The sequence below is a fragment of the Cottoperca gobio genome, chromosome 17 (assembly GCF_900634415.1).
Source record: "Cottoperca gobio chromosome 17, fCotGob3.1, whole genome shotgun sequence".
Classification (NCBI taxonomy): Eukaryota; Metazoa; Chordata; class Actinopteri; order Perciformes; family Bovichtidae; genus Cottoperca; species Cottoperca gobio.
Window position 1 is genome coordinate 20,899,697 of NC_041371.1, and position 242,853 is coordinate 21,142,549.

General features: G+C 41.0%; 15 protein-coding genes and 4 non-coding genes across 19 annotated transcripts; 9 read left to right on the forward strand and 10 right to left on the reverse strand.

Moving 5' to 3' along the window:
• The first annotated feature begins 2,807 nt into the window (after positions 1-2,807).
• Positions 2,808-11,762, forward strand: LOC115022406 (deoxyribodipyrimidine photo-lyase-like). Its single transcript, XM_029453387.1, has 10 exons — positions 2,808-3,318; positions 3,521-3,858; positions 3,946-4,094; positions 5,191-5,373; positions 5,628-5,786; positions 8,117-8,315; positions 9,981-10,133; positions 10,847-10,968; positions 11,067-11,226; positions 11,318-11,762. Exons 1-10 carry the CDS (start codon positions 3,296-3,298, stop codon positions 11,464-11,466), a joined length of 1,635 nt encoding a protein of 544 aa, XP_029309247.1. The 5' UTR covers positions 2,808-3,295; the 3' UTR covers positions 11,467-11,762.
• A 4,538-nt stretch (positions 11,763-16,300) lies between these two features.
• LOC115022405 (deoxyribodipyrimidine photo-lyase-like) lies at positions 16,301-25,366 on the forward strand. The gene is made up of 10 exons (XM_029453386.1): positions 16,301-16,498; positions 16,701-17,038; positions 17,126-17,274; positions 20,038-20,220; positions 20,475-20,633; positions 22,277-22,475; positions 23,552-23,704; positions 24,418-24,539; positions 24,638-24,797; positions 24,889-25,366. Exons 1-10 carry the CDS (start codon positions 16,476-16,478, stop codon positions 25,035-25,037), a joined length of 1,635 nt encoding a protein of 544 aa, XP_029309246.1. The 5' UTR covers positions 16,301-16,475; the 3' UTR covers positions 25,038-25,366.
• Positions 25,367-29,296: 3,930 nt separating this feature from the next.
• Positions 29,297-36,788, reverse strand: LOC115023013 (neuromedin-U receptor 1-like). Its single transcript, XM_029454152.1, has 4 exons — positions 36,653-36,788; positions 35,029-35,753; positions 33,673-33,897; positions 29,297-32,879 (listed from the first exon to the last, which is right to left on the reverse strand). Exons 2-4 carry the CDS (start codon positions 35,714-35,716, stop codon positions 32,569-32,571), a joined length of 1,224 nt encoding a protein of 407 aa, XP_029310012.1. The 5' UTR covers positions 35,717-35,753; positions 36,653-36,788; the 3' UTR covers positions 29,297-32,568.
• Positions 36,789-51,578: 14,790 nt separating this feature from the next.
• Positions 51,579-85,225, forward strand: ephb3a (eph receptor B3a). Its single transcript, XM_029453205.1, is given in 16 exon segments — positions 51,579-52,071; positions 60,220-60,284; positions 62,747-63,419; positions 65,427-65,560; positions 65,562-65,583; positions 68,465-68,800; positions 70,054-70,178; positions 71,049-71,205; positions 72,147-72,255; positions 72,551-72,603; positions 73,214-73,336; positions 74,052-74,299; positions 77,769-77,984; positions 78,917-79,066; positions 81,218-81,411; positions 83,584-85,225. Coding segments are annotated over 16 exon segments (2,781 nt in total). The 5' UTR covers positions 51,579-52,007; the 3' UTR covers positions 83,696-85,225.
• A 21,899-nt stretch (positions 85,226-107,124) lies between these two features.
• Positions 107,125-118,783, reverse strand: LOC115022797 (major facilitator superfamily domain-containing protein 8-like). The gene is made up of 11 exons (XM_029453892.1): positions 118,674-118,783; positions 118,329-118,514; positions 117,514-117,576; positions 117,301-117,420; positions 117,024-117,103; positions 115,280-115,562; positions 112,820-112,893; positions 111,548-111,761; positions 110,498-110,620; positions 110,225-110,355; positions 107,125-108,497 (listed from the first exon to the last, which is right to left on the reverse strand). The coding sequence occupies exons 1-11, from the start codon at positions 118,747-118,749 to the stop codon at positions 108,417-108,419; spliced, it is 1,431 nt and encodes a 476-aa protein (XP_029309752.1). The 5' UTR covers positions 118,750-118,783; the 3' UTR covers positions 107,125-108,416.
• Positions 118,784-121,626: 2,843 nt separating this feature from the next.
• kcnmb3 (potassium calcium-activated channel subfamily M regulatory beta subunit 3) lies at positions 121,627-124,867 on the forward strand. Its single transcript, XM_029453401.1, has 5 exons — positions 121,627-121,712; positions 122,118-122,179; positions 122,825-123,014; positions 123,764-123,965; positions 124,481-124,867. Exons 1-5 carry the CDS (start codon positions 121,627-121,629, stop codon positions 124,865-124,867), a joined length of 927 nt encoding a protein of 308 aa, XP_029309261.1.
• A 1,227-nt stretch (positions 124,868-126,094) lies between these two features.
• Positions 126,095-144,651, reverse strand: LOC115022421 (phosphatidylinositol 4,5-bisphosphate 3-kinase catalytic subunit alpha isoform-like). Its single transcript, XM_029453398.1, is given in 21 exon segments — positions 126,095-129,873; positions 129,875-129,920; positions 130,692-130,843; positions 130,944-131,061; positions 132,299-132,469; positions 132,656-132,734; positions 133,161-133,282; positions 134,074-134,180; positions 136,442-136,613; positions 137,314-137,417; positions 137,588-137,752; positions 138,558-138,639; positions 138,760-138,884; positions 140,001-140,135; positions 140,666-140,818; positions 141,259-141,364; positions 141,462-141,547; positions 141,770-142,015; positions 142,719-142,969; positions 143,067-143,276; positions 144,300-144,651. Coding segments are annotated over 21 exon segments (3,207 nt in total). The 3' UTR covers positions 126,095-129,648.
• A 5,964-nt stretch (positions 144,652-150,615) lies between these two features.
• Positions 150,616-152,258, reverse strand: LOC115022920 (calcium-activated potassium channel subunit beta-2-like). The gene is made up of 4 exons (XM_029454033.1): positions 152,200-152,258; positions 151,879-152,049; positions 151,183-151,378; positions 150,616-150,900 (listed from the first exon to the last, which is right to left on the reverse strand). The coding sequence occupies exons 1-4, from the start codon at positions 152,256-152,258 to the stop codon at positions 150,616-150,618; spliced, it is 711 nt and encodes a 236-aa protein (XP_029309893.1).
• Positions 152,259-160,630: 8,372 nt separating this feature from the next.
• LOC115023014 (F-box-like/WD repeat-containing protein TBL1XR1) lies at positions 160,631-181,487 on the forward strand. The gene is given in 17 exon segments (XM_029454153.1): positions 160,631-160,864; positions 163,292-163,358; positions 166,874-166,977; positions 167,152-167,297; positions 167,472-167,688; positions 170,795-170,927; positions 173,670-173,796; positions 173,798-173,812; positions 174,186-174,249; positions 174,341-174,438; positions 176,354-176,414; positions 176,738-176,859; positions 177,638-177,712; positions 177,824-177,951; positions 179,092-179,257; positions 179,373-179,474; positions 180,998-181,487. Coding segments are annotated over 15 exon segments (1,539 nt in total). The 5' UTR covers positions 160,631-160,864; positions 163,292-163,358; positions 166,874-166,919; the 3' UTR covers positions 181,025-181,487.
• Positions 181,488-194,207: 12,720 nt separating this feature from the next.
• On the forward strand, positions 194,208-198,746 carry LOC115022040 (lactosylceramide 1,3-N-acetyl-beta-D-glucosaminyltransferase A-like). The gene is made up of 2 exons (XM_029452837.1): positions 194,208-194,443; positions 196,015-198,746. The coding sequence occupies exon 2, from the start codon at positions 196,326-196,328 to the stop codon at positions 197,481-197,483; it is 1,158 nt and encodes a 385-aa protein (XP_029308697.1). The 5' UTR covers positions 194,208-194,443; positions 196,015-196,325; the 3' UTR covers positions 197,484-198,746.
• Positions 198,747-202,894: 4,148 nt separating this feature from the next.
• On the reverse strand, positions 202,895-207,547 carry eif4a2 (eukaryotic translation initiation factor 4A2). Its single transcript, XM_029454070.1, is given in 12 exon segments — positions 202,895-203,625; positions 203,707-203,786; positions 204,053-204,142; positions 204,248-204,310; positions 204,312-204,386; positions 204,718-204,861; positions 205,184-205,293; positions 205,382-205,550; positions 205,962-206,101; positions 206,375-206,507; positions 206,605-206,662; positions 207,445-207,547. Coding segments are annotated over 12 exon segments (1,236 nt in total). The 5' UTR covers positions 207,474-207,547; the 3' UTR covers positions 202,895-203,480.
• On the reverse strand, positions 204,482-204,666 carry LOC115023194 (small nucleolar RNA SNORA81). Its single transcript, XR_003834006.1, has one exon. It is a non-coding gene; the product is annotated as a small nucleolar RNA SNORA81 (small nucleolar RNA).
• On the reverse strand, positions 204,961-205,141 carry LOC115023195 (small nucleolar RNA SNORA81). The gene has a single exon (XR_003834007.1). It is a non-coding gene; the product is annotated as a small nucleolar RNA SNORA81 (small nucleolar RNA).
• Positions 205,653-205,726, reverse strand: LOC115023196 (small nucleolar RNA SNORD2). The gene has a single exon (XR_003834008.1). It is a non-coding gene; the product is annotated as a small nucleolar RNA SNORD2 (small nucleolar RNA).
• On the reverse strand, positions 206,257-206,331 carry LOC115023197 (small nucleolar RNA SNORD2). Its single transcript, XR_003834009.1, has one exon. It is a non-coding gene; the product is annotated as a small nucleolar RNA SNORD2 (small nucleolar RNA).
• A 1,244-nt stretch (positions 207,548-208,791) lies between the features above and the next one.
• setd9 (SET domain containing 9) lies at positions 208,792-211,398 on the reverse strand. The gene has a single exon (XM_029453043.1). The coding sequence runs from the start codon at positions 211,324-211,326 to the stop codon at positions 210,484-210,486; it is 843 nt and encodes a 280-aa protein (XP_029308903.1). The 5' UTR covers positions 211,327-211,398; the 3' UTR covers positions 208,792-210,483.
• Positions 211,399-211,562: 164 nt separating this feature from the next.
• Positions 211,563-215,295, forward strand: dcun1d1 (DCN1, defective in cullin neddylation 1, domain containing 1 (S. cerevisiae)). The gene is made up of 7 exons (XM_029453044.1): positions 211,563-211,698; positions 212,311-212,524; positions 212,730-212,898; positions 213,678-213,808; positions 214,152-214,234; positions 214,310-214,406; positions 214,645-215,295. The coding sequence occupies exons 1-7, from the start codon at positions 211,696-211,698 to the stop codon at positions 214,719-214,721; spliced, it is 774 nt and encodes a 257-aa protein (XP_029308904.1). The 5' UTR covers positions 211,563-211,695; the 3' UTR covers positions 214,722-215,295.
• Positions 215,296-215,497: 202 nt separating this feature from the next.
• Positions 215,498-239,881, forward strand: LOC115022153 (coiled-coil domain-containing protein 39-like). Its single transcript, XM_029453046.1, has 20 exons — positions 215,498-216,217; positions 218,024-218,143; positions 218,272-218,418; positions 218,503-218,661; positions 218,777-218,869; positions 219,525-219,653; positions 219,800-219,991; positions 220,105-220,208; positions 221,575-221,707; positions 222,442-222,636; positions 223,210-223,374; positions 223,471-223,608; positions 234,487-234,695; positions 235,743-235,866; positions 235,972-236,131; positions 236,284-236,390; positions 237,643-237,783; positions 237,934-238,113; positions 238,216-238,304; positions 239,568-239,881. Exons 1-20 carry the CDS (start codon positions 216,116-216,118, stop codon positions 239,731-239,733), a joined length of 2,853 nt encoding a protein of 950 aa, XP_029308906.1. The 5' UTR covers positions 215,498-216,115; the 3' UTR covers positions 239,734-239,881.
• On the forward strand, positions 226,859-230,978 carry LOC115022151 (coiled-coil domain-containing protein 39-like). The gene is made up of 6 exons (XM_029453045.1): positions 226,859-226,995; positions 227,134-227,240; positions 228,493-228,633; positions 228,784-228,963; positions 229,066-229,154; positions 230,419-230,978. The coding sequence occupies exons 3-6, from the start codon at positions 228,496-228,498 to the stop codon at positions 230,582-230,584; spliced, it is 573 nt and encodes a 190-aa protein (XP_029308905.1). The 5' UTR covers positions 226,859-226,995; positions 227,134-227,240; positions 228,493-228,495; the 3' UTR covers positions 230,585-230,978.
• Positions 239,882-242,853: the final 2,972 nt, after the last annotated feature.

Genomic DNA, 242,853 nt, shown 5'->3' on the forward strand with positions numbered 1-242,853 from the left:
GAGGCGTGCCCCGAGGAGGAGCACCTAAATTAAGAAACAGAAGAGTCCCTCCCCCACCTGGTCGACGACGGGGTCAAGGAGTTATCACAGGACTCGCAGCCAGGCGGCCTGCGGCCCTGCTGAAACGAGTCGGCACACTGTACAGAGCAGCAATCAACCAGGTAATGGAGGACATACTGGAGTGCAGTCTTGGTGTGTCTGGGCACTGACGGTAGCCTCTCATAGTCAGGGTTGCCGGATCAGATTGGACAGTTTCCAGCCCAATCACAACCTAAAACCCTCCCAATTCAATAAAATCCATCCAAAAACTTTGCCAGAAACCCGCATAAAAAGCTCTTCATAAACAGCTAGCAACACTGGCATTTATGCACAGACCTCATTGAACAGAACAGTAACCCAAACGAATGAATGATAGAATATTGATGGGAGGTGTCTGAATTAGAGGATGTTGGAGCAATGTTGAAGTACCACATCAATTTATGTCTTTCAGTATGAATATTCAGTAGGAAGGTTTAAAGCAGTGGTCACCAACCTCTTTGATACTGAGAGCTACTTCAAGGGTACTGAATAATACGAAGGGCTACTTGTTTGATACAAACTTCCTGAATAACATAGTTGCACAGTTCACCTTTAATGCTAATATTATCATTAATAATCATAATAACTATTCATACATGTAAAGAGACTGTCTGATCACAAGCTAATGTTAATTATTCCTCACAATAATTATTAACAATAATTTACCATGGTAGGAAACACAGATATATTTAAACATGCAACATTATTTATGTATGTTCTCAATCTATTTCAACATTTGAAAGTCAGTTATCACATCTGATATTTTTGTAAATATCTTTGACAGTTTTGTATGAATGAGAACATTTGTAGCATTTTGTTCAAAATCACACCAGTTATATTTTAGTACAAAGTATCACTTCTGTAACATTTTTATAGGAAATCATTAACTGTCACATCTTCAGATCATATCCTGTTTGTACAAACACTAACTTTGTAACATCGCAGAGTGGCGATCACATCGGAACCTTTCTTCTCGTCTTAGTGTTTTCAATAACATCATTGCACCTTTCAAGACCTCTCCGTCCGAAAAGGCTTTCTTGTACTTTATTAAATAATGTGCAGCTCTAAATGAAGCTTCCGTTGCTTTCTGTGACGTGTTCACCGGCCTCGTGAGAAGAGATGCTGCTGCCCAAAGCTTTAACTCTCGGCTTGTTCTGCCCGCAGTGCTGCAGCTGGTAGTTAGTTAGTTAGTTAGCATGGTAGCTTTGTGACACGTACCGAAGTGTCTCCACAATGTGCCGCTTTGCCGTCGCCTCGCAAATGAGACATACACACTTTTCTTTCATTGTTGTAAAAAAATATTCTTCCTCCCATTCATTGTGAAAATCGTTCGTTTTCTTTCGCTTTTCTGCCATGTTTAGTGTAAAAACGCACCTCGCGCCCCATCGTAGCTGCTCCCGCTAGCTTGTCTCAGCGAAAAGGTAAATGGAGATTTAGCTTGCGCGTTGAACTCTGACCCCAGACAAGGTCAGAGTTTTTATACATAAAACATTTTGGTTTTTTTAATTCTATATTCAATATTGTCATCTTAAAATAAAGAATAATTCAAATGTTATTGATCAAATAAAACAGTAAAACAATTAAATACAAATTTTAGACGGAGCTCCATCTATTTCTATAACATGCCCTGCGGGCGACTCACGTAGTCCCTGCGGGCACCGCGTTGGCTGCCCCTGGTTTAAATGCTCTGGCCACTTAAACGCTGCCTCTTGAATACAAAGTGTAATGGGGAATTTCTTCTTTTTTTAAAGTAGTGGTGTTAATGCTTAGTCCTAGTTAGGTTGACAAACCGCCCTTTGTCCTGCTGAAATTAAAAGGTATAAAACATCACTTCTTTTGTTTAAAGAAACAAATAAAGCTAAACAAACTGGAGCACAGACAACCTAAAAGAAATTAGAAATGATTAATGAATGATGAGGACAATGAAACCTTGTCTTTATGGTGCTGATATTGCACTGGTGCTTGAACAACTTCAGCAAAGACCTTGAGCCTGCACTAACTGATAAAGAAGGACTCATCAAAGACAGAGCTCACATACTTTAAAAAAACAAAAACTTCTACATCATTATTATTTGTTTCCTTGGTAACCAAAGCCAGTCTTGCTTGCCTAGTCTACGACCAAGCACACTTACAGACGGTACTCCTTCTGCTTTAATGACCTTCATAACACCCTATCGCCTGGCAACAGACATCATCATCTGGTATCCAGGAACAGCAAACTGTCTGCTCCAGACCTTCGAATCTTTTCCATTTTGTTTCCCATAATCCCAATTGTTATCTATTCATTACAGTACATATTCGAGGCCAGTATGGCTTTATAAGAATGTCAGCAGATGTGATTGGAACTTTGAACTCCCATAGCCCACCACTGCATCCTTAATTGTGTTTTTATTTTTTCTATTAAACTTCAGTAAGTTATTGTTTAAAATGTGTTTTACATATTTAATATTCAGTTATGTCAAACCATTTGGGGATTTATTTATGTTTTATAAAGTTATCTTTAAATTAGAATTATTTTCAAAGTGCATACAAAATGTTTGATGTTTTACACACTAAAATTCTATATATATGCAAAAGATTATTGGGTACCGTTGCTCACTGATGGTGAAAAAGCAAGAGAGAACGGTTCTTAAATTCACACACTAAAAGATGCTTAACGAAATGGCAGCAGCAGTTCACTCTGTATTTGACTAGTTGGAAGATACTGACAACCTCCCAACCGTTAGTAGCTAACATTAGCTAGTACTTTATAGTAACGTTTGTGTTTCTAGCGAGGACCTTACCTAGTGACATGTCGACTTTGTCTGGAACTGTTTGAGTTCTCCCCCCAGCCGCTGTTTGATCACCGTTGTTCATACTTTAAAACCACGAGAGACAATCCCGAGTGCAAAGAGATATAAAATAGCAGTCGGCAGCCTTATTCGTCACAGTTAGAGGCTACGCTACAAAAATAAACGAACCTCCTTCGAGCGTTAACGGCGGTGCGCGTGCCCTGTAGAGACATTCCGTCTGCATTGTGGGAAATGTAGTTAAATCCAAAAGACGGTGTGTTACCAAACCTAAACATCAGCGTGCTCATAACTGGTCTTATAAAGGAAATACGAAGCCTGCTAACGTGTTTCTCATAACTGGACTTCTAAAAGGACGTCGGCTGCTGTTTATGTCGCTCAACTATCTTTAAAACACTTCTGCCAGAACTACACGTTGTATTCATTGTATGTTGCACTGCATTTGGAGGAGGTAAGTTGAATGAGCAGCTTCTCTAGCGTCGTCGTGTTGTTGGCTTTTTTTTCTTCTATCATTTAATATGTGGCTAGTATTTCCTAATTCATTCTATCTTCCAACATAATATTGTTTTCGTACTGTTTGGTTTCTGTAATGTTTTGCTAGTGTACACTTTGTTATCTTGAGTTTTTCACCATGTTCACTGGTTTATCTCCAGCTCTTTCTTGAGGCAGTTATTGGGGGTTGTTGCCCACACTTATCAGAGACCCTCTTCAGTATTATTCCCCCTGACCAAGTCATTCACTGGTCAAACTATCATGTCGGACAAAAAGCGCAAGTCAACATCTTCTGCTAAAGAGCCCAGCGCTAAGCAGCAGAAGGTGGCTCCCATGAAGGAGAGGGGCTGGCTGCAGGACAGTTTGAAGCAGCTCAGGACAGAGAAGAAGGAGATGAAATTGAACAAAAAGCGCCTCCGCTTTATATCTGACACTGAGAAGATAAAGCAGGGCTCAGAGGGGGTCCTGTACTGGATGTCAAGAGACCACAGAGTACAAGGTAAACACTTAAACCCACTACCAGTAATGCAACAAGGGACTTGTATTTCTCCATGTGTCTATTGTCAACATGTTTTGTGTGTTTCAGATAATTGGGCGTTAGTCCGTGCCCAGCGGCTTGCCTTGAAGGAGAAACTTCCTCTACACATCTGTGTCTGTCTGGTTGTCCCAGAATCAGAGCTGTCCACTCTGAGACATTTCAGCTTTATGCTGAAAGGTCTGGAAGAAGTAGCAAAGGTATTCACTTCATGACTCTTTGAATGCACTGAGTACAGCCAAGTAGGTTTTCACATACAAGGCATTTGCTTTGGTGTATTGGTGCATACATTATACATAAAAGCAAGTATTTCAAAATCAAGAATGATAAATATAGACTAGAAGAAAAATACAATAAGAATATTAAGAAATACTTATTTTTTTCCAGTAGTACATTAGTCGGTTTGTCACAACGACAACAATCATACATTATAATGCATTTATTGTAATACTACATCAACCAGATAAAGCAATAGCACAAAACACTTTCAGGCTCTAAAAAATGCATTACTTCCTCTAAGTTAATACTATTGTAAAGTGAAAACTTTAACAATCAATTATTTGATTGACAGCAAATAATCAATTACCATTTTGATTCATTAATTGTTAAGGTGGCTCATTAAGTAAAAATGCCAAACTGTTTCTGGTACACGCTTCTTCAATGTGAGGATCTGTTGTTATATATTCTTCGTTGATTACTCATACCATTTTGCCAACTAATCTATTAGTTGATTTAATTGACAGAGATGTGCTTCTTCACAAAGAATAATGTGAAAGCATCACTTTAAATCTTTTGTTTGTGCTAATAGGTTTCTTAGAAATAAGTTCTTCAGCGTGAAAAAAGCTTTAAAAAAAAATCAACTAAACACATCTTAGACGACTAAGAACAAAACAACCAATTATTCGACTAAAAGCGTGCCGCCCTGTGCTGTTTTATGTTTCTCAAACTATTGGTCAGTCACAACAGGCAGATTTGAGACATACACTTTGGGTTATTGAGACTATTGCATACGGTTTTAAAGACCAAAGTGTTAAGTTAAGATCATAGAATCAACAATAATAAAAATAATCATTATTTGCAGCCATAAAGTGATTAATTAAATATATATATTTAAATCAATTAATATAAAGGGCACAGAGCTGGCTTCTTCACATGTTTCCCTATTAAGTATAGCTATAGTTAAATGTGTAGTAGGCTATTAGAAGGCACAGAAGTCACATTTATTCTACACAACATTCAATTTCTTTGCACCTTCACGCTCATATTAACCGTTGTTGTTCTGCTTCCACCAAACAGGAATGCAAAGTCTTAGACATCCAGTTCCACTTGCTGCATGGTTCAGCGGGGGACGTTCTCCCTGGCTTTGTGTCGGACCGTGGCCTGGGCGCAGTGTTGACAGACTTCTCCCCCCTCAGAGAGCCGCTGCAGTGGTTAGAGGATGTTAAAAAGGCTCTTCCAAAGGACATTCCCCTCATACAGGTAAAGACTCTCACTCAGAGAGGGACATAGTGTTGATAGGGTGCTCTCACTCTGGTTATCTGAGTTCTCCTTCTTTCACTGATTATGCCTTTGCTTTATTTGTTGTTGTCGTCACATTTGTTCACAAAGAAATCGATATGAGAAACACTGTACTTACACTCTCATTTTATGTGTATTACCTTTTATTTGTGCCCATGTGTGCTGTGAGTATATCTTTATCATCTGTTATAAAGACCTCTTTTTCCTTTTTATAGGTTGATGCCCACAATATTGTTCCCTGCTGGGTAGCATCACCTAAACTTGAGTACGCTGCCAGGACGATCAGAGGAAAGATCACAAAGCTTTTGCCAGAGTTCCTCACAGACTTTCCTCTGGTAGAGAAACACCCCTACACAGCTACAAAACCCGCCAAAGTAAGTGTTGCAGTAACGAAGGAACAGTTAGATAGTTGGGAATAAAAGTTAATTTGCTCTTGTAAAGAGAAAAAAGGAACTCATGCATTATGGAGCTTTTTTTCCAATCTTTAATAAAGAGCGTGTTTTTCAGTTTTAGAGCATGACTGCTAGATTTCATGTTCAGATTCACACTCAAATAGTCCCTGCTTGTGCTTACAGTTAGGTCCATAAATATTTGGACATTGAAACAATTTTCAGAATTTTGGCTCTGTACACCACCACAATGGAATTGAAATTAAACAATCAATATGTACTTTAAGTGCAGACCTTCAGCTTTAATGTGAGGGTATTTACAGCCAAATCAGATGAATGGTGGAGGAATTACAACACATTCTATATGTGGTATCCCCTTTTTAAGGGACCAAAAGTAATTGGACAAAGTAACATAATCATAAATCAAATTGTCACTTTTAATATTTGGTTGCAGTCAATGACAGCCTGAAGTCTGGAACCCATAGACATCACCAGACGCTGGGTTTGGTCCCTGGTCATGCTCTGCCAGGCCTTTACTGCAGCGGTCTTCACTTCCTGCTTGTTCTTTGGGCAGTTTCCCTTCCGTTTTGTCTTCAGCAAGTGAAATGCTCAATTAAATTCAGGTCAGGTGACTGACTTGGCCATGGCAGAACATTCCACTTCTTTTCCTTAAATCTCTGGTTGCTTTCGCAGTATGCTTTGGGCCGTCCAATGAGTTCTGAAGCATTTGGCTGAATATGAGCAGATAATATTTCCCGAAACACTTCAGAGTTCATCCTGCTGCTTTTGTCAGCAGTCACATCATCAATAAATACAAGGGAACCAGTTCCATTGGCAGCCATACATGCCCACGCCATAACACTACCACCACCATGCTTCACTGATGAGGTGGTATGCTTTGGATCGTGAGCAGTTCCTTCCCTTCTCCATACTCTTCTCTTCCCATCACTCTACAAGTTGATCTTTGTCATCCGTCAGGAAGTTGTTCCAGAACTCTACAGGCTCTTTTAGATGTGTTTTTAGCAAACTCTAATCTGTTCTTCCTGTTGTTGAGGCTCACCAAGGTTGACATTGTGTAGTGAACCCTCTGTATTTACTCTGGTGAAGACTTCTCTTGATTATTCACTTTGACACAGATACACCTACCTCCTGGAGAGTGTTCTTGATCTGGCCAACTGTTGTGAAGGGCTTTTTCTTCACCAGGAGAAGAATTATTTTCTTCATCCACCACCGTTGTCTTCCGTGGTCTTCAAGATCTTTTGGTGTTGCTGAGCTCACCAGTGCGTTCTTTCTTTTTAAGAATGTACCAAACAGTTGATTTGACCACACTTAATGTTTTTGCTATTTCTCTGATCGGTTTGTTTTGATGTTTCAGCCTAATGATGGCTTGCTTCACTGATCGTGACAGCTCTTTAGACTTCATATTGAGAGTTGACCTCAACACATCCCGAATGCAAATACCACACTTTAAATGACTGCTAGACCTTTTATCTGCTCCTTGTAAATGAACTAATGAGGAAATGACACACACCGGGCCATGGAACAGCTGAGCAGCCAATTGTCTAATTACTTTTGGTCCCTTAAAAAGGGGATACCACGTATAAAATATGTTGTAATTCCGCCACCATTCACCTGATTTGTATGTAAATACCCTCAAAGCTGAAAGTCTGCACTTAGAGCACATATTGATTGTTTAATTTCAAGTCCATTGTGGTGGTGTACAGAGCCAAAATGATGAAAATGTTGTCAATGTCTAAATATTTATGGACCTAACTGTATATTTGCTCTACTTCTGTTCAAACTGCGTGCTTGTACTCAGATATATTTTTGCCAGCCATCAGATATATTGTCGCTTGCACATAGATATATTGTTGCTTGCTCTCAGATATATTATTGCTTGCACAGATTTCCTGCACTTCAGCTTCAGGCTTTCTAACATTCAATCTTCTTCTATGCGGGCATTAAACGTCTGCTCTCAGATTTTTTGTGCAATAACCCTGTCAAAATTGACCAACCAATAAAATGCCAGGTGTAGTGTTGACCATTAAAATTATCCTTGCTTTGCTGTGGGCGCGTTTGCTTTACTTTTTAGATCTTTTTAGATCTTCCCTGACGAGAAGTTACTCTTGAATGAAAATAATCATTATTTGCAACTATAAAGTGAGGAATAAAAGATATGTATTTTGTGTGAGGAGAATAGCTGAAGCTGAAACGCAGGAAATGTGTGCAAATGACAATATATCTGAGTGCAAGCATGCAGTTTGAGCAGAAGCTGAGTTTCTTCTTTTCTCTTTTCTCCCACCTTCACCTTACAGCCAGTGGACTGGGAAGAAACCCTGGCCTCCCTGCAGGTTGACCAAGCAGTAGGAGAGCCGGAGTGGGCTAAGCCCGGCACAAAGGGAGGGGTGGCCATGTTGGAGTCCTTCATTGATGAACGCCTCAAAGTGTTTGACACCCAACGCAACGACCCAAACGTTGCCGGCCTCAGTCAGCTGTCGCCCTGGATCCGCTTTGGTCAGTCTCACCATGTCTTTTACAATTGTGGGTGTTAATTTAATTCATGTCTTGTGGCAAAAAGATGGTTTTGTAAAAATTGGCAGTAACTATGTATTGGCTTTAATTTACTCTTTTAGCACCTCTTACTCAATATTATTAAATAAATATATATATATATATATATATAATATATACTTAAATATTATGAAAAGGGAAATGCAATGTTTTTCTTTACCTTTCGCTTGATCCTCTCTGTTAGTTATTCTTATTTTAACAGTCTGAGCCTGTCTGTGGCAAAAACAAACACTTTTAGTAGACGTACATTGAAGGTGCAGAATTGCCCCGAGCGATTACATTGCAGCTTGTGTAGCGTCCGCAGCGTTCTCGCTCAATACTGGACCAATTACAAAAAGTGTTGTCCCCATTAGTCACTTCAACACAAAAACATCGAGAAAATACCAAAACTCACATCTGTGTCTTTTCTGGATGAAAAAAAAAAAAAGCTCCTCAGCCACAGCAATCAAGCTTTAGGCCCGTTCTTACCGTTACTGCTGTTATATTCTTCTGGTGTTATCGATGGTTTAAAATCAAGTCTCTAAATGGTTGACGGGTGTCCCACAAGGATCAATATTCAGACCTCTGTTATTCAATTAGAGTTTGCTCGAATGGATGTACTTTGCTTAAAAGATTACAAATGGATTCTTAAACCAGAACAGAGATCATCTCTCCTTTTCATCTTGCTATTTAAGTTGCTGATATACACTATATGGACAAAAGTATTGGGCCACCTACACATTACACCTACAGGAGCTTTTATTACATCCCATTCCAAATTAATAGGCATTTATGATGAATGACAATGCAGTTGGTCCCTCTTTGCAGCTATAACAGCTTCCACTTTTCTGGGAAGGCTTTCCACAACATTTTTGAGCGTGTCTGGGGGAAGGTTTGCCCGTTCATCCAGAAGAGCATTAGTGAGGTCAGACACTGATGTTGGACGAGAGGGCCTGGTTTGCAATCTCTGTTCTAGTTCATCCCAAAGGTTCAATGGGGTTGAGGTCAGATCTCTGTGCGGGCCAGTCAAGTTCTTCCACACCAAACTCATCACAGCATGCCTTTATGGACCTTGCTTTGTGCACTGGGGCACAGTCATGCTGGAACAAAGAAGGTTCTTCCCCAAACTGTTTCCACAAAGTTGGAAGCATAGAATTGTCCAAAATAACTTAAGAGGGTAAGATGAAGCATTAAGATGTTGGTGCTGATATTAATGCCAGAGTTGGTTTGGAACGCTGCAGTTATTGAGTCAGCAGAGCTTTGGTGACTTTTACGCACTATGTGCTTCAGCACTCGGCTTCATGTGGTCTGCGACTTTGTGGCTGAGTTGCTGTGGTTCTTAAATGTTTCCACTTTGCAATAATACTACTTACAGTTGATCGTGGAATATCTAGGAGAGAAGAACTTTCACAAACTGACTTGTTGCAACGGTGCATCCTATTACAGCACCACGTTCAAATTCAGTGAGCTCTTTAGAACGAGCCATTCTTTCACACATGTTTGTAAAGGCAGACTGCATGGCTAGGTGCTTGATGTTATACACCTATGGCAATGGGACTGAATGAATCAGCTGAATCCAATGATTATCTTTTATAATCCTCTTCAATTATCTCTTCTTCCTCTCATCAGGCCACCTGTCAGCCCAGCGTGTGGCGCTGCAGGTTCAGTGCAGTGGGAAGTCTGCAGGTCATTCTGTCGCCTCCTTCATCGAGGAGCTGGTGGTGCGCAGGGAGCTGACGGACAACTTCTGCTTCTACAACAAGAAGTACGACCGCGTGGAGGGTCAGTTTAGATCTCATTAAATCGCATCCTTTTCACTCTATTGTGAAGTGTCTCATTAGTGACATCATTCAGATCTGCTCACAAGCTGGATTAATGGAAGGGTTCGGATGTCTTGAAGTCTGGTCATAGTCTTTGTTTTACCGACAATAGATAATTACGGCCGCAATTTGCAGACGGGAGTCACTGCACCAAAGCAATGCATTGCTGTAGACGAGGGCAGCAGCAAAACACATTTTAGCCACCTAAAAAAAGGCCCACCTACATTTTTTAAATCGGTTTCAAGTGTATGCTATATTTAGAATATTTTCACACCTTTAACTTGAGAGACAGCAATACAGTCTGTTTCTGACAGGGAACTGAAGCCCTTATATTCGTCTATGCTCTCGCCAAAGCTCTATCAAAAAACTGTCATTTTATCTTGCATACCACAGGGGGTTGCTGATCTCCTGCTGCCTCGATCGGTTAGTTAGTTAGTTGTATTGTGTGACTTTGGTGAATATGAACTAACTATATTCCCACAATAATACTGACAAAATAACCAATCAAAAACTAAGTTTTTCTGCCGCCCCAGTCCACAGCAGTACATTGCTTTGCTCCCGTGCAGTAACTCCAGTCTGCTTCTCCAAACTGTGGGCGTGCCGACCGTCATCTATGTCTACATTGACAGCTTGTAAAGCTTTTAAATGTCGTTGTATTTTATGTGTGTTACTCAGGTGCGTATGAGTGGGCTCAGAAGTCTTTGAAAGATCATGCCAAAGACAAGAGAGAGTATCTCTACACCCGCGAGCAGCTGGAGAAAGCAAAGACACATGACAAACTCTGGAATGGCGCTCAGGTACTTTCTTATTCCAGTAATCATTATGTAACAATTGCTCGGCAGTCCGTGTTAAACTCTGTATCTTACTGCTTTGTATTTCATATTACATCCGTTAGTACCAGATGGTCACTGAGGGGAAGATGCATGGTTTCTTGAGGATGTACTGGGCCAAAAAGATCCTGGAGTGGACTTCTTCACCAGAGGAAGCGCTCTCCATCGCTCTATACCTAAACGATCGCTATAGTCTGGATGGCCAGGACCCCAATGGCTTTGTCGGTGAGGATAAAGATTCAACAGTGTGACACTGATTTACTGAATTAACTTTTCTCTTATATTCATGCTTCCCCACTGTGTGTGTCCCCTGTAGGTTGTATGTGGTCCATTTGTGGCATGCATGACCGGGCCTGGGCAGAGAGAGCCGTTTTTGGAAAGATCCGCTACATGAACTACAAAGGCTGCCAGCGGAAGTTTGACGTAGCGCGGTTTGAGAGAAGACACTGTCCCAAAAAACTTTGAAGCCTGAAATGTTTTGAAGCATGGGAATAAAATGGCTGGCAGCCTAAATCTCCTACACCTTTACCTCCGGGGGAGCGTTTGTACAGCCTTTCTTATAATGGATGTTTTGTTCCTCCCTGCCTGATTTGTCCAAAGCATTCAGTATATTATCACTTGAGCTGTTGCTTTATTAAATATTCAGACATGTTGTTTATGCTTATCAAGGTAGTTTACTGTAAAGTGTGCTGTTGCTTCATTTAACATGAGATTATGATCTCTGGTGGCTACTCTGTAATCATAAAGAGCTATTTGATTTGTTTTATGTAACTGTTTTACACTTGCTTTATATATATATATAGATATATATATATATAGATATAGATAGATGATTATAGATATATAGATAGATATATAGATATATATATATATATATATCTATATATCTATATAGATATATATACAGTATATCTCAAAAGTGAGTACACCCTTTAGATTTTTGCAAATATTCTGTTATATCCTTTCAGGGGATAACATTATCCTACTGAAACTTTGATATAACTTAAAGTAGTCAGTGTGCTGCTTGAATAACAGTATAGATTTATTGTCCTTTGAAAATGACTCAGTACACAGCTGTTAATGTCTAAACAGCTGGCAACAAAAGTGAGTACACCCCATAGTGAACATGTCTAAATTGTGCCCAAAGTGTCAATATTTTGTGTGACCACCATTGTTATCTAGCACTGCTTTAACCCTCCTGGGCATGGAATTCACCAGAGCTGCACAGGTTGCTTCTGGAATCTTCTTCCACTCCTCCACGACGACATCACGGAGCGCACGGATGTTGGACACCTTGCACTCCTCCACCTTCCTCTTGAGGATGCCCCACATGTGCTCAATTGGGTTTAGGTCTGGAGACATACTTGGCCAGTCCATCACCTTAACCTTCAGCTTCTTCAGCAAGGCCGTTGTCATCTTGGAGGTGTGTTTAGGGTCATTATCATGTTGGAAAACTGCCCTACGGCCCAGTTTCCGAAGAGAGGGGATCATGCTCTGCTGCAGGATGTCACAGTATATATTGGAATTCATGTGTCCCTCAATGAAATGCAGCTCCCCAGTGCCGGCAGCACTCATGCAGCCCCAGACCATGATGCTGCCACCACCATGCTTGACTGTAGGCAAAACACATTTGTCTTGGTACTCCTCACCAGGGTGCCGCCACACACGCCGGACACCATCTGACCCAAACAGGTTTATTTTGGTCTCATCAGACCACAGGACATGGTTCCAGTAACTCATGTTCTTGGATTCATTGTCTTCAGCAAACTGTTTGCGGGCTTTCTTATGCATCGGTTTCAGAAGGGGCTTCTGTCTGGGGCGACGGCCATACAAACCGATTTGATGCAGTGTGCGGCGTATGGTCTGGGCACTGACAGGCTGACATCCCACTTCTGCAACCTCTGCAGCAATGCTGGAAGCACTCGCACGTCTATTTTTGGAAACCAACCTCTGGATATGACGCTGAGCACGTGGACTCAACTTCTTTGGTCGACCCTGGCGAGGCCTGTTCCGAGTGGAACCTGTCCTGGAAAACCGCTGTATGATCTTAGCCACTGTGCTGCAACTCATTTTCATGGTGTTGGCAATCTTCTTATAGCCAAGGCCATCTTTGTGAAGCGCAATAATCCTTTTTTTCAGCCGCTCAGAGAGTTCCTTGCCATGAGGTGCCATGTTGTCCAGCATTCAGAGAGAATTGTGCCCAAAACACCAAATTTAACAGCCCTGCTTATCATTTACACCTGAATCCTTGTAACACTAACGAGTCACATGACACCAGGGCGGGAAAACAACATCATTGGGCACAATTAGGACATGTTCACTATGGGGTGTACTCACTTTTGTTGCCAGCTGTTTAGACATTAACAGCTGTGTACTGAGTAATTTTCAAAGGACAATAAATCTATAGCTGTTATTCAAGCAGCACACTGACTACTTTAAGTTATATCAAAGTTTTCAGTAGGATAATGTTATCCCCTGAAAGGATATAACAGAATATTTGCAAAAATCTAAAGGGTGTACTCACTTTTGAGATATACTGTGTGTGTGTGTGTGTGTGTGTATATATATATATATATATATATATATATATATATATATATATATATATATATATATATATATATATATATATATATATATATATATATATATCTATATATATATATATATATATATATATATATATATATATATATATATATATATATATATATATATATATATATCTATATATATATATATATATCTATATCTATATATATAGATATATCTATATATATAGATATATATATATATATATATAGAGAGAGATATATATAGATATATATCTATATATATAGATATCTATATATATATATAGAGAGATATATATATATATAGAGAGAGATATATATATATAGAGAGAGATATATATATATAGAGAGAGATATATATATATAGAGAGATATATATATATATATATATAGATATATATATAGATATATAGATATAGATATATATAACATCTATTATATATATATATATAGAATATATATAGATATATATATTAGATTATATAGATAATAGATATATATATTTCTATATATATATCTAGATATAATCATATGATATATATAGATTATATATATATCTATATATATATAGATATATCTATATATCTATATATATCATATATATATATATAGCTATATATAGATCTATATATCTATATATATATAGATATATATATAGATATATATATATATATATATAGATAATATATATATGATATTATATATATATATAGATATATATATATTATAATAGATATATATAGATATATAGATATATAGATATATAGATATATATATATATATAGATATATATATATATAGATATAGATATATCTCTATATATAGATATAGATATAGATATATCTCTATCTAATCTATATATATATATATCCAGGAATCCAGGTTGAAAAACAGAAAGTTCATATCCACCCAAATCATCTGTTTTATCGCCTACTAGCTATTGTACAGAGAGAGGAAGACATGGCTCCATACTTTGGCTATGAACTTACAACAATGCCAACTTCACTATTCAAGGACAATTTAATGTGTAAAACTATAAAGGCCCAACTAGCAAAATCCCTAGGAAATGGTGTGCAACCGTGTGCGGAAAATGTGCAAGCTATGCATGTTCTTGATGGCAGGGCCCTTATGAGTGAGTGAAATGGCAGAAGAAGGTGACATACAAAGACATAACGATACAATATGCCACTATGTGCGTGCAAGGTATATTTGGCTTATGTGTGGTAAAAATCATCTTTATACCATTTTTTTCCGGGTCAAAATGTCCAAAGACCAGACTATGAGGCCGCATGTTTTGGACATTGGGTGAAGAAAGGGGCGGAGCTGTCAACTGATCACCATCTGGTGGTGAGTTGTGCCAACTCCAGGGGTATCACACTTCTCAGCCTCCCTGGTAAAGTCTACTCCAAGGTGCTGGAAAGGGGGGTTCAGTCTATAGTCGAACATCGGATTGAAGAGGAACAATGCGGATTCAGTCCCGGCCGTGGAACAACGGACCATCTTTTCACTCTCGCAAGGATCCTGGAGGGGGCCTGGGAGTACTCCCATCTGGTCTACATGTGTTTTGTGGATCTGAAGAAGGCGTATGACCGGGTCTCCTGGGTGATACTGTGGGAGTATGGGGTGGGGGGTCACTTTTTAGGGCCATCCAATCCCTGTACGCCCAAAGAGTTGTGTTCGGGCATCTAGTAAGGATGCCACCTGAAACTATTAAGTCATAAACTAAAGTATTGGACATAATACACATTTTGATTTTGGTGTCCTTGCTCGTATACTTGGCAAGAAAGTATGTGAGCTCTGTTTCTGATGAGTCCTTCTTTGTCAGTTAGTGCAGGCTCAAGGTCTTTGCTGAAGTTGTTCAAGCAGCAGTGCAATATCAGCACCATAAAGGCAAGGTTTCATTGTACTCTCATTCATTCATTTCTTCTTTCTTTTAGGTTGTCTGTGCTCCAGTTTGTTTAACTTTATTTTTTTCTTTAAACAAAATAAATGATGTTTTATACCTTTTAATTTCAGCAGGACAAATGGCTGTTTGTCAACTAGGACTAAACATTAACACCACTAATAAAAATAATTAAAAAAAAGATCCCCATTACACTTCAGCAACTCAGTGGCCAGAGCATTTAAACCTTCCTACTGAATATTCATACAGAAAGACAGACAAATAAGCAAGATGCAGACAGATTCACACAATACTGGACTAAACCATTATAGTTCATTACTACTTAGATTGGAGGAATAAAAGTATAGACAATTAAATTTTTACAGTTAATTTAGCTGACACCTTTGTCCAAAGCGACTTGCTAAATGAACTGTAATGTATCTGTCTGTACAAAAATACTTTTTTTCCTAAAACAATGAAGGCCAGTAATACTTTTTAATAAATGAGAACATTTGCTCACTGCAGGCCATAAACAAATATAAACTTAACTAGCAAACAACAAAAGCAATCTTTATTGTATTGTATTGTAAACTGATAAATGGTACTGCATTCAAGAGAAGGTTTGTGGGGCGGGCAGCATAGCTGGAAACTCGAAAGGCTCGTTACATTTACATGTAACTCAAAGTAACTGACACTGTGAAAAGAGTTGGTCGGCACATCACTACTGTTTGTTCTTTTTGAGGCTACGGTACAACATACACAACCGTCCTTCGAGCGTAAACGGCGGTGCGCATGCCCTGTAGAGACATTCCATCTGCATTGTGGGAAATGTAGTTAAATCCAAAAAAACTGTTACACAACCTAAACATCAGCGTGCTCATAACTCGTCTTATAAAAGAAATACGAAGCCTGCTAACGTGTTTCTCATAACTGGACTTCTAAAAGGACGTCGGCTGCTGTTTATGTCGCTCAACTATCTTTAAAACACTTCTGCCAGAACTACACGTTGTATTCATTGTATGTTGCACTGCATTTGGAGGAGGTAAGTTGAATGAGCAGCTTCTCTAGCGTCGTCGTGTTGTTGGCTTTTTTTTCTTCTATCATTTAATATGTGGCTAGTATTTCCTAATTCATTCTATCTTCCAACATAATATTGTTTTCGTACTGTTTGGTTTCTGTAATGTTTTGCTAGTGTACACTTTGTTATCTTGAGTTTTTCACCATGTTCACTGGTTTATCTCCAGCTCTTTCTTGAGGCAGTTATTGGGGGTTGTTGCCCACACTTATCAGAGACCCTCTTCAGTATTATTCCCCCTGACCAAGTCATTCACTGGTCAAACTATCATGTCGGACAAAAAGCGCAAGTCAACATCTGCTGCTAAAGAGCCCAGCGCTAAGCAGCAGAAGGTGGCTCCCATGAAGGAGAGGGGCTGGCTGCAGGACAGTTTGAAGCAGCTCAGGACAGAGAAGAAGGAGATGAAATTGAACAAAAAGCGCCTCCGCTTTATATCTGACACTGAGAAGATAAAGCAGGGCTCAGAGGGGGTCCTGTACTGGATGTCAAGAGACCACAGAGTACAAGGTAAACACTTAAACCCACTACCAGTAATGCAACAAGGGACTTGTATTTCTCCATGTGTCTATTGTCAACATGTTTTGTGTGTTTCAGATAATTGGGCGTTAGTCCGTGCCCAGCGGCTTGCCTTGAAGGAGAAACTTCCTCTACACATCTGTGTCTGTCTGGTTGTCCCAGAATCAGAGCTGTCCACTCTGAGACATTTCAGCTTTATGCTGAAAGGTCTGGAAGAAGTAGCAAAGGTATTCACTTCATGACTCTTTGAATGCACTGAGTACAGCCAAGTAGGTTTTCACATACAAGGCATTTGCTTTGGTGTATTGGTGCATACATTATACATAAAAGCAAGTATTTCAAAATCAAGAATGATAAATATAGACTAGAAGAAAAATACAATAAGAATATTAAGAAATACTTATTTTTTTCCAGTAGTACATTAGTCGGTTTGTCACAACGACAACAATCATACATTATAATGCATTTATTGTAATACTACATCAACCAGATAAATCAATAGCACAAAACACTTTCAGGCTCTAAAAAATGCATTACTTCCTCTAAGTTAATACTATTGTAAAGTGAAAACTTTAACAATCAATTATTTGATTGACAGCAAATAATCAATTACCATTTTGATTCATTAATTGTTAAGGTGGCTCATTAAGTAAAAATGCCAAACTGTTTCTGGTACACGCTTCTTCAATGTGAGGATTTGTTGTTATATATTCTTCGTTGATTACTCATACCATTTTGCCAACTAATCTATTAGTTGATTTAATTGACAGAGATGTGCTTCTTCACAAAGAATGCGAAAGCACTTTAAATCTTGTGTTTACCGAAGATGTGCTAATAGGTTTCTTAGAAATAAGTTCTTCAGTGTGAAAAAAGCTTTAAAAAAAACAACTAAACACATAAACTTAAACGACTAAGAACAAAACAACCAATTATGCGACTAAGAGCGTGCCGCCCTGTGCTGTTTTATGTTTCTCAAACTATTGGGCAGCCAAAACAAGCAGATTTGAGACAGTCAAGCTAGAAAGTCTGTACACCTTCTCCATGTTTTATTACATTACAGACTTATTCTACAATAGATTAAGTGAAAACAGGTTTTTAGAAAATATGCAATTTATTTTTTAGACAACAATAGGTTATTTAGGGGTTACATATCTGTACACACCCATAGCCTAATATTTAGTTGATGCACCTTTGGCAGCGATTACAGCTTCAAGGCGTCTTGGGAAAGAAGCTACGAACTTGACACACTTGTTTCTGGAGATTTCTGCCCATTCCTCTTGGCATATCCTTGCAAGCCCCGTCAGGTTGGATGGAAGCGTTGGTACACCGCCATTTTCAGCTCTTTCCACAGATGTTCAATTGGATTCAGGTCTGGTCCACTCAAGGACATTCACAGACTTTCTCCGAAGCCACTCCTTTGTTCTCTTGGCTGTGTGCTTTGGGTCATTGTCATGTTGGAAGGTAAACCGTCGCCCCTAGTCTGAGGTCCAGAGCGCTCTGGAGCCGGTTTTCTTCAAGGATCTCGGTGTACTTAGCTGCATTCATCTTTCCCTCTATCAGGACTAGTCGCCCCGTTCCCGCTGCTGAAAACATCCCCACATCATGGTGCTGCCACCACCATGCTTCACTGTAGATATTGTAGTAGCCCGGTGATGAGCGTTGCCTGGTTTCCTCCTGACGTAACACTTGGCATTAGGGCCAACCAAAAAGTTCTATTTTGGTTTCATCAGAGCAGAGAATTTTGTTTCTCAGTCCTCTAGGTGCCTTTTGGCAAACTCCAAGCAGGCTGTACATGTGCTTTTTACTAAGGAGTGACTTCCGTCTGGCCACTCTGCCATAAAGGCCTGATTGGTGGAGTGCTGCCTGGATGGTTGATCTTCTGAAAGGTTCTCCCATCTCCTCAAGGATACGCTGGAGCTCTGTCAGAGTGACCCTCAGGTTCCTGCTCACCTCCCTGGCCAATGCCCGTCTTCTCCAATTCATCAGTTTGTCCGGGCGGCCAGATCTAGAAAGATTATTGGTGGTTCCAAACTTCTTCCATTTACAAATGATGGTGGCCACTGTGCTCTTTGGGATCTGTAAAGCTACGGAAATGTTTCCATACCCATCTCCAGATCTATGCCTTGACACAATCCTGTTTCTGAGGTCTGCAGATACTTATTTTGATCCCATTGCTTGGATTTTGCTCTAACGTGCACTGTTAGACTGTGGGACCTTATATAGGAAGGTGTTGGCCATCCCCAATCGTGTCCAATCAATTTAATTTACCACAGGTGGACTCCAATTAAGTTGTAGAAACATCTCAAGCAGTATCAGTGAAAACAAAATGCACCTCAGCTCACTTGTGGGTGTCATATCAAAGGGTGTGCACACTTGTTATTAAGCACAAATGTCTAAAAACCTGTTTTCACGTTGTCATTATGAGCTATTTTGTGTAGAATTTTGAGACAGAAAATGAACTCAATCTATAGTAGAATAAGTTGGTAACGTAATAAAACATGGAGAAGGTGAAAGGGGTGTGCAGACTTTCCGGCTTGACTGTACACTTTGGGTGATTGAAACTAATGTATACGGTTTTAAAGACCAAAGTGTTAATTTAAGATCCTAGAATCAACAATAATAGAAATAATCATTATTTTCAGCCATAAAGTGATTAATTAAATATATTTATATAATAATAATACATTAGATTTGTATAGCGCTTCTCTAGAAACTCTAAGACGCTTTATATATATATGTGTGTGTGTGTGTGTGTATATATATATATATATATATATATATATATATATATATATATATATTATTTAAATCAATTAATATAAAGGGCACAGAGCTGGCTTCTTCACATGTTTCCCTATTAAGTATAGCTATAGTTAAATGTGTAGTAGGCTATTAGAAGGCACAGAAGTCACATTTATTCTACACAACATTCAATTTCTTTGCACCTTCACGCTCATATTAACCGTTGTTGTTCTGCTTCCACCAAACAGGAATGCAAAGTCTTAGACATCCAGTTCCACTTGCTGCATGGTTCAGCGGGGGACGTTCTCCCTGGCTTTGTGTCGGACCGTGGCCTGGGCGCAGTGTTGACAGACTTCTCCCCCCTCAGAGAGCCGCTGCAGTGGTTAGAGGATGTTAAAAAGGCTCTTCCAAAGGACATTCCCCTCATACAGGTAAAGACTCTCACTCAGAGAGGGACATAGTGTTGATAGGGTGCTCTCACTCTGGTTATCTGAGTTCTCCTTCTTTCACTGATTATGCCTTTGCTTTATTTGTTGTTGTCGTCACATTTGTTCACAAAGAAATCGATATGAGAAACACTGTACTTACACTCTCATTTTATGTGTATTACCTTTTATTTGTGCCCATGTGTGCTGTGAGTATATCTTTATCATCTGTTATAAAGACCTCTTTTTCCTTTTTATAGGTTGATGCCCACAATATTGTTCCCTGCTGGGTAGCATCACCTAAACTTGAGTACGCTGCCAGGACGATCAGAGGAAAGATCACAAAGCTTTTGCCAGAGTTCCTCACAGACTTTCCTCTGGTAGAGAAACACCCCTACACAGCTACAAAACCCGCCAAAGTAAGTGTTGCAGTAACGAAGGAACAGTTAGATAGTTGGGAATAAAAGTTAATTTGCTCTTGTAAAGAGAAAAAAGGAACTCATGCATTATGGAGCTTTTTTTCCAATCTTTAATAAAGAGCGTGTTTTTCAGTTTTAGAGCATGACTGCTAGATTTCATGTTCAGATTTTGTAATGCTTTCCCTCAAATCTTTGCCCTCACACTCAAATAGTCCCTGCTTGTGCTTACATTTGCTCGGCTTCTGCTCAAATGGCATGCTTGCACTCAGATATGTTGTTGCTTGCACTCAGATATGTTGTTGCTTGCACTCAGATATGTTGTTGCTTGCACTCAGATATGTTGTTGCTTGCACTCAGATATGTTGTTCCTTGCACAGATTTCCTGCACTTCAGCTTCAGGCTTTCTCACATTTAGGCTGCTTCTGTGCGGGCGTGAAACGTCTGCGCTCAGATTTCTCCTCTGCTCTCAGATTTTTTGTGCAATAACCCTGTCAAAATTGACCAACCAATTAAATGGCAGGTGTAGCGTTGACCATTAAAATGATCCCTGCTTCGCTATAGAGCGTCCCTGATGGGCAGTTACTCCTATACTTATAATAAAAATAATCATCAGAATCAGAAATCCTTTATTAGTCCTACAATGTGGACATTTACGTTGTTACAGCAAAAGAACATATTAAGTAAAGTGCCGAGCATACGATAATTAAATAAAAACTAATTTAAGTACAAAGCGGTTGAGTAGTCTATAAAGATGAATATTGCACATGAGAGTGATAATTGCACAACAGTGGTGGAATAGTCTGTTCTTGGTGTGGTGATCTACCAGGGGCCGTGGTGATGGTACAGTCTGACCGCTGCAGGAAGAAAGAACCTCCGGTATCTCTCACTGAAGGAGCTGCAAAGTGTGGACAAAGTGTCCTGAAGGGGGTGGGACATGTTGTCCAATAGAGAGGACTGCTTGGCCGTCATTCTCCTGTCTCCCACCACCTCCCCAGTGTCCAGAAGACTCCCCAGGACAGAGCTGGCCTTCTTCACCAGTCTGTATTTGCAGCTATAAAGTGAGGAATAAAAAATATATATTTTGTGTGAGGAGAATGGCTGAAGCTGAAACACAAGAAATTTGAGCAAGCAACAATATATCTGAGTGCAAGCATGCAGTTTGAGCAGAAGCTGAGCGAATCTAAGCGCAAGCATAACACTCTTGAATAAAGATAAGGAAAAAAGCTCCATAATACATTCATGTTTTTATGTCACATTCAAGGACTTTTGGATCCGTTAAGACGAAACAAGACGACATAAAGCTGTTGGTGAACTTATTGTTGAGTCTGCAATAAAGCACTTCCTGTCAACCTTCAGCAGCTCCTCTCCTCTGCACATTATTTATTGACGAGAATATAAACGGTAGACTACCTAAAAGTAAAACATTCTTCACAGCACTAGATATTAAAGCTGCAGGGCTGTGATTGATATGTCATACACTAGTTTGAGCCTCCCGATAACTTAATCAAGGTGAAAGACTCACAACTTCACTTCTTTTGAAGTTGGTTTCTACAAAATCACAATGTATATTTAAGATATTCACTGTCAGCTGTGACCTCTGCTGAGTTTCTTCTTTTCTCTTTTCTCCCACCTTCACCTTACAGCCAGTGGACTGGGAAGAAACCCTGGCCTCCCTGCAGGTTGACCAAGCAGTAGGAGAGCCGGAGTGGGCTAAGCCCGGCACAAAGGGAGGGGTGGCCATGTTGGAGTCCTTCATTGATGAACGCCTCAAAGTGTTTGACACCCAACGCAACGACCCAAACGCTGCCGCCCTCAGTCAGCTGTCGCCCTGGATCCGCTTTGGTCAGTATCACCATGACTTTTACAATTGTGGGTGTTAATTTAATTCATGTCTTGTGGCAAAAAGATGGTTTTGTAAAAATTGGCAGTAACTATGTATTAGCTTTAATTTACTCTTTTAGCACCTCTTACTCACATTTCCTTCCACACCTGTGCCTTAAACAACTATTAGCCTATATCTAAGCCTCTCTGTCTGTCTGAAATCATAGAATCAGTGGTTAACAGATAACTTTGATATTTTTCAACCTGGACCTGTTTTCCCGTGTCTAGTGACTAATGGGGACAACACTTTCTGAAATTGAGAAAACGCTGCAGCCGGTCTGACAGGCTCAGATTGATATACTAAGTATCTGACAACATTATGAAAAAGGAAATAAAACGTTTTTCTTTACCTTTCGCTTGATCCTCTCTGTTAGTTATTCTTATTTTAACAGTCTGAGCCTGTCTGTGGCAAAAACAAACACTTTTAGTAGACGTACATTGAAGGTGCAGAATTGCCCCTAGCGATTACGTTGCAGCTTGTTTAGTGTCACTCATTACTGGACCAATTACGAAAAGTGTTGTCCCCATTAGTCACTTCAACACAAAAACATCGAGAAAATACCAAAGTTACCCTTTAACTCACATCTCTGTCTTTCTGGAGGAGGAAAAAAGCTCCTCAGCCACAGCAATCAAGCTTTAGGCCCGTTCTTACCGTTACTGCTGTTATATTCTTCTGGTGTTGTCGATGGTTTAAAATCAAGTCTCTAAATGGTTGACGGGTGTCCCACAAGGATCAATATTCAGACCTCTGTTATTCAATTAGAGTTTGCTCGAATGGATGTACTTTGCTTAAAAGATTACAAATGGATTCTTAAACCAGAACAGAGATCATCTCTCCTTTTCATCTTGCTATTTAAGTTGCTGATATATTTAACATCCTAAGTTGAGTTCAAAGTGAACAACTATGACTCCAGATCACAGAATAGGTTAACTTTAAAGTCCGTCATACCAACTCTTTTTTCCATTGCTTCCTCATTCTTCCTCTTTATCCGCCTCTTTTATAATCCTCTTCAATTATCTCTTCTTCCTCTCATCAGGCCACCTGTCAGCCCAGCGTGTGGCGCTGCAGGTTCAGTGCAGTGGGAAGTCTGCAGGTCATTCTGTCGCCTCCTTCATCGAGGAGCTGGTGGTGCGCAGGGAGCTGACGGACAACTTCTGCTTCTACAACAAGAAGTACGACCGCGTGGAGGGTCAGTTTAGATCTCATTAAATCGCATCCTTTTCACTCTATTGTGAAGTGTCTCATTAGTGACATCATTCAGATCTGCTCACAAGCTGGATTAATGGAAGGGTTCGGATGTCTTGAAGTCTGGTCATAGTCTTTGTTTTACCGACAATAGATAATTACGGCCGCAATTTGCAGACGGGAGTCACTGCACCAAAGCAATGCATTGCTGTAGACGAGGGCAGCAGCAAAACACATTTTAGCCACCTAAAAAAAGGCCCACCTACATTTTTTAAATCGGTTTCAAGTGTATGCTATATTTAGAATATTTTCACACCTTTAACTTGAGAGACAGCAATACAGTCTGTTTCTGACAGGGAACTGAAGCCCTTATATTCGTCTATGCTCTCGCCAAAGCTCTATCAAAAAACTGTCATTTTATCTTGCATACCACAGGGGGTTGCTGATCTCCTGCTGCCTCGATCGGTTAGTTAGTTAGTTGTATTGTGTGACTTTGGTGAATATGAACTAACTATATTCCCACAATAATACTGACAAAATAACCAATCAAAAACTAAGTTTTTCTGCCGCCCCAGTCCACAGCAGTACATTGCTTTGCTCCCGTGCAGTAACTCCAGTCTGCTTCTCCAAACTGTGGGCGTGCCGACCGTCATCTATGTCTACATTGACAGCTTGTAAAGCTTTTAAATGTCGTTGTATTTTATGTGTGTTACTCAGGTGCGTATGAGTGGGCTCAGAAGTCTTTGAAAGATCATGCCAAAGACAAGAGAGAGTATCTCTACACCCGCGAGCAGCTGGAGAAAGCAAAGACACATGACAAACTCTGGAATGGCGCTCAGGTACTTTCTTATTCCAGTAATCATTATGTAACAATTGCTCGGCAGTCCGTGTTAAACTCTGTATCTTACTGCTTTGTATTTCATATTACATCCGTTAGTACCAGATGGTCACTGAGGGGAAGATGCATGGTTTCTTGAGGATGTACTGGGCCAAAAAGATCCTGGAGTGGACTTCTTCACCAGAGGAAGCGCTCTCCATCGCTCTATACCTAAACGATCGCTATAGTCTGGATGGCCAGGACCCCAATGGCTTTGTCGGTGAGGATAAAGATTCAACAGTGTGACACTGATTTACTGAATTAACTTTTCTCTTATATTCATGCTTCCCCACTGTGTGTGTCCCCTGTAGGTTGTATGTGGTCCATTTGTGGCATCCATGACCAAGGCTGGGCAGAGAGAGCCGTTTTTGGAAAGATCCGCTACATGAACTACAAAGGCTGCCAGCGGAAGTTTGACGTAGCGCGGTTTGAGAGAAGACACTGTCCCAAAAAACTTTGAAGCCTGAAATGTTTTGAAGCATGGGAATAAAATGGCTGGCAGCCTAAATCTCCTACACCTTTACCTCCGGGGAGCGTTTGTACAGCCTTTCTTATAATGGATGTTTTGTTCCTCCCTGCCTGATTTGTCCAAAGCATTCAGTATATTATCACTTGAGCTGTTGCTTTATTAAATATTCAGACATGTTGTTTATGCTTATCAAGGTAGTTTACTGTAAAGTGTGCTGTTGCTTCATTTAACATGAGATTATGATCTCTGGTGGCTACTCTGTAATCATAAAGAGCTATTTGATTTGTTTTATACAATTTTAAATGTTATTTTACACAAAAGATGCTTTGTTTGTCGTTAATGTTTCAACACTATAAACTGTTCTTTTAGAGGAACTCTGGAGATTTGACTCCTTTCTAAAAAGCCAAAAGCATTTTCTGTTCACTTATATCCCAGTATTCTTTTTTTATTTACTGTTTTCCAGCTGTAATTTGTTTGTGTGATCTGAAATAATGCAGATTTTAATAATAATAAATGATAATAACATCAAAAGCACACTATTTTTACCAAGTACTGATGTAATTAAGCACAGAAACAAAAAACACTTCTGCCCGAACTCATTAACTGAACCTTCAGTCGTGGATAAAAACACCCTTCAGGTAACAACGCACTTAATACCATTTCACAAATAACAATAGAACCTCCCTTACGCTATAGGCCCTTTTGTACTGTTCATTTCAAGGGAAAGAGATGCACTCAAGGCTGTTCACTGTCTTGTGCCAATTAGCTGAAACCAGTTGGTATGTCTGCAGGGAATAAGTATAACTAGGATATTATAATGTCATTTCCTGGTTTAAGGTCCGCGGCACTTAAAAAGTTCTAAGTTTCTATCATACTGGCTGTTTGCCTTCAACTGCTGTTGAAGATGAAGTAAATCCATTCTAACAATAAGATTGTGTTGCGTAAAACCCATTATGCAGTATGTAGAATAATAAACAATCAGTATGTCAATTATATTTGAATAAATCTCTCTTTTACTGTTCTTCAGTTGTAATTTATCTGTATGATCTGAAATACAGCATATGTTAATAATAATAATTAATATTAATAGACTTCATTTATTATTCTTTATGCAAAGTCACACACCCACCCACAATCATCTTGAACTGATTGCATTAACATTAAATATTCAATTAAGCATAGCAACACTTTTCCATTCAAATAAGATTGCGTTGCATAAAACCCCATAACCAATATGTAGAATAACAAACAATCAGTATATCAATTATATTCTAATTAATCTCATAAAAGAGAACGCAACTGTTCTTATCATAAATCCATTCAGCAGTGATATGTGTTGTAGTGTAATGTTATTGTTGACATATACAGTATGCATCTTATTCCAAGTGCTTTCCTTACCAGTCCAACAATAAATTCATGCTTATAGAGAACAGTCCATACTTTGATGTTTTATCCGGCTCTGAAACAACGAGCCCCCGGGAATATCAATATTTCCCTTTAACACAGAACTTTGCATCATTGCCGGTAATCTTCAAGCTCTTGTTGGGGGACTACTGTTCTCTGCTGCTTTATTAAATAGATCATAGCAGACAGAAAACTACTTGAAGTCAAAGCTTAGTAAGAACACACTCACAACTTTTTAAACTGAGGGTTATGCTGCTGGCATGATTATTGCAACCGATATTTGGTTTCAGCCGAATCTTAAGGTTTCACAAAGTTATGATAGTAAATTAATATTACACCTAATATTAGCTCAGCTTTGTATCATGCTCACATCATCACGTCAGTTGCACTTTTGCTATATCAGGGGGATGTCAAACGAGATGAATTGCTTTGCTAAAGACTACGGTGCCTATTTTTGTTTTAAAATGTATTTTCCTTCCTGCCTTTTTTTAATTCATGCTAGCAGCTCTGTGAGGCTGCACTTTCAGCTAAATGCTAACATCAGCATGCTAACATGCTCACAATCACAATTCTATCATAATGATGTTTAGCAGGTGTAATGTCTGAAAAGTGAAGCCAATCCGGAAGTGCCTAAACTTGCATTCTCTCTAATAGCCAGCAGGGGGGGCAGGTCCATTGGTTGCAAGGTTGGAAGTCTAATTGCATAGAAGTCTGAGAAAATGACCCGACTTCTTACTGGATTTATTACTTCAGTAAACATTTTCCTAACATCAAAACATCAAAGTATGGACTGTTCTTGATACAATGGCTAGTTTCAACTCTTGATCAATACAGCATGTTGTTCATTTTATAAATTATGATCCCATTTAGAGTAACATAGACGATAAAGCAGCTTGTGCTTTTGGGCAAGGCTACCTTGTGATTGACAGGTTTCTACCACGGTGTTGTCCAATCTGGGTGTTGTCCGTGTTTTGGCACAAAACTTTGACCCTTTCACAGTGTTTTCAGTTCATAAAATGATGTTTTTACATTTTGGCCACTAGAAAATGTTTTGTTCAGCATTTGGTTTTACTTCCAATGGCCGTCGCCATCTAATGCCATAGCCTACTCGAGGGTTCCAAACTAGTCCACAAACCAATGTGTGATTTTATGGTGACTACGTCCACTTTTATGAGCTTGCAATGGTCACCAAATTAGTTTAGCATGTTAGCATGCTAAAGTTTGCTTATTAGCAAGAAGCTAGGCTGATGGGTGTCATTAGTTTTGCAGGAATTAAGACATAAACGAATGTATTGGACATAATAAAAAGTTTGACCTGACAATGGCTCTAAAGGAAAAGTAAAAGAATCATCAAAGTATACCAAATTTCATAGAAATCCATCTAATAGTTGTGGTGATATTTCACTAAGAACCATAGGTTAAAACTATAGGAAAAGTCTGGGGATCAACAAAGGATTCAACCTCTGGGGACCATGACCATCTGTTGAAAATAGCAATTTATCTAAGAGCTTATGAAATATAGATGTCTCTCGACCTTAAAGCGGTCGTCCTTAGAGCCATGCCACTAGCGTGGATGAAAACACTTAGCACTGGGATATTGGATTATGTGAGCCGTGACTTTCTCCTGCTCTCCTTGGGAGTTTCTCCCTCTTGACTTTGCAGGTCTGTGAGTAATTTCAGCACAAGAGCGTCAGACTTAAACACAAAAGGAAAATGCAATCACAGTAGAACTCCTGTGTCCTGGGGTTTACCTGTCCTTCGTGAAATAGCTTGCGTATATAAATTGAGTAGAGAGCTAATCTCACCCACTAAGACTGGTATAACAAGGATACAATGAAAACAGTAAAGCGGTGCCAGAGTTTAATCAATGTGCTGTTGATATCCCTTTCCCTTTTATCTACCGATATTTACAGTCTCCAAATTACTTTTTGCTCACACTGACATTCGCTGTAGTCTTGTAGGTACATTGTTCTGCAAATATTTGAACTTATTGTACCATGTTCGCAGCTGAAAAATACCGTAGCTCAACCTTGACTCATTCTAATACTGGTCTGAAAAAGCAATTTACAGGAAGGAGGGAGAGAAAATGGCGTTATGCACACTATCATTCACTGGCCAGAGTTATTTATAGAAAATTCGCTTCTCACAGTTAAGGCCACGGTTGCCCTCGAATCTGTGGTCATGCATTAGAAGCCTATTCAGGCTTTGTTTGCAGAACAATTCATAATTCATAATGCATCCATTCATTCTGAGGTGAAAGCGTGCACTATGGACCAGGCCGATGAATGGTACACCCTGAGTTGAGTTTTCTAATTAACCTTACTTGCATGTCTTTTAAACTGTAAGACGACACACACACACACACACACACGCACACACACACACACACACACACACACACACACACACACACACACACACACACACACACACACACACACACACACACACACACTTTCTACATTGAATATAGATTAATAATAAAACTTTATGTTCAATGGATTATCACTGTCAGACGTCATGCGTTCGGTCGTGTGTGTGTTTGCATGCGTTTGTGTGCGTCTTATCTGTCCGTGGCTAATCTCACACACTACTGGATGCATTAGCATAACAATTTTTGTGCTCATTTATGGCTGTATGCTCAAGGACCTCTTGTGGTTGCAGTGATTCACAATTTTTGAAAAAACTATTTTATACCTGCAAACAATGTTTCATGCAATCCATCAAATCGTTGCAATACTATGCATGCAATCAAATTCATACCTTAAACTTCAAAGTTGTATTTGCTTCATCCCACTGCTGAATGTTGGGCTTGGGGTGTTCATATCATGAACAGTCTCACAGCATCTTTTTTTTAAAAACTTTTTAATTATTGACTTATCTTCTCGATACATGTACTTTAGTTAAAGATACAAACTCATTTTGTCGTACAATTTAAATAAAACACGACAAAGTACAAGCCATAACGTAAGCATTATTTATAAATCCAAAATCAGTATTTTTTTGTGAGGGAAAAAACAAGGCAAATAAAAGGGAAACACAAAAGTATCATTATGATTGTTATTAATAATAAATAATAATAATGGTTAGTAAATAAGTAAGTAAAACATTGACTGAAATTCATTGAAATAATAATCAAAGTAAAGGGCAGTAAATAATACTATGATAAAAATGGACAAGGAACTGAGAACATCAACATGGAAATACACGGACCACTACAATTTTATTTTATATAGTTGTAGTCTGCTGTCTTTTTCCTCGACTGCTATTCTTGCTAGAAAGGTCTTTCGATCTCCAATCAGAATATTAATGTCAGTCCCCATCCTCACCCTCATCTCATTATGAAAAACCTCTCATTGTCCTCTCTGCAATTAATCATTTCTCCTCCTCCATATCCTTCTAGTCTCTGATACATAACCTTCTGTCCTTGTGCTTGTTAAAATTATCATTTTGACATTAGAATATTGTAAGAGTGCTGTAACCCTTCCATTCCCTATCATCTGCTGCTTTAACAGAGGTGGTCTAATAAGTTTACCGTTGTGTTATGTTTTTGACATGTCAGGGTGATGCATATAAATTATAATTTTCCATGTAGGTTTAGTTTGAACAGATAAAAATGTGAAGTCAAAAAACGTTCTTGCATGCATCTTCAACACGTCTGTAAATGGAAGTCAAAATGAACCCCATGATAATCCTCATTTTTGTAGATTTGTGCTTTCATTTCACAGTGCCCACGCTCTGCTCATAGAATATTCATATTGTCAAAAAATAATAACGGCGCTCTTCAATGAATACCTTTTACTTATAAACAAGTCTATTTGCGGAGCTGGTGGGTAAACAGTGTATTCTGTTATGGAAGTTGCGGGTATATTTCTGTTTATTAGCGTTGGTGTGGCACACTCATTACACGTCATTACAACAGTATCCATCAGCTCATCTCTGTCCTCCTATTGACCCAGTGACATCATCTTTCCCCTCAACCCTCAGAATTATCATTATCATTGATTCTGAGTTAAACCTGTATTAAGAAAGGCACATATTACCAGCAGCACCGATGTTCAAAAGAAGGTTATTTTATCATATATCCTATTTCAAGAGTACAAACTGAGAAACCTCCTGTGCATTAATAAAATAGATAAATATCTACATGTCCTACATACAGGTGTTGTTTTTGATACAATTTTCAAAACTGTAAAGCAATTAATTCAACATACGAAGCAACAATAACACTTACATGTTTCACTATCAGGAAAGCAATAGATGCAGGTGATCCTTTAAACCTGGCTGTAACCATTTCTAAAGCTTTAAACAACATGTAGTATTAGTAATATTATACATTGTATAAGTAAGTACATTATCAAGTAAATATGTGTGGAAATGCTTGTAAGGCACATGATTACTCAGCTTCACCACGGGTTATAAATACAATTACATGATGTTCATTCCGCTGCTTCACTTCACTTTTCACCCCTACAAATGTTTTTTTAAACAGGAGCCATTCTTTGCTGTAGAAGCGTGATAATGAGCCAGCCTGAAAATGTTATTGTTCATATTATACACAATAAATGCATTCATCATCCACCTGTGAGTTATACACATTCAGGCACAGGGACAATATGCAAACATCACACAGAAAGGATTTTAATCCTGGACCTTCTTGCTGTGAGGCATCAGTGCTAACCACTGCACCACCATACTCAAATAGAACTGTTTACATTCGAGACAGTCGATGGGTTATATTTCCCATGCATAACAATGCTGTTGTATCATTTATATGATAATTTCATTGTTCACCGGAACATTGACGTCAAGAGAGGTCGGTGTTTCTCCATCTCATCATTTTTTCACTTTCAGTTTAATTGGATTCTAAATTCTGCTAGACTGAGAATATAGTTGACTAAGTTAACGTGTATTTGCTTTTCATAGGTTTTTCTGCTGAAACTGTTCTTTGTTTAATGCTAGTCTTGATAGCTGTTGAGTGAGTTTCAATTTCCAGCCATCAGTCAGGGCCATCTGGGTGACTGATAGCAGTGTGTGGCTAACACAGCTGAAGTTAGATAAATACACTCTGTAGAGATACCAGTTTCAGTGCATCTGAATCTAGGAGGATCTTCTGCTCGTGAGAATATTATTTACTAAGTTTACTAAGTGTATTTGCTTGTAATAGCCACCCAAGTTATCAAGTCTGAAATTTAAGGAAACAGCATTTGTTTGGAGTGGCAGCTCCAGCGGCAGCTTCAGTGGTCGATGACTCAGAAAACCAAAGACAAAGCAGTCCCTCTCATACCCAACACCTCGTCACAGAGGGCCTGCGGAACTGCCGGTCAGCTACTCGCAAGACGGAGTTCATCTCTACAGACTGAAGAACTACTGAAGTGTGTGCTTATTCTTTCTGAAGTGCATCTCTTGAGGCTTGTCACGTAGCCTTTGGTCATATGGTTCATCTGTTCATCTTTGTGTGACATTCCATTTGAAGACCTTTCTCATATGAAGGTCTATCTATCGTGGCATACTTATATGTACAGATGGGTGACAAATTAAATGAAAAATCAACAAAGTGTCTTATAAGGTGCTTTTATAAAGCGGTGCTATTAAGAGGCTAAAATGATCACCCCTGCTCCCAGTGCAACAGACAGTTGCGTCGGCAACCCATCCAACCCGTCTTGAAACACAGACTTGGCTTAAGAAGATTCATTTTCAAAATAGCAGGATATGTGGAAATTAATTTGAGCCTATTTTAGTACAATTTAAATTGTGCTTTGAGGGTATTATTTTCACAGGACACGGAGAGATTTAAAGTTCTACAGCTTTTCTCGTCAAAACGGATAATTACCTGATAACAGAAACCCTGCCTCCAGATCAGCTTCAACGATCTTGGCATACATGGAGATTCTTTAAGTCTCTGAGCTCTACCAGAAGATATTCCCTCAGTTGGTATGTTAGTGATGGTGGTTGCTAGTTGGAATGAGATCTAGCAAGTGTGCTGTGTAGGTCAAAGGATACGATCCATACCTTTTTCAGCCTCATCAAACCATTCAATCCCCCCTCGTTCCCTGTAGGCCTAGATTAATTTTTCACCCATCCATATATAATGTTCTTGGACTTCCTTTGTCCCAGACTAAGTACATTTCATACTGTTGGACATTTTCTCGCTCAAGATGCTGCGTTGGGTTGTCTGTAAACTGGAGCGTGTTTGCCAGCTGCTAGAATAACAAGTATGGTGACTGAACATTTCTCTGAACCTGGTGGACATGAGGTTGTAGATGATGGGGTTGATGGCAGAGCTCAGGTAGAAGCATACTCCAGAGACGATATGGACGAGCTCGAAGACCTGGAGGTGCAGATCGGACGAGAAGTCAATGTAGCTCCACATCAAGCGGTCCACATGGAAGGGAGCCCAGCAAAGGCCAAACACAACCACCAGCACACCTGGAAAGGCCAGATGGACAGTTTAGGTGAATGATGACAGGCAAACGGAAGCACACACACACACACACACACACACATATTGTATACCACGTGATATTCCTGGGCCATAGACTGTATAAAAGAAGAAGACCTAGCCACCATTACCTCATGCATTAGTTAGGCATTTTGACTGCCGCCATCTTAGTTTTTTGGAGCTGGAAGTGACCGTATTTGAAGGAAAGGGTTGGAGCTGGAGAGGAGCGAGGCCATTAGCATAGCAAATGCTAGGTTACCAACTTACCCTAGCGATAGCTAGCTAGCTTTGTTAGCTAGCTAGCTTTGTTAGCTAGGTGCATCCGTAATTCATGTTAACTTTGATATTATTTGGGATGCTAATTTTGGCTAACAAAAAAAATGCTTAAAACAAAAAAAAACATGTCAATCACCACAGTCATCGTGTATTGAAGAAGACTTGAAACTAATGATTGAGACCATAAACTCATTATGAAAATGTTTACTGAGGTAATAAATCAAGTGAGAAGTCGGGTCATTTTCTCATAGACTGGAGCCGCCCCTGAATGCAGGTTTAAGGCACAAGTGACTTGGGACATGTCTACAATCATGATGTCAATCAAATCACTAGCCTGTGACAGACAGCAAGTTGACACAGAAGGCCATGTAAATAAAAATAGTAAAATGGAAATAGCCTTAAAAGAATAATAAATACATGTGGGAACAATGGGTGTAAACACTCATACACACAGAGACAGTCAATTGAGCAACTTCGAAATAACATGACTGAAATTTCACCCACACAGCATTTTGGTGACTTGCAGGTTGCGTTTGCTCAGTTTCTGCTTGTGGGAACTGGAGAGACTTTCCGATCCAAAGCTTGTCACCAAAGTCGTCATCCTCTCCCTGTGCAGCCACAAACCAATGATCAGGTAGAGAATGCTAATTATCAGCATGGGAAGCAGGAAGAAGGCCAACGTGGAAATCAGGATGATCAGGTTGTACATCCAGGTGGGCTTAGTTATATCTGAGGATGGAGATGTAACAAATAGAGTTGTCAGTCAGATGAAGAACCCAGGAGTGCCATAGGTATAATAGCTTCATACACCACTGCGAAACCTCTTAGCCCTTTTAAGCTAACGCTAGCCGAATGGCTCTAGGGCAGGGGTGTCAAACTCATTTTAGTTCAGGGGCCACATACAGCACAGTTTGATCTCAAGTGGGCCGGACCAGTAAAATCACAGCATAATAAACTATTAATAACGACAATTCACAACTTTTCCCTTCAATTTAGTGCAAAAAAGTACAAGTACATTCGGAAAATGTTCAAATTTCAAAACATTACGAACAACCTGAAATTTCTTAAGAAAAGTCATCCCACGGGCCGGATTGGACCCTCTGACGGGCCGCATGTTTTACACCCCTGCTCTAGGGATTGCAATGTTGGCTGGTCCACCAGACTGAAATACCTGAACAACTATTAGATGGATTGTTGTAACATTTTGCAAAGACTTTCGTCCACTCCAAAGGTGAATCATACTGATTTACGGTAATCAACTGACTTTTCTTTAGCTGGCTGACATTTTAGTTTTTAACTGCTGGATGAATGGAACAGATATTCATGGTGCCTCGAGGATAAATCCTTATGACCAGTAGGTTTTAAGTTTCACTTAACCAGTGAAATATCTCAACATGTTTTTGATGTATTAGTATAAAATGTGTTTAAAACATGCATGATTCCCAAACAATGTACCTTAATGTGATGTCTGGACATCGATTGGATGAAGTGATATGACATTTTGTACAGATATCTATGTCCTTCTCAGGATGGATAGTAAGGACTTAAGGGATCCTCTGACTTTTTATATACATAGCACAATCATCAGTTCAAAACTTTATTTGTCCAATACTTGTGTTTATGAACCAATAGCCTCAGCTGTAGGCCTACTTTGTGCAATTAGCAATTGTTAGCATGCTAACGCAAAACTGAGATGGTAAACATAGTAAATATTATACCTGCTTAACATCAACATGTTAGCATTGTCACTGTGAGCATTTTAACATGCTGATGTAGCCCTTAGCCTCACAACGCTGCTAACATTGCTCTGTAAAAATAGCTACATTTAAATCTAAATTAAAAATATATAGGCCTACGTACGGCAGATAGCAGATCGCGGAAACTGTCGTCCAAACCATGGAGGCAGCACTATAATCCCATGCAGGCTAGTGTTCGGCACAGCACACAGCATGGACAGCACCCACAGCATGAAGATGACCCTCTTGACGTGAGCATGTGTGGTCACGTGTTTGACCTTGAGGGGGTGAACCACCGCCACGTAGCGCTCCACGCTGAGCGCTGTGACATTAAGGATGGAGGCAAAGCAGACGGTCTCAAATAGGAAGGTTTTGAAGTAGCAACCCCCCTCCCCGAGCAGGAAGGGGTAGTTTTGCCACATATCGTAGAGCTCTAATGGCATGCCCAGCAGCAGCACCAGCAGGTCAGACGCCGCCAGGCTCAGCAGGTAGTAGTTGGTGGGTGTCTGCATCACCCTGTTGCGCAAAATGACAGTGCAGGTCAGAGAATTGCCAAGTACGCCCACCAGGAAGATTGTGAGGTAAGCGACACAGACGGGAAGGAACACAGGGGACCTCGAGGGCCCCAGGTTCCTGGACAGGTACTCCTCCTCGCTCAAGCACATGTTATACAGATCCTGTGCAGTAGCGTTAGCCAACACCCAAGAGATGTTCATCCCACACACCACAGCAGCCTCAGGGCAACCCACATCACTGAAGACTGTGGCACCAGATGTGAAAGAAGCAGCGAGGGAGCAGTTCAGCTCCGGCATGTTGCCGATTTGGAGGAAGGTGAATTGGCTTCTAAACCTAATGGAATGAAGAGAATTTTAAAATGTCACTCAACTAATTTTATACATGATGTTCAGCTTACTCATCACAAACAGTACTACGCAGGCTGTGAAACATGTCTCCTGTGTTTATGGATGGAGCTTTTAATAGTTAAAAAAAGGGTTATTTTAGCTTGAGACTTTACAGAAAACCTGAGCTACAAACATGTGATGTAGAGTTCTAAAGATGTGGGCATTTCGCAGGCAAAGCAGGTGTTCTTTCAAAACTTGCAGTTTTGGACCTTGACCCATACTAGTGACTGAAAGTTAGAATATCTTTTTTAAATCTGTGTCTTGTGAGTCCATCATCTTTATTTAAGTGCTACACTAAATTAGGCTAATTGAATACTCTTTTAAACTACGAAGATATAGCATACAGATATATAAAAGCTAATAAAAATGAGACACAGTACAAGGGAAATATGATTTTTTTTCGCACTAATGTATTGCAAAATTGTTGCCAGCATATTTATAGCTTCCAGTTGTGACAACCTATCCTGGCTCTAATTATCAAGTTTTCATAATTTAGCTCTTGTCTATAGCTGCTAGTAGATCAACTATTATCATAAGTGGAAGCAACAGAGGAAAATCTATCCGTATAAATTATTATCACCATGGCAGCAACAACTTGTCATGTTCTCACAGACATGTAATTGTGCTGGAAAAAAATAAGCTTTCTATAATTGTATTGAATATCTTGTGAATGCTCTCTTCTCCCACAACACATGTTCTCAAAGATTAACAATGCTGCCACTCATAATGTTGTCTTAATGTTCAGCAGAATACACTCCAGATAGGCTTTTGTTTGGATCCCACACACAATATTCAGCAGAGTTTGTAAGATAAGTTCATATCATGAACCAAAAAATAAAAACTCACCTGCAGTTTGTGGGCTCCTTGAGGATGTGAGATGAAAACGATTTGAAGAAATATGAGAAGATGTGTAATCACCATATTTCTCTGCATCCTGGACGTAGTTTTTCTGGCACTGGCATTTCATTAATCTTTAATGCTTTTGTGCTTCAGTGCGTCACAGTTGCTTCCACTTCCCGTATTTAAGCGCTGGTGCTCACCCGCCCCCCCTCTCTCTGTCTCTCTTTCTCTCTTTCTCTCTGTCTGTCTGTCTGCCTGTCTCTCTCTCTCTCTCTCTCTCTCTCTCTCTCTCTCTCTCTCTCTCTCTCTCTCTCTCTCTCTGTCTCTTTCTCTCTGTCTTTCTCTCTCTTCTCTTCTCTTCTTCAACTTTAACACTTTTTCTCTTTCACTCTTTCAGACAAACACGTACACATATACACACACACACACACACACACACACACACACACACACACACACACACACACACACACACACACACACACACTTTCATTATCTTTTTATGTGAACCTGCATAGACTCTATACCTTGTCTCTATTCTATTACTTTTCCCATTGACAGAGCGCGTATTGCAGCGTATATGTAACAATGAAGGTTCAGATTGCTTTCAAGCCGGAACCTGTGACCTGAGAAAAAATTAAATATGCCCAGTAAAGTCAAAGACCTGAAATAACTGTGTTTTGTTGTTATTATTATATTTTAAAGCATAATTAGATCCAGCACAATTTAACATTTGCACAGTCTCATTACATTTTATTTCATCACATTTGCAGTTACTCGTTGCCAGAGAATGAAAATCTAGTTAACGATATTCTAATGTGTGAGCACTTTGAAGTGAGTCATGTTATTCAGTACCTTGTCTTCCTGCACTAATTATAGAGCATGTGAGTCACCAGGTGTGATATTGTGTTTAAACATTTGGAAGTAGGCTAATATTTCAATCAGATAATTATTTTCCGCACTGCATACCAAAAGCCCAATTGTTAAGAAAGACCCTCTTATATTCATGCATGTGCACAGAGGAGAGCTGAGGAAATATTTGAAATGCTGGGAATTGCTCAACTAATAGATAAGCCCTATGTGAAACATCCTACGCAGTGCATTTACAGACGAGCAATAGAATAATAACAGAATAAATCAGAACAGAATTTCTGTCAGATGGCAGAAAATTCACAGTTTTGGTCTGCTGCACACGCCTGTATTATTGCGTCTTGTACCCCCACCTCCCCATTTCTCTGCGCCCTCAGTGGTGTCTAACTCAATCACAGCTGTAAAGTCCCAATGCAGGGCTCCAGTGCTTCCCTCATTGGTCTCTCCATCTAGTCCAGCATTAATTGGGCTTGTCAGACTGAATAGGACAAAAAGGGACCCCCCTCAACATCCTCCATCCAGAAGCCGCCATAGATAACTCGATAAATACATTAATATGCCATTAAATGTACCAAAGAAAACAAAAACAAAAACAGAATCAATTATTTATTATATATTTATATTATAAATATATATATTTATAATATAAATATATAATAAATAATTGATTCTGTTTTAATTTGTTACTTTATTTATTTACTTAACTATTTTATTTATTTATTTCATGAATTTGGCAGCAAGATAATCGTCACAAATGAACACCATGTTTATGATTTCTGAGGCTTACATTTAATCAGCAGAAGTAAAAAGCTATAAACTCCACCACTAAGCTAAAGGAGGACTAGTGTTTGGCGTGATGTCGTAGTCTCCAGCCACTTGTTAGCAACCGCCTTTTTTCAGTAGTTGGGTATTTACTGACGTATTTTATGCCGAGGAACAGTTCATTAAAATCTCTTGTGTTAACCACTTCCTTTGGGTGGTATCTAACCATGAAGAATTGCAGATAGTTTTGTAGATGATTTTATTTGTCTTTCAGTTTGTCTTTCCAGCAACTGTGTCCCTGTTACTCCTGAACTACCTCTATTGGAGAAGGAGTCATTGGTCAATGCCACAAAAACCAAATTCCATTTGCTTCCATTTGAATGGAGTTGAGACCAAATTCTCAGCGTCAGATAAATAAAATCCAGACTAAATCAATCTTCTTTGGTTGAACTGCTCATTGACATGAGTAGGCATTGCTTGGCCTTTAGGTTTAATCTGTGAAGCAAAAATGAACATCAGACTTGATGGGTGCATCCTTGCAGTGCCTGTAGTGGCCTCTTTTTTCAACTTATTTTGGCAAGTGTCCACATTATCTCTGCGAACATCAGGAGGGGGAGCAATGTGGGCCATCTTTTTCACTCCGGGGCTTTCTACTCTTGCTCCATGGATGGTCTGCCTCTTTTCAGCGTATTAATTGGGATGCGAGAGGTTGCCAGCTGTGCATAGAAGTGCCACCTGCTCAGAAATTCTTTTTCACAGATCTCCAGGGTTTTACAGTCCCGCTTTAATTGAAGCCAAGAATTGACCACTCCAAGGATAGTGCCAAAAAAAGTACAAATACCTGTGTGTGGTCCTTATGTGACTTGTACTTGGCTGTAAAGGAATCAAGCAAATCCTACCCATGAATCGGTTGCACTTCTTCACAAAGGATGGTGTGCCTACTCCAATGTAAGACTTGGTGGTTTGTCCCACCGAGCAATCTTGTCGAATGGATGTGAACCATTAAAAGTTGAGAGAAGAGAAACTTTCCAGTTATCATGCCACCTTACAGCAAACTTTACAGAAGTTCCGACTTAACTCTTATATAGTGATATATATTGATCTAAAACCCTGTCTAACAATTAATGTTCCCGTTCACATATTGCAACGGCAACCCGCAGAGAATATCAGCTACAGTAGCATGGAACATAATGATATGGGGCATTAAATATGATGAATTTACTGTTTATCAGACCACAAATAAGAATTAGCAAGGTAATGTCTTACTCCGTTCTCCAACAGGAGAAGTATTCTCAGCGACCGGGAGCTCTGACCTTCAATTACCGGCTGTACTCGAATTCGGCCAGCCTAAACCCTAGCACCGGGGGTCACAGCGATGTTCTAACCAGTGTAACGGCAACATACATTTTCCTAGAGGGAAGAGGGCCAATTCAGGATCGGCTTTGAATCCTTTCAAATCCAAAATTCACTCCATGTGTGAATAACTGTTAACTGAAGGTCTGTCTCCCGGAGCTGCCGCACGCACAAAGTAGTCCCCCAGCGGCGGGGAGGAAGAATGGAAAACATGAGTCGTTGTCTCGTTTCCTGCCAAATTGGATTTAATCCAATAAAAAAGTAAACGTACACAGACTGTAACCTCTTCACATTCTGTTGATATTTTGTTTTTGTTTTTTTAAACTGGCCCTATCAGTGTTTTGGTTTATTTTTTATTTTTATTGTTTAATGAAATCTTAAGTAAAGAGGTAAAAATGAAACACCAAAGTATGGTTTCCATTTTGTACTTTTGTCATTTGCAAGTGCCTTCAAGTGTTAATTGTAAAAATATAATGAATAAATGTTATTGCCCCTTTTAAACGGTGAACTCTGTCCAAGATGAACAAAGTGAGCAGTGTGGCTCGTGTGCAATGCACAGCTCCTGCAGGCTCCCCTGTTCGTCTGGTGCATATTCATGAGTCCACCTCTCTTCTCCAAGCACCACAATTAATCTATAATATGTCCATAGTTTATTAGTGCCACTGAATTATTTCATTATAGGAGTAACTAATTGTGTGCTATTCCCCAAATGAGATAATTGTATCCTTGTTGTATTAAACCCCTAAAAAAACAATTGCTTTAAAACTGTGGCCTTCATATGAACTCACAGGCTGCATTCTCCTCACAAAATAACAAGAAGCATCATTTAGTTACTGACATCTTTTAATGCAGGGTCTGTATTTATGCTTGGCAGCAGGTTACTTAGACGCTGGAATGTTTACAGCCTGGAATGCATCTACTTTCAAACACATCTGACATTTAAGAGCACTCTCAGTGTTTCCAATTGCATCTTTAACATACATTTACATGTGTCTGTGTGCTGAGTATTTAATGAGTCAATCTATTAAAAGGTCCAGTGGAGATATCCCCCCCCCCCTTCCCATGAGTGAGTCTGCCCAGTAGGCGCAGCACGCCTCGCTCGCAGTGTCCATTGGGGACAGAGACACAGCTGGAGTGTGTCCTGCGTCACACTGCGACCCGCAGCAGTGTCTCTGCTGGATGTACCTGGAGAAAGCTTCTTCCATACTCAGATAATAAAACAGCTTTCTGATCGTCACTGCTTCTTCAGGGATGCTTTTACAGATTTGATTTGAGATGGTATGGATGTGAAAATGAACATTGAAAACAGTTCTTATAGGTCATAAAATGACTTTGCTATGGTCAAAGTTATTTATTTCAGCTGCTTAGTTAGTTGATTAAGAGATTAGTTGATCAACAGAAAATTACTGGGCCACAATTTTCGATAATCATTTGAATCATTTAAGTCGAGCAGAACTGACAGCTGCTCCAACGTGAGCTTTTCTCTGATGCCACTGACGTCAAAGACCTCAGGGCCTGCTGGCTTTATATTCCTCCAGGAGATCACAAATGTATTTTGTCCACAGATTATTTGGTGATTCATGAACTAGCGGCAGAACTTCTTCTATTTCATACGTAACTGTAAGCAAGTGTACAGATTGGTCCAATTAAAACTCTGGCGGCAGCGTTCTGCATGAGCTGAAGTTGTTTGACGAACTTTATAGATTAAATTACTTATTTAAAATATAATGAATTGCTAATAAAAATAATCACTAGTTGAAGCTCTCTGTCTGCAGTGCCCAGTGACAGTGTCTGGTTGGATATCGAGGATTTGTGGCATGAAAAAGGCTGCATCAGTAATTCTCAAGTGTTGTTACGTCAGTTAATATGTACATTAGAAGAAGATGAGAAGAACACTGAAGGCCAGGAGTACAGATAATGGAGATAAGTATGGTAGTTAATTATATGTTCCTTCCTTTCCTTCAGAGGTTTCTGAAGAGAAGTGCATCAGAACACAAGAAAATATGTGTGCCATTTAATAATTTGACTGTTACTAAGCATTGAAGGTTTTGTCTCACCACCACAAGCAATTGTAGTTTATTTTTGACTGTGGATGAGATCTTTATACATTGAAGGACCACGTAGGCTGCTTCTGTTTACAGAGAAGGTTCAATGACCCATTTATTTGTGTAAACCTTTCTAAACTTAATGACAAACACTATTTACAGTAACCAAGCTGAGAACAGCACCGCCATCTTGGTTTCTGTTAAACAACTACAACATTTCAACTCAAAGCGAGAACATGTGGTCTGTATCCGGGCAGAGCTTCACAAACCTTTTCAGTAATATACTCCCTTTGAACCTGACCAGCACAAAACTATTCTATTTTTAGTAGGAAATACAAGCCTACAAAAAGAGAAGTCAGCTGTATTGCTGTGATGTTTTAACTACAAATACATTTTCTGGATTTTCGTATGTCATTCGACAAAACTGGCTTCCCGGAACACGTGAACGTGAACGAGAACACGTGAACAACACGTGAACGTGAATACATTTACGTCGTGTTCACGTTCACGTTCACGTGTTCACGTGTTCACGTGTTCACGTGTTCATGTGTTCACGTTGTAACAGTTGTAACGATTGCACGATTGGTTTATGATTGGTTTATGATTGGTTTATGAAACTTACATTTACATATTTTAGTTAACACATGATCATTATTTCAGGAACTATGCATAACTGTTATTTTTTAATTAACATGTTAACACAATGTCACAATCCCCCCCCTGCAGTATTCCAAAGTGTCCCTAGGCGTACTCGCACTGCCTGAGCAACACTGCATTAGGGCAGCAGTTATACATTTTGAGTCATGCTGATAGAGTTCTTGTCTGACACTGTGCAACACTGCTGGAGTTCTTTATTCTCATGACTTATGTCTAGTTCATTTAGCAGAAAGATTTCAATGAAGCAAAGATACAGACATTCCTGTATGACAGTGAACAGGAAGGTTTCAGGATGAGCTAACGTGCAGGGTATAAGTAGCTGCAGCGCGGCATACTGGTGCAGGGTCTGTCCTCCGCTACAGCTCAAAACGCTGTAATCCATAATTATGTTTATCCTCTCTTTTGCAGAGGTTGTTAGACTTCCTGTCACTGCTGCTGACTTTAAGGAAAGGGCAGCTGTGACACTCTGTCGTACTACTGCATCTCCAAACTTGGGTATAGGCTTTTTTTAGATTCAGCTACAGTTTACAGAAGAGTGCGTAGCATGGGTGCCAGTGACATTGGCTCACTTACTTCAAACACTGTAGTCATTAAAGGACATTCTTCCAAGTAATAATAAATAATCTCCATGTGGGAAATAACAAGAAATGAAGAAGGATGGATGTATATAAATGGAGAGGCACCAAATCAAGTGGAAAATCAATGTGGAAGAAGTCAGCCTTGTCATGTTCAAAGTGTGAGCATGACGGCCTTTAAGAAGATGTGGCAGGTCATCACATGACTCAGCGTGCCTGCCAGAAATTATTCATTAGACAAACATTTCATTCTGTGGAATTCTTACATAAATGTGTTTATAGCATTGGCCTCTATATTGTTTTATACTTGCTCTGCCACACAACAAAGGCACACATTAGCCTTTTCTTCCAACAGGGCAGGCCTGGGTTCACTGCACGTATTGCAGCCATCACAATAATGTGACAGTTCTGTTTACAAGCCCACTTCTCATGGGGCACGGCACTGGAGGCTCTATCTTGAGCTTGTGGCCTACTTTGTACTAAAGGCAACAAAATCACACATTTTAACTCCGTCCATCATCTGGTTTTTCATTATTAAGCTGAGCTGAGTTCCCAGTGTCCTGGCTGTAGCTTCACATTTACCATTTAAAACTTCTCATCCAACTCTCTGCGAGAAAGCAAACAAAGGTTTTCACTAAAAATGTCAAAGTAATCTTTTACTTCTTAAATTTCTTTGTTTTGTATTTACTTATGTGTATTTTTTTGTTTGTATTTATTAATATATTCCTGTATTTTGAAGCCTACAGTGACAGACAACATACTTAATTTACTTTTAATTAGTTTTATGCTTAAAAACAGTCAAATTTAGTCAAAAGATTATTGGATTCATCCTTGAAAACCCCAATGCGTGTAATATTTGTAAACCCTAGGTCCCTCTTTATATCATGAGAAAAGCTGTTTGGAACTATGAAGGATGTTTGTATTTACAATAATGCTCATATGGCTCATTATGATACATTTAAATACATTGTAATATATATACTGTGACCTCTGCCAACTAAACTTCACGAAGAAAAAACAAACTTGTTTTACAACTAATTTTGACTTTTTTATTTTTAATGAGATTTTCCTAAACCTGTTTCATCATCTTATTCCAGGAACATTTTCTGCAGTTGCTCCTGTATTTGTTCTATCTTATTATGCGCATTGCATTGTGGGACAACAGTTTACATTAACAGCACACGGAAACACATATTTGTTATTTCATTTTCCCCATCAGAATGGCCTTCACTCTCAAAACCTGCTTCGAATAAGAAAGCAGTGTCGAGTTATTGCACTTCACCTTTGTGACACTAGGAGGCGCTCATGTTCCTTGTGTGAATGACTCTCCACTGAAAGCATGAAGAATCTACCTAGTGAAGCATCCAGCAGGTTGCATCATGATGTAATAATCCCTGCGTCCTCATGCCAGATAAAATCCCCAACCCAATTTTCAGTTTGTTTAACAGCCAGGCTTCTCCCTCTCCTCGCTCTGTGTCACCAGCCGCCATAGGATGAGGAGGAGAGGAGGACTTGGAGGGGGCAGACAGTCACAAGTGCTCATCATCATCACAGCTACCTTTAAATGTGGCCATGGAGTCATTTCTGCTTCATGTAAGTTATAGCAGCCTGCAATCCTCCCAGGGGTTTGGTCAGGCTAATCTGCTCAAACAGGAAATAAACCTTTTCTCAAGGCGTCTGACTCACACACTCACACACACACACACACACACACACACACACACACACACACACACACACACACACACATACACACACACACACACTCACACACACACACTCTCACACACACACACACACACACACACACACACACACACACACACATACACACACACACACACACACACACACACACACACACACACACACACACACACACACACACACACACACACACACACACACACACACACACACACTCACAGCTCACACGGCATCACCCTGACCTCATTATGAAAAGGTTTCACAGAGCCTTCAACCAACAGATTGACTCCTCTGCTTTTCCTCCGAGCTGAGGCCTGCGAGGTCGTGATCTGTAGGTCTCCAGGTAGTAATGTCTGTGTGATGCACAACTCCTACTGTTGCTGGAGGAAGTTAGAAGTCTTCATATTCAGGGGTAACCAAACTAAAACAAGTTTATAGAAAGCAGAACAGATGATTCTTTCTGGTTTGTGTTAACGAAAAGCAATAACAGAACAGAAAGTGTTGGAAAAACAAACAAACAACATTTCTTTTTTAGAGTCTCATACACATCAGCCACATAAGAAACACACAGTAGCTTACAACTGTTATTACATAACAGTACACAGAACAACCAGTGATGCACAGTATACTTACTCCAGGATTTACATACGATTTAGTTACATAACACGTCATGAGTTTTTAAAAACGATTCATTGGAAAGGATTAAACTATAACCAGCAGTCAATAAATGGGTTTGGGTGTCCACCAAACTCCTGAGGAAAATATTTGACTAAACCTTTTAGCCTCTATTAGCTCCTAGTTTTGGTTTTCCTCTCAGCTGCTGAACGTATTTAGCAGTTAAAGAGCCAGACCAAAATCAAATCCTTATGAATGATGTTGCTCCGTAAATGCTGGATGTTAAAATATGCAACTGTGCCCCAAGTGGCCAAGAAACCAATTGCAGGTTAGGGTACGTTTTGACGCTAACACTTTTATTTTGGTCAACTTTTAAACCACAATACTTTTACAAGTATCGTGTTTTATTATGTATGTCATATTGCTACGTTTACTTAATTAAAGGCTATGAAAATTTCTATCACTGAGGATAACCACCATGAACTGTAATGTAATGTAATGTAATGTAATGTATCTTTGTTGACTAAAAATGTGGCAACTATTATGAAAACCTAAACTGCATTTTTTGGTTTTGGTGGTTGTACTGGTTGTTTGTACCCTCATGAGCTCAGCCTGCGTGATCATTTCCGTGCTCGAGTAGGACATGTGGAGGATGCCGCTGCCTGACTCAAATCTTTTTTTTTTGCAGGTTGTGCAGGGTGAGTATATATTTTGTTAGAGTGTAGACCTTTAGCTGGAACGACCGCCAAACCTGGCTGGAACACAGGCGGAGCGCCAGACAGTTTTATTTTTTCACCCCAAATGTGAAATGTAAAAAGCAAAACAGTCTGACACCAATGACTCCACCTGTGTGGGGAGGTGGAGAAGCTGTGTGACAGTGCTGCCCCGGTCACTTGTCGAGGAATATCAGAGGTCAAAAGCCTTCAGGTTTTCTAGATACTGAAAATCAGCATGTGTTAATAATGGATGTAGAAAAAGATCTGGATGTCATGTTGCTCAACATCAGTGTATACACAGGAACGCAATCCGTGAATAAACAAAGTGATCTCACACACCTTTAATGACTTTCTGACCTGTTGTGGATGCAAAGAGTGAAAGCGAGGAAGGGTCCAGCTGTTCATTAAACCCCAGCGTTGAGCTCATATTTAAAACCACAACTATGTGTACAAGACAGAAGCGGCGGCGGAAGCAACATCTCTCCTCTCCGTCCTCTGCTATCTAATGTGTCTCAGTCCTGTTTGATCGTGTCCCTGCTCCATCTCAGCTGATGAAAAACAATTGTCTGTATTCATTTTCTGCCTCCACTATTCCCTCTTCCTATCCTCTGCCTCCTGTGGGGGCTCAGTTGGCTGCTCTGTAGGCTGATGAGGGACGTGAAAACTGAAAATTAGCAAACACGCCAAAGCCAGTAATTGTTAAATTGCAGCAAATGGACCCCATGTGACCCAGGCAAGTAAACTCAGCAATCAACAAAGCCTACCAAGACCCAGTTATCTAAATTCCAATAGTATGCTCAGTAATAGAAAAACACTGTAGAAATGCCATTTCAGATAGACCCCGATGTAATCCCCAAGCCCACTGGGGTCCATTTAATCAATGCCACAGACATGAGCATAGAGGAGGAACAGTCTGCAAATGGAAGTGGAGTTCTGAGTCAGCTCACAGGAGATTAAAAAGTAGAGGTGGATGAATAATGGAGGAGGAGAATGGTGGGAAAATTGCCGAATGTGGCGAATCATCAATAACGCCTCCTGTGAATAATTCTGAAAGAAAAAGACTTCTGCTGAAACTGTCTGTGCCCCCTGAAATGGAATTGTTCTTAATTAGTTTTTGCTGTGTATTGCCTCACTCTGCGGAGGAACACTCATTATTCCACAAGCAAGCTTCCACTCATCTCACCTTAGATTACCTGAAATGTCCAGCTGAAATCCCACATTATGCAAGCTTCTACACAATAAGTGACAGCTTTCCACTGATTAGCTGTGAAGTTTGGGAGTCAGAGGAAGTGCAGCCGGGGTTTGCTGGAGCTCTACACCCCCTGCCCGGGAGCTGTGGCTGACACTGACAGATTCATGAGAAGAGTCGACTCCGGAGCAGTTTTTTAGTGAGACAAACACGACGCGCTCACCAAACCAACACCCATTCATATTCAATCAATCAGCGGTGCACAGAACGCCACGTTGACAGCAGTTTGTGTGAAAAGCCCAGCAGTGCCCGCGCCCTGAAGCAGCAGCTAACAGCCAGCTCCCTGTCTGAACATAATCATGTATCATTACTTCTCCAATCAATGAAGCTAAGCGCCACTCCTTCACTGTTTCATGTCGTGTTTCAGCAGGGCTCGTGAGCTCTTTATTTTGGCCTTGTTAGCAAACAAGGAGCTCAGACAGGCAGACAATGACAGATATTCAAATATATGCAGAATTATGTGGAAATGTTTTGGGCAAAGTCTTCTCCTGACTGTTTTTCCCTCATTATCTGACAGTGTTGTCTTCATTAAGTTCGTCTCCCAGTGCTTGTTGACGGATACATTTTTGGTTTTCTCACACCAGCAGCCCTAAAGAAAAAGATGATCTATCTTTTGTTGTTGTGAATAGAGTGAATGTTGTTGCACTTTGTCTCTCTGTCCTATCCCTTAATCAAGGTTGTGTTCAAGTCCCCATAAGGAGCATGTACAGAGTGTGGACTGGTAGCTGGAGAGGTGCCAGTTTGCCTTGAGTTGATTAGCAAATAGAGTATCTTATCTTAGTGGTCATGTCTACCCTGGATTTGCGAAACTCTCCCGAGATGGTTGAGGTTAGACAATGACCTTGAAGGATTAAGGTTAGAGGAATGGAGGGTTGCCATCCAGACACTTATCTCATCTTATCACTGCCATTTTCCATCCAACCACATGATGCCCTCGGTCTTTCCTTCTTTCCCCATCACCTGACTGCCACATACACCTATTCCCACTTCCCTAATCAGCTTTGTTTCACACACTCCTGGCCAGTTTGTTGATGTTGATCTTGTCCTCTGCTTTGGCTTTCAACACTTCTGTTACCAGAAGCTGAACTTGAAGCCCGACCATCAGCCTGATTCACAGACTTTGATTGTCTTCCTAACCCTCCTGGATTTGTTTGCCTGGATGGACTGCCTTGCTGTTTTCGACCCTCGCCTTCTCATGATTGTGTCAACTCTTCTTCTATTTGTATCTGTCTGCATATTATTCTGCATTTGGGTCCTATCCCTTGTTGCCCTGCTTACTCCAGCAGCTGTTTCAGTTCTATGGCCAGATATTTTTAAAAGCTTTCACATAGTAGTGCTAATATTTTCACTGTGACATTGCTTTGAATTTATAAATTAAATGTTGAATTTATAGGAATAGTGTGATATTTTGAGAAATATGCTTATTCGTTTTGTTGCTGAGAAAATTAATAGCACCGGCATGTTTGTATGGTAAATATAAAGGAAGAATAAGGAAGAATATGTATTAAGTATGAATTATTGTTTTTAGTTTTATGTTTAAAGCAAAAGCCTAAAAATATCAGTAAGGAACTGGTTGGATTCATATAAAACGGCCGCATATGTCTGACATAAATCCACACACGCACACACAACGTTCAGCATATGCGTGTTTATTATACACACGCAGTGCGGTGAACTGGACAGACTCCATAATTCACAAGTAGTTTGTGGGAGACAGTTCGGCTTTGTGGAGATGTTCTGTCATCCCCTCCTGTCAGCTTAACACTGCTGTCCCACAGAGCTAGTCTTCATTCCCTCCACCTCATCCTTGGCTCTTCATGTCTCTTCTCCACGCGCTGTAAAATATGTATTTTCCCCCCTGAGCCCGAGAACGGATTTCTCATCTGCAGCAGGATGGGAAGGCTCTTCAGAGCAGCAATTCTTTATTCCACATGTCGCGGCAACAACTAAAGCGCATTCAACCCCGGTCCAGTCAGAGTTTGAGATTTAACTGCCATTTCATCACGTCTGAGGAGGTGAAAGGTTGCAGTATGGATGAACTCGGAGGCATGACTGCATGGGGCGCTTTTAAGTCAAAGTGATGCAATCCAACCCTTTTTTCTCCACATAAGGAAAGCAAATATAATTGACTTGGTATTAGTGGAAGTGGAAAGATAACAGGCATTTATATAGGATTTTTTTTCATCCATTAAAAATGATTCTCTGTTTGTGTGTTTTAAGACACTGAGGGAATTCAAGGACTGTTGCAAAGCTGAATTAACAAGCAGATTTGTAAATTTTGTCCAAAACACTCTCTTGGTCTCTTAGGACCCTCTTAAAAACACAGACAAACAAGCAAGCTATGAGGGACTTTTCACAAATAAGACCACACAGCAGCAGCAGAACTGTCACATATAATTTACATGACCTGTTCTTAATGGCCAATGCTGCCACGAAGGACACTGCCTTTTTTCTGTGAGTCTTAGTTTGAATATAGCTGGTTAAAGAGAGCTGTCCATCACTGGTTTCAGTAGTGAGGCTGACCCAAGCCTGCTGGGAACTGAACTGTAGGTAATTAGTTCACAAAGCCTGGAGGACAAAAGGAACTTTGGGGGTGGAGGTGACGGGGGAGCTGCTTGGAAGTGGGGGGGGGGGGGGGGGCGAAGATTTGGGAGAGGGGGATAAAGCAGGGGATCTTGAGTTTGGAGCACAGAGGGACTTTTGGGGGGAAATTTGTATGTGTGTGTTCCTGTGTCGGGGTGCAGCAGCGGGGGGGTCGAAGCAGTGGGAGTGGGGGCTCACAGAGGAATGAATTAGCAGTGTGAAGGGGAGCCTTGTCCCTGAGCTGAGCGCTACTACCAGCCAGCACACACGCACTCTCTCCACTGGAACCCGCCAACGGACAAAAGCCGGATGTGGTGGAAAGGGACCTAAATTGAAAGACTGCAAAAGGTCTTGACATGAAGTATGACATGAACTCATGAGTGCAGTGCAGGCAGTCTGTCAAGACACTGGTTTGCAGTGAAAATATCACTTTGATAAGTCGTAACTGTATCTTCTTTCAGTAAGCCTACTACATGTTCCTCCCAGCAGTATTCCCATGTGGGGCTTTAATGTAGGTCTACATGTAGACAGTAGTGGGGTCTCTCTCAGCACTACTGTGGAATTGATCAAATTATGTTAAATTATTTGTAAAATACCCATTAGCATGAGTCGGTTGATTAGACCGAATAAAATCCGTGGATTAGCTTTTGTTAAAACACCCACTGTAACTCGACTCACAGATGGTTATTATGCAGTAGGCTAGGCTATCAGCCTCAAAGGCCACTCAACCCGCGGGAGGCGCTGTCTATCCATTGTTACCAAAGCTCCTATTGACGTCCCCGTCAATGCGACCACAGTCCCTTTAATGCCACAACTCATCGCTACTTAGCGGCGGTGAGCGGAGCGTCCAGGCTGGTGCTACCTGCTGCCAGGCCGGACACACACTGCGGGCTGGTGGCCTCTTCAGTCCGCTGTCCAACCAACCGACCATCAGACCATCCGCCTCCTCCTCCACCTCCTCCCCCCGCCTCCTCATCCTCCGCGCCCCCCGCCAGCACCGTCAAGCAATAGAGAGTCATTCAGAAGAAACCCGGAAGTCTATTACCTTTGACTTCAAAATAAAAGCGTAAAATGTCATTTTAGGTGAAAATCATATTAAAGAATAGATTAGCAATGGGTAACGTTACTGGAGTAAGTTACGTAAAGAGCCCATCACTCCAGTGATGTCAGAGCAGGGTAGTTTGCTATGATATCACTGTATGAGATGAGGTCATCTTCTGTGACTCACCTTTGAATTACACTGACATTCATTTGATTTTAGGTGTAGGCCTAAAATAATAAAAATATAAATAAATAAATAATGTTTCTCAAATGATGAATACTATATGATATTGTGACTGTAGAATTGTGTTATGAAAAGCTGCCTTATGAATGGTCAATACATAATATATATTTAGTAGCTTAAGCTACACCAAACATGGAAATGCAAAATCAGAAAACTATTACAAGTTAGGCCTACTACAATATTGTACCTATTGCATGTAGCCTACTGAATTAATAATAATACAAATAATTAATAAATAAGCAAACAACAACGTTGTTAATGATAAGATGAACAACAATGAATGAAGTAAAACTCTTCTTTGCGTTTCTGGATAAATCTGGCACATTTACTTCACATTGCTGCTTAGTATAGCTCGTGTTCTCTTGAATGAATACATTAGTAATACTATGTACTATTATTTTGAAAGTCTTTACCAGAAGCTCGGTGTTTAATGTGTCTGCCTTGACTCTGCCTGAGCCTCCAGCCCCCTCTGTGTCTCTCTGTCCCACTGTTGCCATTCCGACGCACATCTCTTGCAGAGGAGCAACAGCTACGCGGAGTTGCCCAAAGTGGACTACACAGATTCCTCTGCGGACAGAGACGACTTCACCCCCGGGTTTCCATCCTCTGCTCGGGGAGGGCAGCAGACGGGAGATGTTCGGTGTGGGTAAAGTCAGATAAAAAGAATGAGACAGAAAGGGCGCAGTGTTGCGCTCCTGTAGCATCGCCTTCACAACTCCGGAGGAATAACGGGACCTGGTTGAATGTGAAATAAAGATCGCTCGGTTATTTTTTAATATTTTTTTCCCCCTGTAGAATGGGGCGGTGAGACCCCTCATCACAACTGAAGACATGAGAATTGTGAGAAGAACAAAAAGCTCGGCTGCGGTGCTCTGTGTTTGAGTCTCCATCCATCCGAAGGGTCCAGTCTGCACACCTTTATTCATGTTGCAAAAGCCTGTTTTATGACAATGGATTACTTGCTGTGGGTGTGCAGCCTCGTTGTGCCCGTGGTGCTGGCTGTAGAAGGTATGTGCTTTGATATTTTTATGACTACTTTTGTCTCCTGTGAATGAACAATGGACTGTTTGGATGCGTTAGAATTTGGCAGGAAACACCTTATTGTCACCGAGGGAAAAAAAGACCATTACCCAAGAAAAAATAAGTAGTGTGTATTTTATCTGACAATTTGAATCATATTGGGGTCAGATTATCCCTCCAGTTTAAATACCAGATCAGTCTTGCGTGCTGAAATGAGATCTGTAAGCAAGCCCCCATTCACGTTTTAGTTCATTACAGCTGTTAATATAATGCGGACCCGCACTGTTAAATAGGCAATTCCGCTGAGTATCAATTTGCTGTGTGATTGTAATCCGTGTACACATGTATCATAATTCCCTGTGTGGTGTGTTTGATGTGTGTGTGATGACACCCCACTGTTCCCATTGCGGCTGAAGGACTGCCCTGTTGCTATTGTCCCTGTTGTTGTCACACCCACAAGCTGAGTGAGGTTGTCCACCTACCCAACCTTTCCTCCCCACAGCACCAGAGAGGTTGGATATAGAGTACAGAGGGGCGTCCCTCTCCTGCCGCTGTAAAACCGAAATACACTCCTCATATGATGCATGTCAGAGGTTTAAACCTGCTGTTGGGTTCACCCACCAATCAGTGCTGTGTGTGTGTGTGGACGCTTAAACACGCAGACCGGAGCGGATCAATCCCGGCCCCTGAAGCTCCACAGTCAGACACACACACATGCGAAACACATTAGATGACAAGTGTGAAAGGTCAATGGCTTAACAAGTATGCTGCATCCCGGAAGCTCCCTCCATCACCAAGGGGAGTGTTGCTCCAGGGAGAAGCCCACCCTCGCCACCCACCGCTGCCTGCTCCCCACCCCAGCAACTGTAGCTACATTTCTCTGCCTCCTTCTTTCCCTCCCAGTCCAATCTGCCTCCCCTGGACCGTGGCCAGCTTGATCCCTCATCAATTCTGGTGTCAGCAAGTAAATCAATGCAGCGGCAGCAGCCCTCTACGTCCCAGTGGGCTCTCACGGCGTGATGATCAGCCCCGTTTCCCCAACCGGACCACTAACTGTTACTCAAAGCTCAGGGGTTAACTAATGTTTGTCCTCTGAGGGTAAACATGAAGGGCAGATCATTAGATTGGGTTTTAAACAAGGGGGGAAACTAAGGGAGGCCTCCATTAGTTTCAGTTGCGTGTCGTTTATTTAGCTGCTTACTCAGTGGATTCTAACACATTGCTTGAATCTGGAATTAGTTTTTTTCAGATTCGCAAGTGTTTGCGCATGGATGATGCAAGCTGGACTGCAACTTGAAGTCTGTGCTTGCTTATTTACAAAAGCCACAGTGAGGATTAATCTCCCATTCTCACCAACACGCTGCAGTAAAAGCCTCAGCAACTCTCTTGTTGTTTCTCTCGCTTACAGTAATAGTTTACTCTTATTTTAAAAAGCTCATAAACTAGATGGATGACCAGTCAGAAAGCATTTTATAAAGCAATAGTAAGGAAAGCATTAAGCATCAGGGGATTTTCACATCAATAGAGCTTCAATCGTCTTTTCCTGCTCTCTATACATTAGAATATCAACAAGAGTAATTATTTGTTGACCTGTAAAACGCAGACGCAAGCAGCCCTGAAGAGAGATTGAATTAGGTCAGCTTGACTTGTTCAGAAAGCGCTCGTCAAGCGTCAAACTGAGTACCACACTGGACTGAGAGAAACGTGCACTCGTATACAAATGAACCTCGGCTTAGAATGAGCCAAGAAGTCCATTTTTTGGAGCTTGGACACCCAATCTTTCTTCACCTATTTATATCCACACATTTGATCATCCTCAGATCACTGATGAAGATGATGTTAATATTTCATATGTTTGCTTGTTGGCAGCGAGCGTCAGTGTAGTACAAGGCGAGGCCTCCCTTTCATGATGCACCCGCTCTCACAAAGTGAATAAAACATTAGCATGTGTGAGCTCCCAAAGCACACTGGGATGCAAAGATGTGTGGCATTTTGTCTCCGGCGGGCGTTAAAAACAACAACAAAAAAACAGTAAATGCCACGGGTGGTGATGCTCTAAAGTTCCCATTGCAGCATTGTTTTCTTACCCCAGGGGCAGAATGACTCCACCCGCTGCTGTAGTTTTATGGGAGATAAGGGAGATTTCTGGATTTGAGTTATAGCAGCAGGGCGATCTCAAAGGCATTGTAAACTTAACAGAGAGGGGGAGAGCTGTGGAACAAATGGGATCTCTTTCAATCTTAACCGCTTTCTAGGATTTAGTGAGTTGACGATAACACACTTTGGTTGGCGAATTCTAACCTTATTCCCACTAAAGAATGTTAGCGTTAGAGCAACACATGAGCCTGTACTCAAATGTTAAAGGAAAACTTCACCCGCAAAATGACCGTTTGTATATTAAGAACTCCGTGTTACCTTGAATTCTTGAAGAAAACGTATTTCTTCTTGCATGTCTCCTCTGTGAACAAAGAATCCAAAAACGGAGAAAAGTCTTGATGAATGGAAGTAAATGAGGCCGCGTTCAACAACAGCACATCCACATCCGTTTACAAACTCTCACACACCTCTGCAGTTTAACCACAGTCTCATGTTGTGTGCTCACTACTTCACAAACAGGCATTTTCTAAAACCTTACTATTAAAACACTTGGGACTCACACAGACAAGGAGGGCGCGGCCCCCATTACTTCAATACGTGAAGACATTTCTCCATTTTTGATTCTGCGTTCACAGTGGAGGCATGCGAGAAAAACTAAGTTTTCTTCAAGAATTCAAGGCAACACAAGGGGAGTAATTGATGTACAAATGGTCATTTTGTGGGTGATGTATCCTATTAAGCTTGAGGACATACAGCGTCGTCCCTTCCAGCCGGCTAATAATAGTTTTTATAAAAGTAATATAATTCTTTGAAATCTTTTGGAGAGAAATTCTGTCCTCTCTTGCTCCACAGCGAGGTCAAAGCTCATGTCTGGAGAGAAGAGCACCTCTCGAGCTGCAAGGGATTCAGTATCTCTCTCAGGAACGCTTCAGCAGGGGGAAAATGTTGCTTTCACAGGGGCTTGATCCTGGCTTTTTACAGATGTAGGATGGTCAACCTGCTGCCCCTCGTGTGAGGTGAAGCCTGTTTAAAGGAGCATCAGCTCAGGCCTGTGGTTAGTTGAGGCTGAGTGATTCTGTCTCTGTTGCCTCCGGGTGACCAGGAGAGAAGAGGGAAGGGGCGACACAGCGGATCAGACACCCAAGGGATGGGCTCTATCAGCCGCATGTAGTCCGGGAGCATTCAGTCAGCTGTGTGCCACGAGTGCAGCCAAGCAAAGACAACAGACACTGATTTCACTGATTAGTTCCTCGTCTCTCGCTCAAGTCGTGCTACAAACAACCTTGTTCACAAACGTGTATTTGGGCTCGACAACTAAAGTTGTAAACTGCTGTCGCTCATGTGCTCACGCACACAAGTATGGAAGGCCGAGAAGGCTTCATTAAATGACTCACTAAATACACACTTTGTGCATGAATATTACTTATTAAATATCATGCCGAGGTAAACGTGATCTCCATTAAGAACAAAAGATGGAGGCAGCCACTTATTCCTTTTTGAATGTAATTATAATTACATTATGCAGCTGAAAACTTTTCATATCTTAAAACTCTGCTATCTGCACAAAAAAAGTATTCCGGTTACAAATCACATGCTTAATTAATGCTCACCATAAAGAAATGACTAAGTGACTATGAGTTCATTAGCACATTCTTAATGGATCATCTTTTAATGATCGTTAATTCAAATGTACTTCATTCTTTAATTTATATGCCACCAAATGAGCTGGAATCCAGTTACATAGAAAAGGCGCTTCTCAGGGCCACACAGAACCTGTTGTGTGAAATATCAAGATGTTTATGTCAAACTGGCATGTCACATGTCATATGCAAACATCCACATGTTGCTGCGTTTATTAAGAATTAAAAGTCCCTCATTGTAAAGAGTGAGATTTCTATGACTTTTATTTTTATTTTCAAGCAGGTGTAAGTGATATATTAATACTGTAAAAGTATTAAAATACTTGATCCACGGAGAAATACACACCAGTATTTAGAAACTGTGGTATCAAACGAGCCGTTAAGACTTCAGTAAGGTTGTGATGTCACAACTATAGATACATACATTGACCAATCAGAGCAGACTGGGCTTTTTGGGGAAGGGGTCTTAAAGAGACAGACGCGAAAACGGAGCGTTTAAGACGGAGGGGGAATACAGGTATATTCAGACAGACAGTGTTCCGTATTAAATCTGCAAACAGACGGACCAGGAATCTTTGGGTTAGAAAGTCAGGTTATTTATTAAGATCAAAAGTGAAGCAAAACATAAAACTACTCATGAGATCGACGTCACTGTTCCACAGACCACGAAGTAGTCACAGTTTAACAGAAAGGCCCCGTCTGAGCTCTAACATTTAGCATATATCTCTAGCATAAGAGGAATGTTTCTTCTTCTTATTGGTCGGTGTAGGCCATTGTCCAATGGCCTTTGTTGGTGCGGCAGGCGCGTCCACGCCTCTTGGCACAGTTTCATCTTTGGTGTCCGTCTTTGGTGTCTATTTACATTTTTGGTTGAACAGTCAAGGTTTTTATGCATATGAGCTAAACAGTAGATTTCTGCTCATGCCCTGGGTTACTACAGTTCAACACAACACCTGCTATGAAAGCAGAATGGGCATCTTTTCTCACGCATACCTTATCTGGTCACATTCTAAACAAAGCTAGCTTCACTTAGTGGGCCAGAGTTTGAAACTCTCTGTGTGTGAGTACTCTTTTCAACATAGCAATACATACAGTTCATTTAATATAGGTATAAAGGTGCGACAACACACATAGCAATGCATATTCATTAATAAAGGTATATAAGTACAACAACATATAATGTACAGTACATTGTACTGTGATTTCCCGGCAGTGGGGTCGTTAAGTACGACACAGATAGGGAAACTAGGCATGAATTCCAATGTTATTTTATACTATTTTAATTCTGCTATTTTATCTGCTATTTTATCTGCTTTTTTAATTCAGCTATCTTTATACTATTTTAATTCTGCTATTTTATACTATTTTAATTCTGCTATTTTTATAATGGTACTTCAGACTCATTTACATCTACACTGTGATTATTGTCCTGTAGATGCTCTTATTCTGTCCTTGTACTAATTGTTATGTTTCTGCTGTGAAGCACTTTGGGCTGCAATTCTTGTATGAAAGGTGCTATACAAATAAAGCTTATTATTATTATTATTATTATTATTATTATTATTATTATTATTATTATTATATTATTATTATTATTACATTAATAAAGGTATAAAAGTGCAGTGTAAATCTAAGAGCAAGCAAGTAATACTGAGTTTGGTGATAGTCATGATTTCCACAAGACAGTATGAGACAGACAAAGTGTTTTTGAACATAAAAGCATGTAAACGTGTTCTAGTAGAAACACAAAACATAAGTATGAACCTGAAAAGGAGCATAATGTGTTCCCTAACTAGTCACATAACTCACTGTGACTTCATCATTCATGATACTTCCTGCATTAATTCATGTTTTAAATCATGAATCATTGAATTAGTTAAGCATTCCTAAAGGAAAAGTTCAAGGTTTTATTTTTTTTAAATATGCTTATTCGCTTTTATTGTCGAGCTTTAGATAATAAGATTAACAACTTGTGGTCTAAATATGAGCAAGCCAGTGGCTGCTCAGGTGTAAAAAGCTTGCCTGGCTCTGTCAACGACCCATTTCAGAATAATATATGTTATATCATAATTATTGATGCATTAATGTGTTCATCATTTTAATGTTGCAGCTGGTAAAGGAGCTTTTAACTATACATACTGGTGGGGAGCTTGTGAATTTCCCCAAGGGATCAATAAAGCTTATTTTAAACTATAATAATACATGATCAATTATTTGTTGAGTATATTTTCTATTATTAATCTCAATCAGAATCGCTCAGGTAAATGTAGTGGCGTAAAAATATTTGCCTCTGAAATTTAGAGGAGTAGAATATAAAGCAGCAGGAAATGGAAACTAAAAATTATACTTGAGTAAATGTACTTAGTTACTGTCCACCACTGACCTTATTATTAAGTATTACTGGTTTTTGTTCAGCGTCAGGCCAAGGTGGACCCTGAACTGTCAAACATAACAACGCGCTGAGAACATTTCATACATCGTCCATTTACTGTACACACACACTGCTACGCTCATTTGCATTGAAAATAATAGCCATAATAACCCTACTGCTTGCTTTTGATCTGTTTAACACCACCGATGCAATCTATCCTGTTGGATACACGGATCGCTATTCATTATCTCGTCCTCTGAAAAGAAGAAAAGCCATTGTGGGTTCTCTAATGAACGGGCTGTGAACACTGCACATGTCTCCAGCTCAGCATCCTAGAGATGGACCAGTGATCTATCCACTCAATCAAACTTCTATTATTGACATGCACACAAGCCAAGGACAACCCTGTACTGTTACTGTTCCTAAAGTAAAACCTCTCCCACCATTATGGTGCCGGAACAAAGCCAGAGCGCTGCTGTCGTTCCTCACAGGTCATGCTATTTGTTTACCCTCTCACACCCTCCTTCAGCACAGCCAACAACAACTTGTGAGCAAATGGTGCACAGCAGGCGCCGTGTCACTGAGTCTCCACGCAGAAAGCGTAATTGTCCCAGTAATTAGGTGCTAACAACAACAGAACAATGGGAGTTGCCGCGGCCACAGCTGTATGTTAAGAGCCTAGAGAGGTGTCAAGTCTTCTGAGGTGTAATGAACTCACCGGACCAGCGGTGACGGCTGACTGACAGCCTCGACAACAATGCTCATTGATCCTGCTGTTTATTCTCTGCCTCTCCTCTTATTGTCGGCCCTGATTTCACCTCCTCGCAAAGTCGTAAACAGCTAGGTGAAGAGAACAACTGCTCAGATTAGAACCCGAGCCCCTTTCCCAGTGGACAAAGGGGCTCCAGGGCGCACTAACACCCACTAACACCCACTAACACCTGGCTATTGTCTTTAGTGGGAAAGGTGACAATTCATTCAAATGACTCTGCAGTAGTGACGGTGTGTCTTGGCTCCAGCTCCATCGGCAGTGATAAAAACATGACACCCGGGCGCTAATCTTGGACCCTTTTCCGGCGGGATGCTATGTGACGCGTCAACGTTAATATATAATAAATAAAATCATTTTATTTACATACAAAATATACAATTTAACATGCTCTCCTCAAAGCCACCAGACTTCATGTTGAGACACAATCAGCTTACCTCGTGACACACACTTCATTCAAAGTCTACAGAAACCAAATGAAGCTCTCTAAGAGTCTCAAAGAGAGAATGAATAAGTCTAAAATATGAATAGGTCTAAAATAAAGTAACCATTGTAACATTTTCACTGTTCACTAAAACATCTCCCTGTGCTTATGTGACCTCTCTCAATCTAGTTAATGGAATATTTCCCATTCCAAGGCATCTTGGAATGCTTTGTTCTTAATTCTCCAAATGAATATTGAAAGGAGTGTATCTGCGGGTGCCAAACACAGAGAGAGAGAGAGAGAGAGAGAGAGAGAGAGAGAGAGAGAGAGAGAGAGAGAGACAGAGAGAGAGAGAGACAGACAGAGAGAGAGAGAGAGAGAGCAGAGAGAGAGAGAGAGAGAGACAGAGAGAGAGAGAGAGAGAGATAGAGAGAGATAGAGAGAGAGAGAGACACAGAGAGAGAGAGAGAGAGAGAGAGAGAAAGAGAGAGACAGAGAGAGAGAGAGACAGAGAGAGAGAAAAGAGAGAGACAGAGAGAGAGACAGAGAGAGAGAGAGACAGAGAGAGAGAGAAAGAGAGAGACAGAGAGAGAGACAGAGAGAGAGACAGAGAGAGAGAGAGAGAGAGAGAAAGCCTTAATTAGCCATCACAGATATGCCATGATTGTCAATGCTGTCAAAAACTGAGTGCATGTGGGTGGAGGTTGTGAAAGAGATAGAGAGGAAGTTTTACCTGCATCTTTTGTCAAGCAGAGGGAACTTGTGTGTGCCCCCCCCTCCCCCACACACCATTTAATTTAAGTTTGTCAACCTTCCTCCTACTCTTAATTTGCAGAAACCCTTATGGACAGTCGGTGGGCAACCACAGAGCTGGCATGGACCACGTTCCCAGAGAGTGGGGTGAGTTATTGTGTGTGTGCATGTTTGTTTTTGTTTTTTTAATTTAACAACATTTGTTCCATTGGCTTGTTAATAGAGCCCAGTCTGCCTTGAACAGCACACCTCCTACTGTTTTATATCTTTGTTTTTGCAGTGTATATTTGCTTTCCTGGATACTAAAAAAGCAAATGAGAAACACATTGTGTGGAAGAAATCAAAAGATTGTTCGTGTTGTGTAATGTAAAAAGCTTGACGAAGGACTGTTGTAGGCACTTTAAGCAAAAGAAATGAGCAGACGCGCGGTTACACAGCAAATCCCCTCAGTGTGCGAGGACTATTAGGTAGGCTTTACCTTACATGTCTCCCCAGGATAGAGTGCCTGGTAATTGAAAGCATGTGTTTGTCTTTTATAATATGGGTCCAAGAGCGCATTACAGACAAAATTAAGGTTTTCAGTTGATACCCCCTGTAGGAATGGTGAGAAAATAACACAACATGAATTTGACCCCAGGGCTAACAGCCTGACAGACCTCCCCCACTACCGGCCAGTGTAATTTGTCTTCGCTACGTGAGCGCAAAGTCAGTCAATGGAAATGGTGGGTTTCCATGGAAACGATCTTCGGCAGCCCTTCCTCCTTATTTCCCTACAAGGGCCGGCTCTGAATGTCCCAGCATCCATGAAGTCATATGTCACGACTGGCGAGGCAGCCCCTCTCCTCACGCCTGAAAAGCCCATACGTTCAGGGGCCGGCAATTATCATATATGTCAGGTAGTGGCATCAACGTGTTGCCGGTGATTTACGACGTCTAATGCTGACTCTTGGGCTCATCGTTTGGGAATAAATTGCACAGGAGCTCGAAGACGTGAGATGAGTTATGCATTATTTTCTTTCAGTTGAAATAATCAATTTCTGGGAAGCTCATTTGTTATGGAAACGAAGCATTCTGTCCAAAAAATCAAAAAAAGATTGACTTCTCACAAGGTTATTTTCCAATAGACTAAATATATTGACCAGCCATTTATCACAGCCTGTAACGTTAGGTACCAAATACAAAGAGCCGTTCTAACAACAAGCTATACTCACACGTTTTTATATATTGACACACAGACAGAAGTTATGTTCGTTAATAAAATATATATTTTTCCCCCACTGTCTAGAAAATTGGGGCATTAACAACATTTTGGGGGCACTTTGAAAAAAAGAAGTTATTAGTGCACGAAGTTTAATGATTTAACATTAAAATGCATACAGTAATCACCACCATGTGCCAACATGAGTAAATAACAAGCGTACTATGGCTGTGCCAACGAGAAGTGTGCAGTCATCTGTATGTGTGAGAGGAAGCAGGAGACCTTAGCCTTCGTACATCTATAATGCATTAGTTACAGACTTCTGGAAATAACCGGGCTTCATATTTGAGCTTGTTTTACCCTAAAATCTTGGGGGCAACTTTTGTTCCTCAATTGGGTTTCTTTAGGGTCATTCTAAAATTCCTTGAGGCATTTTTGCCCTTTACCCCCCCTCGCATCCCCCCCTCCCCTACTTTCTGATGCTGCATTGTTCCTAAATGATGCAAATATCTGCTGTCAGGCTTCATGTGGAGGCATGGGAAACTATATATATAATAAATTCTGCGTAACATGAAGTGCTCAGGAGTGCAATCACACTGACAGTATTGCATTTAGATGGCCATTTTAATAAATAACTCACTGTTTGCATTATAGATATACGGGGAAAGTTTCCATTTAAAGTGTACAGATTTATGCTCTCATCTCTCTTCGAGCACAGATAACACATTTATATGATATAGAAACCAAATCTCGTCTTGAGGCAATTTGGATTTCACTGCAGCAGTTATTGCTATGAGCTGCTTCCTATAGGTGTGCACTCTGATATCGGTATAATCAACATTTGTGATGAGCTGCGAAACACCCCTCTTCTTCCAAACCTGCAACACATGAGCAGCATCAGGACAAACAGGCCAAATGCGTGAAATGTGTTTTAATGGGAAAATGTTTTCTATTATTAGTCCGTAATGATTGGAATTTTCTGAGTGATTCATGTAATTAGAAGCGTTTTAGCTGCAAATTATTCCTCACAGGCCACATGTACACACACCGCACTGTGGGAGTGTGTGTTGCATTTTTATATTGTGTTTGTAGCAGACGTCACTTTGCTGTTTTGGATGCCCTCTATGCTTGAACGCTTTGCATTAGGATGCGCTGCGTTTAACAGTACTCGATTTTAATTAACAACATATTGGATTAGCGAGTTTCTGCTCGTCGCTCAGTTGTTGCTGAATGAGAAATAGATCTGTTAATAAAAAGCATTAGATAATCAATTCAATGTAGCTTCATTTTATTCTTAAACATACACTTCTCTTTGCCTTCATCAGTTGTCCACAGAGCTTACAGTCTGTAGTTTCAGATTCCCTGCTGTCACCTCTTCCTTTGTCACAGTGTCTCTCTGTTGTTTCCACAGTGGGAGGAGGTAAGCGGCTACGACGACTCCATGAGCCCAATCAGAACCTACCAGGTGTGTAATGTCCGACAGCCCAACCAGAACAACTGGCTGAGGACGGACTTCATCCCTCGCAAGGGCGTGCTGCGTGTCTACGTGGAGCTCAAGTTCTCTGTCCGTGACTGCGCTAGTATCCCCAACATCCCCGGCTCCTGTAAAGAGACCTTTAATCTGTTTTACTACGAGTCAGAGGGGGACGCAGCGACAGACAGCAGCCCTCTGTGGAGGGAGAACCCCTATGTGAAGGTGGATACTATAGCTCCGGATGAGAGTTTCTCTCTGCTGGAGGCGGGCAGGATCAACACCAAAGTGCGCAGCTTTGGCCCCCTCTCCAAGGCCGGCTTCTACCTGGCATTCCAGGACCTGGGCGCCTGCATGTCGCTCATCTCAGTCAGGGTTTTCTTCAAGAAGTGCTCCACCACTATCGCCAATTTCGCCGTCTTCCCTGAGACCGCCACGGGGGCAGAAGCCACATCCTTAGTGATCGCTCCAGGGGCCTGCGTGACCAACGCCATGGAGGTGTCCGTCCCCCTGAAGCTGTACTGCAACGGGGACGGCGAGTGGATGGTTCCTGTTGGCTCGTGCACCTGCGTCGCTGGCTTTGAACCTTCCGGGGACGGCACTCAGTGCCAGGGTATGTGTGTTTAACAGACATTTGGACTTTTATTTAACCAAACCTCCTTTATATGCTCAGTGCAAGTCACCTCAGTCTGTGCCCTCTTCGCTGCATTTATTGTGTGGCTCCTGGAAGGGGGTGAAGGAGGGTGGAGGAGAGTATGAATTAATGAGGTGTTGCAGAGAGGAGCAGAATACAAATATTGCGAGAGCAGCACGGGAGGGAGAGAAAGATAGGCACAGAATAGAGAGCCAATGGATTTGTTCGAGGAAAATGCAGATAATAGAAGGGAATGGCGTCCAGAGAACAGAGATATTAACAGAGAAAGAGAGATAGTGTGAGTTAAAAGGTGTGAATTGCCAAAGATGGGATGGTAACAGCAGCCAAAATAAGAAGAATGAAAAGGGGGGGGGGGCTGCAGGAAGTCAAAGACAGACAAGCAAATCCTCCTCTCACCTGGGCGTGAGAAATAGTGTCTACACGCGCTTGGAGAGCTCATTCGTTGCCATTTGGCGGCTCAAGGTTAAAAGCCTGCCGCCAATGCCTGATAAAAAGCTCTCCAGGGCTTCAGCCGGCGGTTGCGATGAGGAAGTGTAATTTCCTCCCGTTAGTTAATCTACAGGCGGCCACACTCATTAACACCATTCAGACCAACGTGAGCCAACACTGCCACGCTAACATTAATCACTCAGACGTTTCATTTCTTACCTCGGCCTGGCCGCGCGCTCGCAGCCAAACACCGCATGAGAAGGAGACGAAGAGAGACAATAGAAGGGGGAGAGGGAAACATTAGTGTATCGAAAACAGGAGAATCACTGTGCCCTCCAAAGAGGTTAATGGATTGAAGCAAGACAGCCGGGTGATTCAGCACCCTCTCCAAAAGAAGCGAGGAATACAAACAAATAAAAGAAAATGATGATGCACTGTGTAATAGAAGAAAAATAAATCAGATCAGAGAGCCCAAAGGTCTCGGAGAATTATGAGACAGAGTAAAAAACAGCACATTTTCATCTTATCTTTAGCTTTTTATTGCACGGTTTTAGAGCCACAATGCGGGACCATTAGCTGTGCTGATTTTCCTAAAAGTGCCATTGTTGGGAATTAGGGTGGAAGTTGAGTTCAAACTGAAAGACCACTTAGCCTAACTAGTTAATCACACTCTCTCTCTCGCTGGCTGCGTTTTTATGAGGCCCTCACGCTGACAGGACAGATGTTCGCCAGAGACCCTACTTTTACACCACCAGTTAGGAATGTGGCAACAGTAAAATGTGTGTCTCTGGAGGCTGATATATCCAGACCTTTTGCTGCTAATCCCCTTTATCTGAATCTTTCTTTAGTGTAAGCTTATGCTGGTTTATCCTTAAGACTCGATATCAGCCAACCTTCAGCGTGACACTTTGGAATTCAAATGAACCGCTCGGACACATCGTCTCAGATTATCGCACTTTGTATATTTTTCTGATAACCCTCCCCTAATGTACGTGTGCTCTGTTGTCCCTTCATTTGAATAGATTGATTGGCTTATTATGGAGCTGTTCTGCATGCATGTGGAGGCCTTGTTTGTATTCAGCAGTGCGGTTTGGAGAGCTGAGGACACTACCGACACTGATTGATGGGTTTAGGGTGTATCCCTTTTTCTCAGAAGCATTCTCCATCCCTGTTTGTCTGACAACAGCAATCTCCTGTCAGCAGCAGCCTATCTTCATCTTCATCCTCCTCTTCAACATGAAAGTTAGCTGTCAACCCGTCTCTTTTTTGGGGAGATCATTGTCACCTGGTATAGAGAGGGAAAAGGAAAGAGCGCATGCAAATGTATTGATAAGACCTTATACTTAACTGTTCGCCATCTCTCATGTACATATTAACATTTTCCGCATAAATATTCAGCTACGCAGGTACTTCACAGGAGCAGTTTTTGTTCTCTGACAGATGTGACATCCGCTTGTCTATTAAATGACAAGCAGAGAGTGTTTTTGTTTTGTTTTGTTCTTATTGTCCTTTTTGTTTTCTCTCCCGCCCATCCAGCTTGCATCCCTGGGACCTTCAAATCCAAATTTGGAGAGGGATCCTGCGCTCCCTGCCCGTCCAACAGTCGCACCAGTGCACGAGGAGCTAGTATTTGTCCCTGCCAGAGTGGTTTCTACCGCGCTGACAGCGACCCCCCCCGACTCCGCCTGCACCAGTAAGTCATCCTGCACTGCATGCACAGGCTAAAATCCTCAAATATTCTCATACAGAGAAAAGTCAAAGGAGCAGGGGTCGTTCGGTGGATTATCAGGTTGCATTTGTCATTGTGTTTGGAGTCCAACTGAAATCAAAATTTAAATTTGCTTAGAAATCAGCATCCATGCTTGTTTGACTTGTCAAGTCAAATCAGGTTTATTTGTGGCCTACACAGTCATACACAGTACAACGTGTCGTTTGTGCTTAGGGTCAGAAAGATATAGAAAAGTAAAAACAGTATAGACAATATAGTTATCTAACTTATTTGGTTGAAATTATTATTAAAGAAGAAATTCAAAGGTGTAATATGTAACATTTACACATTAATGTTTAAAACTGACTAGACCAATGTTATATATTTTATTAAGTTGTTTACTTACATTATCCCAAATGCTGCCAAAAGCTGTCATAATTATCTTTTTATCCACTTTTAAGCCACATTATTACACTTTTTTTTATAAAATCTTGCTAGTTTTTAACTTTATATTTTGAACGGATGAAGAATTTTCCTCATCGGATGTCTGGATCTTAAGTTATCAGAGAAACAAGCTGAGAAATAAGCTGAGCAAACGTTTGCCAGAGAAACACTGATTTTTGACATGAAACTGCTTCATTCAGTGTTTCTACCAGTTTTAATCAGCGGGTCCGTTTGTTTTGGAGAGGAGGAGACTTCTGGGGATAATTCTGCTCCTGAACAATGAAAGAATCCTAACCGGGAGAAGCTGCCTGTAATGACAAACTCCCATGATACTATTCTACTTCAGAAAGCCTCCGACAAACTCCGTCTTTTGTTATTGTTTTGATTGATTGAACCCTCGTGGCAGAAAATTACATATTGTGCGTTTAAAGCGACTACAGGTCAATCAATATTTTTATAATAACAAAATCAAATGACAATGTGAAAGGAATTGCTTGTAGTGAAAAAGCTTTAGAAACTTAACACTACCTGCTCAGCCCCAAACAGAAGACAGATACAGTTAGCCACTAGCTGCTGCACATAGTGGAGTGGTTAGTAGCTAAAGAGACAGATATTTCCCTCTGGAGATGGTGCATGTTCCAAATGGAAGTTGTCCGTTTGGTGGTAACTAGCTGCTCTGGCGCTGACCGCAGTGTCCATGCTTGATCTGCATGGACTGGCCTCTGAGAGAAGTCCCAGCAGTGGTACTGATGGAGAGCGACATGTGCTGCCTTGACTGTGTAAATTCACCCCCCAGGGGCCTTTGCCGCATTAAATGACACAGAGGGCCCGCAACTGTCTTCCCCAGATTCTCGTCACAGGAACACTGTGGACTCTGACATTGACCAGTGCGCACAGACAGGCGGTCAGAGACTCAAGCACCACCTCGGACTAAACACGCAAACACACAGCTCTGACAGCTCTGTCCCGACGGGCTGTCAGAGCTTGTGCCAAGCAGCCTGTGCTTTGTGTTGGAAGCGGTGTGTTGCGCAAGAGAGGCTCAGCCAGTCAATGGCCGGCAGCTTGGACTCAGCGTGTGTTTTAGACGGGTGTCCCATTAGAGGAGCCTCCACTCTGAACTGTGTGTGCCTAATTAGAAAAGACAGGGCGAGTGAAACGCTGCTCAGGGTGAGCCGGCTGAGGAGCTGAACTCGGAGGACAGGCAGTCTTGGCCGACAAGAGCTTCCCTGTCTCTTCCCCCTCTCTGCTTTGAGACAGGTTAGACTTGTGCGCCACTAGAAGCTCAGAGAGCCCTCCTCTTCTTCGAATGTGAAGAGAAGAAAAACATGTTCGCTGAACCAATCTTTGTTTGCCTCTGCGGTTATCACACCTTATCCAGGTTTCAACACTCTTCACTCAAAACACAACACTTGTGGCCCTGAGTTATACTGATAAAAGAACATGAATGTCTATCAAGAGGGGTTATGCATAGGATGCGTAGAGCTGTATACTGGGGTGGGGAAAAATGCATTCATTTAAGAATCAAGATAAAAAAATATATTAAATGTTAAATGTTTCAAAAATCAATTTTTAAAAATCGTTTCTGCAAAAGAACCTAGATATTATTACTGACGGACAGTAACCCTACAATGCTTGATACATCACTTGGTGATGCATCAAGCATTATTGTAATTGTGTTTCTAAATTCTCATAACATATTTGATTGATATATATAGTTGATATAACTTTATCAAATATAAAAACTCAACAATCTTATTCCCACTTCACTCTTTGCTTTAATGCCAATATTTGCCACACTGCCTTTATTATCGCACTGTGGACTGGAGTTCATCCTCTATGTACTGAATCTATGAATGATTTTCAATCAAATCCTGAGATACATGAGATTGACACCCCTACTGTATAGGATTGTGCTTTTATAAAGCAACATTACTTATTGATGTGCAGTGTTCTACTTGTACATGATAAGTTGTATGTGTCCTCCTGTTCTAAATATGTTGATTTATTCATTTGCACCAGGAAATATTTCCCCCTGTTGTTATGTTTCTACATGTTTCCCTGCCCTTTGCTCCATCCTAAGGATTTGCTGGGGCATTTGTGTGAAAGGATTTTTATAAAAAAGAAGAATAGGATTACACTCGTTTCCTATTTCTTTACTTGTAATACTTCCTATTGTTGCCTTCTTACAGAGATATCAAAAATGTATTTCACCATTGAAGGTGTAAGCACTGCAAAGGGAACACGACTAAAGCCTCGTGAGTTTTTCTTTTCTGCCTGCCCACCCTCTTAAACACCTACGTGTGTGTGTGTGTGTGTGTGTGTGTGTGTGTGTGTGGTGTGTGTGTGTGTGTGTGTGTGTGTGGTGTGTGTGTGTGTGTGTGTGTGTGCGTGTGTGTGTGTGCGTGTGTTTGTGTTTGTGCAGCGATCCCCAAAGCACCTCGGAACGTTATATCCAGCGTGAACGAGACCTCGCTGTCCTTGGAGTGGGAGGAACCCGAGGACACGGGCGGGAGGAGCGACCTCGTCTATAACGTGGTGTGCAAGAAGTGCCTGCGGGACCGGAGCCCCTGCACGCGCTGCGACGACAACGTGGACATCGCTCCTCGCAGGCTGGGGCTGAGGCAGAGGAAGGTGGTGGTGAGGAATCTGCAGGCTCACACCCGCTACAGCTTCGAGGTGCAGGCTGTCAACGGGGTTTCTGGGAAAAACCCCATCTCACCCAGCTACTCCACAGTGAACATCACCACCAACCAAGCGGGTTAGTAGAAGACGATCTGTCAATGCCACTGGATATGTCCACAGACCAAGTTAATAAATAGAGCTGCTCCGATCAATACCACTTAACATCACGATGAAACAGGCTGGTTAGTAGATCCTGTGTTCAGTCAATGTCAATGAGTGTCTTAATGAGCATCCAGAGCAGTATCAACACCAACAATAAACACTGTTGGACATGCTCAGTGAGAGCAGACAGATGGAAAACTCTCCGGTGGAGATCTGCTTTGCTGAGGGAGTTACAGGGGAGGCAGAGAAAGTGTTAAAGTATACTTCATATCTCCACTCAACCAGACGTCTAACGTCACATCACTGACAATGTCACCTTTCAACATCTCCGCCTAACATTTGCAGCGTCATCATCAACCAAACTGCTCAGCACCTTCACAGACTGTAATTACTCTCCCAGTTAACCTGCACTTAATCCACCCTACTGCAGTTTATGGAGCCAGGACAATGACTGTCAATTCAGTCAATTTCAGGCCTCACAAATCAATAAACTGCCGAAACAGTGAAGGTGACACGTGTACCATTTTTCTTAAACCGTTCAGGTTGAAGTATTTCGAATAATAATTATCTTACTGGGATGGTTTGTGACTTTGAAAGAGAAAATCTTGGCAATTTAAAAGTGACGATCCCCCAACTGACAAGTGAGGTATCTGTGCAGTACCATGAAGGTATAATACGTGACATTTGTAGTCCACACCTATGTTATATATGTTGTTGAGTTGTGTACTTACATTATCCAAAATGTTTCCAACAGAAATACGTCATTTTAATCAAGTTAACAATCCGTTTCATTTGGTCGTGTGTAAAGGCCACGTATGTCCTTTGTGCATGTGGTTGTCTGTCAGTTCTTACTACAGTTTTTAACTGTATGAAGGAAACATTAGAAGCAACTCGGCCTGAGCCTCTCCGTTTTCACTGATTTTTAGCGTGAAACTGCTTTATTCAGAGTTTTGACTGGTTTCAATCACTGAGTCCGTTTGTTTTGGAGAGGAGGAGACCTCTGCGGATAATTTGACTCCCAGTAAAGAACAAACTCCTGAACAATGACCGGGAGAAGCTGACTGTCATGAGGACAAACTCCCATGATCCCACGCTACTTCACGACACCACCAAACTCTTGTTCTTTTTTTGGTCATTGTTTTGATTGAGAGAATTCTAGTGGCAGCAAAATACATCTAGTGCTTAAAATGTAATGTAAACTGTGTCGTCTCTGATGTCCATCTGCAGCACCTTCAGCAGTGCCCACCGTCCATCTGATGCGCTCCACCTCAGACACTCTCAGCCTGTCGTGGCTTCCCCCTGAGAAACCCAACGGGGTCATCCTCGACTACGAGATTAAATACCAAGAAAGGGTAAGCTCTGACTTTTTAGCCACTGCCTTAATGTAGGTCACAGTGCTCAACGTATTGACTCTGCCTTTCCAGCCTTGTATGGAGAGAAGCATTTTTATGGATGCTAAAAAATGTAATATTGAAATGTGATGTGTGTGGGGGATTGGTAAAGTCTAAAAATGTCTATTGTTGGAGAGTATGGGCTGGTTCAACTCTGATGCAAGTGCTGCAACATTGTTATTCTCTCTAGTAAAGTGCTGCAGATATAATATGGCCATTTTATAACTTTTGATTGTAAACTTGTTCAGACTGCATTAAAATAATGCAAGGGCCTGTTGGTTCCTGTGAGGTTAGTTTAATAAGTGGTCCATTTGTTTGAAGGCTGTAAAATGCATTTACATCTAAATGGGATTAGCCTGTTCAGTGCTTTGCTGGATGACTTCACATTGAATTGCGGGAAAAGTTAAGTCAGGTTTTACTTTGTTGCTAGACAACCATGCATTTTGAAATTGAGGTTAAAATAATCCATACTCGTACGAATAAACAGCAACAAGTGACAACTGCAGGATAATGTGAAAAGAAATGAAGTGTAACAGTAGCGCAAGAAGAGAAGTTGTAAAATCGTACTTTTTCAGATACAGCGCAATAAAGTGAACTAGCATTAGCAAATATTAGCCACCAGGAGCTATGATCTCTGTCTATTGTAATGAACAAAGTTGCTTTCATTGCTTATCATTTCAATTTGTAAGATGAACATTATGTTATCTCTTCTTTTCAAAAGTTAAATAGTAAGTGTTTATAATGCTAACTAAACACCAACATATTGTTCTTCACAAATGAGCCATCTGAAACAACTGACTGCTGCTTTAATGGTCCTTTGTTTGACTTCAGGGCCAAGCGATGTCCCACACTGTGACATCCCAGCACAGCTCAGCCAAGGTGGAGGGGCTGAGGGCCGCCTCGCCCTACGTAGTGCAGGTCAGAGCTCGCACTGTTGCCGGATACGGACGCTACAGCAACCCCATGGACTTCAGCACAAGCCTTCACAGTACGGACAACCTCTCTCCTTCGCGAAGAGCCGTCCACACTAAGAATGCTAACTATGATGATAACTATAATACCTTTTTTTCCCACATTGTTTTCCACATAGCACTGTGTATGTACGGAGTCAACCGTAAGTTAATTCGTGCCTGTGGGAACCTCTGTGATCTCCGATGCATTTACGAAACTCATCCTTTCATTTTTTGGCGACAGATTTCGGAAAATGCTAACTTCCTGTGGAATTAGCAAATTAGCCAACAGGCTATAATATTAATTTCAGTTGCTTGACTATGTTGATTGATTAATAAAATTAACAACTTCCTATTTAGCTAACATTGGTGTCAAACTGGGTCATACGTCTTTTAAGTGAATATTTCCCAAAACACAGGACGGCTAAAAACCCCACAAAATCAACTTTTCTTTTCTTCTCTGTGGTAGCGTTTTTATCAAACCGTAAAGAGATTACTTTTCATGGGTTGAGCAGTAGGGGGCGTAATCCATATACTATATGGAATTTGGACGCAAAACAAAACTTTGTGGATATGAGGCGTAAATATTACGATGTGAGCATCCACACTGATAAACGATCAGCCAAGCCCGCGCTACGTGCTCCGTGTCAAACCCCCAAAATGGGTATTGATAACCTGTTACTGCTGTGTTCCCAACTATATGTTTCACCACTGTCGTTGACGTTATAGTTGTGGTTTGGACTCGGCATTCCACTTCAGTGGATAGTTATTTGTTCTGTTATAGTTATCCTTCTTGGTGTGGAGGGCCCTTAACAGTCTGTTCTTGATGATCTGCTGCTACAGTTTTCTAAAGGGTTCAAGCTTAGTAGTTTTTATGGCCTCCTTAATTGGTAGCCATTACAGTTGCAGTACAGGCCACCCTTTAATCTTTTAAGTCTGCTGTTATTTACTTTGTGTCTGTGTGTGTTACTTGCTCCAGGTGACCCTCAGAAGTCGGTTCAGGACCAGCTGCCTCTCATCATCGGCTCGGCCTCCGCGGGTCTGGTGGTCATTGTTGCCTTGGTGGTTATCGCTGTGGTCTGCCTTAAGTAAGTGTTTGATTTTCTATTACTGACGGCCTGCACTACATGTTTCATTTTGTTAGAGTCTGAACAAAGAGACTCATTAAATTTTAACATGCTTTCAAAGGGTGTGTGCTCACTCTTTAGCCTCAAAAGGCAGCTCTGCAAGAGAAAGAAACCGAGTGTTCCTGCGAGGTTTTTCCCTGCAGTCTGTGGTTTCATCTGATAGTCAAGTTAGATATTAGATTCATTCGCTGTTCCTGGAGAGGGTCAAGGCTGATTATGTAAATGAGACTTTTGTTTATGTGGTGCTTGTTTACAGGAAGCAGCGCAGCGGCTCGGAGCTGGAGTACACTGAGAAACTGCAGCAATACAGTGAGTTTATGTGTTCAGCTTGGGAACTATCTCCTCCGTGCTCCTTTGGTCGTGCCAGTACAGTTAACCAACTGATTCAATCAATTATCCAATCATCTGATTGAGTCAGAAGCATTTCCCTATTTGCTCAGAGGAAGTCCGGACCATGTTGTCCTCCTGATGTTTGTCACGATAGTCCTTTGTATATGTGGACTTTATAAGATACAGTATGTTGTCTAGACATGAGAGTGACATCAGTCCTGTAATCTAACTCAGCAGGAAAGCAAATAAGCAAACAAAAAAGGGCTGCAGCAATTAATTGACTACTGGTTTAGTAAAAGTACTTTTGCCGACTACTTTGATAATAGTTCTTTATATCATACTCAAGTGAATATCGTTGGGTTATGGACTGACAAAGCAAGACATTTGAAGACATCACCTATACGTCCTGATACCATAAAATATTCTAATTTGTGTCAAATCTGATTGTTTTATATATTTATTTTAGACATTTGCCATATCTATCTATGATATAATAACTTTTCTTATTAACATTGTGACATTGATTTCAGCTATATAATCCAGGCAGGTATGACTGCATGCTGACTTTCCTGTGATTTTTCCCTCTCAGTTTCTCCGGGGGTGAAAGTGTACATCGACCCTTTCACCTACGAAGACCCCAACGACGCTATCCATGAGTTTGCCAAAGAGATAGACATCTCCTGCGTGAAAATAGAAGAAGTCATCGGTGCAGGTACAACCACGCCGTTGTTTTTGTCCAAGAGGACGGAGAAAGGTTTCAGGTTTATAAATCATTTATTTGAACAGGAGTGTGCCATCAAGCCCTGAGGTCTGTTCTGTAAGAGAGTCCTCTCTGGCAGAGAAGGGTTAGGATTCACACAGAGTGCATAAGAGCTGCTGGTGGGAAGCATTGAAGTAAAAGTCTTTCTGCAGCTCTTCCCCCTCTAGTCCGTGATTCTTTTCTTTCTCTCCAGCAGCATGTTGTGTCCTAACTTCACCTCAAATGACAGTCTGCTCCAGCTCGTTCAACCTTCCTCCCTTTTTACTTTCTTTCTTTCTCTTTCTCTCTCCCTCGTAAACACTCAAAGACACCAAATGCAAAACCCCCAAGTTCCTCGCCCGTCCTCTGTCTCCCTCCACCGCTCCCAGGTTGCACACTCAATCGATATGGGTCACTCCCTCTCTCCCCAACATCTTTGACCCCGGTCCTCCCGGTTTCTCCTCTTCTCTTTTCTAATCCTCTCCCACAGTTGAAGCCGACCCTCAACTTTTTCAAAATCAGCTCCTTCACTCCCGAATCCGACCAGTAACGTTCCCTCCCCCTGCACTTTCCCCAACTTCCTCTTTCCGTCCACCCCTCCTCTTCTTTCCTACGCTCACTCAACCCCTCTCACCCCATCACCCTCCCCCCTTCCTTCCCTCCCCCCCACCTTGTTCTCTCAACCCAGGTGAATTCGGCGAGGTGTGCCGTGGACGTCTCAAACAGGCCGGTCGAAGGGAAATGGTTGTGGCGATTAAGACGCTGAAAGCGGGCTACACTGAGCGCCAGAGGCGGGACTTCCTCGGCGAGGCCTCAATCATGGGCCAGTTCGACCACCCCAACGTGATCCGGCTGGAGGGCGTGCTGACGCGAAGCTGCCCCGTCCTCATCATCACAGAATTCATGGAGAACGGAGCGCTCGACTCCTTCCTCAGGGTAAGCATGGCAGGAGGTGCGCGTCGCCCCAACACCTCCGACAGAGGAGATTACTTTGTGTTTGCATCAAAGCTGAGAAGAACACACACACACAGAAAGTCACTCACGACACCTCTGGGTTATCGGAATGTTTTACTCTCTGTTAAACACCCTGAGGCGCTTACTTGCTGACTGATAGAGATTAAATGTGCAATATAACGCCTGGAGACAGGCATAGTGTCTCTGCTTGACGTGACTGACTGATGCTGACAGGCTTTCTATGCACAAACTCCTGGTGGAAAACTGTCACACAGCAGACCTTTGGATGCGTTTGCTTCAGTGTATTGGAGTCTTTGTACAATACAGAATACATTACTGATCAGAGTTTTCAGACCACCGCCACACAGTGTCACACAGTACATTTAAAGCTGCGTGGGGCTATTACATGTCATTTACGTTCAATAAAATGTGTTTTCCTGCATGGCTGCACTGTGAGAAAGTCCACTTACTGTAACAGTTAGGCTGGATACTTAATGCTGCCGGTGAATCGATGCAACACTGCTGCTCTTAAAAAGCAGTTTATCTTAAAGTGATATACTGCTACTTGTTTGCATAGATGATGAATCGATGATATTGATGAGCCTTGACATTGTTTCCTGTCTGGGCACAAAAAGGCCCAAAACCTAAACAACCAGGGCTTGGTATATTGTTTGATATTTTTGATACTAGTTAGAGCCGTGACATCTCTGTTTCATATATATATATATATATATATATATATATATATATATATATATATATATATGAAAGTGAATATCTTTGGGTTTAGACAGAAAAAATAAGACACTTAAAGAGATCACCTTGCATTTAGAGAAACTGCGATGGAGAATTTAACTATTTTCTTATATTTTAGAGACCAAACAATTATTATTATTATTATTAATAATAATAATAATAATAATAATAATACATTAGATTTGTATAGCGCTTTTCTAGAAACTCAAAGATTTTTTGATTTAACTAGAAAATAACCGTTAGTTGCAGCCCTGATATTATTACCTATACAAGAGTTTTATTATAAAAGATTGTTAAAACTGCCGTACAAGAACTTTAATAAAATAATTAACAAAATAATTATTTGAATATATGATTAAAGCAGAAAAGTTGATGAATCGATTACTGACAGTCGTCAATACTTCTTTACGGACACATTCCAGCTAATACAAAAAAATGGTTCAATACCTGTTTCTATCAACATAAATCTCAGTGACAACTATCTAGAATTTAGAAACGTCACAGACCAAGGATTCATCGATTGATTGCACAACCACACAAGCTTTGTGTCTGATGGTTAAACAAAACAATTTTAAAAAAGTAGCTTTGTGGTAAAATCTTGAAGTGAATTTTCCACTTTTTTTCCGACAATAAAGGGGCAATGATTAATCGATTCATCTGAATAATAGTGATTATTATTATTTGATAATAATATTATATTATTTGATAATTATATTTTTCTTATATATCTTGTAGTGGGTGCATAATTTAAGGAATATAAACATGTGTTTTAGCAAAAATCCTTTTGTTCATGTAACTTATAACTAATATTAACTATAAAAACATAGCGACCAGGTTCCAGATCGTAAGTCAAGAGGAAGCTACGAAATGTAGGACACATCGCTGACAAATCGTAAATATAGCTAGGCACAACGAAAGCTCGTTCCAAAACGATAGTGAATCTGGATTTCTTTTAGCTTAGTTTGTTGGAGAAGGGACAGTGCAAATTAATAAATACACATGATATAAAATAGCAAAATTAGCCCTCTGTAGTCCTGGTCTTCCACCTGCTGGCGAGCAACGCAACCCTAGTTGAGCCGGGGAGGAGGGGCCATCTTCAAATGTTGTGTTTACAAACCACAACATACCTTTGCTGCTACCAATTGCCTCAATGTGTCAATGTGCTGTTTAGAATTGTTGCTCAGACTGAGAAAGAAAGCAATTTGAAATAGCTGCAACCTTTCATTTAATGTTCAGTTAATCTGCCAATTGTTTTCTCCAGTAATCAATCATTTTGTTTATGAGATGTCAGAAAATACTTCTGAGAGTCCAGCCTGAGCCTCTTTCCTCCTTCTCACCCACTCCTCTCAGTCAGCTGTCCCACAAATAACACAAAAGACTCCACGGCCTGTGCTGTCCTCACCCCCGCTCCCGGCAGTTTCACACCGCCTGTGACTCAGAGGAACTCTTGAGTTCGGCTATGACAAGGACCCTATAGAGTTAACTCACACACACACATGCACACACTGTCCATGTGTGTGTGAAGCACTCGATACTGCTGCTCCCCAGAGACATGGACACACTTCCACAGACACGACATATGCACATGTAGATGCATTACAGATATACAGAAATCACACACACACCACACACACACACACACACACACACGCGCGTACACAGCGCCGTGGCTTTGAAGGCCTGCTATGAATTATGGCTGTTAACACATCCATCCATTGCGGCTTGTTTTGCTGTCAGCCTTTATTGGACTGTGCCTACTACAAAGCAGAATGTCCGTGCTTTCGTCCTGTCACGTCTTGCGTTCTGTGCTTCTCTTCGTGGAGTCAGAGAAGGGATTGATTATGTCGAAAATTGATCTTTTATTAAATATTCAGGTCATGAAAGAAAACCTCACATCGTAGTTTCAGCTCCATCCATCTTTTATTAATATCAGATAATTGTGTATTGACATTCGATTGGATTGGTTTCAATTCACACGTCAGGCTTTCATGAGCCTTCGCAGGCTGGAGTGCTGATTTATTACGATCTGGAGTTTATCCCACTGTGTCACGCTTCACACACGTGGAGAATTGTAAATTAAACCCTGAAAGCCCTAATCTCAGATTTGTTTCATGCTTCTCAAATGTTAACATAAAAGGGCAAAATCCTGCAAATCAGGGACTTTCAAATGAGGAAAATAAGCTTTGAACGACATGCCATTTTAATTCATTTGACGGGATGATTTCGCTTTAATGTAGTATAAAAACGCAAACAAAGCTTTGTGTTAACAGCCGTGCCCTGCCTGTACCGGCAACTAGTTTGCCAGTCAGTTGCAGAATGGAAGAAATAAAACCTGCAGTTGTCTGGTTTTGATTCCAGCTTTGCAGCTCCCCGTTTAGTTTTTGTGTGGAGTCAATATAAAGCCCTTGATGGGTTTAGTAGGACAGTAAAGGGTGTAATTAATCAGCTAATTGGACAGTGTGCGTGAAAAGGTCAGCTGTCAGGGACTGTCAGGAGCAGCCGTGAAGCATTATGACGGATGTCATGTTTATGTGGCCTCAGTGACTGATTGGCTCTCTGGTGCTTTCTCCTCCTCCTTATCTCCCCTACTCCTCCCTATCGTCCACATTCAACACATCCTTGTTCTCATTTTTCATTTCTTTCCTCCTTGTTCATTAACCGCCTCTTTGCTCTATCTCCCGCTGTGTTTTTGTAGCTGAACGACGGGCGCTTCACGATGACTCAGCTGGTCGGGATGCTGCGTGGCATCGCTGCAGGGATGAAGTACCTGTCAGACATGAACTACGTTCACCGAGACCTCGCCGCACGAAATATTCTGGTCAACAGCAACTTGGTCTGCAAGGTGTCCGATTTTGGCCTGTCACGCTTTCTGGACGACACTTCCGCTGACCCCACTTACACAAGCTCCCTGGTCAGTATCATGTGTGCTTCCTCTCGTGTTTGTGCACTCTTTGCGTGTTTAATTGAGCTTATTCATTTGATCCACTTTACTTGTTTCACGTGTGACTGTTCATGTGTGACAATATTTGCGTTAGCGTGCAAGGCCGTCTGTGAAATACGCATTTGCTCCTGCATGTGTGTTGTTTAAAGACTGTAGTGTCTCCAAGGGGGTTGATACCAGGGGTGGGGGGGAAATCCACTCGTGGATGAATCGAGATTTTTATCTTCTAAGATTCTGAATTGAGTCACAGCTTTAAAAACCAAAACGTTTTTTATTTAAAGGTATTTTCTTAGAATAGCAGCTAGATGTTGTTGCTGGTGGACAGTAATCCAAGTCAAAGCTCTGTTAAGCATTATCCTGTGATTTGTAAACGCACATAAAATAGCAGTTTTACATGTGATTTCTTTTCTACAATTAGTTTTTTTTAAGTTTCTGAGGAATGAAAAGGCAACTAGCTTGAGTCCACAAAGTGTACTCATGTAACAAGCAGCATTTAAATGTTTTGTATAACTTGAACTTGAAGTCGCGGAGTGTTTCTTTAAACAAGTTTATCTTGAATAAATGCTTTTTTGAAATGTGAGATACAAATAGATTTACACCCTTTACAGCAGAAATAAACATGTTTAAATTCTGGTACAAAAAAACAGTTTGGATCATAATTATAATAATTAAGGGCGTGGCCACTTTGAGTGACAGGTGGCTGCCGTCACAGGTCGCTAGCTGTCTGCTCTGCTGTGGCCCGCCTCAACTCCTCCGACGATCCACCTCTTTGCCCATTTTTGTACTCGGTTGTGTCGTCACTGCCAAGATGGCGACCGCCAGCACCACTCACTCTGAGCTTCACAATGTCTCTCTTCTATGGTTAATACCATCCCCCTCTGTGTGTGTGTGTTTGTGTGTAGGGAGGGAAGATCCCCATCCGGTGGACGGCACCAGAGGCCATCGCCTTCAGGAAGTTCACCTCTGCCAGTGACGTGTGGAGTTACGGCATCGTCATGTGGGAGGTGGTGTCCTACGGAGAGAGGCCATACTGGGACATGAGCAACCAGGATGTGAGTTAGCCTGACAGTGTCATGATACAAACGTACATCTATAGACACGCTGCCAAATAGCCAGAGGCCCCCCAAAACTTTGCTGTTGAGGCTTTCAGCGGGTCTCGAGTGTCAATCACCCCCTGAGAGCCGCTGTATTTCACACACTGTCTGTAGACTTAATGAATATTCAGGGGGTTTTATGTTTAAGTTGAGGGCCGGCTGAGAGTTTCTCTAATTTCCAGCGTGACATGTTGGACCTGGGCCTGCTCTGCTGTCTTTATCTCCTCATTGCAGATGCTGGTGCAGCTGTGTGTCTGTGTTCTAGTTTTTATAGCACCTTATTTACAGCCCTAGCATGCCTACCCTCTACAAATCCATACTGCAAAGCCTCCCTCACACACACACAAAGGAGAACTCAGCAAAATCCTTTTTTTTCTCCTTTTTTTTTTTTACGGGCGTTGTTACCTGTAGGCTATCTGCACTGCACAGACGTTGTTTATTCTCAGAGGAATAACTCTGTATTGTGCTTCAAAAAGAGAGTTGTAATGCTGATAGCAATAAAGCAAAAAAAAAAAAAAGGAGCCGGAATGTAAAAACGCCAGTAATGTATGTATGACTTTCATAACAAAACCCACATGCAGTCATGTAATGAAAGCTTCAAAGTAGAAGCCCTCTATTGTTCCCAATAGCCTTTGTGCCACAGTCATCGCTCAATAAGCAACAGAGTCAACAAATGCGAGATATAAACAGAGGTACTCGCCGTCTAGAAGCACAACATAAAAATCAAAGGACAAGCAGCAGGAAGAGGGGTGCAGCAGAAATGTTTTATTGTTCCCAAATGGCATTTTTTTTTATTGTTGTGGGGAGTTAAAACCCATGCAGAGCTTATGGAGGGAATTGCCGTTGCTAGGCGAAATCAAATCAATGAGCCAACATTTTCATCCCCCACTTATTGTCTCTTCTACCAATCATGCCAGTTTTGAAGTGACAACTTTGAGAATACTTAAGAATATTGTTTTTAGAGTTTTACAAAGATGCTGAAGGGAGATTGGAATGTGTGACAGCATGAGCTGAACAGTGTCTAATGTCTAATGTAGGACATACTGCAGTAACTGGGCATCTTTCTTCCACCACACTAACTAACAGAGTGAGCAGGACACAAATGAGTCAGACACAAAAATTAACACTTTGTAAAAGCACCACGTTAAATCCTATTCTGGGACGATATTTTGCACTTTAAGTTGCTTTAGGTTTAATATATAATATTTCACCCTTTCAATGTCTAAACATGACTAGACCTATGTTATATATTTTGATAAAATTGTGTTTACTTACATTATCCCAAATATTGGCAACCGTTTTCAAACCTAGAGAAATCTGTCATTTTAATCAAGGTAATTGATTACCATTATATTTGGTCACTTGTAATGGCCACGTACCCCCCCTGTTCATCTGCTTCATAAATGTACTTTTTATCCAGTTTTAAGCCACATTTTCACAATACACTTTTTAGATCTTGGTCTTTTTTAACTTTTATTTTATTTTAATCGGACGTCTGTATCTTAAGTTAATAAGTTATTAAGTTACTAAGTTATTAAGTAAGAGAAACAAGCTGAGCAAACGTTAGCCTTTAGCTCGTAGCCTCTCCACCAGGGAAACCCTGATTTTTTGTTCAGTTGTTTTCTTCTAGTTTTAATGATATTTCTGCTCCTGATAAAAACCTCCTGAACGACTGCAATGATTTACTCCCATGACCCCACCCGACCCCACCCGACCCCACCAAACTCCGTCTTTTGTTGTTGTTTTGTTTAAGGGACCCCTAAAGGCAGTAAATGACATAATGTGTGTTTAAAGGTGAAGTTATATGTTTACACAAACATCTTCACATGCTAGCCATGCTAGCTGCTCTATGGAAGCAATGTTGACCACTTTGGTTGATATTTAAGCTCCAACCAAGTTCAACTGTTTTAACTATGGTGATTCCGTAACTTTCCTTTAGTATCAGATCGCAAATAGCAAATGTCGGCATGCTAACAGGCTAACCTAAGATAATGAACACAGTAAACATCAGCGTGATAACACTAATGTCATTGTGAGCATGTTAGCATTTACTGCTGTGCCTCAGTAAAGCCTCACAGGGACTTTTAAGAATGACTTCCTTTCCCTCAGGTGATGACAGCAGTAGAGCAAGACTATCGGCTGCCCCCGCCCATGGACTGCCCCATGGTGCTGCACCAGCTGATGCTCGAGTGCTGGATGAAGGAGAGAAACCTGAGGCCCAAGTTCTCCCGCATCGTCAGCACCCTGGACAAGCTGCTCCGCAACGCTGCCAGCCTCAAGGTGGTGACCAGCACCTACTCAGGGTGAGTCCATATGCAGGAACAGAGGTAGCTATCTCATACGCTTTTCTTCAATAAAATTCATGCCACAGTTTATCCATTTGCATTGTTCTCAAACTGCTTTTGTTTCATTGAAGTGAATGGAGAGAAGTGTCAAAGTGTTTCCTTTTGGAGAAGTGTTGTATCTCAGCCTTTTTAGGAACAGCAAAGCACTTAACCGTTGCCACCTTGGCAAGTTTGCTGTGAGATATAGCAACCTTTCAGACCAACTTGCTGAATTTACTTTCTAAACAGCTGCAGCAAAACAACCTCACCTGGCCTACAGGCTGTGTCTAGAGGCTTGTACCTAATGGATGTGCATTTGCAACTCCTGACCATTCTGAAGAATCTTAGTTGACAACAGCAACAACAGTTCGAGAAATGTTCAGATTTGCAGGGACTTTGATCATAAAGTCTGTAATGCTGGTTGTGTAGTTTGTTGTTGCTGTTGGCTGACTTGACAGCTGCTCCCTTTGTTGAAAACATATGCATTATTCTGCCCGGCTTTCCATATGGGCACTTTATGCTTTTGAGGTTTTTCCACAATAACAGCTGAATAGCGCAAACACAAAAAAAGGGGTGATGCAATTCTCTGTCACCTTGTGTGAAATTGTCCCCTGTATTGAATATGATGGCTGTGAAGTGCAGGATGAAGACTCTTCCTGGTGCCTCTGGGTGGTTGGAATAAGATGTTGCATTAAATATATAAATATATCACTGGCCTAAAGAGAGGCACACCAAGGTTTGTGCTTGTTGGGTTACTTTTGTTTTATGCTTTTGGTTGATTTGTGAGGATATTTCTTTGAGCTGAATGTTTTTCTTGCCAGACAGACGTCTTCCTCTTGTTCTCCGACGCTTCCCTTGGAAGTGTAGAAGTTGACTTATTCATAGGTAGTCGTCCGCACGTTGACAAGTTGTTTTCAACTTTTGTTTTCAGCGCAGTGGCTCCAAACGTCCCAGCTATTTTTTACTGACGTGTTTGTTCTGAATTTTGTTGGCCTGGCTTCCAGTCAACAGTGTGATTAGTGCTGGTTTCAGATGCAAGATCCTCAGCTCTGTTGAGATGTATAATGAATCAAGCACACATCCTCAACTCTGACTATGCCATAGTTTCCTGTTTCCGATGGGCACAAAAGGCAGAATTCATACATACAGTATCAGGTTCTTGTGCCAGCTCCTTGGCTCACAGCTTCACTTCAACACAGAGCCCCTAGGACGATTCCTCTGCCAGGATTTGGGCTCAGTGAAGCTAATTGTGTGTGGAAATGTAATGGCTGACCTCGGTTTAATTCCCCCTATACTTGGCTGGATGCTGAAATGTAGGTGATAGGACAGACAGCAGCCAGAGCTGCTGATGTGGAAAAGCAGAAGGTGATGAAGTGTGAGTAATAAGGGAGATTGAGGAGAAGCTAAAACAGAGGAATGCGTTTAATTAGGTTGCTAATGAGCTTTTTAATGCATCAGGGGAGGGCGCGCCCAATGCTGTGATGGGCGAGTAGGAAAGGGAGATGCTCGTGTGTGTGCGTGTGTGTGTGTTATGCTACGTGTCGCTGTGCGCAGATGACATGCCAGTGATTAATTTATGGCCTCATCTGTGTGCAACAGCAACAGAGAGAGACGGAGGAAGAGGAGGAGAGAGAAGGGGTTGTGTTATTGGAGCATGAGTTAGAGAGCGTCTCCCGTGTTTGCGTGTGCGTCTGAGCGCTCGCTCCCGCTCACCTGCCATTGGCTGCTGGTGATGTTGGGGCAGATAACGTCAGGACTGAGAGGATATGAGACACAGCCTTATCCGTGGAGTATCTCCAGCCAAGAGGGCCTTCAAAACAAGGACGCTGGCCGAACAACAAAGGACACACGGACGCTGCAGCGCTTTTCCCAAGATAGCTTAAAAATATGTTGAACTTTTATTATTAAAAGTGGAAATTTGATGAGTAGATTTGGCTTGGCATATTTTTTTTATGGCAGACAAAGCCAGCATCAGATCAGCAGATCTTTTTTTATTGTCTTTAACCATGAGGTCTTAGGTGTAGGCTATATACTATTCCACACGAAGATGGATTAGACCTTTATCTACCTTCGATGAGAGCACTTAGCAGAGTAATAATGAGCCGTATCTTTTGTTCTAAGTGAAGTGAACCTGTTGCTCTGTGTTGGCAGGGACCTGCTGCGGCTCGGAGGGACACTCCCGGGACACAACAGGAAGAGTCCGGACAGCAGTCAGGAAATCGTTCGGCAACAGATGAGCCAAACTCTCCCCATCAGAGTGTGAGCTGCTGCTGAAGCGGAGGACACAGAACGAATGCAAAACTACCTAGAAACTCTGAAGTGAAGAGTCTGATGTAAAATAAAAAGAAGAAGATAAAAGAAGGACGGTCCGGCGACAGAGAGAGAAAGAGGACCGTTTTGGAGATTTCTTTCCGACTGGAGATTTATTGTCCCTTTTAAGAGAACTGTCCATTGCAGTGTGTGTGTTCATTACTTGACACTTTGTTGACATAAAGCCAAACTTCCTATTGCCCCTCTCAGGTTGTGTTTGCATGTCTGCATGTGTTTTTCTGCTGGTTGGGAATCAGTGTTTCCTTCTCTTCCCGCTCAGACTGAGGAGCAGAGAGCTCACACAGATGATAAGATTCAGATGATACGACGGAGCCAAGAGGAAGCAAACGTTTGCTTAAAGCGAACTCTTCGACGTCTGTACACCTTCAATCCAATTTTCAATCCTTTTCTTTTCTTTTTAAAACCCAACCTGATTTTTTTTATTTACTTTATTTTTATTTTGGGAAACAAGAAAAAAAGACTTTTCATCTGCTTCCTCTTAAATACTGTCTTCCACATGTACTGGGGAGATATACGTGTTGCATATCTGTACAAAGCATCCGAGTCTTCACACCGCCTCTCTGCGCGAGGAGAGTAACTGACACTGTGCGGGACACGTCATGTGCATGCCAAAGTGGAAACTTCTTCATGAGAAAAGTACAAATAAGTTCCACGCTAGCTGTTGCTTTGGTGGCATTTTTGCTGTTTGGACTTTAACGTCCCTGTTTTCTTAATCTCATTTGATTCATATACGCATTGTTTTGAATGCTAAGTTATTATTGCAAAGAGGTGTTTTATTGTGGTTTTTTTTACAAGCACCGGGGCTTAACTTTTTTATTACAATGCTTGTTTTTTCATTAACAAACCAGACAGACATGAATGAGTGAATTAAGAAGTGAAATGTTCTGCTCAGACAGAAAAAAGCGCCCGTGGTCGTGCTGTGTTGTATATTTTACTTGTTGCGAATGTGTTGCAGATCAGTTGGAATTAAAAAGGTCAATATCCAGATGATAGCTTGGTGACCTTAATAATGACCTGACCTTAACACTAATGTTGAACAAAACACTCATTGGTTTATTTCTCCTGACATGTGTTTTCTGCAGCACGCCAGCTGTCAGTGCAGTTCCTATCTAAAACAACTGCCTGTATATAATACTATATTTCTATTAGACCAGTCAGCTCAGCATTTACAACCATCTGGCCTGATTCTGGCCTCTCTATGACCCTCGTTTATATGCTTGTTTGTTTATTGTTGGGGAGCAAACACGTGGAGAAATTGCAGTTTAAATGGTCATTACATATCTGAAACTATATGTCACAAAGAAAGAAGAAAATGTGTGTCTGTTAGGGCAGACGTTTTCCTGTGCAATTAAAGGTGTATTAGATTGTAAAAAAAATAAAAAGCCAGAAAACTAGAACGAAAATAAGCATTTCTCTTTCAGTATTTTTACGATAATCATATGCAAATAAATTATTAAATGGATCTCTGGTATTCTCTTTGATTTCTCGCCGGGTTCACCAGGCTGAAGTTCCAGGTCTCCTCTTATCCGGCCGCGGGATGAAAAGAGGGAATAGCAAGTGTGTTTTACCTCCTCAGTCAGAATATCACAGCAGTTTTGGGTAGACTCATTGTGTTATAATATTAATCAAAGGCCGGGCCACGCAGCTCGACAATTAGCAAGACCACAGGACTATTCTGGGGGATTTCAGTCTCTGTCGCTGCTGGAGAGGCTTCAAGGAGGCGAAGTTAATCTGGCTTCTCACCAAATGTCAGTGTTGTTTGGCTTTAATCTGCCAGCCAGGACACAAACCGGGTTTCTTTCCGTGCCAGTGCAGATGAGTGAAGCTGTCACCTTCTGTTTTTATTGACTGAAAGGGAGCTCTTCTGTCGGGGGGCTCGGGGGTTCATCCTTACCCGTTTGTGACTCGCTGCTCCGACAGCAGCTGCAAAGGGAAGGGCTGCTGATGTTGTGTTCTCTGCATGTTCTCTAATCACGTCTGCTGCTCTCACAGGATGTACACACACCCGGGCAACACAAAGGTCTTGTGAAGCACACGGATCGAAATCTGCAATTTAAGCAGACACCGAGCCACTGAGTGCGATTCCACTGGGCGACCCACGAAGCGTGGCATTTATCATTTGTGTCAAAGCTTTATAGTCAGACTCCAGATGAATTTAGAACCCCATGAAATCTGTTTAAATTTCTTTCCAGTTTTCCCCCTAAATTATGTTTTTTATGTTTAAAATGTTCTGAATAGTGTGTTTTATAATTTAAGCACATTTTGTCACCAGTGTGGTGGATGAATACAATTTTAACAATTCAGTAAGTAAATATTCCACATTTAATGAATGTCAATGTGGTATAACAAAGTATTGCACTATACTTTAGATTGTAGGTGGTCGGGATGCGTTCTGGTATCCGTTTGTAGTCCGAGTAGTATTGACCAATCACGTTTGAGCTGGCTTTGGTTGCATGCAGGTAAATGGTCCGTCGAACCCATTGGCTGAAAATGAAAATCTCAAAACCCACCGTCCATCGTCTGACGATGATTTAGCTACTTATTAGTTGAAAATGAGTTTATAAACTGGCTACTTGTCAAACAATCCGGTCGAGACGTTGTTGTCTCAACTTCAACTCCATTCTCGTATCTCAAGTTGCTCATCGCCCCGTAAACAATGAGCAGCGCAAGGAAAAGAAAGTGTTGGCCCGGATATCCACCAGAACTACACAATTATTGCCCCTCGCCCGCAGAGCCTATAGTCTGTTTCTAAATGTTTAAATGCATTTGTTGCAACTAGCCCGTTTTCTGTATGACTTCAGCCTTTTCAGCATGAATGTGTGAGTGTGTGTGCAGGAGGAGCTCGGTGAAACACCAACATTTACAGCCGCATGCTTGTAAATAACATAGCTCAAGAAGGAAGGGAAAACACACATTTTTTAAATAAATTGCATCAAGATTTTGTCAAATTCCTCAATATTTTGCGTTTTACAGTCGAGTTGATTCCATTTTTATTAGTCTATTAAATTCCACAATTCCATCCATGTTTTCCTCATCGTGGAAGTCATAGGGCCCAAGATAAATGCTTCTCAGTGGCATATCTGCTCTTTCTGCCGATGCAAGACAAAAGATGAAAGAAGTGTAGAAATGCTTGACCTTGGTGGAGAATATTATGCGTGCAAGCCTGCTGAGGAGGAAGCCTTCCAGTGAAAAGCTGTATTTTTCCATTCTGAAATGGGCCCAGCTTTTAATAAAACTCTGAAATGCAAGAGGAGTCTGTTTCAAATATGTTTGCTTGGTGTTTACCGTTGCATCTGAGATCTGACACGATGTCAAAAGTGATATTTTGCATCCTGTTTACCATTAAACATTTGAAGCGTCTCCAGCTTCGCAGGCCGCTCTGGCTCGCTGCTCACCAGAGGAAAAGACTCGCAGCCCTCCATGTCAGCAGAGCAGGATGCAATGTTTTTCACTGATGCCTCTTAAAGATGATGCAAAATGGCAGCGGACCTAAAGGAAAATATCTCATTATCCTATTACAGATCATTAAGTGATGAGAAATCAGCTGCGACAGACTGTTACAGACATTTTAATGAGTGTGCTTGGTGGAGAGAAATCTGAAGGAAGTGATGGCATGATGACAGACAGTTTTTACTTCACGGATGCTGGTTGCTCGTCAGTGATCAGACAATCTGCGGGTTATGGTCAAATCCCTGCATCCCCAGAATGATCCCCACGATTACTGCGAGATTAACAGCGGCTCAGCCGTTATACTGGACGGACACATCATGCACGAACACCAGCCAAGACACAGACAGAATAGACACATAGGCACAGTACAAAACACACATTGAACTTGCACACACAGATCTGCAGGATTGGCAGTGATTTGTCAGATTTAGCTGCATCTACTCGTGTAGTCCCTCTGAATGCACCAGTCAGTTCTCTTCCAAAGCTCAAAGCACTCATTTGCTATCCTGTCCAAAGCAAGTTTAATGCCTCCAATTACAGGGGGTCTGCAAGCAGGCAGATTTGGAGCGAGGAGGCTTGGCAGGAGAGTTTGCTACGCATCAGGGCCTTTTAACAGAGTAGTGATTTGCTGCTGGTGCTGAAGCTGCCTGTGCCGGCTCATCAATGGAAAACTACTCTCTTTATGGTGAAGCGCATGCAGCACTAAGCCGAAACTGTGAGGAGTGACACAAAAATATCACTCTTTTAAAAGGACCGGCTCTTGTGCACGCTCAGTGTGGAGGGATTTCTGCATCTCTGCACCGCAAGCACAAACGGAAATCAAAGTCTTTTCAGTCAATCATTTTTTTATGTAAAATGGACTATATTTTAATTGAATATTCTAAAATACTTCACAGCAGAGTGATGGTGGAAAGGCAGCACATGAAGGAAACAGTGCACACAGACAAGATAGCTGCAGTTATGCTGGAACATGTGATACGGTGCATTTAATATATGACAGTCAAGGGATAAGTTTCTTATCTACAAATGTTCTATTTTTACTTGAATCAGATTTGATCTATCGTTAAGGTTCACTATGTTGTAATGATTCATATGCATAAATCCCAAAGTGGCAGATTGTATTGATCCATATTCATATCATTGATAACATGCAGCAGAATTGGACACATAAAGAATACATATCTCCATGAAACTCAAGCTCTGCAGGATCACTTTTGGCACTCCACATGGCATAAAACATGAACTGCTGCAGATGTACTTTAAAAACTGCACTCATATATGTATCATATTACCCGCTGAAGTCATTAACTACATTTTCCTATTCAGACACTAATTAAAGATGGTGTACAGTTTCCCATGATTTTACAATAATTGTATAATTCAAAATACAGCCACATGTTCTGAAACATTCTTCTTCTTTTTAATCCAAATTAATGGATTAATTTATCATTTTTTATAACCAGATTATTGTAATCTTGTTAAAGATAATCCCTAACCCTGGTCTTCAAGTAGTATATTTGAACATTTCAGCGAAGCAGCTGCTACTAAATGCAACTGTAATCTTTGCTGCAGCATCACATCATAATGAAAAGTATAAATATGGAGCTGCAAAACATGTCATTACAGAAATACTCAATTTTCCCTTCAAATGATTTGTTCACATTTAACGCTGCAACGCAGAAACACCCTTAAAAGCACATACACGTAAATAATGTCTCCTAATTTTGCCTTTACGTCCCAGCACTTTCCTCATGAAAGCCTTCAGTGTCGCAGGGACAGATGATTAGCATGACAGTGCACTTTGTGCTTCCCCAGGCACTGTGGCTCCATCTCTGCACCGTTTAAATGGTCATTAAATGGCCTCTGAAGCCCCGGACATTGATTAACGGGTGTCAGTGCCCTGTTGATTTTGAAGGACGGACAAAATCAGAAAAATGGCTTCCGTCTGCACAAGGACCGGAAACGGTGGGAGACAGCCTGAATCTGATCGTTTTGACACTTTCGTATAGAAGCAGAAGTGTAAAAATGACAAATTTGCCGTATGACAGGGGGTCGTGTGGCAGAAGACGCAACTTCTAGGAACCGATCCTGAAGTCAGAAGATCTCAGAAAATCCCATTGACTTCTGTAAGCACACTAAAAGCAAGAGCATAAAAAAATACTTTCTCATTATGCGAATGCCCCATTTCAGAATAATATACATCATGTTGTGGTTTTATGATGTTTGATACATTTATGTTCATCACTTCAGTGTTGCAGCTGGTGTAGTGGGGTTTACTTTATGTACCTATGACCGATAACAATATATCCAAATGTATTTGTTGACTAGATCCAGATCACATATATTGTGAAGTGAAGTAGTTCAGGAGGTTTTTACCACAAACCAAAGTATCCGCAGAGGTCTCCTCCTCTCCAAAACAAACGGACCCGCTGATTAAAAACTGTAAAACACTGAATAATGCAGTTTCACAATACAAATCAGTGTTTCTCCAACACTGTTCTCTGCCTTGATTAAAACAACAGATTTCTCTAGGTTTGAAAATAGACATTTAGACATTTTAATGCAGAAATGTTACACATCTTACTTTCAAGTAAAGTACAGTACTTGAGTACTTTCCACCACTGGTGTCTACATTTACAAATCCAACTAACGGGCTGTAACGTGTATCCGTTGAGCTTTAGAGGTGCTGGTAGATTTAGGGTATTGTTACTGCTGCACGGAGCCAGTGTCCAGTCTCTGTGCTAAGCTAAGCTAATTGGCTGCTGGCTCTACTTTACCCCACAAGACTTGAGAGTGCTGTCATTCTTCTCACCTAACTCTCAGCGAGAAAGCAAATAGGCTTATTTCATAAAATCTCAAACCGTTCTTCATCCTGACAGGGTGAGGATGTGACATTTCACAGCTGAAGTGTGTGTGTGTGTGTGTGTGTGTGTGTGTGTGTGTGTGCGCGTGTGAGTTCGACTAGGAGACCAAGACATGTTGCCATGAGGGAGCAAAAATACTTGAGAAACACTGTAACATTCTTTATTGTACACTGTGAAAATATTGCAACATACAGCCTGACGCAGCATCTCAAAGACCACGTCTGACTGCCAGGGTGTGTTTCAAAGCAAAGCAGTAAGCTCTTGGTGAAAAGAGGGGCCAACAGAGATCATTAGCATGCATGTGAATGGGTTTGAAAGAATGATAAGATTATGCATTTGTATGTTTGCTGATGAGATAGAGGGGTTTGAGTCCCTGAACCCGGTTTGAATGACAAATCCCCACGAGGGGAGGGGAAAGGCCACGGACAGAGAAGAGCAGGAAGAGACAGACTTTAGGCTTTTGAGTAAATATAGTGGGGGTGTGTGATGTGGCTCAGAGCAGATGTCCCAAATTGGGCAAAGAAAAGAAAAGAGGACCAAAGGGATAGGTGGATGCTGAGCTTAACTCCTATCTTTCTAAATCTGCAAAGTATCAGGGAGGATCGAGCCGCCGGGCTGCCAGTCAAAGTTTTGAGAGGTTGTTTTCAGAGCCCCTTTTGTTGCGGGCTGTGGAGCGTGTTAGCAACATGGCCGTGAGTGAAAAGGCTTGGCTGGCTGTCTTCAGGGACTCTCCTCTACATGTGGAGGGCTTTACAGTTCGCTGGCAAGATGAGGAGAGACAAGGAACAAAAACACTTCCTCGCCGTCCGAGCTGAGAGCCAGTTTGTTGCACCGCCTCGGCTGTTAGCGGGGTCAACGCCGCTGATGTTGACAGTGATATGTGTCACCACAGATTTGTAATTAAATGGGAGGAGGTTGTCTGAGTGAAATGCAGCTTGATCTCTTTTCATCTATATCACAAAGAGACAAACACACACACACACACACACACACACACACACACACACACACACACACACACACACACACAGACACACACACTGATTCTTATCGCCTGAAACTACCTGTACACGTGAAATAAATGGCCTGCCAAGCATTTGATGGGTTGGCTAGAAATCCCAAATGCTTATAGTGCCTTGGCTGCTTTCAAGTAATCATCCCCATGGTAACACCTGACACCAGCTATTCATCAAGCAGCCCATATAAACTCCAGCATATTCACAACAACACGTCACACAGTCAACTTTTCACACACGTTGCTGACAAATAGCCACACAAAACATGTCTGTGCATGATGATGCGTTCAAAATCAAATCCCCTTATTAAGGTCTAGCTGCATGTCGGCTGCTAGAAGCGCACTTGTCGCGTCGCATCATGCACCTCCCTCAGCATTAATTGTCAGTCGTTAGAGTTAATATGACAGGTGAAAGTGAGTTTGTTAAGATGACTGTAATGTGTTGCTATAGTTTGTATCAGCCAGTGAAGCGTGCAGCGTCAGTGGATGAATATTCAGGAATCACAGCCTCATTTAGCATCAACACACGCAGAAATGGAAATTATTTGGCTTAAATTGAAACGAGAGGAGGATGCACACATAGCACAAATACACCTACTGTATGAAGCTGTTATTTATTTTTCTTCTCCTTCTCGCTGCGTTCCAACCATCTGTCAGTGGTATTGATGTTTCTCACAGAGGGCTACAGGGGCGCAGGACGGAGGAAAGCACTGAGAGTGAGGAAATATTTGTGAGACGTAGTTATACACGTCTTCGCCTCACTCCTTCACACTGAATCTGGGGGCACATATAGAGACCCGGGGGCTTTATCTTAATGCTGGACTGCAGGCAATTTTAGTCAGTGGTGAAAAAAGTGAAAAGCAACACAACGATACAATTCTAGCTGCAATGCTTATAGTATGTTAAATCCATGTTAAAGTATACTGCACAATATTTACCTCAGACATGTAATTGAATTTTAAGTAGCTTAAAAGTAAAGTACAAGTCAGGGCTGCTATCCGTCAAACTTTGTCTATTGTTCGGTTTGTCTCTTTTTTGGCAATTGAATTACACAAAAACTATGAGTGTAGGGAGAGAAGGTCTGTGACCATAACTGTACAAAAGTGTACAAAAACATGTGTATTATTAATATCAATAAGTCATTCTTTAAATATCACGGTTATCGTCAATACCAGTTCCAACCTGTTAGCATGCTAACTGTGCAGCAGGGCCGTCCTCCACTGTGGTCCAGATGTACCTCAGTAACTATGTTACGGGATCCATGAAGTGTGTTACAGAGGATGAATGTTACTGATTCCTTTGGTGATCCCTGACTTTCCTCTAATGCCACATTTTTTGTTTTAATTTAAATGTCTCAGCAAATAATGGATGTATTGCATGACATTTGGTTCAGACATTCATGTTCATCTCATGATTACTTTTCATCTAACAGTGGACAAGTACATCCCCAGCTGTGCTTTGTGACTAGTGCTAATTTGAAAATGTTAACTTGCTAACAGTAGGGTCCAAAATAACTACCTCACTCACTCATTCACTACTCCCTATTTAACATACATAGTTAACCCTTTGTGTAGTATCACTTGACTGTTCATTTAGTTAGTTTAGTTCATTTATTTATAAATTGCAGAGCTTTGCATTGTGGGATTGTTATCAGAAAGTACATGTTATTGACACTACTTTTACATTTTTCAGACCACAGTAGCCTATAGTGAATACATTCACGCTGATGTGATTCAGACACAGGTTGCACACTACAGAGTGCTAGGCAGTGATTTCGGACACAGCCAAGAGAAACTGAACATTAGCATGTTTGCATTATCCTCGTGAGCCTGTTAGCATGCTGATATTAGCTGTGCCTAAATTGGGCCTCACTGAGCTTCATTCTGAAATGAATCCCGGACAATATCTGGAGGATCATTGTCCAATGTTGCCCTTCCACACATGTAGCACACGACAGCAGACTGTAGGCAGAATGCGTTCTCTCTTACTGGAGATATTACGTTTGGTTTAGACAAAGGGTGGCACATGGGTAGAGCGTGCAAAATGCATGACATGATGCAGATTACGCCGCTGCCATGTAGTCGGTTAGTAATTTGGTCATAAACAACTAAGTCTTTTGCCGTTCCTTGAATTTGACTAATGATTTCGACTTCCCTTACAGTGAGAAGTTCTCAAATTTAGTCGTCTCTACAGTGAGACATTTCCTTTAGTGTCTTCGTGTAGAAGACCTTTCTTCTTCACCTTCGGATGTTTGTTTTTATTCCGATTTCACGCCAGCCGTAATGGAAACGCAACAAGCCCACTCTCCGGACAATGAGCGACTGTATTCACACATGAGCTCAATCGGACATCACGCAGACTTTGTCCTCGGCTGCTGGCAGAGGAAAGTCTGTTTGAAGTCTGGTCCAAATGATATGGACGTTTGCGTTCTCACATACAGCTCGTCCTGGTAATGTCTAGATAACTTCAGTGTTGCAGTGCATGTGTGAACGGGGCTTTAGTCCTGTTTAAATCTAGATGTCGGTCATTTTTTGTCCAATGCCTACAAAGTATTTTAAAGTCATAATTCGGCACAAAGAGTGCAGCTTTTCGCCAAGCTGAAATATTGCAGTTCATTGTTTTTGCTTTAACTTCAAAGAGTAGAGTAGAAGAAAGCTGGGCTCCCGACTGCTCGGGGTTCGCTATCTGTGGACTGCAGATAATGAGGTGGTATCTGCTAGCTGGGAGAGAGCAGCCCAGCCGGACCAGAGCATCAGTCCGCGGAGAATCAGCGTCTCATCCAGTCAAACAGTAGCGTAAGGTTTAGTAAGGTACATCCTGAATTCCCCCAGGTTTAATGTCTCCATCAAAAGAAGATCAAAAGGAAGGGATTAGAGCTACATAACAGAGGTAAGTGTGGAGAAGAGTCTTCGCTAAACTCCAGAGCGCTTTTGATACCGCTCATCCCTGCCAAACTGTAGCCATGGCAACAGTGGAGAGGGAAGTGTGCGGCATTGATAAGAGTGCGACAGGGGATGAAGGGGTTGACAGATCATTTTGGAGAAGTCTGACCCTTCTGCTGAAGGGCCGTCGTCTTGTCTGGGAAATTAATACCATACGCAGATGGTGTGTAGAGATTGACAGTCTCGGACCCAATTCTCTCTGCGGTAGCAATTTAACACATATCATACTACAAAGTGTTAACTTCAGACACTAGTGAGGGTATTTTCACACTGTAAATGTCTGTGACTGGGTCTCTTCTTCAAGTCCTTTAGGATTTATCTGCTGTGCCAAGCTTACTCTGCCTCACATTGTTAGGGAAATATGCACAAAACTGCACTACCATGCCTGTAGCTGGGCTTTAGCACGGTGCTACTTGTAAGGGATGTCATGCAGAAATAGACCTTCAAGGGCTCAAGTTTAAAAAGGACTTCACCTACAGTGTCAGATTAAATATCGACAATTTTGATATTCCCTAAATTATTAAAAAAACTGCTCTTCTTGCATGTCAAATTTAGTGTAAACAAGACTCGGAAAAAAGACTTACCAGCTGTATGAAACCACTGGGAATGCTTCGTTTCCTCTCTTCATGTCTGAGCACATGAAGAGAAAGAAGAAAAAGGAAGAAAAAGAGCAATGTACAGGAGAAGGGCCTCCAGCCTGCCTCAGGGGCAGCACGCCGGATACAGCATATGATTTCACAAACAACGTTAGTTTTTGCACCACTGATTCAGGCAGAGTGTACTTAATTAGTAAAAATGGACACTAATTGAGCCCCAGCTGTATGTGGAGAGAGAAGAAAAAGTGAATCTCTAAGCACACACCAGCCCAAGAGCTCCAAGTCTCTCTGATCCCTTTTCCCCCCTGAGCTCCGTCTGTTCACTCACTGAGCGTAGCGGCTTGTTAGCACACTGGGAGATTTGTAAGGATAATGAAAAGTCGGGAGAAGATGGGAGATTCAGCATGAAGAAGAGGGACTTCAGGACTAGTTCTTTGCCGAACAACATGATGTCCTGCAAGTGTTGAAGAAGCACTGAGAAATCCTCACTTTTCATGATCAGTAACGTAGAATTTATACATATTATTCTTGTGTTAAAATAAAAATATGTGCATTTTATAATACAGAGATTATTTTGCAGCATTTGCACATCTCGAGTAGCAAATATGATTTTGGGATCTCAGCCAGACTGACTCAGTGGCTGCAGCTAAATGAACGAACACAACAAACTAGAAAGCTGACTTTCCTTGAACATGTAAATGGGATTTTCACTACGCTAATGGAAATGGAAATCTCCACAAAAATATAAACTACACAGCCAGAGGGCAAAGTAGAAACTGTTAAATACGATGAATGTGTCTTGTGGTGTGCACAGGGAGGCTGCATACATTTACATGCAACACAAATCTGGGGAGATGTTTTAAATCACTCTGTTTTTGTTCACTCGGTATATTTTCACGTCATGAATTTCTTGCATGGTAAACTGACAGATATGTTCATGTTGTTTTCACACAGATGCTCTCACATGTCACACAGAATAATCATGATAACCACAATCATGCAGTAGTTGTTTGTTATTCTTACGTCGCCTGTCTGGCAGCATCATGTGTCCCTTTAGAGCAAATTAACATAATTTATCGACAAACAATAAATTCAGAATGTCATACACTGTAGGTAAAGAATATCTTAGAAAAAAGAATTAGCCTTTTAGTATTCAAACTCAATTTGCACACGCACTCGTCACACAGCTGCTGACATCTTAAGCGAGGTCAAATGGCTAATCCAATCAGCTCTCTGAGACTGCATAATACATTTCCTAAAAACATTATAATGCATGACATGGTCACGATTAATCATCTATTTTCCTGCTATAAGAGGAAATTAGCAATATGCCAGGAAGCTTGTTAAATATGTCTTGATGAACATAATCAAACTAATATATATGTTTAAGATGAATTATTTACAATCAGTATGTTCTTAAAGGGAAACTGTCCATTTTCAAAATTCATACATGTTATTCCTATGGTCCAAAAATATATTAATGTATTCAAACAGTCTGCTCCATAGACAATGCATTGGGAATGATGTTGCAGTTGACACTGAGACCCTGTTCACACATGGCTTTAACATGCGTCTTGGGTGATCTCATCACTGGAGTTCACACCTGGCATTAGATGTGTCTCCACATGCGTCTCCATTGACCACTTGTGATCGGATATCACTGCCCAGCTCATACGCAAATAAACATGTACTTCTTTTCCCTTTGCACAAACCAAATACATTGTTGTTTTTAACCAGCAGGAAGTATGCAGGAAATTAAAAGAAGAAGAAGAAGAGATTCTAATCCCCCAGGATGTTTATAGAATTTTTCAGATATCGTGGACAAAACCAGTTTAAGCTATTTTGTTGCGTTGCCTCTACGCAAAATGCTCCGAGGAAATCTAAGTTCACCGTGGTCAGCAGCGATGCAGAGTATACGTCCAGGGCTTTCATGGGAAAGGAAAGAACGGAAGGAGTGAGGCTGTAATGAGCTGCCAAATACAACGTGGGAGCAAGAAAGAGTGTGTCGTCTTGTTTCAATCTACAGTGTTATTATTTTAATACTATCATAAGTATAGAAGCAATTTATGCCAATTTATTACACGATTTGAGAACCAACTGGAGATGAGAAAAAGGAGGAACAACATGAGGCTCGTATTTTCCTGCAATGTCCTTGTTGGGGATGCATCAGGACGCATTAGCTCTAACACTACTAAAGATATGTGGCCAAATGCGTCCCACACCACCTCGGCAAGTGGTTTGAATAATCGGATCACAATGCGTCTTGGTGGTCGTCCACTTGTAATCCGATCGCCCAACGCATGTTAATGCCAGGTGTAAACAGGGTCCGATAGCACCCGGGGAATGTCTGCTACGTTTTCTGTTTCACCACTGGGAACACTACAATAGAACAAAGCTTGTTTGGTTGTAAAAAAGAAAAGAAAACATTCAGTCGCTCCCAAAATCTCCCATTCATTGTGTGTGGAGCAGCTCCAGACTTTATACTTGATGACATCACCAGTCTGAGACTTCTCTGTTTCTGGCTTTGAGAGAGACACTCATGTTCACAAATATTGATTAAACTTTGCTAGGCCATGGAAATAACATACTGGAACTCTGAATTTAGGTGGCGTTACACTGACAGACACTCATCTTCAGTAAGCTTGTTGTTCATTCTGTCTACTTACTTTGCTAAATGTATGAGTGATGGTCAGTTCTCTTGATGTTGATCGTTGATAGCCTGCAAGCCTCTCTTGCCAAGAACACAGACATCTTTCTACCAAGTCAGACTCAGTGGAGTTAAAAAGCTCTTCTGTTTCTATAAGCTTCTAAGAAAAAATATGTTCTCTGGTGGGTTTTTGTGTCTTCATCGTGTCCTGGTCATCAAAGGCCTGGCAGGAATCCAGACACCCTGTAATCTGATTTTAGGATGACTGAAGTAGAAGACACTTTGCCGCTGCTTCTGGCATGTGGCATCTGTCTGTGTTACAGCTGCAGTTGCCGGTTAGAGGTCCGACTTGAAGAGGTCCTGTCTGCATGAAAGACCTTTTTCTTGAGTAATTTCTATTTAAGGATGCTGATGAATCCAGCAAGGAACAGAGTTTAATCTTATTCCAGGAGCGTACATTTTGGACTTTATTTTTCAGAATGTCCCATTCAGGTCACCAACAGCCGCCGATATATAACAAGATATGGAAGTTTAGCGAAGTGAAGGGCACACTTGATTTAATTAGGAGGGAGACTTATTTCCTGGTGCTGACTTATACGCCTTGTTTTTCCTCTGCTTTGCCTTCCCATTATTTTCTAACATACAGTGATGAAAGTCTGTGCTGATTGCAACCACACTGGTGCATCCTCATGCTCATTTTAACACATTAACATAGTTTGCAACAACTAGATGAGCTCTTGATGAAAGCAATTTGATTAGAAAATGATGGATGGTTATGAAATGAAGGCTCAGTTAATTTTATATGATACTGTCTGATTGCACTTCTTTTAAAAACACATTTTAATACAGACACCAAAACATGTTACGGTGTTATTCACACTACGAGCTTTTTCACAAACCCAAAAGTAATTTTGGTTGTAACAAAAATTCAATTTACTTTCTTTACTTGAGTTCTATCAATATTACGTTGACTCAATGTCGATCGTAATGATGACATATGGACATTGTGGCAGCAGTGTGCCGTGTGTAAAGATCTCTAACCAGCAGAGCCACATTAAATCCCCTGTTGGAAAGAGAAGCCCTAAATCCACACTCTGAACCCCCCGTGGAGAGGGGGGAAGTGAAAGTGAATTTACAAATGGAGATCATTTCACATTAATACCCCCAGGTGAGTTTCTATGCCAATAAAATCAACCTTAAACATAAATCAACCGAGGAGTGACGATGCTATCAGCTAGCTCCTGTCAATTAAAATGTATCTGCCGATGAGGTTATATCGCAGCCATTTAAATCAATAATTTAGTTATCAGAGTGGAAGACTCATATATCAAGCAGACACAGATATTAATGATCAACTTGAGGATCCTGGACGTGAATGCATTAAAGACCTACCCAGACCTTCTTCTAATGGCTAGAATACGTAAAAAAGATTAAAAAGCAACACTGTAGCGGTCGGTCTGTAGCGCTCAGCTCTAAGCTCTTTGGGTCTTTCTCAAGGAGTAAATCTCTAAAAACTGGGTCACAAATATACACTTTTGTTTATTTGTCATCACAGCTCAGTGTGCTGTGTGTCGGTCGGTCCACCACTTTGTCATGGTCCCCAGGTTTGGATTTCAATACATGTTGTTCACACATTTGTGTTCTCTTGTTGGAGATCCCATGACATCATCAGAACACATTTTTAATTTGTCCAATATTTTGATTTTTGTTTAGTTCTATTTAACAAACGTTATCTTGCCCCTGCACGCTCTACCCAGGCGCCAGCACTTGCCTAAACCAAACGGAGTATCTCCATTAAGTGAGAACGCGCCTGACAATCATAGTTCATATGAGAAAACTACTAAAGTCTAACAGCCTTGGGCCTCCCCCCCCCCCCGCCCCCCAGACTCAGAATAGACCATCTGACATTGATGCCCACTTTGTTTGTGTTTGGCAGCTGTACCGAGGTGAGAAAGGAGCCAGGGTTAAAAATGAATAACATTTATTAACAATGTTGGGGTGTATGGCACAGAAAACAAGATTTACCAGGCTTTGGCTACATAATTCTTGTTAGATGAATTCCTTGTTGGTTTTGGTCTTTTGGTTGGATATGTTGACAATAAGAAATATATATGGACTGTCACTAGACGTATCCTTTAAGCTTGTCGTGTTTCTTGTGCATAAATCCTTTTAATGATCAATATATCTTGTGTTCTTTGTGGGGAAAGCCTACCTATTTGCGCTCCTTTCAGAATTTATGTTTCAACATTACTTTTCTATGAGTCACAACCGGAGACTAAAAACGCCCTCAGGGCCACTAACATGAAAACAGCAAGGTCAGTATTTACATTGGTAATATAAAGCTCATCTCAGCGCTAGTGTCTCCAATTACGACAGACCACTGGACTCACTGCTCTTCCTTAATAGCTTCCCCCCCGTATCTGACACTCTTCATTTCACGTAATGAGAGTCTTCAAGATGTGAATAAAGGTATGCATATGATTTGGTACAAGTTCTGAAAATGAGATAGGCCTCGGGGCTCACTTCAAACACGACAACAATTACAGCTCAAGAGAAACTCTGTGGCTACAAACCAGACATCTGTTCTCCGTCCCTCATTGGGGCTGAAAGGAAGTAGCCGGGCCTCTGTGCCAAGGAGCCCCTTGTCTGCATCTCTGCCAACTTATTTTTCACCGCGGCCTCATTGACCAGAGAAACAGCCAGCCACTCAGCCTAATGGTACGGTCATCTGTCGGTTCATCTCACGACTCCCAGCTAGAACCTTATGACACAGAACACAAGAGGGGAGTGAGGGAGGAAGGAAGAGGAGAGAGAAACCGAATCACAGACTGGATTCACTCCTTGCTGTTAACACCGTAAAGTCACCTAAAGTTTATTGCCTGTCCATTTCCGAGCAATCCAAAGAGTCTTTCCTCTCCCAGAAAGCTCTCTAACTGCCTGACCTTCCTGTGTTTTTATGGGGCCGGGGAGCAATTTAACATGTTTTAGTTTCTTTGCCGCACCATTTGAGACGCAAGAAAGTGATATGAGGCAGGAAATCAGCATTAGCTATCTGACTCACCAGGGACAAGTTGGCCATGCCTGCTATATCTGCCTGAAACATCCCGACCTCATTCGTCAGCCCTCAACCCAGCTGGCCTTGTGGAAGTCCGTCCAGCCGGAGTTTATCATAAACTGGTTTTAAACTGCATTATGCAATTACCTTGAAATGTAAGGGCCTTTAATAGAGACGTTTCAGTACAAAAGGAAGCTGGTAGAGACGTCTGACTGCATCAGCAATAGACAAGAATACGGGGTCAAAGAAATGAAATCCCGGATAAAGAAACTGTCATGCAGCCACAGCACCAGTTTATCTTTTAATTAACATCTCATACACCAAGACAAACACAGCATCAATAATGCAACAGTAACACGCTACAATATTAATGTCAGATGAAATGTGGTAATTAGACGGGGGAACTATTTTAAGCACAAGTCCGCCTCGGCTAGAGCACGCCGGGTTACTCAGTAAAAAGAAAAGGAAGAATTGAGCCATGAGAAGAGAGAAGAGCAGCTGATGCCATGTGTGACTGTGGCCAAACGGGAGGGGACCCAGGGCCAGCATTTTGTTTGTCAGGACGAACAAATGGTGACAAACGATGGCAAATTGGAGTGAAGGCCCCCCGCTGAGCTATGGTCTGCCCAGTGGGGTCCCAATGGAGCCGAGGTGCTAGCTCAGGAGAATAAAGATGCACACATGTATAAAGTTATCGAAATGTAATAAAGTTGGAGGCGTGGCATGCATACAGAAACACACACAATAATAAGATGCTGGAGAAAGGAGGCACACAAAGGTTCCTGACTATCTAATCCAATGTTTCACATAAAAGAGTTGAGCCTCTGCTAAAAACAGCATTTGGCTTAATCCTATAAATCTATATGATGGAGACAGATGGAAAGTAAGTTCTGTGTGTCTGCCTCTGGGAAAAAGAAAGTCACCCTCAGCCCTGGTTTCCAGCCTCGTCCTGTGGGCGAGCTGAAGCTCTCTGCGGTGAGGAGTGGAAGTAACCACAACACGCTCATAAAAAGATTCCGCGGGCCAGCTCCAGCCATGTACAAAAAGGTGTATATCATTTAATTGGCTGGATAAGAAGACATTTTTTAATTTCCCCTGAGATGTGGGTTGCTAACTTTTGTTTCCACGTCGTAGAGAAGAAGAACAGCACTCAGAGCGGTGCCAGGAATTCACAATGTGTCTGTTCCACGGGCGATGCTGTGTTTTTTTCCTCTCCTCAGAGAGCTCCACAGATATTGGATTAATTATGCTGATGTTTGAATATCAACCGTGATTAAAGACTCTTACCAGTCTGTGAACCTTGGTGTGTCTGTGCTCTGTCTCCGACATATCATGGCACATGCTCTGGCACAGTGGACACACACTTACAGCTTTTCCTCTCTTTCTGCTTCCTCTTCCCTCCCTCCCTCCTCCACACAGACAGGCCATTGTGTGCGGGCACAGATGAGATTTGCATGCATGTTAGACTGGATTACACATGCAGGCTCTGGGAACCTGGACCCCTGTGGTCTCCCTTCACTGTTTGGGCCTGAAGCAGGCAAGCTCTCCTTTCAATCTACAACTTCAAACAAATCTCACAGCTTAATTGGCTCAGGAAGGAACAAAATCAGAGGTTACATTCCTAGATTTTAGGAGAGTGGGAAAAAACGTTTTGGAGGTCCTTCGTAGATTTGTTTCAAAACCAATCTCGTGAAACCCCCTCATCGAATGTTACAGCGGTCAGATTCATAACTTTGTGGAAATGAGAACGGGTTAATCCTCTAAGTGATATGTAGAATGAGAAACTTAATCCTTGATCAGAAGACGCTGAAGAGGGTGGAGAGGGTGGAGATTGCAGATAAGAGCAGCCAAATCTCCTTAAAAATAGCCGAGGACACAACATCAATCTGCCAGGAGATGTAACAAACATTTGATAGATTGATTTGAATTTTCTATGTCAATACTTTCCTTGATCATGTTCGTGTGTGCGAGCGCTTTTTGGTCAATCCATCAGTGTATTTATAGTGCATTTGTTGACAACGAAACAGCACTGAAGTGTCTGCAAACAGACAATAAAAAAACATTTCATCTCAAAGCACTTGTGTGTCATTACATTTATTCATATGAGCATTAAAATAAATTGTCAAATGCTGTCTTCTTTAAGCAGCTAAGCCCTGCGGAGCCTCTCCGCTCAGCGGGATTATAAATGAGATAGGATTTAATATTGATCCTCCTCTGACCTCCTATGAAGTTCTCATCATTTTATAATATTCTTCACACATACTGGTAATGGGATCAATGGGCTCCCACATGCCCACACGCAGATAAACCTTGACCTTAACGCTGTCAACAAGCATGACCGGGCTATTTTACCGCCAGGGGAGGAACATGAGTGTTTCTTTATTTGTTTATCACAGTCGATCACATGCAGCAGAGACAACGAAGAGTTTCTTATTTCTCATCAATTCTTCATGCAGGCCTGAATCCACCGGTGAAAACAAGGCTTCAAATAGTTTGAACATCATTGCATTTTGGCTCACATTGAGCTTTGCTGAGTAACGCTACCTTCAAAGGGCCAGACCGTGAAATATTGGATAATTTTACCTCACACTGGAACGAAACCGGTTGATGAGCAAATTTACTGTCTGCTCTGAGGCTCTCTGACGCTGCTGCGGGGGGGAAATAAAAACTGAAAGGGGGAAAAAAAACCTCTCCCTTTGCAAAGCAACACCAGGTTCATGAGCACGCCACATACCTAAATGAGCCTGATAATTATCTGAATATTTTTCCATTGCCATAACAATGGGCTGCAATCAATGAGCGAGGCTGCTTTAAACTCAGTGCTCGGTGTATGTCCCGGAGGCATTCATTTCACTGAGGCTCACATATGAGTATGGGGGTGGATGGATATTGTGGGTGGAGGCAATTGATTCAATGTATCTGAGGCGATGCCAGGCGCGCAGAATACAAACAGGCAGTGAGGGGAGCTATGAGAAATTCAGAGGGGGCTACCTGTACACATATTCATACCGCGAGCACCGCCGTCACATGTGATAAATCTAATTATCTGCCTTCCAGCCAGCCAGTCTGTTTTTGAATCTATAGCTGCTTATGAGAAAGGGGACATGAAAAAATTGTGATTCATCGATACGGAGCCACGAGTGTGCTGTCCCCTCGTTTTCTCTTTTCTCCCCTGTCAGCTCATTAGTCGTCCATCTTGATATCGCTATATGGTGTAGATTCACAGCTTTACGCCAGCTCACACACATACTACTGAGAATTAAATGGAGAAAAACTTTCACATAATTGGAAGCAAATTTCCCTTCCTTTGTGCCTGCACACACACACACACACACACACACACACACACACACACACACACACACACACACACACACACACACACACACACACACACACACACACACACAGTTTTGGACTCGAGCCACACCCTGGCAATGACATCCAGGTTTAAGTCAGCAACAATGACGGTGAAACTGTAAATCTTGGACCAAGATGGCAGCAGACCAACCGCTGACATCTATTTAAAGGATTTTCTAATGAATTGCCTCCACCACCACGGAAATAAAATTACATGCCGAATAAATATATTCCTGTGAAATTAAACATCTTAACAAATGTTTTTTACGGATAAATCTTTCTGCACAAAGAATGGATGGCAGCGGGGAGAGAGAAAAAAGTGAAGAATGAATATTGCTGGCCTGATGCCCCCCCAGCCACCCACCCCTCCTCCTTTCTATTTTTCACCAGACGATAACTCATCTATCATCTACGAGCCATTAACAAGCGTCCTCAGTCCGGCTACAGTTATGCCATCAGGAAGAGGAGAGCCACTCTCTGCCCCTCGCCTGCCGCTAACATAATTGTTACGCACTGGCTCCAGTCAAATGCTGTTTTCCTCAATTACCTTTATCTTTGTTAGACGACAGCATCAATTTGCTTTCATAGCTGGCCAATGTTAAAAAAGTGAAAACAGGCCTGGGTAAAGTGCCCCTTGATGAATAGTGGTAATCTTTTATTAAACCCCTGGTGTATGAGGTTTTTGCAGTAGTGGAAAGTAACTAAGTACATTTACTCAAATGCTGTACTTAAATATCTGACCCTATGTTTTCTTCTTTGAAAGATTCAGGTCATGTATCAGACAAAAGGTGTAAAGCTCCCATCCCATGTCCAGATTTGTTTCCCCTCAGGTCAACAATGTGTCATACGGATATAAAAACAACCACATTCAGGTTCCTATGGAACAATTGTACATTTTTATAAAAACGTTTTCAAGTATGTTTTATGAACCCGTCTTCTTCACCTCAGGAAACAGATCGTGATCTTACTTTCAGCTCTCTGTCTTTGCATAAGAGATTCAGTATATTTTTACTTCCACCAACCTACACTTCTCAAAATGCTGTTAGTACATCATATCATCGTATCATAGATGGCAAATATGGATCATTCTTGGTTCGAGGATCTATAAGAAACAGGAATATGTTTCTGCGTGTCGGCTGTAGCCTGCTGGAACCTACAAGACCTTCACCTCTTTACACCTTGTAATGTAACTGTGTCCGTTATTTCCGCTAAGTGCTAGCAAATAGATATACGGTTGATCTTTGTTGAGCAAGATATTGTCCTTATTACTGGCTTAACAGCAACAAATTCAAAATCTGAGTTTAGAAATGCATATCAAAATAAGATGTCTTTAAATAATCAACCAGGCCTTTGTTTCTTGAGATATCTATGCACATGCTCACATTTGTTCCCATTAAGTTATCTTTCAGTCATTGAATAGTCAAATGTATATGTATATATATCTTTTTCTGTCACCGTGCCACATTGACTAGATTTACATGCAAACTAATATTCCACTATTATTCCAAATTTGACAAAATTCCTTATTTGATAAGAATCATGTGCACAGTATCCCTTTGGATATTCTGAATGTAGCCTTGTTCCGAGTGCAGCGTGACCAGATTAATACATGTGGGATATGGACATACATGGACATGTATACAGCACAATCAGAATGTAATTCAACAGTGGGCTTCTGTTCTGTTCTCACGGACAACACTGTAACGACAGCTTCTCGTTTGATTCATCACAAATATGTTGTCCATGTGTAAAAATCTAAGTATATTTAACTGGGAGGGTGTTAGGGACAAAATACTCTGTGCTGCCTCAGGGGAGCAATATGAGAGATACACTCAGGCTCAGTGTAATCTAACAGCAGCCACAAGCAGTCAAGGGTAAGACTGGGATATAACAGACTAAAGTGTAGTTCAGTGTTTACACTTCAGTTCATTGTACAGCAGCAAACACTCAACACTGAACAACAGTTGGAGCGACCAAGATGTTTTTACACTCTGCTGAATAGCAAGCTGAGTTTCTTTTCCTCAGCGACTCATGACAACGCAGGCCGAGCCATTTATAGTGAGGTAGTAGTAAAAGATGCAGATGCTTCCTCTAAAGCTACTACACATGAATCTGTTCAACGACCACCCCCACCAGAGTCACCGGGGTTTTAACTCTCCAATTACATAATATTATTTACCCCCCCCCTCTCAAAACTCAATCTCCATAGCGACAAACTCTGGTCCGTGCTTGGCTCCTGCATCAAATGGTCGTTCTGTGTATCTTTAAAATTTCATAACCTTTGGTATATTTAACATAAAAGCCCAAGGCCTCTGACTTTTCTATTTATGTCCTTGGGGGGTTTGTCCCGCCTCTATGGGCTGCTACAGAGGCTGAGTCGGAACATAGTTGACTGCACTGATGCAGACAATCTTGTGTGTGAAAGCAGGATGATCACGATGTAGAGAAGTGGATTGTCTGGTACCACATATAGAAAAGCCTTTTGTGAATCATGTAATGATGTACACTTAATGCAGTCTCTTTAAAACATATGTTCTCAGTCAGCTTTTTACTGTGAGCGATGGGGTCCTGCACTATTATCTGCCAAAGTTTGGTTTTGTATGTATTGTTTTCTCTGAGCTCTCCTTGCTTGTTTGCAGCGGGCAAGGATCGGTTTCAAAGTTGGTGTGACTTACCTTTGTACATCATTCAGAACACGTCAATCAAATCGCATCAAACCCCGCCCACGCAGACCTGATGTAGCAGCTTTTAAATGTTAAACTCCCCATAAATAATACCCAAAGATAATGTAACATTCTTCAGTCATGAATATTTAATGTTGTAGTGAACTACTTTGGATTTGAAGCCAAGTTTTCCACGGCTAACGTCAATCATCCGGGGACCGTTACTGCATCGCCTATACCTTTAACTGGATCTAAAAAGGCACACACATATCATAAAGACTTCATCATTAACTTTGTTTTGTCACCTGGGGAGGCACAGTGTGCTCACTTCTTTTATTACCTCCGTCGAGGAGGTTCTGTTTTTTGCTTGTTGGTATTTTGTCTGTTTGTCAGCAGGACTACAGAAAAGCTACCGGCACAATCTTCATGGACCTTGGTGGAAGTGTGTAGCTTGGGCCGAGGAAGAGCCCATTACATTACAGAGCGGTCCGAATCATGGGGCGGAGTCGGCTTGGTGGAGTCCTGCGCTCTCCCAGTGATATTAGCAAAAGTCGTAAAGTCAGCAACCAGTCTTAGTAATACAATTTACACAAAGTATAAGAATTATACTTACACGTTACATGCACACAGTCTTCGCAGGAAACTACTTGGTTAGGGTTAGGGTTAGGGTTAGGAAACATTGTGGTTTGTGAAACAACTCTTGAAAATGTTTTTTTAACTAAAAGTTTAATTGATGCTTACACAGAGATGTAACATCACAGAGGAGAACTGGAGATTTAAATGCACATTTTCAGTCGCTTTAAAAATGTTTGTGGATACTTAGGTTGTTGTTAAGGAGATTGTTTAAGAACACAGGACAGCAGGAATCATGCTGAAGAAACAAGCTGTTTCAAAGAGAGTAAATTCAGGCTTGACCTGATTTTTTGCACCCTGTTATCTCCCTTAAAATGTCAAGTACCTGAATACGCTGATCAGGGCATGAAAGTACTTATATATATTATGTCCTTGAATCGCAAAGATTAAAATTTCCATTTCAGGCGAAAAGCCTCTGGAGAGCCAAACATCACATGCTGAGTGTAGAAAACTGGAAAAGGTTACTGAGCCTTATCTGCAATTATGCAAAAACACAGAGATTGGCCAAAGCCATGCTCATTGGTACAAAGGGAATGTACAATGTCTTGATGTTGCTTACAACGTTGTCCTCTCAGAGGGAGACGTGTAGCATAGAGCACATCCTCGAGGAGAATATAGGCAAAAACAGCTGACTTTACACAAGTCACACCTTGTCATATTTTAAATTATGAATACAGGCAATTAAACTTTAATTCCCCCCATAGTAAAACGATAGAGATGGCTAATTAACAAGTATTCTAAAATTTGGTTTTAATTCAGGAGCTTCTTATTTGCATATTGAGGAATGGGTTCAGATAACATCTATCTGCTTTACTCATCCAAGGCTCTGCATTAACGCTAGAAATGTTCCTTCAACACGACAGATGAAGAGTAAGACATCTCTAAAGCTTCACTTTATTTGACCCTCTTCTTCTATCAGCCACACTGACATGGAGCTGCTTAGATGTTGACAACGCCACTTCTGCACCCATTATGTCAACTGTTTCATTTTCAACTACGTTTTTTTTAAATTTATTTTTTTAGAGGAAGACAAGAAATGGAAATGTGGTACATGGGTCACATGGAAGAAGAAAAACCTGCTCTCTTATCTTTTCATCAACACCTGGGAATATAAATAGTTCAGTTTAAAAATAATGGCTTTCATCTTCAATTACCCCTCTGAATATTCAATATGAGAGCAATGGTGCCCCCTTGTGTAAAGTATAATTAATAGTCTGATAGTCATACACATGCACGTAGATTCTAATCACATCTGATAGCAGAGAGATGGTGCAAAGCTTAACAACATGTGCGGTCACCTCTGTGGCAGGCTCTGTACGGTATGTGTTCTGAACATATTTATTCCCTCCTCATTCAGTTTCCTGCTGTGAAGTCTGCAGCGCTCCCTCTGTCGCCCTTCCCTCTCGGCTCTCCAGACAGACTGCAGCTCTATCCTCCGCTGTCAGAGCTCTGGGCGCACTGCACTGCCCTGGGCTGAGTCAGGCGGTCGTAGGACAGCACTGTCATAACCTGCGAAATGCACATAGTGATGTGGCTTTAGAGAATAGAGAGCACCGAGTAATAAGTAATGTAATAAGCAGAGTGCTGAGTTAAGGATTTTACTGGCAAGTAGCTACTGTATGGGTGTGTGGAAAGAGCTTTAAATAGTTTCTAACAGAGAAGGCACATACAGGGTGGGGAAAGCATTAAATGTCAATTCCAGCTCATTGAGAGAATGAAAATTACAGCAATAGTTCAATATTGTCTCATTCGCTTTCTTGCCTAGAGAAAATGCATAATGTAAATATGGAAGCAGGAAGTGAGTCAGGCATATAACTTGCTATAAAACCACAAATTGTCATTTTTACACTTTGTTATTTGTATGGCACAAACAAAATATGACATGTTAATTAAAAAGCTTTAGAGGTGCTGGTAGATGGATTTTTAAATAAGAAGCTAAAGGCCAGGAGACGCTTAAAGACTGGAGGAAAACACAAAGCCTGGCTCAGGGAGGAAGTTCAAAAATGCACCTAACAGCAGCTCTAAAAGCTCACTAATTTACATGTTTATTTAAACAACACATTTTAACAAGGCGGTAAATCAAAGCGCTTTACAAAAAACATTAAAAGCATCAAGACATAGCAGACTTCATTAAAGAGCCAAGAGAATAGAAATAAAAACAAGCTGAACTGAATAAGTGAACTGGATACAGCTGGGCCTGCTCGTTCTTCTGAAAGTTGCTTTGTCCCACATGAAGCCAAAAAAGTTTGACTGCAGGGTTTAAAATTAAGTCTTCGGATCTTCACATCCGTGGGGCCCAAAGAGCAACAGCGTTTCCTTTAACCCCCCCTCCCACCTGCTCAGTCTCGGGCTCATTCACAAGAACGGAGGAAGGGAAGAAATTCTGGATTTGGCTACTGGGACCTAATGATTATATATAATAAGCGCTGTTTAAGTGTTGATACCAAGAGGAAACCTCCTGGACTGAAAAGTGACGCCTATACGGGAGATCCAAAAACTGGAGTTCCCTGAATGGCCACTGGAAGCTGCATAAACCCCCGACGTTAAAGGATCAACTTCACAGCAGAAGTAAACATGTTTACAGCATGGTACAAAAAACTTCTCTTTTAAATTGTTTTTAGGCTTAAAGTTATGCATAAATAAGGTTGTGGCAGCTTTGAGTGACAGGTCGGTGCTGAGTCAGGTCGTCTGCTCTGCTGAGTCACGCGGGCCCTCCTCTCTCCACCGACGATCCACTTCTTTACACACCTTTACATCAGCTGGGGTTAGGTGGCTCTTCAGAAACCTTTGGGTGACGTCACGGACACTGTTTCCATATTTCATACAGTGTATGGAAAAAATGATTATCCGCTGATTTAAAGACAAGTCTTTCCCACTCAATTCTACGGGGACAGGTAATTGGACCCAATAGCATCACATGATGGACCCGGAAATTGTAATTCCACGGTTTAGCCACTATGTCGAATTGGCTTCAATTTCATAGCACCAGCTCTCCTCTTTACACGTCCATGTTTAAAACTTGTCCTGTAGACAGAGCCAGGTCATCTGTTAACCTCTACGTACAGTCTTTATGCTAAGCTAAGAGCTTTAGCGCTACCATACAGACATGAGAGTCATATACATTTTCTCATCTCCCTCTTGGCAAGAAAGAGAATAAGCAAAATTCTTCTTTTGATTCATCATTTTACCAATTTTCCGATGCTACTAAATACCAAAATGTGCTGTTTTCTACTCACTGTGATCATGACGAGGAGAGCTAGCATCATGCCCAGCATTATGTACAAATGATTGGTCAGTCCTCCAGCCCACAAAGGACCCAAGATGGTGGCCAGGCCCCCAACCGAGCGTCTGACACCTTGGCTGAATCCTTTTGGTGAGGTGTCACAAAATAAATAAATGTTATAAAAAAAAAAAACATGTATAACTGTTTCTTTGCGTTACATATGCTGAGCAGCAATCTGTTGTTTTAATATGTTGAATCATATGGACAGCAGGAAAATGGAGCCAACCTTGTGTTTTCTCTGCAGTGACTTTAGAGAAGAGAGACACCTGAGACACGGCCACGAAGGGAAGCCCCAGCAGCTGCAGAAACACTCCGATGATGAAGGCCGACAGCTCCCATCTGTATCCACCTGATGCAAGGATAATACCCTGCTATTACTGAATGATGGTAGCCCCATATTATAAGGAACATATAATTAAACCATTACATTTGCAGACGCAATCTAACACCAACTCTCCCTTACATAAAAGGAATATATTAGTAGATCTCTTGTTTATTGAATTATAATATTTTGTTGCTTTTTATTTCTGATACGTGGTGATAAGGATTCAAAGCGTGCGTCAGTCATCCATCCCTGCTTCTCTCGGTTTTTAACTTCCTTCCACCAATGGGCTGGCACCGGCAGAGATGGCTCTATCGGAAAGCTAAACCACTGCCAAGCTGGCAGCCACTCGATATTTGTTCTCTGCTGCTTTGCACCATGCACATGTTTGTGTGAATGTGTGCCCACTCAAACTGTTGGATGTCCCTGCATAAGCTGAAAAATCTGTAATCTTATGATCAAAACGCAATTTCACCAATCAAACATGTTTCTTAGCGGTCCATAACAAAATGTGTTTTTCTTCAGGTGTCTGCCTTCTAAGGTTTCATCTCTTTGGTTGTTTTAACTGTAGCTGTAACAAATAGCAAACAAAAGTAGGCTATGCTTTAACAAATAGCGTTTTTGTCTAATTAGATTACTGTTATCCTTTTATATGTACTCAGGCACTCCCCAGCTCCAGCACCTGTCACTTGTAATCAGAGCGATAAAAGTGACGAGCGGCAACATACGCGGAACATGAACATACAGGATCCAGTTTGCCTGTATGATCTCCTGCTGGCCTGCCACAGCCATGATATCATTTACAGGCACATTCAATGCAGCCAGCGTGTAACCAGATATGGCTCGGCTGCACTCTACACCAACAACAGCCTCGCAGAAAGGATTTGGAAGAGAACACAAGGCTGTGTGTGCCTCTTCATTTGTGTTTGTATGTTTTCCCGGACAGGTCAGCACCTCGGGGGTTGCAGAGGAAGATGAGGCACCAGATACAGGCGGTGCAGCAGATGACCAGGCCCACGGCCAGCACGGCGCGGTCCGCCACCTTCCTGCTCAGCCAGCGCACGAAGAAGAAGCCCAGGATGACCTCCACCCCACACAGGCTGTACATCAGGCTGTTGCCCAGCTCGCCAAAGCTGAAGTGGCGCTGCGTCAGAGGAGTCACCATGGTCTGGGAGGATTTTAAGAAAGATGTTCAGACAGCCAGACAAAGGGACTCATTCAGAGGTAGAGGAGGAAAGGCTTATCAGAGCTGAGATGAGAAAGTGTGAATCTTTTGGAATCTCACAATTAGTATTAAAGTCAAAATCGATTCCTGATTCAAAATGGATTCTGGATTCAGCACATCGGGTGCTAATTTCACCTTCTACTCCAGTTCGCTGTGCGTTAATAAAGGCCATGTGGCTGATTATGGCATGGAAGCAGAGTATGTGTAAGATTATCATGGAGTTTTTATTATATTAACTTATTGAAAATGTAAAAACACAAAGACAAAATGTAACGTTTATTCATGCCACATCCAAACATTTTACAATTTTATTTTAGTATTTATTAATTCTCAGTTACTTAAGAAATAACAAGTTCAAGTTATACAAAACATTTAAATGCTGCTTGTTACATAAATAAAATAGTTGTCTTAAGCTAGCTGCCTTTAAATGTCTCAGAAACTTCAAATTAAACGATACATAACTAACATGGAAATATGGTATTTTGTGTGTTTTTTCAACAAATCATACAATAATACTTGACACGACTTTGACTTGGTGTGTAGTAGTGTTACTGTCCGTCACTAACAATGTCTAGCTTCTACTGAAGAAAAAACCTTTTCTTAGAGGATGAGAATCTCAATTCTTTCATGAATCAGATTTTTCCACCAGCCCTACAAAGTCCTTCAAAGGCTTCATTCAGTCCAGATCTAAATAATTCTTCTGTTTTGATATTGAAATGATCGTATAAGTGACTATTAAGTCGCCACATCTTAATGAGAAGAGAAACGGCCTCTTCGTGGTTCATGTCTGGGACACAGAGACCGATTATCTACCCTCCTTACATCACTTTTACTTTGAGCGTTAAGCGATACTTGATTATTTTCTCATGGTAGCAGCGCAGGTCTTTCAAGGTAAGGCTCAGATTGATGCAGTTTGGATGAAACTCAGGGTAAAATAGTGTGACACTGTGTGAAATGCTTGGAAACCCCGGCTGATGGATCTCAACGGTAGCTGCTCTCACCTCCAGCGCTGTCTGATTGAAGAGAGTGATGAACTGAGCCGTGAGGAGAACAACCACCTCCTCTCTCAGGAACTCTGCCGAGTGAAAGGCAGAGAGAGAGAGAGAGAGAGAGAGAGAGAGAGAGAGAGAGAGAGAGAGAGAGAGAGAGAGAGAGAGAGAGAGAGAAAATCATAAAACAAGCTCAAGTGGTACCATGGAACTGAAACTTTCAACTGGCGAGTTAGGTTGAGAAAAAGAAGTTTAAAGAGAAAATAAAACGTAATAATCTGAAAGTAATCTTGAGACTGAAAGAGGCAGGCGTGATGAATCTTTTGCTCATGTTGATCCGCCGGTCCAATAAAGTGTCCTTTTCTAGAGATAAGGGAGAGTTCTGCTTTTTTTTTCTATTTAAGAAAAATTAATATTTTAATAAATTACTAATTCTGATACCAGCTTTTCCTGGAACAAAACCTCCCGTATGGACTTGGACAGGAGGGAAACGAGCTGGGCTTGGTGCTAAATTTGGAAGTACGTGCCAGATGGCTGGATGAATGGCTTGATATTACAGTGTGTGATATACTATGGCTCAATTCTCTCTGCTCAGTGTTTTTACTATTATTTATACAACTTCATTTTTATGAAGTACTGCATTCACAGTACGCACTGTGTGTCTAGTGTGTATTTATAGTAGCATGTTTGTTAATGTATGTATGTGTGTGTAAGTATTTACGAGTTCTATGTAGGTATGGGCAAGTTGTTTATAACAATCTGGGTTTAAAGCATAGACTGTATATAAGAAGAGGACGTGACATCACCCATTGGTTTGTGGACCACGGTTTTGAAGCCTCAGCATCTTGGCCGTCACCATGTTGTTATTTGGAACCAGAAGTGACATGAGAGGGTGGAGCTAAGCGCAACCGAGCGCTGAACAAGACATTTTTAGGACCACAATTTCCCAATTAACTCTCACAAGTGCAGTGCACCTTTAGCATTGTGCTGCTTCTTGGGCTTCGAGTCTATGCACACTTTTACAGTAGCAACGCTAAAGTCTACGCGTCATGAGTGCAAAAGCTGCCATGAAAGTTTTATGGCCTCAATAAAGTCCAAGCCCCATTAGATGTGTGTCCCCCAAGTTTGATGAAGGCTTCTGGAAGAAAGTCGAAGTTCAGACTGGCCGACACACATAGAGACGTCATCATTTAAAAGTGCAACATGTTTAACAGACACACACACACACACACACACACACACACACATCCTCATTTGTATCACCGGTAACATAATGGCATCAACAAGCGACTATTTTGTACAAGGAAATATACAGAAACGTCCCATAGTGGCCGTTAGTGCACCTGGCCGAGCTGCTGTGTGGATTTTGATGTTCTTCTATGTGCACTTTTACGCACTGCACTATTTGCACAGGCGCTAACCCAAGTCCAGACAGGCAAACTGGTTTTCATCTTGCACAGTTGCGACATTATCGCAGTCACAAAATCTGTCAACAGACACTCACAAACACACACACACACACACAGATTCACATGGCTATTCATCGTTATATATACTGCTCTTAGCACTACATATTTTTAAGTCACTCAGGTTTTACTTGTGTTGTTTACACAACCCCCACCAGAAATAAAAAGAAAGTGAAAGACCTGTTTCAGTTTCAAAGATTCTACACTCGTACACAAAAAGTCAAGGAAGATCAATAATTCAAGAGAGACCCACTATAACGGCTAACAGGCACACATCCTCCAGTTTTCTTCAAATCAAAAAGGAATCAATAAGAAGAATGTTGGCCACATTACCAATTCAGTTTCCATTTTATCCACAAGTCAACCACAGCACGCCAGTCAATAAAAACAGCAGTCTGCTATCCATGACTTTACCACATCTTCAAAGAGAGAGGGAATTGATGTGAAGGTTTGCCTTACACACACACACACACACACACACACACACACACACACACACACACACACACACACACAGACCAACAAAGCACAGAAAAAATGAATCAATAAAGGCACACTATCACTGCTTGCATGTAAACTTACTCTGACACTAATCCAGTAGGACACCGCTCATAATACATAAACATGCACACACAGAAAGCAGACACACACACACACACACACACACACACACACACAAACACACACACACACAGGTCCAATCAATACACAGGGAATCTGATCTGACATGCCACACAGAACTCCTCAGAGAGACATGGAGAATAGAGAGTGTGTGTCTGTAAGTGTGTGTGTGTGTGTGTGTGTGTGTGTGTGTGTGTGTGTGTGTGTGTGTGTGTGTGTGTGTGTGTGTGTGTGTGTGTGTGTGTGTGTGTGCAGGAAAATCAATGGAGCTGATATGAAACATGTGCATTGGCAGTGACACTTCTTCCTACCTGAACTCCACAAATAAGGCAGAGGAAGGCTGACAGTCATTGCTCGGGACGGGCAGTCAAACCTGCTCACTCACCTCTGCTGGCGCTGAAGTTTTTCAAGGGGTTCGAGGCCGACGAGGCGCCGTGGACGGGCTCCATCTCAGAAGAGGCGGAGGTCTCTGATTGGTCGGAGTTGACAGCTCTGTAGGTGTGCACCGTCTCATCGTCAGACCCCATCAACAGCACCTCCTCCTCATCCTTCTCCTCTTGTTTCATCTCCACCATCACCGCGCCCCCCTCCGAGCTGATGGGTGGTACATCCCAGTACATAGCCAGGACGAGGAACTGGAGCAGCACCCACAACAGGCACATGAAGATCTGAGAGTAAGGAGGGAGGAGAAACAAAAATGTCCTTAAGTATTTTAGAATTTAACTTCTTTTTACCAGGGGCGGAACCAGACGTTGTAAACATTCGGGGCTCAGCCCAAAAGTAGGGGGGTCCAGCTATATGCAACATTTGTCAAGCCTTTTGAGTCAAGAGAATACCAATAAATCTGTAAATCATTTGAGAAAAACATGATGGGTGCAAAGGAAAAAAAGGATTTATACTCCTGCCACCTAAAAAGAAGCAAAGATTGTCTGATGTTACTATTTTTAAGGCGAAAAACTGCAGGCACTTTTTCATGCACTGGTCAATATGAGAGTTCTATAATATGCATCTATATTCTGAAGGTTTTTACTGAGGGATTTATTCGGAGCTTGATTTATAGAACATTTTATTCCTAAAAACAAGAAAACATTTATTTTTATTTTTTTGGCTGTTGACAGAATCAACAGATTTATGGAGTGATAAAAAGAGATTTGACACTAATGTATCAAAAAATTGTAACATGAATTTTGAACCTGGGTTCATCCAATGCTCTGAGTTTGGTTCTTTCAGTTTTTTTTAAAGCTAGCTGACGTAGCTACAGCGCTTAAAGTTCTCAGCGACCGTGCCTGATTTCAGGCATATAGCCGTTTTAAATTAAAATGATATTTAATTCAATGGGCTGTTTTCTTGCTTTACTCCCTGATGGGGAGCCTGATTGGCTGGAGAGCGGTCATGTGAGAAGAGATGCTTAAACACAGACGTAGGATCCAAATTTTGCTATTTGGAAATGAATTCAAATGAGACAGCGCAGACTAACTAAAACTATTTACTAGGCTAACTGTAAGCATCACAAAATATTAAAGTTATATTATCGTGCATTATGGCACTTTTGGCATCATTGATTGTACGTCATACAGAGGGCAAAATGAATGTACAAATACTATAATTATCGTACATCTGGCAACAATAGAGGGAAAATGCTGAATGTATTTTATAAACTTAAAATACTCAGGGCTTTTGAGAAAACATTCAAGGCCACCAGAAGCCTTTCTTCGCCTCTGCTTTTTACAACATCAAAATCCTAGAAAACTATCAGGAGAGATAAAGTATTTGACATGTGGAGCAGAGTGTTCAAGACATGAAGTAACCTGGCAGACTGAAATAAAGAGACGTGTCGTGTGGTGGCAAATTATATGGGAAAAATGGAAGTAGGCGAAGGAGCTTTGTTATATCTCATTTAAGCTTCATCCGTTCTACAGGTGTTTTATTCAGAGAGTAAGAGATGGAAATAGATCGATTCAGGTTGTTACGGGCCTGAGTATCGCTGCAGGCGTACTGTTCAGAGGAGAACAAAGAAGAAGAAAAATAATACATGTGAGCCAGGAGGAGTGCAGAATGTAGAGAAACTATTTCTGTATTCACGAGGCTTTCAGAGAGCCTTAGATTACTGATTATCTGGATGCTGTTACCCCAGGAGATGTGTATTTGTTCACAACAAAGGGCCCAAGTTTGAAATCACACAGCCGCAGGAACAGGTTGAACGCCGGCCCTGTGGAGACAGGAGGAGAAACTTAAAAGAGGAATGGAAGAGTAAAAACAGAGGATGTATGGAGACAGAAGGCTCCACCTTAGTGACTTGATTGAATGTCTCCTTCTCACAGTTGAAAGTGAACATCAAAGAAGATATCACATCCTCTCCGGTGTCTGATATTTCTCACAAGACAGAGGAGGTGAAATGAAACTGACCCACGAGGAGGCCAACTTGTCGACAGGCCATGATGGCCGCGAAGATGCCAGCGCGCTCCTCCGGCCGAGTGCTCCGAGTCAGGAAACCAAAGATGGAGGAGCCCGCTCCTGCACCGACACCTGAGAGGGAAACAGCATCGTCGCGTTACACGTCCACAGCACGCGGATACTGTACATGAGTGTTATTCCATGACATGTGTGCGTGTGTGTCACCTGCTACAAGCCGACTGCTTAACAACAACCACTTTGAGTATCCAATAAAATACATGAAGTTACCTGAGGACAAATAAACATGCTGAAAAATACATCTCCAGTGTGAAACAAGCGACCAAAATATAAAATATCTCAACCACTATTGGATGGATTGGCATGAAGTGTTGTACTCAGGTGATGAAGCCTAATTACTTTTGTGATCCTCTGACAATTTGTTGCAAAAAGCAGGTGGACAAAGTACTCAGATCTTTAACTTCAGTAAAAGTATTAATACCACAGTGTAGAACTACTCTGTTGCAAGTGAAAGTCCTGCATTCAAAACTGTAATGAAGTAAAAGTACAAAAATATACTTAGTACATAAAGTTAAGTACTCATCATGCAGAATGGCCCAATTCAGAAGCATATATTATATTAATGGTTTATAATTATTGATGCATTAATGTGTTCAGCTGGTCTATTTTATTTGCTTAAATGTATAGTGTGGTAGACAAGATTCAAAGGTACAATATTCCCATGCTTTTATATTTAACAAATCACAAAGAAAAAGGGAAAAACACAAAAAATACACAGGATTGATGTAGAATTTACAGTAATGTTACTGTAACACTTCTGTATATGTGGAGTTTATTTGAACTACTTTATACACTGCTGGGTAGCTTAACCTGTAATAATGCATGATCCATGGAAAGGTACCTAAAAATTGTACTTTAGGACAGTACTTGAGTAAATGTACTAAGTTACAGTCCAGCACAGTCACGCCAGTGGTTTGTTAAATGTGACTCTGCCATCATAGGATTTGTCTGTGATTACTCACCGATAATCTCAAAAAGATTGGAGAAAAGGATGATGGACTTTGTAGTCTTGCTCCGATCTGACCATAAACCAAACAGCGGGCCTGTGATCAGCCCGCTCAGACTGAAGGCAGACAGACCCAGACCCAGGAAGTACGGGGGGGCCTCCAAAATCTGGAGATACCTCCATATTGTAGGGAGAATGACGGCTGAGAGCACCACAGCAGGGTGGAGAAGAACAAGTTTACCCACAGTTAAATATATGTCATTTAAATATCCTCTTACAGCCTAAATGTCAGGCAGATTCTGCTCTAATGAGCCCATTATCTCACGTCTTCCAGTCCATAAAGCTGTCATATTGAACTTACCGTACTCAATGCCGCTCAGCATAAATATCAGTCCAATGTTGAGAAAAGTTAGATTCCTCTTCTGCTGATTATCCATCGTGCTCGGTGACTCTCTGCCTTTCTACACACCGACTTGCGGCTGCGTATGTTGTTCACAAATGTTGTTCAGCTTTATAATCACATAACAGGAAACACTGTGAGTCCAATTACACCCACTGGCCCGGACAGTCGGGGGAATGTGTTGCACCAGTTGCGAGGTCATTTCAAACTTCTTTGAGGTAGAAAAGTGACATCACAGGAGGCTTCTCCTGCAGAAGAGGCTGAGCTGGGGTGAGACCTGTAAACACAGGGCAGAATGCATCAAATCAGCAGAAACAACAACACAGTCCGGTTTGAAAAGATTGCAGTGGTCCGTTCCCATTAGGCATTTATGTTAAAGATGAAATTCTGTTTGAGTCACGTCCGCAGAGCAGCGCCATGCTGTCTGCCTCGCGGTGCAGGCAATGTCTCGGGTTACCAGGTGGGGTAAAGTGCACTGAGCTTTATACATTTTTAATCTTGTTTTCTACAGTTTCATCAAAAGCCCTTGATTCTCCCACCACAGCCCAGTGAAGACGTGTGCCAGGCCGCTCGGCCCGCTTGTAGGTTATAGATGTGAAGAACTTTGCTGCTGTACAAAAACAGACTCCACTCGGCAGTTCACAAATAAAATACATCACACTCAGTAATAAAAAGGTACAGGGGATAAAGTATATCCGATAAACTGCGATTACACTTCCCAGAATATTAAACCTTGCATCATAACGTGTGATATAAGGTTATGGAAAATATTCCCCAAAAAACATTGTATTAAATACAGTATAGATGAGGCATGACATCGCTGTCTGTTTTATTGAATGGTTGGCTCGATTATCAAGCTGCTGTGCTTTTTCTAGCCCAGGGCTTGTTCTAATAAACAAAACTGTCACCAAGCTAATACCTCCATGTGTTTTTCCAGCAACCCATGAATAATACAAGGAGTTTCAACTGTTTGAATAACGCAAATAAACTCGCTCAGCATCGTGCACTCATGTCACACAATGACGGGACAATCTGAGAGGTTTCCAGCACAACAGGCCTGCAGGAGAATGAAATGTGGCAGGACACACGTGTGTGAGGCAGTATCTGTGTGTGCGTGTGTGTGTGTGTGTGTGTGTACATTAGAGCAGCAACAATAAGTCAACTAATCGTTGCATTTTCATGCAAAGAATGTCAGAAAACGCTGTTTTAAGCCTTTCAAATGTGGAGATGTCCAGCTTTTCTCTGTTTTATATATAAAATATATAATATATATATAAATTATATATATATATATATATATATATATATATAATATATTAATTACGGGTTTTTATATATGTGTTATTATATAATTAATATACATTAATTAATATATATTAATATATTAAAGTGAATATCTTCTGTCTCTTGAAGATACAAGACATTTAAAGACATCACCTTGGACTTTGAGAAACTCGTCTGGGCATTTTTCACTATTTTCTGACATTTTATAGACCAAACAATTAATCGATAACATTAATAGGCAGATTAATCGATAATTGTCAGTTATAACTTGAGTGTAAATGTGTTTAAAGATGGTTGATTTGGCATACAATCACAGCATTGAGCCTTTTTTTCTTCTGACTAACTTGTACCGTCATCGTGCTGTTTCATTGTGTAAAAAGTTATTAATAATAACAATGCATTTTATTTCTAAAGCGCCTTTCAAAACCGGAGTTACAAATTGCTTCACCGAATACAACACCATACAACAGGGGTTCAGACATTTTCCCCTCATAATTGTAACACAGACTAAGCGTAACGCTAACTACATGCCTTTGGAACTATTTGTATTCTAAAACTGTTCAATAGTGAGAAACACAAGAAACATATTGAACTTTGAATCGTGTTAATTCCACTTATATACTTCTAAACAGGATCATTTTATTCAAATTACATTTGAATTGAACTTGACAGCATCAATACTTTTCATGTAATTGATCTTAAAAGCTTTGAGAAAATGAATAGTAGTAAGACTGATAAACCCAGACATTTAAACTTAGCAGTCTAAAGCTGACTTCTAGTAAGTGCTGCAACGTTAAGATAATGAACATATTGCACGTTGTGAGGTTGTATTGGGGTGGGAATAATATGCTTGTTTTATTTGACGCAAACGTCCCCAACGGCACTCTTTAATGATACAGCACAATCTGTTTGTAATAAAACTATTTTGTGAACCACCTGACAGAGTGACATGACCCCTCTGGGAATCATTAAATATTTAAAGAACATTGACAAACACAAAAAACAAGGATTTCAAGAAGTGAAAGTCAAACAAAGTGGGATAAAACAAAAAGTGAAAAAACTAAATGTAAATACAAAAATATATTTTATCCAAAATGCCCATCAATACAGGCGTACAAAAAGCCTGGACCGTGGAACAGCATCTGAGTCTCTGATCTGAAGGGTGACAAAGCAGAGGAAGGGGTTAAGAGTTCAGAAATGTAAAGTGGAGCCAGATCATTATGTAGGCACTTAAACAAAATCACATTTTATTCTGTAGCCTATGATCAAAAGGGATTGAGTTAGCTTTTCCATGACAAACTGTTACATGCAGCTGAGCTTCATGGGCCCACTGAGAGGCCATTAGCATCCTACCTGCCTTACCTGAGCTGGTTTCTATAGAAACACACATGAGGGTAGATGGTGTTGTTGCAGTCACCTTTGAGCCTTGGTAAACAACAGGAAGTCCCCCGGTGAATAAACTGCATCTGGTCCGCTCAGTCAGTCAACGCACTTCACTGGAGCCTGTTGGATCTATGAGATGATCAGCTGTAGACCGAAGGACATTTGACTTTAAGATAGTTAGCAGCTCGTTAACTGAACTTACTGTACTTGGGGCTGGAAGGTGGCAGAGACAGATATAGGAGTGGGAATGTTCTTGAACACAGCTTCTCCCCGGAGGTCGTCCACCGTCCCCGTTAACATCAACCTGCAGGGTGCCCGCAGGCGGCAGACACGGTAAGAGAAGCCCGGCAGCAGGAAATGGAAAACACTGAGTGGAGTTTATTAGGTGAAGTTTTAACAAAGCTTCACATTCAGATTTCCAACATCTGAACACATATGAGCATGTATGCTTAAACACACTGTATGTGTCTGGAAAGATAGATCTGAAAGGTTTGAATTTAATCAAATCAATTATTATTGCATTAAAAGGGACAATACACAGATTTAGCTTATTAAAGGGACAGTTCATCCCAAAATCAAAACTATACATTTCCCCTCTTACCTGTAGAGCTATTTATTAATGTAGATAGTTTGTTGTGAGGTGCAGAGTGTTGGAGATATCAGCTGTAGAGATGTCTGTCTTCTCTCTAATACAATGGAACTAGATGCTCTCATGTAGGAACTATTTTCTTCCTACAGAACTACACTCACCAACCGTATCACCACGCAGCAGGAAGTGTACATCTACTCATGGATGAGAGGTGAGTAGATGCACGCTTCCTGCTGCGCGGTGAACATGGTAAACATTAAACCTGCTAAAAACCCGCAGGTTACATTCAGCCCTTAAGGGGAATCATGTAGTTTGTATAGAAAATTAATCAAATGAACCAAATACATTTTTGAGTTGTACATAAAATTTGTTGACACATCGAAACAAATATTTTATTTGTATCACTGTTGGATTAAATCATTATGTGATGTGTATGTGTTTGTGTTTGTGTATGTGTTTGTGTATGTGTATGTGTTTATGTTTGTGTATGTGTATGTGTATGTGTTTGTGTTTGTGTATGTGTATGTGTATGTGTATGTGTTTGTGTATGTGTATGTGTATGTGTTTATGTTTGTGTATGTGTTTGTGTATGTGTATGTGTTTATGTTTGTGTATGTGTATGTGTATGTGTTTGTGTATGTGTTTGTGTTTGTGTATGTGTATGTGTATGTGTTTGTGTATGTGTATGTGTTATGTTGTGTATGTGTATGTGTATGTGTATGTGTATGTTTATGTGTTTGTGTATGTGTTTGTGTATGTGTTTGTGTATGTGTTTGTGTATGTGTTTGTGTATGTGTTTGTGTTGTGTATGTGTTTGTGTATGTGTGTGAGAAACACAGAGAGTTACTCCACACAGTGACAGCGCAGGAGCAGGAGTGGAGTAGAGGGCTGGATGAGCGTGGGGGGCAGCAGCGAGTTCGGACCCAGACGCCAGTGTCGAGTGTCGGGGAGGACAGAGCCCTCCTGCTGGGCTTCACCATGATGGCCTTCTCTGTGCTCATGTTCTTCGTGGTCAGCATCACGATGGTCAAACCTTATGTTAACAGGTACACTGTAGTTTGTCTGGTGGTGCTTGAAGGGAAGTCATATGACTAACAATTGTTTTGGCATTTTTGATTCAACTGGATATTATATTTTTGATTTATTAAAGAAGTGTTTAGTTAAAAATGTCTGACAAACCGTCCAAAAATAGCAAAAAAAATATTATCAGAACCTTATGCAAACTATATGTTATGGAAGGCCATTTTTTTTACCAAGAAAATACAAAAACAGGAGTAGGGCCCTGATCACACCGAGACGCGCCGCTACAGGCGTGGCCGCTTGGCAAAGAGCGTTTTGCAAAAAAGCGGGGTTGCGTGCGCAACCTGTTGATTAAAGGTGATAAATGGGAAAATAAATTATTCAAGCAGACGTGAAGCTCCTGCCCTTGCAAAACAACATCAATTGGATGGATAACGTGAAAAGAATGACTTTAAAGTAGACTTCATAAGGTCATTCTCGTTACCAGCATCAAAACAGGAAAGTGGGGAAAGTTGAGAGTATTTAAACTTTCACATGTGTCGAAAACCCTAGAAAAATATGATGCACAGCGCAAGGGAGGAAAACAATGTTTGTTTGTTTTGCTGGCGATGCGTCTCGATGTGATCGTCTTGAGGCTGTACTTAGGAACAACCTTCATCAGAGATCTAAGAAGAAAGGATCCATGCCTCTCTGGTGCGAGTGTGTCTATGTGTGGTTTACACTCAAGGGTTGGAAGGCCTGGCTTGTGTACTGAGATGTTCCTCTTGTTTTCCAGTAACTGGGAGGAGAAGGTCCGCTGTGTGCTGCTGCAGGCCGACATCCTGGAGCAGTGGGTGGACTGCAGAGGTGTGAGCAATGTGCCCTGCCTCAGGGTGACGGTTAACCTCAGCGACTCCAATCAGAGGGCTTTTCTCCACTTTGACGAGGAGTCGGTCCTCCTCGCTCCTGAGGTAGGGATTTATGGCTGTAAAATCCAGGTTTTAAGTCTTACCTTATAGCTTTATGCGCCTCGGGTTGGGATCTGCTTCACACCAGACTGTAAGGGAGGAACACCTGCAGGATATTTGAGACACCGAGAAGTGGATTTAAGCATTAACACTTAATGTCTATGTATTATAACTGACATATAGGACCACTTAGTATAGTAGATCTTAATTCAGTCATTCATGTCTTCATATTAGACATCTGAGCGGGGACTTGAGCAAGCACCTGAGAAAGAATTGAAGGCAAAAAGCTGAACTAGCTGACAGCATAGAAAACTACTCTGATTCCTGCACCCTTGTGAATAAACTGGCAGATATTATTAGGAGACGCTCTCATGCTGCACTTCTGCTCCATTCAGAGTAATCGTATGAAAAACATTTCGGTAGCGGTGCAGCACATGGAGGCTAGGAAGGGCTGTTGAATCAAAAAAGAACCTCGCAGCTCATCTCACTGATTGCAATCAGCCGACTGTAACGAGCAGGCCACTTGATGAAAAATCACACTTGAATCATCTTTTCTTTCCCAGTGTTTCTACGTACCCAAATGTCATATGGACAGAACAGAACTTGAGGATGAAGTCCTGAAAGTGAAATGCAGCTTGGACGCTCAGCTGGGGATCACCTCAGCGTGCTTCACTGACCGCACAGGGCACCCCGGGGACGTCATCTTGAGCAGAAAATACACCTTTAAGAAGACTGTGTTTGTACTGCTGTGGCCCTGTCTGATGCTGGGCGGCGGAGCTCTGCTGGTGGGCCTTGTGAAGCTCACACAGTGCTTAGCCCATCTCTCCGCTGAGATATGCAGTGAGGCTGCAGTGGGCAGGCTGACTTCCAGATACACTCTGGGCAAACTGTACAGACTTCTGTGGAGGTCCAGCATGCAGTCTCCTTCATGACTTTATATCATTTGAACCAGGGCATACAGCCAATCAGATTACAATTTCAGTCTCAGCCTTGTCCTCTTGTGCCTTGCAGAAACCTCCCTAAGTGTAAAGAATTGGTCTCAGCTCCCAAATTATTTTAGAGAACTCCAGAGGTTTCCCAGCCCAGTGAGGAGTGACCAGGAGACACACACGCCATTCAACAAGGAAAGGTATCAACATAAAAGATGAAAATAAGATGATAAAAAAAAAAGATCTGATATTGTTTAAATCACTGGAGACTTGCTGTATACTGAAACATATTCTGTGTAATGTTGGATGCAATGCATCATACATAAGCGGAATGCAAAAGTGTCCCGTTTTTCTGAATTATTTAGATTATCTCAGAATATTGAGAAAGATATGTATTATTATTCAGTTTTTCTGAATGAACAAGATACCACACAATCCCAGGAGAAGCTCTCATTTACTTGAGAGCTGGATTTCATGGAAGCAAGCCTGTTTAGTTTAAACCGTTTTATTTTGGTTTGAGACATCGGGAGATACTCATGTCTTTATGTCACGGCTGTGGCTCAGGAGGTACAGTGGTCGTTGGAGGGTCGTATGTGAATGTGTGAATGCTGACCTGTTGTAAAACACAAATATTGGAAAAGCGCGATATAAATGCAGTCCATTTACCATTTAAGTAATATTATAGATGGCTGTTGAGTTTGTCGACTGTGCGCAGTGGTTCAGTGAAGCCTGTTCTGATCTGCTGTGTTCCTCCAGGGTCAGTTGAACCGGTACGACACGCTTCACGGATATATGATGCATCGGAGATGTATTCAGGCTGGCTACGTGGTACTCAAGAGACAATCAGGGGATTGTGCCTCAACAGCACTCCTTTCAGTTTTCTCAGTGCTGGATTAACTAAACAGGCGCGACATGTTTGCTTTCATGAAGTCCAGCTCAAGTAAATGAGTTTTTTAATTCAGAAAAACAAGAGCCGATTTAGTTTTCCCATGATAACCTTTTCTCAGAATTCTAAAGTACATACATTACTCTTCCGTAACAAAGTGCTTTTGTCTGATTCAGTGTGTGATGTGTGAGGGTATTTAGGATTCAAACAGCAGAAGATTGCACAAATTCAAGAAATTGTTTACATTATCCTGCATTAATGTCATTCTTTATCACAACAATGCAAAGCACCTTTTAAATTACACACATTTGCAAGGTCACAAAAAGCCCAGTAATGTATTTAGATAGGGAGAAATGTTTTTATTCAACAGTACAATAAATGAATGCATACAGTTTCTTATCAGACATGGTAATATGAGGATGACAAAAACAAATATTTGAAGAGGTTTCATGATATATATATACAGATGGATATATAACTAACATAGGAGTCTGGTTCTTTTTTTAAAACATGCAGGTTAGCGTCTTCCTCCTTATTGTGCTTGACTTCCACTTAGGGCAAGAGATCTCCACTTGATGTGAAGATCGTACTCTGACAGCATCAAGTCCTCGTCCTTCATTCAACAACCCACCTCTGCTCTGTCATTCATATCGTTTCAACAACTAGAAGCTGTCTACTAGGCTTTGTATGAGGATGGTGCACGGTTATGCATGATTCCTCCTTTTTTTTTTTCGGTTAGCAGTTACATATACGAGTTTGCTTACATTTAAAAATACAAAAATATATTACCTCTGTAGTTATTCAAGGAAAGCATTTGCACATGTAGTAGCAGTTATCTGTTACCTTCATGGTGACTTTGTTGTACCTTACACAAGTAACAAGGTCATTTCTATACATGAAATTCAAGTAAACAACATCAGGTCAAACAAAAACAAAAAACAAAAGTAGATATTCGAGGACCTCATGCATAATGCAGTGTGAGAAACAGAAAACGAGTACAAAGGGAAATAGCATCTTTCAGAGAGTTCTTCCACAACGTATATGGGGTCTAGTTCTCAGTTTGGGTCCGGCCCGCTGCTCTGTAGCCTGTACAGAAGCACATGCATCTCAGTAGGATCGGTTTCCTGAGCAGCTTTCAGTCTGTAGCCATGTACAGAAAAACAAAAAAATTGGACTTTCAGACAGACTTGAGTGTCCAGGAAACCGCCCTGTTGTGTTTCATTTGGTAAAGCTGGAACATTTACATTTACCTCTTACGTATGCGTCTGTGCAGTGAGCGAAACCTGCAAAGACTATTCTTCCACACATAAGGGTGACAATCATAGGAAAGTGGAGGGAAGAAGACACTTGGAAGGTTGAAAAAAAGAAATTCACTTCGGTTACTTTTCTCTACCTGGATGTGACGATCTTGGACCATATGGCAAATGTGAGGAGAGAGTCCGTCCTAAAGGAAAACTTCACCCACAAAACGACTCTTTGTATATCAATTACTACCCGTGTTACCTTTAACTCTTTAAGCTAACTTAAGCCCAACGGTGAACGAAGAATCAAGAAACTAAGCAAAGTCTTGATGAATTGAAGTAAATGGGGCTGCGTTCAACAACAGAAGACTACATCAAGGCATCCGTTTACAAACTCTCACAGCACTCTGCAGTGTCATCAGTCTCGTGTATCATTAGTCGCATGCTCACTACCTTCAACACATTCGCACTAAAACATTACCATTTAAAACACTTCGTACTCGTGAGACTTTATGCAAAAGTGTATTACAGGGTTCCCATACCTTCTCAAACATAAAATTCAAGGACTTTCCAGGCCCAATTCTCTCAAATTCAAAGAACCTGCACAGGTGTGAGAAACGAGTCAGTCAATTACACTAACTTTTTACAATGACAACTCGCAGGCTTTACTGAAGCTCGCTGGAAAAAAACATCGATAGAACTTCAATTTCTATTCTGGCACAAAATATATAAACTCAAGCACTTTCAATGATTTATGTCAATTTACAAAAACTTTCAAGGCCTTGCTTTCTTCCCCTCAAATTCACAAACTTTCAAGGATATCAACGACCTGTGGGAACCATGGTTTTAATAGTAAGGTTTTAGAAAACGCTTGTTTGTGAAGTAGTGAGCATGAGATACATGAGACTGTGGTTATACTGCAGAGGTGTGTGAGAGGTTGTCAACGGATGTTTGGATGTAGTTGTGCGGTTGTTGAACGCGGCCTCATTTACTTCCATTCATCAAGACTTTTCTCAGTTTTTGGATTCTTTGTTCACCCTGGAAGCCTGTGAGAAAAACAACGTTTTCTTCATGAATTCAAGGTAACACGGGGCGAGTACTTGATATACGAATGATCATCTTGTGAGCGAAGCATTGCTTTAAAGTATCTGTCGTATGTGTGATCGAGAACAAGGAGGCAAAACTCAGCAGATCAAACATTTTACAGATGGCTTAGACTGAAGCTCCGAATATAAACCTGGTAAGGAGAAGCGAAAAGGCAGGGTCCGAAGGCGTCTCTCACAGTTCTTTTTGTTGGGAAGAAGTAGTCGATTCCGTTACAGTGCAGCATTCTTCCTCTTCCATGTACTGTCTGTACAAAGTTCACTGACACACTTGTCTGTGTGTGTGTGTGTGTGTGTGTGTGTGTGTGTGTGTGTGTGTGTGTGTGTGTGTGTGTGTGTGTGTGTGTGTGTGCGCATGTCGGGGTAGAAGCTTGTCTCTCTCCGCTTCAACTTTCCTTTTCTTTTTTGCAGTATATATATATTACATATATCACAACTTGCATAGTGTAACAGCACACGAAAGGCCCACTGCACATCCTTCTCCCCTGCGTCTCTTGCCTTTATCAGCTGGATAACAAAGACCGACTCACATCATCTTATACGGCTGAGCATCTTCCCCGGTCCGTCTGGGTTCCGACTGCGTGGGGTGGATGACGGACATTCGTGCCCCGACATCGGACACAGAATAATACTGATTAGACGAAACAAAAACAAATACTGCAGAGATCAGTGCCGAGTACACACGAGAGAGACTTGGAATAGTAGTGACTATTTCTTTTCTTTTCTTTACAATAAGACTGCTGAGTAGTGGGGGTTACATATCTCGTACTTTGGCTCAGTAGAAAATAGACTCAAAAAAGGAATATGTGCACTGAATGCATACAAGTCTGGATATACTGCTGTACAAAAGTCAGTTCATCTGGACACGTCAGCTGTAGGTTAAAAATAAAGTTGATATTTAAGTTTGCTCCAAAAGCGTTAAATGCTAGCTTAAGTGTTTAACAACACATCATCTGTCAGTTCAGAAGTAAGAGTGGGATTGTTTCTTATGATTGTAAGGGGCCAGGCTTCTCATCGTCCCCTTTCAGTCTGTCTCAGCTGGCCCGGCTCTGTGCACCGTTATCCCCGTCTTCATCACTTCAAAATAGGTAGTGGAAATATTAGAAAAAGCTGGCTGTGCTCAAGTTACACCGCTTCATGATGTTCCTTTCTTAATGCTGATGGTTGAAGATGGACTGAAAAGAAATACAAATGAAAAAGAATTTATGAAAAATAAAACTTTGACCATAAATTGTTCACACTAGGAAGGCCAATGTTGTCGGGGTCCATTCCACGTAGATCATATGAAGACTAACTCCACCCTGCCTTCTGAAGTTCATAGTGCAGCGAGAAGAAAATTCATAAACCTGTAGAAACAAGAGCATTTAGGCATTGTGTCCCTGAAACAGGCCCGTCTGAGCACCGCTGTGTCATGTTCAGAGTCCCACGCTGGCAGAAGTATTAACCAGGCCTTAGTGTGTTTGGGATACCTCGCTCGCCTCTCAATATTCTTTTAGTTCTTAGTGTGCTGCTGTTGCCACCGTCCTTCACTCCTCTCTAGTGTTATTCGTCGCTTCAGTTCATGGCGTGCTGGCGGATTGTGTGGAAGATCCAGTCCATCTTGGTAGTCCAGCCGCCATGGTGAGCATCGTTCATCTGCTTCATGAAGTAGTCCAGGGCCTCCTGCTCGGTCTTGTCCAAGGCCAGGGTCTTTCTGATGTAAGCGATGTCGTCAAATGACTGCAGCTCGGGCATCCCCGAGCCCAGCATCATGGAGAAGAGGTTGATGAAGAGGTTGGCAGTGCTGGCGGATTGCCAGGTATGCCTTGTAACACATCTCCTGGAACCTGAGGGGGGAGGATAACAAATACAAAAAGGATAATAGAATGGAAGAAAAGACAAAAGGGAGACAAAGGCAGGATATTCTACAAATCTGTCACGTAGAATAGTTAAACGCACAACATGTTCTGCCACTAGGGGTATCTCAATCAAAACAATAACAAAAGACGGAGTTTGCTGGCGTCCATTTCATTCACTGTCGTCAGCTTTATTCCTTCATCGTTCAGGAGGTTTTTACTGGAAGCAGAATTATTCACAGAGGTCTCCTCCTCTCCAAAACAAACAGATGAGGTAAGTACACCCGGGTGAAACACTGAATAAAGCACTTTCACCTTAAAGATCTGAGTTTCTTCAATGCAATTTGGCGCACAAAGGATGGAGAGGTTGCAAGCTGACTGCTATTGCTGCTCAGTTTGTTTCTCTGATGACTTATGATCCAGACGTCCGATGACTAAAATCCTTCATCAGGTTAAATTACATAGTTAAAGTGTCTCGCAAAAAATGTGACTTAAAACTGTATAAAAAGTCAATCTATGACGCATGCTTGAAGGGGAAACGACGGCATTACAGGCGACCAAATGAAACAGACATTACCTTGATTAAAATGTCTCTTGGTTTGAACATTGTTGGAAACATTTGGGATAATGTAAGTACCCGACAACATATACATTATATTTCTAGTTGTTTTTAGACATTGTAACGTGGAAATGTTACATATCATCATTTTAAAGCTCAATCTCCCATTTTGATTTGGTACGTTTTATAAGTCCCTGTGTTACCTTTCAAATTCCCTTGTTTTGGTGCACTCTTGAGTTCCTTTGCTAATGACGATCAAGAAGTCCTGTGTGAGCACGAAGGGCACGCGTTCTCTCTTGTACCCAAACTTCTTCTTTTTGTGGTCGAGGAAATGTCCGAAGTCTATGTGGAACAGCTGTGAAAGCACAAGACACGTAAGAAATTAAAGAAGTCTTTCAGAGAGGAACAGAGAGTATGCATATAAAACATAGAGGATATCAAAACGTAATCTTTACCTGTCCATCATCTTTGACCATAATGTTGCTATTGTGCCTGTCCCCTATGCCCAGGATGAATGTGGCTACACAGTAGCCTGCACACGAGCGCGTGAACAGATCTATGGCCTGGTCATACCTAAGATATCAAACACATGGAAAATAAGTCCCAGAGAGGATTAAGTGGCTGTAATCAACTATTCCCATAAAAAGGAAGAACAAAATGTGTAAACCAAGACCGCTGGATGTGCTCCGTTTGTGGGGTGAAAGCAAATGACTTCATGATGGCAGATGTGTGATTGTAGCAGGATTTCAAAAGCTAAACTAATAATAAATCCATCTGCTGATGGGGAAACCAGTTCAGGAAGCAATCTTATAATTGATCTGTAATATATCAGCAATGTATAGGACCTATTTGTGCAAATCATTTGGTAACCATGGTAACATGTATGTGCTCGTATCAGACTCTTAGTACTCAGTTTATTAAGTCCATTAAAGTGTGACAGCAATTCAGCAGTGATAAGCCCGAATCATTACTGTACCCGTTAGTCTTTATTTATAACATGCGCTCAATTTGTCTAATAATGCTAACAATGCTAATAATAATAATAATAATAATAATAATAATAATAATAATGCTAATAATAATAATAATGCTAACAATGCTAATAATGCTAATAATAATAATGCTAATAATAATAGTAATAATAATAATGCTAACAATGCTAATGCTAATAATAATAATAATAATAATAATAATAATAAGAAGAAGAAGAATAATAATGCTAATACAAATAATAATAATAATAATAATAATAATAATAATAATAATAATAATAATAATGCTAATAAATATAGGCAACATATTAGAAGCATTAAAGTGCTGCATGAACTTCTGACCGTAGGGCTGTAACTAACCATTATTTTCATTATCGATCAATCTGCAGATTGTTTTCTCGATTTATCGTTTGTTCTACAAAATCTAAAAATATTGTGAAAAATGTCCAAAGTGATGTCTTTAAATGTCTTGTTTTGTCAGTCCAAAACTTAGATAACCAAAATTGAACATTTGAGTCTGAAAACAGCATTTTCTGACATTTTTGCATGAAAAATTATTTTAACGATTAATATAGTACCAAAATAGTTGGCAATCATTTTTCTGTTGATTGACTAATTGTTGCAGCTCTACCTGACCGTCTGTATAACATCATGTTTACTCTTCTTGGTTTGTTTATTAAAAAAAACACAGGTACAAATAAATAAAAGTACAGGTGTGAAAGAACCCCACGTCTTCACATTAGTCTACATTAGCACCAACTCTCCACACCCTACAGAAGACTAGATCAGCCGTATAAATCACTGCTGTCTCCACTCACATCTCTCCCTTGTTCTTATCCTTGAGCCACTGATGCAGTGTGTGGCTGTTGAACTGCAGTGCCCCCTTTAGGCCTCCTTTACACTGGATCTGCATGATGGTGTGAGAGTTCCTCACCACCTCAATCAAACCCACGCAGTCACCGATTGACAGACAGCCATACGGCAGCATCCTGGGAGAGGAAGACGTAAAGAGAGGCAGAAATAATTAGGGCAGCAGTGATGGACTTCATACTAAATGACTTGAGGTGGCTTGCCACTAATCTGCATTCAGGTACGGGTTGCAGAACATGAAAGTATCCAGCGCCTGTTTAATGTGCACCTGCATCCGTGCTGTCATGGTGAAGTGAGGAGCCTACCTGAGATCAAGGCCTTGGTTCTGCCAGATGTTCTCCATTATCCTAATGATCTGCAGCGTCAGCATGTCCTGCCTCAGATCTGCAGAGGCAGAGAGAGACAAGGAGGTGGGTGACAGTTAGGTGAATATTAGCTGCTTAGCTGCTCTTTGATCAACCCCACCATGCATTATGGAGCAGAGCTGTCAAAATCAGTTTGGTCACAGATGGTGCAGCAAAATGCTCAAGCAGCTGCGCTAAAGTGTGATTCCAATAATGTGACTTGTTCTTTCTGAATTCCGTGTAAAGAACATGGATGAGGTTGTGTTTGTGTGCCATGATATGCCCTACAGGCTTAGACTGAATTATGCTGCATGCTCAGCAAGAGCTTTTTCCAAGTGTGTGTGTGTGTGTGTGTGTGTGTGTGTGTGTGTGTGTGTGTGTTGATACGCAGAGGCACGGGTGGGCAAATAGAGAGAGCGGCAGCAAGAGAGAGATACAAGTGGAAAAACACAGAGACTAAACTCACCATCTCCATTTTTGAAGATGATTTCGTTGTTCTGAAAGAGCAGCTCTGACATCATATCTGGGTTCTCCCAGTTAAGCCATAGGGGTCGCTTGGCTGATGACATCATCCTGCATTCCTCCAGGCTGAAACAGAAACAGGGATATATCTAAAGAGGCAAAACATGATAGAAAGAAAGACACTAAGTTCCCAGTAAATGTGCCTGATATCAACACGTAAATGAGTTTCCATCTTCTGTCTGCTTTTCCCTAACCAATGATTGGAGCATTTTACGTCGACGCTGATGCATAGCCAGATCAACATACTGCCGGGGTTGTGAGAGTGGAGTTGGCCATCGAGGCCACTGCTCGAATGTTTTTCAACTGTTTTTCTCCAATAATTGCAAATGCTAAAAATAAGGCCAACTATCTTGCGATGGGATCACACCAGCCGCGTCACTGATCAGGCCAGGGGCGTAAAGTGAGGTCGAGTTCCTCACTTCATACCCCTCTAACCTCCGGCATTCTTGCTCGGACTACACCCATCTTCGAACTCAACCTTCATTTTGATCTTAACCACACACCTGCAGTTTAGTGACTGCATTTTGGGGGTTGAGAAAATCGTTGTGACAATATCCATCTGTTCTCTAATCTGCTTAAGTCAGTTGAACAAGTGAAGAGAAGAGAACGCTGATGGAGTCCGTGTTCTTAGCTCAGCTAGACCAGACAATATTTGGTTAAAACAGATCGGTGATGCTGCCGTGAACTTTCCTTTTATAAGTAAGTGCTGCTGGATCTAATTTATAGCGATGTGAAAAGAGGTTCATGTGGATTTCGAAAAGACTGATAAATATTTGGAGGAGTAACAGATGACTATTAAATATTAATATTAAATGCCAGCCATTTCAGAGGAGAGCGTTAGATGAGTGCTGATGTACCGGAGGTTTCCCAGCTGATGTGCTGGATTCAGTGGGGAGGTGAAGCTCTGCAGGGCGTCCATGTAGTCAGGCCTTCTCATCTGCTCCACCAGAAACTTCATTTGAACCTTAAAGGATAGAAACCAATGTCTGAGTTACTAAAATATTACTTTTAGATTACTTTTCATTAAACTTCCCAATGAGGTAATTGTGTGCTGTGCGGCTGCACGCTGGTCATTTCATCACAGAAGAAGGAGAGTACCGTATTTTCCGCACTATAAGGCGCACTTAAAAGCCTTTAATTTTCTCAAAAAGCGACAGTGCGCCTTATAATCCGGAGCGCTTTATATATGGATTAATTCTGGTTGTGTTTACTGATCTCGAAGCGATTTTGTGTGGTACACGGCGCTCTGTCAAAATGTTTTAGTACGACTTTTGTAAACTACAAAGCCGCACTGTGCTGCCTATTTCTATGTTTATAGAGTTGGGACATGTTTTTTGACTCAGAGTGAGCGCTCCTTGGTTTGCTGGGGGCGTGTCAGAGTGAGCGCTTCTGCTTTGCGAGGATCTTTGTTTACGGAGCTGCGAGATCAACACGTGGAGCAGAGACGCTAAAAAACTGTGTTTGTGTCTGTGATGCTTGAGCCTTGGAAACTATTTGTCTTTTTACGAAGTAAAATAAGAACAGTAAAGTCAAGAAAGCAAACCTTGCATCTTTATTGGAGGACTTTTGCATGTTAGCTAACTGTCTAGCTACGCATAGGGATACGCGCTGTACTTGCATAACACGCACCGCTTGCAGCATTACGGCTACCGTAGTCAGGAGCGTCGCGGAGTAATACATACTGTGCTTCACCATAATATTACAGTGTGTGTGTATAAGGACCCCAAAATGGCACCTGTCAAGAGACACGCTTACGACGCGGACTTCAAACTCAAGGCTATCAGTCACGCAGTAGAACATGGGAATAGAGAGAATTCAACATTAATGAATCAATGGTACGGAAGTGGAGGAAGCAAGAAGACGACGTTTGATTTGGCGGTATCAGACTGTTTTTTTTACGTGTTACAACTGAACAAGGTTGGGAGTTATTGTGAATACGCTCATTAACGTTTGAACAATGTTGAGTTATTGTGAACACGTTTAATAAAGTTTGACTGACTGACTTATCTGACTGTTTTGTTTCGCTTAATGCGCCTTATAGTCCGGTGCGCTTTATATATGAAAACAGATCGAAAATAGACCATTCATTGACAGTGCGCCTTATAATCCAGTGCGCTCTATAGTGCGGAAAATACGGTATTGAGTTATGTCGTATTTAGATATTAACTTATTAGTTAGCTAGCTAATCAATGTAGTAGTTTAGACACCTGTTTGACTTTATTACGGTTTACTATGTCTACAGTTTATTTGGTTACTGTTAAATAGTGCCCAATTCAAAATAAGTGTCGTTATTTTATAAGTGAAGGCTTCACTTGAGCACAATAGAAATAAAATAAATGTTAATACTAAACCCTGCTTTATAAGAAACGTTGTCCCTGTGCTCTGATCTGCATTCATTTGCTATTGCTGCTCGTTTCACTTCCCTAGAAGGCTTTTATTGTGAAACATCTCTAAGTGCTGACTTTTATTAACCGCAGCTGAACTTCAAGACAGATGAACAAAATACAGTCAAACAGAATTAAACAGAACAGCGTTTTTGTAAAAACAGAAAACATAATGACTTGGATGGAAATAATATTGTGGAAATACGAATTATGCAAAAAGTACAAAGCTGACATAATCACGAGCTTTTATTTAAGAATATTCTGTATTGTGGTGCTTTGATTTACCAGTATTGACGATAAATGTGATATTTATTTAAAGAAACGTTAATAATACGCATATGACGATATTGTGTAAATAATCAAGCGCTTATTAATTTATTTTTGTTTCTTTGTGTTGTCACTTTGTCTCCCTCCCCAACACACACACACACACACACACACACGAGTGTAATTCATTTGCAAAAGATAAAACGCACAATAAACAAAGTTAAAGATGAATTTGACTGATTATTAATATATTTTCCACCACATTTTCTTAAGATATTGTGATTAAAAACGTTATCAATTATTTTCACCACGATAATTGTGCAGTGTAAATCTGATATTGTGACAGCCCTACTCTGTATGAATCTATAGCTATTACTGTAAAGATCACTCAGGATTGTTTTAGAAATGTGTGGTGGAAATACATAAAGCAGCAAGCAAGCTGAAAAGCAACTGTCCAAACACTACTGCTCTACCGTACTGGGGCACCTCTGTGGCCCGACAGGTCCAGATGTTGTCAAGATTAAACTCAACGATTCAGTGGATCACAATTAACAGCTGCCGGCTGTCAGATTACCTTCTGTGCCTCGTCTTTTTTCTCCTGTTTGAGGAGGTCAGTGAGATTGATGAGTTTCTCCATGGCCTCCACCTGTCTGCTCAAGTGCTTCAGATACATGCCACAGGCCCGGCAGTACGACTCCAGCAGCAGGCCAAACCGCTGGCTCACTGTCTTGTTGTGCATCTCTGACCTACACACGTGCAGGCGGAAAGAAAGAAAAGAAGCTTAAGAAGTTGTCTTAATGGGAAATGTATGGAAGCCTTGAAAGTCAAGTGAGGGAAAACAAATCTGGTAATCCAATTCCCAAATCTGATCTGAATAGTTTTTGTTTTATTACTGTGTTTTTGATTTTAGAATAAGTGAAAAAAGGTTTTGCCAGAATTATATTTCTAAGTTGCTTTTCTTTTCATCTGTGAAAACAGATTGAAAAAACAGTTTGACAGGTGATTTTTGTTGTCAGGATCTAAGTGTTTGTTGTTTTTATACTCATTTTAAACACACAATATACAGTATGTACCTTATGTTTAGAGTGCATGGAGAAATTAAAACATTTATGCTTTTAGTCCTCTTCAGAACACTTCTGCCTCTTGTGGCTGGAATGAGTATTACCACTACAAACTCTTAGAAAGCTGATCCAGAAAAGAAAAGAAATTCAGCTGGCAAGTAATAAATCCCAGAAAAGAGAAATATTTAGATGAGACTTAGAAAAAAGGTTTTTCTCCCTTGCTTCTCATGGCTTCCTTAGATAATGTGTCCAGCCTCCATACAATTACAGAGTATCCCAAAGCAGTTTTCACAAAACTCTCTTGAAGACCAGACGTTCAGTTTAAATCTTTCAAGTACAAACAGCTCCAAATTCTTTGACAGAAGACGTCTTTGAATTAACTCACTTTAAATGCCAGAAGAAGAAATGTCCTATCCTCTGATTGGTTAATGCCTTTTTCAGCAGGAAGCGTGCAAGAGGGTTGTCAAGGTACTGCTCATACTTTAGAACCTGGACACAGGCACAGAAAACATAGAAAATACCAAAACAATATTAATATTTGCCTAAATACAGTATATGAAACTGAAACATCAACGTTTAACAGACTTACATGTCATAATGAAAAACATTCACACTGTTTAATGAAATTGTATTTAAAGAGAAATGAGGATGTAACACACCTGAACCAGTTGAATGAGGTACTGTGAGAGTTTGTCATCAGTTAGGTATTTCTCAAGGCACTTTACGGCAAAGTCTCGGATCATAGGATCAGGGAAGTTGCAATCCAGCAACTCCATGGCTTGCTCCGGCTTGATAGTAGGCCAGTCCTTCAGGAGGCAATACATCTGAAATTGAAAAAGAAAAGCTTACATTGACTTTCAATAGATATATAGATTTATTTTATTTTATTTTTTGCGTAGCAATTTAAAACAACCCTATAATAAATGAGACAGTGTGTTAGTGTGCACATTATGTGTAAATATCAGCTCAGTCTAGAGTTGGGAAACAAAACTCAGTTCCAAGTAAGAAGTGAATGCAAAATGCCAGGTACCCAAAAAAAACAAAAAGGAGAACTTCAGTTCTGATCACGAGTTCCTAAACACGCACATCAACACTCTCTCTAGACTAACCCTCTGCACAGAGATACATTTTGTTTTAGTTTTCTCTTGGCACAATGGGAGGAGTTGTCAGCACAGGAGACCATGCGCCACGGCCGATGGCCGTTTGCCGCAGCAGTGGTCTCCCCCTCACATCCCCGGGTCTGTGAGACAGAGACTCGGGCAGAGCGAAGTCAGTATGTCGCTCGTGAAGCAAGCTCTGGAAAATTATTTCAATGAAGGGATTTTTTATTTTTTTACTTTTGCGAGCAGTGATGCAATCGGGCAGCTGGCTGATTGTAATTACTGGCTCCTGTCTGTTTCACTTCGACAGGTTTCAGTGTTTCAATAGGGGAGACCGGGGGTTTTCATAAATAAGTTTTTTTTTCTGTGGAATAAGTGTGTGACCTGTTTTAAAATCGAAATAAAGAACCTGGATCTTTAAAATCCAAAAGATACCCAACCCTAGCTGAGACGCATTAGTGTAACAAGTGAGGCACTCGCTTGATGACCTTTAAATAAAGGTGTGTCAGCAGTAGAAACCTGAGCTTACCTGTGCAATCTCATCTCTGGAGTTCCATTTCACAGCCAGGAGGATCTTGGGAAGGATCTCTGGCATGTTGACGCAGTCTTGTCTAAAATAGTTAGTTATAACTTGAATGACATGTAGCTCAGCCTCACATGACGATACACAATGACTCTTGTGACCCCCCCCCGAAACCCCATTGTATAGTATACAAGCGCACACACATTACCTGTGCCTCCATAGGAAGTCTTTCTCCTGCTCAGTGATTTCAGACAGCGGGTCTCTGTTACACACCTGGCGTAGCTGCTCATTATCGGTGTCGGTCAGGGGGTTGTCACGTGCCAGTCTGTTACTCTATGACACCACATGTAACAGAGTTTAATAAACTGAACAACAATGTCAGCACAGAAGTGTGTCACATAAAACTTAATATTAATGAAAATGTGATATTAAAACGCACAATATGTAATTTTCTGCCACTAGGGGTATCTCATACAAAACATAGTCTTAAAAAGGTAGCGTTGGATCATGGGAGTTGTTGTCTTAACCACTATTGTCGTCACTGCGGTCAGCTTCTCACTTTGTTCATAGCTCAGGAGGTTTTCATCAGAAGCTGAATTATCCTCAGAGGTTTCCTCCTCTCCAAAACAAAACGCACACCGTGAGACAAACCAGTGAAAATACTGAATAAAAAAAGTTTAACGTTAAAATCAGCGTTTAACCAACGGACAAAGAGCGGAGCGATCTAACCTCTAACGTTTGCGGAGCGATCTAACCTCTAACGTTTGCTCAGCTTGTTTCTCTGATAACTTAAGATCTTCTGCCAGACAACATTACAGGCAACCAAATGAAATGGACCTGGATTAAAATGACAGATTTCTCTGGGTTTCTTTACATCATCGGTGTCGTCGTTTTAATGCATAAATCTTACATATTATACCTTTTAAGTTGCCTCTGTGGTGTAAGTGAACTACAATGTGGTGGCTGCTAAGACTAAAGAAACAGATCTCATGATGAATCGGATAAGGGAAATTAAACACATCGTAAAAAACCAAAACCAATTAAGTTATTACAACTGAAGTTTAGGGCCTGGACCACGCTTCTCTTCCCACCTAATTCAACCACCTGTGCAGACCTATAAAAGTGCATCTAACCTTCTTCTCTCCCGTTCGTCTCTTTTCACGACCCCCCCCCTGAAACCCCGTTCTCCTCCTCCTCTCCCAGCAGAGTGGCACAACGCTGGCAACATCGCCCCACAACAACAAAGTCCAGGATTTGTACCCGACCCGTCTCGTTCATCGTGCCTCGTTCAACCCCTTCTCATCCCCCTTCTTATCCCTCCCCTCGACCCCATCATCCCACGAATACGACCCTTACCCAACCTTTCCGGAATCCTCTAACCATCTCTAATAAATCTACTTTGTACGGTACAAATGGCGCGGTCTGTTAGTGAAATGCTTGTTATCTTACCAAACCGGTGTGGCAGTAATTGAAGCCAAGCTCTCTGGAAATATTCCAGTTTGCGTGGTCCTCAATGATGGTCATATCAGGATACTTGACAGGGCAACTGAAATGGTCAAACTCCAGCTCCAGACAAGGGGTTTCCTGAGGATTTAGAAAGTGGTGGAAGGGGAAAGGTGTTTACTGTATCCAAAGATAGGTGCCTGTGTCAATGAGCATTTCATTAATTGGATAAGAGGCTTGGTGGATTAAAATCAGCTCTGAAACTCAACAGGCTGTCACCTGCTCGATTAAACCTGGGTCATGAGGCCTCGACGTCAGCGGCAGACTCGAGCAGATTTGAAAAGCTTTGAAAAGATTGTATTTTGTACCATAATATTCTCCCATCTTAGTGTTTCAAGAGTTCATCTAATTGAGGAAAATCTGTGTACTTTAAATGATATGATAATATGTTTGGCATATACAGTAGCAGAGAGAGGAGAGAGTATTGTGCTTGCAAAAACATTTTCTAGTAAACAGACAAAACAAAAACCTTCCAAAGGAGAGCAGTGTCTGTTTATCAGACCACTCTTTGCTCTGTACAAACACACAGATTAATAAGAACACTATAAGATCATTACTGGGAGCACTGGGAGTGAGGGAGCATTATGTTTATAATAACATTCGCTGTTCACCTTGTTGGGGTTAGAGCCTGTGACGCCAATAGGGTTGAGCAGGTCTTCCATGCCGTGCGGGACAGGCCATAGGTTGAGAGCCATCTTCCCTGCTACTAGTGTGTGGGTGTAGTCAAACAGGTTGATGTTGCCCCAGGCCAGAGGACAGTGCTCCTACAGGAAAATACCAGTAAGATTATGCATATGAAAATGATTAGAGAGGCAAAGGCTTGGGGCTATACAACAGACAGGTGCAGCGCAGCACACAGGGAAGTTGTTTACTTCCCATGCCTACATTGTCCGACTTTGTTAATAATAAGAATCAAAACGAGAATAGATTTGAGTACGAATTTAAACTAGGGATGCAAATAACGATTATTTTCATTGACGAGTAACCTGCTGAATATTTTCTACATTAATCATTTGGTCTTTAAAATGTTAGAAAATAGTGAACATTTGAACACGGCAGACGCAATGTGAGGTTATTGTTCATGAAAAATGCATGCAAGGAGGGTTTGCTCAACACATTTGTTGTTGCCACCAGTACGCTGTCAAATACACCAAAGCTGAAATCATAAACCATGATCACTTTAATGTAGCATTTTACTGCTAACCTCTTTAGCTCCCTTCCTTCCTTTCACCGAGCAGATGGAGAGGCAGAGTCGGGCAGCACGGGGGATGTCTGGAATGTACATGTCGTAGTTCAGCCACTCGTTCCACCTGGAATAAACAGGAACGGCGCCATTAACATAGTCAATCGCATTACTGTCGCAAAGCTGAGTGTAATGGCAGAGTATTAGTCTTCATTCTGTGCTACCTGGGGTTCGAGCAGGGCACGCGCTGGGTGTTGACATTGTCACACAACTGCTCCCCACCGTGGTATATCCCAGTCCGGACGTAAATCTAGAGCAGCCAGAAGAACAACACTTACATTTACTAAACCCTCGAGTGTTGATGATACCTTTTACTGCTTTTCTGACTGCATGAAGTGAAGAGCATTGTGCAACATCTTCTGATAACCTCCAAGGCAGGAGATGTGAGATCACAGTCAGAATTTATTATTGTCAAACCAGAAGAGCTATAAATAAAACAGGATGTAGTAGTCACAGCACCACTCCGGTGTACCTTGTCAATGTCTCTGATGTTGACATTGACGTAAGTGGCGCACAGTATCCTGATCCTCAGCGTTCCGTTGATAGTCCACAGAGACTTGGTGGCTGTTTCCCCGTTCATGTATGGCGTCGCTGTGGATATTCTCCTGGCATATGACGGCATGGTGAAGTTGTCTATGGGCAGCTGGGAATACAGGCTGTCTTTCGCCATTAGCATCAAGTTGGGCATCCGTCCCAGCATGATACAGCTGCGCACATACTGTCAAGGACACACGGGGAGACATTTTGAAGCCATTCATATAATTGTCTAGGTTTATCAATACAGCTGCAACAATTCGACAGAAAAAGTAATCGGCAACTACCGGTAGTTTGATAATGGATTAATGGTTAAAGTAATTATGCAAAAATGGCAGAAAAACAAATTGTCATCACATAATTCATGATGTCTAATATTTCTGTATATTCTTTTTCTTCATCCAAACCAAAGATGCTGCTTCCAGCCTCTTACATGTGGAGATGTCCTGCTTTGTTCTGTTTTATACCATATTAAACTGAATATCTTTGGGTTTGGGACTGAACAAACAAGACATTTAAAGACTTAACTTGGACATTTTGATCTACTTTTTGACCATTTATAGATGAAATGATAAATTGAAAAAATAATTGGCAGATTACTCGATAAAGAAAAGAATCGTTAGGTGCAGCCCTATTCTTCAACATATAAATGATTGGTATAACTCTGCAATAACTGAAACATTCAGTATTTTGTACCTACCATAACATGATGTGTATACAGTCTATACTTGAATCAGCACATTTAACAGGAAGCACAGTTTCTCATAAATCTAATTTCACGTCATAAATGCCAAGCATATTTGTGTGGGATGATAAATTGATGTGAAGGGGATTTCTCCCCATCTGAGTACAATAGCATCAGTCGCAGCGCAATTAAATTAGATTACCTTGTACTGACTCAGAGGGTATTTCTCCAGTAAGTACTCGTCACAGCCGCAGACTTTGAGGATGTACTTTCCCTGATACTCCTGCACACACATCTTTAACTGCTCCTGGGAGAGCAGCATGCTACGCGTCTTCTTACGGATGGCTTCGGCAATCACCTGCTCCGGCACATAGTCGTGGTTGATCTTCAGGGTATACTTCTGCTTGTCATTGCTGGGTGACACAATAACCCATATGACTACAATGATTTGACCTGAGGGAAAGAGAATAAACGATCAAACTGAAGAAAAATGCTAGCATTTGTTTTATACACAGAGAAGGTGCAAACAGCCCAGAGTGCAATGTCTTACCTTTATCTAGCTTGTTATAGATGTGCCTCGGAAGTTCCACAGACGATTCTACATTGGGAGGATATACGTACAAAGCCCTGCTGTGGGGTCCGTTACTGTCTCTGAGGTCTACAGCCTCTTTGCAGACATTTAAAATGTTCCTTCTGAAGTCCTGCACTTCTGAGTCTTTCACCAAATCAAACTCACATATAGGCATTCCAATAGCAAAACCTAAAAGGAAAAACAAGAGCCTAATAAAATCATCTTTCATAGCATGTGAAATGTGGGCCTTGCAACGCATAACATCATATATGTGACCCTAAGAGAAATGTGCCACTTTTCCACGCAATCATTGTTGATGGTAAATGTAGTCGATTGAAGCAATACATTCCTCAGTGTGTGCTACACTGACCGAAGGAAGCTGAGCACTAGTTCAGCTTGGATTCTTCTGAGCAGCAGGGGCCATGCTCTGGATGCTGCTCAAATACAGAACTTCCTAAAGCTGTAGTAAGTTCATTGTGAAAAATAAAGTTTTTCAATAAACAGACCTCCCTTGTTTTCTGCGCTTGTATTGCAAATTAGTTACGTTTCCAACAACGAAAATGGCATCCCAAAATATGAGGGCAGAGGATGTTATGGAGGAGAATACATTTTACAATGCTTTGACTCCAATATTTGTCCATATTTATTGGACCCAGAGTATACTGCGGAAGAAATGCAGCAGAGAGAGCCCAAGGCTGAGTGAATTTAAGTTGGGCTTTATTGTGAAAGATAAAAACTGAAGGACTGAAGCAGTAATGCGCTGCAGCTGACAATGTGGGAAATAATACGGAGTTGTTGGCGTCTTGGTTCACGCTGATTCGGACAACGGAGCCTCCGTGTTTTTATTTTATTACCTGCATAAGTATCGGCACAACTCGGCTACACTATGTCTTGGTTGGGCGTCAGTAGCTTGCGGACAATGCATCCTGGTACATGTAGGTATGGCTGGCACGGCTCTACGAGCAAGAGAACTCCACATTCTCTGTCAATACAGCAGGCACTGAGGAATGTATTGCTTCAAGGGACTTCATTTATTTATAATCAATTTAGACATCTACCTAAAAAGTTGCAGAATTCTCCCTTTAATGCAAACAGTATTGTGTTTTCTCCTCACTATGGGTAATGACATTGCAAAGGCCAACGGTTGTTACAGTACATTACAGTATAGAACAGTAGGGTGTTTGTAACTGCATAATAATTCATCAACCATACCTATCTCTCTGTTGAGAATTTTCTCTTCTCTGTTGCCCACTGGCTCAATGACTTTGAGGAAGGCCTGGAAGAGCCTAAGATCGCACAACCTCCTGGTCTCATCGTAAAACTCCTCCCGCTCTGCCTCCTGGGTGACACTGACAAAGATGTAGGAGCTCTCCTCCTGCAGCAGATGGTAAAGAGGGTACTTCCTGGCCTCTTTGAATAGCTCATGCTTGACTGTGATCAGTGTGGCCTCCCGGAGGCACTCCAACGTGAGAATCATGCCATTTGGCAGAAGGCAGTCCACTAGGATGCTGGGGGGCATCAAGTGCATCCCCCATAGTTCTCCTGAGGAGGGCCTTGGAGGCATGGTCGTGCCAACAAATCTGCTATTTCCAGAGCCTGGTAATTATCAGATGAGCGATGTCAACCAACTGTGAGAAAGAAGTAAACAAAATTATATAAGAACCACTGACCTGTGCACAATAATGGAAACGCTTGTGGTAAATATTTGACATATGCAATGCTGGAGTTGCATGGTGGCAGCATATAAAATGCTAAATACACACTGCTGGAATACCATCATTTAACATGGGATGCCACAAATATTATAAAAATCAGTAATCGCAATACAGGGGAGCCCTGTAGCACCACTGCATATAGCTTTAGTGTGTAATGTGTTATGTAAAGTTACTTTCGCTCAGTTTGACAGAGGAATGGTAGCGACTAACTCTAACGTTGTAACTAGCAGTAATTGAAAATGTCACAGCGTTTTTTTAAATTATTATATCGTTAGCAGGTAACCTAACGATTACATGAGTTGTCATCACATCTGAGACGGAAAACATGTATGAAAGAAACTTTCGCTTTAGTGAGTGGGTGTTAAAATAACTCATGCAGCAATTAACCGATAAATGTCTAGTGGTGTCGCATGTGAGGACTTCTAACATTACCCCCGCGTTAGTGAAGTATGGCTAACCTGCTCCGCTCTAGCTTGTAGCCTGTGCTTGACAGTCACCGCGACTACTTTGTGTGGTGCAGCTGCTTAGTGGGTTAATCTTAAGTGTTGTTTCTTAGCTAGCTAGCTAGCTAACAACGCTAGCCAAGTTCACTAAGCAGATCAATGTCATCTACAATATGAAAACCTCGACTAAAGCTAATGTTAGTCTAGCGTTACTGCAATAAATGGGTGTCAGTCGACAGTTTGTCGCGCGACTAACTGGGTAACTGTTTTGATAAACAGTGAAAGCGAACACACAACAAAACACGACAAAAACAAACATAAAGCTACCTGTGTCAGATAGCTAACGCCAACCGGTTAGCCGCAAAGCTAGTCTGCCAGCACAATCATTAGCAGCGGCTAGCTCAGTATCCCATTCGTGCCCGCTCGGGAAGTCTCAAGCAGCGGTGCTAGCTCTAACGTTAGTCCATCCGAACAATGACGCTGAGGGGTCGGGACGGACCCGCTGTGGTGGAGAAAAGACGCCCCTAGCTCCCAGTGATGTTGTCAATATGCTGTAGTGGAATAAGTCTATAATACTTCATGATGATCTTCATCGTGCTGTCCCGAAAATGAACCGCACAGTTAGGTAGCACGCTAGCTCTACACAGCTAGCCTGCTCAAAGGCTGCTAGCGGGCTCATCATCACGGACCGCCCTCCCACACAGAGTGAGTGAAGTAGCTGGTGGAGAAGGCAGTCTGTCATGACATGGGACTGGGTAGGGAAGACGCTTGTTCACTGTTTTCTTCAATAGGAAATAAAATTCCTCTAAAGAAATGTCACAGAAGAGTACATGAGAAAACAGTGCCGAAATTGTTCTGTTGCGACGTGTGATACGATCATATGAGCCCTAAGCAAATCCAGTTACCAGCATGTGCTAGGAGGGAGCCCTCAGATGAAAAGTGGAAAAGGGAAATGTATTATTAATAGATGTATGATTGATTCTTTTTCATTGCATTGTGTTTTATTGCTTCCACATATGACTTTATGTTTTCCCTGCTTTGTATTGCGTAAGTATAAAGCCACGTAACTTTAAATGCATTTCAGTTAGACGTTTTAGGCCATGGGCCGAGGAACAAGTCATTAGCAACATGTCTCAGGTCTTTCCAAGAAAGCTCCAAGGCAGCTTCAGCTCATTCACAATGGCTGCTAGAGCTCTCACAATGGCCAAGCAAAGCTGAACACATTACACTAATTCTCAAGTCTCTGCACTGGCTACTTTATACTTTATAGAATTGACTTTAAGTTACTGCTGGTTGTGTATAAATCATTTTAGGGGGATCTAAATCTATTTCTGACCTACTTCTGCCCTGTGAACCCTCCAGGTAATTTGGAACAGGTCAGCTAACTGTTCCCAGAGTCAGAACAATACATGGTGAAGCTACTTTTAGTTAAGTGAAGTGAAGTGCGTTGTATTTATATAAATACCCCAATATCACAACCACGAATTTGCATCAGAGGGCTTTACAATCTATACAGCATATGACACCCTCTGTCCTTTTCGACCCTGGCTTTGGATAAGGAAAAACTCTCTTTTAGTTATTATCTGTTGGACCAAACTTCCCGAATATCTCAGATTTGCATAAACTGTAACTACTTTTGTGTTCGGGTCAAATCTGACCGATTTACTACTTTCATCAATCATAAATATTTTGTTTTACATCTGATTTCTTCAAGGCCTTATGATACACAGTAGGCATTTGAACATATACAATTGCTGATCACCACTTTCATTGAATTTTGAGGGGTTTAGTCAACTTTGTTACATCCATGGTGTTCACGGTCAAAATTGACCGGCATAAGAAATTAATGGGTAACCCTAGATTAATTTCATCCAACAGATAACACACACACACACACACACACACACACACACACGAGACTGAACAATCAGGTGTCATTTATGGGAACCCATTTTTCCCGCGCTCATGTGCCTATCCCCCATTTTTTCAAATCTTCTCACACACCCCGTATATATAGCCTTTATTTGTGCCTTGCTCTCATTTTACTCTGTGAGCACAATGAGTAGGCGACCGATTAGGCGATTATCTGTCAGAGAGGTTCTTGACCAAATCTTTGAACCAGATGAAGTTGAAGTTGACCCAGAAATAAAGGAGGATGTCTCAGAAATGGAAGACAACATTGATCCTGATTTCGATTAAGACTTTTGTGAGACGGACCAGTCAACAGATGGCGAGGAAGAGGCCCCTGAGGAAGAGGTCCCTGGGGAAGAGGCACCTGAAGAACCGGCACCTGAGGTGACATTCCAGTCCAAGGGTGGCAACTTGCTCTGGTATTCATCCTCCCAGGACAGAGGAGGCAGAGCGAGAGTGGAAAACATTGTAAGGATGACGCCAGGGCCAACACCGTTTGCAACATCTCGTGTGGATGACATCGAGTCCAGCTTCCAACTCTTTTTACCAAAGTCCATTGAGGAAATTATAGTGGAGATGACAAACCTGGAGGGGAGGCGTGTGTTTGGGGACACGTGGAGAGCATTGGACCAGGTAGACCTCCAAGCCTACATAGGTCTATAGATTCTAGCAGGAGTTTATCAGTCAGTTCCACAACTTCCTGGATGTGTCTGCATGCAATGCATATGTGGTGTGGACAGCGATCGACCCAACCTGGAATGTTTCAAGAGGAGACTCTTCCTAGCAGAGCTTGGGAAAGCTTTGGTGACTCCTCTAATTCAACGGCGCTAGCACCTTCCCTGCACACCAGCCTCTACAAGTCTGGTTAGGAGTCTGCGACCCCCAACCAGGACAGGGGCAGAAAAGGAAGAGATGCAAGCTCTGTGCCCCAAGAGACAATAAAACAAGCCTTACATGCTACAAATGTGATGCTTACGTTTGCAAGGCACACTCCGACATGATGGTAAAATGCCACTCCTGTGTGTGTGAACGATCACACACACACACACACACTTGACTATTATTTTGGATGTTCTGATGTTCTGTGAATTTTGGTCTCCGTTTAGTTTAGTTTTTTTACAATAAATGTTAATTACATTAAAAAATATACATTTTCAGTGTATATTCTTTATATATTTACTGCAGTTATTCATGTAAACCAGACATTGTTTACAGCTTAAAAGGGTGTTAGATAAAATTTGGTGATGATTAATGTTTTTTGTGTTGATGTAAGAGCTGTCAAAACAGACCGGTCAAATTTGACCGGGAACACCAAAGTAAGGGGGAGAAACGAACACAAGAGGAGGGTTAAAAACACTAATCACTTCCATCATGACTGCCTTTTGTGTTATCACTATTTTTACCTGTATCTTTTTAAACTGCCTTTTGTAATAAGTCTTTGTATGTTCTTTCATTTAATTTAATGTAATTTGGGTTTTATCACCAAATAAAAACACATGAATTTATTGTTTATATTTATGAGATCACCTGAAGGTGAACTTGTGACCCTGGAATCTGTGATTGGAATTTATTGTTTTGACCTTTAACTTTATTTAGTAATCCTAGGAAAGTGTTTCCTATAAATCTTAAAGTATACATTGTGTTATATCGCATCAATATAATATATTACTGCTTTGCATATGCAAAGTATAAATACTCCACCTTTATATGTGCATTGCGGTTTGGTGATCATGACCAACAAACAATCCTCTCAGGTTATATTGGCCTTCACCTTATGTTCATTCATTCATTATGACAGACCTACACATATTATTTAGTCGCTGACATAATGGATATCAAAAAAGAAGATATTATTGTTTTAGAAAACAATCACATGTGATCATCAAAATATAGGAACATTTGAGAAAGTACTCAAAACAGTCACATTCCTCAACATTAACAAACACAAACAGAGGACATTTATGGACTCACAGCAGTGTTTTCTGCCTTTGGCTTAAATACAGCTTGGTATTGTCATCTGTATGATATGTGATATAGAAAGCACATGCTCGTAATATACCATATTTAAAATGACAAGTGTAACAAACTCTTGTAAACAACTATCCATAAAACATCTTTTAATGCACCACGCAAAATCCAGTCTTCCTGTATAAACTGCCTGTTTGACAACCAGTTCCACTTCTGACAGTTTCTGCTGTGGAACATTCAGTTCACTTTATAAACAGTCACATCCTTCATCCGGAGAGAAAGTCAGCTGCTCCAAATGTTTTAGCCTAAGAGGAAAGTTTCAAGAGGTCACAACAAGGACGTTTGGTGGAAACAATCACCCGTTTCAAATGATATCAGTTGTTTTCACTTCCACTCTGTTGTTTTAGAAGGGGCAAACTCTAACTGCCAGTTTCCTACCCCAGAAGATGCATACACAACGATAGTTTTACTTTCAGTTGCTTTAGGTTTAGGCGAAAAAATATACGTGGGAAGTGTGCCTACGTTTGTTACGTAAAGTAACGTCACGTTACATAAATTCTGTATGTTACGTATGTTGCATTACTTTACCCTAAACTTTAATAGCCGGCCGGGGCCAACTCCAATGGTTGCAAAAAGAATATTGTATAAAAGTCTATGAGAAAAGGACCTTTCTTCTCACCTCATGTAATTACCTCAGTAAACATGTTCCTAATGTGTTGATGGTCCCAATCACTAGTTTCAAGTCTTCTTGCGGGACTACCCTGTGATTGACAGGACACTACCGTGTTTTCGCATTAGAACTTTAACCTTTTCACCGTGTGTTTCCAGTTCATAAAGTTAACTGTAACATTTTGGTGGCCTAAAATGTCTAAAATGTGTGTAAGTTTTCTCACAAACTCCGGTCTCCTGTTTGCAAGTCCTGTGTTTGTTTGAGCCATTCATATAAAGTGGACTTTGTTGGACCGGACTTCCTCTTTTGCTCCCGTCATAATTACTATGGCTGCTAGAAGTCACCACCTTCTTCTATTCGTATCCGTGAGCAGCCGGTGAATAGATGATAACAGTGTTATGAACCTAATCTCTATAAGATTTTTATATTGGAAGAGTTCTGTGGTGGTATTGGCCGATCACGCTTGCGCGAGCTTGGTTGTGTGCAGGTAAACAGTCCGTGTGGAGAGCAAAGGTTGATCACTTTGGTCGAAATGCAATCTTTGAACCAATCAGCTATCGTCTTGGCCAGGATATCCACTGGCTACACCAAAACCCCAGAAATATTGCCCGCTGTCCCCAGAGGCTTATCATCGTCACACAGATAGCCCAAGGGTTCCCGGATTGAGACCCTTCTAACCCATATCTAGAACGCTGATAACCACTGATGACGGCCATTTAATGGGCTGATATTATTCGGAGCAGGTGCACCAATCTCTTTTATGTCATATGTCCATCACCAAACCACCATATGCTTGGCTTTGACAGCTGCTGCAGGGCATTTCACCTCTTGATCTTCCCTATCTCTTCGCACAGTCTGGAGAGGTACTGGGTGAGCTTCACCATCACGATAATGAGGGCCCCTCCCATGAGCATGCAGGAGGGCCAGAGCAGCGAGTGAAAGACGATGGTGTGGTCGTACAGCCGCGTCAGGAGAACGTTCTCCTGCTGCTCGCTTGGGTCATAGAAACAGGGGACCTGCCGGTTCCCCTTCAGACGCTCGGAGATGTTCATAATCATGACATGCATGGCCACGCTGTCCTTCTGGCACCTTGGCACGTAGAAACACTGCAAGGACAGGATTGAAGGACACTGAGGTTATCTAGAGGGCAATCAGTTATTCATACTTTTTGTTTCGGTGATGGCTGATAAGCTTATTTTATTTTACAATGTTGAATACATCACCCTTCATGTATCATCTTTCAGCTTGACCAGGCATAATCCTATTGACTAACATTTTCTGAATTGAGAGCAGAGTAAGTCTACAATCAGGCCAACATCTGACAGCCATTGTCAACAATTGAAGCGCTTCAGTAATTCTCAGTATTTTCCCTCTGGCGCTGTACTCACTTCAGAGTTGGTGTCCTGGGTCTCATCACTGTGAGATAAACGGCTGACACGGCCCGTGTTATTGACGCTCACGTAGACCTGCAGACAGGGGTATTTGGAGACTCTCCAGCAGTCCGAGCCACAGTTGTAGGAACAGTTCATGTCTGCTGTGACCGTGGAGTTGAGCACAACACACACACCCTCCTCTGTCCACACACTGTGTTGACATTTAAATGAAAATCCAATTTAATGTAAACAAATAAAAAATAAAAACAGAAAACATTTCGGGGATCTCGTGTAAACGAGAGGAGGGGGAAATGTTGTTTCATTTTGAGAAGAAGGTCAAAATGTTGAGAGTAAACGTCAAACTTGTGAGAATAAATCAAACTACTAGTGTTTGCACATTTACTGAAAGTTCAACTTTATTCTCGACATTTCTACTTTATTCTCGAAATACAAAATAATCTTCCTCCTTTCATTTTTTTCCTCTTGCCTGGCCCTAACACTCCTCCGTACTAATGGTATGAAATTGGCTTGAGGTATAATTTGTTCCTTAAAATATGGTTTCATAAAGTATTCATTTTTGAATTTCCAGGTTGAGAGAGCACTGAAAGCAGTTTGTCAACAAGCACATGTGATGAATAAAACATATTTCTGACAGTCATATCAGTTAACTCCTTTATAGGCTGTAAAACAACTCAAACAACAGGCCTGTACCTGTCTGCATAGGAACGTAATATAGTGATCCCCAGGACAAAGTACATCATGACTGAAGAGAGGATCATTCCCAGTCCCAGGAGGATGGCTCGATCTTCACCGGGCTTTAGAGCTGTCACTGTCTTCTTCTTGTCCAATAAATCTACCTCACGGAATTTCTGGTAGATTGACCTAATGATGAGGACAATGAGGAGACATATTATATTTCTTCTAAGCTACAGAGCAAATATTATGACATACAAATCCAAGTGCATGACAGGTAAGGGTTTCTCTCTGGGCACTGCATGCCACCTTTCTCCCCTTTGTAAGTCAAATGTTTACCTCCTTTCATTTCCTCTGCCCGCTCCTGCTGTGTGTTTGGCCCCCGCCACAAAAAACATCTTTCCTGATGATCCACGTCCTCCTTTGCTTGCTGAGGCAGAACGGAAGGATTGCTGAAAAGACCTGTGAATTATAGTTTGTTAGCCGTCCGGAAGCACTAAACACTTTCACTACTAGGATCGTAAACGGAAATGTCAAGTCACCAGTTACAAAGCAAATATGTAAGACGACAAATCACACTGTACCTTTGGTGCATAGTTGCTGTCAAACTCAGTACTTTTGTAAGTATGTCCAGCTTTGTAAGTATTAAGTATATGCCTCTCCATAACCCTGCAAACAGCAGTTCCTGATTATCAGAGTATTGTGCAGTTGGGACAGGAAGCACATAGTGGTCTCCACCAGGTAAACATCTCATTTTGAACACAAAGCAACGCTCAAAGGGTAAACAAGATGACAGATAGCCACGGATGAAAGGTGTTAATGCTGATGAGGCGCTCATGAAAAACCTACCCGCTGTATCCTGAACACTTCTGCTGTCAACACAAAGTCATTGGGTCTTCTCTTGGCACGACAACAACACCTTCACGTGCTTCCTCTCGCTCTCTGCTGGTCCTACCGTTGCAGAAAACACATTCACATGCAGCTTTGGAACCATAAGTAACATTAGCCTTGATTCAGATGTGGGTGAATGGGTAAGTGAGACATTATGAGTTATGTGTTGCGGGTCGGCAAAGGGTTAGCATTAAGGTGAGGGTCGATGCAAACCCACTCTTGAGACTGCCAGGCATTTATTCCAAAACACAATTTAGAACAAATGTATTACCACTAGTTGTGTGTGGTCAAAAGTGCGATCCATCATGAGTCCAAATTGAATAAAAAATACAAATCCATAAAGTGGGAATCAACAATGAAATCCTTTTGAAGAAAAAATGGGTCAAGAAACTTTGCGTTGGTGATGTTGAAGTAAACATCCGGTGCATTTCAAGGAGAGGGCAAGCAATCAAGTAGGAATAATAACCAATGACTTTCCAGCTTACTTTCAATGGAAGTCCTTGGTACTTTTGGCAGTCGTTAAAGCATCCAAGGCACTCTGATTACTAACTAAAAATCTTTCATTGATACATGAATAACCAACGCATTTCGACTCATCAAGAGGTCATGTGACCTTGTGTAAATGCTGCCCACTTCATGACATGACAGTGAAAATATCTAAATCAATGTACCGTAACAAAGTCAAGACAAGAAGGATTTTGAATCAGAAATGAATGAATTAAGGTAAATGACAGTGAACATAACATCAAATCATATTGTTTATTGACTCCCCTTCAGATGCGGAACAATCAATACAGAATGGATCAACTTTTATATTGTATTCAGTAACCCCCACCCCGTCCTTAAGAACAATAAGCAGGCTCTTAATTTGTTTTAAGAGAAAACAACCTTGTAAGAAGCAGAATAGTTAGAAAATGAGCCAACAAGTTCCTCTTAGATGAGTAATTTCCTCATTGTATTACATTCCCAGCTGCTGAGGGAAAATGTTGCTGAGAGACAACTCTCCCAGTGTGACAAAGGGAATCTGAAGGAAACCATGCATGCTCCTTGAAACAGTCAACAAGGTTCTGCATGCACACCCTCAAAGAAGGGTCACACTGACATGTATAGATCTGTCTTACAACGTTACAATTGTTCTCCTCTATAAAAGCAGGCTTACCATTGTTCCCTGGAGTGTCTTAACCCTTGTGTTGTGTTCGAAAGCTGTTTCTGTCCTCTTGTGTTTTTGACCCATGATTTAACTCAGTCCAACACACTCAAGAATAATGACTATCATCCCATATTGTTTTTATTACATCATAACTAACTTATTATGCATTCATAACCATACAATCCTGTTGTCTTCCCAGACCCCAAACACCAAATTATACACGTTATTTTTAGAATTGGCTAAAATGGTCTAAATCAGTTTTGTAGTGTTGATATAGCTGTTGTGCAGGATATCATGAAGCCTTGTTCCAAAAAATGGATTTCAGCTCAATGTGAACACACACTTTCAGAAAGATGGCTTTACTTCTTGTACCAACTTTAAAAGGGTTTTTGGAGCAGGGAAGGAATGGACAGTTACGCTGTCCTTAACGATGTATGGGACAGGCAGTCTCACGGCTTAGAGCCTGACCTCGCAGGGCTTTCCAAGTTGGCTTCAAATGAAGGAAACATTAACACACACAAATGTAAAATGTATATTTTTCACATTCCAGATTGGTGTTATTAAAGGTTCCATGTGTAATTCCGAGCCATCTGCTCCAAACAAACAGGGGGCAGTATTTCACCTCTAAACTGGGTCCATACAATCTTTATACTTTAGTCGTAGTAGTTTGTATTCTAATTTATTCTTTCCATCTGTGTTTACTGGGCACTAATGTTAACCGGGGCTGTAGTCCGTGTAACGTTACCTTAGTTTGTTTATTGGACTAAATCCAAAGTGGCAGAAACTAGAAAACATTCAATCTTCTTTTCTCAATTATCAAAATTGACAGCGGTGGAAATATTATCTATTTGAGGCAATAAAAAGGTTTGTAATGAAAAATGTGAAATGGTTAACTTAACCAGTAAAGATATTCTAGACACAGGTTGAGAAGTGGTTCTGAATGATGGTCACTATCAAGAATGGTATGTATTTGCGTCCTTCATATCACAGCTCATTTAAAAAGCTCCTGAGTCTGCAGTGTCACCACATGAAGCACTGGAGGGAGACAGTCTTTGTGTGTCTGAGGGGATGCACTAGTGTGAAACTGCTTACCCCAGCAGGAACTTATTGTTCACATTTTCCTATTATCAGTTTAATGAGCTACATATCCTGAGCCAGAGGCAGATAGGATCAGCCGACCTCCCTGTATATTCTTTATGGGTGTGTCCTTGGTTCATATTTCTTCCAGCTGCCTCTCCCATATTGTGAGAGTAAAAACGTGACTGAATGAGCGATAAACCAAACATATGTACATACATATTTTTCATTGGCTTTTTTTTAAACATACAGAACAGCCGCACAACAATATCGAATAGGAAACAATGAGGAAAAAGAAAAAAAGTACAGTGACATTAACAGGTAGTTGCACAAAGTAAAGGCCCAAGGCTTATCTCACTGTGATGGGCTACAGAGACAGAAATATATACGAGATAATAAATAAATGTGACTTACTCAGCTGAAGTTTTTAAACCAACAGCAGCACCTCAGAATTCTGCTTCACCTGCAGAACATTACTGAAAGGGACGCAAAACAACTGCAAGGAGACGCAAACTGACTCCAAAGAGAAACAAGCAACCATGAAGACACAAAATAACTACAAAGAAATCTGAAATGACACAAAACAACTACATAGAGACAAAGATTGACTACAAAGAGACTTAAAACAACTACAAACGTCTTAGCTCCCATGTAGGTATATAATCTATCCGTTATATTATGGGACTATTTGTAACTTCCTTTGGATTTTCATTGAGTTTATATTGCATGTACATCATACTGGTGAAATAAAGATGTGTGAGGGCTCAGCTTTGATCCTTGCTTTTAGGTGTTTACTGTCACCCCATGTTTTAACAGCACTGTGGAATTCAAAGCCTGACCTGCTATCAACACGCTCTTTGCCAAGGAATGCAGTATGTATTTTTTGCTTTGTCCTTCCCGTGATTATTGCTTCCCTGTCAGGTGTCCCATAGTGTTGGAGCCTTTAGAAAAAATCACATGTTCCACTGCACACAGAGGAAGAGCAGATCAGTAGACACTTACCTGATCGTAATTGAATTAGGAGTAGTATGCAGTTACTTTGTTGTTGTTCCTCAAACACAGAGGTGAAAAAAAGGATGCTCTGATCATTATTATTATCTAGATTTATTTAGGCACGTGTTAGACTGTGTTAGACTGCAGCTCCCTTTGAATCCATTTCACATGTGTGAGACTACATCTCTTCTGTATTCCCAGCGACGTGCTGTGTGTTGACCCTCTGTTGGATCACTGTAGAGCACATACAGTCTGTGGTGCCTGTAATAATCTCTTGTCTTTGCACATCCAAATTACAGTAAACCCCAGCTTCTGTGTGAGACTAGTGTGTGCTGAGTTGAAACAGCAGTGGTGATACGTGCAATCTGTGAGATCCTACCTCTTGTCGCGGTGTTGTTATAATAATCCAGACTTTGGGCTCCAACTGTCAGCAGTGGCTCTCCGACATGGTCTCTCCCAGGGGCTGCAGCCGGCTACCTCTTATTTAAACTCTTTCCCTAAGTGAACAGAATGCCTGCCATACCTGTGTTAGTAATATGAGTTCCCTGTACAATGTCGTCATGCAGAAAATGAGTTGGCCCACCAGCAGAATGGATCTCCATTGTCCCTCCAAGTAACTAAGTGTGACTGGCTGGACTGTGGGCCTTGCACTATGTTTGCTGCTGCTGCACATCCACAGAGAAATTCAGGGTCAGTTATTTCAAACACCTCTGCCTTTCCATGTGATAAATGTGCAGTACGTGAAGACAACTTGGAGGCCACAGCTTCGAACGCTAACGAGAAAACATCGCCGTGTCCTGCCACCAGGTGTCGCTGCAACCTCAGAAACTGGAGAAAGATAAACTGAGTGACGCTTGAAGAGTCTCACCTTCACTATTGTTTCTTTTGTTTTTTATTGTGGCCGCAAACTGTTTTGGGTTTTTTTCAAACAATTTTAGGCCATAAAAGTAAAGGAATGATGTATATTTTTTATTTTACCATTGCTTCTCCACTGTAATGAAAACTATTTGGTTCTGCTCTGACAGTTAAAAGGATAGGCCCAGTGTTTCTGTTCATACTGTCTAAAGGTGCAAGTTGAAGACAAGTACAAGTCAGATGTTACAAAACTGACCAGTCACACGGTCTAAAAGGTTGTTTTAGTCAGGTATTTTATTTATTTTTTGGTTTATGTATGATTTGTGAACAAGTGGGCATTGTTTTAAATAAACTCAATTAAGTGGAATTGTTTGCTTTTATATATTATATTTTCGTATCACATGTACATTGTTTTTTTTGTTATTTTTACAAAGTAGTTTGAACGGCCTTTCAAACACTTTGTCTTTATTTGTTCCATATTTGTGTACATTAGAGATTATTTGCATGCTAGACTTCTGTAAAATGTGTTTATGTTGAAAATCATTTTTAGATGTAACGTGGCATATTCTTTCCAGAAAGCGTCATCTGTAGAGGCTACAGAGCTGATGACTTCTCTGTGGGCAGCGTCAGTCTGACCAGCTGGAGGATCTACCCCTGCAGACCCTGGTAGAGGAGCCATCTTGGCTGCAGTCGTTGCTCATCCCCCTTGGTGCGTGTGATTATGAAAATCTGTCCAGGCAGCAGCCTTGGATCAGATTGTGCTATAAGTGTGTACTGCGTACCTCTTCAGATAGTACAGCATAATACAAGACAATCTCCCTGAAGATCTCCAGCTCTTTCCTGTCTCAGCTGATGCTTCCCCTTTCATTATACCCTGGCCTTAGATTTAGCCTTGAAATATAGGATATAATGAGACAGCGGGAAAACAAATATTTCAGGATGAGAGAAAAGACTCAAGGGCAGATGGAGAGGTATTCATATTTATTTGAGGTCAGGCCTAAACATAGCTACGAAGAGGCGCAAACTTTGGAGGTGAAACAACATAGTTACAGGGGATGAAAGGCGATTCTGCTTCTTTGTTTCTCAGGATCTAAAAATAGCACTTGCTGAGCAGGCAGTGAAGCTGAGCTGCAGTCTCTGCTCTTGCTCCCGTTTCCACTTTTTCTGTCCCTCACTCTTTCACAGACATAATACATCATGTTAATGATGCATGAGAGGTGGGCTCAAATGTATTACAGTTATTAGGTCAAGCTGGTCTGGCACTAAATGTGAGTTGCAGTTATTCAACATGAAGCTCGAGCACAAGGAGTGTTATTAATATTTCTGAGGCGGTTGAGTCACTTGTGTATGGAGGATATTTTTGTGTCATAATTAGAATGAAAAGCCAAAATGCCAAAAGGATTATTATTTTACTATCCTTCTGTGTAAATGTTGTATATATTTTGTAATATTAATTATTATTTAGATAGAATAATATAGGATTAGATCGAAAAATAAAATGGAAAAGAAATGATTCAGCAGCCAAACAGGCTTTAATTAGACAACAATCAACAAGAAAGTGCAGCAATATAAATCCTCACTGGTGATGGAGCGACAAGGACATCTCACTTCCTGCAGTATATCTGTCTGTCCACTTTTACAGTTTCAGTTTGATTTACTCCCTAACATCTCTCTAAAACAGTGTCCTCTGACTTTCCAATTACCAAACCTCAAATGAGAAGAGAGTTGATTTAGTTTGTGGTTAATATTCTCCCAAAACAATAATTAGAACTGAACATCAAGATAAGGCTGTAACAGACAGTGCTGCTTTATAAATGGTTTAAATGGCTATATATATATATATATATATATATATATATGTGTGTGTGTGTGTGTGTGTGTGTGTGTGTGTGTGTGTGTGTGTGTGTGTGCATATATACAGTATATGCACACAGACACACACACACACAAACAAACACACACGCTCGCATACATAGCCTATATATTATGCATTATATATGAAACTAAACATGATTTTAAATAGGGGTCAAAAGTAACTGCAGTTCAGGGAAGAATCTCATCATGGTCCATATTAGTTGTTCTATTTTTATTTTAGTTATTAATGTCAGATGTTAACATTGAAATAACTGTTAGATTATTACAATTACAATAATTATATGGTTTTTTTTATTTTAAGAAATAATCAGCTTGTCAGATTTTCTATTCTCTTTTTGCATTACTTTACACATGAAAAAGTAATATGGAGCTGATATCAAGTCAATGTCTTCCCTCTTCACACACAAAAAGGAAAAGGCAATACTGCTGTGGCAAAGGCAGTTGATAAAGCTTGCTGTCGCTTGTGCGGCCGTATCCAGGCAATTACACAATGCCAACAGGTCTAGCACATATTTATCAGTGTTGTCGCTGTGCTCACATCCCTAGCAACCTCGTGTTTTTGTCCTGCAGATCAGCCCCGCAGTCCCACACAAATCCCAAACGGACGTATTTCCTTCTAGTCTCACATTTATGGAGGGAAACAGTGCTGATCTCATTCTATGGAGAACCAGTGTACTATGTCGGCACAAACAGAATTTATGGAGATTTTCGCAAATGCATGTTGACATGTATTTTTTAATGTACAGTATACAGTATGTGGATGTGCTGTTTGTAGGATTTACATTCACAGAGAAGAGGTCAGTCGATTCACAATATTCGCCCGTAGAGTGAATCATATATTGTGTAAAGCTTGGCATTGGAGAGGAGGAATTTTCTTCACACAGTGGGAGTGATGGGGCACATATTTCTGTTTCTCCTGGCTTGAGGAGAAATAAGGAAGAGGCACAATGTAATGAACTGATAACAGCACTGAACAATGAAACCTGTTTTGCAGTCCACCACCGATCACTGGGTTTTTGACATTGAGACCACCTCTAGTAGAATCCTATTAGTGTTAAAGAAACTACAATGCATTGTAACATCTTATCACCCAGTCTTATGGTGAATGTGTGGCACAAGATATTAGAGACACGGAGGTGACTGGTGGACGAATTGCACGGATGTTGACAATGGGCCAGATGAGCAATGATATAATGCAGTAGGAGGATCAAACAACTCAAAAAGTCAGTGGACTGCAGTAGCATACAGTGTCTGTCTGTTACAGCCACATCCTTCTTTCAACAACACAGTTATCAGATAGGTTACCCTTTGAGACTTTTGTCAACTGATTGCATGCAATTGTTGCTTTACATGTCTCATCCCAGGTGCCCATTATTCCATAATCCGCTAATGCGTGAGTGTGAGAAATAAAGAAAGGATGTTTTAAAGGCATCTGTGATCCCAGCAGAGATTATTACATTTGTGGTAACAAGTAAAAAACAACAGTGCAACAAAGGATGTTCTGAATATGCTGCACAGTTGCTAATTGAATGGTCCCCCAATTAAAAATGTCATCTATGTCATCTCACATAGGAAAAGGCATAGAGGCAGTGCAGTCACTAGTCACAACCAAACAAGATATACATACATTTTATAGGTCAGCACACAATTCTCAAGTAAATCCTTGATATTTACAAGTCTTACATGATCTGGGTACAGGATGACTATGTTCAGGCTATCATCTTCGTTGGGAACATTGGAGAAATTAATATGATTATGGATTATGTACGCAGCTAAAAAAAAAAAATCTGTGTAAAACACAGATTGCAATGATGATGTAAGCTTGTTGTTGACTTTCCCAGTCTGAATGACTGAGCAAAGGATAGGGGGTGGGGTGTCATTAATACACGGCTAGTGATGACCAGGCAAGCTAAAATGGGGTGTAGTGGGGGATGGGCGAGGACACTGTTGTTATGACTGGTGCTTGGCTGCGGGACAAACTTCCAGAGGCCTCGGCATTTTTCCCCTCTAATCCATCTCATTGGTCGGTTTCAAGAAGGAAATGTGGCTCCATTTTGCTGTAAACCTGTCAAACGGAGCAGGAGCTAGAATTTAATCAAGGCTTGGAGGTGGCTTCCACCTTTAACTAACCACGAGGTGTTGTTTGGTGCTTTTGGAAAATAGGTTAGTCACCGATATAGCATTATATCCTAGTTCTGCGTGGTAGAAATGCGAAATAACGCTGTTGTAACATGTTGTATTAGCTGGTATTCTGACATAAATTGCCCATCCTACTATGCCGTATTTGTTCGAGAAGGCGGTGAATACATTATACACTGCCGTCGTCACGGGTTAATCGTTACATTGAGTTTGAGCAATTTGAAATAACAGTAGTTACAGGCAGCTCATTTTCGCATGTCGGGTCACTCCACTGTGTCGAATGTCTGAAGCCGTTGCGGGGTTCTTACCGCCTGGCTGTAGTTTAAATATTATAACCTATCGATAGTTAATACATGTGCGTAAACGACCTGCCTTGCAATCGATTAAAGAGATAACATGGTCTGATGTGAACACAAGAGCTGTGGAAGATCTCGTCTATTGAAAGGTTTAATCCAAGTAGGTACGAGATTATAGCAACACTGTCATTAGCATAGCATGCTAGTGTTAGCCACCTAGTTAGCGTGTTAGCAGAGTGGTAGCAAGCTGACGATCTCACTGTACTCGTCAGAAATGCTGTTTCAAAAAAGCTAACTTATCGCTATTGTTATATAAATACAATTACAATTAAGCACAAATCCATATAGCGTGAACTGCATTAGTTTGGTAGCTATAAACCGCTGGTGACCTACACCAAATAAACAAAATGTTAGACCGCATTGCCTGACTGGCATGTGTGATGACCGTTACAGCCGCCGCCAAGGCAAAAGTAATGTTAGCTCGCACGTTAGCCGGTGTGCTAACGTCCCGTAGCTCATTGCAATGCTGATGGGGCACCGCGTTAAAATTGGTTGTAAATAAACGGGTAATTACAGTAGTCAACGAAGTAACTAAGAAAGCGCAAGTATATCACATTTACTTGACAATTACCTAGAATGCTAACACCGATAAAGCCCGTTCTCATGTCCCCCATACATCCACTTAGTGACCGGTGACATGTGGACCATATAGTCCGCGTAGCATCACAGTACAGCAGTAATGAGTTAAACGGTTATTAAAACTTTTTTTAATGCGCTGCAATATATTTCAGCTTTCCGCAGACTGAAGAAGGGGCATTTGATTTAAACTTGTCTCAGAGTAATAAAGTGCATTTTGAGTCATTCAATTGCATACATTGTCTCCAACAGCATGTCGGATAACGTACACGTAGTTCAGCCCATTCTGTCGCCGCCGTGTGTGGGGGGATGGGCAATGTGTTTCCGCAAGTACCTTGCCACGATATCTTGCTAATTTAGCTACCGGCAGATCAGCATGGTGACTTAACTTGCACGAAATCAATCTGAACGGATGAGGGACAGCTGAACCAGGCCCGACAGTCACACAGACATTTCTTCTGAAATGGTGACAAAACAATACAAAACGGACTAACACACTACAGTCCTTAGTGGTGATGAAGTACCATGAGTGATATGTTGGTTAATATTGTTTGTGGCCATTATGTAAAATATGTCTTTAACTAATTAAATTACCATTGGCATGTCTGTTTCATTTACTCTATACAATACATAAGCATACTCCCCAGTTAATTACAATCCTACAGGTATAGTTACACTGTGCATACCACAAATACCTACAGGCTGCTTTGGCTTTTGGCATGGCTGACCCTTTAGTTGTTTGGTGACACACCCCTTTGTTCATAACACTTTTCCTTTCCACTGACAGGCTGCTGCTAAAATGTCCATTCTAATTAAGGTGAATTGTCACAGCACTGATAGAGAAATATTGTCTTCTGTGGATATGTGGCAGGGTCTATACAACCAAGATTTTAAATAATTAACTTGTCTAAAAAGTGTTACCAGCCGTTACGTGGAAAGTCAAGGCAGATTACTTAACTGCAATACATGGTGGGACGTGGTCTGGCGTTTAAAAGCATGCCAAGGACTATTGAATAGAATTATTATAATTTCTTTTGACAAATTATTGATAGTAATAAAGTAATTAAAGATGTAGTTATACACAATATAAAACTGAAATCCTTGCTCGGAACACTCCCATCTTTAAACTCGTCCGTCATTTAGATTGCAGCTGCACATCTGTAAAGTTTTGGTACTGCATCTTGCACGGTTGTGACGCTATTACGGTCACAAATCTGTCCACAGACAGAAAAATAAACACCTGTCGAAGTATTTAAAACCTCTTCCCTGTTAGTTACTGCTACATTATAAGTCTCTAGGAGAACATTTTGCCATGATGACACACACTCAGACTCACAAGCTGAAAACACTAGCAGCTTGGTCGCAGCTGGTAAAAATGTCCTAACAGTTTGACTGCAAGTGATCTTTTACTGGAGAAGCAACATAAAACTATGATCAAGATGCAGTATCCCTGCGATGTTCCTTAAGTATGTTTCATGAGTTGGAAGAGGTGCATTAAATGTCTTTCTTTTCGTTTCAGGGGCTGACGGTTCCTGCTGAGGACAACGGAGCTATGATGCGCATCTGAAGTCCTCTTGATCACATGGGTAGTGTACCTCACTGTTTAAAGTCTCACCTTTATTTCCCACGTGTAGATTTAGTTTTGCCACTTATTATGGCTGCACACTAATGTTGCTGTCTGGAAGATCACATTGTTATAGCAGAGTGTCAGGAGTCATATAGAGAAGGTGGCTGTAATTTATTTAGCTTTGTATCCAACCAGTGGGAGAAGGAGTACAGGAATAGCTCCGTCAAGACCATCAAGTTAGTATTAGGCATGTCCCAAAAGAAAGGGTTGGGACAAGCAAGTTGTTTTAATATGTCTGTTGAACAAATCATGCTTAGTCAAATTTTAAACCGGCACTAGGTGCCTGGCCGCTCAAGCTGAAGGTGGCTGAAGGCTTCATCAAACCTCTTCATTTTGCTATCAAAGAAACCCTGATTCAGTATACTTTGGTTTTACTGTTAAAATGTGTGTCCTTTGGGACACTGTTCAAAACAAAGCTGTGCAACTATAATAATACAAAACTCCGTAATGGCTTTGAACCAAATATATGTTGGTTTAGTGTGTGCAGCAATGTTTTTAGAACCTGTTTATGAATCTAATAGCTGCTTGCAGAGAACACGTATGTTTTATGTGAGTGTAGGTCCACAGGATGTCTTGGGTGCACTTTTTTATTTGCACAGTTGAATCACTTGTATGTTGCTTTTCACACCTGTTTGAGCTATTTAAAAATGTTGGTGGGTGGTCAAGTTAACTCAAAGTCCATCAGTGCGACTTGTTGAAAGTCTAATAGCAGTGTTAAGGGGGTGGCTGTAAGGGAGGCAGGAACAACTGGGGAGAGCATGTCAAAATGTGGCATAGAAACCAACCAGGACAGTGATGTTGTCATTGAAAAGATTCACTAGTGCTGCCTAATGGTATTTTATGTTTTTAATCTCAAAGTTCCTGTGATTCATTTCATGCTAAATCCCATATTGAAGTGCACTGGATACTCTGTAAAACACCTTTCGAATGTAAATGGTGAAGCGGCATATCCGTTCATTTATATGATTTTGTGGTATTGTGGTTATATAAATGTAATTTATGGTGTGCGAGCCTCCCTTTGTGTGGGGCAAGTGTGAGAGCAAACAGAGTTTTGACTGCGGTGAAAATGTTGTTTTCACTCAGTGCGAGACAAGATCCAGTCAGGTGACGATATGTGTAGATCCGTTGTCTAGTTAGCAGCTGTTTATCTTAAACGCAGTGATGTGTCAGTGCTCTTGATCAATGCTGAAGTTCATAAAAGAGTCATATATTGGACGTTATGTCAGCCAGATGATTTGGTCGACCTATTCTTGTAAATGAGCTCCGACCCCGTTCACTACTCCTGCGTCACTTGCATAGTGATGACATTTACCAGCACCCTGTCAAAACAGGCCGGTGTCTGGTACGCAAGAGTGCTATATGCTTGTAGTGCACCATCACTACACTGACCCTTAAAGACCTGGTGGAATTAAAAATACATTTTCCCAATCCCTCTGTTAATTGTTCATTTAAAATATGTAAAAAAGATTTTTTACATCAAAATCCCTGTCTTCTCCCGGACTGTAAAAGGGTTTAAAATGTGTGATGACTAATCCTGCACTAAGGGGCGCTCACAAAAATGAATCCAATTAAAAAAAGACTTCTGGGACACTAACTAGCCCCACCGGTCATATGAAACCACACTTTATCGTTTTTGGGTCGTAGTAGCTAACCAAGCAATATGGAGAGAGATAGGAAGAGGTGTGTGTTTGGACACCAGTGGGAGGAAACTTTGTTTTTATTTCCAAAACGATGTCGCTAAGGTCTCATTCATTCAATGAAAACTTTGCTCTGTGTAACTGCAGCGCGGGGCTGTACATTGCCACAGTGACACAAAGCCAGTTTAAAATGGACAGAGTTTCCCTCTCATCTCGTCCTCCTCCTGACCTAACAAAAGATTCATGACACAAGCCATTTGCTGAGTGGCTAGTGGTGGTGCTTCAGTGTAAGAAACACTAGCCATCAGGACTTTCAGGGACATCTGAAGGGCTTCTACTACACTCCAGGCCTCCTGGTTCAGTTGGTCTTGGACCTCAGCCTTTGGGATGCGGCAGGAGACATGTTGACTTTTTCAGCGGGCTGGCATGAAGGAAACAGAAGAGGTGCTGTGCCCCGTCCAGACCCTTTGTTTATTTCCACAGTTCCATTTAAACAGTGCGGGTTCTGCATGAATAAATACGGAGCCCGGGCACAAGCACAGTAGGATCTGGTATTGCTGAGCTTTAAAGCCCATCTATTCCAGACTTTCTTTCCAAAATACCTCATGAATACGGCAGGTAATTATTTCCAGTTGTAGGTTAATGAATGGAAACTGGTGCCCTGCCTCGAGCCAGGAGGCTCCTGCAGCCAACAAAACTAGAGAGCAACGAAACATCAGCATGTATCAAATGTCAGATCACCGCTTGCGTTTGCCTGATTCTCTGTTTGGAAGTTGCAAGATCTAGGTCGAGCAAGGCGATGTTGTTTTTAGCCTCTTCCTCTTCTCTGTTTTCACGGTGTGTGTGCCAGTTTGGTAGTGAGCTATGTATTTAGCTCATAGTGTAACACCATCCTTGGTGTGAGTGTGTGTGTGTGTGTGTGTGTGTGTGTGTGTGTGTGTGTGTGACAGCTCTCTTTTATCCTTGGCTCAGTGCCCCTGCATGTCATCTTATGTTAACTATCATCACCCAGCCCTTGATTGATGGATTGATGAAGATACTACTAAAACCTGCTTTCAGCTCAGGGTTATGGTTTGTAATAGAGATGCACCGGTTGCAATTATCTTGGCGGAGTCCAGTTTTTTTAAAGTCTGACTTTCAGATTTGGATTTTCTTTCTAAGAACTATAATTGACATGCACAAACAGATTGTTTTTAGTTCTCTCCTCACTGTTCCTCCGCTCTGTCTCCGACTGTAAGTGTGGAAACAGAGGAGAGAATGTGCAACGCAGTAGACGCTGAAACACGTTTAGTTTATTTCGTAAAAGAACACCTGTCCAATGTGGAAAGTGAGTTGTCAATATAAAAAACACACCTTGAAGTCCAAGACAATGGTAGGGGAAACACTTTTGTGTATGTACATCTATATAGATAGCCAACTATATATAATCTATTTAAAACAATGTATTTATTATTCGATTTACTGATACAGAACTGTTTATGAATCACTATCTATTTACAAGAACATAAAGGTGTGTGTATTATATTATATTAACTCCTGTGGCGAGCGCGTCACTCCGGTCACTGCAATCACTCTAAGCAGCATGCAGGGGGAGGGATAACAACAAGTCTCTAATTAGTTGTTCCAAATGTTTTTACGGTGGTTCTTCCACTGCATATTTTAGTCTTTGAGATGTTAAAAATGGCAAACTTTATGTCTTCTTCACTCACGCTGAAGAACTTCCACACAGTTGACATGTGGTGTTTGTGTGTGACTTTGACGTTATTGTCTGTCTCGCTCTGTAGTGTGTAAAACTCTTAATTAAGCAGACTCTCTGCTCTGTGCTTTGCCTTTACAGACTCCTATCCTGTGCTGACCCAATGGTTTAATCACCCGGACTAAAAATGAGCATAAGCAGCGATGAAGTCAATTTCCTGGTTTACAGATACCTGCAAGAGTCAGGTAAGTCTCGCCGTGTTGCTTTAGCTAAATACTTCTCTGAATACAGACGTATTTGCAGTGAATTGTACTTGTCTTTTTAATGTTTCAAATATAAATAAAAAACTGATGCTCCTGACTCTCTGCAATTGAACTTTGACTCCATCCTACCTTTCAAATGCTCCGTACCTCCTCCAGGGTTCTCCCACTCAGCATTCACCTTTGGCATAGAGAGCCACATCAGCCAGTCCAACATCAATGGAGCCCTGGTGCCCCCTGCTGCCCTCATCTCCATTATCCAGAAGGGCCTGCAGTATGTGGAGGCTGAAGTCAGCATCAATGAGGTCAGACTCGTCTTTGAACCGCCAACTATTAATTAGTATAACCGTACAACATACTGGCAAGAAGAGATGCACCGTCAGCTTTATTTTTGACTCGAGTTTGTTTGTTGGTTCTTACATTGTAGTGAATTTGGTGGATGATATGGATATATTCAAATGAATGTGTTGTCTCTGTAGGACGGGACCTTATTTGACGGGCGGCCCATCGAGTCACTATCGCTCATCGATGCTGTGATGCCAGATGTAGTCCAAACCAGGCAGCAGGCCTACAGGGACAAGCTGGCCCAGCAGCAGCAGGCAGCATGCAGTGGTAGCGCCATAGGGCCCCAGGGAAGCACCAAGAACGGAGAGGGTGCTGCCAACGGGGAGGAAAACGGATCCCACGCCTTAGCCAGTAAGCGAGCTGATGATTGTAAACAATCTCTGAATGAATAAGCTCCCTAACAAACATGTGTTTGATGTGCTCGGGCGGCAGGGAAATGTTTTATGTTCTTATGCAGGATGTTTGTCCTGCGTTAACTGCATTAACACGATCACATTAATGTTTATAAGATGCTGTGTGCGCTGTTTGGCATTCACGCCTTTATCTGGCTCTTAATTTGTGACATTTTTGTCCCCGCTCACTTGAAAGTGTGTCAGCGTGTCAGGATGTCACGATACCAGAAATGTACCAGTCGATACCAATACATTTGAAATTCCACAATTCGATGCCATGGTAAAAATCAAAAACAAAACAATAACGTTTGTTAATGTAACCTAAACATGAATTGAAACACACACCTTGAATTCTTTGACTAAATCTGAATGTCTGTCTTCGAGGTGCTTCGCTAAGTTGGAAGTGTTTCCGCCTTTCATCTGAAAAGTTCAATGCCCCGTACTGGTATACTGGTTCCTGCAAATGTATTACATTCTGCCTCGAACGCAAAGGACTTCCATACACAACGCTAACGTTTTTATTTTCGACGAGTTGAGGCAGAGCCATCTTTAACGTGTTGTTGTTCCTCCGTGCTTCTTCTTCCTTTGCCATTTAACGAAAACTAGAACTAACTAACTAACACTTGTAAGCGTATATGCTGCACACGGCAGTCTGGAAGAATTGCATCCCTGGTCACGTTTTCAGAGTTTTGCCCTCGACTTGTGCCTACAGACCTTGTCACGGATGTGATCTTGACTTCATGCTGTAGACAGTTCAATACAAGGTGAGATGTTAGATAACACCACAGCAGAAAGAAACCAAGTGGATATATTTTCTTTCCAAAAACTGGACAAAATACTCAAATTATACAAAAGCAAAAGGCTGGACAGTATGATCTAAATATATCGCAAAGTCCATTTTGAATAGTTTCCGTAACTTACAGGTGCATCTCAATAAATTATAATGTCGTAGAAAATTTCATTAATTCAATTCAAAAATGGATTCATTACACAAAGTAAAATATGTCAAGCCTTTATTTGTTTTAATCTTGATGATTACAGTTTACAGCTAATGAAAACCCAAAAATCAGTATCTCAGATAATTAGAATATTGTGACTCTAATCAGCTAATGAACTGAAAACACCTGCACAGGTTTCCTGACTGGCTGGCTGTTCCCAGAGTGCTGTATGCAAACATATTCAGAGAAAGTTCAGGAATAATTGTGGTCGGAAAAGGTGCACAAGCAACAGGGATAACCTCAGCCTTGAGAGGATCGTCAAGAAGAGGCCATTCAAACATTTGGGGGAGCTTCACAAGGACCGAGGCTGGAGTCAGTGAAGAGCCTCCACACACAGACGTATCCAGGACATGGGCTACACCTGTCACGTTCCTCGTGTCAAGCCACTCCTGAACCAGAGACAACGTCAGAAGCGTCTTACCTGGGCTAAGGAGAAGAAGAACAGTGGTCCAAAGTCCTCTTGTCAGATGAAAGTAAATGTTGCATTTCATTTGGAAATCAAGGTCCCCGAGTCCAGAGGAAGAGTGGAGAGCCACACAATCCAAGTTGCTTGAAGTCCAGTGTGAAGTTTCCACAGACAGTAATGATTTGAGAGCCATGTCCTCTGCTGGTGTTGGTCCACTGTGTTATCTCAAGTTCAAAGTGAACGCAGCCGTCTACCAGGAAGCTTTAGAGCTGCGTCCTTCTTCTGACGAGCTTTATGGAGACGCTGATTTCATTTCCCAGCAGGACGTGGCACCTGCCCACTGCCAAAAGTACTACGGCCCAACCAAGTACTGAGTGCAGACACATGAACATACTTTTCAGAAGGCCAACATTTCTGTATTAAAAATCCTTTTTTTATTGGTCTTATGTAATATTCTAATTTTCCGAGATACTGATTTTTAGGTTTTCATTAGCTGTAAGCCGTAATCATGAAGATTAAAACATCTGATTTCCCCTTCAAAACTTCCATAGAAGGTGATTTGTATTTAAGACACTTCTATTGCGTGGAGTAACAGCTTACCCTGTGTGTGTGTGTGTGTGTGTGTGTGTGTGTGTGTGTGTGTGTGTGTGTGTGTGTGTGTGTGTGTGTGTGTGTGTGTGTGTGTGTGTGTGTGTGTGTGTGTGTGTGTGTGTGTGCGTGCGAGTGTGTGTGTGTGTGTGTGTGTGTGTGTGTGTGTGTGTGTGTGTGTGTGTGTGTGTGTGTGCGTGCGTGCGAGTGTGTGTGTGTGTGTATGTCTGTGCGTGTGCATGCTATTTGCTTTTCTTATGACAGCTTTTCTAGCTGCAGTACAACATTTGGATTTAGTTTTGTGAAACATGTCTGTGGCTTGCTTATTACATAAAGCTACCCTGATGCTTTCCTTAAGCCAGCACATATTTCCTCGTGGTTTAGACCTTCCTGTGTAGCACCGTCTCCATGTTTTTACTAATCCTTTCCGAACACACGTTTGTTTGTTTTAGTGTAAAAAGCCTCCTTTCCGGGTTTAAATCGCAATAACACACCAGGCCTCAGAATCAAATTATAGAGTGCTACTGAGCGCTAGATTTAAGCTCTCACGGGCGAGTTCAACATTAGCTTACCCACTTCCGTGTCTTACTTGTGCTCGATAACTTATATTTGCACAGTGCCTACTTTTGGACAGGCTGTGGTTTGGTGCACTCTTGGTCATTCAACAACAAGCACAGCCTGCTCTTTAATTCCACAGCTGTCAGCTGTTCAGACTGGTGTTCACTCAGCGCAGCAACGTTTACTTGAGCCTTGTCGAGATACAGCGGCGTCGCCATTCTGCTCGAATTAACGAGATCAGACGATGTTATACATGCGCACTGCTGTGAGACTGCTCTGGTTTGTAGGAAATGATATCAGACTGTCCTCAGTTATACCCAAATATAAGTCTTTGTGTTGGGAAACACTGGTCATTCATTTCAAAATGAAGGGGTTACTTTATTAGAAGCAGTGATTCATCCCATCTTGTGTACACTCCATTAGCCTTGCATCCCTCTTACCTTCAGAACAGTAGCTAATGAATCCTGTTATGTAAACGTTTAGTAAAAGGTTTTGTTTCTCCCTCCCTCCCGCAGATCACCACGCAGAGATGATGGAGGTGGACAGGGACGTGGACATCCCCCAGAGTAAAGCTATGGTGCTGAGGGGCCACGAATCCGAAGTTTTTATCTGTGCCTGGAACCCAGTGAACGACCTCCTCGCCTCCGGGTCAGTATCTCTACCTCTTCCTTCGCTCCCCCGTGGTTTCATTGGCCATACAGTGTCTCGAATATCAGGGGAAAGTGTCATTCTTACTGGGACAGTGAAGTTTAGTAATGCATTAGCATCTTTAATACAAGTTAGTCCCGTTCTATCACATCACTTGAAAGAACCTTCAGGAGTTAAAGCTAAATCTTTATCTCTTATTGGTCGGTTAGCTAACTTTGGAAACATTTCTAAATATGGTTACTTTGTCTTATCCAGGAAAGACTTTGGTGTGTGAGGAGAGTCAGCTAGTCTTTCCCTGATTCATCACCACTGAGCCTCGTAGGGGGTTAGCTTTAGAATGATGTCGCTTGTTGGCTACGGTCTTGTATTCTTGTACACCATGTCACTGGGTTAATTGTAGACTTGTAGTTCCAGATGTCAAACTAAGATGTTTGTTGCCGTTTCATCGGCTTTTGTTTTTTGGCTTTAGAAAAAAGAGGTGGCTAGCCTCAAGAGTGGGGTTGGGTTCTGTTAACACTGCAGTGTTTCTCACAGGATCTTTTGACACTATGGTGGGTGGACCTCGGACCTCTAGGGGGGTTCAGGGGCATGTTCCCACAAAAGAAAATATTGTACATTTTTAAAGCTGCCTTAAAATGCATTTATCTGGTTCACTTGAAAGCCAAACGAAGAAGTTAGATCTATGAAGCACTTTGTACGCTTGTAAACACTTTCTGGTTAATATTTGTGTGCTCTATAAAGAGTTTAATCATAAACACATTTGTTGTATAGACAGATAAATCTAATCCACTTCCCCTGCCCGACCATTACTCACTTCACACACGCAGATACACACACTCCACACTGCACTGTAGCAGACATTGACACTGTCTGCGTATAACTGCACAGATCTCTCTCGACTATATTGCATATTGTACATAGTGTTCTTCATTCATTTCATTCTTGTTTTTATTTCTTTTTACCTCGTGTTTCCTTGTAAATGGAATTCTGAGTATAGGGCAAAGGAAGAATTTCATTGTACAAAAAAAACTTGTCCAAGGGACAATTAAGGCGGGTGATGACATGGTAAAAAGTCACTCCCACAAAGCATGGTAAACGAGGAAGGGTCTGTGTTTCAAGTCGAGTGGGTTGCCGACATTGCAGCAGACCCCTGACGCACACAGTCCGCCTGGTTAATGGTTGCTCCGGGAGCGGGGGGCCCATCCCGGCAGGAAGAGAGAGCACCGTGCTTTGCACGAGTATAGTCCAAACAAGGTCTTTGTTCACAGCCCAGGGAAGCGGCGAGGTGCGCTGTACCTATGCTAGAGCCGTTTGCCGCGCCCTGCAAAGGAGAAAATGCTCCTTCCAAGGGCCAACTCGTGAAAAGTGTACAAATATTTTTGGTTCATTATGAAACTATGGTGGGACACATTAGCCGCCACAGTCTAGGTAATGTGAAACACTGCTATGCACCTCTTGGCTGATTGGGACTGAGCAGTCAGGCGGATGGAAAATAAGTCAAATACATGTGATTAAACAAGATGCAGCAGCTGGACTGCCCTTTACAGGTCGCTTTCTACCAGATCTTAGGCTTAGTCCACACGCTCACTGGCCAAAAAGGTGTTTTAGGTCCCTGAACAAGAAGCTTTTGTAAAACTCCTTCCAGGGTGAAACTCAGGTTTAATTGTAGATGGGGCAAACAGTTTTGGTTTTGTTTGTGCTGTTATCTCGTTTTGTGCTGAAGGGGGGTGTGGCCAAAATAGTGCTGGCTCCTAGTGCTAACAAGCTTTTTTCCAAGTTTACACAAAAGAGTTTCTCTTCCTCTATAATGAGGAAAAGAGGCGTCAGAATGTGCTACCGAGGAGACTTACTGCTACATTATCCAACACGACATAGACCGCACCGCCAACATTGTCGGTGTGTGCCGTGTTTTTTGCATTTTCATCTGGACTGGAGAAAGAAAGAACTCTAAAAATACTTACGTACGTGTGCACTAGGACTAAAATAATGAAATCCTGAAAGAAGTTGTGAGAAATTAGTGAATTTGTGTGAAAAGTTAATTGACCCAGCCCGGCCTTGTCCACAAATCCCCCAATCCCATAAACCATAAATAAACAGTTAAGTGTTAATCCATTATTTTCCTTCACAGCACATGGATCGAAGCCTAGGAAGTAGGAAGAGTTGATTTTACTTTACCAAACTAAACAAAATCAAGGACCAAAATAATTAATCCTCTTTAAAATGTCATTAAATATTCTCCCGCCTTAATCAACAACCGAGTGCTCATTTATAAAACCCAACATAGGTGAGTATTTAACTAGGTGCATAAACATATACGTATATTCAACAGTCCTGCTCCTAAGCATGAGCACGCCTCTCAAAATGAAATGAAAATGGAGAAAATAGTCACACACAGTCCTGTAAACTAAGAGGGGCTGCAGTAGGGGCCACGTAAACGTAATTGAGTTTTGTGCTTGTAAAATTTCTTTCTCCTTTTTCCTCAACAGATGATGTGAAAAGGTTTGATAGGGATTTAAAAAGATTTCGGATTTGATACTGGGTTCAGGTTCGAAAAAATGCTTTCAAACCCCAACCCTACTCAAGAGCAACGATGGTCAGTTTTAAACCATTTTCAGTACTGATTTTGAGAGTCAACGCCATGTGACGTGACTAATGTTAGATCGTCTGTGTGTGTGTGTGTGTGTGTGTGTGTGTGTGTGTGTGTGTGTGTGTGTGTGTGTGTGTGTGTTTTGACTCGTGCAGGTCTGGGGACTCGACCGCACGGATCTGGAACCTGAGTGAAAACAGCACAGGCGGGTCCACCCAGCTGGTTCTGAGGCACTGCATACGGGAAGGGGGCCAGGACGTACCCAGCAACAAAGACGTCACCCTCGCTAGACTGGAATGTAAGTGTGTCTGTGTGTGTCTGTTCCACTGTGTGTAGTGAAATCTAATTCAGGGGTGTGTGTGTGCCTGTGACCACTACTTCTGCTAGAGGCATTCCTTCCATCCAGATATATGGGGGCGAGTCTCTCCCATGGGGGAACGGCCTTTTCTGCTGTAAACTACTTTTTCCCAGAGTCACTGTTCCACGTCAAATCAGCACTAATATTTTGTCTTGTCATTAACTACGTATGTTTTAATGTTTCTCGTGAATAAACACAGTGGCATATCAAATCAGGCCCAATTCTGCCTGAATCAGAAGATGCAAATGAAAGTGAGAAAGATTGAATGCAGCTGACTTCACACTAATGAGAATCCTCGCTGTCTTTCTTTCAGAGCGAGGGAACGTTGCTAGCAACAGGCTCATATGACGGCTTTGCTAGAATATGGACAAAAGATGGTAAGATCATTGCTTTGCAAGGATGCATGGATGATGAAATGTGTGTGCTCTCTTTCTAAGCTGAGGTTTCTTGTTTAAATATATCTTTCAGGTAACTTGGCCAGTACGTTGGGGCAGCATAAAGGTCCTATATTTGCACTCAAGTGGAATAGGAAAGGAAACTTCATCCTCAGTGCTGGTGTAGATAAGGTAAGGCACACTGATTTAAGCTTTGGAATGCTAGAGTTGAATAAATCTTTTAAAGTTAGTTTATGTGTAACAGAAAATCACTATCAGTTGATTTGATTCGTTCCTTGTGGCTTGGCATTTTAAAAGCCTTGGTGAAAGTTGCTGAGCATTACTTCAAGATGAAGATGTTCTTTCTGACCTTTTTTCAGTTTTAATTCAAATGAATGTGGTTTGCACTCGTTTACTTACATACGACCATAGTTTACATCAGTCAGTTGGGAGAAAGCGCCTGGAGTTGAAAATCTCTAAACTTTTCAGAAAGGCGCTGGTTTCGTCACTCTTGCTCCTTTTCAGGCAATACTCCGGTTGGTACTCATAACAATGTCAAACAAATAGATAATAACGACCGCAAATTCACAATAGCTGCAACCACGTACGTGCATACACTCACACACACACACACACACACACACACACACACACAACCTCACAAACACTTGACCTCCAGGCCAAATTTCAGCCTCCTAGGGCGACAACATCTCTCTCTCTCTCTCTCTCTCTCTCTCTCTCTCTCTCTCTCTCCTCTCTCTCTCTCTTTCCCTCTTTCTCTCTCTCCTTCTCTCTCTCCCTCCTTCTCTTTCTCGCTCTCTCTCTCTCTGATTCCCTCTCTCCCTCCCTGTCTCTCTTTCGCTCTCTCTCGGTCTCTCTCCCTCTTTCTCGCTCTCCCTCTCTCTGATTCCCTCTCTCTGTCTGTCTCTCTCTGTCTGTTTCTCCCTCCCTCCCTGTCTCTCTATCTCTAATCTTCCCTCCTCTCTCTCTCTCTCTCTCTCTCTCTCTCTCGCTCTCTTTCCCTCTTTCTCTCTCTCCTTCTCTCTCTCCTCCTTCTTCTTTCGCTCTCTGCTCTCTCTCTCTCCTCTCTCTCTCTATCTCTCCCTCCTCTCTCTCTCTCTCTCTCTCTTCCCTCTTTCTCTCTTCTCTCTCTCTCTCCCTCATTCTCTTTCTCGCTCTCTCTCTCTCTGATTCCCTCTCTCCCTCCCTGTCTCTCTTTCGCTCTCTCTCGGTCTCTCTCCCTCTTTTCTCGCTCTCTCCCTCTCTCTGATTCCCTCTCTCTGTCTGTCTCTCTCTGTCTGTTTCTCCCTCCCTCCCTGTCTCTCTCTCTATCTTCCCTCCTCTCTCTCTCTCGGTCGCTCTCTCTCTCGCTCTCTCTCTCGCTCTCTCTCTCCCTCCTCTCTCTCTCTCACCTCTCTCTCTCTCTCTCTCCCCCCCCCCCCTCTCTCTCTATCTCTCTCTCCTGCCTTTCCTGTCTCTCCAAGCTGTCATTATCAAATAATGCAGAAATGGCGATAAAACATCTTTGGCTCTCCTGTAAAATCTGATATAGCACATTTAAAGCCCTTTGGCTCCAAGCCTTTACTATATGAAAGATTAAAGTAATCTTCATCTGCTCTGTTACTATTAGTTATGCCAAGCAAAAGGCACAAAATATGGACAGCATGCACGCAGAGCATAGAGGTCTGTGCTGTCCTCAGTGTACACCTGCATGTCAGCGTCAGCTTACACTTAACAAATGTTGAACTGACAGGTTACAGGTGCACCTCCACCAAAAACCAGAGAGACATGGTGTCAACAATGACAACAATGTATGGACATTGTTCAACATTGCCATCTAGTGTACAGAAGTATATAGGTGTACACACTGTCACCTTTAGCATACATTTTGATGCCCATGTCTGGGAGGCATAAAAAGTGTGCGTGCGCGTGTGTGTGTGAGTGAGTGTGATATATTAACTTCCCTGTATATCCTGCTTCACGTCATTCAGGTCACCTGAGTGTGTGTAATAGGAAGAACCTGTTCTATATTGTATGCAATGTTTTTATTGATCTCCTCACATGAACTAGTTTGGTATAAATAATAAAAATGTCCTCTTTCACACAGACCACAATAATTTGGGACGCCCATACAGGAGAGGCAAAACAACAATTTCCTTTCCACTCTGGTGAGTGACAGAAGTATTTCTGTTTCAGACAGATGTTACCTGAGACTATCGTGATAATAAATTCCTATCATTAATGTTCCTTTCACACATTGTGACTGATATGTTTGTGTCTCATATTCAACACAACTTGTCTCTACACATTTTGCCACACAGCTCTCTATTTTGACATCGTTTGGTTCTTTGAAATGCGACAGTGACCTTTGAATGAATCTGCAGAAAGATTACTGTTATAGTAAATGATCCAGATCCAAATGATCAGATCCATCAGAGGCAATAAGAAATCTATTCATCATCATCATATTCATGTCATCTTTTCCCCACAGCACCTGCTCTGGACGTAGACTGGCAGAGCAACAACACGTTTGCCTCCTGCAGCACAGACATGTGCATCCATGTGTGTAAGCTGGGTCAGGACAGACCTGTCAAGACCTTCCAGGGACACACGGTGAGACAGGACTCGCTGCTTTCTCTCAGGGAGGGAAATGAAAACCCTCCGCTGGCCAAATACACTCCTGTTCCTAAAGCATTGTAGCGTTGCTAATATGAGTTCTGGCACTGACTCATTTGTAGCTTCTGATGATGTCGGATGTTTTGAATTGATGTTGTACGAGGTTTTTATCCAGAGTCAGTGTATTACGTACAGTAGATGACGGTCGGCACGCCTTCAGTTTTCAGGAAGCTGAGCAATGTCCTGCTGTGGACGGGGGCAGCAGCAAAACATATTTTAGCCACCTAAAAACATTAAATATATATATTCTCACCACTTTACCTTGCTGTCAGACAGTCAGTCAGTCAGTCAGACAGCTATACAGTCTGTGTTTCAACGGGGAACTGTAACCTTTATCAATGCGCTCTTCAAAGTCACCAGACTCCATTAAAGAAAACAGTCATTTTACCTCCTGTGTAACTCTCAATGCACAGGAGTTGCTGGTCTACCGCTGCCTTGATCGGTAAGTTTGTTTATGTTATTATGTGACTCATTAGTTCGGATTCACCAAAGTCACACAATAACACAAACTAACTAACCTATGGATAAGTAACTTTTCCTTCAAGGTGAATTCACCCACAACTCTAACATACAACTTTCTGCTATGACAAGCTAGGACATAACTTATTGTAATGCCTTGAGATGAATTAGCAACAGCGTATTACTATACTAAGTGCAGTCTTTCTATCACATACGCTGTGTTTTTGTTTTATAACTCCAATCTTACTCACTGTAGAATGAGGTGAATGCCATCAAGTGGGATCCCACTGGCAGCTTGCTGGCCTCCTGCTCAGACGACATGACGCTGAAGGTCAGTCCACATAGCATGTAGATGTAGTGTGTGTCACTTTAACACACAGACGTACCTCAATCAGACATGGGATGAAAGCCATGCTGAGAGCCTGTTTCTTCTCTGCTATAGATCTGGAGTATGAAGCAGGACTCGTGTGTCCATGACCTCCAGGCCCACAGTAAAGAAATCTACACCATCAAGTGGAGCCCCACCGGCCCCGGGACCAACAACCCGAGCGCCAACCTCATGCTGGCCAGGTGAGAGCACAAAGCACCAATCATATGCTACAGGGTAGTTTTGTTTTTGTAGGGCGATGACTAGTGCATGGAGTCACATGTTCTTAAATTGAGCAGTTTCCTTCTAATGAATGTTATCAGGGTACTAAGATATTCTCGATTAAAATATTTGACACTGACCTCAGTGCTGCTGCTCGTATAGTATTCAGGTTTGACTTGCCATGGTTAGTTTGACCTGGACTCCGATTCTAACATCTGGAGCCAATTCTGCTGCTTCACTTGTACTCGTATTTGTTGTGTTTTTGGCTATTTGCTGACTGTTGTGAGTCACCATACTGCCAGCTTTAATGCTTTTCAGATCCACTTGTAAAGGCTTTCCATTCAAACTAAATCCACAAGTGTAAAACTGACAATGCCCTCCACGGCATTTATTACTGAGAGACAGACGTATCTCTCAGTCTCAAATTAAACGGCTGTCATGTTGGCCTTCGAAGATATTGTTAGGCCTGTGATGACAATTATGTTAACGAGTTGTCGTACGATATATGGACATGACTTAGATCTTTTTTACATTATCGTCCACATGAGAGAGGAGTGTTGTTATTACTTCTATCTGGCTAATATGTTGCACTTTGTGTTAACTGTGTCCTAACCAGTGAGAAACTGGATTGGCACTATATTTATATTGCCTGTTAGAAAATGTTTAATATTTATTGAAGTACATTTTTTCTTAACTGATGAGACCATTTTATTTATTGCTGGTTGTGTAGTTATATTTATTTAGGATCATTTTATTAGTTTTTTTACATTCCAAATCCAATGTCTTAATATTCTTAAGAATTAAAACTTCATTGCTTATTATTATTATGTCATTATATTATCATTACATCATTGGCATAAAATGACAATAACATCGTTTATCGCTTGTTATTACTGCGATAATATATCGTCCGACAAAAGTATTTATCGTGACGGGTTAGATGTTGTCTCAGATTGGGAAACAGTTGATTCATAAAGTGGAAAAAACACAATATCTATTCATCGACGAGCGATTAATTAGGTTGTTTCTTTTTTAATGAGATCTGTCATGTCCGGTGGACATACATGGCAGTTCATTTTCGTGCAACATGACACTTAGCTCGCTCCTCTCTGTCTCTCTAGCGCGTCATTCGACTCCACGGTGCGTCTGTGGGACGTGGAGCGTGGGGTGTGTATCCACACACTGACCTGCCACCAGGAGCCCGTCTACAGCGTGGCCTTCAGCCCCGACGGCAGGCACCTCGCCAGCGGCTCCTTCGACAAATGTGTCCACATCTGGAACACTCAGGTCTGGGATAATGCTTTCAAATACTAACCGCACGCACACTAATAAACATTATAATTGTACATTGGTGGCATAAATACATAGGATGAAGGTTGCTAATGTGTGTGTGTTTCTTCAGACGGGGGCTTTAGTACACAGCTACCGGGGGACAGGAGGGATCTTCGAGGTGTGCTGGAACGCCACAGGGGACAAAGTAGGAGCCAGCGCGTCAGATGGATCGGTGAGTTGTTCTGCCTGAGTTACTGAAAGTAACAGCCTCCCACACACACTTGAGCTTCTATGTACAACGTTGTACAGACATTTCTGACAAGATTGTCGGACCAAAATGTTGAACAGGACTGTGGTGAGTGAGATCTTAGACAGCCGACTCAAACACTGAATGAACATGTAACAGCAGATGTTGCAGTGCCATCAGTTAACACTAGATAGAGCCATTACTCCTGCTCACTAAATGAGCCGTCTATAGCTTGTTCATAACACTGTTAACCCTTTTTGTGTGTTGGAGTCTTATTCCAAAAATAAGTAAGAACATTCATTAATATTAATGCTAATAATCAAATGCAGTCATATATTCTTTGGCCTATCTTTCTATATGTTAATACTCAGAAGAAAAGTTTCCAAGTGGGTGCAAGCCAAATACACAGACATGCTTTACAAACCCTCTGAGAGGGAGCAGGTTTGAAGCATTGACCCAAGGAGCTGCCAGGAAAGAGGCTGAGATCTGGGCGGCAGCGCTTCACCCGCCAGGCCTTTTATGGTTGAGTAGCCGCACTGCTACTGCAGAGTTAAAGGGACGCAACAGTCCGTCTGGATTTCTGCCAATTTACATGAAAAGCAATCTGGAAGGCTCTGAATAATTGTATCTGATGTGACATGTCTGATGTTATCTGCTTGTGTCATGTGCTACCTTGTATTGCTCACTAAGGGTTCCCTTTTAAGAATAATCACCCACAAAACGACCATTTGTAAATTGTGGGTAATCATTTACAAAACTCATGTGCATCAATAATTGACCCCGTGTTACCTTGAATTCTTTGTTTACCTCACCTGCTTCCACGATGAGCAGAGAATCCAAAAACGGAGAAAAGTCTTGAGGAATTGAAGTAAATGTAACAACGACAGCAAAACTACATCCAAGCATCTGTTTGCTCACAACTCTGCAGTGTAATCTCAGTTATCCTGTCGTATTCGCACTACATTTCTTCAAGAATTCAAGGTAACACGGGGTGGGTAACACGGGGTGGGTAACACGGGGTGAGTAACACGGGGTGGGTAACACGGGGTGGGTAACACGGGGTGGGTAACACGGGGTGAGTAACACGGGGTGAGTAACACGGGGTGGGTAACACGGGGTGGGTAACACGGGGTGAGTAACACGGGGTGGGTAACACGGAGTGAGTAACACGGGGTGGGTAACACGGGGTGAGTAACACGGGGTGAGTAACACGGGGTGGGTAACACGGGGTGAGTAACACGGGGTGAGTAACACGGGGTGAGTAACACGGAGTGAGTAACACGGGGTGGGTAACACGGGGTGAGTAACACGGGGTGAGTAACACGGGGTGAGTAACACGGGGTATACAAATGGTCATTTTGTGGGTGAAGTATTCCTCTAAGTTATCGATGAGTAATGAAGCTTATTTCCTGCCAGTGCCAGTAAGAGGCCTGACTTAGCAGGAGCTGAAACTCTGGCAGTGGAGGAAGTGGCTCTTTGTCTGACTGTCTTCTTCCCTGTTTTACCAGGTTTGTGTATTAGACCTGAGGAAATGACAGTTGTCAGGGGGAGCCATGGACCGACTACGAATGTGTACATAGCCAAAATGACTGAGTGTCCCTGCCTGTCCGCCACACTGCTGTAGTCTCATCAGATGATATGGCCCGCCATCACAGCCAAATGGAGCCCTCCCCCCGTCATATGTACACACAAGGACCACACTTTCGCCACATGCAGTTGTTATGCACATGCGTCAGACAAACATCAGGTCTGTATGGACACCTGTACCGCTCTCACAGACCTGCAGCAACAAACATTTCTCTGTTGTCGGACCCATCACATGCAAACCAAAACACCAGGATTCTTCTCGCTTTCCTCTTTTTATCCTTTGTACCAGAGTTCTAAGGATTTTTTGTTCTCTGCTGGTGTGTGCATATTGCATATGTCAGCATTTGGTGTCCGGTGGACATTGTTTTGAATTAGGATTTTACTGCTATCTGCGGGTTTTATATTACATGTTGGGTGGGAGAGAAGGGGGGGGGGGGGGGGAGTTGAGAGTGTCTTTTTCAGTGGGTCCTCAAAGCTGTTCATTGGGAGATCCATTCATCCACTTTTTGGCAGTCTTTAAGGTTCAAAGATGTAGATGTATATCTCAGAAGATGACAATGGTTTATAATTCTGTCGACTCTATTTTTATCCAATCCATTTTTGCCATTTTTTTTAACAAAGTATAAAACAGTTAATCAAATTCTGAACTGTCCTTTGTTTTTGCAACTTTTATCCTCAGAAATGGTTTTCAGGTGTTCACGATTCATCAGGTTAATATAGAATAAAGAATTCAAAACCTCTTAGGCTGAAAGATAATCTTTGTAGCTGTTAACATCTGTTGGGCTCATGTTCTAACAGTGTGCTGGGCAGAAACAAACAAATGTGGCCAGCTTCAGATTTCCATCATGGATCTGTGTCCTGAGCTTACGGATAGACGGCGACTGTGCTTTTGTGTCAGTAGTGAGGTAACAGGAATGGCTTGCTTTCTGGCGTCGGTGCAGCTTCTGGGATCAGTGGGGAGGGATGGAGAAATACAGGAAAACCAGCCCATAACCGCTCCATCTGACGCAGGAAACGAATAGTCGTAATTGTGCTTGTTTCCTCAATTATTGGCTTGTTGCTGACCAATGCTGAAAAATAATCAGGCTAGACCGTTGTAATTGTGTCCTGTTCCCCGTGTTTGGTCCTTAAACATCAGGACGTCCCCTGGTTCTCACTTGCTTCTCACAGTTCGTTATGTCGAGCAGCGCTCAGTCGGCTTAAAAGAAAACGTCCTGACTTTCACTTTGTGACGTGTGCAGCTTTCTTGTCCAGCAAGTACACACTACAGTCCCTGCTTTGGTTCGTCGTTGCCAAGCATTAACACGCACACACACACACACACTCTGGAGACAGGCTGCGTTCAGGCCTAGGCACAGACAGACGGCGCTTTTTGTTTGTAGTGTTAAGAGTTGGCGTCTTGAGGCAAGTCTGTGCTTGTTGTTAAAAAGCAGACTCGCAGCATATGATCTGCATATAATATATATAAATATATATCTGTGCTATCACAGGGGACTCTTTTGTATGCCACTTCTACGCTAAGGGTAGTAACTTTTTGAAGGCGCTTGAAATACAGTCTGATGTTATTGTGCATCACCAGCGGTCATGGCCATGAGGAATGTTTCTTTTATAAAATACCATTAAACAGTCATAGAAAAGTAAAAGAGCGGCCGTTTGAAGGGTGTTTTTCCTACACTTTAGACTACAAATAGAGAAACAGGAAGGTGTGTTTATTCCAGCCAATGTAGACACATCTAATTAAAATTTTCTTGAAGATGAATCAGAAAGTGTGCAGTGGGTAAATAACGCCGTCCCGTCTGCGTCCTCGGGGTACGTCAAAGCAAGCCAACTTCATGGCATTCCAGGTCTCATGTCGCAGCCATGACTAACAGCTAACGGCTCGACACACATGCGCGTCGACAGAAATTTCAGAGGTTTTGCTCAGAATGTTACTCGTTTAAAAAAAGATTTGTACTGAAGCTAAAGACTATTTTGAAGTTTGCTTTAACACAGTCAGCAGCGATTGGACTGTACCACAAAGACACTATTTCAAATGATGTCTATGACAGTGGAATGGTATTTTATAATGTTTTGTTTTTAGATGATAAGCTTTTTACACTGCATTCAAGTGTTTACTATCTTTTGTTCCTACCGAAAGTACTAACGTTAATTCTATCTTTGCTATGTCGGAGAGCCCTTGAAGGTTTTGTACTTCTCAAAACTTTTGTAATTCTGATTTATTTGTAGCTACGTACACAAAATGAACAAAAAAAATGTTTTAATAAATCTGGATTAAATTGTCAATGTATTATAACACAGAACATGTAAATACCAATTTGCAGATTTCTTTTGTTGTGTTGTCTTTGCCCTCACCTATGTTGTACTCTCTTTCTCTCTCACTCACGTGGTTGCAGTCCGCAGCTTCCTGATCTGACTGTTGTAATATCACTCAGATTTCAAGGTCTAGAATAAAATCTATTTTGATAATATCAACGTGTTTGCTTTTACTTTCCACTTTGCTGCACTAACACCAGTTATTATTTGAAGGAGTGTTTGAACAAGTTTTGGATGGATCGCAATGAAATTTGGTACAGACGTAATGTTCCCTCGAGCAGTGCCAACCTTCTTCCTTAAGAGACCTCTTATCTATCACAACCCTTGACTAATGTTACGTGACATTGTTATAGGTATTTCATATTATATTCATTCATAACATCAAAACTGATTAACTGTACTGTTAACCCAAAAAGTAAAAGGAATAATTGAAGGAAGTTTGTGTAAAACAAGCGATTTTAATGAATTTTGAGCAGGATATTTATTGAAATCCAGAGATATAGGCCAACTGTATATACACTGCTCAAAATAATTAAAGCAACACTTTGAAACACACCAGATCTTAATGGGGAAGAAATAATGCTGGATATCTATACTGATATGGACTGGGTAATGTGTTAGGAACGAAAGGATGCCACATTGTTTGATGGAAATGAAAATGATCAACCTACAGAGGACTGAATTCTGAGACCTCCCGAAAATCAAAGTAAAAAAATGGTGCAGCAGGCTGGTCCATTTTGCTGAAATTCTATTGCAGCAACTCAAAATGGTACTCAGTACTGTGTATTGCCCCCAAGTGCTTGTATGCATGCCTGACAACGTCGGGGCAAACTCCTAATGAGACGACGTATGGTGTCCTGGGTTATCTCCTCCCAGATCTGGACAAGGGCATCACTAAGCTCCTGGACAGTCTGAGCTGCAACCTGGTGGCGTCGGATGGACCGAAACATAATGTTCCAGAGGTGTTCTATTGGATTTAGGTCAGGAGAGTGTGGGGGCCAATCAATGGTATCAATTCCTTCATCCTCCAGGAACTGCCTGCATACTCTCGCCACATGAGGCCGGGCATTGTCGTGCACCGGGTGGAACCCAGGACCCACTGCACCAGCGTAGGGTCTGACAATGGGTCCAAGGATTTCATCATTACCGAGGTGTCACACAAGAAATATCTCATGATGGGTAAAAGCAAAGAGCTCGCTCAAGACCTTTGCAACCTTATTGTTGCACAACATACTGATGGCATTGGTTACAGAAGGATTTCTACATTTCTGAATGTTCCGGTGAGCACTGTTGGGGCCATAACCCGGGAGTGGAAAGAACATAATTTCACCATAAACCAGCAACGACCAGGTGCTCCTTACAAGATTTCTGACAGAGGAGGGAAAATAATTATCAGAAGAGTTGTCCAAGAGCCAAGGAGCACTTGTGGAGAGCTTCAGAAAGACCTGGAATCAGCAGGTACAATTGTTTCAAAGAAAACAATAAGTAATGCACTCAACCGAAAGAAGTGTTATCAGAAGCCCACGGTTCACCACCAACCGCTTGCTGTTTCTAACAGATTCTCCCCACTCAGTGACACACCAGCTGAGAAGCCAACTCTGGTTATCGGTAGCTCAATTTTGAGATACGTTCATTTTGAGACACCAGCGACGACAGTCACGTGCATTCCTGGTGCCAGAGCGGGCGACATAGAAGCACATTTGAAACTGCTGGCTAAGGCTAAACGTAAACACAGTAAGATTGTTATTCACGTCGGCGGTAATGACACGCGATTGCGTCAATCGGAGTGTACTAAAGTCAATGTGGAGTCGGTGTGTACATTTGCCAAAACAATGTCGGACTCCGTAGTTTTCTCTGGTCCTCTGCCAAATCTTTTGAATGATGACATGTTTAGCCGCATGTCATCATTCCGCCGCTGGCTCTCACGGTGGTGTCCAGATAATGATGTGAGCTTCGTAGACAATTGGCAGACTTTCTGGGGAAGACCTGGTCTGATTAGGAGTGACGGCATCCATCCTACTTTGGCTGGAGCAGATCTCATATCCAATAATATTACACAGTCTATTAGTGGACCTAATCCATGACAACCCAGAGTTGAGACCAGGACAAAGAGTTGTAGTCTTACACACTTCTCTGTGCTTCTTTCCGGGCAGTCACCCACTCAAATCCCCATAGTGACTGTGTCTGCCCCACGACCACCGAAACTAATCAAGTCTATGGTTAACAGAAGAGGAGTTATACATGAAAACCTAATTAAAATAAACACCACCGCTGCAAAAGTACAACTAAATCGAAAAATTAAATGTGGGCTCTTAAACATCAGATCTTTATCAACGAAAGCTGGATTGGTAAATGATTTAATATCAGATAATAAGATTGATTTATTTTGTCTCACTGAAACCTGGCTGAGACATGAAGAATATGTCAGTCTAAATGAATCCACTCCACCTGGTCATATTAATACTCACATTCCTCGAGGTACTGGCCGAGGAGGTGGAGTTGCGGCCATATTTGACTCAAACCTCTTGATCAATCCTAAGCCTAAACTAAACTATAACTCTTTTGAAAGCCTTGTTCTTACGCTCTCAAACCCAACATGGAAAACAATAAAGCCAGTTTTATTTGTTACTGTGTACCGCCCTCCTGGTCCGTATTCTGAATTTCTATCTGAATTCTCAGAATTTTTATCAAATTTAGTCCTTAAAACAGATAAAGTAATTATTGTAGGTGACTTTAATATTCATGTGGATGTTGATAGTGACAGCCTTAATAATGCATTTATCTCAATATTAGATTCAATTGGGTTCAGTCAGAATGTACATGAACCAACTCACTGTTTAAACCACACTCTGGACCTTGTTCTGGGATATGGTGTTGAAATTGAAAGTTTATTAGTGTGTCCACATAATCCTCTTTTATCAAACCATTTTTTAATAACTTTTGAAGTCCTGTTACTGGACTACAAGCCAGTAGGCAAAATATCCTACGCTCGATGTTTATCTGAAAGTGCTGTGACTAAATTTAAGGAAATGATTCCATCAGCACTTAATTCAATACCAGGACTCAATATCAATATAACGGAGGACTCCAATGCTAACTTTAGTCCCTCCCAAATTAATCATCTTGTTGATAGCGCTGCAGCCTCACTGCGAATAACACTCGACTCTGTCGCTCCTCTAAAGAAGAAGATCATAAAACAGAAAAAGAAAGCTCCATGGCTTAATTTACAAATCCGCAAACTAAAACAAAAGTCGAGAAATCTTGAAAGTAAATGGCGTTCCACTAAATTGGAAGAATCTCGTTTAGTCTGGTTAGATCATCTTAAAACGTATAAGAAGACTCTCCGTAATGCCAGAGCAGCTTATTACTCTTCCTTAATAGAAGAAAATAAGAACAACCCCAGGTTTCTTTTCAGCACTGTAGCCAGGCTGACAGAGAGCCACAGCTCTACAGCGCCTTCTATTCCTATATCTCTCAGTAGCGACGACTTCATGAGCTTCTTTAACGATAAAATTATAATTATTAGAGACAAAATTAATCTCCTCCTGACCTCAATTGGTAATGACTTAACTTCAACTGTTGGAATTTTAAAAACATCTGTAACTCCTGAAATATATCTAGACTGTTTTACTCCAATCAAACTTAACCAACTAACTTCAACTAACCATCAACCTGTCTTTTAGACCCGATTCCAACTAAACTGTTTAAAGAAGTTTTACCCTTAATTAACACTTCGTTATTAAATATGATCAACCTGTCTCTATTATCTGGCTACGTACCAAAATCCTTTAAAGTAGCTGTAATAAAACCACTTCTTAAAAAGCCTGGTCTTGATCCAGAGGTTTTAGCCAACTATAGGCCGATATCTAATCTTCCCTTTCTCGCTAAGATCCTTGAGAAAGCAGTCGCAAAACAGTTGTGTGACTTTTTACATAATAATAGTTTATTTGAGGTTTTTCAATCTGGATTTAGAGTTCATCATAGCACAGAGACGGCACTGGTGAAAGTTACCAATGACCTTTTATTGGCATCAGACAAAGGACTTGTCTCTGTTCTTGTCTTGTTAGACCTCAGTGCTGCTTTCGACACTGTTGATCATGACATTCTACTACAGAGACTGGAACATTGTGTTGGCATAAAAGGAACCGCACTAAGCTGGTTCAAGTCCTATTTATCTGAGCGATCTCAATTTGTACTTGTTAACGATAAATCCTCCATGACAACCAAAGTCAGTCTTGGAGTTCCGCAGGGTTCTGTACTTGGACCGATTCTATTCACCTTATATATGCTTCCTTTGGGCAATATTATAAGGAACCACTCTATAAACTTTCATTGTTATGCGGATGATACCCAATTATATCTATCAATTAAACCAGATGAAACCAATCAATTGGCTAAACTTCAAGCATGCCTTAAGGACATAAAAACTTGGATGTCTAGCAACTTTTTGATGTTAAACACAGACAAAACTGAAGCTATTATACTTGGCCCTAAACGCCTCCGAAACGCATTTTCTAATGACATAGAAGCTCTGGATGGCATTAACTTGGCCTCCAGCACCACTGTAAGGAATCTTGGCGTCATCTTTGATCAAGATCTGTCGTTTAACTCCCACATAAAACAAATCTCAAGGACTGCCTTCTTTCATCTACGTAACATTGCAAAAATAAGACACATCCTGTCTCAAAATGATGCAGAAAAACTAGTCCATGCATTTGTTACTTCAAGGCTGGATTACTGCAACTCATTGTTATCAGGTTGTCCCAAAAAGTCGCTTAAGACTCTTCAGTTGATCCAAAATGCAGCGGCACGTGTATTGACTAGAACAAGGAAACGGGATCATATTACTCCTGTATTAGCTGCTCTGCACTGGCTCCCGGTAAAATACAGAATAGAATTCAAAATCCTTCTCCTGGCTTACAAATCAATTAATGGTCAGGCTCCAGCATATCTTAAAGATCTCATAGTACCTTATAAACCAACTAGAGCATTATGCGCTCCCAGACTGCAGGGTTACTTGTAGTTCCTAGAGTCTCTAAGAGTACAATGGGAGCCAGAGCCTTCAGCTATCAAGCTCCTCTCCAGTGGAACCAGCTTCCAGTTTGTGTTCGGGAGGCAGACACACTCTCCACATTTAAGAGTAGGCTAAAGACTTTCCTTTTTGATAAAGCTTATAGTTAGGGCTGGCTCAGGTTTGCCCTGGATCAGCCCCTAGTTATGCTGCTATAGGCTTAGACTGCCGGGGGACACCTCCCTGCTCTCTTCCTTCTCTTCCTCTCTCCTCCCCTCCCTCTCTTCTTCTCCCTCTCTATCTGTATGCATTTATGTAAATGTATGTTACTAACTCACCATCCGGGGTATCATCCCCGGAGTGTCTGTCTCTCATGTGGCAGGTTGCCACTGATAAAGTTTACGTCAGGATCATGAATCGTGACAACGCCTGCTGACCTGGTCCTGCTGGACACCGGGAAGCCTTATTGACATTTTCCTGGATTCATCCATACTTTCTATTTCTTTTTTTTCCAACACAACATAATTTCTGTTAAATGTTGTATTTGTACTATGTTGTTTATCCTGTACACACGACATCTATTTCACGTCTGTCCGTCCTGGGAGAGGGATCCCTCCTCAGTTGCTCTCCCTGAGGTTTCTTCCATGTTTCCCCCTTTAATTATGGGGTTTATTTTAGGAAGTTTTTCCTTGTGCGATGCGAGGGTCTAAGGACAGAGGATGTCGTATCCTGTACAGTCTGTAAAGCACACTGAGTAAATGTATAATTTGTGATATTGGGCTATACAAATAAATTTGATTTGATTTGAAATTTGAACCGCCATGGCCTGTCTGCACGCTCACCATGCAAGACTCCAGCTGAAGAAAAAGCATGTTGAAGCTCTTTTAAAGTTTTCTGCACAACATTTAGACAAGCCTGTGAAATACTGGGAGAATATAGTCTGGTCAGATCAGACCAAAATTGAACTCTTTGGATACCATAATACACACCATGTTTGGAGGTCAAATGGCACTGCACATCACCCCAAATACACCATACCAACAGTGAAGTGTGGAGGTGAGAGCATCATGGTGTGGGGATGTTTTTCAGCATACAGCACTGGCAAACTTCATATAATTGAAGGAAAAATGTACCCAGACATTCTTGATATAAATCTGCTGCCATCTACCAGGATGATGAAGATGAAACGAGGATGGACATTTCAACAAAACAATGATCCCAAACACATGGCCAAGGAAACTCTCAATTGGTTTCAGAGAAAGAAAATAAAACTGCTAGAATGGCCCAGCCAATCACCGGACTTGAATCCATTAGAAAATCTATGGAAAGAAGTAAAGATCAGAGTTCATAGAAGTTGTCTTACCCTTTAATAACAAGGCCTCACGACCCCCCATGAAGCTTTGGCGACCCCCACCGAAGTCCCGACCCCAGGTTGAAAACCACAGCCCTAGATGGTGATCCCCTGACAGTCAATCCAGCATCATCTTGAGTTTGACATTTGGTTTTGAGTTAAATGTTTTTGCCAAATATTGGATAGATTGCTGTGAAATTGTAACACTAGGAATCCCTATACTTTTCATCTAGCACCATCATCAGATAAATATTGTTTTATTTGTCCAATAATTTGGTTTATGACAAAATACCTTAAAAATGAAAGACATTCCCATTAGCCTTAGCTTTACTTTGTGTTTAGTGCTGAATGGCACATGTTAGCATTCTTTCTCACACACTGAACTAAGATAGTGAACATGGTAAACATTACTCCTTCTAAACCGCATGTTAGCATTGTGAGCATGTTAGCATTGTCATTGTGAGCATGTTAGCATTGTCATTGTCACCATGTTAGCATTGTCATTGTTACCATGTTAGCATTGTCATTGTCACCATGTTAGCATTGTGAGCATGTTAGCATGGTTATTGTGAGCATGTTAGCATTGTGAGCTTGTTAGCATAGTCATTGTGAACAGGTTAGCATTGGCATTATGAGCATGTTAGCATTGTCAGCATGTTAGCATTGACAATTTAATCCTCCATTTTTCTGTGAATAATATATGTATTGCCTTTGTATCCTGATAGGCTTATATATTCCAAAGACATTTAATTATTTATTCAATTATGTTAAAGATGTCAGTCATATTATCTGTCTCGAGAATCTACCATTACATTTTATTGTTTCCATTCCTCCTGTTACAAATGCAAAAGTTCAGGAGTGCACTGCTACTACTGTTTTGTTTTGTCAGGTTTTTGTGTGCAGCATAATAGACTAAAGGCCCTGTTACACATATCTGTATGGCAGAAACGTATGCTGGCGTACATGAACATTTGTCAGAGTCCAAATACGTCCAACTTTTCATCGGATCGGATCGGAAAAGTGAACGTATACAGATACGCATGTCTAACCTATTGATAGAGCATCACTTACTTATACAAAATGTATCAGACAAATACCCAACGAATGCATAACGTATACAAAATATGGCGTATACAAAATATCGGCAACACGCTGGTGTACGTTGATATAAGGTAAGGCATAAGTAGTATTCGTTAAGAGCTCACTGTGTTACACTGGGGTACGATATTGAACGCTGATGTTTTGAGCATTTTCAAAATTACCGGACGTTTCCAACGTGTGCTTCAAAAGATATGCAGACGTTACACATAAGTTACGTTACGTTTGACATACGTGAATATGGAATACGTACATGAATACTTACCTATGTAAATACAGTACGTGAATACTTACCTATGTAAATACAGTATGTAAATACCTACGTGAATACAGTACGTGAATACGTTAGAGGTACGTTAGATATAGGCTACATCAGCTGACGGTGAACCCTACAGCCAACTTATTGATAATGAGTGGATAACCTATTTGTAACCTATGTTAAGCTTATGCCTGACGGAGGAGTAATTTATTAAATGTGTTTCTACAGTACAGCTAGCGTTCAGCTAGCGTTTTGGGAGCTTATTGGGGTTTGTATATAGTATATAGGGTCACTGTGAGTAGCTCATCCTCACTTCTTCACAGCACGTCTTGATGAATACATCAACAGAGCATTAGAGAGCATGGAGGAGTACATTCTGTTCTCCAGCATCAGCATGACGTGAACCAAATGGCACTTTTCCAGCTCCGTTGTCCAGACGCTCTGATACGTTTTAAATAAGTAAGTGATACGCTATCAATAGGTTTGACATACGTATAATAATTCGTTATGTATTCATTATGTATACGTCAGCTACAACACCGCTGTGGAAAAGTTGGACGTATTTGGACTCTGACAAATCTTGAGCTAATTTTCATATACGCCGGCATGTTTCTGCCATACGGAACTGTGTGACAGGGCCGTTTGTCTGGCGTGTTCGGCGTATCGTCTGCGTCCTTTAAACGATCACAACTTACCCTTAATTTATATCAACTTATTGCCAATATTTCATATGCGCCGACATACGTTTCTGCCATACGGATATGTGTGACAGGGCCTTAAACTACATATGCATTATGTTGTGCATCTCTGTGTTGCATAATGACAATAAATAATCTTTGAAAAAGATATTTGTTTAAAGCTTTTAAAGTGCTATTAAGACTTAAATTAACTGAAGAATTATGAGAGTATTTATCAATATAATCGTTCTTTGTAACTATGTGTGTGAGGAAGGGATGTATAGGGCGAATCATAACAGCAACTAATAATTATTTCCACGTGCATCATGTTAATATTGTATTGACATAACCGATAAATAAATCTTCAATTGTGCAAAACACAGTATGATCCACTGAAAGCAAGTTCTGTAAGCATGAGTGTATTTCTGTGACAACATACCTCATCTTCTTTCCCCTTTCCTTGAAAAATCCCATGATGCATTAGTCATGTGCTCAGCAAGACCTGACTGTCTTGTACTGTAGTCTCCTACATCTGTGACCTCCTGACAAGCATTTCTCCTAAACAGGTCACTTAGTATATTTTTAGATATCCATCTACTACACCAGTCACTAAGCTCTCAGGTGAAACTCAGCAGCTGTGTTGAATGAGGTTTGACAGTTTGGAGGCTGCTCGTTTGTCTCTGTCTGCACTGAATGGAAAACAAGTAGAGATGAACCACTACAAAATGTTCACACTTGTTTACCTCAACACTGACTAATCTATAACCACATTAAGGCTTGCAAATGCCTTAACGGGGTTGTCCTAGTCACGTTATGGTCAAAAACAAGTGTGTGGGCAATGGCGAGTGGAACTGTCAGCAGATGTTGTATCACCAGGATACATCATCTGGGAACCATGAATGTCTTTACCACATTTTGAGCCAATTCATCTGGTCAACATATCCTCATATGGTATCTCATGAAAAGTTATTTTGTGATTTTACGTGTGTTTTCCTACATAGCCCCAGCAGCACAGAACCTGTTTAGCCAACAAAACTACTTGGTAAGGTTTAGGAAAAGACCATGGTTTGGGTTAGGACCATGGTTTTGTTGTTTGTGTCACACGGGACATGAAAAACAATCTCTTGGGTGAAAGTCCTGTGTTTCTTGACCCACTTATTTAGTTTAATTAAGGGATTAGTTGCTCTTTATACTACATCGCTTGCCCTAGCTCATGACTATGTGGGTTAAATACAAATTGATTACTTGGGTTATATACGAATTCTAGTGCATTACTTTTCGTAGTAACAGTGTATGAAAACAGCATGATCTGGTATATTGAGGTATTTTATCGGACAAGTGAAAACTTTTCACCTGGTGGAAGAGAAAAGTCAGACGATGTCTGCATCAAATTTCATGGAAATCAATTTCAATTAGTGTTTGAGACTCCACAAAAAAAACTAAATGTGAATTTTTATAGTGGCGCTCGATGAAAAGTCAGGGGATCACCATCATCATTGAGATTCATCCTCTGGGGACCTTGAATGTCAGTACAACATTTCACGGCACTCAATCATGTGGTTGCTGGTTACTTCCGAGTCTGGACCAAAACCAGCATACTCCGGGTCTGAAGAGTGAGGCTTTAAACCTACATTCTGTCTAATATCCAGCAGGGGGCGACTCCACTGGCTGCATAAGGAAGACTGATTGTATAGAAGTCTGTGAGAAAATGACCTGACTTCTCACTTGATTTATTACTTAGTAAACATTGTAAACATGAGTTTATGGTCTCTTGTTTCAAGTGTTCTTCAACACATGATGTTCATTTTGTAAATGATGATCCCATTTAAAGTAAAAGAGACGATAAAGAAGTGTATGCTTTAGGGCGCGGCTACCTTGTGTTGACAGGTCACTAGCAGTGTTGTCCGTGTTTTTATCTTAGAACTTTAACCCTTTCACAGTCAGTATGTTTTCAGCTTATGAAAGTTAAATGTAACATTTTTGATCACCTTAAAATGTCTTGTTACAAGTGTACAACCGAACTCACTGGCAGCGAAAATGCCAAACTCAAGGCTTCAACACAGTATTCCATAAACCAACTAGTGACGTCATGGTGGACTACGTCCACTTCTTTTATACAGTCTTTGGTTCTTTCTTTAAAAGTTAAAAACAAATCAAGGAAAATTCTTTCTGTGTTTTCCTTTCCGGAGGAATATGCTGTGAGCAAAGGTGAAGACTTTGAGCTCAAGTCAGATATTCCTCCCTCCTTTTGGTCGTCACCCAGGCAGAGCACAAAGATGAAGCATGAAGGGCAGGCCTTCCTCTCATCATTTCCTCTCCCTCATTCTACATCCACCCACACAGACTGCAGACCACCCCCACGCTGAAAGAGGAAAGGTAGGGTGGGAGGGGATAGAGAAGAACCAAGGCAACTGGCACATTAACAAGTAACTTACAGTCTACACACACAGAGGGCAGAGGGAGGATCAGAAAACACAGTTATTCTCACACCGGAGGGTCGAACATTTAACGAGGGATTGCTGGCTGCTTATGACGAGCCTTGTCATCTGAAGGAAAGTAAACTTAAAGCAGAGCAGAGGATCTGTGCAGCAGAGAAGAAGACTCAGTGGGGAAACGACACTGTTGCTTGGATTCACACACATCTTCTTCTTTTTGCCGGTGAGTGTTGGAGTGATCAGTTTGAGTGATGGTATGATTTTCTCGTCCCTCCCTCCCCTCTGTGTGTTTCAAATCTATTTATACAAATGGTGACTTTGGAAATATGCTAGTGGGGTGTTTCACTTTCACAGTGCTTGTTTTAGATGCAGCTGAGACAGAGGGGTGAGGATCAACACTTGTATTTTTGATCGGTGTCGTACAGTGAGTGACAGCACAACAAACTTTTAACACTACGTGAAAGTGGCAAAACCTTCAGTCAATGATCTAAACAGCATTGATTATAAGGAGGTGCTTCTAAACATTGTGCACTGAAGCCATCATGAGAATCACACAATCAAATATTAATCATCTCAGGAAAACTTTTAGTATACAGACTAGCACATAATACATTATGTAGAATGTACAGTGCTTAAAGCATTAAAAAGGTTCAACAGCAACTTGTTTTTTCCAGAAACGATGTCTCTGTTACTAGCTCAGGACAATCTTCCACTGTAACTATAGAGGGAAATAGTCGCTAAGAAAATAGTCTACATGTTCTGTGGAAAATCTAGGTTCTCTAGAATGCTTTTTTAAATGATTTTAATTTTAGCATTGTGCAGGCAGAAACCTCAGAGGCAAACTTCTCAAAACCTGCACATAAGGGGAAATTGAGAAAATGTATTTTTTTGTTACAATGTGGGTGAATCAACTCTTTAAAGAAAAGGTTGCTGTGACACCCATGACTCCTCCCTTATACTGTGTATGTCACAGTCCAGCAGGTATGTGCTTATCTCCAAATGAACCATACAAAGTGTCACTTTCTGTCAAATCATTAACAAGAGCAGGAATTTGTATCTGATAAACCTTTAAGAAAGATAGGCGGTATGTGGCAGAGCCTCGAAAAGTGTACCTATAAGAATTGTGTTTAATAACAGTTAAGCAGAGTTGAGGCAGAGTTTCTCATTATCAGGCAGAGAGAAAAGAGCCATTCTGAGCCAGTGACCCCATTAGGCGAAGGCCATCCAATGATGTTTAAAAAGCTCTCGGGGTGCGGTGGGAGTCCCAGCCCCCTGGCCCATCATGAACCCCCCTCGTTTGTAGCACAGGTCCGGCCGGAAGCAGGCTATTCTCGTCCCGCATTGTGCAGCCAAACTATTCTGACGCTGTCCATTGTGTACGAATGCTTTCCATGACTCTCAGCGATTTTAGTGGGCCTGCACCTTAAATCCCTCCATTATGGACCGGCTTGCATTGCCACATTTGCTGCGTTGGCTTTTGTATTCAGTCGACCCGTCCCTTTCACCCCGTCCCGCTAACTTTTTACTTTTCAGCTAACGTTACTCCTCCATCAGCGGGTGTAGCCAAATTCTGACCCAAAAGGGCTACATGGTTGTTATGGCCAAAATAATTCACGATAACGATATTACCGCGATAGCTATAGAAAATTTGAAGGGAAACATTGGCCAGTCACGCACTGACAAATCATGGTATTTTTACATTTTCACTTCTGCCTTCTGAAAGGAAGCAGAGAAACAATAGTATTAGTTTTCATCGAACTCTGTCACTACAGTAAGAGTGCTCTCTCTTCTCAGTCCTATAGGACGACAGCTTCATGGGTGGAAGATGAATCTCCAGCTGTCGGGCGACTGTGCGTGTGATTCTGCTGCCATTGAGGAAGTTTCCCAGAAGACCCAGTGACTCCCGCCTGTCGCCTATGCCTCCTGCTGAATGTGGAAAGCCTAGGATGGAAGACCCACCAAGTGCTGCTCGTAGGCACTGGAACAACGCTCTCGACCTCCACAACCATCTCGCCTCCACCCTTGCACACACAAGCACAACCAGCTGCTTCGCTGCCATCACCAACCAGACGGGGACCACCGCCACCGGGTGACAAGAATCCAGGATGTTTGTGAACTTCCGCCGGATACGAAGGTGCCAGTATGTGCAGCTGATGACCACTTGCCTGGTGCTGTCGGTGGTGATGGTTTGCTGGGAGCAGTTGGACAAAAGTGTTGTCAGCCACGTCAAGTCCTACTCCTACCGCTACCTCGTCAACAGCTTCACCTACATCAACAAGAGCCTCACCATCCCACGTGAGCAGGCCAGAAGCTTTAGCAACTTCCGCTACCTGCTGAACCACCCGGATAAATGCGCCGGCAAGGACGTCCTCCTCCTCCTCTTTGTGAAAACATCCCCAGAGAACATTGAGAGGCGGAACGCCATCAGATCCACGTGGGGTAATGAGACCTACATCCAGAACGCTCTGGGAGTGACGGTGAAAGTGGTGTTCGCCTTGGGGGCACCTCAGGCCAGGAAGGAGGAGCCGTCATGGACCAAGAGATTTCATCTTCAGGAGCAGCTCATCCACGAGGACCGTCTCCACGGTGATTTGATCCAACAAGACTTCTTAGACTCGTTCCACAACTTGACTCTTAAGCTGATCCTGCAGTTCCACTGGACGCACAGCCACTGCGCACACGCCCGCTTCCTCATGACCGCTGACGACGACATCTTCGTCCACATACCCAACCTGGTGAGCTACCTAAGGGACGTGAGCAGCAGAAGTGTCACAGACTTTTGGGTTGGTCGAGTGCACAGGGGGGCGCCGCCAATCCGCAGCAAAGACAGCAAGTACTTCGTGCCCTACGAGATGTATCAGTGGTTGTCGTACCCTGACTACACAGCTGGGGCCGGGTATGTCGTGTCCAGCGACGTAGCGGACAAAATCTACCAAGCCACGCTGACCCTTAACGCCTCTCTTTACATAGACGATGTGTTCATGGGCATCTGCGGCATCACTGTCGGCGTATCACCACAGGAGCACGTCTATTTCTCAGGTGAGGGCAAAGCGCCCTACCACCTGTGTATCTATGACCAGATGATAACCTCGCACGGTCACGTGGAGGATATCTACGACCTGTGGAAGACGGCGACCGACCCGCAGGTGAAGCAGAAGACCTCTGGACTCGTAGGGAGGCTGTACTGCGCAGCCGTGAAACTGGCTCTCCTTTGTAAACCATATTATTTTAACACCTACCCGTGCAAAGCTGCCTTTTTGTAGTATTACGTCAGGTTTGTGTGTGCGAGACAGAGTGAGGGAGTGTGTCATAGGTCACAATGAAAGGAGGATCATAGTTGCGAATATTACCTCAGTCCTTTTAGTTGGACACCCATGTGAAAACACTGGAGCATGTGTTGTGTGTTTCCGGAGGCAAAGAGAGACTTATGTTTGTTACTGTTCAGTGTGAGATCACCAACACGTCAATGACAGCTAGTTTATTACTGTAATAACACTGGCTTTGCATTGACAGCAGAATGTGTTAAAAACAGCTCCTAAAAAGATGGTGTCTATTGTCATGTAGTCCCAACTCAAACCCACCGTGCTCAGAAATAGGATTTTAATAAAGACTATATTAAGTATGATAAGGAAAAATGCCACAACTTTTGTTCTCATTGGTCCAAAGTTTTGAATTTGTATGGACATACTTTGGGCAAATATCTAACAGTACAACTTTGACATTTTTAGATCACATGAGAAATCACACACAGGGTTTTTGAAGAAATTAGAAAAAACACAGACATTGTGTTTATTAAATGTATTCTATACGATTCTTTTTTTCTTTTATGGATTTTGTTCATATTTTGAGTTTTGATATCTTTGGGCACATGGGACTTCTGTTTTTTCTATTTGTTTTTTTCTATTTAGGAACAAACAGTAGTCCCATGTGACCAAAGAGTAAATATAGTATGATAAGAAAAAGTCACTTCTCAGCCAAACGGTTTGACGGCTTCAAAGATTTCCTCAGATTTGTGCTTATGCAAGCCCAGAAAGCACTGTATTAAATGTATTTAATGCGGGCACAAATGGGTTAACTAATTTATTTTCCATCTCAGCCAGTTGGAGAGCGTAGTTCCTTCTTGTCTTGGTTTTATTTTGCTACTAATGTGACACACAAAAGGGCTGCCAAAAAACTAATCTTGACACAAGGCATTGACTTAGAACATACCTTCTCAGTAAAATGCAAAAGTAACACATTTTTGGTGTTCCTGATGTGTAATAAAAAGAAGCGGTAGGTCAGTGACGTGTCAAATCTAAAAATATCTACACGTCATGAAGTGCAAAATTCCTCACAGTGAAGTAGAATAGATGTGTAACTGAGAAGACTTTACAAACAGTTCCTGTGCTGGAAATAATGATGATGTGACGATGAGCAAGAAAGCGTGTACTCCAAATTAAATATTTTCTTGTTATAAGATTATTTTGTTTTATTAAATTTGGGAAAAAGGTTTTTTAATGAAATAAAATCTCCCAAGTGAAAGTGTTTTTTTGACTGTGCAACTCTTTTCACAGTTTCATTATTACTTGAAGGGCACATTTTAGGAACATCAGAGCCAATAATGTTTTCTGAGGCGAACAGTTCACAGTTCAAGCTTTTCTTTCCAATGACGTGTTTCGCAGTCACTGCAGATGAAAACTTAATACACAAACACACACATAGTGTCAATATTATCATGGTGTATCTAAAAAATGCTTATCCAAAATGTCAAGAAATTACTAAAAAGATAAATAACTATTAACAAAGTCATCTTTGAAAATACTTTTTTCAATAAGGGGTAAAAAATAATAAAACCAGTAAGCCTCTGTTACACAATAACACAAACTAACTAACTACAGTAACTCACGTGTTCTGGGAAGTAAAATGACTGTTTTTGTCGATGTAGTGTGATGGCTTTGGTTAGAGCTTAAATAACGGTTTCAGTCTGACTGCAAGGTAGAGCGCTGAAAATATTCTAAATATATAATACACTTAAATTGATATAGATTGTTTTAGGTGGGCCTTTCTCTTAGGTGGCTAAAATAAGTTTTGCTGCTGCCCCTGTCCACAGCAATATATTGCTTTACTGAAGTGCGAACTATCCCTTTAACAGCCCTAACTTCTGACCCACAAACAGCCTGTGTTCACAGTCATAGCTGTGGTCTGGTTTCTACACAGAGCGGGTGGAGGTGCTACACAAGCCTCATTAGAGTGCAAGTGCAAACGTCTAGCATCAAAGTGCTCAACAATTTACTACCAAAACACATCTTTATGGTGAAGGAATGGACTTTGCCTCGGCATGTGTGCTGGAATACTGCCCCTCCCCCCCCCAATCTGACATTTGATACGTAGAGCCAAAAATACCCCTGGCATCAGCCACAAAGTCATCAGCGTCCTCAGGGTGTTTTGATCCACGGAGGCATCTGGCACATTGCTAACAGTAATAACTCGGGCTGGTCCTGTGTCAGCGTTCAATGTCGTAAACCTTCACAGAAAACAAGTGGTTGTCATTTTTCAGCTGTGTGACAGATTGACCACAATGACTATTTTAGACAGAATTAAGATTTTGACACTCACACATCACCTAATTACTTTTTGTGTTCGTCTGCACTTCGTTCCGTACAGTATTGTATATCTAATTCCTGCTGCAGCAACAGCCAGGTTTCCTCTCTGGGAATATTGAATGTTTGGTCTCCTCTCAGTGAATCTCCATTTTTCACTAAGTAATCACCGATTACATCACCGATTACATCACTAAGTAAACGTGTCAGTGTCCCTCACTTCTCCTCAACTTGCTGTGAATTGTCGACATGTTTATTTATCCTGAAATGTGATGTTGCCTGGATTAGCTGTTCTCCAAACAGCTGCTCTGTTTCCAAGGCAACGCATAAAGCAGAATAATTCACACAAAGGCTTTAGACGGGCCTAAAACACAACCAGCTGCCTGCATCTGTTAGGATATCGACATACAGATGATTCATAAGCAATTCTGTTAAATCTCATAATGTCATGTATTATAATATTTGAGCAGTTTAGTCTGATTTCCCTCGGAGATAGAAACTGATTTGTTATTTTTAGTTTGACTAAAGTGATCATGAGAGAGCTGGCCTATGAGGAGTCAGATGCTGACTTTAGTCTTCAGAACAATGAAGCTCGTCTTTAGTCACTTCCCAAGAGGTGGCTTTCGAAAAATAATTGTGCTGACGACGTTGACGTGCTAAATATAATTGTAGAATGCACCAGCTGAGCCCCATGGGCACGCTACAGCTATAGCTTATTAAAAAGAAAAATTTCAAAGAGATCCGCATCTCAGAATACGAAGTTAACATAATTTATATGGCAAGGCGCAAAGATTCATATGAAAATAGGTAGATTCGAGTGAATTAAAAAGGAATTGTTTGACATTATTGTACACTTGTTTGTTTTCTCGTCAAGAGTTAGATGAGAAAATTGATAACACTCTCAGACATGTACGCTAAATATGAAGCTACAGCCAGAAGATGGTTCGCTTAGCTTAGCATAATCACTGGAAAAAGCTAGCCTGGCTCTGTCGGACAACGAAAAATGGATTAAACATAAATCCTAATGTCAAACTGGTAGGCAGAGTTTCGTTGTTTTTCACAAGTGGAGAGAGCCATGCTAGCATGTCGCATGTCAAGTCAGTATGCTAAGCTAAGCTAACCAGATAAGCAGAAAGAAGTTGACAGACAGATTCCCCTCCATCGTGTCAGGATTTGGTGTTTAAAGTTTGTTAAACTCTAAGAATGCGAAACAATGCAGCGTTTCTTCAGGCTTGAAGAATATATATTCAAAATAACAAATACAACAATGTATTCCAAAAGTCCTACAGGCTCCAAACATATGTCTTAAAATAAAGATTCTTACACCACATAGATGTATTTCCTATGTTAATGAGACCTTTTGTTTACATTGGAATTATCACATCAGTAGACTGATACAGGACATAGAAGATAATATATATAATATCTATATATAATATAATATTCATTCTTATCTGCAATTCTGATGCAGAGACTCCATTAAATTGTTCAGCCTTCCACCCGACCCTACACCTCAATCTCACAGTTACCCTTGAGTGATGGCATCACAGCGATGAAGCCAATTTATGATGTAAGACCAACGTGACGAATATGTTGCTGATATTTGTTAATCATCAACAGACACTTACTGGTTGAACAGTTTGCAGTTTGCATTCTAACTTATGTTCTTTAAAACATTAGTAAAGACTTAGTACCTTGAAGAAATAACATGTCATTCCTGTCAACATTGTGAAAGATATTCATAAATCAGTTTTTATTTGTAATCTTTGGTTGAATAAACATTTACTACCATGAATGCTGCGTGTATTGACGCAACTATGGATGAGTAACATAAGATCTCGGTAACACTATCTATATAATGCATTATAAACATACATATGTGTTATAATCTTCTTATAGCACTGTATAATTATAGCTGTTAGCACTAGTAAATGTTCATAATGCTTTATAACATTAATCCTAAATCATATGACTCATAAGGTCAAGTATCATAATACTTCATAATTGCTGGTCACTCAGACTTTGTGTGCAAGGATCAGTGTCATGTAATTCCCATAGTTGCAACACATTCTAATCTTTTTATAATACATTATCAGTTATTTATCATTATGTCATGATACTCTTAGTCATTGGGTGCTTAAAGCAAAATAATAATTTTACAACAGTGTGTTTTTGCATAGATATATTCTTTTCATTATATATTAAAGCAAAAATAATGAGCACTTAGTGTAACTAAAAATATTAAGCAATTATAAGTGATTATAATGCAATATAAAAACACTAATGTATAACAACTTGGGAATTATGTCAGTGAGCGACCAGCAATAATAAAGTATTGAGATACTTATAATATATAATGTCATTATAACTTGGTTTAATGCTTTAGGATTATTGTTATAAAGCATTATGTATATTTCTGAGGTCTTATAACTAGAATTATATGGCCATATAAGATTATAACACAAGCATGTTTATAATGCATAATAGAGCATCATAGAAAGTGATCTCAAACTGAATGTAGTGCGTTGAGACTGACGAGTGGATGGATGGCAGTGAAACCTGCAGGTGGAGGACCAGGTAGTCTTTCTGGATCATCTCTGGAAACACAGATTCGAAGGCCCAGCTGACACACACTGAACAGTAAAGGCAAAATATTGTGCTATAATGCTTGACATTCACAAAGGGAACAAATAAAGGACTAAAAATGTGGACTCTTGGTTCTTGGGGCATTGTATCATCAGTGGGTTAACTACACGTGAAAGAAGCCTTATGTTTCTCGAGGGAGCTGCGTGAAATCAGTTTGAGGATAGGGAGGGACCTCACTGCCAGAGGGCCACTTTGCATTCTCCAACAAGTTTGTGTCATGGTTTTAAAGTATGTTTTAAAACACTAAAGAAAATATCTCTAAACCAGCCAAAATATTCTTGGGTGTTTTTACCAGTTTACAAGTAGGTGGTGCCGTTTATCAAGTCTTTACAGCAGTGATTCTACCTGCTGCTTCAACAAGGCCATGTTAAAGTAGTGTTGGAACCCGAACACAAACCTTCTCTAAAGAGGTAAATCATTCTAGTACTCCTTAACAGAAGACACAAATGTACTTACAGCCATTTTAGTTTATTAAGATATTTAAACAACTCTGGGAGGAAGAAATCTGAAAAACAGCCAAGCAATATACTCTAAAGGGTAAAACTACATGTCTGCATAATATTGCCAGTGAATTCAATAGCAAGGAAGGTACATTTAAAAACATTTACTAACTAATAAAAGTGAATCTACAATACGACACAAGTGCCTCTATTAGGCAGTCCCACATTACACCGTACATATGTTAGCATAACATAATTTGCAGACTTTATACAGCACTTATACCTTTTAGTCCACAAGTAAATTACTAAACGGTGGAGAACATCACCAGATACACACAGATTACATGGAAAGAAATATCTAATAAGAACCTTTAAGATTACAGACTCCATGGCTTTGTAGCTCCAACCAGTCACCTGTCGAGGTTAGAATCTACAACTGTCCGAGAGGGACCACCATAGAAGTCACCTCTCGCTTTTAACACATACCAAAATTCAGATCCAAGGTTTAGCATTGAGAAGTTTTCCCCTCGAATAATATAAGCACAATGCAAGTGGACGATCGCTATCACTGCGTTTTAAAAAATAATCTCAGTGCTCAAATCAGGTCGGCCACATTCATGGGCATCTCCTCCACAGTAGTATTGTAAAACGTCTCAATATCTCGAAGAATCCTCTTGTCTTCCTCAGTGACGAAGTTGATAGCAACTCCTTTTCTGCCAAAACGGCCACCACGACCAATTCTGGAGAGAGTAAAGAGAGACCATGTTAGACTGACGGGAGGCTGAGGAGCACAGACTGGTGCAATATACGATGCAATTTACCTATGAATGTAGTTCTCTCGGTTTGTAGGAAGGTCATAGTTAATGACCAAGGAAACCTGCTGGACGTCAATTCCACGAGCCTGAGAAGAAAAAAAGGCATTTGGAAATGATATTATACTCCGAGTAAGTGAGAGACAGAGGGCTAAAAACATTGTGCATATAAATGTCGCTCGTACATAAGTAACAAATTCTACATAAGAACACATTGTGGAGAACGAGCCCTAATCTCCCAAAAGCTTTGACTGCTTGGCCATTTTAGGACGGTTGCAGGATTTAGAGACATTTGGGGTTTGAATTTTTAAAAACATTTCTTGTAAATCATCCATCACATTAGACTCATACTAACCAGAAGATCAGTAGTGATCAACACTCGGCTCGAGCCAGATCTGAACTCCCTCATAATCACATCACGCTCCTTTTGATCCATATCACCATGCTGTAAATAAAGACTTACGTTACGTGAATGTGCAGCATTAATATTGATGAGCCTTGACAAGCAAAACAAGTGTGTTGATCTACAGAGTTTTAGAACAAAGCCTACCAGAGCAGAGACTGTGAAGTCTCGAGCGTGCATCTTCTCAGTCAACCAGTCCACTTTTCTCCTCGGTGTTGAGAAAAATGACAGCCTGGGTGATTGTCAGCGTTTCATACAGATCACACAGGGTGTCCAGCTTCCACTCCTGGAGACGGCCATGAAAAACAAGTCATACATTGTTCAGTTGACAAGTCATAATGCAAGCCTGCTTATTTAACTTTTTTTTTTTACGCGCAGCCAATATGTAACACAGGATCTTGAGACAAAGGACACTGGACATTTAGAAAGAGGTCCCCCCCGAGCCTCATTTCTGATACTGTGTCTTTCATTTCCTTCCCTGGTGTACCCATGCTTACACGGCCACATGAGCTAAACCTGTGAGGCTTGGCTCCTGCAGTTTTAGCAGGGTGCTTTAGAGAGAAGGGACATTTGACATGGCCAACAGTGAGAAGCCCGTTTCAGATAAGTAAACCCACCTCTCGCTCCACATTTATGTAGAATTGCTTGATCCCCTCAAGGGTAAGCTCTTCTTTCTTCACCAAGATGCGGATGGGTTCTCGCATAAACTTCTTGGTCACCTCCAACACCTCTGCTGGCATGGTTGCCGAGAGCAAGACCACCTGTAGAGGATGCATAACATGTTACCAAACGATCCAAGAGACCACGTCTAGTAGAAACTTGGTGGAATATTAAAAAATAAAACATTTAAATGAAGACACAAGTGTGGCACTGCACCTTGAGACAGAGGCCAATGAACATTAAGAAAGAGGTTCGACTACATCTCATTTTCAGTACAGTGACTAATGATCTCCTTCCACGCAATACTCTGCTAGCATTATTGCACGAAACAGATTAATCTGAATCACACAATTATAGCAGTGTTCTGTTAATGCAGAAGGGGTCCATATTTTAAAGTGTGATTGAATAAAAAAAGATTCTTACTTGAATGTTTGTGCTCTGCTTCTGAAAGATCTCATAGATCTGATCTTTGAACCCTCGGCTCAACATCTCATCAGCTTCATCCAGAACAAACATCTTTATGCATTTTGCCGCTGTGCAGAAACATGTAGTTAGAAGTCAAGTTTGTATTTATGAAAACTTATGAGAACGCTTTGCTGATCAGGAGCATGTCTTACTTACACAGATGGCCCCTGTTAAGCATGTCGTACACTCGACCGGGTGTGCCCACTACTATGTGAGGGGACTCAGCCTGGAGCTTCTGTATCTCACTGCGGAGATCAGTCCCTCCGATGCATGCATGACAGGCTGCCCCCATGTAGTCACCTAGAGCCAGAATGACCTTTTGGATCTAATCAGGGGAGAAAGGAGCAAAACCAAAAAGCCAAATTTCAGGATTTGTACACAATGGCATGAAATGACATTTGACAAGTGTGTGGAAAAACTGTTTAAAAAGTGATCAGTAAAATAAAAGAAGTCTCCATTATAAGAGTCAGTCCCGAAAGATGGTAAAACATCATTTCACCCAGTTTTCCACAGCAACATGTGAATATTTAATCCACAATCAATTCAAAATGCAGCTAGACAGATGCAGCCATGGACAGACACTACACCAATCTTAAAATACTATGCTTCACACTTTCACAATTGTTTTAAGTTTTGAAAAAAAAAAAGGGTACCTTAGTAATTGAATCAGTGTCCTCAATGTGCAGTCTAGGTCTGAGATACTGTGGAGGTCACTGTGACCTCAGAAACAGCATACCTGCTGAGCCAGCTCTCTGGTGGGAGCCAACACTAGAGCCTGAGTCTCCTTCAGCTCAATGTCCAGTTGCTGCAAGATAGAGATGGCAAACGTGGCCGTCTTGCCCGTGCCCGACTGGGCCTGGGCAATGACATCATAGCCTAATGGCAAGGGGACAATTATTTACAGTAAGAAAACATTTAAGAGTGCAAGTTCAACTTTATAGACAAGAAATCTGACATGTTAAGTCAGATTCTCTTCCTACAGTTGAGACATGTTTAAATCTCTGCAGAGTTATGCAAAAGGTAGCCGTATTGAGTGATCAGTAAGGTAAAAAAGATATCACCATGATTTGGTAAGTCCCGAAAGATGGTAAAGCATCATTTCACTCAAACATAACCAATCCACATGCCAGTTAAATATAGTTTATGTACCTTTGATACAAGGCATGATTGCCCTTTGTTGAATGGCAGATGGCTTTTCAAAACCATATGCATATATCCCCCTGAGAAGAGCCTCCTTCAGGTTCATATCATCAAAGTTGTCTGTAATCTCGTTCCAGTTGCTCTGAAGTAAAGATAGTTTTGTAAGTACACCAATTCCATGCTAAAGTTGCATTTTCAGCTTTGAGGGGAGAGCTAACGTCAGTTTATCACGTGCTTACCTCGATGACACCATCAGGCTCCATTCCATCGGGCCCCCCATGGTCTCTATCTTTTGAGCTTTGTGAGAAAGAAAGACATACCATAGTTAACATTAAGTCAACGTACCATCTTAACAAATGAGTAAGAGTCTTATAGATACAATACTAAAAAGCCTGGCAACTACAACGTACCATTCCTACCACGTGTCAAGACGCTAGATATGTAAAAACGGCCTTTTCGTGTTCATTTAAAGTGATTAACACGTAAAAACTGCGTCAGGTTTAAAAGAGATACTGGGTTACGCCCCAAGTATCCGACGAGAGCCCAGGGCCTCGCTGCGTCCACGTGAGCAGGGCGAAAATACCTGCGCCTCCGAAATATACCCCATATGTAAGCCTGGAAACATGTCAGGCCGACTCACATGTCCATTACGATGCATATCAAGTAGAGTAACAAAAGCGTTAACCAATATGTCAGACAATTGGGCCTGTGGTGCCAACGGTGGCTTCTGCTACCCGACAACTAGGCCGAGCTGTAACCTGGGCCGTCGGTTCCCTGACTGCAAACCACCAGCCACGACAGGGAACAGTTGATTATAAAGACTACAGCCCGGTTCTCAAGAGTTTCACATTAGCCATACGAAAGATCCAACTGACACACGTGATGCAAATGGCATGGCCATTTGGAAATGCAGTGTAGCTGCTAACCGTTAGCAAGCCCATCACTCTCACGGCGGTTGGGGCCTAACTAACTAGATAATAAGTAATTTGACATTTTACAGAGAAAACACCACCGTGGTACGCTTAAGTTAACATAGACATCGAATGCTGTTTTTAAAAAGGGACCACATGTAAATGTACCTGTTGTAATCAGCAGAATCGCTAGACATGATCCGTTCACAACTTCAGCATGCGACTGAAAAGATCGCTCATGGCGATGCCAACTGGTTTTATGCAGCCGGACTATTTTCACTGATTAATTTTAAATGCTCAGTTTAGTTGACAATTCACTCTCAGTTGATCAACTAAATGTTTGGATCACAATAAATTGTATTCACCATCTGCTGTATACATTGTTATATATTAATAACCGATAGAAATGTTAAAAATAACCCACACTATATTTTTCAGCGGAAGGATATTGCAGTAATAAGTAGTGCTTGGCCTACTACAGTGTCTCTGACAGGACAAAACTCCTCCTGAGTCGGACCAGGTTGCGCGAGAGAGAGGGTTCGATGCAAAAGATACAATTAATGCAGTCAACGTAGTGTTTTACATTATTTATTCTTACATGATATATTCTATATTTAACTCAGGCAACTTGGGATATTAGATAACAGTGAACCACAGCTGCTTATCATAATTAATTACATTAATAATTAATACATTATTTATTTCAGAGTAATGTTGGAGACAGGTTTTAAAACATAGCCCAAATTACAAGTATACAATCCCTCTTGTATTTAACTGAGTGTTTCATGGGTGAAGTTGCTGTTATTAACTTTGCATTTCTTATCAAGTCAAATTTGCTATATATTTGCTGGTTTCCTTCTTGAAATCAGACATTATATTGTAAACGTCCATTACTTACGTCTTACTGGACTTGAGTAACTCTAAATTAAAATTAACTAAATTACTTTTTCTCTGCAGTTTTCTTTCCATCTCTTATTTTCAAACTGATCCTAATTACACCATAATAACCAACCAACCAGGGAGTATGATACTCCCATACTCCCTTTTCATATTGACTGTGTTGACTTTAGCCCACTTTGACCGCTTAACCATAACCAGCTTCTTTTTGTATTGCCATGTATTATCCAACCTCTCACTGTCTGACGACGCTGAAATGAGCTTCCGATTCGGCGGAAACTTACTTAGCATTGCTGAACGACCAATCCTTCTTTATTATCTACTCTTTTGTTTTGAAAGCATGTTATACATTTTAGAGAAAACCTTAACGTTGTCTGAAAATAAAAACCACGATACTTAGACTGTTCAAATCTGGACTATATTATCCTAGAGAGGCTAAAGAGTATTTAAAATACAATTTCTGATTTGTGAAACCTTTAACCTATTTGTAAAAATGCAAAAAAGGGAGAAAAGTGGGATTGCAGATGATAGTTGGTTGGAAAGGAGCAAGAGGATAGCAGAAAAAGACAAAGACAAACTTACATGTGGAGATTTTAGTAGTAGTTAAAATGCTCTATAGGTACTTTGAACAATAGAAATAGCAGCAATTATTTTAAGATTACAACTAAAAGTCGTAGCAGTACTTTCTAGCAATAGTGACAGTAATGCAATGGGAGACTACTGCTTTTAACTCAAAATCAGACTCACAGACTCATAAAGCAGGAGCAATAACTGAGTTTACTTTGTCAGCAGGCATAACACATTACACCTCAGGGTAAAAGGTAAAAGGCTATTTATTTTTTAAATAGCATCGATCAAAATCAGAATTGCAGGCAGGCAGATTCAGGCAAAACAAAGGGAGTAGGAGACATGATACACATTTTGGAAAATGGCTAGGCTTCTTTGAAAGTCTAGTATAAACTATTTCGATAATAGGGTAATGAGGATCATGTCTGCAGGCAGGTGCAAAGTCAGGTGACTGGCAAAGGTAGGAACAATAAGGATAACTGGTGGGCAGGAATTTTGATAGTTGTGACTGAGTATTGACAAGAAACTTTTCATTAAAGAGTTTAGAAAAAATGAAGAACAAGCCCAATAATGGCTGAATTATGGTACTTGTAACAGCTTTGTCAAAAGTGAGGAGACTTACAGTGACAGAGATTGACCGTGACAGTTAGAGGAAAGGTAAGAGAACAACAGTAGTTCTTCAAAGAGGAAATTGAAGAGTAAATGAACCATTTGACCAATCTACGAAGGTGTTTGGATTTCAAGCTTTCACGAATCAGAAACTGTGTTTTAAAGAATCTTCAGCCTTTACCAACCAAGCACATCATACTATAATGACAGACGTCTGTGTGTGTATCTGAGTTTTGATTATGTCGCCAACCATTGGACTGATCTACTTCACGCTTGGTGGGTGTGTTGCTGAGGACCCGAGGGAGCGCAGTGCCGCGTGTGAACTTATTTGGATCAGCAATTCTGTAGAAAACAGCGAAACCCAAAAAAAGTGCAAATAGAAGCGCATCAAAATTCACGTCAATTCAAAATAGTTGGCCCCTCCGTTCCATTACGTTACCAGTGATAGAAATAAGGATGTGTGTTTGTGTGTTAAACTTGTTGCACATTTATCAGTACCGTTACGGTACAGGTGACCAGAGCGGCCAAAAAGGTTTGCCTCCCTTTAAATAAAGACTATAGGCTCAATTCCAATCCGGCCCCTACACCCTCTCCCTGCCCACTTCCACTCCCTTTGTGCGTTCGCGTAGAGGGTCTCCACTAGCACCTTTATGGATTTTCAACAGCCCCCTCAGTAACTTAATCCTGGTACCTGGCCAAGCTATTGGACTAAAATGTGTTTTGTAACTACTCATACATCAGTATTATATCAATGCATTTGCCCCCATATTGACCTTCAAAAACAAAGCCTAGCTACACCCCAGCCACCTCAAGTCGAAATGGTCTGGACACGCCACTGCCTGCACTTTGCTCAGGTCTGGAACATGCTGATCCTATGTGGCCTGTTACCCTGGCCCTATTAATCTTGGATCTTTCTTTATTTTCCTACAATACCTTTCAACACTGTCAAATATGGGCAGTTTTGTTTCTTGAACATTACAGTAATCTATACAAGACATGTTTTCTTTTATTTCAGTGCAATGCTGAGTGTACAAAGACACATTTTCTCCAGACAATGATAATATTGTTTAAATCTGAAAATGTAAATGTTCTTCAGTTCTGACAACAAAGCAGAACAGCAAGTTTACTTTGACTCTAATGCACAATGGTGTAGTAGTTGGAGAATAGTTCCTCCCCTGCTGTAATGTCTCTGAGGGATACAAGGGCAACACAGCGTAGAGGCCTCTGTGTGTCATGGCTGTAGTTGACATTAGGCAGATACTGCCAGAGCTCAAAGGGAAATCTGTCCGGCACATCAAACTCCTGGTAGCACACGTTAGCAGGCGACTCGTTGGAGCAGTTGTTCACATACTGTCCAACAGCTAGTGGGTTTTGTGGACTGGATGTCAGCCAGCTGGTGTCACTCATCATGAAGGGCCCCATTCTGTCCCTGCCACTGCAGGACTTGAACACCATTTTGGAGATGCCTTTGTCATTTCCATCAATCAAGACACCATCAATGCATCTGAACACAAATGGGTTTCTGATGGACTGGAGGAGGATTGGGTCGTAGGCTTGATAGACTGTGCCAGGGTACATGGCCACTGTAGCTCCTTTTGGTACACATCCTTTGGTGACAAACACTCCAGTTCCTGCAAAGGGCAAAGTGCTAGGTTTCCGGGCAATGCAGAATCCTAGAGATTGTAGCATGGCATCATCTCCACGCTGGTCTTCTTCAGTTGTTTCCTGTCTGAGAAGGGGAGTTTGAGCCGCTCGGAGCTCCCAATGATCAGCCCCATGCACCCTGGGCAGGACTCTGAAGAGCTGCAGCAGGCTCTGTGAAACCTCCTCATCTGGGACCAGCTTGTCTTTCGAGCGCTCCGTCACCTGCCGCAGAGTTTTCTCATTTTTAGACAGGTTCAGTACAACCCAAGGTACAAACCGGTGTCTGTACGATTTCCATTTGTTCTGAAATCTGTTTAGAGCACTCCTTAACATTCAGATAGACGTCTTATGTGTCCAAACACATAGGTCGAAATAAGGAGTTTATTTTCACGATTCCTAGAGCCACTTCCGACAAGTTGCTCCAAAATAAAAAGCACACCTGTTAATATATCTAATTTAATCTCAGAACTCTGAAACTTTGATAAACTTTGTTTTATCACTTTACGATAAATATGTATAATATGTTAGGTAATGAACATAAAAACGAACAATTTAACAATTTAGGATATAGCATAATCAAGGAGAGACCTTTTATTTTTAATAAATGATGCTTCAACCGGAAGAACATTTTACGTGACTCGTAAAAACTTTACACGCATTAGCCAGCTGGATGGGCGGAAAGGGAGTCGGGCAAAGACAAACATGGTAAGAAATTAATGTTTTTACTCTGTTGCCTTGATGCAAATGTAAACAGTGATTGCAAACACAAACTCTTACTTTGGGGTGATTAATATAGTCAAGAAGCTGCGCTATTGACCTTACATTCCCTTTATATAATGAAAACAAACGTAGCTCTCGACGTTAGCATGAGCTAACTAGCTCACGGTGAGACTAGCCAGCTCGCCTTGATAGCTAGCTAAGCTGGCTAGCCATTAAGCCAACTGACAAACTAAATTAGCTCACGTTACACACCACAGCGAAAGCTATGCATTGCTGTCGGCAAGATGTTATGAATAGTTTGCTTTTTAATTTTTTATCGTAAATCAAACGATACTAGCCAGTCAACAAATTGCAACTCGGTTTCTGCTGTCAGGTTAGCATGTTATTGCTAGTTCTTCTAATGCTGTTATTTAAATGTGTTAAACCATGGTTAAGTGTGTATGTAGCTAACAACTAGCCTACTCTTAGTCATTTTTGGAAGTGTTGGATTGTTAGTCCTGCAGTTGCAATAGAAAAATAATGTATTTGATTTGGATGCTCATTACATTAGTCTATTCGTGTGTTATTGCAACAAGTGTTTTGTGTGTCTTTGTCCAGAACAAGCTGAAGTCCTCACAGAAGGATAAAGTTCGTCAGTTCATGATTTTCACACAATCCAATGAGAAGACTGCACTGACATGTCTGTCACAGAATGACTGGAAACTAGATGTTGCCACTGATAAGTTTTTCCAAAATCCAGAGCTCTATGTTTCAAATCTAAAGGGTGCCTTAGACAAGAAGAAGCTTGATCAGCTGTACAGCAGATATAGAGGTAAGACCTTTTTAATGTAAGAATAAAGCACCACAGTAATAGTCAATGCAACTTTCAGCTTGTTACATACATTTATCCTGTAGAATAAATCACACAGTGCAAGACTGAAAATGTTGAGTGTTATTAATTGAAGAAATTACATTCAATGCTGTTTAGTAATTCATCAAAGCACTCTTTTTTTCTTTTCTTTTTTTTTAATACTTAGATCCCCATGATGACAACAAGATCGGCATTGACGGGATCCAGCAGTTCTGTGACGACCTGGCTCTGGACCCAGCCAGTATAAGTGTCCTCCTCATAGCCTGGAAGTTCAGGGCAGCAACACAGTGCGAGTTTTCAAAACAGGAGTTCATGGATGGCATGGCAGAACAAGGGTAAGAATGTATTTTCAGATGGTAAAAACAATCCTGAAACGCATCCTCTGTTCTCTGTAAAGTGGACTTTATCTTTAAACTGAAAGAGCTACTATCAGAACTTTCCACACTTTGGAGGCTTGAGGCCACCTAGAAATTCCTCAAAACCTCCGAGGCCTCACCCCACTAAAATAATTATTCCGTATTAATTATTCTGTTTCTATAGTTCACATACAGTGACTAAGTTATAGCAAAAACAGACACAGCATGTCTCGTGAAATCACAAGCATTGTCTAGAGTGGTCGAGGATCAGCTCTGGCGGCTGGAACGGCGGCGCATCTGCGTGTGGGTGTGCTGTCAATGCAGCTCCTGCAGTGTGGGTAACTAACTAACTAACTAACTAACTAACTAGTTAATGTAAAATTATGTTATTTTTGATTTATTTAAAAACCCTTTTTTATTTCAGAACAAGAATATATATTTTCATGAATTTGCTACATGGAATAATTGTATATCCCCTGCAATACTTCCACAGCCCCTCCCACACTTTGTTACACACTGCTATATGTAATATAGCAAAACATGCTTGTCAATATAGAGGTTCTAGGCTTTGTTTGAAAGATGTCAAATATAAGCCAAATACTTCAATTTTCTGTTTGACAAAGTTACCATTATACATACAGTGCACCTGCAGCTTATGAATTGCTTAGTTTTACAACAAAGAAGATGAATGTAGTCCACTCAAAAAAACATTACTCTTTGTCCAGCAAAACATAACAGTCAGCTTTGTCTTTTCCCAGGTGTGACAGCATAGACAAGCTAAAAGCTCAGCTGCCAAAGATGGATCAAGAGTTGAAGGACCAAGGGAAATTTAAGGACTTTTACCAGTTTACATTTAATTTTGCAAAGAATCCTGGCCAGAAAGGATTGGGTAAGAATCTTATTAATGCTCATAATCTTCAACTGCTTGTTTGTTTGTTGAATGTGCTAGGGCTGTCCTCGAATAAAGGAATTCTATAGTGTACGATTTTTGATTGCGTTGATTTAATCGATAAATCTGTAAATCTGAGTTTCTCCACAAAGAGTCATGATAAAGCACCACATTAATTATTGTGTTTGCCAAAGATGTGCTCGTACATTTCCTGGAAAGAAACTCATTCAGCATTAATAAAACACTAAAGAAAACCTTAGTCGACTATGCCAAACAACCAATTAATCGACTAAGAGGGGGCAGCCCTAGATTGTACATTGATCTATTTCTGGTTCTCGTACAGATTTAGAAATGGCAATTGCATATTGGAATTTAGTACTGGCTGGAAGATTCAAGTTCCTGGACTTGTGGAACAAATTTTTAGTTGTAAGTTGATAATCACACTCAAAATTTCTCTAAAAATGCATATATCACTTCTCATTGACTTGTTGACTTTTGCAGGAGCATCACAAAAGATCAATTCCTAAGGACACGTGGAACCTCTTACTAGACTTCAGCACAATGATCACAGATGACATGTCGAATTATGATGAGGAAGGTTTGTACAGACACTCTGCTGAAATTGAACCCATTCATCACTGTGTGCATGCACACTATGACCTGTAATTGTTCCTTCACACCCTTTTTAGATTAAGTGCCTCTACCCTGCTTCACACAGGCCTAGTATGGTTTTACAGTATTAATATATTAGTTCAGTCCAGTTATCAGTCCATAATCATGTCTTCACCCATGGTGGATTCAATTAATTTAATTAGTGTTATTTGTTCGTTCAATAGGCGCATGGCCTGTCCTTATTGATGACTTTGTGGAGTTTGCACGACCACACATCGGGACCAAAAGCACGGCAGTTTAAGGGCTGCTCTCACTAAAGGAACAACCATGTGAGGTTTCTAAAAAAACAAACCCTGCAGAGAGCGCAGTGAACGGAGGACAAGGGGACCGCACTGAGCTGAGAACTATGTTGCCTTTTCAACCCTCAGGACTGAAATATTTTACACAGCAGAGACTTTATATGTGTGTGTGTATTTACATATATAAAAAGGCATATCTCTTTGTTGGTCAACTTGTGGTGGTTTGGAACTTTTATCTAAAGTATTCGGCTTTTTGTGTGCGCTCAAGCCAACTAGAGAGGAGTCACCATCTTGGCCAACGTGGTTCATTGATGCTGTTTGGCTCCGCTCTAAAGCAGATAGATAGACAAACTTTTGAATTGTAATCTAAAACCCGAGGGTTCGCAAGGGGATGTCGTTCTTTAAATATTGAATTTTAATACTCTTGTGTGCATTCCTGATTTTGTTTTTGTTTTATGATGCATTTGTGCGACAAGTCGGTATAAAACATTGATTGTAATTTTTTAAGCATAATGCTGTTTGTTTAAACACAAATGTATAAAGATAAAATAAATGTTTCAATTTGGTATCTTTAAAGCTGCCAGGCCTCTGTGTTTGTGTATTACAAATCTAAAAGTCATTCTCAGTGACTCCTGGTAAGTGAATACTGTAGATTATGATTTGGGGCCAGTATGATTTCTTTAATAAACCTGAAGAATGTTTTGAGTTAAATTAGGTCAAATGTTCCTCTCATTGCAATACAAATGATGTTTGTTTAATGATTTAGTAGAGAAAATGGTTTATGATTGGCATGTCATTTGCTGAACTAACATTTTATTTCAATGGGCATGTTATAGTTGATCATTCAGTAATGTAGATGGAAATAATCCAGATGCTTTTATAAGTCTGATAATGAGAAATGGATGTTTGGTTTTGGGTATGCCAAATTAACTTAAATACCAAATTTGTTTTTAATACAAAAGTGATTGCTTTGAGGGAGATACCATATGCATGACTTGAAATGGGTTCGTGATGTATCTCTTCTTTTCAACATCTTATGTGTTATACTTCTGCAGTTACCTCTTGGATATTGTCTATGTTGTATGGGTAAAAAACGTCCATGTTGCATGTTTTTGACACTTATTAATTGAATTGAGATGTAAAAATACTTCTGTACATGCTTCTGCAGCACAATGAACTGGATCATTGAGGGGACGTGCTCGCGCTACCTCCTTGTGACAGCATTTTAAGGCACGTGCGGTTGCTATGGGCGATTGACAACAGACAGCGTCTGCTAAAGTTAGCAACAGCGAACTGGATAAAGAAACAACTGCCAGCAGTTTATTATAATACAGCGGAAACAAGTGCACCTTTGAATTACTTGTGTTACTTTGTAGAGGCTGAGTCAAACCGGGAAATGTCGAGCATTAATATGAATACCGTTTTATCTGACATGGGCTGGGATGAGCGCTTTGCTATCCCGGAACTCAACGCTGAAAACAAGGCTTTGATAGAAGAGGTGAGTGGGAGCACACTTATGTTTATTCATGACACCACGAATAACACTGTTTATTTTGGTTACTGTAACGGAGGAACTGATAGTGCTGTGTTTAGTGTGTATTAACCGACAAACTGGGATGTCTGACAGGTAACGGGTTAGAAGTTGTTACGGACCGTCAAACATTACTAACATAACAGGTTTACCGTCTAGCGCTCCACAATGTAGCTCATATCTGCAGGTTTATCCACTTAGGACACCCTATATTATAACGTGGGATATTCGACAACTCATTTCATCAATAACATCAATTTAAAAAAATCCAATTCAATCGTTTTTTTAATTGTTTATAAATGAAACATCATGCAGCGTTGTTAAGAAATGAACACATCTCAGGCACAGCGACTCAGAAGCAACACTGAACAGTGGCAGATATAAGCTCTTAAAATGAGTGAGAATTGGCTCTATGCTAACTATTACAACATGTTTATACATGTTTGCTTAGTTGTCATTTTCTCTTTATTTCTGGCAGTCATGTTTCTCAGTTGTGTACTGAACTGTGGCCAGTGATGCCTGTTTGAACGTTTGTCAAAAGATTTTTTTTTTTCTTCAAAAAAATGAAATCTATAGATTTTAGGTCATGTGGCACTAAGGGTGGGGGGCACATATTAGGTGGGGGGTCTGAGGGCTGAGCATCACATTTGTGCCTTTTCTGCATCCATTCATGGTGGAAGTGTCATGGTACTTCCTGCTTCAGTGGGGCATAGATGCTTAATCTTCCACTCTTTGAGTTTGGGTGTCTTGTTACTATATCGATAGGGTCGGCGACTCTTACAGGAATACAATAAATACTATGAATCAGCTACAATTAATTCAAATTTCTGCTGCATGAGTGCTGACGAAGACCAAAAAGAGGGCACACATATCTATTTTAAAGTCTTTACATTGGTTACCTGTTAGTTTTTGTGTTGATTTTAAAAGTATAGTATTAGTTCATAAGGCACTCACTCCATGCCTCTCAGAAATGCTTTTGGTTTATGATCCATGGAGCCCCCTCAGATCCTGCGGTTCTTCTCTTTTTGCTGTTCCACAAAGCAAAACAAAAATATCTGCTGAAGTTGCTTTCAGCCATTAGTGTTTTTTAATTCTATGGTTTTATTATTCATACTGATTTTATTATCATCTTTATTTTTTATTTTACTGTATTTCGTTATGCCAATACTTTACTGTTGATCATTATGACATTATTCTATTATTTAATCTTATTAACATTTTACTACTTTTAACATCCTAATGTTTGTCAATCGTTCATCAATCACTTTGAAGTGCATTTGATTTGTTCCAAAGATGCTATATAAATACATTTTGAATAGTTGATTAATTACTGTCTGTGCCCTGGGGCCCATTGTGTCACAGGCCATTGTTGTGTCTATGGGTCGTGTTCTAGCAGTTTGTCAAAAAGTCCTCTAATACATGATTCATGTTTTTATCAAATCATGTTGGGTCAAATCCAAAAGCTAACAATCAAAATGTCTTACTACATAGGCTCACATGAGCTTTATCACTAACTATTGTATTATGCTCCACACTGCAACCATATTGTACTAATAACATTTTAAGCATCTAGACCGCATGGCTCTGACACCTGGGTTCACAAGTTTAACGTCGACACATAATGGGCAACAGACGTGTTTCAGCTAAATGGTGAATCTGTTCATGTGTCACAAGACAAATGTTTGTAACTACATGTATTGACGGGAAAACAATGCTGCAGAAATATATGTTGATGATATAATGCTTTTAATCTGATGACTTCCTCGACAACAGATTCGTAAAAAAGAGGCAAAGTCGGTGCAACTGGAAAACAAACTTGAGCGAAAAAAGGATCAGAAGCAGTTGATGGTCGATTATCTCAAAAGTGCTAAACAAGAGCTGGAAAACACAGAGGTTGGAATATCAGAATACGTTGTTTATTTATTCTGTATCAGACCCGTGTGTGTCTCTTCTGGTAATAGGATTATATTCACATGTCAGGGTGTGTTATTCATTTTGATTTTTGATTTTTCTGCTCTCAGGCTCTGTGCTATGCAAAGGAAAGAGAAGGAGAGTTGGAGAAACACCTCACCACCCTCGCAGAAAGGGAGAAAGGTCGCCTGGCACAGGACACCGCTAAGATGGAGAATGACCATAGATCTTTAGCAGAGAGGAGGAACATGCTGGAGGTCTACAACATGTACTTTAAAAATAGAAACAGCAATATTTGTTGGTGCCAACATGTGTTACTTAACCTCTGTTCATACCCTCAGAACCATATCTTCAAGGCCAAACAGAAGCTAGAGGAGTTTAGGAGCCAGATGAACTGGGACCAGCAGACCATGGATTCCTTTTTAGAGGAGTCATCACGCAAAGATGAGGACACAATGGCCATCATTAAGTACGCCCAGCAAGATGAGCAGAGGATCAAGGTGAGGAGAAGAGGGATGTATCAAATAACAGGTGAACACCTTTTCTGTTTTCAGCAGACTAAACTGCTGTTTACAGCTCTGACTCATCCGGATCTAACAGCTTTATAATCTCTAGGCGCTCACTCTGGCCATAGAGAAGAAGACACTGGAGGCAAATGAAAGGCGCAAAGCGCTTGACAAAGAGTTGACTGAGACTATATCTGCACAGGTGAGAAAACAATATACATTAAAAATTTTATATGGCTAATTCTAAATCTTTAAAGGGGACATATCATGAAAAACTCACCTTTTCAGTGCTTGTGCACGTACATGTTGGTGTCTGGAGTGCCAACACACCCACAAACTGAAATAAGACAACACAGTCAGTTGTTTGTGGATGTCTCGCTCAGCAAACGTTGGATTCAACAAGCCATTCAGATTTGGCTTCTTTTCTTATATGTCACATGCAGGATTATTAGAATATACCCCCACCTGAGTATCTCCATCTACGGCTTGAGAACTACTTTTAGGGCACGGTCACACATGCTTGAAAGCAGGCGAGTGACCATTGCGATATTTGCCTGAAAGTTTGCTAAAGTTGAACTCCACACAAAGTGAAGCCATTGTTTTTCGGCCCCTTCGCATCAATGGAAGTGAATGTGAGGCAAATGTTGATTTTCTCTAGCAAGACAATGAGAGCAGACTGGGCTTTGTCTGGAGGGGGACTTAAAATAATGTGTTTTTTAAACAGTAAAGCATTTGAACATGTTCTAGAAGAAACCTAAAATACATATCAACCTGAAAATGAGCATAACACGTCCCCGTACAGCCCCAGACTGTCACAAAGTCTATGAATATACACTTTCCCTCTGCTTTCCGAACAGATTGCTTTGGATAAAACTACAGAAAATTTGCAACAGGCCCATCTGGAGACCCAGCAGCTCATCCACCAGTGGGAAAACACTCTGAAGCAGATGAAGCAGCGAGACGCTGAGATGCAGCAGTGTGCTCTGGTAAAGCCTTTGACACGTCTGCTGATAAAAGACATGCTGACTCAAAAAAATAAATAAACCTCTGATCAATATGAGCCAATGTACGCTGAACGCTACACCTGAGTAATAAGTGTTTGTATTCCTGTGTTGTTCCTTTATTCATCCAGCAACTTGCCCAATCAAAGCAGAACATCAGGGATAGGAACGCCACCATTACAGAGAGGAAGCACCTGCTGGACAATCAGAAGGACAACAACAAGGAAACAGAGAGTAAGATAACCACGGCCAACAGACTGACTGTAAAGCTGCGGCAGGATTTGAAGGAGCAGGAGAATAACTGCAGCAGGGTGAAGGATGAGGTCAGCCTCTCAAAACCTTTAAGCTACCAAACTATTGTTCACTAGAAAATGATGTGCGATCAAAGAATGTTCCAATTTCACCAGAACAAAATTGATTCTCTTGTGTGTTGCAGCTGGATAGTTGCAAAGGCACACTGGGCAGAGCAACCTCCGATGTGGAGTCTGTGACGTGCCACATATCCAGATTGAAGAAAGACCTCCAGGATAACAATGACAAGTCAGTGAAATCTTTCAACACGTGTCTTTATTATTTACCACTGTAACACAGTCTCACTCCCAACTCTTCAAAGACTGTTGGCCAACTAAAACATGCGTCACATTCTCCTGCGTCTACGGGCGCGGCGCCTTTCCCTGCAGGGGGCTTATCTTGAGTTGCAGACCCCCTCCTAACTCGGTATGCTAACCATGGATAAAACCAAAAAAAGATACGTTTCGGAGGAAAATAGTTTAATTCTGCGTGGACAGATACATTTGCTTTCCCTGTCAACGGTGCTGACTTACCTGTGTGCTTCATATGTGGCGAGAAATGAGCAAACAGAAAATGTGATGTTGAAAGAAATGTTGTGGGACATTTGTGAGGCTGTTGTGAATAGTTGAAAAGCCAAAGAAATTATGATGATGATGTGGATGAAAACACACTGAAACGGACATAATTAGGTACAGACTGGTTTACTCTTTTTAAGATATTAGGCTGCAGCTATACGTTTTTTAAATTTCAAAATGGGCTACAGTTTTTATTCATTTAATTTTTATATTGTATTTTTTATTGTTTTGTGTATTTTTATATTATATTCATTTTATTTTATTTTATTCAACAAATATGGAGAGGACTCAAATAGGCTGCATAGTTCTGTGTTTAATTTATTTCAAAGTAGGCCTCAACATGCCGCTGTATTTTATCCTTCTCTTCAAAAGAGTTTGGTGTTTTCCTTTGTTGAAACAGGTAAACATAGCAACAGTTTCTTTTATTGTCATTCTGTCATTTCATAAATGCAACAAATATAGTATAACTATATATACAACTTATAAGCTGTGTTATCAAATATGTTTTGCGGCTCCAGACAAATCTTATTTGGTGGAAGAGGGGGCCAAATGGCTCTTTAGATTGGAAAGGTTGCCGACCCCTGGCTTAGAACATGCAGACAGTCCCTTTCAAAAGAAACTTCCAACATAGGTTTACTTAGTTTTGGGTTTACAATACTTGGTTATGTTGAGGCAACAAAACGATTTGGTTAGGTTTAGGTAGGAACGTTTGTTACGTAAAGTAACTGCAGTTAGTTACGTAACAAAAGTAAGGTAAAATAAGTCACATGGAGTTTTTGTTTCACACGGGACACGAATAGTGATCTCCTGGGGGAAAGTTCTGTGTTTGTTTGACCCATTCATTCACCCAACCCTCCATCGTGGACTTTGTCGCTCTATGAACTGTAGTTCGGATGAGTTTACACTTTGGAGTTAGTTGAAAGCCCGTTTGTCTGATACAGACGCTAAAGTGGGCCTATGTGTGTTGACGCCGAGGGGCACAGACCAGTTTGGCGAGTTGGGAGTAATGCAAGCTCTGTCTGTATATGTGTTTGTTGTAGACTCAAGAAAGCCAGGGCCTATAATGTTGCGCTGGAGCAGAAGCTGGAAGTTGTGACTCAGACAGCCCTTAGTGAGGAGGAGAGAGCCGCACAGATGGACCTCCTCCTCAAAGATGAGGAACACACAATCAAGGTAAGACAATCCTGAACCATGAACTGTTCATTTGCTGCGGTGACAGTGGAAGAGAACTGTTGTTATAACTTTCAGTTGTTTATCTCAAGAACCTTTTGAATCCCAGCACACTCTGATGATTATTTTCTGCTGAAGGAGACAATCAAAATATGACAACTGAAAGAGAAGCATAACATCTGATTTGCTAAAATGTTCATACATTAATCTAGGTTGCCTTGACCTATGACCTATGACTCCTCACACAATAATCTTAAGGCTCAGGAAGAGCTGCAGACACCATACAAACATTAAATAAACAAACAAAAATGACAACATTAACATTACATTTGTATTGTGATCAACAGTTAACATTCTCCTGAAAACATTAGACTTGAAGATCAATTATAGAGGAGACAGTAAAGGACAGTGCTCCTTGCTGTAAAGATATAGATACACTCAATTTAACTAGTGATTAGTACAGCAAATGTGATAGAATTGTACTTTTTTTGTTGGATAACTATTATTATGGTGAGCTCAATAACCAATTCCACCATTATAAATCATTTCATCATGCTAGGTTGAATCTAAATTATTCAAATTTAGAATCAGGTTTATTGCCAAGTAGGTTTTCACATACAAGGTATTTGCTTTGGTATGTTGGTGCATAACATAAACATGCTATCTTACTCAAAATGGTGAAGCTTTGTGCTGTTATACTACTGTGTAACCCTTTTTGGGCCTGTGCTTTGTTTTAGGAGTTGGATGTCCAGCTGCAAGACTGTAGGGAGGAGCTTTTCTGTCGTAAAGAGCGTTTGCAGGTCCTCAAGACAAAAGAGAAGAATTCCATCGCCCAGATTTCGAGGAATAAATCCATCGTCACCGGCCTGGACAGCCAGCTCAGAAAACTGGAGAAGGAATTAATGAGACAGCAGATAACCATGAGTGAACAGGCATGTATAGAGTGATAGGACTGCCATAAAGAATACATCTGGAAATATTAAGAGGAATACATAAGACAAATAATTAAATATAAAATAATAAATACAAGCATTTTCATTTAATCCTTTTGCATGCTAAAGCAATAGGGAAAAGAATAAGGAACAATTAAAGGGATTTATATAAAAAATGTAAATATAAAAAAGATATAAAAGATATACATAAATAAATAAATCTCTATATAAAAAACAATATAAAAATATATATATATATATAAATAAATGAACAAATATATGTTTTGTTATTTGTCTTTATATTTCCACATTTATTTATTTCTCATTATTTTTTAAAATATAATATAAAAATATTTATTATTTTATTTATTCCTCTTCCACAATTTTTTATTTACTTATTTATTATTTTATGTATTTGTCTTTATATTTCCACATTCATTTTCTTATTCTTTTAAATATTTATTATTTGTATGGCATTTCTTTAACTTCTTTAACAGCATTCCCTAGTCTGGTGTTCGACTCTGCAATACCTCACATATTCAGATTTTTCTTTCACTTTCCTGCATTGTGTAGGACTCCCAGATTGCCTCCCTGGATAGAAAACTGGCACGGCTGCAAGGTGAGGTTCACACAGACGAAAAACAAATGCTAGACCTAAAGATCGCTGCGCTGGCCAGAGCCCTACAGGAGAAGAAGGAGACGGCCAACATGCTTACCAACACGCTCAAGGAGTCTGAGGTGAGACTGATTATTACTCACTGTACTATTACGCCTTTTTCACGCACTGAACCTGCAAAAATAATTCCATCTCACACCTGTCATTGTCTCTGGCAGGATGATATTCGTCATTTGAGGAAAGTCGTGGAGAAGTCAGAGTCTCAAAAGAGACATCTGACCGATAAGATCGAGGAGTTCACGCTACTCCGTAACACCAATGAAAAGGAGCTGAAGAGACTCAGGCTCAGGAAACAGGTAACTGATGTCATAGCAGGTATGATGAAATCATGTGAGGACTTACTTTAACTTATTTTTACTTTTACATTTCATTTAGCTGACGCTTTTGTCCAAAGTGACTTACAATAAGTGCAAACAATCATGAGGATACAACTCCGAACAGCAAGAATCTTAAAAGTACATTAGCTTCAAATAAACCAAACGATAGAATAAAATCCCTAACCATTGGCATCAAATTGTGTTTAGGAGATTAAATTAAGTGTTTGATTCAACTTATCTCACTTTTTCTCCATCTTACATATTGCTGAAATAATTATTTGATTGACAGAAAATGAATTGAGGCTCATTCTGGAAACTTTGGATGCAGTGAGAGTAAATAGTGCTTTCAGTTTACAAAGACATTAGACAGAGAAAAACAGCAAATCCTCACATTTGAGATACAGGAACCAGCAAACGTTTGGCATTAGGGACAGCAATGTCAGTCAGTTGGTAGGTCCACCCTTTGGTCCAGACTGAAACTAATCCCATTTGTCAACCTGTTGCCAGCAAACCAGGAAGTTACTTCTCCTGGATAAGAAATAGTCTGGCACATAAACAATAATAACAATTGTTATTGTAAACCCCTGTAAAACTCATCATTGTCATTTTTACACTTTGGTTATTGTACGGATTAAGCTAATGACTAAACTAAGCTAACACGTAGATGTATTACTGAACAGGCCTTCCAGGCACAGGTCAGGGGTCCCACAGGGACAGGAGGCCCCTTGGCCTTCACCTACAAAATGTCACTCAAAGAGACACGTACAAGAGACTCAAAATGACAACAAAGAAACACAAAAAAGACTACAAAGAGACTCAAAACAACTACAAAGAGACTCACAACGACTACAAAGAGACTCAAACCAACTACAAAGAGACTCAAAACAACTACAAAGAGACTCACAACGACTACAAAGAGACTCACAACGACTACAAAGAGACTCAAAACAACTACAAAGAGACTCACAACGACTACAAAGAGATTCAAAACAACTACAAAGACACTCAAAACAACTACAAAGAGACTCAAAACAACTACGAAGAGACTCACAACGACTACAAAGAGACTCAAAACGACTACAAAGAGACTCAAAACAACTACAAAGACACTCAAAACAACTACAAAGAGACTCACAACGACTACAAAGAGATACAAAAATGACTACAAAAAGCAGCAAAAACAATTGAAACAAACAAACTACAAAGACATTCAAAACAACTATGACAAAGAGACACACAACCAGAGAGAAAACAAAACCAACAAGAGGCTAAACATCTATAAAGTATGTGTGTCGTGCTCCTATGTAAGGTGGAGGGACCTTTTGCATGCCTGTGCCCAGGGGCCCGTTGTCTCATAATCCGCCCATGAGCTAACAGGCTGCTGGCTTCAGATACATATTCACTGTACAGACATGAGTTGGATCAAACTCCTCAGCTAACTCTTGACAAGGAACCAATGAGTGTTTCTTTTACCAAAATGTTGAAGTATTCCTTTTAAACAATAAATCGAGCATCCAAATTGTTGTCAGTTATTTTTCTGTTGACTGACAAATCAATGAATTGACCTTCATTCATTTTTCAGCACATTATTTATTGACATTTTATAGAAGAAATTAGTAGTAGCTGACATAGCTGACACTATGTATCTGAAAATGAGCACCATGAAAAAACCATGTGCTATGTTGACCTCACATGTTCCTCATCAGGACAACATGGTGGAGCACAACGTCATGAAGATAGAAGTCAAGCGTATGAGGGATCTGTTGTACAACAAGGCGGGCAGCGTGCTGTCCCTGGAGAAGAGGAAGCTGAAGCTGCAGAAAGCAATAAAGGACAGAGAGGAAGAGGTCAAGGTCTACAGAGACATGCTCGGCCAGCAGCTCAAGATCAGTGAGCAGGAGAAGGCAGAAACTCAGGTAAAAAGTCCAGCTGTGACCCCAAATCTCATTTTCCTGCAGCCGTTGCTCTTTTAACCGTCTATTATCTATCAGGGGTGTCAAACTAATTTTAGTTCAAGGGCCTCATACAGCCCAATTTGATCTTACGTGGGCCGGACCAAACCATTGCATTACAGCCTGTAAATAACACCTCCAACTGTTTCTTTTTCTTTTAGTGTAAAGAAGTAAAGTAAATTCTGAAAGCATTCGCAATTACTGAACAATCCATTTACAAAACAGATGATGAGCAGCCGGAGATGTCTAAAGACAAATAAGTGAAATTTCCACAATATGCCTCAGTTTCCACATTCAGTGAATATGGCCAGTTAAACAACATCTATAATGTCCTCACTGTCCTCAATTGCACGATCCAAAATCCTATCTGCGACAGAGTTTCTCTTCAGGCAAAAAGCTGTCGCTTGTCGGGGGACAAGATTCCTGCAGCCTTCAGCGTGCACGTCTTCAAAACTCACCCTCAGAGTATTCTTTGATGCTGATGCTATTTCGTTAGCAATAAGGTAGTTAGCTTTCACAGCTGCATATTCTGATCTCTCGGCTACAACCGCAGACTGACTGCTGTTTCCTCAAACCTGCCAACAATTCAGTATATCTTCTCAAAGTTCTTGTATTTTTCACCTGATAGTGTTGGCGGAAAAACATTCAAATGGGGGGGACAGTCTGGAACCACATGCGATTTTAGGGGAACCAAATATATTAGGCACAACCACCCCATAGGTCTGGTTCTAACAAACGCAAGAATATTCAGTGTTAACTTACACTTTATCGCTGCCCATTATGTGGGGTGAAAAATGTTTGAAATATTTGCCACAGTTAGAGGTGCAGAAGGGGTCCAGGCTTAATATTACGGGGGTCCAGTCCTGGCCCTCAGGCCGTATGTTTGACACTCCTGGTGTGTATGGTCAGAGAGATAAAACGTTGTGTTTCATGTCATACTTGCATGATTTTGAGAACATTTTTACAACAACAAAAAAAGATGACCTTATTAAGCGATTGATTCTGTGTCAGTGCTGAACTGAATGAGAAACTGTCCAAGATCGACATGATGAAGAAACGCTTTGAGGTTGTGACGCTTTCAATGGCAGCTCCTGAGGGGGAAGAGGAGAAATCGCAGACTTACTATATCACAAAGGTAAGAGGTCTTTAAGACCCCCCCAGGTTACAAACAGAGTCTGTTGAAGCTTACAGCTCAGATTTGTTCCGGCACTTTGAATCACTTTTGTGTGTTTTTTATTAGGCTGCACAAGAGAAAGAGGAGCTCAAGCGTAAGGGAGACAGTCTGGATGCTAAAATCCGCAAGATGGAGCTGGAAAACAGAGCTCTGGAGAACACCATTCAGTTGTTCAACAACAGTAACTCAACATTTCGCAAATCCCTCAACAAAGTCAATGAATCCAGTACGTGTGACCAGGTAGACTGAATGAAACTAAACAACTTTCTCAACAGGGATCATCAGCAGGAAGTGATTTATGTTTGTTTTTTTTGTCAGTTAAAACCAGTAGAGCTGCTATGACTGGTCACAAAGTCATTACGACTTTTTTTGTTTTAGGTCCAGAGTACAAGGAAAGACTGAAGCTGGGAGAGCAGCTAAGGGCGGCTGAAGAGAAGCTGAAGTACAAGAAAAGACAAGTCCAAGAGCTCCAGCAGGACTTACAGGTTATTCAGAGAATACAACAACTCTTGGTCATAAAAGCAAAGAAACGAGATTAAAACAATACAACAGGACACATACTACTAAACAGAAGCAATACCTAGACCAAGACTAAGGACATAACATGAATAAATAATCAAATAAAAATGTATGATGAAAATAATAAGATGAAATACTAAAACACAAGGATATAGTTGTTGGTCAGTCTGCAGGCTGATCAGTCGTTCAGGGATACATATCTACTCCACATATATACTCCAAAAAGGGTCCCACATCTTGCAACATGTTCTCAGGGAACCCTTCTTTTGTTTCACATCATTCGTTCCAGTTTGACAAAATGACTTCCCATATCCATATGTGAAGGAGGTATTGGAGATTGCCTCTCGGGAAGAGGTCAGCCTACAATTTAAACATGTTATTGTCAACAACATTGTTTTGTTTGTTTCCCCACATTCATCACTACGGTAGTGAACGTCCGGATTGTGGATTCCAAGGAGAGTAGATAAGAAGGGTTTGTTGTAAGCTAACAAAAACACAACAATGCTTAGTTTCAGGTGTTTATACACTAATGAAAACATAGTTATGAATATTATATTCCATTTCTGCCAATAAATCCCCCTAAATCCTACACAGTGGACCTTTAGTGCTAACTTCCAGTGACTTTATATATATGAGTACAAGGAGAAATGTGTTTTTCAGAGTCAGCAGTGTGTATGCAGTTGGAAATATCTTTGTATGCTTACCTAACTGATGTTATTTCATTGTTTGTTTAATTTTAGGCACATTTTCTTTGTGACATATAATTCAAAAACATCCCAGTTTACAAGTAAACTGCGTTTTAATCTAGTGTATATACTTATATATTCCACTTCTTCTTTTACTATCCACTCTAGATAGGTTATACTAGCAAGTTAGCGGCAAAAAACTAAAACAAAACCGCTCTGAATAGAAATCCTTTGTATTGCAAACATTTTTATTGTATTACAGCCCAAAGCAGTTTATACTGAAACTGTAACCTTTATTGGCACTGCAGATGGCAAAAAATGAAAGCAGGAAATGCAAGAAATGGATAAGATCTCTGGTCTGCTTTCTTTTTTTGCCATTTGCAATGATCTTCTTTGTAAAGGCGTGTTTCCTTCATTTCTGTCTCTCCTCTTCAGTATTATACATAATAACTTATAAACTCGCTCAGAAACTCCATCTATCTGACTCATCCAGTGTGTGTGTGTGTGTGTGTGTGTGTGTCTCCATTTCCAGGACATGAACAATACCTTGGAGAGTCTGCTGCATGACGAGCAGGTGGAGAAACACAAAATAGAGCACAAACAGTCGCTCATCAGTAAACTGAACAAAGAGATCTCTTCACAGCAGGAGAAGGTTGTCAGAGCCACAAAGCAGGTTTGATATCTACCTGTTCCACTTCTTTTCTAAGCACTGGGTGTGAGAAGTAAATTAATTATGAATGTTGTGTGTATATACAGTACAGGTATCCAAACATTTAATAGCTGTAACCATAATCACATTTTAATTCTGTGTGGTCCTCCACAGTGCTCGAAGCTGACAAAAGAGATCCGCTCAGCAAAAAGCACCAACACCGAGACTTTTGAGGAGAAGGACATTAAGCTGAGGGAGCTGAAAGAATTCAATAAGAGTATCAACAAGATGCTGAATGAAACCATGGAGGACAAACCTGACCTCAGATCAGTGTTGGAGAAATACTTCCTGCAGGTATAAAACAATTAGCCATGACAGGCTGTACATTACCGTCATTTATGAGATGCAAGTTCAAATATGAACTTAACTTTGAGGTCGTTTTTGTTTCTCTCTCAGGCCAATCTGTCTCTTCCTTCTCCGTCTTCCACTCCTTCCAGCCATCGGAGCTCCAATATGAGCTCTGCCCGCAGCTCTGCCTCTCTTAGGTCAGACCTGGTCCCTTCTGACCCTCTCCCCCCTGCCACCCCTACCATACATCCATTTTTGTCTTTTGTTTTTAAGGGGGGGTAGCAGTTCGACAGTGTATGCCACATTGAAGTGGTATACATCAGCTGAAAGCTGCGATCCTAAAGATCAATTTGAGATGCAGCTGTGTCAAGTTTTTCTCGTCATAAATATGCAATAATCATTGTGTTTTGAATACGGGCCTATTCTAATGTTACATAAGTATATAAGGCCTTAGAACATTATGATGGACCAGGCTCAACTATGTCTCATAAGTTGTTGATACCATTTGTAACTGCTATGGGGACGAACTGGGCTCATTGAATCCACAAGAGTCTCAGCTTTCTAGTCATACCTGCTTTGTGCAAGTCCAATGCTGTTTAGGGACCAAAGTATGCAGAAAGATTAAAATACAAAATCTTTAGAATACGCGAAAATAACACATTTTTACTGCATGGATAAAACTACTTGTTCTTTTTTTACCCCAAACTGCATGTGATTAGCATAAAGTGGGCATGTCTGAAAAGGGAAACCTTATGGGTATCCATAGAACCCATTTTTATTAAGCTATTTTAGGGTGTGCGGCAGGCCCGCCGTCAGAGTCAAAGGTCAGGGTCAAAGGTCAGGGTCAAAGGGTACAGATGACAGCAGCCCAAGGCCCAGGAGGGGTCCATTCAAAGATGTTAATAATGCTACATTGTGAACAACAAATATGTTTTGAAATGGGCAGGAGAGCCAATTAATGTTAGCGATTAGCTGTTAGCTGTTAGCTGTTAGCTGTTAGCAGCCGGTGGGCAGCAGAGTCCTGCTTGCTAATTAACGATGCTAACAGTTAACTTTAACGGAGCGAGGTTCCATTTAGTTGCATTATGTTGCTCTATGCAGTAACCAGCCCAACGAGTCCAAAATACAGACCAACGGCTAATAAAACCAGCCCAATAACAGAACTCAAAATATGTAAGACATGGTGGCGTCCTAGGGAAGTTTAAAAGGTTACTAAAACCTCTTCTCCAGAAAAGGAGATAGTTGAAGTTAGCAAAAATATTTAGGGCTTGTTGTCAGATAGTCATGAGTTTGAACTGATCATAAAAGTGTGAATGAGGAAAATAATTGAATACTGCTCTTGTCAATGGAACACAACTTCAGCTGAGGAGGACTTCATATGTCACCCTGTGTACTTCTATCAGGCCAAAGATAACCGTTCTTCCTCTGGATCTTTATGGTGTTGTTTCCTGTCTGTTGTAGGTCTCCTGCGTCCTCAGCCAGCAGCAGCCCCAGGGCGTCTGCCCTTCACTCCCCCGTGCTGAAGACTGTGGAACTGGGCTTGGATCTGACCGTGACCTCCCCTCCTCTCACCACCTCCAGACGTTCTAGCTCTGCGAGCAGCAGCAGAAAGTTGAAGAACCCATAGTGTTTATTATCATTCTTTAGTTACTGCTGTGAATAGAGAGCAAGAGACAGAGCATTACACTATATAGTTATATAGCTGCACAGAACAACTGTCTCATCAATTCTGAAAGTGGCATAATTTTAATGCATCAATAAATCTGTTATGTGTGTTATGTGTAAACTTTGTTCTTTTGACTTTGTGGTTATTATATTTATTCATGTATATCTAAAAACTAGATGCGCCCACGATGTGTTGACGGACTTTTTATTTTAAAAAAGAAACATGATTCTTGTTTTTCTTCCTGTTTTTGTTTTTATGTTAAACATTTTTTAAATAAAAGTAGCGGACAAAGCTTGGAACTACTGTTTGCGCACATCAGAGATTGCAGAAGCATTAAACTAAATATTTCATTTGGTTTTCTTTTATCTTTCTTACCTGCTTTAGAAACTCCCTCTAAGTCTTCTTTAAAACAGTTGACCTATTGTTGTTTATTGCCACACCTTCTCCGTTAGGATATACTTCCTTGTACAGGACAGAAGTAGTCAGAGACTCTGTGGGAGCCGAGGGAACACTTTACAGACTTCACTTGTTTTTTGGACTAAAGCTCCAACATGCTGCTGCTGATCCTGTTTGCTGGATGTTTGGTCTCATGTGCTGACCAGATAGGTGAGTACACAGGCTGTAATCTAAAGGAGCTCCTTACTGTTAACTACATTTATTGAGCAGAAGTTTGTAGTGAGAAGTTCTGTCTAGATTTAAAATGGTGTTTAATTTCTCTAAATGTTTCCCCAGCGCCCACCACCTCCTTAAACCCAGAGAGCCGTCTTCCCTTTAAAGAGATAAACTTTGGTAAACACATTATCAGCTCGCACAATGTCATTCAACTTGATGTCTAACACCATTTTAATGAGTTTCTCTTTACAGGTCCCACAGTGGCATACCTCGTGGTAGGTGTTAGGTCCTCTCTGGACCTGAATGAAAAAGAAGCAGGTGCAGTGGTGTATCAGGTAGCTCACTGACCTTGTTCTGTCTTCACAAATCCACATTCATGTGCAATTATGTCTTTAATTTCTATGATAAAAACATTCATAAAAAAGCAATTCCGTATTGATTGTGCGATCTGATATGATGTGTGCAGAATACAATCTGATGACAGTTATTGACTGAACATAATGTGTTTAAAATGATTTGTGTCTTTCAGCTCAGAAATTTGATATGGTCGTTCAAAGAAGATGTGAGATTCAGTATTAGAGTGAAGAAAGTCACCAGAGTTGGAATTGTGCCAAGATCTTCCGTTACTGACACTGACACTGTGGATAATATGGAGTATTACGGCCAGACATTCAAGGAGGAAGATTTCGGAAGTCGGAATGTCGTGGAATGAAGTCGAACTTTCAGTATCTGCGCTGACGCTAGTGTAATTTGATGTATTATAAAAAACAATTCTAACTTTTTACTCGACATTTTTACTTTTTCCCTCAAAATGGTTTTTCAACTTTATTCTAAATATATTGACTTAACTCTCGAAATGCAAAATAAAAAAAATCTTCCACCCTTTACTTCCCCCCTTATGCCTGGCCCTAATACAGTAGGATAAGGAGGATACCACCGCTGAGGGCAAAATGTTAACTGAGTTTGATTGACAAAATGTAATTGTGGAAGACTGTAGATCTGAGATGATAAAGGTACACTTACCGCATTGCTTTGATTGCTCAAAGAGAGGTATGTAAAAATAGATAATGCTGCACAGTGTTTCCCCTACCATTGTCTTGTTGCAGTGCCCCCCCCCCAACGGAGCCCAGCGCCCTGCCTGAAATTCAAGGTGTTTTTTTTCTTTTTCTCGGATTAATAAAATAAATATATATTTTTTATTCACAACTCACTTTTCACATTGACAGATGCTCTTTTATTAAATAAACTAAACGCTTATGTTATTGATCTAATTGATGTGCACGTTTCAGTTTGTACTGTCTACTTTGCGCATTCACATTCTCTCCTTCGCTCCGTTTTGCGAAGGGCGGGGCTTCGCAGCTGACACACACGCACACACACGTGCGCACACACCTACAAGTGCACACACACTTACAGAGCGGAAGAAAGGAGAGGGGAGAACTAAATAGAAACCGCGCCACGCACGCGCACACAATCTCCCCGCGCCACGCACGCAAACCACCCACCAGGTGAATAAGTACAAAAAGCTAGTGGGGTTTGTGTAGAGTCAACTCTGACTCGACTTTCATTGTGATCTCAACCTCACATCTGTAAAGTTTCGTGGCTGCTTGTTGCACGTTGTGACGCACGGTTTGCATGTTGTCAAAGAAAAACCTGTCCACTTATCAAAACCAGTTTGAATGGCGTGAGTGGCAGCAATAATAGAACAGAACATAATGAAGATGATACTCTCTGACAATAGACTGCATGTTTGTGTGAGTAAAAAAAGAAGAAGGTGCCATTAAATTTTTTTAAACTATTTTTTGAAATGCTTTTGCTGAATCAATAAGTTTCCACCACGTCTTGTGTAGCTCAAGAAATGTTTTCACTGAGCCAAAGGGGCACTCCCTGTTATTTAAAAATAATACACATACAAAGGTTTTAAAAAGGTGTAGAATAAAAGTATTGCTTTTCCTAAATGATTTTATGATTGTGAAGTCCTTTTTAAACAAACAGACGGTTATCGCCCGGTTTCGCTCCGGTACTAATCCCAAGGGCTGACAAGCCGCGCCGAGGCGGCCACTACTCTTCTTGTCCCGTGAACTAAAGCTGAGGTTTGATAGTTGACTAACTGTCCATTAAATATGCAGGTTGTGCATCGAACTGGCAACCGCAGTGTTCTGACGTGAAGGAGAGGGAGAGAGATTCTTTCGGGCTTCGCCTTATGGAGAAATGAATTGGCACAAATTGGGGACACATTTTGTCTTAATACTAAAGTTAATAAAGTTTTCATTAAAAATTTGCCTCGACTGTATCGAGCATAAAAGACATTTGACATATTTAGAATATTTGTGTTCCTTCTGTGAATTAGAAGAAACTCTTTGAAATGTGTTTGTAAACTTGTCTGTAAAACTCTGAAAACAATTTCAGGATAAAGACATTTTAATATGTTTCGACTACAAAGAGACTCAAAACAACTACAAAGAGTCTCAAAACAACTACAAAGAGACTCACAACGACTACAAAGAGACTCAAACAACTACAAAGAGACTCAAAACAACTACAAAGAGACTCAAAACAACTACAAAGAGACTCAAAACAACTACAAAGAGACTCACAACGACTACAAAGAGACTCAAACAACTACAAAGACACTCAAAACAACTACAAAGAGACTCACAACAACTACAAAGAGACTCACAACGACTACAAAGAGATACAAAAATGACTACAAAAAGCAGCAAAAACAATTGAAACAAACAAACTACAAAGACATTCAAAACAACTATGACAAAGAGACACACAACCAGAGAGAAAACAAAACCAACAAGAGGCTAAACATCTATAAAGTATGTGTGTCGTGCTCCTATGTAAGGTGGAGGGACCTTTTGCATGCCTGTGCCCAGGGGCCCGTTGTCTCATAATCCGCCCATGAGCTAACAGGCTGCTGGCTTCAGATACATATTCACTGTACAGACATGAGTTGGATCAAACTCCTCAGCTAACTCTTGACAAGGAACCAATGAGTGTTTCTTTTACCAAAATGTTGAAGTATTCCTTTTAAACAATAAATCGAGCATCCAAATTGTTGTCAGTTATTTTTCTGTTGACTGACAAATCAATGAATTGACCTTCATTCATTTTTCAGCACATTATTTATTGACATTTTATAGAAGAAATTAGTAGTAGCTGACATAGCTGACACTATGTATCTGAAAATGAGCACCATGAAAAAACCATGTGCTATGTTGACCTCACATGTTCCTCATCAGGACAACATGGTGGAGCACAACGTCATGAAGATAGAAGTCAAGCGTATGAGGGATCTGTTGTACAACAAGGCGGGCAGCGTGCTGTCCCTGGAGAAGAGGAAGCTGAAGCTGCAGAAAGCAATAAAGGACAGAGAGGAAGAGGTCAAGGTCTACAGAGACATGCTCGGCCAGCAGCTCAAGATCAGTGAGCAGGAGAGGCAGAAACTCAGGTAAAAAGTCCAGCTGTGACCCCAAATCTCATTTTCCTGCAGCCGTTGCTCTTTTAACCGTCTATTATCTATCAGGGGTGTCAAACTAATTTTAGTTCAAGGGCCTCATACAGCCCAATTTGATCTTACGTGGGCCGGACCAAACCATTGCATTACAGCCTGTAAATAACACCTCCAACTGTTTCTTTTTCTTTTAGTGTAAAGAAGTAAAGTAAATTCTGAAAGCATTCGCAATTACTGAACAATCCATTTACAAAACAGATGATGAGCAGCCGGAGATGTCTAAAGACAAATAAGTGAAATTTCCACAATATGCCTCAGTTTCCACATTCAGTGAATATGGCCAGTTAAACAACATCTATAATGTCCTCACTGTCCTCAATTGCACGATCCAAAATCCTATCTGCGACAGAGTTTCTCTTCAGGCAAAAAGCTGTCGCTTGTCGGGGGACAAGATTCCTGCAGCCTTCAGCGTGCACGTCTTCAAAACTCACCCTCAGAGTATTCTTTGATGCTGATGCTATTTCGTTAGCAATAAGGTAGTTAGCTTTCACAGCTGCATATTCTGATCTCTCGGCTACAACCGCAGACTGACTGCTGTTTCCTCAAACCTGCCAACAATTCAGTATATCTTCTCAAAGTTCTTGTATTTTTCACCTGATAGTGTTGGCGGAAAAACATTCAAATGGGGGGGACAGTCTGGAACCACATGCGATTTTAGGGGAACCAAATATATTAGGCACAACCACCCCATAGGTCTGGTTCTAACAAACGCAAGAATATTCAGTGTTAACTTACACTTTATCGCTGCCCATTATGTGGGGTGAAAAATTTTTGAAATATTTGCCACAGTTAGAGGTGCAGAAGGGGTCCAGGCTTAATATTACGGGGGTCCAGTCCTGGCCCTCAGGCCGTATGTTTGACACTCCTGGTGTGTATGGTCAGAGAGATAAAACGTTGTGTTTCATGTCATACTTGCATGATTTTGAGAACATTTTTACAACAACAAAAAAAGATGACCTTATTAAGCGATTGATTCTGTGTCAGTGCTGAACTGAATGAGAAACTGTCCAAGATCGACATGATGAAGAAACGCTTTGAGGTTGTGACGCTTTCAATGGCAGCTCCTGAGGGGGAAGAGGAGAAATCGCAGACTTACTATATCACAAAGGTAAGAGGTCTTTAAGACCCCCCCAGGTTACAAACAGAGTCTGTTGAAGCTTACAGCTCAGATTTGTTCCGGCACTTTGAATCACTTTTGTGTGTTTTTTATTAGGCTGCACAAGAGAAAGAGGAGCTCAAGCGTAAGGGAGACAGTCTGGATGCTAAAATCCGCAAGATGGAGCTGGAAAACAGAGCTCTGGAGAACACCATTCAGTTGTTCAACAACAGTAACTCAACATTTCGCAAATCCCTCAACAAAGTCAATGAATCCAGTACGTGTGACCAGGTAGACTGAATGAAACTAAACAACTTTCTCAACAGGGATCATCAGCAGGAAGTGATTTATGTTTGTTTTTTTTGTCAGTTAAAACCAGTAGAGCTGCTATGACTGGTCACAAAGTCATTACGACTTTTTTTGTTTTAGGTCCAGAGTACAAGGAAAGACTGAAGCTGGGAGAGCAGCTAAGGGCGGCTGAAGAGAAGCTGAAGTACAAGAAAAGACAAGTCCAAGAGCTCCAGCAGGACTTACAGGTTATTCAGAGAATACAACAACTCTTGGTCATAAAAGCAAAGAAACGAGATTAAAACAATACAACAGGACACATACTACTAAACAGAAGCAATACCTAGACCAAGACTAAGGACATAACATGAATAAATAATCAAATAAAAATGTATGATGAAAATAATAAGATGAAATACTAAAACACAAGGATATAGTTGTTGGTCAGTCTGCAGGCTGATCAGTCGTTCAGGGATACATATCTACTCCACATATATACTCCAAAAAGGGTCCCACATCTTGCAACATGTTCTCAGGGAACCCTTCTTTTGTTTCACATCATTCGTTCCAGTTTGACAAAATGACTTCCCATATCCATATGTGAAGGAGGTATTGGAGATTGCCTCTCGGGAAGAGGTCAGCCTACAATTTAAACATGTTATTGTCAACAACATTGTTTTGTTTGTTTCCCCACATTCATCACTACGGTAGTGAACGTCCGGATTGTGGATTCCAAGGAGAGTAGATAAGAAGGGTTTGTTGTAAGCTAACAAAAACACAACAATGCTTAGTTTCAGGTGTTTATACACTAATGAAAACATAGTTATGAATATTATATTCCATTTCTGCCAATAAATCCCCCTAAATCCTACACAGTGGACCTTTAGTGCTAACTTCCAGTGACTTTATATATATGAGTACAAGGAGAAATGTGTTTTTCAGAGTCAGCAGTGTGTATGCAGTTGGAAATATCTTTGTATGCTTACCTAACTGATGTTATTTCATTGTTTGTTTAATTTTAGGCACATTTTCTTTGTGACATATAATTCAAAAACATCCCAGTTTACAAGTAAACTGCGTTTTAATCTAGTGTATATACTTATATATTCCACTTCTTCTTTTACTATCCACTCTAGATAGGTTATACTAGCAAGTTAGCGGCAAAAAACTAAAACAAAACCGCTCTGAATAGAAATCCTTTGTATTGCAAACATTTTTATTGTATTACAGCCCAAAGCAGTTTATACTGAAACTGTAACCTTTATTGGCACTGCAGATGGCAAAAAATGAAAGCAGGAAATGCAAGAAATGGAAAAGATCTCTGGTCTGCTTTCTTTTTTTGCCATTTGCAATGATCTTCTTTGTAAAGGCGTGTTTCCTTCATTTCTGTCTCTCCTCTTCAGTATTATACATAATAACTTATAAACTCGCTCAGAAACTCCATCTATCTGACTCATCCAGTGTGTGTGTGTGTGTGTGTGTGTGTGTCTCCATTTCCAGGACATGAACAATACCTTGGAGAGTCTGCTGCATGACGAGCAGGTGGAGAAACACAAAATAGAGCACAAACAGTCGCTCATCAGTAAACTGAACAAAGAGATCTCTTCACAGCAGGAGAAGGTTGTCAGAGCCACAAAGCAGGTTTGATATCTACCTGTTCCACTTCTTTTCTAAGCACTGGGTGTGAGAAGTAAATTAATTATGAATGTTGTGTGTATATACAGTACAGGTATCCAAATATTTAATAGCTGTAACCATAATCACATTTTAATTCTGTGTGGTCCTCCACAGTGCTCGAAGCTGACAAAAGAGATCCGCTCAGCAAAAAGCACCAACACCGAGACTTTTGAGGAGAAGGACATTAAGCTGAGGGAGCTGAAAGAATTCAATAAGAGTATCAACAAGATGCTGAATGAAACCATGGAGGACAAACCTGACCTCAGATCAGTGTTGGAGAAATACTTCCTGCAGGTATAAAACAATTAGCCATGACAGGCTGTACATTACCGTCATTTATGAGATGCAAGTTCAAATATGAACTTAACTTTGAGGTCGTTTTTGTTTCTCTCTCAGGCCAATCTGTCTCTTCCTTCTCCGTCTTCCACTCCTTCCAGCCATCGGAGCTCCAATATGAGCTCTGCCCGCAGCTCTGCCTCTCTTAGGTCAGACCTGGTCCCTTCTGACCCTCTCCCCCCTGCCACCCCTACCATACATCCATTTTTGTCTTTTGTTTTTAAGGGGGGTAGCAGTTCGACAGTGTATGCCACATTGAAGTGGTATACATCAGCTGAAAGCTGCGATCCTAAAGATCAATTTGAGATGCAGCTGTGTCAAGTTTTTCTCGTCATAAATATGCAATAATCATTGTGTTTTGAATACGGGCCTATTCTAATGTTACATAAGTATATAAGGCCTTAGAACATTATGATGGACCAGGCTCAACTATGTCTCATAAGTTGTTGATACCATTTGTAACTGCTATGGGGACGAACTGGGCTCATTGAATCCACAAGAGTCTCAGCTTTCTAGTCATACCTGCTTTGTGCAAGTCCAATGCTGTTTAGGGACCAAAGTATGCAGAAAGATTAAAATACAAAATCTTTAGAATACGCGAAAATAACACATTTTTACTGCATGGATAAAACTACTTGTTCTTTTTTTACCCCAAACTGCATGTGATTAGCATAAAGTGGGCATGTCTGAAAAGGGAAACCTTATGGGTATCCATAGAACCCATTTTTATTAAGCTATTTTAGGGTGTGCGGCAGGCCCGCCGTCAGAGTCAAAGGTCAGGGTCAAAGGTCAGGGTCAAAGGGTACAGATGACAGCAGCCCAAGGCCCAGGAGGGGTCCATTCAAAGATGTTAATAATGCTACATTGTGAACAACAAATATGTTTTGAAATGGGCAGGAGAGCCAATTAATGTTAGCGATTAGCTGTTAGCTGTTAGCTGTTAGCTGTTAGCAGCCGGTGGGCAGCAGAGTCCTGCTTGCTAATTAACGATGCTAACAGTTAACTTTAACGGAGCGAGGTTCCATTTAGTTGCATTATGTTGCTCTATGCAGTAACCAGCCCAACGAGTCCAAAATACAGACCAACGGCTAATAAAACCAGCCCAATAACAGAACTCAAAATATGTAAGACATGGTGGCGTCCTAGGGAAGTTTAAAAGGTTACTAAAACCTCTTCTCCAGAAAAGGAGATAGTTGAAGTTAGCAAAAATATTTAGGGCTTGTTGTCAGATAGTCATGAGTTTGAACTGATCATAAAAGTGTGAATGAGGAAAATAATTGAATACTGCTCTTGTCAATGGAACACAACTTCAGCTGAGGAGGACTTCATATGTCACCCTGTGTACTTCTATCAGGCCAAAGATAACCGTTCTTCCTCTGGATCTTTATGGTGTTGTTTCCTGTCTGTTGTAGGTCTCCTGCGTCCTCAGCCAGCAGCAGCCCCAGGGCGTCTGCCCTTCACTCCCCCGTGCTGAAGACTGTGGAACTGGGCTTGGATCTGACCGTGACCTCCCCTCCTCTCACCACCTCCAGACGTTCTAGCTCTGCGAGCAGCAGCAGAAAGTTGAAGAACCCATAGTGTTTATTATCATTCTTTAGTTACTGCTGTGAATAGAGAGCAAGAGACAGAGCATTACACTATATAGTTATATAGCTGCACAGAACAACTGTCTCATCAATTCTGAAAGTGGCATAATTTTAATGCATCAATAAATCTGTTATGTGTGTTATGTGTAAACTTTGTTCTTTTGACTTTGTGGTTATTATATTTATTCATGTATATCTAAAAACTAGATGCGCCCACGATGTGTTGACGGACTTTTTATTTTAAAAAAGAAACATGATTCTTGTTTTTCTTCCTGTTTTTGTTTTTATGTTAAACATTTTTTAAATAAAAGTAGCGGACAAAGCTTGGAACTACTGTTTGCGCACATCAGAGATTGCAGAAGCATTAAACTAAATATTTCATTTGGTTTTCTTTTATCTTTCTTACCTGCTTTAGAAACTCCCTCTAAGTCTTCTTTAAAACAGTTGACCTATTGTTGTTTATTGCCACACCTTCTCCGTTAGGATATACTTCCTTGTACAGGACAGAAGTAGTCAGAGACTCTGTGGGAGCCGAGGGAACACTTTACAGACTTCACTTGTTTTTTGGACTAAAGCTCCAACATGCTGCTGCTGATCCTGTTTGCTGGATGTTTGGTCTCATGTGCTGCCCAGATAGGTGAGTACACAGGCTGTAATCTAAAGGAGCTCCTTACTGTTAACTACATTTATTGAGCAGAAGTTTGTAGTGAGAAGTTCTGTCTAGATTTAAAATGGTGTTTAATTTCTCTAAATGTTTCCCCAGCGCCCACCACCTCCTTAAACCCAGAGAGCCGTCTTCCCTTTAAAGAGATAAACTTTGGTAAACACATTATCAGCTCGCACAATGTCATTCAACTTGATGTCTAACACCATTTTAATGAGTTTCTCTTTACAGGTCCCACAGTGGCATACCTCGTGGTAGGTGTTAGGTCCTCTCTGGACCTGAATGAAAAAGAAGCAGGTGCAGTGGTGTATCAGGTAGCTCACTGACCTTGTTCTGTCTTCACAAATCCACATTCATGTGCAATTATGTCTTTAATTTCTATGATAAAAACATTCATAAAAAAGCAATTCCGTATTGATTGTGCGATCTGATATGATGTGTGCAGAATACAATCTGATGACAGTTATTGACTGAACATAATGTGTTTAAAATGATTTGTGTCTTTCAGCTCAGAAATTTGATATGGTCGTTCAAAGAAGATGTGAGATTCAGTATTAGAGTGAAGAAAGTCACCAGAGTTGGAATTGTGCCAAGATCTTCCGTTACTGACACTGACACTGTGGATAATATGGAGTATTACGGCCAGACATTCAAGGAGGAAGATTTCGGAAGTCGGAATGTCGTGGAATGAAGTCGAACTTTCAGTATCTGCGCTGACGCTAGTGTAATTTGATGTATTATAAAAAACAATTCTAACTTTTTACTCGACATTTTTACTTTTTCCCTCAAAATGGTTTTTCAACTTTATTCTAAATATATTGACTTAACTCTCGAAATGCAAAATAAAAAAAATCTTCCACCCTTTACTTCCCCCCTTATGCCTGGCCCTAATACAGTAGGATAAGGAGGATACCACCGCTGAGGGCAAAATGTTAACTGAGTTTGATTGACAAAATGTAATTGTGGAAGACTGTAGATCTGAGATGATAAAGGTACACTTACCGCATTGCTTTGATTGCTCAAAGAGAGGTATGTAAAAATAGATAATGCTGCACAGTGTTTCCCCTACCATTGTCTTGTTGCAGTGCCCCCCCCCCAACGGAGCCCAGCGCCCTGCCTGAAATTCAAGGTGTTTTTTTTCTTTTTCTCGGATTAATAAAATAAATATATATTTTTTATTCACAACTCACTTTTCACATTGACAGATGCTCTTTTATTAAATAAACTAAACGCTTATGTTATTGATCTAATTGATGTGCACGTTTCAGTTTGTACTGTCTACTTTGCGCATTCACATTCTCTCCTTCGCTCCGTTTTGCGAAGGGCGGGGCTTCGCAGCTGACACACACGCACACACACGTGCGCACACACCTACAAGTGCACACACACTTACAGAGCGGAAGAAAGGAGAGGGGAGAACTAAATAGAAACCGCGCCACGCACGCGCACACAATCTCCCCGCGCCACGCACGCAAACCACCCACCAGGTGAATAAGTACAAAAAGCTAGTGGGGTTTGTGTAGAGTCAACTCTGACTCGACTTTCATTGTGATCTCAACCTCACATCTGTAAAGTTTCGTGGCTGCTTGTTGCACGTTGTGACGCACGGTTTGCATGTTGTCAAAGAAAAACCTGTCCACTTATCAAAACCAGTTTGAATGGCGTGAGTGGCAGCAATAATAGAACAGAACATAATGAAGATGATACTCTCTGACAATAGACTGCATGTTTGTGTGAGTAAAAAAAGAAGAAGGTGCCATTAAATTTTTTTAAACTATTTTTTGAAATGCTTTTGCTGAATCAATAAGTTTCCACCACGTCTTGTGTAGCTCAAGAAATGTTTTCACTGAGCCAAAGGGGCACTCCCTGTTATTTAAAAATAATACACATACAAAGGTTTTAAAAAGGTGTAGAATAAAAGTATTGCTTTTCCTAAATGATTTTATGATTGTGAAGTCCTTTTTAAACAAACAGACGGTTATCGCCCGGTTTCGCTCCGGTACTAATCCCAAGGGCTGACAAGCCGCGCCGAGGCGGCCACTACTCTTCTTGTCCCGTGAACTAAAGCTGAGGTTTGATAGTTGACTAACTGTCCATTAAATATGCAGGTTGTGCATCGAACTGGCAACCGCAGTGTTCTGACGTGAAGGAGAGGGAGAGAGATTCTTTCGGGCTTCGCCTTATGGAGAAATGAATTGGCACAAATTGGGGACACATTTTGTCTTAATACTAAAGTTAATAAAGTTTTCATTAAAAATTTGCCTCGACTGTATCGAGCATAAAAGACATTTGACATATTTAGAATATTTGTGTTCCTTCTGTGAATTAGAAGAAACTCTTTGAAATGTGTTTGTAAACTTGTCTGTAAAACTCTGAAAACAATTTCAGGATAAAGACATTTTAATATGTTTCGACTACAAAGAGACTCAAAACAACTACAAAGAGTCT

Coding starts and splice junctions, on each gene's coding strand:
- setd9 (XM_029453043.1), bottom strand. CDS start 211,326: ATGTTAAGGAGTGCTCTAAACAGATTTCAGAACAAATGGAAATCGTAC.
- LOC115022040 (XM_029452837.1), top strand. CDS start 196,326: ATGTTTGTGAACTTCCGCCGGATACGAAGGTGCCAGTATGTGCAGCTG.
- LOC115022153 (XM_029453046.1), top strand. CDS start 216,116: ATGTCGAGCATTAATATGAATACCGTTTTATCTGACATGGGCTGGGAT. Junction 219,992..220,104: donor GCAGCAGGGTGAAGGATGAG/GTCAGCCTCTCA, acceptor TGTGTGTTGCAG/CTGGATAGTTGCAAAGGCAC. Junction 238,305..239,567: donor CGCAGCTCTGCCTCTCTTAG/GTCAGACCTGGT, acceptor TGTCTGTTGTAG/GTCTCCTGCGTCCTCAGCCA.
- LOC115022797 (XM_029453892.1), bottom strand. CDS start 118,749: ATGGATAATCAGCAGAAGAGGAATCTAACTTTTCTCAACATTGGACTG. Junction 118,515..118,673: donor GCTGAGCGGCATTGAGTACG/GTAAGTTCAATA, acceptor TGGTGCTCTCAG/CCGTCATTCTCCCTACAATA. Junction 117,421..117,513: donor AAGCAGTCGGCTTGTAGCAG/GTGACACACACG, acceptor TTTCCCTCTCAG/GTGTCGGTGCAGGAGCGGGC.
- kcnmb3 (XM_029453401.1), top strand. CDS start 121,627: ATGTTCTTGAACACAGCTTCTCCCCGGAGGTCGTCCACCGTCCCCGTT. Junction 123,015..123,763: donor GTCAAACCTTATGTTAACAG/GTACACTGTAGT, acceptor CTTGTTTTCCAG/TAACTGGGAGGAGAAGGTCC. Junction 123,966..124,480: donor TTTATGGCTGTAAAATCCAG/GTTTTAAGTCTT, acceptor ATCACACTTGAA/TCATCTTTTCTTTCCCAGTG.
- LOC115022405 (XM_029453386.1), top strand. CDS start 16,476: ATGTTGCACTGCATTTGGAGGAG. Junction 23,705..24,417: donor GAAGTACGACCGCGTGGAGG/GTCAGTTTAGAT, acceptor TGTGTTACTCAG/GTGCGTATGAGTGGGCTCAG. Junction 24,540..24,637: donor AACTCTGGAATGGCGCTCAG/GTACTTTCTTAT, acceptor TACATCCGTTAG/TACCAGATGGTCACTGAGGG.
- dcun1d1 (XM_029453044.1), top strand. Junction 212,899..213,677: donor GATGGCATGGCAGAACAAGG/GTAAGAATGTAT, acceptor GTCTTTTCCCAG/GTGTGACAGCATAGACAAGC. Junction 214,407..214,644: donor GTCGAATTATGATGAGGAAG/GTTTGTACAGAC, acceptor TTCGTTCAATAG/GCGCATGGCCTGTCCTTATT.
- LOC115022920 (XM_029454033.1), bottom strand. CDS start 152,258: ATGTTTTTTGTGGCGGGGGCCAAACACACAGCAGGAGCGGGCAGAGGA. Junction 152,050..152,199: donor GGCAGAGGAAATGAAAGGAG/GTAAACATTTGA, acceptor CCTCATCATTAG/GTCAATCTACCAGAAATTCC. Junction 150,901..151,182: donor CCCAGGACACCAACTCTGAA/GTGAGTACAGCG, acceptor CTGTCCTTGCAG/TGTTTCTACGTGCCAAGGTG.
- LOC115022406 (XM_029453387.1), top strand. CDS start 3,296: ATGTTGCACTGCATTTGGAGGAG. Junction 5,787..8,116: donor CAGCTACAAAACCCGCCAAA/GTAAGTGTTGCA, acceptor TTCACCTTACAG/CCAGTGGACTGGGAAGAAAC. Junction 10,134..10,846: donor GAAGTACGACCGCGTGGAGG/GTCAGTTTAGAT, acceptor TGTGTTACTCAG/GTGCGTATGAGTGGGCTCAG.
- LOC115023013 (XM_029454152.1), bottom strand. CDS start 35,716: ATGCCGGAGCTGAACTGCTCCCTCGCTGCTTCTTTCACATCTGGTGCC. Junction 33,898..35,028: donor TCCGCGATCTGCTATCTGCC/GTACGTAGGCCT, acceptor CTCCATCCTCAG/ATATAACTAAGCCCACCTGG. Junction 32,880..33,672: donor GCAAGTCACCAAAATGCTGT/GTGGGTGAAATT, acceptor TGGCCTTTCCAG/GTGTGCTGGTGGTTGTGTTT.
- LOC115022151 (XM_029453045.1), top strand. CDS start 228,496: ATGAACAATACCTTGGAGAGTCTGCTGCATGACGAGCAGGTGGAGAAA. Junction 228,634..228,783: donor TTGTCAGAGCCACAAAGCAG/GTTTGATATCTA, acceptor GGTCCTCCACAG/TGCTCGAAGCTGACAAAAGA. Junction 228,964..229,065: donor TGGAGAAATACTTCCTGCAG/GTATAAAACAAT, acceptor TTTCTCTCTCAG/GCCAATCTGTCTCTTCCTTC.